The 275,424-nt window shown below is 41.3% G+C and overlaps 2 protein-coding genes across 4 annotated transcripts; one reads left to right on the plus strand and one right to left on the minus strand.

The window, feature by feature from the left end:
- Positions 1-23,260: 23,260 nt before the first annotated feature.
- MCFD2 (multiple coagulation factor deficiency 2, ER cargo receptor complex subunit) lies at positions 23,261-29,123 on the minus strand. Of its 3 annotated transcripts, none has more exons than XM_081940781.1 (4): positions 28,990-29,123; positions 26,926-27,080; positions 25,205-25,364; positions 23,261-24,418 (listed from the first exon to the last, which is right to left on the minus strand). In XM_081940781.1, exons 2-4 carry the CDS (start codon positions 27,075-27,077, stop codon positions 24,287-24,289), a joined length of 444 nt encoding a protein of 147 aa, XP_081796907.1. In that variant the 5' UTR covers positions 27,078-27,080; positions 28,990-29,123; the 3' UTR covers positions 23,261-24,286. The 3 variants fall into 3 exon arrangements, with proteins under 3 accessions (XP_081796907.1, XP_081796906.1, XP_081796905.1); XM_081940780.1 differs by lacking the exon at positions 28,990-29,123 and adding an exon at positions 28,875-28,988; XM_081940779.1 differs by lacking the exon at positions 28,990-29,123 and adding an exon at positions 28,631-28,983.
- Positions 29,124-34,091: 4,968 nt separating this feature from the next.
- Positions 34,092-235,879, plus strand: TTC7A (tetratricopeptide repeat domain 7A). Its single transcript, XM_081940769.1, has 20 exons — positions 34,092-34,712; positions 43,375-43,538; positions 47,225-47,393; positions 58,353-58,483; positions 61,485-61,606; positions 64,236-64,314; positions 71,561-71,721; positions 73,883-73,946; positions 86,098-86,235; positions 89,271-89,354; positions 115,676-115,780; positions 127,634-127,751; positions 136,565-136,622; positions 140,959-141,031; positions 143,211-143,371; positions 167,960-168,076; positions 172,210-172,307; positions 177,618-177,752; positions 199,252-199,454; positions 235,029-235,879. Exons 1-20 carry the CDS (start codon positions 34,541-34,543, stop codon positions 235,248-235,250), a joined length of 2,574 nt encoding a protein of 857 aa, XP_081796895.1. The 5' UTR covers positions 34,092-34,540; the 3' UTR covers positions 235,251-235,879.
- The last annotated feature ends 39,545 nt before the right edge of the window (positions 235,880-275,424 follow it).

The raw sequence follows: 275,424 nt of genomic DNA on the forward strand, positions 1-275,424 counted from the left end.
TTTCTTGTATGGTCACAAAAGAGGCTATCTTTCTGAGCAGGTAGAAAGACCCTGAGCAAGCTTAATACAGGAGTGGATCACCTGATCTAATTTCAAATGTCATCAACCTGAATGAAAATTGATAGGGAAAACTATTGATGGAAAAATTTAAAAAATACAATCAAAAGGGGGAAAGTTCAAACTGCTAACTGTTTAGTCAAGGCTGAAAGGAAAAGAGGAGCAATGGTTCATTTGGTCCATGATTCATTTCAATATGAAAAAAAAAAATCAGCCTTAGAATTGCTCTGATGAGATTCAGGATTGTAGAAGCTATGCATTTATGCAGCGTTACTTCTAAGTCAAAGTGTAGCAGAGTCCCATGTTTTGCTTTAAACCAGGGGTGTCCAAACTTGGCAACTTTAAGACTTGTGGACTTCAACTCCCAGAATTCCCCAGCCAGCCTGTCTTAAGTCTTAAAGTTCCCAAGTTTGGACACCCCTGCTTTAGACCAACATATCTAGTCGAAGGGTGGATCGCCCCTGGCGGATAAGCCACAACATTTTCCCCACTTCCATTACTTGACAAATGTCATCCTGCAATTTTTTTTTTTACATTAAAAGTTAGGTAAGGGAAACCTTTTGGTGCTGTGAAGCTGCACTTAACACATTTGGTAAAGATGAAGGCAACAACCATTATGGGCAAGGGGGTAGTGCAGAGCCAGCAACCAGCTGTTTACATTTAGTAGAAGGGACTTGGAGATTTTTAAAGCCTACTTTATTGATTCTGCTACTGGTTTTGTGTCCTTCTTGCTTTAAAATAATGAGAAATGCTGCTGAGTTGGAGGTGGCTCTAAAAAAAAAAAATTTTTTTTTAAAGTTGTTCTGGGAAGCTGATCACAGCTCTGAGTCCTCAGGGCACTCGGTTATGCATTAAGTTGTAATCAGATTCCTACCCCAGTAAGAAAATATCAAATTTGCCTTTTAACAAACGAAGCAAACACTTTCTCTTTGGGCAGCTTTCCTCCATGGAATAGTATCCAGGTATAATTCAACACATCAGCTAATCCTGTAGGACACGGTAAGCAAGCTGAGGCCCCAGGCCTGCATGTGGCTCCCTAGAATATTTAGGTTGATCCCAGAAATGCTAAAACCTGCTGTTAAAATGCAAGCTTTTTGCCCCTGAAATCTTCTTGAATTTTGAATCAGTGGTACGACTTGCCTCCAGAAGTTGTGGATCCACCAGCATTAGAGATTTTAAGAAGACATCGGAGAACCATTTGTCTGAAAGGTTATGGGGTTTCCTACTTGAGGAGGGAATTGGACTAGAAGACCTCCAAGATCCCTTCCAACTCTTCTATTCTGTTGTAGATTATAACAACAGAATCTTAAAAGCCTTTCTTATACCAAACAAAATCAAGGCAAAGTCATTTTGAGTTTCTTTCTCATACTTTATTCTTCCAATTTTCCCAGGGCTGAACTATGTTTTTTTTCCCTTAACAGTTTCACCCATTCCTTAAGAATGCTGCTTTAGATCTACATGGGGCTGCCCTTGGGACGCGCCCGGAGACTGCAGTTAGTTCAGAACGCAGCCGCGCGGGCTGTGATGGGGAGTACAAGGTACTCCCACGTAACACCTCTCCTGCGCGAGCTGCACTGGCTACCTGTGGTTTTTCGGGTGCGTTTCAAGGTGCTGATTACCATCTTTAAAGCGCTCCATGGCACGGGACCTAGTTACTTGCGGGATCGCATCCTCCCACATACATCCCTGCGGCCAATTCGCTCACACAGAGAGGGACTTCTCATGGTGCCGTCCACTAGGCAATGCCAACGGGCGACACCAAGGAGTAGGGCCTTCTCTGTGATGGGCCCAACCCTCTGGAATGACCTCCCCCCGACATTAGAACCACTACTGACCTCCCCTCCTTCCGGCAAAAATTGAAGACTCACCTGTTCCGATTAGCAGGCCTGGCATAATTACAACTGTCCCTCCTGGCAAATGTATTAACTGGTTATTTTAGGGGTATTGTTTTTAACTTATTGTGTGTGTTTTAGGGGTTCAAAATCCTATATTTATATATATTGCTTTGTACAGTTCTTTTAATTCCATTTTTAACCTCCTCCATTCCAACTGTACATATTCAATTTTTACTGTATTTTGATATATTTTGCATGGACTGTACACCGCCCCGAGTCCCTTTTGGGAGAGGGGGCGGTCTAGAAGCATGAATAATAAATAAATAAATAAATAAATATAAATATAGATGAAGAATATCGAGCTCACAAGTTATCATCTTAACCAGGGGTGGTATTCACTTACCTTTCCTACAGGTTCACAAATGTGAGCGTCCGTGCATGCACTCAGCCTTCCGTGCATGCACTTTGGCTAAAAAAAAGGAGCCTAAATGGGACGGCATAGAACCGGGGAGGATGGGTGGGAGTGGGCCCACCTGCAATTTCCACTATCCGTTCGGGCGAACTGGTCCTAACCGTCAGAATACCACCTCTGATCTTAACACATGACGCCAGTCCCCTCTGCTGACACATATGTGTTCTGACCCTCCCCCCCACTCCACGTCTGTGAATAAATCAGGCTTGGCTGTTTGCCACTGTTTAATTACTGAGATAACGAATCCTTTGGCTGAGGGCCCAGACAACTCACGTTCAATAGAGCAACCCAGATAATTCAAATGAAGCAACGCAGATAGTCCAAACAAGCAGACACGGCTAGAATACATAAATTTTCTTAACTACTAATTCGAACGGTTGTTTCCTGCAAATGTCCCCTCCCAACGCCTCACCTATAATCTCTCTTGGGAGGGGCCAATCCATAACCACCTGTGTTTAATCATCTTCTGTAAGTCTGCCGACAGAGTTGCTGCTTCCATTTCTCAGCCCTTCTCAATCTAGCATCAGGGACAAACTGCCTTTGATCCTCTCCACTGCTCCATGCCTCAGGCGCCTCCTGGTGGCCAACCAGCCTCTCTGGTCCCTACTCTGAGTCTGAACCCTGCACAGGGTCCTCCACATCGTCCAGGGCAGACTCATATGGTTCCTCGCTATCCGAGTCCATCAGCAGCTCAACTGGATCCTGCTGGGCCACAACACATATGTAACCACATCACCATAACTATGAACTACAACACTTCTCCATTTTAGGTAAGTAAGTGTTTAACATTAAAATATATCATTTTTTTCCAAGACAACTGTGCTTAATCTTGACTTTGTAAGGAAACATCTTTTTATTAAAGATTTTAATAAGGAGCTTTATAAAGTTTTAAAGCAAATAGATGAAATTCAACTTACTGCATATTTTACAAGGAAAATAAAAACCAATACAAATTAATATAAAGGTAAAAAAACACGTGGAAAAAAAACTAAAAATGCAAAAAGTTAAAAGAAGTAAAAGAAGATTAGAAAAGAAAGAAAAAAGATACTCTACAGCTTCCAATCTTCTTTAAGCAGTTATGAGTACCATTAAACTACTTTATGGTTACAATATAACTATCTTTACTTTTCCTCTTTTGCAAAAAGTTCATAAGGGGTTTCCGATCGCAATAAACATAGCTAATTGTCTCTTCTCTGACTAGAGTCAATTTAGCCATTTACCAACCATAATCCATTGAGTGTAGTGTTGAACTTTGTACAAAAAAAGATGTACATACTTTGAACATACCTGTTTCCCTGAAAATAAGACCTCCCTGGATAATAAGCCCAGTCGGGCTTTTGAGCGCTAAAATAAGCCCTACCCAAAAAATAAGCCCTTCCCAAAAATATTGCAATGCAGCAGCAGCCAAGAGGTGATCACGCTCACTGCCTCCTGCACCTCAAAAATAATAAGACCTCCCCAAAAATAAGGCCAAGTGCTTATTTTGGGAGTCGAAAGAAAATAAGACCCTGTTTTATTTTCGGGAAAATACTGTACTTTTGTACATACAACAATCCTTCCATAGTTATCATATTTTTAAACAAATCATGAATTAAAATTTAGTTTATAATGTAGCAAAGGCAGGAAATTCAGAGTGTCATTAAATTCTAGAATTGGAAGGGATCACAGGATGTGGCTGAACCTTTACAATGTGTGGGAAAAACCAAATCACCATTCATGGTGGCTGTTCAGACCCTTGTTAAAAAATTTTATAGAAGTAGAAGCCACACCCTTTCTAGTAGGTTGCAAAATTATTATTATAAAATACATTAATGGAATCTCGTTGAACTCACATTTATTTATTAAAACATTTCACTTTTTCTTTTGAAGGATCTCAAGCTATTTTTTTTTAAATGGCGAGCTACCTGTACTGGAAACAATTTTAATTCATGAAAAACAGTGTTTTAAAAACTGATGGCAGTTCTGCAGAACAGCCTTTTATCTTGTGCCCATGTATGCTCAGACAGTGGATCTTACAGTCTGGTAGGAATATAGAGAAAATTTTGTCCTAAGAACCCATCAATCATACTTCTATCACAGGCTGCGCGGTGAAGGCTGTTTTACTATACTGTATAGTTGTTTTACATGGCTGACTAGCAGAAATCTGAGTGGTTTGTTGCAGAAAAACGTATTGCAGAGAATATACCACACTTCACTGGAGATTCCTTTTGTTCTAGAAGCATTATATTTTGCTTTATCCCAGAGTCTGATGCTTTAATATTGAAAGAAGAGGGAAAAAATCTTTCATTCTGTGCATTATGCTTATACCATGGCCTATGTAGCATCTGCTTCTTGGCTTTCATTATTATATAATAGCCATGGGCTCACATTTTTTGCCATGGGCAACGCTGTAGAATTAGAGAGCATTTATGCAGTAGTTGGGCACACAAATCCTGTTATTCATTAACAGGATTAGCATAAAGAAAAGCCAGGCCACCACATTGACTATTACCCTGCAAAGCAATGTTAAATTATAATTCCAAATACTGTGTGTTAATCAGCAGCGACTGATCTTTTGTTTTTTCTTTCAGAAATATTTCCTTTGCTGCCTCTTGATTTGCATCAAAATCCACTTCTTATCCTTTTTCCCCACAAAAAGGGGGAAGGATCAAAAGAGAGAACTTTAAAATGCATCCCTGTGCATTTATTCCAGAGATTCACATATATGGGCCTCACCTAGAACGTTATAGGTTCAGCGTTTGATCAGTTCCTCTTACTAAATGTTTCTGAATTGAAGTTAGATTTCAATAGCAAAGGGGCCACGGCGGCTAAGTGGCTAAGATGCTGAGCTTGTCGATCAGAAAGGTTGGTAGTTCAACAGTTCGAATCTCTATCACCGCGTGACAGAGTGAGCTCCCATTACTTGTCCCAGCTTCTGCCAACCTAGCAGTTTGAAACCATGTAAAAATGCAAGTAGAAAAATAGGAACCGCCTTTGGTGGGAAGGTAACAGCGTTCTGTGCGCCATTGGCATCTAGTCATGCCAGCCACATGACCATGGAGATGTCTTTGAACAGCGCTGGTTCTTTGGCTTTGAAACGGAGATGAGCACCGTCCCCTAGAGTCGGGAACAACTAGCACATATGTGTGAGGGGAGCCTTTACCTTCAATAGCAAGTCTTTCATCTATTTAGGTCACCATAATGCCAATTGGTAGAAAATTTACCTTACCATAGATATTACTTCAATATTAGGTTTGCTTACTCTGCAACAGCATCTTATGAAAAATGAATAGGTTCTAGTGTCTTATTTCCATGTTGGTCAAAGATTTATTCTGGATTTTTAAATTATTTATTATACTGCCAAAAATCAGGCTTGATTTTTATTATTGTTGTTAGCTGTTAAATAAAATAAAATTAGTGGATCTATGTTTATCACAATGTCACGTTCATACAACATATTTAATTGCATTAAGCAGGAAGTGGGAATATTTAACAATATTGGGGGAATGTCATAAAAGGATTTGCTGACCCAGCCAACTAACCCTGGCAAGGGTTACACTTAATCTAAAACAAACTCAGTCATGCACAGAGTTATAATAATTCCACCCAGTTCTGTCCTTGGCAAGCCCAAACTAAATCAATTAAACTATTTTGCAAACCTGGTCCTCCATAAAAGAGAGCGAATCAGAAAGCAGAACTAAGGGAGCCCCAATAAGCATTTTGCAAAGCAGTGGTGAAGTCCTGAACAGCTACTGAGTGCTCCTCCTGATTGCTTTAGTCAGGGGAATAAAACGATTGCTTACCTTGCATATCTCCTGCAAGCACAACATCCAGCAATTCAATCACATCAGTAAAGTTCCTCATGTCTAAGTGACTACCAATTCCACATGCTCTTCACAACTTCACCTCATCCCACATGCTATCAAAGGGGAATAGAACTTTGCATGACTTTGCACAGCCCTACTGGTAGAGACTGAGCTAGCTCAACCTTGACTTGATCAAGTATAATCTAGATGGAGTGAGTGAGCCAGTCATGGGAGGGCACAACAATTCTTAGCAAGGATGTACTGCTTGAAATCCCTACTCTCAGCTTCCCAAAGTCCTGATTTTTACCTGTAACTGTCTCATTGCTTTGCATTTTGGCACCCCAAAACATTTGGTGTTAGGAATCCTTGTAGAATTACCATACAGTAATTGGTGAAATGAGCAAGGATTCTTTTAACAACAATAATAATTAAAAAAAAATATTCTGCACTTTGATTTTATTGCTAAAATGAGGAAATGTGTGTGATAAGCTATTTGGGAAGATGCATTTACAATGGAACGACAGAGGCTAGAATAGAGTAGAGTAGAGTAGAGTAGAGTAGAGTAGAGTAGAGTAGAGTAGAGTAGAATAGAATAGAATAGAATAGAATAGAATAGAATAGAATAACAGAGTTGGAAGGAATCTTGGAGGTCTTCTAGTCCAACCCCCTGCTTAGGCAGGAAACCCAACAACACTTCTGACAAATGGTTATCCAACATCTTCTTAAAAACTTCCAGTGTTGGAACAACTTCTGGAGGCAAGTGATTAAGGCAAGCAGGCAGCAAGCCTTCTTTGCTAAGCAAAAGTAATGAGGAAGGAAGGTCTTGTTGTGGCCCGTCAGCGGCCAGCAGAGCTGGCAGCAGAGTGGACAGTGAGGAGGTTGGGGAGGAACATGGACCAGTTCTGAAGTCTGGGGAAGGCTCAGACGAGAGCTCTGCATTGGAGGCAGAGAGGGGACCAAGACCACCTGGTAGTTATTTGCTGCCTCCGGGGCCTCCGGAGTCTGACATCAGTGAGACAGAAGAACAGTGGGAGCCTATTCCCAGTGTGCACATGTGCAGTGCTGCCAGAAGGCAAGACCAATTAAGAAAACAGGGTGAACTTGGGAGTAAGGCTTGGAGATGATTGGCCCCTCCCATAAGGCATAAAAGAAGAGCGAACAGGACATGAACTTTTGCAGGAATCAATTAGTTCATCTTGTCAGTTCAAGCTTTGAAAAGTTCTATTTGACTCTGTGCTAAGTTTGGCCTTGCTCTGCATTTGGCAATTAGGTCTCTGGCAGCATTCCAAGGGAGATAAGGTGAGTGTTTATCAACATTCCCCTGAAAGACTGTGGCAACTTGAGCAGACATCTGTCGTAACCTTCACAGACTGTTTGTGAAGCCTTGCGGACTGTTAATGCCCATAATTTACAGCTGTATAAATAAAGGAAGAGGTTTGGGACTAAGATTGTGATTTATGCTTTCTCAGAAAGCCTAGGTAAGAACAACTGTCAGGAAATTTTTCTTTAGTTCTAAGTTGCTTCTCACCTTGATCAGTTTCCACCCATTGCTTCTTGTCCTACCCTTCTTGTCCTATTAAAGCAGGGGTCTACTTTAGTCCATGGCCCACTACTGGGCCATGGTCTATTGGTCTCCGGGCCATTTGAGTAGCTGGCTGGTCCGCCTGCATGTTTGCCAGTGACGTGCGGTGAAGTTTATGGCTAGTGAGGCAGCAATTTTTTTAGACTTGTGGACTTCAACTCCCAGAATTCCACAGCCAGGCATGCTCAGTTCCAATTTAAAGCAACAGCTTTAAACTTATTTAAATAAGTTTTCTTCCTTCTTTTTCTTTTACCTTCCCCTCCTTCCTCCCTCTCTCCCCCTCCCCCCTCTCAAACACACAAACACACACACGCACACACACACAGAAGTTGGATTATAGTGTTTAATTCCATGTAGCTGATTTCCAGGGCAAAGGAGAAGTTATTTTTGTCCTGTCCAATGGCATTTTCTTTGATAAAAGGGACGGAAAGATGGTCTTTGGATTCCCTCCTTGAATGAGAGAATCCGTTTTAGTCAAAACGTTCAAATGTAATAAAGTGATCTTCCTGTCTCGATCTATTTCATTGGAAAAGATGCCCGCCTGAGGAAAGAGCCTTTCACATCTCTGAAAGCCAGCCCAGGGTGGGATCTCTCCAGGATGGGCGCAAGACCGATCCATGTTCACCAGCAAAGGGCAAAACTCTCTTCCATGTCCTCATTTCCCACCCGAAGCTTCCCCGTTTCTTCTCCATTCTTTTGCTTTCCGCAAAAACAGGGACGCGCTTTGGGAAGGCGGGAGCCCAGAGGAGCCCACCGGCGCCCACACCACCCGCTCTGGAAGCCAAACTGCCAAACTTCCCAGCTCAGCTGCTTCCCAGGCGGGTGGCGCCTGCCAGACGGGACGACAGGAACTGTGAGGGAGCACGGGCTCCACGGGCTCTGAGTGTCCACCAGCCTGAATTGCTCCTCCTCTCCCCCAACACCCCACTGACTAAAGCGCTTTCTTTCGCCCGCGGAAGAGCTCAGGCGGGTGAAAGAAAGCGCTTTAGTCAGCGGGGTGTGGGGGAGAGGAGAGAATGCTCAGGCATTCTCCCCTCCTCTCCCCCACACCCCGCTGACTAAAGCGCTTCCTTTCGCCCGCCTGAGCTCCTCTTCCTCTTATATATATGAAACTTCCTCATGGATATTATTATTTTATATATTATTATTTCATGATGAGAGGAGAGGCTCTGCCTCCCCTGCCTCCAATGACCACACGTCCCTGGTGCTTGCATGCACAGCCCCTCCTGCGAATGTTGCAGGCACTCGCAGTCACACTCGTAAGATAAGTGTAAGGTCTTACCCACAAATTACAAGAAAGGGCCGTATCACCTGGGGTCCTACCCCAGACGACAGGGGGCTAGACAACGGGATTATGGGGGCTCCTTTAGGAGTCAGGACTATGGTCCCTTCAATTTTAGGCAGCAAGGTGGCTTTGGACAACTCCAAAGGCAACAATCGTACCGCCAGCAGCGGGGCAATCAGTCCATTCATGCGAGCATCACAGGCGCTCGTGACTGCATTCATACAAGCAACATAACAACTGTGGGCAAGAAAGTTTGTAAAATGAGGCAAAACTCACTTAACTGCTGTCTTGCTTAGCACCGGATACTTGGGGCTCAATGGTGGCCATACGTAAGAGAATCAACTGTAGTTACCCTGATACTACAATGAAAGGCCTTCTTGAAATCTCCACTATTATTTCCTTGGTCTTCCTAACTACCATGATGCCTGATTGTAGACAGAAAAAGCTGAATCAGTGTTGTGGGAACTGCATTTTAGAGGGGTGGAGAAAGAAAATGATGCAAATGGAAGTGAATTTTCCTAAACTCCAAGTCTTTTGCAGTTGGGTCTTGTTAGTAAGTTTTGGATCTTGATAAAATGAAAATAAAAAATAAAATAGGGAGCAGAATAAAGCAAGTCTGAAGTCCACCTACACTACTTTTCTTTCAAATATCTATGTTTTGTCCTCTATTTTATAATGTATATAAAATATTCTGAAAGGAGATGATGGCACACTATTTTTTCATAGGATGAAGAAGAACATAGTCATTTCCATGTAGTCACCAGTAGTTGACATTTAATACATAAGATCTTTCACTTTTTATACATGATTCCTCAAAGGCATTCTTCATTTTTTTTTAAAAAAAGTGCACTCCATCCTGCAATTTTCTGTAGTCCAATCTGCTGCATTAGTGCTAGCAAGTCCATAGCAAATCAAAACCACAAAAGGCAAGAATCCGCCAAGAACATATCTCGTCTCTGTGTCATAGAGTTTTGACTCTACACAGACAAAGCCCAATGGAACGTGGGTGTGACAGATAATTGGATTGTCATTTCCTAACATCAGGCATTGCTTTTTCTAAAGCGGTTGAGCTGTTTACCAGCAGTCATTCCCCAATTACACATTTGGAGGACTGAAACTTACTTGCTTTCAATGTCCCGGGTTTGGATTTTGAAGGAAGATTTATTAGACTATAGATGTCCTAACTTTAATATAAAAAATTGGCAACATAAAGATCAGTACAGCAATGCTAAATGAAACATAAAAATCAAATCCAACCCAAATAAATAAATAAATAAATAAATAAATAAATAAATAAATAACAAACAAACAAATAAATAATAAACAAATTATAAAAAGAACTTCCTCACTGCATCAAGGAAAAGCAGCATCTATTTCTATAAGCAATTGCTGTGGCAACTGCACAATGTGTTAGTTTTAGGATTACAGCCAGAAAGTCAAAGGAAAAGTAGACCTAGTTGAATGATCAACTGCACCACAAATAGTGGTGCTTTAGTTATCATAGAAGATCAACATGGGGGAAATGGTGACTTTCCTTTCCTCATCAATGGTGATTTCGGAAGATTGTTTTTACAAAAATGAATTTGATACTGATATCACCTGCCCAGCTTCTGTCGGCATATGTGACTTGGTCTCAAATAAACAAAATAAGTCTTCTTTGAGATGCACTTGACTCCTGACAACTTTAGTAATGATATCAACCATTACTAAAAACTACATCCATGCCTTTGTCTAATCTCTATTTTAATTCTCAGTGGCTACATTGCATCCATTGTACTGAATTCCAAGAGGTTTAATTATGTTAAAAGTTAAAAGATGAAAATAAAGTCATCCAAACTGGGTGATAAAAGTTGGAGCCTTCTCTAAGGCTGAAAGTACTCAAAATGGATGTCCCCGAGTTGTAGTATCTCTGAACAAAATGCACAATTGTTTCTCTGAGAATATGTCATTGAAATAAAGAAAACAAATGTGACTTTTACTGGGTTATAAACACGGGAAATCTGAAGATTACATTTCAACTGGCAGAGGAGTGGATTTTTACAACAGAAGGCAAATGTCTGGAGATTAAATTTTATGACAGGTTGGTTTCATTTCAGGTTTTATAAATAGCATATAGATTGTTTCAAATTAATCCTATTTCCTAACCAAGGTAGTCTTAGCTTCTAAATGTCAGGGTTAGGGTTAGGGTTAGATTCCAATTAATGAACCCAACCAAATAAGCACTCCGAGACTTGCAGCTTTCTCAAAGAACTGTTTTATTGAGTTCATCATATTGGCAGAAATGAAAATAGTTCTTTGAGAAAGCTCGGAGGGCTGAATTTGTTGGGTTCAATAATTGGAACCTTGACATTAAACCAACTCTCACTTCTTATGCTTTAATTAGTTGGAATCTGGACCCTGAATAGTTTCTTAATAAACAGCAGGTGAAATTTGTTACAGTGTTAATTCCATAAATGGGGATAATCAAGAATGATTTTAAACAGTCTTTCACAATGTAGGTACCAGCTGTGTGGGCTTCAACTTCCAGAGTTCCCTAAGACATTAGCGAAGTGTAGACATTTGCAAAGCACCTATAATGGGAAATGCCCTTCTAAAATCCTGTAAATGTAAACGACCTTAAAATGTAAGTGCTTTATGTTTTAACCTTGTATTTTATTACTAGAAGAGCGTGTCCTGGACTAAACAGCTGCTTCCCATCAGGTTCTGAGGAACTATATTTAAGCCAGGTTTCTTATACAGACCTGGATCTGCCAAAATGACATGAGAAAATATTTGACCAAGCATAAGAATCAATATGTGCTTTCCACATGAATTTGCAGAGAGAGGCAGAAATAGAGAGACAAAAAGATTTCTAACATTTTGAAATATTATTAATTACACTCAGTATTTTAAAAGTGCCGACAATTGCATAGCAAGGCACCAGCCTCCCTAGAAATGACCTTATACCAGTGGTTCCCAATCTTTTTTTGGCCATGCCCCACCTAAACATCTTTACAATATTAATGCCCCTCCCCCCTGTGACATATAATTCTTACTTTAGTCAAAAAGTGAACTCTACTCACATGGAGAAAGCCTAAAAGGCCATTAACTTGGTTTAAACAAGGCTCAAATTGCCCCCACTAAAAATCAAATTGCCCCCCTGTGGGGTCTGGGCCCCACGTTGGAAACCATTGCCTTAGACTCTTCATAGGTTTTTCTGGAAAGTAAAATTGTGAGAAACTGCAGTCTTGTGCCTCTTCTATAAATGTGCCCTTCTCCCCAGAAAAGGAGAAAGCTAAGTTGAAATTCTTATTTATTCATGTATGTATGTATGTATGTATGTATGTATGTATGTATGTATGTATGTATGTATGTATGTATTCCTTAACTTTTCTCAGAAAGAGAGTCTGGGTGGTGTATGATGCAATCAATATATATAATTACATATAAAATTAACATTAAAACCTTAAAACTAATTTAAAATTATTTTTTAAATTATAAAATATAACATCATAAAATTTCAAAAAGGTAAAAACAATTCCAAGATGGGCATTTAGCAACTGTTAATAAACGCAGAGGGTTATTCACCCCCAGGATTGCGTAGTCCTCTGTGCCCCTCATGCAAGGCTGTATAGCTGAGTTTTGACCCCTTTGCAGAAGGCCAGGAAAGTGGGGTGGCCTTACCTCATCTCCCGGGGCAAGGTGATCCATAATGTGGGAGCAACAGCAGAATTCTTAGTGGGCAGTTGGGAGAGAGTGTAAAATGGAATGGCACAGTTCAAGCACACCATTTTGTTTTTTGGTGTATCGGGATTTTATAACTGGACAGAAGCACTGTGGCAGACATTTTGAAAATGGGTAGCTTCTATTGCAGAAATTGTATTTGAATGCACACAACGGGTCTACAACAACTCATCACAGCCAATTCGCCACAGCCAACATGCTGCTGAACAGTTCCCTGCAGCACAAGAGTTACATTAATATTGAAGAAATGGTACAACAGAATAATTAAAGAAAGGATGCAAAAGGAGGGATAAAATGAAATGTGAATGGCAAAAATTAAAATATTTTAAAAATGATTTTAAATAATTAAACTGAATTGTTGAATTGTCACATGCAAATTTTCCCCTGGTGAGTTGGCAAGTCGATCACAGCAAGTTAGCTGTGGCTAATTGGTCTTAGTGAGTTAGCCATGGCAAGTTGTCCCATTCCACCCACAACATGGTCTGAAAATGGCTTTTACTGGAATTCACTGGCTCCAAACAGTTGGGGAACTTCAGATGAACTAACATGCATCTACAGTACCAACTAGGTATAAGGTATAAAAATGGTAAATAGTTCTTTCCTTTGAATATTAGGATCAAGGATATGCGTAACTGCGCTCAGATTGAAAGACCACATACTACTTTATGATAAAGATAAAATCTTCGACTCGTGGTGACTTCACAACCTAGCATGAATTTTCTTGAGAAAAATAACTAGAATATTCAAAAGATGTAGGAACAATGTCCTGAAAGAGATTAATAATAATAATAATATTTATTTTTCTTCTCCCCTGGCCCAAAATGGCTTGTTTAAATATGTTTTTCATAGTTAGCATCTCTCATACTTTTTTCTTGATGCAAACAATAAAGTAAAGGATAGAGTGAAAGATAGCTACTGACCAGTCTCTTGCAAACGGAGAGAGCAATTTCCATACTAACAAGCAAGGTGGAAGATTCCTTTCCAATGCTACAGCCAAATGCACAATGCAGCTTGTAGAAGCAGAAGTACTATTTTATCTTTTGAACAAATGGAGTATCAATAGTCTTAAAAGGAATTTCAATAGCCTCTAATAATTAAATCTATACAGTCAAGTTTACTTTAATTTTTCATAGGCTACCAGAACTGAATTGCAAAATTCTGGATGATCACAAGATGACAACAAAAAAGTTAGAATGTTCTGCATCTCTTAACTCCCATCTAATAGTTGCTCAGGGCTTTGCAGCTCAGTTCTGGTAGATGTAGTTTTCCAGAATTTATAATTTATGGCAAGCAGCTGCCTATGCAGAAACATAAAAGCTACTTTGAGATTTTGGAAAAGCAGGCAGCAGTTTTTAATTAACTAGAAAAAAAACAACCCCCCAAAGCCCTCAATATCTAGTCTAATTGCCTATGGAAAGCAGGTCTGGGCTTCAGCTGGTCTTGGGTGCCTGCCTACTGCCTGTTCCAACTGTGCATTTGTACATCAATCACCTACAAGGACAGCTCGGGTCAACAAATGCCCTTGTTTAGAGAGGAAAGATTTTCTAGGAAAACTATCCTAAATTTTTTTGCCATGGATCTTGAGTAAATGTCAGTACAGGGCGTTTGCTTTTGGTTGGTGGGATGAAGCTAATATGATTCAAGGTAGTTATTAGAATAGAAATCTAAGTTTGGATAGAGAGTGTGAGAAAACTTGAAATAAAAGAGGTTTTGGTTGGCCTTGTGACAGACTGTCTAAAAGGTGGCAAAGCTAACCTTACCTTTAGCAAGAAAATTAACTGCTCTCGGCTCATTCACAGGATGTTTTGCACATTCTTAATTTTTTTAAAAAATGGAAAAGGGTAAAGGGGGCTAAACAAGAGCCATCAACAGGAAGGTAGCAAGAGTGAATTAAAAAAAAACTGCAGAGAATCTAATTTGTTGGCAGAGGGGCTGGAAAAATATTCCCCAGAGTTCTAATTAAAAGGCTATAGGAGATGACAATGAATAACATTTGGAATGTGCAGTTGTGATTTTATGCTGGGCAAACCATTTTTTTCTTTTCAGAAGGATGTTGAGAAATGTATGATCTATACTTGCAGATAAACTAGAATTTTAGGTGCCAAAATAAATTGGGTTGCTTTATCCATCAATGAGTTTATATACCCATATATTCCTTCCTTCCTTCCTTCCTTCCTTCCTTCCTTCCTTCCTTCCTTCCTTCCTTCCTTCCTTCCTTCCTACGTTAGTTAGTTAGTTAGTTAGTTAGTTAGTTAGTTAGTCATTATAAATAGCTCAAGATGGGGAACATGCCTAATACTCTTTCTTCCTTCTACTTTCAGAGTTTATCAGAGTAATTGGCTCAAAATTACCCCATTGAAAGCCAATGGGGTAATTTTGAGCCAATCAAAATTGTGGGACAGGAACCCAGAGTCTCCTGGTTTCTGGACTGAAAAACTGACCCTCATTTTTAAAAATCAAAATACCATGAAAATCTGTAGATAAGTACACTGTGAAAATTAAAATATAGGAAAATATATGACCTGGCTTATCTGAGGATGATGTATTTTTCATGATATTTTGGTTAAAAATTCAAGGTCACTGTATTCATGGATGGGCTGATATGCCAGTGTATGATATGTATCAGAGGTAGTATTCAGCAGGTTCTGACCAGTTCTGAAGAACCGGCAGTAAAAATTTTGAGTAGTTCGGAGAACCAGTAAATACTACCTCTGATTGGCCCCACCCCCATCTATTCTCTATCTCCCGAGTCCCATGCTGATTGGGAGGGAATGGAGATTTTACGGTATCCTTCCCCTGCCACATCCACCAAGCCACGCCCACCAAGCCACACCATGCCCACCAAGCCATGCTCACAGAACCAGTAGTAAAAACATTTTAATCCCACCACTAATATGTATGTGGGGAAAAGTTCATTGTACATTCATTGATTTAGATACAATGCATGATAAACGGGGTAGGATTGAATTTGGAGTGTTTTCCCCAAAGTTTATTTGCTTGCATGTACTGAGAGAAGTGCTCTGAATGAAAGGAAAGCTTCTGTGAAAAAAATGAGGACATTTGGAAAAAATGATTCAGCAATGATCAGGGAAAGAATGTGCAAAGTTTCTTAAAGAAGAGATATTATCAAGAATCAGTGGATGTTAAAAGAAATGAATAGAATGAAAAATGAGGTTGTTGCTCATATAGTGAGAATGAATGAAGATTGATCCTCAAAAGAAATACCTGAAGGAAGAAGGGACAGGTGTCTACAGAAAACAAAACAAATGTGGCTGGGTTAACACGATCCTTAGACAGTGAGAGATAAGAATGTAGAAAACAGAAGTTTATGTAAAAAGCAGTACATGGATGTGATGAGAGCCAAGATGGTTTTCAAGGATAGAAAGGTATGGGGAAGTATAATAGATTGTATTAGATTTTAGCTACCGTGTGTATGTATGTATGTATGTATGTATGTATGTATGTATGTATGTATATATGTGTGTGTGTGTGTGTGTGTGTGTGTGTGTGTGTGTTGTATTTTGTGCTGATAAATAAATAAAGGGAGACTAGTATAGATCCATTTCAAGCTATTTAGCTCTCATCAGCTAGCCATACCCTTACTGGGATTCAAACCAGGTTCGAATCCCAGTAAGGGTATGGCTAGCTGATGAGAGCTAAATAGCTTGAAATGGATCTATACTAGTCTCCCTTTATTTATTTATCAGCACAAAATACAACACAAATATAAAAAGGCAACATTAAAAATAAAAATATGGTTTTCTGCCTGGGTGGTTTTCTGTGATGAGCCGAAGGACAGAAAGAGGGAGTAGTGAGCTTCCTCCCATATTTGGGCATACCAGGGGTTGTAACACATACACACACACACACACACACACACACACACACACACACACACACACACACACACACACACACACACACACACACACACACACACACACATATATATATATATATATATATATATATATATATATATATATATATATATATATATTCTTTCTCATGTTTAATTTCTTTGGCTTACTATTTCTTTCTCTTTTTTTGTCATACGTAGGTACTGCAGGTAAGTAGGTAGGTGTGCCTGTTTAAGGGCAGGAATACAACAACCAAAGCTAACGTGTTATGAAAATAGGACAAGCCTGAGATGAGCTGCATAATCGGTTTATTCAATACCCATGTATGCATTTATCTGTTTAACCACCCAGTTTATAAACTCCTGCCAACAACCTTGTCACAGTATACAACAACGAGGTATATAAAAGCAATTGTCTATTCTTACCAATTTTCCATTGAGCAAGATACAGTCATCCCCATCCTTATGTGAAGGTATTAGGTATTCAGCAACTTCTCTATCACTGAGCTACAGAACACGACCACCCACTAGCCAACTCAACCTATTGGACTATTCCAGATAGGGACAGCCAGGTGCTGTTGCATGCTAAGCAAGCCTGTAAAGAAAAGATGAAATATAGATGGCCCCCACTTTTCTTTTAATATAATGCTTTCAAGTCACCCTTGACTTCTGGCAATTTCATGAGCTAGTCCATATGGTTTTCTTGGCAACATTGCAGAGGTGGCTTAGCATTTGCCACTGCTTTATTCTGGGATATTTTGGACTTCTCAGTCTAGCATTGAGGAAAAATGACTACCTGAAAGTCACTTGCCTGCTTCCATGCCAACCATGTTTCTAGTCCAGCACCTTCACCAATGCACCAATTGACTCTCTAAATGTTCTGAATGCATGAATGAAAGCTGAATTTTATGTGGCTCGAATACATTTACTTGTAGTCAATATACACAGGCAAACCTGAAGCAAAAGAAAACAAAAACTACAACTGAAAGTGAATAATAATTTGATTGGCTTGGCATGAAATACCCATTGCATAGATTCTGTGCATCTTATATTATTCAGTGGAAAAATTCAGACTCCACATGGTTGCTAGGCAACATGTACACAGGGCAGGAAACAAGGATAGGTCTCTGGAAGGCCTCTTGAAATATAGATAGAGATGATAGAGGTAGAAGATAGATAGATAGATAGATAGATAGATAGATAGATAGATAGATAGATAGATAGATAGATAGATAGATAGATACAGAAGATAGATAGATAGATAGATAGATAGATAGATAGATAGATAGATAGATAGATAGATAGATAGATAGATAGATGAATAGTAGATAGATAGATTAGATAGACAGACAGACAGAAAGACAGACGGATGGACCGACGGACGGATGGATGATAGATTAGATAGATAGATGGATAGATAGATAGATAGATAGATAGATAGATAGACAGACAGACAGACAGACAGACAGACAGACAGACAGACAGAAAGAAAGAAAGAAAGAAAGAAAGAAAGAAAGAAAGAAAGAAAGAAAGATGGTAGATAGATTAGATAGATGGTAGGTAGGATAGGATAGGATAGATTGATTGATTAGTGATAGATAGGTAGATCGATAGATCGATAGATCAATAGTTAGATACATATATACATGCATGCATACATACATACATACATACATACATACATAGAAATAAAGACAGACAGACAGACAGACAGACAGACAGACCTAATTATACTATGCTTGGGCAGTAAAGATAGCCTGTATGTTAGAAATTGTCTGAATGCCAAAAACATTACTTTTCTTCTTAAATGTCAGAAGTACAACCCAGATCACTGGAGTAGTAAAAATCTCTGCTGTCACTGATAGCAGTGATATAGTATCCTTGTGAGCAGAGAGAACCAATCCAATCTCTTGTCCTGGGCTCTTTACAGCATTCCTGCAGCTGGGAACAGCATGTCTTTTCTCTCATTACACAGCAGACAGGGAAGAACAGCCACATCCAAGTTTCCAGATGTAGGGAAATTGAGCACAGCTACTAGCTGTCTTGCCAACACGAAGAGTGGATTTTTAACACACACACACACACACACACACACACACACACACACACACACACACACACACCATGCTGCCTTGCCAAAACAGTACAGCCCAGGACAGATGGAAGGCAAAGGCTGTCTGCCCAAATGGGCTATTTCACATGTGCTGTATCTCTGCCTCTGGTTTGGCAAAAGCGAACACAGAGAGTGCACAGGAGGCACTTGGGAGCCCTTTAATTTGGCTTAGAATGGAACTAAGTCCAGCCCTGCAGAAATGGCTGGGTTCATTTTTTTTATTCTCCATTGGAGCATTTGGCTGCCTTATTTCTGGCAACAGCTGACATTAAGAGCAGTACAATGATCCAGCCAGTCTATTTTACTTGCATGTCTGAGCCATATAGTTTTATTAATATATGTATGTATATATATTAAGATGGGCCTCAGTTCACCACTTCCACTGGCTTCCAGTAGAAAACAAGCATCCAAGCTAATAAATATGATCGCCAAGTGTTAAACCTCAATCTTGGCTTTCTTGATGTTCTTCCAAAGTTGGTTAAAAGTCTTCCAGCAAATGTCCAGCCTTAAATTTGGTCACGACAGGGGTAAAAACAGACTTTTTAAAAAGTGAAATTGGGATTGAATCTGTTCTGACCTAGGCTTCCTGATATAGTAAAACACACACAATTAAGTCCAAAAACCCTCTTTTTATTTCAAATTATATTCATTCACAGCCTGTAAAGAGTTCTAGAGCAGGCTGCCAAAATCCTTCAGGATAAGGCTGATAAGCACCCACCTTTTTTCTTCTTTGAAAATGCTGCCAAAGACTTAATTGGCAATTAGCTTGGCAAGACCACATGGAGCAAAGAGTCAAAACATATTTCCAGAAGGTAAACTGACCAGCATAAACCAAGTTGCTTCCTGCAAAGGCTCATGTACCTTTGTGCAGGTGATGTAAATGGCATAATTCATGTCATTAATGCAATAAGATCAAGATGCTCAGGATGTCATTTGTCCTTCTGCTCCACTCCAAGAAATACTTGTGACACAATGTTAAACCACAGTCTGAATTGTTGGTTCTGGTTTATGCATTGCAAATACCCAGCCAATGGTGGTTTGTGAAAACTTGTTTACAGAATAGTAAAGTAAGTGAACCCAACTATTAAAAGTTTATTCATAACTGCGAAAAACTGGTTTAATACAATTTGCAATATATACCTTTCATGTAGCTCTAGCAGTTAGCAGAAGATGATGGTCGTTGTTTACCTACTGCAAGATTGGGTAAAATTTGTATAACTGACATGTATTACCTTTTTGAAGTGGTGAATGCCTGTTAAGTGTTATATGGAAAGATAATAAGCTCCGCATACTAATAATTGAAAGGGTTTATCTAAAAGAATAATTTCACAAAGTATCACCAAGGCATTTTTACGCACTTTGTCCAAGTTTCCACTCTGACTTTCCACTCTTCTTGAGCTGGGTCATGATCTTGTCTGGCTCATATATAGCACCAGAATTATTTTTCAACGAATTAGGAATGAATGTGGAAATTTGAGCCAATGTGGAAATTTGGACAAGGAGTTTGAAAGATTGAAGGAAAAGAGGGCGGAGGGGAATCTCATATATTAAACCCAAATCTTTGGCATGTCGTAACTCAAGTGTCTTGGAGGAAAGACAAATGTTTGGCTTCATCGAGTGGTCTTGGCAAAGACAGGAGATTTTGAAGAATCTGGCTGGTCCTGTCAAAAGACAGAATCAATAAATTAAGGAAAATGGGATATATTATGTGATGATTTTGCATGGGATGTTTGATTCTTTTTTCCTGATACATTTTTAATACGTTTATAGTAATAAAGTTTGAGAGTTTTTAGACTGCGGTAAATATTACAAATTTTGTTGTAATATTATGGTAGAAGCTTGTGAGCCTAGAATGTTGGAATAGGAAAAATGCTTTTGCTCCCCCCAAAAAGCTTACAATAGCAAATATGGACCTCTCTTGCCACCCAGTGGAGATGGAATGTATTTATCAATATAAGAGGATATTCGTAGGTTGAACTCAGGGGTCCTTGGTGCTCTCTGAGGTTGGTTGTTTACTTGCCTACATTTCTTTATCAAATTAGGTAACATCATCAGTGCTACCCTAAAACTTATGCTAACTCTGGCACTGATGATGTTACTTTGATTGGTAATGAAACGTCTGCAAGAAAGCAACCAGTCTCAACCCAATTGTGTTTAGAATCTAGTCCAGCTACCCAATACTCTAAGGAGTGAGGGCCAGTTGCACTTTATAATATTGTTATACTTATTAGCTAACATACTGTATTTTTCAGAGTATAAGACGCACCAAGATTTTGAAGAAGCAAAATTTTAAAAAGTTTTTGCACTCTGCAGTGCACCTCCCCAAAACAGCCCGTTTTTCGGGAAAACGGGCCCATTTTTCCTCCCAAAAAAGGGCATGAATAGCCTTTAGGAGGCTTGTAGAGTGCTCCTGGGGGGGTGGGGGTAAGGGCCAAAAACAAGCAGAAAAAGGACAGGCATAGCCTTTAGGAGGCTTATAGAGTGCTCCTGGGGGGTGGAGGGGCACAATTGAGCAAAAAATGGCCCGTTTTTCACTCATTTCTCCCCTCCACAGCCCCCAGGAGCACTCTGGAAGCCTCCTAAAGGCTGTGAATGACCATTTTGTTGAAGGGGGCGGGGTTTCGGGGGGGGGCAAAAATGCTGTATTCAGTGTATAAGATGCACCCAGATTTTCAGCATCTTTTTTGAGGGAAAAAGGTGCATCTTATACTCCGAAAAATACGGTAGTTATCGTACTTTGTATTTTAATTTCATTTATTTTTCTCTCTTAAAATGGTGATAAGGGTTTATCAAACCATTACAGACTGGAATATAGGAAACACTTTTATCCTGTTACTGTATGGATTGATTGATAGCTTCTAACATTTATAAACTGAAAAGATAATCTACACAAGGTGATATCTGGGGAATGTCTCCTGATAAGAGAAACCTTGTTAGCATTCATTGGTGTCTGGTCTGTCCCTTTGTGAACTCCAACCAACCTTTGTTTCTTAATAACATCTTAAAATGTACACCTCTTCTATCATCAGATTCCATTTAAATGAATATGTATGGTACTATGGGATGCAAATCATGTTTGACTATGTGTAATTGATTTCTTATGCAAAGGGGAAGTTACTTTTGTCCTGTCCAATCATCTTTTCTCCTGCATTTTCTTTTATGTCTTAACTACAAAAGGGAATGTTAGATGGATGCTGAGGTTCCCTTTTTGAATGAGAGGAATCCCTTTTATCAAAATATTCCAATAAATTGTAATTAAATAGACTTCCTGTCTCATTGGAAAATACACCTGCTTTAACTCAAACCTATTCCTGGTTTAGCAAAGGGGGGGAAAGTCCCAATATGTTATGTGACACCACCATGATGACATGAGTTTGACATCCCTGACCTACATCCTTGGGGTTTATACCTTTCCTAAGTACCTGTAACCTCACTTCATTGGCTCAAAGTAAAAAACATGTAATTGAATGTTATCAGCAAACTAATGATACTTAATGCCATGCTTACAGGTGACTTCATCCAGTGGCTTCATGTAGATGCTAAATCAGAGTGGAGAGAGAGCCCCAAGTAATTGAAAGAAAAGGAAAGTTACTTCATTCCCTTTCTGCATTGGTTTTTTTAAAAACAGCTACTTGCACATACAGCAGTCCTACTGGCTTCCTCAGTGATCCATGGCCCTTGGCCTAATTTCAAAAGTCTACAAACAATTAGTTCAGACCTCTGACAAGAAAACTCTTGACCCTGATCTGAAAGTCCAATGGGCAAAAAGGGCTGCTAGTTTTAGCCTTTTCTACAAATGACATCTGGCCTGGAATTGCCCTGGGCTCTGTATAGAAAAAGGATTTCTCACCCTTACTTGAAATCATGGCTGTGCATCCTTTTTGTGGGTGAGCACCACCCCAAACATTTTAGGGGAGCCGAGGGCCGAAATGGATGGAGCAATTGCACAAAATGGATAAGGCAATCACCCAAAATGGGCGGTGTTATGATTTCAGAGTGGGATTTGGGGGAAATGTCTGTATTTTAAACCACATAAAGCCAATATTAAGATTCATAATACAGTTCTCCTGTATTTCCTGCCACAAATTGTAGAGAAACACAACAGAAATGCCTTGTATCAACAGAAAAAGGTATTGTGGGGAAAATGATAAAAGATCATCACATACATCCAGAAAGAAGAAATAGAAGCCATACTTCTTTGTACATGGACATGACACTGAAACATGTGGGGCTTTGGATTGCCCTGGTGTGAACACTGTCTTGCCTGTTTTGATCTCCTTGTAGACACCTCTGCATTGGGCTATGTTATTGCATCATTTACCACAATTCATTGAATGAGAAAAACCTGGAAGGGTTCGAACATGCTAATCAATAAATCAGAACTGCAGTACAAACCCAGCTTAGTTTGTTGGAATTGCAAAACTCATTAAACCCACATAAAATATATTGCATGATGCCTGTATTTTTCTAAACCTGAAGTATCATGTTATAACTTGTGTAGATTTTTTAGCACGAATAAAAAAACAATTGTCTGTCCCATCATGTAATATAGATGTTGCAATCATATGATAGATTTTATTACATAATTAACAAAATGCAATTTTTACAGAATATAAGAATATTTCTTTACAGAAAATAGATCTCTATACAATTTAGAGAATGCCCTATGAGTCTTCAGCTTGTGAAATACAACATATTATTTAACCAATTAAAGTTATAAAATTCGGCAGACATATAGACAGTTACATTATTTTAAAACTACAGGATATTACTGAACGGTATAGGACCAAAGATTTCTGAAAGCTCCAGAATCTTTTTAAATAAGTAAACCATTCAAATATTTAACCACTCTCTTCAAAGAATTAATTTTAAGACAAAATAATCATTCATACTTAACACTAAGAATTGGTGTTAAGGTACATTGGTAGAAATCTTAACAAGGCAGCTTGTTTTTTCCACGGTTACAAAAATTTAGTTAGCTAGTATTGGAACAGGTTTTGGTAAAGGATACAGGTGAACACTGGCATTTAATCTACATTTTCAGAAACACCGTTAACAAATATACCCAAATGGGCAGATTAAAATGCAGAGAAATACTGATACAAGGGAAAACCACTGAGACACACATTTATGTTCACAATGATTTTAATGAATATTTCACTTAGCACTTCACTTTTTTATTATCTTCTACAGAGACTCAAAAGAATGGTAACTTTTTCTGGTTTCATATCTACTTAATTCTGTAAGGAGAGTGAAAAAAACACACCTATAAATATTGATTAAAGTATAGGTTTTGCCTTATAAGGCAAATGGCTGATGACTGCCAAATAATCTGATGGCAAGGGCAATGCATTATATTGCTCAACGTGGGTTTGTTATCCATATCGCAGCAGACAACCGTTTCCATTACATTCCATTATTTTTACTTCCCAATATGTAACACATACAAGTATAGCAATTCCAATGGTGACATGTACCAGCCTACTATTAACTTCGCAGCTCAAAGGCAGAACACACCTACTAATTTATAATAAAAATCACATTGAATTGGGCACATGAAAACTGAAGGTAGTTCTTATTCCATTGACTTAGCAAATTCAGCATAGTCGATATATCCATCGTTATTCTTATCATCATCGTGCAAAACACCATCTATCAAGTTAATTAGTTCATCTTCTTTTATTGTCTGAACGTGTTCCCCATCACCCTAGAAAGGAAAAACAACAGATGAGTTCTACCAAGGAGTTGGCTTGGAGCCTCTCTTTAGTACTTGCTTCTTGATAATTATATTGCTAGAGAGTGAAAGATTTGAATGGATCTGGCAAATAAATCAAAACTCAGAAGGTACAATTCTCTACAGGTAGTCCTCAAAGTATAACCATTCATTTAGTGACTATTTGAAGTTACAATGACATTGAAACAAGTGACTTACGACCAGTTTGCACATGACCGGTGCAGCATTCCCATGAACACTTGATCAAAATTCAGACAATTGGCAAATGTTATCACAGTTTGCACCATCCCGGTGTCATGTGATCACCATTTGTAACTTTCCAAGCCAGTTTCTGAAATCAATGGGGAAAGACAGATTCGCTTAAGAACCACCAGATTCACTTAACAACTGCAGCGAGTTGCTTAACAACTGTGGTAAAAAAGATCATAAAGTGGGGTAGATCTCACTTAAAAAACTGCCTTGCTTAGCAACAGAAAGTTTGGTCACATTTGTGGTCATAAGGCGAGGACTACCTGTATTTAAGTTTAATTTTCTCAAAATAATGCTGTTTTTTTTTTTTTTTTTTGCTGATTTGTTCCTTAAAGCTATTTCAAAGTTTTCCAGTTTACAAAACGGATCATTCTGCTAGAACTATCTAAAAGTCTCTAGCAGATATATATAACTATATATATATGAAATGCACAAATATTGCATATATCATTTTTCCAAGGACTGTGGAGAGGCCCATCAAATTCCCTGTTCAGACAAATTAATACGTACCTGTTTGTGTACATGTGATATTGCAGTGGCAAGTTCAAGACCATCAAGCAAGTTGTTACCATCGTAATCGTGCATTTTGAAATAATGAAGCTGCAGTTCTTGTGGTGACATCTCAGTTTCTGGTTTCTCAACGACACCATCTAAATGTTCCATAATGTGGCTATAAGATAAATACAGTGCAGCTGTCAAGACTTCCATACAGATACACACAACAGGATAATTCAACATATTGTGCTAATCCAGTTTCAACATTATTTAATAAGACACAATTGCCTCAATTATGCAACACATTGAGTCATACCTCATTGTGTATAAAGTGCAGTATTTATTCTAAGAACATAAGAACTGCCCTACTGGATTAGGCCAACACCCATCTTAATCCACTCTCAGGAGTGTTCTCAAGCATAAAATAGATTGAGTAGATTTATTCCTTTCCAACTAGTATCTCAAGGCATACTTGGAGATAATGTTGGTCTTGAAGAATTAATAGATTTTGACATAAATGTCTTCTATGAATATGTCCAATCCATTTTTCAAGCTAATGAAGCTAGTGGCTATCATGTGTTGTGTAATGAATTCAATTGGTTAATTATGTAGTATGTGAAAGATTTCCCTTTCTTTGTTTTAAACATCTTTTCTATCAGCATCATTGAGTAATCCCTTCACTAGAAAATGCTCCCCCTCCATTTTCTCTGCCATTCATTTTATTTTATACACCATAATTCTCTCAAGTGTCTTTTTTTTCCCTAAGGGGTCCTCAAAAATCTAGAAAAAAAGGGGCTTTCTGATCATTTTGCTTCTCTTTCTCTATAGTTATTGTGCCCTTTCTCAAATGTAAATACCAAAATTGTACACAACATTCCATATCTAGACATATCATAGATTTGGGTAAGATCATTACAATGCTGACATTTTTATTTTCAGTCTTTTTCCTAGCCTGGCATTTCCCTTTTTCATACCTGTTGCACTCTGAAGTGACAACTTCATTAAGATCACGGTCCTGCTAATGTCTTAGCATTCTAAACAAGTAGACTTCAGGTCCCAAAATTCCCAGTATTAACCATACTAGAACTCCGGGAGTTGGCCTGCACATGTAGTGAGCATTCAGGCTGAGGAGGATAAACTGAGGTGAGGACTGTATTGAGTTTTATTCCAGATCCAGCTCTTAAAATCAAAGTGCATATTCCTTGAAGCAATAATTGGACCAGATGGAACTCCAAAGTGATAAAAGAATAGCCCAAGTTAAATGTACCTCTGCTGACTCTTTAAGAATACTTTTCATGATTATAACTGTACAAACTGATACTGCAGTTGCTCTTAGCCAAAAGGTCTTTAGTTTTCTCCCTAAATTAAAGTACAATTTAGACAGATTTCAAAATGAATGGAAAAAATTAAGTGCCCTTTTCCATTCATTTTGAAATTTGGTTAAATTGTTCTTTCATTTAGGGAGAAAACTAAAGGCCTAAACTAAATTGTTCTGTTAATGGCCGAGGCCTTGAGTTCTGTAATTCTGTCATTAAAGCTGTCATTTAAAAAGTTGTCCACCTAAATTCTAGTTGTTAACTTTTCAAGTATACTAGTTGTAACCTTAAAGATTTCCAGATTAATTCATAGATTATGTATTGCCTGTACTTGCTCTGTAGTTCACAACTCTATCTATAAGGGAAGAATTAAAGAGATAAAACTGAATTATATAAAATGTCAATTTATTGAGCACATACTCTTTGTCTTGTACCATGTTCTTATCAAGACGCATGTTGGGCTGATGGCTTCCATCCATGTGATCCTCTGCTAAAGAGATAACGGAGGTAGCAAGGATAATACAGCAAAGAAAATCTATGCTATAAATCCTTGGATGTATCATAGCAGCCATATTCTATAAAAAAGAATACAATTTATAATGTAATACTTTAAGCATAAAATTAAGAGTCTGCTGCATATTTGCAAACACTGCTTTTAAGATGGACTAAATCTCTCAAGCATAAACTCCACTGAATACTATACATCCTCACCATAAGCATCAAAAATGTATTTCAAAACTTTATCTTTCATTTCCCCTTTTCTATACGTGAATAAAATTAATAGGCTGAAATATTACATAATTCAAATTATTGTGATTCTTATTCATATATATTACACTTTAATGTGGTCAGAGATTTTTAAAATAGGCACAATAATACCTTTAAACAAATCAATTAAAGATAGATGAATATCGTAGCTACAACAAATTACTCTGGCACATATGACTTTTTAACATTACGTGTACATTTGGCTGATGTAAATATTTCATAACTCTTAAGACAAAGCCAAGCACAACCTTTTTTCCCTACTCAACCCCACCTATTCAATATGCATCAGCCATCACTACCTATCAAACAATATCACTATGTACTGGACTTTGAATTGTAATTTTGGAAGTCATGTCAATAAACCTTAAGTTTGGAATCACAACAATTTTCCGAAACAGCTAATTCGTTGACTTTATCTTGCAACTATATGAGACAAATTTTGCAATAAGTTTACGTAAGAGTAAACTCACGTAAGAGTTTTACTGGACATAACACCATACTATAGTTGCAAAACTTATTCCCTGAGCCTCTCAAATAACTGATACCTAAATATGTTACCACCCTTGCAAACAATTAGACCCTTACCATAATATTACGAAAAAGTATCCAGTTTTACCAGACATAACACAATGTTGCATTTGTAAAACTTTTTTCTTAGAGCCTTCAAAACAGCTGAATGGCAAATATGATATCAATCTTGCATGCAGACAGAACTATGTATTATGAAAAAGTATCCATATTGGCTTCAAAACTGTTTGAACTTACATTCCTCCAAATAAATGTTAGAATTCAGATACCATTTGATACAATACAATAACATAACAAAATAAATGATAGTGCCAATATTAAGAGGCACTTATGGAAAGTTGTTTTTTTAAACTACGGTAACTGTGCAAACTCTTAAGCAGTTATTATGATTATCATTCTCCTATCCTGTCAATCTAGGAATTCAAGACAAGAAAAAGAACTTCATCTTACGCAAGAGACCTGCCTCATTTTAAAACTTCGCAATATTAAGCATTTATGTCTCAGCTTTCTAGGCAAATCATCTCAAGGCAACTTGCAAATTTCCAGAGATAATTTAACATCACATAAAATCAAGCAATGGAACGAAAGGTATTAGAATGAGCAACTGACTGTAAAAAAAAAAACCAATTTCGTTGTATTTAAGTACAATGACAATAAAGATTATACTTAATAACTGCAAGTATTCCTGGAGTGCTTGAAAAATGCTGTTTATAACTTTTTGTCCACCAGTAGAAAAGAATATTCTGCCCACTTTTTCATTTGAAAATAAACCCTACTTCAAATGCTATTTAACTGCGGTCGCAATTTGCAGCCACGAAGTTGTGTGTACCTGTTCCAAAATTAACCTCAGCCAACTATGAGGGCTGCAGGATTAGTAGCACTTCGAAGGATCTCCCCACTACCAGAAGATGACCAACGGCTCCAGCTGCTTGGCTTACAAGCAACGGTGAGATTAGGACCGGACGGGAAAGTAGGCGGTACAGTCTCCCGCCGGCACAAGGCAAGCCCCGTCTTCTGGTCACCGGGAGATCCCAGCTACCGACGCTCGTCCCGAAACACCTGGGTCCCCGCACCTCTTTCCTAGCAATTCCGCCCTTAAGATGACACTGTCCGGCCGGGAAGAGCAGCAACACTCATAGAACTGAGCCTTCTCGGCCACCATTCCCCACCACTCATGTCACCTCTGACCTTCAATACGTCAAGAGTGCCACGCCTTCTCCTCGGCGATTGGCTACTTTCTTTGATATTTTACGTGGGATGAGGAAAAAAAACAAAACCACACTCCCCCACCGAAGGGGTGTGCGCGTAAGGAATCAGGTATGTCCGCAGAGACCACGCCCCCTCTCGTTTTATGACGTGGCTTCATTCCTCTTAGACTAGACTAGAGCGAGTGTTCGGAGGAGGAGCCTCTGGTCCCCGCCCGCCTGCGCTGATACGTCGGGCAGGTTTTTTGGGGTAGTCGTCATACGGAAGAATTTCCTAGCCAGTTGCTAGGGCTACGCTAATGACCACTCCTTTGGCGAACTGTCGTTGGGCTTCCGCGCTTGTTGCTGTTCTTGTGAATATGCACATTGGTGCATAAAAGCGCATCAACGTGCCTAACCGTCCCTGTCCTATTGTTCCCTTTTAGTCGTATTCATTTCATGTATTCAAAATCATGTTTATACTTATATATGTGATCTAATACGTGCTTGACGAAATAAATGAATAAAATAAAAATTAAGATTGTTTCGATTTCTCGCAATGGGGCTTTTTTCTTTCTTTCTCAGCCTGGTTGTTTGCTGAGAGGCAACATAGCGACTGAAGCTCCAGATTGGAAACGCTGAATTAATAGAATAATATTTATGAGCTGGGTGCAAGATCTGGTTTGTTGTGAAATTTATCTCAGGTAGACAAAGAGCGATGATACGAGGACCGCAGCAACAGTGCAGCAAAAAACCCCAGAAGGCAAATAGTTTTGTTTTCTCGGCTTTTTTGCTGCGCTCTGATGGTGGTTCTGATTTTTGCAGCGGGCGGGTGGTATCCCGGCTCATTTTCAAAATATTACTGCATTCATTTAGGGCTGCAACATATAAAGATGGAAAAGAAGTAGAAGAAAGGAACATAAATATTAACAAATGAAAAGAATAAAGAAGCATATTGTTATACCAGTTCAGTTTTTATATAAAAGTTGACTCCATGGAATATTAATATTTCATTTTATCAATACGGTGACCGTCTGAAATAAAACAGCAAACACATTGCAATCCAGGATTACAAATATGGAATGGTAGTCTTTCCATTGTAGCAAACAAATAGTTTTTGCTATGCCAATGCTTCATTAATCCATAGTTCTTAAGTCAGTACATTACAATCGTTTATACAGAGTTCCAAATCACATTCATATTTTAATGAACTCATATTTGAGCCTATTCTGTAACAATAAGAATGGCAAAGGTTTCCTCCCCTGCTTATTGCACCTGTGAATTCCTGTCCTATATTTTTGTTCAAAATATATCTTCTATATGTGCAAGGACAAGTGGGACAAGAGACTATTGACTATCCAGATTGCTTTATGCCTTTCCTGGAGGATAAAGTTTCTTCTGTCTGCTTTGGTTTGGAAAACAGTTGGCCAAAATCAAGTGAGGTGAGCTAGGAGATACTTTGCATGTCCCCTTGCTTTGTTGCATTTGTGGAATCTGACGAAATGCAGAGTCCATGAGCCTTGTCATTTGTGGGTTGGACCCATGCTCCTCCTGGCTTCTGTGACAAGCATACCAATAGGGCATAATGTCAAACTGAAGGGGTACTTAGATCTGGCCCATTGGGCCACCCTGAAAACAGCGAAGGATCGGCCTGCAGTGCTTCTGCCAGTGAAAATGGAGCTCGGGAGGGCTGTGAACAGTCCTCCCAGGCTCTGTTTTCGGCTGGGACAGCCTCCTGCCAGTGAAAATGGAGCAGAGGACTGGCAGAGGACTGCAGGAGGCTGTCCCAGTCACAACCACTCCTGCACAGCCATGAGCACCTGGCGCCCAGAGGTCAAACACAACTCTCAATGAGTGGCCCTCAATGAAACTGAGTTTGACACCCCTGGCACAAATGAATCTTTGATGAGAAAGAGCCTATTATCAGCCATCTTGAAAGATGTACTAATGCAACCTCTCTGTGAAGAAACCTTCTCTCAATTGATTGCATTTGTCAAATTTGCTTTGTCTTCAACCTTCCCCTTTTGAGCTGCCAAGGTGCCAGTATTTCAACCACAGAGGATCCTAGAAAAGATGCATTATTTAGTGTTCCTATGTGATTATGGCACAGTAAATGGAGGAAATGGACCCCTGAGTCTTACTTGACATCTTGATTACCATTAATCATGGCATCCTTTTGGATTGCCTGCATGGTTTGGAAGTGAGAGGTATCATTTTGTGATGATTCTGCTCTTCTGAGCCCATAATTCCAGGGATAAGGGATGAGCCATCAAGCCTCAGCTACTCCAGTGAGGGATGCCATAGGGGGTAGACCTCTCCCACATTATTTAATATCTATATGAAACTCCAATATGTGAAGTAATATATTGGTCCAGGGTGACATATCAGCTAGAGAGCTGTAGCTATCTTGAATTTGCAGCTGGAAATTGTGAGGGTCTGGATGGGGAGGAACAAGCACAAACTAGCAAAACAGAGCTGCTGGATGTCCATAAACATCAATGGGAGGAGCTGATTCAATGGGAAGATATTTTGTTGCCAGAACGCAGTAGATTAGACATTGATTTGCCTAAACTTTGCAATTAAGAGCAAGAAAACTATTATTATACTTAAATCCTAGGCAGACAATTTCAACTATTGTGTGTTCAGAACAACACCCCCCCCCCCCCAAAAAAAAAAGATCTATTCAAACTGTATCTTTCCCCTAGGGGACATCCAGACAATGTGTTTTCCTTCAGTTTGTGAGGCAGTACAAAAGTATACCAGGCTAATATTCTTTTATCTGCACAAGCTTGGTAATGTAGCTAATGAGCAGTAGTATCCTAAATATTTATTGTGGGTAACTTAAATGTAAAGGTTCCCCTTGAACATATGTGCCAGTTTTTGTCTAAAGACGTCTCCATGGTCATGTGGCCAGCATGACTAAATGCCGAAGGCGCACAGAACACTGTTACCTTCCCACCAAATGTGCTTCATATTTTTTGTACTTGCATTTTTACACGCTTTCGAACTGCTAGGATGGCAGAAGCTGGGACAAGTAACAGGAGCTCACTCTGTTACGCGGCGCTAGGGATTTTAATTGTCAAACTGCCAACCTTTCTGATCAACAAGCTCACCGTCTTAGGCATCCCTTCTGTGGGTCAACTTAAGATGCTATAATTGATATATTTTCTTGCTGTCAGGACCAGCTGGTCCTCCACTGCAGGCTGGAGCAAGGGTGGGAGGGGGCAGGTGGGTAGGGCAGGGAGTTCAATCATTTGTCAGAAACTTGGTTTCTGGTTACAACCTCTGGAGATCATGGAACTACTTTAGCAATAATAGTTACACCACAATCTTTTAAGCAGTAGATTGGCATCTCTTTCAAGTGACCTGTTAGACCTGTATGTACATCAATAAATGAATAAACAAACAAACAGGTTGCAGAGAATCATTAGAAAGTGGCTGCTTGTGTAAGATCTCAGTTCTATTTGGCATAGCTGATTGTCAGCACCCGGAGGGAAGATTGAGACAAGACACATGTGCTGCCAGCATGCACAGGGCTTAGGGGGCAAGCAGTTCTTGCCGCTGGATTACTGTGCATGTGGGGCCCCTGAATGGGGACTTCCATTGACTGCCACTTTTAGAATTACTGCTCTGGATAATGAACAGGTTTATTTTAAATGGTAGGACATTATAGGATGATTGTATGGTAATAATAAAGAAACAGCTGATTTATGACTAACAGTGGTTAACTTAACTTGGCTGAATTTTCAAATAAAAGGCTAAGTAGAGTAAGATCTGGTTAGTATTTATTTATTTATTTTGTGCCTTTGAGTCAATGTTGACTCACGACAAAAGCCTAGATAAATCTATTTAGTTTTCTTGGCAATATTTCAGAAAGACCTGCTATTGCCTCTCCCCTAAGGCTGAGAGAGAAAGTGACTGGCCCAAAGTCACCCAGTTGACTTTGTGTTTAAGGTGGGACTAGAACTCATAATCTCCCAGTTCTGGCCTGGTTCTTCATCCACTGCAATACACTAATTTGACTCTCAGTTAGTACTTGGTCACAAGGAAATCCCAGATCTTTAGGCTCGATTTGGGAAATTAAAAATATATCCCAAAGGAAAACAACTTCCACATTGTTTCCAGGTAAATTTCATTCATGTAATCAACAGGAGTCAAAAGGTTCATTGCAGCCCCTTCCCAATGAAATCTAATCAACAGTTTATTCTTTGCCCATGCCTTAAAAATGTCAAATGATTATTTTATTTAATGCTTCAGAAGAAGAGGAAAAAGTTACATTTCATTTTGATTGGTGCTAGGATCTCAGAAATTACCAATAGTACAAACTGATAATTTGTATTATTTAAAAAACCTATGCACTAAATTGAAGCCAATTTTAATGTTAATAATGTTCTTAAAAATGGGTTACATACGACTGAATGTAGAAGATAGCCATCAAATCAAATGGAATATGCCTTCCCAATGGAATGTTTCATATTCCACAATTCCTGTGGAAGGAAGCCCCATTTCTCCTTCAAAAGAAACAAACAATATTTGTGAATTTTACTTTCCCATAAATGTAAATCCTGACACACATACCTATTGGCTAAAAGTATATGACATGCTAAACCTAAATTAATAAACACTAGAGCCCGTGTGGTGTAGTGGTTAAGGCACCAGGCTGGAAACCAAGAAAATGTGAGTTCTACTTCCACTTTAGCCATGAAAGTCAGCCAGGCTGGTCACTCTCTCACAGTCCAACCCACCTCACAGGGTTGTTGTTGTGGGGAAAACGAGAGGCGGAAAATGAATTAAGTATGTTTGCTGCCATGAATTATTCATAAAAAATAATAGTGGAATTAAAAACATCTTTAAAAAAAACATTATTGTGTCATTTTGAACCTCAGAGTCTTAGGACAAAGTCCCCAAGGTTGATCTCCGACAGATCAAGCACAGTCACAAGATAAAAAAAGGAAGTTGGAGGTGTAGAAATTCTTTTTGGGAAGAATAAGACCCAAGGACACAGAGGAAATAGCAAAGGAAGCCCTTCTGCTATCCTTCCCTGGCAACCCTACTTCTTCCCTCTAACCCTTAACTTCCAGACCGTGCCTAGTACTCATCTGAAAAGGGAATAGAGGAAAAATAACGACTTCCTTTAACTACTGATCCGGACTTGTAGTAGAGGCCTGCCGATCAGGGACTAGCAGTAAACAGGCGGCGTGCTTCCGACATAGGTCGTTGAAGTCACTTCTATTGCAGCTCCACTTTTTTTCCTTCAGCCCAGCGCGTTTTCCAAAGGTTGCCAATTATTTTCCGTCGGAATGCCGGGGCCAACTGGTGAATGGTCCCCTCGTAACTGATCTCAAAGGGTTTTTTTGCACCAAGAGGTTGAAGAAACCCGGGCTTCCCTTCCCAGCGTGTCCAAGAGAAATTGAAAGCTTTCTTATGCTAGCTAGGGGAGGGGAAGGGAAGGGAGGGGTGGGGAACCCGGCGCTTCCCGAGGCGCGCTGCTGCTGCTTGCTTGCCTGCCTGCCCGGGACTTCCCTGTTGTACATGAGACACCCACCCACGCAAAGATGGCTGCGAAAGGCTCGCATTTTCACCTGAAAATGGAAGAGACGATCGAGAGGTACAGGACGGATTGCCAGTGGGAGATGCAGCTCGCCATGGTGGCGCAGATGAGGGCGCGGACGTCCAGCCCTCGGCACAAGGGGGCAAAAGGAGCCGGAGCCGCACCGCAGAAATCTGGTAAGGCAGTCAAGCCGGCCGCTTGGGATTCCCCAGTGACCGGCTGCCCTTCCGTAAAAAAAATAAAAATGGAAGCGCCCGCCCGCCCGCCTGCCTGCCCTTGTAAGGGTCAGGACGCTCGCCCCTTCCTGCCGAGCCCTGTTGCCCAGTTCCCTTAACCCAGGGTCTTCTTGCTCAGCTGAAAGTGCTGGGTTCGCACAATGCCACGAACCATAAACTCATCCCCCGAGCTGGCTCGGCGCGCTTTCCGACAGATTCACACGCGGTCAGTTTACTGGTTGGGCTGCCAGATCCGGCGGGTCCGTCGAACCCAACCTCTCTTTTCGGAAACCCCTGGGGCTGGGGTTGCCTCAGCCGCATCCTTAACATAGGATGGCTCCGATGGAGCGACGGCTCTGCCTGGTGTGTGTGTATGTGTGGTTGGTGTTAGATATTAGCATATATCGAGATAAGTCTTCCCTCAGGTCCGCTCCTACAGCGGGAAACAGGTATTCATCTGATTGGTCAATGGGCGTGCCTCATCCCTATAAAAGGGGAACCCTCCGACCACAGGTTAAGCTGGATCACTACTACTACTAATAAAATGAGCTGTTGAGTTACTTCGTGTCCGCAGTCTGTCTCTCGTTGCCCAGATCTAACATTGGCGACGAAGGTGGGATTGAGAGACAGATAGGACGAAGAGCGCACTTCAAGAATCTCCGGATTTGATCCAGCCCAGGAATTCGGCAGAAATTCCGGCAGCCATCTCAGATCACCGCAGCGCGGCAAATTCAAACTGAGAAAATGGCGATGCATGCTCCCCCCGCTCCTTTCGACCCAGCAACCGACGAATGGGAAGCCTTCATGATTCGCTTCGAGTGTTTCCTCGAAGCAAATGAGTACACGGGGATCACCGATGCAAGAAAGAAAAATATCTTCCTCGGCTACTGCGGAAAGGAAGTCTTCAATACGGCCAGAGACCTCACCGCGCCTACTCCAATACAAGCAGTACCGTGGGCGACGCTGAAACAAGCCTTGGAAACACATTACGCGCCAAAACCGTCCCGCCATGTCAGCCGCAAAGAATTCAACACGAGGACTCAAATGGCGGGAGAATCCATTAACCAATTTGTTGCAGCTCTACGAAGAATAGCAGCCCACTGTGAATACAGGGATTTGGAAGAGCATATCTTAGAGCAATTCATCTGTGGGGTAAGAGACATTTCGTTGCAAAAGAAACTGTTAGCCAACCCGAATCTAACCCTACAGTCAGCATTGAACAAAGCAAGAGCGTCGGAATCAGCGGAGAAATCAGCAGTGACCATACAAAGAAGGGTCAACGAAACCCAGCCGGCACCGAGACAAACCAGAGTCCACTACGAAGACGCAAGCCCCGACTACGTGGATCCCGAGTTCGAGGACAGTCACCTAATGCAGAGCAGTCACTGGAGGCCTGGGGGGAAACCCGGATCCCGCTTGCCGCCCTGCGCAAGCTGCGGAGGGAATCACCCCAGGTCTACTTGCAGGTTCAGGAACGTTGTTTGTTCGCACTGCAACAAACTTGGGCACATCGCACGAGTGTGCCGGAGCGGAGTCCCTGCCTCACGGCAGCCACCCATGTACCGCCAACAGAAGCCCAACCCAGGGGCTTGGCGAAATCAAAAAGGGCGCCCAGAGAGAAATCCACAAGTGTTTACCCAGAGAGAAACTCCCCAAAGAGCTGAACGAGCGTATTCCCAGAGAGATTACTCACAAGAAAGTGAGCGAGCGTATCCCCAGAGAGAATTCACACAGAGAGCCGAAAGAGCGTTCTACCAAGACGCTCAACGAGAGTATTTTCAGGATATAGACGATGAGATAGAGTTGACCCAGAGAGAGGAGTTGCGAACGTATCTCACCACGATACATCAGGTCCGCCCTAAGCGGCCCAAAAGGCTGAAAGTCACAGTCCTCTTGGAGGGCTCACCCTGCGAGCTGGAGGTTGACACAGGATCAACCCTGACGATCATTTCATGGGCATCCATGAAACAGGCCATTCCCGGCCTCAGAAAGAGCCAACTGCGCGCTCCTGACGTCCTGCTACGAGACTACCAGGGGAACCAAGTCCCCATCGTGGGCCAAGGCACATTCCACATCCAGTTTAAGGACATCGAAGCCCAGCTGCCCGTGACCATCTCCAGCGCGCCATTGCAGAACCTCCTGGGGCTTGATTGGTTTGAAGCCCTGGGATTAGAAGTCACCGGAATCAACGCCGTGAGAAACAGCAGCGCTGAAAAGATCTTTAAGGAGTTCGAGGATGTGTTCAGCTCCGGTCTTGGTAAGTATGTGGGCAAACCAATATCGTTCAATTTAGATCCAAATGTGGCGCCAATCCGACTTAAACCGAGACGAGTGCCTTTTGCACTCCGCCCAAAAATAGATAAAGAGATAGATAAGTTAGTGGAACAAGGAATCCTTGAGCCGGTAGATCACGCGCGTTGGGAGACACCTATCGTGACCCCAGTTAAGTCAGACGGATCAGTCCGCTTGTGCGCAGACTATAAATGCACAATTAATGTCGCGCTACAACAGAGCGCATATCCGGTGCCCGTAGTACAGCACCTATTGCACTCATTGGGGCCAGGAAAGGTTTTCGCTAAGTTAGATATGGCACAAGCTTACCAGCAACTGCCAGTAGATAGCGCCACAGCGGAGGCCCAGACTATAGTGACGCACAGAGGAGCGTTTAAATGCAACCGGCTACAATTCGGCGTAAGTATTGCTCCAGGATTGTTCCAGAGCGTCATGGAACGACTGTTGCAAGGGATACCGGGAGTCGTCCCATATTTTGACGATATCTTGGTGTCCGCTGCAAACGAGGAGCAACTAAACAAAAGAGTCAGATCTGTTTTGGCCAGAATCAGAGAGAAGGGCCTCCGCCTTAAAAAAGAAAAATGCCAAATTAACGTGCCTAGTGTAGAATTCCTGGGTTATAGAATTGATGGTCAGGGAATTCACCCCACTGAAAAGAAAATTAAGGCAATCCAGGACGCCCCCACACCACGAAATCAAACCGAGTTGCAGGCCTTCCTCGGACTACTTAATTTCTACAGCGTTTTTCTGAGACAGAAGGCGACCGTTGCTGAGCCACTACACCGTCTACTCCAGAGGAACGCACCATGGAGATGGGGACGAGCCGAAGCTGCAGCATTCGCCGGGGTAAAGCGCCTGCTCACCACTGACTCACTACTTGTGCAATACAGTCAAACCCTCCCGCTGGTATTGACCTGCGACGCATCGCCTTTCGGGGTTGGAGCAGTCCTCAGCCACAGGATGCCCGACGGGAAAGAAGCACCCATTGCTTTCTACTCCAGAACTCTTTCATCGGCCGAAAGGAACTACAGCCAAATGGACAGAGAAGCATTGGCTGCCGTTGCAGGTGTGAAACGTTTCCATGAATACCTCTACGGCCGCGATTTTGAACTCATTACTGATCACAAACCGCTGTTAGGACTTTTGGCGGGAAATCGCCCCACTCCGGTCTCCCTTTCTCCACGTATGACCAGGTGGACTGTTTTCCTGGCTGCGTACTCTTACAAGTTAATTCATCGACCGGGCTCCACTCTAGGGCACGCAGATGCGCTCAGCCGTTGCCCATTACCAGACATTTTGCCAGACCCCACTCCAGAAGTACCGGTATTGCTCATTGACTGTTTGGATTCGGGACCGGTTTCTTCTTACGATGTCGCAAGGTTCTCCTCGAAGGACAATTTAATAAAACAAGTGCAAACTTGGGTATGGAGGGGGTGGCCGAAGGGAAATGTGGGCCCGGAATTCAAAATGTTTTGGTCTAAACGGGACGAACTCTCCGTGTTACAGGGATGTTTGTTGTGGGGGGATCGAGTTGTTATTCCTTTTGCTCTACGAAAAAAGGTATTGAATGCTTTACATATGGGTCATCCGGGGATCGTGAGAATGAAAGCGTTAGCGAGAAGTTATGTGTGGTGGCCCAATATGGACAAAGAAATAGAGGAGTGGGTGGCCACTTGCGACCCATGCCAGGAGTCGAGACCAGCACCCCCGGAAGCGCCCGCCACAGAATGGGAGAAACCCAAGGCACCCTGGTCACGCATTCATATTGATTTTGCAGGACCATTCCAGGGTCAAACCTTCCTCATAGTTGTAGATGCTTATTCTAAATGGTTAGATGTAGTCCTAATGACATCAACCACGGCAGAGGCAGTTATAAAGGTTCTTAGGCGGCTTTTCGCCACCCATGGTCTACCAGATCTGTTAGTATCGGACAACGGGCCCCAATTCACGGCCATGCAGTTCGAAACATTTTTAGCAGGGTTGGGAATCAGACACGCCCTCATCGCGCCATTCCATCCAGCGTCCAATGGTCAGGCAGAAAGAATGGTGCGGTTCGCGAAAGAGGCCCTCGCCAGGATGGGCCCGGGGGATTGGCAAACACGCATTGACCATTACCTCCTCATTCAACACATTACCCCGAGCGCAACGACGGGTAGAAGCCCCGCTGAACTACTAATGGGTCGCCGCCTACGGTCTCACCTGGACAGGCTCCACCCGAATTATTCTACCTCGGCTCCCCCAGACTCTACAAGTAAGGTCAGATCTTTTAGAGAAGGAGACACTGTTTATGCTCAAAATTACACAGGGGGGACATTGTGGATACCGGCGAGGGTCATTGGCATCATGGGCCCTCGATCGTATTTGTTAGAGCTTGAAGATGGGCGGAATTGGAGAAGGCACATCGATCAGCTTCGAGGTCGCCTAGCACAATCCAACTTACGGGATGAGGGCGAAAGTTTCCTGTCCACAGAAAGACAACCGCAGGGAAACTTCATCCCAGGAAACGACGACACCGGCGAGCTAAGCGGGGGACAGGACATCACGCACGCAGCTGAGCAACCCCCCGTCATCACAGCCGCTGAGCAACCCCCCGTCATCGCAGCCGAACAAGATACCAGGGAAAAGAGCATCGAAAACGCAAGACCTCCAGAAACAGAAAAAGCACCCGATCCTGCAACCACTTCAAACCAACAGGAAACCAGTCCTGCAAGTACTTCAACGCAACCTGAACTCCGACGTTCCTCCCGAGCAAGACAAACACCCACCTACCTAAAGGACTATGTCACCTACCGCAACGTCCCATCTAGGAGGGGAGGGGTGTTAGATATTAGCATATATCGAGATAAGTCTTCCCTCAGGTCCGCTCCTACAGCGGGAAACAGGTATTCATCTGATTGGTCAATGGGCGTGCCTCATCCCTATAAAAGGGGAACCCTCCGACCACAGGTTAAGCTGGATCACTACTACTACTAATAAAATGAGCTGTTGAGTTACTTCGTGTCCGCAGTCTGTCTCTCGTTGCCCAGATCTAACAGTTGGGTTGTCTCTCTTAGCGTCCCGTCGCCTTTTTGGGGGCGGAAGGAGATTTATTTGGCGGGGGAGGGGGGGAGGGAAGCTGATTGGCATATTATTCCCTCACCCCATTCTCTACCCGGCAACTTTTGAAATCATGCCTGGGGCTTAGCGATGGCTTGTTTGTAGAAATAGGATAGTTTCTACAGATACTTGAACAGTGTGGACCAAGCGTTGGCAATGCAGCTTTCATCGCACCCCGGACCGGTTTTACTCTAATTTGCCTCTCTCCTCGGCTGCCTCTCCCTCTCCCTCAGCTGTGCTCTTGAAGAGGCTGCTCTACCACACTCAAATGCTCCTCGTTCAGAATCAGTTCTTGGGTGACCTTGTCTTCAAGAGAAATATAATCAGTGCCGCTCCCCAGCTATGCTTCGTTGAATGAACCCAGTGAAATGTGCTCTCCTTGGGAATAAATCTCATTGAATTCACAAGCGCTTCCTTCCGAATTAATATGTAGAAGATGACTGTGCTGTAGTTTTAGGACGGAAGTAGCAGCCTTATTCTGACACAGACACAGACACACACTCACACACATACAGAAAGATACATTGAGGGGCCCAGTGGTGGAGCAGTAATGCCCCCTCCTCCTTTCTTCTGACCCGCTGCTGCCCGCAGAGGTGTCCTTGTTGAGCAGCTGTCCTGATTCTGTGAGGCTGGACCATCCGCTCTCCTTTGGAAGGATAAAGCAGCCTCTCAGAGTGAGCATCAGGCAAAGGCAAAAAGACAGACCTCTGAGAACAGGCTGCTCTTTATGTCGGTGCCAGCCGTCATGACTGGCTTTGGAAGCACTGAATCCCTTGGAGTTGGGTGGCTGTGAAAAATGTGAATAAGTAAATAAAATAATTAAGGCAACTAGGACCTCTCAGGGATGCTGAGCTTGTCAATCAGAAAGGTCAGCAGTTCGGCAGTTTGAATCCCTAGCGCCATGTAATGGAGTGAGCTCCCGTTACTTGTCACCGCTTCTGCCAACTTAACAGTTTGAAAGCATGTAAAAATGCAAGTAGGAAAATAGGAACCACCTTTGGTGGGAAGGTAACAGTGTTCTGTACACATTTGGCATTTATTCATGCTGGCCACATGACCACGGAGACGTCTTTGGACAGCTCTGGCTCTTCGGCTTTGAAACGGAGATGAGCACCGTGCCCTAGAGTCGGGAATGACTACCACATATGTGCAAGGGGAACTTTTACCTTTACCTTAGGACCTCTTAGGCTAGAATAAGTATGGAGGGGGCAAAATGCAAGAAGGGTCCCTCTGCTTCTGAAAAAGGTTGCCCCGCCATTCAATGAGACCAAGGTTGAAGATGCCCAAATGGTGCCATCAAGGCTGACTGGCATGCCTTGCCACTTCTCATGGCCCTATCATGTAGATTAAGTCTCCACACCTGATGGTATTTACATGTGTTCAGTTACAAAATGGGTTGGCTGAGTATCATGGGACTTGTTGCTCACTATTTCAGGCGTGGGTTGGCTTGGAGAACTTTAGCAGCGTTCTTGGGGGGAAATGGAGCACGATAGATAGAGGCTAAATAAAACACAGTTTCAATTTTAAAGAGAAATCTTTGAATAGAAAATAAAACTGTAAAACATAGAAGGAGGAATGAACTCACCAGCAGCTTGGCTGCCCCCCACCCCCTTGAAACCTTTGCCTCAAACCACAGCCATTTTGTGTCTGTAGAGGGTCTGTGTGACTAATTTGAAGTTAACTTGTGGACTCCACCCAAAAGCATAAATGCATGCTAGTTGCACTATCAGCATGTATGTTTTCCTCAATCAGTTTTGCATATGCAATTATTCCAGCGAAAGGAAAGTGTGCCAGTAGTGGGTAGGGGTGATGAGGGAGAAAATAAGTGGAAAGAAAAGGCACATCAAATAGTTTTTTTTAAAAGGAGGAGAGTATGAGACAGCTTTGCTGTTTCTTTGGGAATATATTCTATTTTAGAGAGTCAGAATAATACAGTAAAATGCTTCTGTAATATTAAATGGAGTTTGAGCTCATATAATCACATGGTTAAAGCTTTGTTGTCCTTTCCAGCAATAGATCGTATTTTCTGAATGTTTACATTCTATCCAATACAGTTGCTCTTATAAAATCTGAGGCAAAACAGCACCCCCGATAAGAGCCCAAGAGTAAAATTCTCCATGTTGTTGAGGAAAGATTTGCACTGTTTTCAGTGTGGTTCTGATCAGATAACTGATTGAAACAAGGCATACTCAATATTAAATTGCTATGCAGTATTAACCATATAGTTGTTGTTTTTTTTAAAAAAAAGATGTGTTTAAAAAAGAGTATCGATTATGCAGTGGTAATCATCCTCTTGATCTTTTGATATGCACACCCCTGGTAGATGTTGTTTTTGAACTCAGATTCATATTTATGATTAGCTGCTATTTATGGCTTGAATGTTTTATTAACATTTTAGCTTTTAATTTTATCATCTGCCATTATAAGTATCTCATTATTTTAACCTGTCATAAGACCCCATGGGCAAACAGGATATGCGCAGATATGAAACTAACAATCACAGGGGTTAATAGTTGAATGTGCAGACCTATTGAGATAAATTAATAGTTTAATCATGATTTGACTGGCACATGGCAGTTATGCATCTCAAAATTTATCTGCTTAATACTTTCTGGAACAGATTGTGAGGTTGGAAGATAAGGGTTTGGGGGAGGAGAGGCATAGAAAGTCACATTGCACAGATTTTTGACTCAGTCCTTGATGCTGGTTACAGTTTGATGTATGCCTATTGATAGGTAAATCCCCTTGTGTTCAGTTATTATTTACTGTATAAGTATAGAGAGGCCTGCAGCAAAATTTGCATTTATAACGTCTTATTGATTAGATTTCTAGAACACAGTAACAAGACATTTATATAAATAATTGTGATTTTATTTCCAATAAAGTTTTCATGACTGAATCAAATTCTGTCCATTTCTTTAAATAAGCCAGCAGAACAAATTGGTGTTTATTTCTCTAAAGAGTTCATATTTACAAATCTGAAGTAGAATACATGACACAGGGCGTTCATTTATATGTCTAAATAAGAAAGTTTCTAAGAAATGTCTATAAATGTATAGATAATCACTTAAGTTGGATTCCTATTACATAAACAAGTTTTGCACTCTGGGCAAATTTCCTTATGCAAGGAAATGTTTATATAATGGTTAAAATTCTATGTTTAGCTTTCTGTCCTGCTATATATGGGAACATAACACAGTGTGTAATTTTTTATTCCATTGACTATGTCTTGCAGAGGACTATGAGAATCTACTAGCTGCAGAGGCACTGCTGGAGCTGTGCTTAAAAGAAAACCTTGCCAAAGTCAAAGAAACCATGCCATTAATGGAAAAAAACGAGACCAAACTGAGTGACGCCAAAAAGTTTTTGACTGACATTCTAAATCGAGGGAAATTACTGGTAGGAATTCTAGATAGAAATTAAAAAGAGCATAAAACACTGCTAATGATATACAATCAAATGGTTTAGATAACAAAATGTTGGAATCTTTAATCTCGCCTGATGCATTTATAAAAATCTGAAATAATTGCTTTCCATTTGCAGCAGCTTTTATTCAAAAGAAGGTTGGGGTTTGTTATGATTTACTAAATTAAACTTTCAACACTATATAAATTAATAGCCAATTCTGTCCTCCAAGAACCAACCCTTCTAGAATGGCATTATCCATATGAAGAAATGAAGGCATTAGCAGGTTTTGAGGGTTTGCAGAAGTATAGACACAATTTAGGGACACCGATTTCAAGGGTGGCCATTGAGGACCAAACATAAAAAAGGGCCATGAAATATTGCTGACTTGGAGGAAGGAAATAATTGGGGATGGGGTGGTGGGGTAGAGAATACAGTGTCCTAGTAAAAGACATGAGTGACTAAGTCCAGGGTTTCCAAATTAAAGTTATTAAGACACTTGAACATAACTTTGAGAAGGTGCTTTGGAATGTGTGATGATGTGAGCACAGCCACCTCTTCTGTCTTTTTTCAGAATTCTATGTGAGCCTAGAAAAAGGATGCAGCTATTTTAGTAAATCAAATCAATTGACTCATTAAAACAACCACATCTTTTTTTCTGGCTCTAACAATGCCAACAATGCTTTATTGCAGATCCACTTATGTTTCTATAGATCTATTTTAGGAGCGCTAGTGATACAAGAGACTTGCTTTTAAAAAAAATAACAACCATGAGACATCATAATGGGCAGAACAAGTCTAACTGTACAATTTATTGTTATGGAAGCTGCCAAGAGACTCTTTCTTTGGCCTGCTACTTGAACAATTCCACATGGGGTAGTTTCAGTGGTGGGATACCACTGGTACGCCCCGGTATGGGCGTACCGGTGCCTGCTGGGAGCACCAGGTACCGTTCCGGTATGGTGCTCTGGAGGGCCCATCCGCGCTCCTTACCTGTATTTGAACTGCTCGGGGCTTCTGCGCAAGCTCACGGAGCGTACAGCGCCTGCGCGACATTCCACTGAGCAGCTGGAGTGTTGCGGAGCGTTGCGGGCGGTAAGTACGCATGCGCATGCTGCGCGCATGCTGCACGCATTCATGTGGTGGCCGGCCGGCCCCATTGCACCGTACCGGTTGCACCAGGATCCGGAACCCTCCACCGGGTAGTTTATTCGGGAGTCATAGCTTTAATTCAGCATGGTGGGATTTTATGTCTCTTTCAAAGTCCCAACTTCTAAAAATCTGCATTAATTCATTAATGTGAGTTTTCGTTACAAATTGGGGATTATATACAAAAATGAGGAAAGCTTGATAAACTATTTCACATTTCTCATATAGATAGTCCTCAACTTGCGACCACAAGTGAGCCCAAAATTTCTTTTGCTAAGTGAAACAGTTGTTAAGTGAGTTTTGCTCCGTTTTACAACCTTTCTTGCCACAGTTGTTAAGTGAATCACTGCAGTTGTTAAGTTAGTAATACAGCTAAGTGAATCTGGCTTCCCCATTGACTTTGCTTGTCAGAAGGTCTCAAAAGAATACTACAACTGTCATAAATGTGAGTCAGTTGCCAAGTATCTGAATTTTGATCATGTGACTGTGGGGCATGCTGCAACAGTCATAAGTGTGAAAAACGGTGATAAATCACTTTTTTCAGTGCTGTTGTAACTTCAAACGGTTACTAAATGAACTGAGGATATCAATCTGGAAATACGTTATTCATCCATTTGATCTCGCATACCTATGAAAAAATAATCTGCCAATTTTTCCATTTTCTTTCACTTGGAGTTAATTTATGCTTAATTTAAATGGCTAGCAAGATGGTTATTATAGTTATGCACTGACTTTCATGCCCTGCGGCAAACTGATCTCCTACAAATGGCAACACTGACTATCCCTTGGTTATTTTTGGTTTGGAGAAGGTGAATGTGACTGAGAAATAGCGGTATGAACCATGCTGGGATCAACCTTTTAGAGGTGACGTTCTTAAGTTTTAACTTCGTGGGTTGTCACAGATAAAGCACTTTGTGTGTTTCAAATCTCTCTATTGCAGGGGTGTCCAAACTTGGGAACTTTAAGACTTGTGGACTTCAACTCCCAGAATTCCCCAGCCAGCATGGCTGGCTGGGGAATTCTGGGAGTTGAAGTCCACAAGTCTTAAAGTTCCCAAGTTTGGACACCCCTGCTCTATTGCTTAAAGCCATAAACTGGGCTGTATTCATAATGCGTCAGTCAAGGTTGATGGCCTTTATAGCACTGTGGTGCTCAAGCTGGTATACTTGGTTAAAACAGGGCAATGGTTACTTAGAAGGGATGCAGCTAGTGCTGCAATTAAATTGGATGTAAGAAGAGGCTGATGTAGGATTATATTAGAGCAGGGGTGTCCAAACTTGGGAACTTTAAGACTTGTGCATGGCTGGCTGGGGAATTCTGGGAGTTGAAGTCCACAAGTCTTAAAGTTCCCAAGTTTGGACACCCCTGCTCTATTGCTTAAAGCCATAAACTGGGCTGTATTCATAATGCGTCAGTCAAGGTTGATGGCCTTTATAGCACTGTGGTGCTCAAGCTGGTATACTTGGTTAAAACAGGGCAATGGTTACTTAGAAGGGATGCAGCTAGTGCTGCAATTAAATTGGATGTAAGAAGAGGCTGATGTAGGATTATATTAGAGCAGGGGTGTCCAAACTTGGGAACTTTAAGACTTGTGCATGGCTGGCTGGGGAATTCTGGGAGTTGAAGTCCACAAGTCTTAAAGTTCCCAAGTTTGGACACCCCTGTATTAGAGTAAGATTTAACTTCCCTTGTTTGAAGTGTTGTAACTTTTCAAAGGATAGCTGAAATGTGTTCACTTTTAAATATATATATTTAACACACACACACACACACACACACACACACACACACACACACATATACACACTTTGATTGCAGTTTCAAAATTGCTGAAGAGATGCAAAGTATTTTCCTTATGAAGAAATTTCGGGTAAGCAGGGCAAAACGTTAAGCTGCTTCATAAATATATACAAAGCAGCTTAAAGGTTTGCCCTAAATATTTTTATATAGGTAAAAAAATAAAGCAGGGCAAAACTTTAAGCTAAATATATATTTTCAGCAACTTTGTAACTCCAGTCAAAGTGCACTAGTAAACTTCTACTTCACGTGGGGTAAGTGTTCTTGTTTTACCTATTTTTATTTAGGTAAAAAAATAAAGCAGGGCAAAACTTTAAGCTAAATATATATTTTCAGCAACTTTGTAACTCCAGTCAAAGTGCACTAGTAAACTTCTACTTCATGTGGGGTAAGTGTTCTTGAAAATGTATGGAAGAAAATCAGATGGCTCCATCCATTGACACATAGCAGGAAACCATGTGGATCCTCTGTTGTAATGACAGAATGTTCCTCTTCTTAAGAGCTGCCTTATTAATTTCAGTAGAAAATGAAGGTCCAACCTCTATAATTTTTCAAATTAACCGAGGGATCTGCATTCTGCACTCATTATATTTCACCATGTACTTCAAAGCTCATTAAGGTTTTGTTAACAAAATGCTTGATTCCATGCGATGTTGAACAGGGAGATATTTCCAAAACAAACATTGTTTAACCACAGCTTTATTATATTACTAATGAACATTTTAATTTTTCAGCCAAAAGATATGACAGAAGCAATGTTGCTCCTTGCAAAGCTTCATTATATTGAAGGCTGTTACCGAGAGACTTTGAGCCTGTATGCAAGAGTTGGCCTCGAAGACCTTGCAATAGAGAAGAAACCTTTATACAAGCTGCGTCTGCTAACCGAAGCTTTTGTTATTAAAGGTAATGGGGGTTGTCTAGGGTCACTGGTTTCTGATTTCACTGCGATGATGCTGTAGAAAATCAGCTCATATAAACCTTGTTTATTTTATCCTTCAAACATTTTATTTTATTTAGTGGAAGTTGCAGTGAGTTTAAATTTTAAAAAGCTGACGAGCTATGGAATATCATAAACAAAATTCTAATTCATATAAAATACCTATGCCTGATTAAAAGATTGAATTTTGGTTCAGACCTATAGATATCATTTTTTTTATTTGTAAAACAATCGAACAACATTCTGCATATTTCTTCAGTTTCTTTGATCTTCGGTAATAGGTTGAAATTAACAAGGAAAATCAGTAGCGCTATAATATTTTGCTTTTTTAAAAAGAAAAATAGGAGAGCATGACAGCCTTACAATACAGTACTATAGATTTATATTTTTAAATGTCATGGTTTTTCTGCTCTGAACATGGAATATTATGCTGGCTAGGGAATTCTGGCAGTTGAAATCCATAAATTTGTCAAGTGGGAGAAATGGTGCTCTACCCAACTCTTTGGACTGTACATGACATGATGTCTTTGGAAGAGTAAATGATTATTAAACAATGTTATGTATATTGCAGATAAGCTATGAAAAGAGGGACAATATTTTTTTAAAAATCAGCTCAGTTGTATGTAAAAGATTCAGGTGAAGGATCTGAAAAGTCAAAGAGAGCTGCCTGATGACATGAACAGGGAATAAATATCTTAAACAAGATGTCTGCTTCCACCCAAACTAAAGTGACATTGTGTTTGTAAGGAAGCAGTGGTTCTTAAACTAGAGATGCCCAAAGAGATAATTTGGGCACAACCTGGGGGTACTAAAGGTAATTTCTTGCTTAGGGGGTCATGGATCCAGTTTGAGACTGATGCTTGTGCAAAACAACAAAGTCTGATTTCTTTTGTGGGAGTTATGGCAATATTTAAGACAAGGGGGGGAGTGGGTCAGTTTTAAGACCCACTCTATTGGCAGATCACACCATGGGCTCTTTCCTACAGCTTTTTAGTGCTTATCAAACTGACAATATTTGGTTCTTCTTTCTTTTGTAGAATACTTACATTTCTCCTTGCTGTATTTTCAACCATTGTACAACAACAACAACAACAACAAGAATAATAATATCTCTTCTGTATGTGTCTTTGTATTCTATGTTTGGAAGAGAGGGAAGTTATCCAAGGGTTTATGATTCAGCTGTTTTTCTGGGAAACCTGGAAAAAATACCTCTGCTTGCATTCTTCATCTTCTGTTTCCTTTCAGTGCTGTTTATGACTGCTGCTGAAGTAGTTGCTCTCTGCCTATCCTCTTCTAACCTTTTCAGCATACCAATCCACTTATTAGGTGAATAGAGGGCTGGAATGATCAGATACCTTCAACTGGTATGTAAAAATCAAAGCTAAAACACCATATTATTATTGCAATGATCCTTTTGAACATCAGGCATCATGTTGATCTGTGCTTCCTAAGGAGCCACAGTTTAGAATGTCTCTGCTATTCTATTGACTTTGGGAAATGCATCATTGGTACCTATTTGTGAATGGTAGTAGCTATTGGATTAGAAAGGCTTAAGCATTTAGAAATGATATCCTCCAGTTAATAATAAGAAATCATTAGAAACTTTGATATGTCTGACTTACTTACAGAGTGTATATTTTATTATGATTTTATTGCTACCATGAAAATTTCCTAATTCAGACAAATTTCTTTTTGCTAGCCTACCTGCCCACCTTTGCTTTTGTGGACATCAGATAGTCTATGAAGCATCCTAGTTCGTTTAATTATTTAATTTAAATAGGCCTTTCCTGCTTACCACCGTGGCACAGTGGTTAGAATTCAGTACTGCAGACTACTTCTGCTGGCTGCTGGCTGCCTGCAATTTGGCAATTTGAATCTCATCAGGATCAAGGTTGACTCAGCCTTCCATCCTTCCGAAATGGGTAAAACGAGGACCCAAATTGTTGGGGGCAATATGCTGACTCTGTAAACCACTTAGAAAGGGCTGGAAAGCACTGGAAAGCAGTATATAAGTTTAAATGCTATTGCTATTACAAATATATGTTTAGTTGCATAAAGATCATATATAGTGTTCCTATATAGGTATTTCTGAGGACAGTTTAATGATAGCATTTTGATATATTTAGCTTACATTGATAACATGCTGTCTAATAATTTAAAATATAGGAGTCATTGATCAGGTTCAATTAACACATTATGCTATGATTCTGAAAAAGAAGAGGCTTATCATTGCTTAGCTGTATTTGGGTACATATAGACTGCTATTCCTCTTCTATGGTTCCCTACTAAAATTCCCAGAATACAAATGTAACATGCATTTGACCTGTATGATCCTAAAAAAGTATCTGTTAGTAAAATATGGACAAAAAACTTTCAAGGGAGAAGTATGAGAATGAAATGATTGTATCCATCAGCCAATTGGTGAGCAAGTCATTTAAGTGAATCTAGATTATTAATAATATTCACTTGTTCTATGCAAAACCATTAAATATTTGCCAGTGTGTATATGCTAATTTTGTCATTTTCCTGACAAAATTTGTTGATTTTGATATATATACTGAAAAACTAGAGAGAGGTTTTTCCAAACTAAACATAAGTGTTTGGTTTTGGTCTGAGAGTGTTGTATGAATCCAACCATAATGGTTTAGTAAGCTGCGTTTTGTGTGCTCATGGCTTTGAACCCAATCAGCTGTACCAAAGCTGCTTTTCAAAAGGCAATTGGGCTTTGTTTTTTGGAGTGGGGAATGGAAGGATTTATATTCCTTAGCTTATATTCATCTGGTTGTTAGCACTCTGAAAGTTGGGTTAGGGTCTCTGAGAGTCATTGAGGTCAGCTGGAGGTTTGTCTGTACTCTCAGGGTCAGAGTGCAAATGGGTGTGGAACCTTCTTGGGACTGCTGAAAAGACTGTGCTGTAGACAGGGGATAGGTAGTATCATATCCCCACCCCCGCCCCTATTTGAGAGAGGGCTGTTCAATTTTAACATGGCTGTCCTCTTTGATCTCGCTCTCAAACCAGTGGTCCCATCCCTGTCCAAGATATGGGTTGCTGTTTTTTAAAGAGTGACCTTTGTCTTTCAGATGCAAAGGTCACTCTTTTGAAGACACCCAAGAGCAATGGAAGCCCTAACCTTGAATATGAATGGGCAAAGTGAAGGCCATGCTTTAATATTTGTTTGCCTCTGCAGAAGGCAACGCTGGGTGGTTATGATGTCACTGAACTGGAGGTGGCTAAATGTTTTGATCTCTTTTTAGGTGGTTTTGAAGTAAAACAGATATCTTAAGATTTGCAAAGGTGTGAACTACGCATGTTGCCTCTTAGAATTCAAGGAGGTGGAAGTTGTGGTTTTGGAGGAAAAGAAGGTTTTTTTTTTCATTTTAATGAACGAAAGAAGTACTTAACCCTTTGTAAATCTTAGGGCATCTGTTATTCTCTTAAATCCCTTGCCCAAAAATGAGCAAAAGAATGAAATAAAACCAAAACTTACTGTATACTCAAACCAAAGGAACTCTGGGTGTTGGGTAATTCCATCCAGAAATGAGTTCCTACCGGCTTGGACTGGTTTAGCTGAGTAGATAGTAACTCGGCATGCCTCCGAACTGGCGGCGGCGCCATCTTGGTTTTTGTGCATACGCAGAAAAAATTTGTTCGCTACTGCACATGTGCACATAGCACGCATCAAGCAGCCACACGCCCAAAGCGCAGGCCCACCCAAAGCGTGCCCCTGAGTGAACCGGCAGTAAAAGAATCCAGAACCCACCCCTGTGCCCATCCCTATTTTAAGGCTCAAATCTGTCAACTAAGGACTTGGTTTTTACCCAAAGTAGCAATTTTCAGATTGAGGTTGTCCTGATTAAACCCTGTAATACTTCTGAAGCAGTGCCACCTTTTGACCAGAATAACAAGTAAGCCATGGAAAATATACCTGATCTCTTGGGGGAGACACAGGTGCTACATGTTGTTATTAAAGATTTGGTTCCTTAAAGCAGCATGTAGCACTTTATAGAATGGAAATGCAGGCTTTTGTCTAATTTCATGCAGTCTCTCCAAGCCAATATCTTCTGCCTTTTGGCCTTACATGACACTGGAGCATAGGCCCTAGAATCAATTTCTCTCAACAGAATGCAATCCTTAAGAATACCAAACATAATTCCACCAGGAACAAATTTCCTCACAGCTGAGTAATATGCATTCGTCCCATCCTTGAGTCGACAAAGAGCTATATTGCTGTACTTTGCGCTGATCAAGTTTTATTGTGTGTCAGCAGTGAGAAACTGTCATAAATTCAATGTGGGGCAGTTTCAAGGGCAGTGATTGGTGGGTTTCTCAGGTTCCTTTCCAGGCACTCCCTCCACCTTCATCCTATACACCTTCTATACCCCAGTGGTCAATCCATCATCATTTTTTTCTCCATATGATTATTGATTTCCTGAAGAAAAACAGCCTGCGTAACTTTTGGGAGAAATCCACTATGCAGATTAACTTGATTGCCTCTTCTCATTCCCTTTGTAACCCCACTAATTGGTCAGCCAGAATCCCCTGCAAGTTTATTAGATCACTATAAAAAGATTGACACCATAGTCTGGTGTTAAAAACAGCAATAGTGGTTGGGATGGTGCTTATAGTACTTTGCTTAATATTTCGTTCTAGATGATGTGCTGTTAGTACTGTTGAGAATTTGGGATCTTTCAGCAAGATGCTTCTCTGTGCTTATGCTCCTGTGTATTACTGGACAAATTTGTATAAATGCCTCTGCATGTATGCAGGTTTGTGTGTGAATGGAAGAAACAAAAGTCATAATGAATCTGCATGATGAAAAGATTCCAAGTGATTTTGTAGTGCAATCCAGGAAGCAGTTTGGTTCATAATATGGTATATGGGCCAGAATAAAACTTTTCATCTTTACTTTTTCCCATTGGAGTATAAAGTGTTGTATTCTTCTTTGTGTATATCATTACCTTTTCCCACTATATTATAAAGCAGAGGTTGGCAACCGTAAACATTCAAAGAGCCACAAAGATCCTAACTGGAAGCCCCCTCTCCATAGAGTCTCCTCCTAGCGTGGCGTCCTTTTTCCTCTGCCAACTGGAAGTCCGGTTCCCCCACCATAGCGTCTCCTCCTAGTGTGGCATCCTTTTGCCTCTACCTGTCCTAACCAAAAGCCCTATCAATTGTGGAGCTGACTGGCAACAGGGAGCTGCAGCAGAGGGATGAAAGAACCACATGTGGCTCCAGAGCCGTAGGTTGCCAACCCCTGGTATAAAGTGTTGGAGTTCACATTTTAAATATGTTGAATTTTTAAAAGAAATGCTGGCTAGAGTTTAGGGGTAACAGCTTGATCTGGAGGGCAGCAGATTGTCCATTCTTTTGTTTGGTATGGCTTTTAATGGACTGCTTTTGCCAGGATTTTCACTTGTGATATTGGTGGTGGGGAGAGACAGGAAGAGATAGAGAGAGAGAGAAATGACCAATACAACTTTAATTTAAGACTGCATCAACAGGCAAAGTTCAGGTCTTGTAAGATTAGCAGTAATAAATAGAAGGGCTTTTCCATTCTTCTCTGTGCATTCTGTGTTCGCTCCGAATCTGACCGAACACAGGTAAGAGCCTATTTGCGGACTTACCTTGTGGCAATAAGAGCGGCCAAACGTAGACATTGTGCTGCTCTTATTGCGTCCGCGGATAACCGCCCTGCCACCCTGTTTAGGGTGACCCGCTCCCTTTTATCGCAGGGGGCGCGGGAGACACCCTTACAGGGTAGAGCAGAGGAGTTTGGGGAATATCTTCAGGACAAAATCGATCAGATCCGGAGCGGGTGGACCTCCGTCAGTGGACCAGACGAGCCGCCAACAGCGAGTCTTGAGAGACCATTCTGGGAGGAGTTTGACTCTGTTGCCCCCGAGGATTTGGACAGGTTGTGTGGACGACTGCGACCCACCACATGTTTAACGGACCCGTGCCCCTCCTGGCTGGTACTGGCAGCCTGGGAGGTGACACGAGGCTGGCTCCTGGGCCTGGTGAATGCCTCATTGGGTGAGGGATACTTACCAACCGCCTTGAAAGAGGCGGTGGTGAGACCCTTGCTCAAGAGACCTTCGCTCGACCCAATGGAGCTAGCTAATTATCGTCCAGTCTCCAACCTCCCCTTCTTGGCGAAGGTTGTTGAGAATGTGGTGGCGCAGCAATTTCCACGACACCTAGACGAATCCGACTATCTAGACCCACGCCAGTCCGGCTTCCGACCCGGGCACAGCACTGAGACAGCCTTGGTCGCGTTGGTTGATGATCTCTGGAGGGCCAGAGATAGGGGTTGTTCCTCTATCCTGGTCCTATTAGACCTCTCGGCGGCTTTTGATACCATCGACCATGGTATCCTATTGCGCCGGTTGGAGGGGATGGGAGTCGGAGGCACCGTTTTGCGGTGGTTCGGCTCCTACCTCTCCGACCGGAAGCAATGTGTGTTGACAGGGGGGCAGAGGTCGTCCCTGAGGCCACTCACTTGTGGGGTGCCACAGGGGTCGGTCCTCTCGCCTCTCCTGTTCAACGCATATGTGAAGCCGCTGGGTGAGATCATCCGTGGTTTTGGGGTTGAGTACCATCTTTACGCTGATGATACTCAGCTGTACATTTCAACCCCAAACCACCCCAACGAGGCTGTCGAAGTGATGTCCCGGTGTTTGGAAGCCGTCGGGGTCTGGATGGGGGACAACAGACTCAAACTCAACCCCTCCAAGACCGAGTGGCTGTGGGTACCGGCACCTCGGTTCAGCCAGCTGACTCCATCGCTGGCCATAGGGGGCGAACAACTGTCCCCCGTGGAGCGGGCGCGCAATTTGGGCGTCCTCCTCGATGCCCGGCTGTCAATGGAGGACCATGTGGCAGCCGTGGCAAGAGGGGCGTTCCACCAGGTCCGCCTGGTGCGCCAATTGCGCCCCCTACTGGACCGGAGTGCCCTGCGCACGGTCACTCATGCACTGGTGACGTCTCGCCTGGACTACTGCAATGCCCTCTACATGGGGCTTCCCTTGGGACGCATCCGGAGACTGCAGCTAGTTCAGAACGCAGCCGCGCGGGTTATTATGGGAAGTACACGTTACTCCCACGTAACACCTCTCCTGCGCGAGCTGCACTGGCTACCTGTGGCCTTTCGGGTGCGTTTCAAGGTATTGATCACCATCTTTAAAGCGCTCCATGGCATAGGACCTAGTTATCTGCAGGATCGCATCCTACCACACACGTCCCTGCGACCTATCCGCTCACACAGGGAGGGGCTCCTCCTGGTGCCGTCTGCTAGGCAATGCCAGCGGGCGACACCTAGGAGTAGATCCTTCTCTGTGATGGGCCCAACCCTCTGGAATGACCTCCCCCCAGACATTCGAACTACCACCGACCTCCGTTCCTTCCGGCAAAAGTTAAAGACTCACCTATTTCAATCAGCTGGCCTGGCACTTTCTTAGTTTTACCTCCCGGGGATTTATTTTATTTTAATTGGGTTTGGGGTTTTAATTGTGATGTTTTTAGGATTAGAATATATTTATTTCTTAGTACAGCCTATCTCCCCCTCCAAATGTATCTTAAATGTATTTTATTATTATGACTGATTTTATTTGTATTGACTGTACACCGCCCCGAGTCCCTTTCTGGGAGAGGGGCGGTCTAAAAATCTAAGAAATAAATAAATAAATAAATTCTGTTCCATTTCCAGGCTGACTGTGTAGCATGTTGGGGAAAAAACCCTGGGCTATGGAGTACAGTATAAGGTATCTAAAAACAAAGTAGTTAGGAACAGGGAGAAGAAACTCAGGAAATTGCTATATCTGAGTAAGACCTTTTAATCTTCGAAGCTTGGTTTTATCTATAATGAGTGGCTGTATTTGTACAGAGGATCAGAGAAGGGTGTTTTCAGGTTTACTTGGAGGTGCCAGGAATTCAGCTTGGAACTTTCTGTCTGCAAAGATACCTTTACATGAGATACTCTCTTTCTATTGAAAGAGAGGAAAAGGAAGATAAGAACATTTCGCAAGTATTGAATGGAAAATACAGGGTCCTAATTGGAGAGGCAGAAAACGATGGTATTAGAATTGGCCTTATTTGTGGAACTGAGTCTGCCTCATACTTAAGTATTTGTATCTATATTTATCTATAATACTTTATGGGCAGTAACCAGATTACACACATATACTTACATAAGAAGCTGCTTTAAATTATTAGGATGAATGAATACTATATTGGATACAATGAATATATTCATTATATTCAATGTAATCCAATTCAACATACATACAATTTGATGAATATAATGCCATCTGTTAGATTGGGTAATGGATAGGCACACACAGGCTTAACGGTAACAACAGCTCTTTATTAAGTACAAGAAATGAGAACAATCCAGGGAAGGTTGAGTCTGACAGCAGCCCTTTTATAGGGAGCTGTCAGCCCCTTCGACCAATAGGATTAAACCTCTGTTCCCGCTGGAACAGAGGACTTTGGTGGAAACCACTGTAGTTAGAACAAGTATCTAACACCATCAATATCTGGTGGGCTTTTAACATATATTTGAAGGGGAAGAAAGGACATCCAGAACCATATTCGAGCATAAGCCCAAATAATCAAATTGTACAAGGAAGCAGGTGATCAGAAGGAAGGAATGCTCAGAAATACTTTACAATGGGAGATGCAACAGGCAAACCTAAGAAGGGCGATACTAAATGGCTCCGTTGCTTATTCACAGAGTACAAAGAACAAACCAGAAGAACTTGAAATCCTAGTATGCGTGGAGTGGAGTGGTGGAATATGACATTATTGGTATGATTGAAACTTGGGGAGAGGGGGTGGTGGAACTCGTAGTTGAAATACAATACTGGAAGGATATAATTTATTTTTTTAAACAACCACCACCCTAAAACTCATTTGTCTGGGATAGCCTGAGAATTCTTATCCTCAACAAAGAGTTGGATTAGAAGTCTTTATAACCACATGATTGTCTGTGTGTATGTTTATATATATGTGTAGCATTCTGGAAACAAGGGTAGAGCGCTATTTTTGATATTTGTTTTTTGCAAAACTAGGAGAAATAGAGAGCTTTACAGTATGCATACTGTAGCTTCTTGCTGCAATTCTGTTAATAATCTGAAAACTTTGCTCACCATCCCCTTTTGATTTCAAAAACATCCTTGCATATTGCTCATATTCATCAGGAGCCTCTGTGGTGCAGTGGCTAGAATGCAATATTGCAGGCTAATTCTGCTGACTGCCAGGGATTCGATTCTCACTGACTCAAGGTTCACTCAGCCTTCCATCCTTCAAAGGTCGGTAAAATGAGGACCCAGATTGTTGGGGGCAATAGGCTGACTCTGTAAACCGCTTAGAGAGGGCTATAAAAACACTATGAAGCGGTAGTGCTATTGCTATTGCTAATGTAGATTCAAACGTCTATTTAGCTACGTGGTAGCTAGAAAGTTAGTTTTCCCCCACTTTTTTTTTAAATGGGATGGTATGGAGTATGTATGTATGTATGTATGTATGTATGTATGTATGTATGTATGTACGTACGTAAAAGATTTTACTCTTCCTGAAGTTGAAATAATCTATGCTCTGAGAATGTCAAATCCAATCCCAAATATCACCAAACAAAATCCATTGAATCCAATCCTTTATTTGTTTACATCTTTTTTTAAAATATATTTTTATTATTTTTACATTTAAAACAATGCAATACCGTGGAGTTGGAGTGACCATACATTCACATTATATACAGCTAGTTTCAACCATTAACAATTAATCTACTTAATGCATTGTCTATCCTTCTATCCAATCACAATGTATACATTTGTTCCAGTCTTGTCATCTTGTCTTATACCAATCATAAAATCTATTCCATACTTCAAAATATTCTGATTCCCCTTTATTTTTAAGTTCAAGAGTGAGCCCATCTGCTTCTGCACAGGCCAACACTTTTCTGATTATATCTAGCTCTGATGGTGTATTTTCTTTTTTTCCAATACTGTGCATTTGTTTACATCTAATGGACAGAACCTTGCCAGACTACAGCTAAAACCTTGTAACCTACTAAATGCAGCCTGAGATATTCTGGGGTATGGCTGTCCTGAATCTCTCCCCCCTCCCTCCTCCAGTTTAGGACTGCACAGTTTTTTTCATTTTGGCTTCTCTCCAATGGTATGTGCTGTACACCATCCAGACTCAGTCTTGGTGTTCCATGGTCACGTGACTTCAATTTATGATGGGATTTTTTTTTTGCCAGTTTCTGGCCTTTTCAACTGGTTTCTGGTTTAAAAAAAATCCCCATATGAATACATTGATTTACTTAACAACAAGTACAGCTACAGCATTAACAAAGCTCTCAAAATGTGATAAAATCAGGTCTGGTGACATGATTGTCTCGACTTACATCACCATGACTTATAGTGGAAATTCCGGACTCTATTTCAACATAAGTCAAGGGCAACCTGTATTTATTTGTGCATTATATACAAACAACTGAATAACTTTATGAAATTCTGAGAGGCGTACACCATTAAAAAAAAACTCCAAGAACCACAATAAAACAGAAAGAATTGTGTGCCTTTGAGATGGGGGGGAAACTATGCAAACTAACAGATAACACCAAAGCAGAAGGATTACCACTCATCCTAACTCAAGATCTAGAGGGAATTTTTTTTTAAAAAATATTTTTTTTCCAGCATGGTTAGGGCAGAGGCCATACAGATCTTGAAGGAGATACTATTTCTGAGGCACTATGACAGATCGGGATAAAAGATTTAAATTCACTCAAATAAGTAACCTCCAGCTCTGTTGGGCTTCTCTAGGTAGAGAAGATTATGGGGATGGTTGCACAAAGTGAGAACTAATTGATGGTTAGTGCTTTTCAGCCTGGCATTGAAGAGACACTGTTGCTGTCTTCACAGGCTTGGCACTGGAGCGCTCACCCAATTCCATTGCTTCCCAAGTCCGGCTGTCAGAAAGAGAAGAGGAAGTCATGGCTTGCTTTGAAAGGGCATGTGTAATCGCTCAGATTTTCCTGCAAGAACTGGAGAAGGTAAATAAAAGTCAGCTCAAAGCATCATGACAACCATTTTGGCTGAGTATATTCAGAAGGAAAAACAACAGATGGGGTGGGAAATAGACCTGGCCTATAGAGTGAACTCAGCGTATGCTAGAACACACAATGTTCCCAGGGAGGTACACATTAAATTTCTTAGGAAAAGCACAAGAGATGAAATCCTGAATGCACAAAGGGGGCAAGCCTTGATATACAAAGATAAGGAGGTAACCATTCTGAAACAGATCCCCAAGAAAGTGAGGGAGAAAAGAAAATTTTATTCGCAATTGGCGAATAAACTATACCAGAAGGGGGTGTGGTTTCGATGGTTACTGCCTGAAGGTATGCTAATATTCTGGGAGGAGACAAGAGTTAGAATTAATACACCCATAGAGGCGCAGGCCTTTATGGAAAAAAATAAATTACTCCTAGAAAAACCAGAAGACACTTCAGTAGATGTACAAGACACGGGAGGGGCCGGAGCACTGCCAACTGGGGGAGATGGGGCGACATCAAGAAAGCTCAGATCACACAAATAAGTAAGAAAATCCATGTGATATAAACTGACCGAAATTACCAATTGAATCTACCACACTGACTATATGCTATTATGTAATATTTGAATTTTATGCAAATGTACACTATGAGTTTGGAGGGGGGGGGTGCACCTACCGCATCTCGCGGCTGCCAAAATTTGTAACCTTTCCCATACCTTTTCCCTTTGTAAAATATTAAAAAACCAATAAAACTTTGTTTAAAAAAAAAAGTCAGCTCAAAGGAGCCCCTCTTAGCATTTCCCAAGGATCTATATAACTGTTCCACTTGTTCTCCATTAAACAAAAGCCAGGAAACATGCTAAATTATGTACCCTGAGACCCTGCTTGATGTTCAGTTTTATGCCACTCTCCCGCCAATGAGCTCAAGATGTTGCTTTCTTTTGCTCAGGTAATACCTCTCTGAGGTGGTTAAGTCCAAATAGCCCAAGACTTCATGCAGCTGGCTGAATGGGAATTTGAATAAGATCTCTGTACATAATTTTATATTTTAGTATCACATTTTGCCAGATTTTGGGGTATTGAATTTCGGAACACAGGTTAGAAAATCACTAAAACGCCACAGATTAAAATGTACGATTCTGAGGGGAAAACGCCAGATTTTGAACAATGCATGTTATATCAGCTGTACTTTATGCAAAACCGTATTATATGTCTTTATTGTAATTTAAAATGAAGACTATTTTTTCCACTTTACCTTTAAAATGGGAAGGTCATCTTAGCTCAATTACAAATCTGATAATGGGTACATACTAAGATCCTCTTTTGTTTTGTATGTTGGGGTGAGGAACTATCTTAAATTCAAGGTTATTTTACATTTGGGTAAAGAAAAGTCCTCAATTCCTGCTCAATTCCTGGTATTTTCTTGGCAACAATATGGAAGTGGGATTGCCATAATCTTCTAGGAGGTTTAACTCTTGCATTTAGCAGCATTCCATTGAGCTACTAAGTAAGTTTGATCCTCTTTAGCTTTTTTGTGATCAACCAAGTTGATGTGCATCCACAAAAGGGACATTAATGCTGGGAACCATTGACTAAATGTGCAACTTTACATTATCATGCAAATACAGTAGCTTCACTGTAGAAAGTTGTAACTAACATAGTCTGACATCATTGCAGATTGCAAATTGCTGCAGATGTTATTGTACTTCCCAGCTGGTAAAGATGGTAACCTGATTACAGACTATTGAATAATCTATCAGGTCTGTTCAGTTGTTTGGATTTGAAGGTGCTTTAGACTGTGCATGGGGCTAATGCAATATCCACTGTCAGTGCTTTAAACCAAAAGTCTGTAGAGGTTCTCAGTCATGTAGGTCATGTTTGTCCCAAAAGTGATTTTTTTCAAGAGGCAACTGGACTTTGTTTTTTCTTTGAAGACATTTTGCTTCTCATCCAAGAAGCTTCTTCAGCTCTGACTGGCTGGTGGAGAATGGAAGGATTTGTATTCCTTGCAGACTTCTGGTCACCTGCATAGTCATTGGGGCCAATTGGAGGTTTGTCTCTGTCCTCAGGGTCACCTGAGTAGTGTTAATGGTTGCTGATTACAGGAACCATTTGCGCTACTCAGGTGATCCCGAGGACACAGATAAATCTCTAAGTGCTTCAACAACCCTCTAAAACAGGGGTGTCAAACTGGCAGCCTGCAGGCCAGATGCATCACATGCAGGCCACGCCCACACCAGCTCCGCGAAGGGGAAAAAAGTCACAACAAGCAGCAACACGACGCCACAAGTTTGACACCTATGCTCTAAAAGGAAGCAGATGACCAGCTGTCTGCAAGGAATATAAATCCTTCCACTTCCCACCATCCAGTTAGAGCTGAAGAAGCTTCTTGGGTGAGAAGTGAAATGTCTTCAAAGAAAAAACAAGAAAGTCCAGTTGTCTCCTGAAAAAAAAGCATGTTTGGGACTTAAACCAAATCCATCTTTTCCTGAGATCACACTACAGCTGGGGGGGGGGGCAGCAACTTTTAGGAGTTTCCAAGAGATGCTGTACAAATGTCCACATGCACTCCAAACCACCTTTTCTCCCTTCAAAACGTTTTTCCCTTCAAGTCACTGCAAAGCCCCAATTTAAAGGTCATAGAAGGGTAGGCATTGATTTGTAATCCATCCAGTTTATGGGACCCAGGACTCAGATGCTTGACCACTTTTCTGTTTTCTTTTTAGTTTGAGTTAAACAATAGAAAGGAGGGAGCTATTGCGCCTATAGTAGGCTACTATTTGTGGTTCAGCTGTTCTTTTGTTTATAACGGTCCAAACTATAAAGAAATAACAATTGTAATTCAAAGCAAATTTCAAATTATCTTTACCCCATCCTCTTTCCTTTTTATTAGTCATTTTCTCTGATCTTTTGGAAGCAGAATAGAGTAAGCATTAAGCAAAATTATTGTTCATATTTATCTGTCATCTTTCTCTCTTTCTCTCCCCCCCTTCTATTACCAGAGCTTTAACAATACACATACAAGAAGCATAAAAGGCAGTCAGATGTCTTCCTTGGATTTTGAACTTCCTTACTTTCTGGAAGCAGCTCTGCAGAGTGCATATGTGGCTCATTTAAAGAGAGGGTAGGTAAATGATAAACATGATTTCACATAAAAAGCTTTGCATATTGTTCTGTTCAAAGTTACCAGTAGGTAATACGGGCAGTCCTCAATTTATGACCACAAGTGAGTCCAAAATTTCTGTTGTTAAGTGAGAAAATTTGTTAAGTGAATTTTGCCCCATTGTACGACCTTTCTTGCCCCAGTTGTTCAGTGAATCACTGCAGTTGATAAGTTAGTAACCCAGCTGTTAAGTGAATCCAGCTTCCCCATAGACTTTGCTTATCAGAAGGTCCCAAAAGTTGATCACCTGACCCTCGAGCACTGCAACTGTCATAAATATGAGTCAGTTGCCAAGCATCTTAATTTTGAGCGTGTGATCATGGGGATGCTGCAAAGGTCATAAGTGTAAAAAGTGGTCATAAGTGCCTTTTTCAGTGCCGTTGTAACTTTGAACGGTCACTAAATGAACTGTTGTAAGTCAAGGACTACCCGTACAAGATACAAGCAAGAATAACTTGAAATTGTTGTACATTCATATGAAATAAGGAGATGTTGAAGTAAGGTCCTTTACTTGTCCAATTTATGATTGAGTAGCAGGAATTCATTTGCTAGTCTTGCTGAGATACCGGTAGATCTCAACTTACAAAAGTTCATTTAGTGACAGTTCAAAGTTGCAACAGCATTGAAAAAAGTGACTTATGACCATTTTTCAAAGTTACGACCTCTGCAGCAACACAATGATCATGTGATTAAAATTCGACTTCTTGGCAACTTGTTTATATTTATGACCATTGCTTATGATCACATGATCACAAGGTCGTACGATCTCCTTTTGCGACCTTCTGACAAGTGAAGTCAATGTGAAAGGCAGATTCATTAACAACCAGATTAATAACTAATCAACTGCAGTGATTCATTTAACTGTGGCAAGAAAGGTCGTAAAATGGGGGTAAACTCACTTAACAAATGTCTCACTTAACCAAATTGTTGGGCACAATTGTCGTAAGTTGAAGACTACCCGACTTCGTTTTCAGCATTAATGAAAAAAGTGCCTTGGAGGCAAACAGGTTATATATGCATAAAGCACCTTCATCTAATTGCTAATTTTGGTTCAGTGAGTTTGTTTTAATACCCTTAAAGTCAATCTTGTGTTGGCAGAAAGATGCACCACTCATGTGTTTAAGAATACAATACAAATCTTCATTTAATCACAAAAAAGGAATTATTAATTATTAGAAGAGTTATCATTCTAGGAGTCAAAATTATAAAAACATTTAATTGTAATTCTCTCCCCACTGTTTTAATAGAGAGGATCGGTGCTGGAGGAAAAAAGTAGATTAGATTAGATCTCTTTTTTTCTCTGCCACAAGAGGGTGCAGACAGATCTCTTCACAAGCCAAGTAAACAAAATGTGGAAAGTGAAGTGGGTCACTTGATGTTCTTGTTAGATGAGTGATTTCTAAATGTGGTATGATTAGAGAAATGATTTTGTTTCTTAAGTTAAGAGCGGAAGTATGTAGAGTTCTCCAAAGTACAACAAATCCTTATAGGCTGTGATGTGATTTCAGGGAATACAATTTTCTGGTATGTCAATTATGTGCCTGTGTGCATCTGTTTTCTTTCAGCTAGGCACTTCAAATTTGTTGACATCTCAAGCGCACATTTCTCTTGGTGTAAAATAAAATATTAACTGGTTTTCAGATTGAAGCAGCAGGAACTTCCATAGAAAGCTCATGGAATCTAGAGGTCTGGTGTGAAGTTTACAGCATCTTTGATAAAAGGATAACCAGCTTCTGCTTAAATACATTCAGTGAAATAGAGGCTACCAAAGCAGCATAATATACAGCTCTCAGTATTAGGAAGTTTGTCTTCTCTATATACATCTGCGTAAGATAGTCTATAGTTCATGAGGAAAAGTGGGCTTCCTGTCAACAAAGCCAATTTACAACATATCGTAAATTCAGGGAAAGAGATGTACAGATTCTCTGAACCAGGAATGGATAGCTAATCTAAGTATACTAGTTGAAAACTGTGTCCCAGTTTTTCTTTATTCTGTAGTAGTAAATAGAGATACATGTTAGGCTAAGAATTAAACTAGGTTTAATATACATTTTTAAATGCCTCCAAATTAAGCTGGGGAAAATACTGGTTCCACTAGTATATTCTATCTTAGTGCAAGATACATAAAGTATGCCTTGTCTGCCATGTTTTATTCTCAGCATTATCCTGTGCAATAAGTTAGGGCAGGGTGCTCTGCTGGCTGGGGAATTCTGGGAGTTGAAGTCCACAAGTCTTAAAGTTGCCAAGTTTGGACACCCCTGAGTTAGGGTGACATGAATCCACAGTGCTAGATCTCTGTCTGACCACTCTTCTATCCAGGCGCAATGGGAGAAGGCACTGCCTTCTGACAAACTTTTAAGTATGAGGTGTAAGTTCTTCTTATCAGTCACCATCTGGGAAAATATTCTTTGAAGATTTGCTGACTTGCCCTATTACTATAACCCAACCTGAGCATAAGTGTGCATATGTATGTATGCATATATGTATGAATGTACATATATTCAATGCAAGAGAGATTCTTCTGTTGTTCTTCATAATTCATGGACAATTCAGACTTGCTTTTCAGACTTGCTTTTTTTTCTTCCTTTAGCAATATTATTCAAGGAATAAGGAATCTAAGAGAAATGTTAAGGACCATGGAAACAAAGGCTACTCTGAGCTTCAGAACGGTAAATTCAATCCCTGGATTCCACATTAGCTCTCCTGGCAGAAGCCTGTAAAACTCCCTCCCCCCCCTTTCTTCCGTTCTTCCATTCTTCCTTTCTTCTTAGCACGTAAGGTTGGTATTGCTATTCTGAGTTAACTAATTGGTTAATATGGTCAAATAGAATTTTACATACCTAACTTTGGTAGTTTTTTCTACTACACAAGATTATTATTATTATTTTTTTTGTAATAAAATTTTATTGGTTTTTCAAGATTTATAGGGAAAAGGGTAAATGGACAGGTATACAAATTTTGGCAGTTGCAAAATGTGTGAGGCCCCCCTCCCTCCATACCCATAGTATACATTTATATATAATGCATTAGTATATAATTGATTACAATCAGCATATTAGTTCTATTATTAAATTCAATCAAATTAAACATTACAGTATAAAATCCAAATATAATTCCATTTTCACTTTCGGTCAATATATAATAATATGATTTTCTTGTTTATTTTTGTGATCTGAGTCTTCTTGCTATTGCCCCATCTCCCTCCACTGGCAGAGCTCTGGCCCCTCCCGTGTCCTGCGTGTCCGTTGTGGTGTCTGGTGGTTTCTCTAGGAGTGTTTTATTTTTTTCCATAAAGGCCTGCGCCTCTATGGGTGAATTAATTCTAATTCTTGTCTCCTCCCAGAATATCAGCATACCTTCAGGCATCAACCATCTAAACCACACCCCTTTCTGGTATAATTTATTCGCTAATTGCGAATAATTTTTTCTTTTTTCTCTAATCTTCTTAGGGATCTGCTTCAGAATGGTTATCTCCATATCATGATATGTCAATGCTTGCCCCCTTTGTACACCCAGAATTTCACCTCTTGTGCTTTTTCTAAGGAATTTAATGTGAACCTCCCTGGGTACATTGTGTGTTCTAGCATAAGCTGAGTTCACTCTATAAACCAGGTCTATATCCCACCCCATCTGTTGTTTTTCTTTGTATGTGTAGTCAGCCAGAATGTTTGTCATGATGTCCCTTATATTTTCCCCATCTTCTTCTATAACATTTTGAAATCTAAGATAATAGGACATTCTCTCAAATTTTAATTTCATCTGTTGGATGTCAAGATCTTTGTTCCCTTTCTGCACAGCTTCCACCCCCCCCCTCACCTCCTCCACCCCCCCTTCCACAAGATCCAGTCTCTGTGAGTTCTTATAAATTTGGGCTTGATTTTCTTTAATTTCATCTTTCATTTCCCTTAGCTGTTTCTTGATTTCCTCCTGGCCCTGTAAAATTTGTTGAAGCATTTGTTGAAAGTCCATCTCTATAGTCTTAGGTTGCATCAGTTCTGTTATCTTTGACTGTGTGGCTGGACTGGATGTTACAGATGTTGGAGCAGACGTGGCAAAGCCAGGTTTCCCAGGAGGTGGTCTTTTGGATGCCATCCTTTATAACATTAGAAGTTCAGTCCATATATAAGATAAACAGTTAGAAAAGAAGGGTAGCCAGGTGAGGTCCGGGAGCAGAAGAACCAGGCAGAAGAGAATCTCTCTAATAAGTCTGGCAATAGATGAAAGGTTTCCCCTAGAAAGTTCAAAAAATACCAATCCACAAGAGATTCCTCTGGGAGACACGGAGACAAAGACCGGAAGCCTGAATTTTAAAGGTGGAGTCAGGTTTCACAATTCATAAAGACAACGGAAGTGTGCCATCTTGCCCTGCCAGTTTTGGGCACAGAGGCATAACAAAGTTTTAAAAAGCTCCAAAAGTCCTCAAATCACAGTAGAAAGTGAAATTAAGTTGAAAAGAAAATCATCTCAACCTGGGTGAGGCTTCATTCGTTGGCTCTCCCCCCTCCTCCTTCCCCGGGGGCTGAGAGCAAAATTATTCCTCGCCGCTTGTCCAAGGGGGGGGGAAACCCCCCTCCCTCCAGCCGCGCCTCCAGAATACTCCGAAAGTTATTTTAAGGAAAGCTGACTAATTCTTCGTGCAAAATAGGGCATGAAGAGAGAAGCAACCTCACCGCACCGCAGCTGCTTCCTTCAATTGCTTCATTCTCCAGACGGCTTTAGCGAGGCGCGAGGCGCAGAAACGCGAGGCGCCCTCCGATCTAGCTCCCCGGTGCCTTGGGCGCGCGCGAGACCTCCCGCCGGCCGCCGCCGCTGCAGGAGCTCCCCGCGATGCCGCCCCTCTGGCAGGACCCCCCTGAGGGGTGTCCTGTGCCCCCCAAGGAGTGGGGAAGCCCACCGGAGAGCCGGAGCGGGCAAAGAGCTGCCCGTCGCCGCTGCCGCCGGAACCGGAACTCCAAGATTATTATTATAACATCTAGATCAGTGGTGAAATTCAATTTTTTTAAATTACTGGTTCTGTGGGCGTGGCTTGGTGGGCATGGCAGGGGAAGGATACTGCAAAATCTCCATTCCCACCCCACTCCAGGGGAAGGATACTGCAAAATCTCCATTCCCACCCCACTCCAGGGGAAGGATACTGCAAAATCCCTATTCCCACCTCACTCCAGGGGAAGGATACTGCAAAATCTCCATTCCCACCCCACTCCAGGGGAAGGATACTGCAAAATCCCTATTCCCACCTCACTCCAGGGGAAGGATACTGCAAAATCCCCATTCCCACCCCACTCCAGGGGAAGGATACTGCAAAATCCCCATTCCCACCCCACTCCAGGGGAAGGATACTGCAAAATCCCCATTCCCACCCCACTCCAGGGGAAGGATACTGCAAAATCCCTATTCCCACCTCACTCCAGGGGAAGGATCCTGCAAAATCTCCATTCCCACCCCACTCCAGGGGAAGGATACTGCAAAATCCCTATTCCCACCTCACTCCAGGGGAAGGATACTGCAAAATCCCCATTCCCACCCCACTCCAGGGGAAGGATACTGCAAAATCCCCATTCCCACCCCACTCCAGGGGAAGGATACTGCAAAATCCCCATTCCCACCCCACTCCAGGGGAAGGATACTGCAAAATCTCCATTCCCACCCCACTCCAGGGGAAGGATACTGCAAAATCTCCATTCCCACCCCACTCCAGGGGAAGGATACTGCAAAATCCCCATTCCCACCCCACTCCAGGGGAAGGATACTGCAAAATCCCCATTCCCACCCCACTCCAGGGGAAGGATACTGCAAAATCTCCATTCCCACCCCACTCCGGGGGAAGGATACTGCAAAATCTCCATTCCCACCCCACTCCGGGGGAAGGATACTGCAAAATCTCCATTCCCACCCCACTCCAGGGGAAGGATACTGCAAAATCTCCATTCCCACCCCACTCCAGGGGAAGGATACTGCAAAATCTCCATTCCCACCCCACTCGGGCCAGCCAGAGATGGAATTTGCCGATTCTCTGAACTACTCAAAATTTCCGCTACCAGTTCTCCAGAACCTGCTGAATTTCACTCCTGATCCAGATGGGAGAAAATTATATTAGGCATCATCTGCCTAATCTAAACTTTTTTTTAAAAAAAATTGTCTTGCCATAATATGAGCCTTTCTTACCTTTCTCTAAAAGCAGCATACTGATAACCAGAGATGAAAGGAAGAACAGAAAAGGAAGTGGTTCAAAAGTTGCATTTGAACAGATTGGATCAGAGTTTGGAATTTGAGTTGACATTAGACCAACTTTTATTTTAGATTCAGGATCCTTTTTTTCCTCCAAGAGCTATTTCAGTCAGCTTTGGTGTATTTCTGGGAACATTTTTAGCAACAGCAACTAACAAATGACAGGAACTGCAAGAAATATAATCCCATCGTTCTAGCAATTGATGGTATGCTGAATGCCAGTTTTAGCATCCAAAGATGCTGCACCCTCATCCAGATTTCTGCATAGTTATGACCATTTACAACCATTTGCATGCCAAAATACTAATGTAAATTTTTGCAGTATCAAAAGAATGAAGTATGGATCTTGCATTCAGTCTGTTTCAAAACACGATGGTATAGTAGAAAAAGACTTACTCTGAAACGAAAAACTGTTCTATTTCAGATTAACAATAATATAAACTTGATTTTTCTTAGACCAGGGGAAAGCATTTTGCCTCCCCCCCCCCCCGTTGATTAACACCAAACAACTGGGGTGCTTTACACTATAAAAAAAGTTAGAACAATAAAATGAAAGAAGAAAGAGATGTGTGTCTATGACAAAGAACCATACATAAGAAACTCAAATCTTATAGTGGTTCATCACCCAAGATGACCAAAAATGGAACCTCATCAGGGTGGGACATGCAGCTGTCCTGGGTGGCAGGGGTGGGTGGGAGATACTATTTTAGAAGACAGATACTGTAGCAGAAAAAGTGTTCTTCATCCACCTAGATCCCACTGTGTAATTCAATGGGTAGAAATTGTTTGAGATAGCTAGTTTTTCAAGTAACCAGGTCCTATGCCACGTAGAGTTCTATATTCTAACCAGTATCTTGAATTATATCCAGAAGCCAGCAGCTCATCAAGCAGTGTTATCATATGGACATACTACTGTAGCTTTTGAGTGGTTTTCAAGGGCGGTTCCACGTACACCTCATTGCTCCATTCTTATTTGAGGGTGGGAAGTGGGAGAAGAGAAATGCACAATGATAGAAAAACGTAAGAACAAATATGCTGTATAAAAGATGAAAAGTTCATTATTTTACAATCTCTTCATAGGAAGATTCTGTATGGAGCAGATTTGTGGGTGATTCCTGTTTTCCCTTTGATCCAGAGAGTTCTGAGGAGCTGATGGCTTCTCTTGTTGATGCAGTTGTTGGCTTTGCTAAAGTGGAGCCATTTTCAGTCCTCCATTGTTTCCCTGGAAGTCTACAATAGTCCATTCCTGGGATGTTTAGGGAATAACCCACCTGATAAAGGAACAGGTGCAAATGTCACACTAAATATATCTGTGAAAAATCCCTCTTGGCCATAGCTGCTACCTACTCTTCAAACAGAAGATCTGAGTCCAAGATGTCTCAGATTGTGCAACAATCTTGAATGGAATAATGCAGCTCCATCCAAGACTAAAGATGGGGGCTCTTGGGACCAGAGGGCAGAAATATTCATAGCTACTTGGTCTTTTCAGGATTGAGTCAAAGTTTATTCTCCTCATCCAGACCTGCAAAGCCCCCAGACACTTGGACACAGCATCAGCATCACTTGCAAGATGTCATTGGGTATCATCTGCATAATAATAATAACACAGGACTCTGAACCAATTGATGACCTCACTCAGTAGTTTCATGTAAAAGTTGAGCAGGCAGGCAGAAAGTGCCAAGCTCTGTGGCACCCCACCAGCCATAGGGGCCATATATTTGATTTCTTCTCCTCCATCCATGCAGATTGGCCTCAGGGAAAGGAGAAAGAGAACAACACCACAATGTGGTGTCTCTACCTCTCAGTCCCTTCATTATGTGCAGAAGAATATTGTGGATAGTGATATTGAATTCTATTTCTTACCGAGTTCCCTGGAGCTCTTATCAGGTCACCTTCTCAACTTCCTGAAAAGAGAAAAATTGTCCAGGATGATTAGGTCCAGTGATGGCTTCTTGAGGAGACATAATACCACCACTCCTTCAGAGCTGAAAGGCCATCCCATTTCTTAACACAAGCATGGTTTTTTTTTTGACATGACTGCCACTGCCCCTCTCCTCATAATGTAAACTCTAATACCATGTTTGCAACAATGGGCTTAACCTGGATTTTAAAAAAATAAAAACCCAAATCTTGTCCATCTTCCAGACCTCAAGAAACTAGTGTTCTGGTCCCAATGTTTGTATATAATAATGATTACTGCAAACATGGTATTTCCCAACCTGTTCTTCAAAAGGGCTGCAGCTCCCTTAAGAGGTGTTCCTTACAATTCCTAGAATTCTGAGCAATTTCCACACTGGGGAATTTTGGGATGGAAGGCTGAATATCTGGGGGAATGCAAGTTGGAGCTGTGCTATCGTGTCCAAGAATGCTGTGTGGTGCCATACTTCCCCACTCATTGTGGCCTGTGCAGCCCCCAGTCACAACCAGGTTGCTCATACATGGATTTTTTAAAAAATTATTATGATGCCATAGTGCTGTAACTAGGACATTGATCCCTCACACTAATGGAACAGTGAAGGCAAAGGGTTCTGTTACAGCCGAATGTCTGTTAAATGGCAAATCGACCAAGTTCACCACATTCATACACAAGAAATCTGGGTCACACCCATTCAAAGAGCATCAGCTGATGGCATTTTATGGCCAGCTTGTGATTGAAGTCCACTGACTACCACTTCATAGATTGGTGAGCATAAAATGTGTTGTATGGAAGGTCATAGGGATGTTAAGGATTATAGCTGGAGGCAACGGAACCAAAATGATTGTCCAGTTTTATGGATGAGATAATCAAGGAACGAATGGAACTTGTTGATGCAGTGAGAAAAATCTGATAGCAGAGGCAATCAGAGGATTAAGTCCTAATTATTGTTAATAACCACATCTTAACATTCACATGTACCTTTTATTGTGCTTAATAAAAAATGAAAGCCAAAATAATATAATATCTTCTCCTGGACTAAGCTAGAGGGGAAAAGTGCACAACACTGAGTTGTATTGTGAAATTTGAATATAATCACCTTTACCATAATGTATTAACAGTATCATTATTTCTGATTTTAAATATGCCGTAGAAGAATAAAGTTTTGGATTCTTGCATTGTGCTACCAATAATTTTAGTAATTTGTTTTAATATTATGAACATAAAGGTTTTGAGGTAGAATTAACCTGTTAATTAATTTGGAATGTTGAATGGCAGAATGTAAATTTTATTTGCGGCCAGAAAATGTATTCTAAGTAGAAAAATGCTTTTTCTTCTTTGCTTTGCCAGAAGCTAATATAAATAAAATATAGAGTTTGCCTGGTGTTATTCATAACAAAAGTGAAACAAAGTAATATCACTGTTGAACTGTGCAATAAAGAAAGCGCCCACTGAGAGGACAGGAAGTAGATGTTTTTAGAGAAAGGTTCAATTTTCAAATAACATTTACCATCACTGTCTGTACTGAAGTGCCATAAAAGCCGAAATACAAACATAAAGTACACATGCTAGCACCCACAAACACATATACTGAGCAGCAGAAATTATTGTGTTGGCCTCTTTAGAGCTCCCTTCTGCGATACTTACTATTGTTTATTCCTTCTTGTCCAACTCAATGGATCCTGTGTTTTATACTGGCTCATAGCATAAGGTGAAATCTTCCTTTGAGTTTTTAAGAATGTATTTTTCAGTTTCTTTACATCCTTCACCAGACAGCTACCAAACAACTGGCAGAGCTGCTCCTCCACTCCCTAAGTGAAGATTGTTACTGGAGTCCCTTATCTGACCCACTTCCTGAGTTAATGAAGAAAGAGGACAACGCTTACATTTGTACCACCTTACGTCGAAAACTACAGCAACACGCTGGAGATAAGTACGTACCTAGAACTTAGAGAATTTTAAAAACACCTTAACTATTGAAGGGGAAGAGAGCTATTAATCAATATATATATATAAACGTGTGTGTGTGTGTGTGTGTGTGTGTGTGTTCCAGCATAACTCTGGAACACCTCGAGCAATTTCAATCAAACTTGGTACACAGATGACTTACTCTCTGGAAACAAATACTGTGGGGGTAAGACACCCCTAACAAATCTCGGGGGGGGGGGGTTGTTCTGTTAAGATACAGCCTATTGTGCCTTAAAATGGCTTCTACTATATAGCACAGTGGATTTGTCATGGTAATGGCTTCACATTACTCCACAAGGGGACTCCCTCTAGTAAGGGGGGAAATCCAACATTAGAAATTACGTTTGGTCCTGATATTTGTGAATAAACAAATACCCAGGCATCGGCAGGTTAACAGCTAGTTAGAAATAATACCCATGTCTTCTGTTAGAGGTCTCTGGTAATAATTTTAAGGGGGGGGGGGGAAATTAAACTCTGTATCTGGAATTTTAAATCAATTTAATACCTACTCTTTGGGGTAGGTTTCAGTGCATAGAACAAATACTAAGTAAAACATCCTATGTGAAATATATCACTACACAGAGTAACACCAGAAATTAAAATAATGATAATTAATTTTTAAAGGCTTTTAAAATTCCCTTACATTAATAGATCAATTGAATAGAGAAGGGCAAATGGAAGCTTGCTAGTGTCATTGAGTAGAGGATCTCCTAAAATGAATTATTCAGTCATATTTCCTGACAGAACAATTAATCAGTGGAACAGCTTGCCTCCAGGAGTTGTGAATGCCCAAACACTAATAATAATAAAGTCTTTAAGAAGATATTGGATAGCCATTTGTCTGAAACGGTATAGGCTTTCCTGCCTAGGCAGGGGATTGGACTAGAAGACCTCCAAGGTCCCTTCCAACTCTGCTATTGTATTGTATAAGAGTAAGGTTCTACATTTAGGCAAGAAAAACGAAATGCACAAGTACAGTATAAGTGGTACCTTCCTCAATAGTAGTAACTGTGAGAGGGATCTTGGAGTCCTAGTGGACAACCATTTAAATATGAGTTAGCAGTGTGCAGCAGCTTCCAAAAAAGCCAACACAGTTCTAGGCTACATCAACAGAGGGATAGAATCAAGATCATGTGAAGTGTTAATACCACTTTATAATGCCTTGGTAAGGCCACACATGGAATACTGCATTCAGTTTTGGTCACCACGATGTAGAAAAGATGTGGAGACTCTAGAAAGAGTGCAGAGAAGAGCAACAAAGATGATTAGAGGACTGGAGACTAAAACATGAAGAACGGTTGCAGTAACTGGGTATGTCTAGTTTAATGAAAAGAAGGACTAGGGGAGACATGATAGCAATGTTCCAATATCTCAGGGGTTGCCACAAAGAAGAGGGAGTCAAACTATTTTCCAAGGCACCTGAGGGTAGAACAGAAAGCAATGCGTGGAAACTAATCAAGGAGAGAAGCAACTTAGAACTGAGGAGAAATTTCCTGAGAGTTAGAACAATTAATCAGTAGAACAGCGTGTCTCCAGAAGTTGTGAATGCCCCAACACTGGAAGTCTTTGAGAAGATGTTGGATAGCCATTTGTCTGAAACAGTATAAGGTTTCCTGCCTAGGCAGGGGGTTGGACTAGAAGACCTCTAAGGTCCCTTCCAACTCTACTATTGTATTGTATTGTATTGTATTGTATATTAATAGAGATAATGCCACACATGTCTTGCTGGAAATATGAGGGGGCCAAATCAAACAAGGTCCTGGTATTCATCAGTCAACCAGCTCTTTCTGAAGGATCATTGCTCAGTTGCAAGGTTCTCATAAGCTGATCCATGTGCAGGCAATCTGGCCCCAAATGCTTTAGAGTCAATACGGTCAGAACACCCAGGAGCTAACTTGTTTCATGAATAAAGAGTTTTTGACCAATCATTTGCTCTCCCTCGTCACAGATGAGTTATCTCCTCTATAGCTTTTAGTCATTCCAGTCTGAAGAAACGATTATATAACAAATTAATCATGCATGAGACGTTTCACATTACTAATCCTGTGGTGCTATTAACAAGAGTCTCCCATGAGCATAATTCTTATTGTTTGCTTATATTTTGAAAAAGTCTGTTTGTCTTTCAGCATCTATACCCCCCATGACAACGTTGAAGAAGCTCTCCTCCTCCTCCTGATCAGCGAATCCATGGTAAGCAAAATAAAAATAGCTGTAAAGAAGGATAGCAATTAAGCATTTCATAATAATCACCATTATGCTTTTATGAAGGGGATTCTAGCTGTCTTTTCTAAGCTACAAATTCATTTCATGTCCACAAAAGCATACCTATGGATTGAACATAAAACGATCACGTCCGATACAGAGGAATCAGCTGTTATTTTATTTTTTTTAAAGCATCTATGAATGGTGCCCAATTTTAAATAGGCATTGAACGAATTGCCTGAAAAATGTAATAGAAAATGTGTTTCAATCTGGTGAATCTTTCTTAATGTCACAGGGGGACAATTTTTTTTCCATCCCGATCCCAAAATAGGCTTAACGAGAAAACAGTCTTTTGTTTGTTTGTTTTAAAAAAACTCTGAATCCATTTTCTCGGACTTGATGGCTTTATGGTGATATATCTCTGGAGAAGGAAGACAGACTTTGTAATGCTTTTCTAAGAATTAAATAAGCAAAATAAAGAGCAGGAGATTATACCACAGATCTGGCTTATGGTAACCGTACAGGGAATTCCCAAGAGTTCATTCTCCCAAGACAAAAATCTTAAACAGTTACATGAGAATTTGTTTTATTTTAGTTGGAGGCTGAACAAACTGAAGTGATGCTTTAGGCAACTGAGTGTAGGTGTTGTGAAAAGCTAGCTACTTGTTAGTCATATATAATGCAATCCTAAAATGTATTCAGATCACTCCCAACAATTCAACACTTTAATACTTCAAGTGCCCTGTTTGTTGTAGCCTGGCAACTTAGAATTGAGAACTGAGAGGTGCTTTTTGCCTGTCTTATTCAAATAAATAAAAATATTCCATTGTATGCAATATAATTGGCTGTGGATAGGCCCATTCTGAGCTGCAGCTCTTGGATCTTGCCTTAGGTTGATGTATTTAGAAGCAATATAGTAGCAGAAAGAAGGACAATGGCTTGTGTATACCAGTATCAAAATGTCTGACCTTGAATGCAGGGGGGGGGGGGGGCTGCAGTTTGCTGTCCTGCTTTGGATACTTTTAGGCAAGCATCATATTTATTTTGTATTATATAATAGCAATAGCACTTAGACTTATATACCGCTGTACAGTGCTTTACAACCTTCTCTAAGTGGTTTACAGAGTCAGCATATTGCCCACTGCAATTTGGGTTCCTCATTTTACCCACCTTGGAAGGATGGAAGGCTGAGTCTCAACCTTGAGCCTGGGGAGATTCGATCTGCCAAATTGTAGGCAGTCAGCAGTCAGAAGTCAGCAGAAGTAGTCCGCAATACTGTACTCTAACCACTGCGCCACCACAGCTCATAATGTTATATTACAGATTAATACAATTGTATAATGTATGATATATAACAGTGTACTGTATAATACTTATATTAGAACAGTTTTTATATGTTTCTGAAATTTATGCAAATGTGAATTATTCAGACTTGGGAACAATTGTTTTGGGCAGGTTTATCTTCAGGTGACTGAGAATCAAAGAGATGGAACTGACATACTTTTCTTTTATATTTTAATGTATTTTTATGGTGGTCAAATGGGATGATAGAATCAAGGGTACATCATGACTGGAAGGTGACTTTCCTGGGAGGTCATCTATTAAACTTAAATCACACCATTTTTACATTTCCTCCCAATTATAAAGGGAAGATGAGAACAGGGATGTCCTTAGGATGTATATCAGAGTATTGATTGATACATACCGGTATATAAATTGATTGATGTAAAATCAATCAGAGATTTGATTGCACCCATCATGGTTGCCACCTTGATATTTTTAGTACACCCTGCAGACACTCCTGGATTGGGCTAAAGGTTTCTTCACCTTTAGTTGGTTTTAAAACTCTGTACCTCCAAGAAAGTAAAAGAATGGAACATAAATCTGGCCAACATTCTGATCAAAGGTTGTAGAAGAATTAGTTTCTTTAAAGGCTGAGGAATTGCCTCATTGCTCATGAAAACTTTGGACTTTTGGCTGCAAGACAATGTTTTTCCAGTTATGTTGTGGGCCAAGGCAAATACAAGATTTATGTTTGTAGAGCCACTTAAAAGTCAAAAGAATTAATGCATTGTGCCTACTATTTTTGATTTCAGTTTATCTTTTATATTGTCTTCCGATCTAAATTTTATGTTGCTCGTACTGAAATTTTTAAAAAGAACCAGTGCTTTTAGTAAAGCAGCAGGATTCCTGAAATGCTAATAGTATAGATCAACTGGGTACCATTATCTACAACAGCTGTGTTAATGAACACAGCCTTTGCAAAATGTGGTTTAAGGGAATTTCTAAGGCTTGCAAGCTTAATTGCTCATGAGAGTTACAATCCAATTACTTTGAAGCAAAGTAATTGTTTACAAGTTCATATAGTGTGAATAGATATACCATGATATAATCATATTTAATATTTCCTTTGCAGTCTATGATAGCTCTATATTTACATGTACTGCTAAAAGGCCACCTTAACACACTTTCCTCACATTCTTGAGTCAGCAGTTATTTCTACATAAACTGCGCTGCCCCCATAACCCATCATTATCACATCTCAGCAAAGAAATCAGGCAATGTTGCTACCCACACACAATCTAATATGGAATGCTTTCAGAGTGGTATCTGATGGGTTCTAGACTCAATGTCATGTATCAGTTGGAAAACTAACCACCACCAATTGCTTTACTCAACATTTGTGTCAAGCATCTTGCAGTCAAAAAGACAAGTTTCTCACATATTTAGAGTAGACAATTTTATTACAGTGAGAAAGGAACTAGCTTATAGAATCTTGGAGTCTTGATATGTATATCTTGGCCATTTATTGAATCAGGTTTCACCTAATCTGTACTAGTATCTTTGGTTTTTCCTGCCTAGGGATAAAACCTTGTTTTTCTCCTCATTAAATTTCATGTTGTTGGATAGGGCCCATTGTTCAAGTTTGTCAAGATCTTTTTGGAGTTTGCCTTCTAGAATTTCTCATTTCAAATCATATTTCTCCCAGCAGCTATGAATCTTTCCTCTTTTTTACTTACTATTTATTATTATTTTATTTTTATGGCCTTTTCTGGTTTTACACCTGTCTAGTTTGTTTCTTCTCCCATTTGGGCCTTCTCCTGAAAAAGGATCCTTGCCTTTCCTGACCAGCTGTTTGTTATTAAAAACAACCTCGCCTTCCTGAATCTGTTTCAAAGTGTGACAGGTGGAATTTGTTTTTTTTGTATTTTTTGTATGATATGTTTTATCTTTTTACTGGAAAGACAGCTTTTGGTTGCTTTCAGAGTCTCGTCCATCACAATGCATCTTCCCCTGAAAACTTTCTCTTTCCTTCTACTGCAGAAATGAGGACCAAGTCACCACATCATCACAAAGACTGACCCTACTAATCTCTGGAGCTGAAATAATTTTGTTCTTTTAATCAGCCTTGATGCCTTCCAACCATGGTGGACATTAGTTCCTGTGTGGACTGTGCTGCTAAGGTTATTTGGCTAGTTAGTCTTGCAAAAAAATATATATATGAGATTATAAAGATGCTTTACTAAGGGAAATCTTATTTTTAATATTTATTTCTTTTAAGGACATGAGTCACAACTTTTTCATTTCCAAACGCCCAATTGTGTAAAATCTTTCTTTTGCTTTCACACTGCCGATTTTAAGGCCTTGAATAAATCAAGTGTATTTAGCTGCATGCATAAATATGCAGTGCCTCATGCTTACAGAATGCGTGGTGAAACTAAGTCCTTGGTGCAAATAAAAAAGCTGTCCTCAAAAACACTCCAAGCCTGTTTTAATTGTATACACGCTCCAGCAACTTTTTAGTTCCAGTGCTGCTTAATATTAGCAAGAATTAGAAATGGAGTTAGAAAAGTAACATTTTCCCACCAATGCTTTCTTCTCTTCCTCCCGCTCCCACTACCTCCACAAAATCCGCAATCATTTTGCAATGTTTCAATTTACATATAGAAAATCTTTGTTTCTTCTTTGGTACCTGTTAGATACTTATACCAACTACAGTGGTTTCCACCAAGGTCCTCTGTTCCAGCGGTAACAGAGGTTTAATCCTATTGGCCGAAAGGTCTGACAGCTCCCTATAAAAGGACTGCTGTCAGACTCAATCTTCGCTGGATTGTTCTCACTTGTTGTGTATAATAAAGAGCTGTTATTACCGTTAAGCCTGTGTGAGCCTATCCATTACCCAATCTAACACTGGTGATGAAGGTGGGATTGGAAGGCAACTAGGCGAACCAAAAAGAGTGTAGTGATCCAGAAAGTACATCCAGCCTGGAGCTCAGCACGCTTCGAACAGCCATTTTTGAGTGGCAAACTCAAAACGCCCTCAGAACACAAAATGGCCATGCACGCCCCACCAACTCCGTATGATCCAGTCACCGAACACTGGGACTCATACATGCTACGATTTGACTGCTTCCTCGAGGCAAACAACCTCATGGGCCTTTCTGAAGGCCGCAAGAAGAACATGTTCCTCGGGTACTGAGGTCGGGAAGTGTTCGAGATGGCAAAAGACTTCTCTGAGCCAATACCACTCCAATCAGTTGCCTGGTCCGTGCTCCAGCAGACGCTTAGGACTCATTACGCACCTGAGCTGTCCAAGCACGTTCGCCGGCATGAATTCAATATCAAGAATCAGAAGGAGGGCGAGTCAATTAATGAGTACATTACTGCGCTCTGTAAGGCTGCAGCATACTGCGAATTCAGAGACTTAGACGAGCTGATTCTGGACCACATAATATGCGGTGTTTGGGACATTAAGTTACAGAGGAGGTTGCTCGCAAAATCAAACCTCACTCTGCAGATTGCCTTGGACGAAGCCAGGGCGTCAAAATCAGCCGTCAAATCGACTGAAACTGCAGCGCCAAAGCGTGCCCCAAGAAGCACGGAAAAGCATACGGGTTCATCACGAGGCTGCAGAACCCAAGAGTTCTGAAGGAGAAGAAGATGACAGCTGCCGCATGTGCAGTAGCCATGCCCAGCCGGCACATACTTTCAAACAGCGTCTACCGCCTTGTGCAAGATGCGGAGGAGACCATGTCAGATCGACTTGCCGTTTCCGTGACACAACCTGCCAGTGCTGCGAGTGAAAAGGGCACATCGCAAAGGTGTGCTGGAGCGAATTCCCTGCCACTGCCTGGCAGCCTAGAGGCGCACCAAGCCGCCAACCGAGGCCCAGCCAAGGGGCCTGGAAGAAGCCACCACGGAGCTCAGAGGGCAACGACAGAGTCACTCACCACACATCAATCGGACAAGTCCACACCAGGCGGCCAAAAAAGCTGAAGGTCACAGTCCTCATCGAGGACTCTCCATGTGAAATGGAGATCGACACTGGGTCATCACTGACCATCATTCCGTGGTCTACCCTGAAACAGGCTATCCCTAGCCTCAAGAAGCAGCACCTTCACACCTTGACATCCGCTTACGCGATTACCAGGAAAACCGGGTCCCCATCATGGGCCAATGCACCTTCCAGGTGAACTTCAAACAGTTCAGTGGGAAACTCCCAGTGACAGTGGCAACCTGCAGAGCCTCCTAGGGCTAGATTGGTTCCAAGCCCTGGGCCTAGAGGTGACCGGTATCAACGCCTTGAAAGACGACGGCGCTGAAGCCATCTTTAAGGAGTTCGAGGACGTTTTCGGCACCGGTCTGGAAAGCCATTGTTGCTGAGCCCCTACATAGTCTCCTGGCTAAAAACGTGAAGTGGTCCTTGGGAAAAGCCGAGGCTGCCGCATTTGCCGCAGTAAAATGACTTCTGTCGGCGGATTCTTTCATCGTCCAGTACATCCAGATCCTGCCATTGGTGCTGACCTGCGACGCTTCACCATTTGGCGTCGGTGCCGTCCTCAGCCACTGTATACCCAACGGAACCGAAGCCCCTATTGCATTTTACTCCAGGACCCCATCCTCCGCAGCCAGATGGACTGTGAGGCTTTGGCTGCTGTGGCAGGAGTAAAAAGGTTCCACAAGTACCTTTATGGTCGGGACTTCGAACTGATTACAGACCACAAGCCGTTGTTGGGTTTACTGGCTGGGGACAGTCCTACCCCACTGTCTTTATCACCCTGCATGACTAGATGGACTATTTTTCTGGCTGCCTACTCCTACCGCCTTATCCACTGACCTGGCTCCACTTTGGGGCACGCTGACATTCTCAGCCGCTGCCCGCTGCCTGAACTTCTTGCTGACCCTATCTCTGAGATGCCAGTCCTCCTCATTGACTGCCTGGAGACTGGGCCTGTCTTGTCCACTGACGTTGCCCGTCACTCTGCAAAGGACTCCACCATCAAGCAAATTTTGAACTGGATGTGGAGGGGGTGGCCCAAGAGGCCTGTTGGGGCTGATTTAAAAATGTATTTTGCTAAACGCGATGAATTATCAGTGGTAAATGGCTGTCTACTGTGGGGGGACCGGGTTGTTGTTCTACCCAAACTGCGCATTGCAGTATTAGAGGCTTTACATGTAGGCCATCCTGGAATAGTCAGGATGAAGTCTTTGGCTAGGAGTTACATGTGGTGGCATAACATGGACAGGGAGATCGAAGGATGGGTGGCTATCTGCACACTGTGCCAGGAGTCCAGACCAGCTCCCCCAGAGGCACCCGCTAAGGAGTGGGAGTGACCTCAAGCACCATGGTTTAGGGTGCACATTGACTTTGCTGGCCCAGTTCATGGCCAGACATTCTTAGTAGTTGTGGACGCCTACTCGAAGTGGTTAGAGGTAGTCCTGATGACCTCCATAACGGCAGAAGTGGTCATCAAGGTGCTACAGAGACTTTTCTCCACGCACGGCCTGCCCGACATCTTGGTCTCTGACAACAGGCCCTGGGCTCTTCACGGCCATCCAATTTGAGACCTTCCTAGCAGCTCAGGGAATCAGGCATGCCCTGGTCTCTCCATTCCATCCGGCCTCCAATGGTCAGGTGGAGAGAATGGTGAGATCTGCAAAAGAGGCTCTCTCTAGGATGGGCTCGGGAGATTGGCAAACACGGGTTGACCATTACTTACTAATTCAGCACATCATCCCCAGTGCCACTACTGGGAGAAGCCCCTCCGAGCTTCTCATGGGTCGCTGGCTAAGGTCCCACTTAGACCGGCTACACCCCAATTATTCTGCCTCATCGCTCCCAGACTCCACAAGCAAGATTTGGACTTTTAGCATAGGGGATTCCACAGAGTTCCACAACTACACTGGGGGAACTCTGTGGATTCCTGCCACAGTGATAAGCATCACCGGGCCTCGTTCTTACCTCCTAGAGCTCGAGGATGGTAGGAATTGGAGAAGGCACATTGACCGTGGCCGCCTTTCCAACTCCACTCTTAGACAACCAGAGGTAACTCCTGCACGAGTTAGCCAAAGGCCTACCTAAATGGAGCAAACGCTCACTCCTTCCACAGTCAGCTCAAGTCCGAGGTTACGGGGAAACTTATCTGGTTTTGTTGCAGGCCCCCAGCGAGCTCCAAGCGAACCAGCTCCAGAAGCTCCAGCCACGGCCTTTGAAAGGTTCCAGGAGCTTCCACGAAGCGGAGCTGCGGAGCAAAGAGGTCCGTCCGACCTGTCCAAGGAACCCCCTCCTACTGAACTGCGCAGGTCAGGCAGAGCTACCCAAATGCCCGCCTACCTGCGTGACTACGTTACCAGTAGGATTGTTCCATCTAAGAGAGGAGGGGTATTAGATACTTATACCAATTACAGTGGTTTCCACCAAGGTTTAATCCTATTGGTCGAAGGGTCTGACAGCTCCCTATAAAAGGGCTGCTGTCAGACTCAACCTTCGCTGGATTGTTCTTACTTGTTGTGTTATAAGAAAGAGCTGTTGTTACCGTTAAGCCTATGTGAGCCTATCCATTACCCAATCTAACAGTACCTTCAAGTACAATTCATATAACTGTTATGGACCACGTTCGTGGCATTGATTTTCACTTTACTGGTTAGCTAATGTGTTCCTTTCAATTTGATATTTCCCAGACATGCTGCACACTAGCACAAGGGATCACAAGGTTACTAAGATAAGAATGGCTGCCGCCCTTCTTCTTATTTGAAACAAGCAGTCTCTGGCTAATTCTAATGAATATTGTGTCGAATGTAAGAAGAGCTTGGAATAATTCATACAAAGTATCATGGACACCTGGCATTTGATCTTGGGAAAAACTGTTCTTATTTATTATTTACTTATTCAGTTTAACCCCTTCTATTCAAAAGACATATTTTCTGGCTCAATTAAATAGGATTCTTATAATTAATGGGTGATTTATGTCAGGGAAAAAGAGAGACAAATTGAGATCCCTGGTACATAGGAATTTACAGATAAGACTCAACCTAGTATTGGTTATTCCAGCAGTAAGTAATTACTAGATTCCAGAAGTTGTTGGATCCCAATTCCCATCAGCCCCATCTGACAGAGCTTACATTGAAGGGCTGCTAATTCCCTGGTCTCTGTTTATTCTGATTTGGAGCTGATCTCTAAAAACCACTTGAACAATTATTCTTAAATTGGTGAGAAGTCCAGCTGAATCTACATATTCCTAATGTGTATGAATGCATATCCTGTGTTTGCTACATGCTGCCATTGCATATTATGAGTATAATTTTCAGTAAATTATGTTCCTCTTGTCTCCCCATTAATGAATTCTGAAATAAAGAGAAATTAAGTACACTTATCTGTAGAAAGACTATGAACTTCGTTTCACTCTAATAAATGTCAATGGAGAGTCTCAATCACCCAGGTCATGGTTGTCCGAAAGGTGCTTTTTCCAAAAGGCAACTGAACTTGAAAACGTTTCCTTGAAAATGTTTCACTTCTCATCCAGGAAGCTTCTTCAGTTCTAACTGACTGGTGGGCAAGGGAAGGATTTATATTCTTTGTAGCCATCTGGTCATTAGCACTCTGAAGGTCTATCATTAGCTCTCTGAGAGTTGTTGACACCACTTGAAGATTTATCTGTATCCTCAAAATCCCCTGAACCAGAATGCAAATGGGTGTGGAACCTTCTTGGGACTGCTGAAAGGACTGTGTTGTAAACAGGAGATAGGTAGTGTTATGCCCCTCATCCTCTGCTGAGGAAAAGCTGTTCTGTTTTGACATAGATGGCTTCTTTGACCCCTGTTTCTAACCAGTGGTACTCTCTGTCCAGAATGTGGACTTTGCTGTCTTCAAAAGAGTCTTTCAAATGCAGATGGACTGCTAAATCTTGTCCTGATGATTTTGTTCTCCTGTGTTGTGTCATGAGTTTGTGAAGTGGTTGTTTTGTTTCCCCAATGTCCAGGTCTGCACGTCTTTCTGCATTGCACTGCATATACCACATTGCTCAGTTTGTGTCTGGTGTTTTGTCTTTGGGGTGGACAAGCTTCCGCCTTAATGTATAATTAAGTTTAAAGTGTGCCTGTATTTTGAAAATGCTCCTGAGATTTTCAGATATTCCTGCAACATATGGGATTACAATATGGTCCGTTTGTTGTTGTCTTTTTTTGTCTGCTGGATCTTTTTGTGGATTTCTGGATTTCACTCTGGTATTTTGGACAGATTCCTGGAATCTGAACTCTAGTTGTGTTCCCTTTGCACAGTGCCCAGTCTGGTCCATATTTCACCAAGTCTTTAGATGGAGTTACATGTATCTCTTATTTTTGGTAATCCCCCAACATTATGGTAATTTGCTCATTCAAGCGAATATTTTATCTGCTAAGGCATTCTGTGCTAAGGCATTGCTTTAGCGTTCCTAGTTTGGCTCACTGACAAATGCTCAAAATAGCTGACTCTGATGTGAGGCTGATTACCAGTTTCCAGAACATGTGGGGGTATGTTCAGGGCAGCTATTTTTCACAAAGCAATGGTGCAGCAGTGTTACTGATGCAGAAACTTTTAAATAGTACAATATACAAAATGGAAAGATGTTAATTAACACTGTTGATTATTATGCGCATCTATGCATCTCAACGTATCTCAGTGTGTGTCTTTTAAATTTTCCTTCACTCTAGGATAAAGAAGTACTGTTGATTATGATACACAAAAGAATAATTTCCAAAGCAACTTTCGTTTCTTATCCTTCATCGAATAAGTTACATATGTCTTTGTCACACAAGGTCCTTCAGTTTTATTTGTGGTTCTGGAAGGTGAACATTGATGGTTAGTTTCCTGTCACGTTGGGATGAGCAGAAGTAAAAATTATACTGTAAGAACTAAAATAGGTAGATCATAGTTTAAAATCACAAAAAAGAAAAAAAGAAAAACACCCCCCCTCCGCTAAATTTCCTCCCACTCCTTTGTCCCCTAAAATTTCAGATCTGGTTTTTGGTGGTGAATGGTTTGCTTACTCCTTTCCTTATAAAAACCAACCATCCAACCAGACAGTTAGCTCTATCTGTCAGAATTATGTTCGAAATTAGTAATATATTATCTCCCAAATCAATTTTATTTCTTCACTTGTGGTTTTTCTTTTCCTGAAATGTTAAATAATGAAATTCAGGAAGAGGATATAAGATGAAATGCTGTGCAGATGGTGTAGTACTAACAATTATGCAAACATAAAACTCTATAAGATAGTGGATGAAAATAAACCAAGACTTTGGTCGATTCTCTGGATGTAAAATTAGCAAACAGCCAGACACAAACTTTCCACTTTTAATTTTCTTGGCTCTTGCTGAACTAAGCGACCTCCAAAATATCTCAGAGCTGGCAGAAATGACCAATCCATTCACATAAATTTCACTGCTAAAGTGGTTACAGCCAACTTTCAGTAATAATAAAACCATGAACGGAAATTAAGCAGAGCCATCAGCCCCGTATTGAAAACAAATTCCAAGTAGTTATTCACATGGGGGACAGATATGTCCTTCCAGCGGCAATATTAATTTAGACACAGGTATAGTTGTTTTCCATTTGAACACAGCAACATCTGAAGGAGGTGGGGCCTAATATCTGCCTTTGGCTCAAGGGTTTTAAGTTCTGCACCCCATGTTAAAATTATATTAAATGGCTGATGCCTGTGAGTATCAGTTGCTGAGGAATAGCAGTGGGAGAAGGTTGTTATGTTCCATCCTGTATGTGGGTTTCCCAGAGGCTGTTGGAAACAACAATTTGGATTCAACTAGGCCCTGAATTTAATCCAGCAAGGTTTTTCTTTCACATTTGCTCAAACATAATTGCTATTTTTGGACCTTTTTATGATTGAGAGATTTTTAGAGTATAGATAGAGCATATAACCAGTCACATATATTATGTTTCTGTTGTGACCCAGCAGGAGCTGTTGGAGCTGCAACCAGACTCCGACAACGAGGGGTCTGATGAGTTGGCTCTGGAAGATGTGGAGGACCCTGGACAGGGTTCTGACTCCGAGCAGTGGCATGGAGCAGTGGTGAAAGCCAAAGGGAGTGTGCTCCTGACGTCATTCATTGGAGCAGTGGGGAGGAGACAAGGGAGGTGGTTCTGGATGCCCAACAACGGAGAGCTAATAGACGTAAAGAACAGCTATGCAGTTACAGGAGATAATTGAACTCAGGTGGTTGTAATTAGGCTCCTCTCAAGACTGTATAAAAGAAATGACTTTATGCAAACTGTTCGCAGGAATCAACGTATTTACTAGAGCTGGAGACGCTATCGGGGCTGTCTTGGCAGGCTGGATTGCTGCCAAGGTCTAGTCTGTGCAGGATTGCTGCCAAGGTCTAGTCTGTGTGTTAATAAATCCTAGCAGTATCTTTGTCTCGGCGTGCTTTGGTGTGTGAAGAGGGGGGGGGGGGTCAGAACATGTTTCTATTTATTTCTGGAATAAAACCAAGCATGAATCGGACTGTTGTAATATAAAACAACCCTAAGATTCATAGACTGGGAACATTAAATGTTGCATTAAAATGATGTGCAAAGATAAGTAAGAAATAATAGGATTAAATGGCAGGATAATTATGTTTGAATGTCAGTTCAGAGAACAGCAGACATTGCAAAAAGACTTTTACGACTATCATTATGAGTTCACTCCCCCCCCCCCCAAATATGACAATACTGTACTGTTTCCTGGCTTTCTCTTAGTGATCTGCCATTTTGAAATAATGTCTTGAAAACATCAGTTACTGCAATGCTTGGCCCATAAAAAGAGCTGAAGGCCTTTCTAAGATACTTTTGGTCCTCTTTTAAAACGTCTGAATTCATTCCCAGGCAAACCAGGATGCAGTAATCAGCCGGGCTCCTGATCAGAAAGATGACCGAGCCATCAGTTTCCAGAATACATCAGCAGTTTATGATCTTCTGAGTATCACTTTGGGCAGAAGAGGACAGTATGTCATGCTTTCTGAGGTATTTATTTATTTATTTATTTATTTATTTGTTTGTTTGTTTGTTAGTTAGTTAGTTAGTTAGTTAGTTAGTTAGTTAGTTAGTGCTACCCAACAGAGTGGCCCCACAGTAGAATAAGCAAAATGTAAAACAAAAACAAAACCGTACAACAGATGAACCAGACTAGAAAAGTAGGAAAGGGATGAGATAGTGAATCTAGCAAACCAGTGGTGGGTTCTGGATCCTGTCACAACCAGTATGCTGTGCACGGTGTCAGGCGTTCTAGTCGGGCACGCGTGCTGCGCATGCATGCACACGCCACCGCCCTGCAACACCCAGCTGCTCAGCGGAGGTTGCGCAGGTGCCGCACGCCGTGCATGCGTGTGCAATTGGCCGGTGGCATTATAAACAGCTATGGAACGTGGGCTGGCCAAACAAGCCATCGTACCGGTACGGTGCCCGCTGTTCCCGGATACTACCGGTACAGCTGTACCAGTCCATACCGCCCAGAACCCACCACTGTGGCAAACCCCACATAACATATACCACCATCAGGAGGTTCCAGCCACTTCATTCCAAGGCCTGACTGAACAGCTAGGTCTTTAAGACTCTCCAGAAAATTACCAGGGTGAGAGCCATCTGGTTCTCAGAGGCAACAGTACTCCAGAAGGCAGATGCCATGACAGAGAAGAGATACGCTTCCTGGGTCTTGGTAGATGACTTTGTTTGATTGAAGGAACCTCGCGCATGCCAACCCTGTCAGCTCATATTGGTTGGGTAGAAGCAAGCTAGCAACCAATACAACTTGCAGACCAGAATTATCACATTCAGGAGAGGTTGGAGCTTTTGAGTTGTCTTTCAGGGTAAACCTGATGTAGAGCTCATTGAAATAGTCAACCTGTGTGAGATGATTAGAATGTGAGTGACTATCTAAAGGGTTTCCAGGTCCAAGAGAGGATGCAGTTGGTTTACCAGGTGAAATATATTTTGTATTTCTGGGTCAACCCTGTAGCTGACCTGACCAGAGCCATCTTGGAGCCTCAGTGTTGCCACACTAGAGCTGAGGGATAGGGAGGGGGGGATTAGAGATACCTGGGGTTTGTAGCCAAAATAAAATACTTACTTTTGGGACCCAAGGACATTCTCACAACAGGACCGTGGAAGGAGGAGTGAGGTCACTAGGCAACCAGAGAGTGTTTTGATTGGCCCATGTAACTCATAGTTTGGGATTGAGGAAAATTAGGTGAAAACCATGGGAGACTTCAAAGTCAGTTTTCACCAGTTTTGTCCAATATGATATATCCAATAAAGCTATTCTTTGAGGAATTCATCTGGCTTGGAGTTTTGCTTGTTATGGGTCTATTACTTGGAACATTAAACCAACATTAAACCGACTCTGAAGGGTCTCACGGTTTTATACCTTTGCTAGATTTGTAATATTTTGTAAACATTAAGCCCCGCCCTCAAATCATATTGTGTTTATATTTACCATGCTGCATTACATGCTATATCTATTGGAAATATTTTGGATGTTAGTTTTGCTGAAGATAGATCTGGAGTCCAGCTTTGAAGAAAACTATATAAGCTTGCATCCTAAGTATTGTAACAATAGCATGAAGGATAATTGTAGGCACTGAAAACACTTTATTTCGATCCCATTTGTGGACTTAATCCACCTCAGATAGCCCTTTCTTCATGCATGCTTTTTTTAAAAACCCAAAACACTGCACTATCAGAATGTGTCTCTCCTCCTTCAGGCTTGCTCTCCCTCCCTTTCTCTCTCTCTTCCCACCCTCTCTGTTGTTGTATATGTGTCAGTGGTGGGTTTCCATTTTTTTACTACTGGTTCTCTTGTGCACGCTAATGCCCGCTGTGACACTTCTGTGCATATGCAGAAGCGTCCGGGTGGGTGGGCGGAGCCTCCCGCCACCACCACTACTGGTTCACCCGATCCGGGCCGAAACGGCAGCAACCCACCTCTGATATGTATATGAGGGGTGGGCTTTGAAAAGTGTAGCAAGGGAGATACAGATGGCATCTCCCCCCAGCACGTCTTTCCAAAATGTTCAAAAATCTGGCCCCAAACTGTTGGAAGTGTAAAAGAACACCAGGCACTTTCTATCATATGTGGTGGACGTGCAATGAGGCAAAAAAATATTGGAAAATGATTCAATCATGGTTAGAACAAATTATGTTTAAACCAGAAACTTTTCTCCTAGGCATAATACCGGAGGGGTTTAAGAAAGATACACTTTATCTAATTATACTAACTGCAGCGCGCATAATCTATGCACAGTATAGGAAAAAATAAAATACACCATCAGAGCTAGATATAATCAGAAAAGTGTTGGCCTGTGCAGAAGCAGATAGGCTCACTCTTGAACTTAAAAATAAAGGGGAATCAGAATATTTTTGAAGTATGGAATAGATTTTATGATTGGTATAAGACAAGATGACAAGACTGGAACAAATGCATATATTGTGATTGGACAGAAGGATAGACAATGTATTAAATAGATTAATTGTTAATGGTTGAAACTAGCTGTATATAATGTGAATGTATGGTCACTTCGACTCCACGGTATTGCATTGTTTTAAATGTAAAAATAATAAAAATATATTTTTAAAAAAAGTGTAGCAAGGGGTTTTGTGCCTGGTTGCTGGGTGGGTGTGGCCATGATGAGCATGGCCTAGTTGGCCTCCTGCACTACGGCGGGGTGGTGGTGGCATTTTTGCCCTCCAGGGGGTCCGGAGGCCCTCTGGAGACCAAAAAAGTGCCTGTTTCCAGCCTTCCCAAACTTATGAACTTAGGTCCGTTTTTTGCCTTCCCCAAGTCTCTGTGCACACCCTGTACTTACCTGCATCCAAAACGGCCACGTGGGGACTCCTGGGAGGGGCGGGGTGGGGTGGGTGGGGCTAGCCAAGAGTGGGATTTGGGGGTTTTCCGAACTGCACAGAGTCTTAGCTAGAGTTTCTCCCAAACCCCTGAGAATTCCCAGCAGCCCACCTCTGTTACATGTATATGCATATGTATAATCAATACTTTTTGTCCCCAGTGTTTAGAACGAGCAATGAAGCTTGCATTTGGTGAATTTCATCTCTGGTACCAGTTGGCTCTGGCCATGACAGCTTGTGGCAAGGTAAGACTTAAACAAGCAAACAGACTATTATATAGATAGAATTATTGCTATTATCTGAACTTGAAAACAAAATGCAATCTGAAATATTAGTGCTAAAATCATACAAGTGTATGTTAGTTGCCCTTTTCAAATTTTTCCTATGTAATATAGTAATAATTTGTAACAATGATCATTCTTTTTGAATATAGATGCATTGAATGTCTAATAGAGTAACTAACCAAAAGTAAGGCAGTAGGTTCTGCATACTCAGAGAATACCCACATTATACATTTATACTACATATAGTATGAAAATGTGTAAAATAAAGAGAACGATAAATAATTACTTTTAAAAAATATGATGAACACAAACCTATCTGCTTCAATGCAAGGCACAAGGCAACCAAGTTTTTTCTTCTTAAAAAAATCTACCAAAATTTTCATAATAATCCACCTTCAGTTTTCTTATATCCTTGAAATTTCAGCAGCCAAACTGAAATGGAGAAAAATATTCTGTTTTTGTTGTTGAAAAAATGGGATTCAAAAAGCCCTGCCAATGTATGAAAATTACCCAATGATCCACCAGAAGATTTAGATGTTCTTCTATCTAGATCTCTTTCAGGCTGATTCCTAAACTGATGAAATATCATAGAATTAAGTGACATTATATTTGTGTATTATTATTATTATTATTAGGACTATATAAAGAAAACTTCCTGATAGTAAGAGCTATATGGCAAAAGAAAAGTCTAAATCTGGAGGTTGTGACGTCTTGGTAGCTAAATATTTTTAAGAATAACTAGATGGCCACCTCTCATGAATACTTTAATTGGTTTTTCTGCACATTGAAGAGGGTTGTAGTAGCTCAGTGTTTCTCAACCATGGCAATGAAATTCACATATCTTAAAATTGCCAAGGTTGAGAAACATTAAATTAGATTATCCTTGTGAACCCTTTCAATTCTAGAATTCTATCTATGAAAGACTCTGGCAGAAAAAAAAATGTCCTCCTTTATCTGATAGTCTTTCAATCCTACTTTCAAAATGTTACTAAGAGAGTCATGCTACATTTAAGAGGGAGAGATACAATTTGGAGAACTGTAAAAATTACAATTTTTACTACACACCATGATTCTAGAGATTCAGAGTTAGGGGAAGGGAATGATCAGCAAAGATAATCTTATCCAGTAAAGCCACTAAACACATAATATCTTTTTTTAATTGTCCTGGACCACAGCCAAGTCCAAACTTTATTAAAAACAAGATCTTACATTTGAGGTTTACTTTCATATATGTAGTGCTGAAAATGGGACTCATAAATCTTTGATTATCACGGAAACAGTTTGATGAGTCCTTCTATTTCCACAGACACCTTCACATTTGGAAAATACATGTATTCTTTCAAGTATAAACAGAGAAACTTTTAGTCTATATAGATTATATATAGGGGACTGGAGACTAAAACATATGAAGAACGGTTGCAGGAACTGGGTATGTTAGCTTAAGAGAAAGAAGGACTAGGGGAGACATGATAGCATTGTTCCAATATCTCAGGGGTTGCCACAAAGAAGAGGGAGTCAAACTATTCTCCAAGGCACCTGAGGGTAGAGCAAGAAGCAATGGGTGGAAACTAATCAAGGAGAGAAGCAACTTAGAAATGAGGAGAAATTTCCTGACAGTTAGGACAATTAATCAGTGGAACAGCTTGCCTCCAGAAGTTGTGAATGCCCCAACACTGGAAGTCTTTAAGAAGATGTTGGATAGCCATTTGTCTGAAACGGTATAGGGTTTCCTGCCTAGGCAGGGGGTTGGACTAGAAGACCTCCAAGGTCCCTTCCAACTCTACTATTGTGTTGTATTGTATTGTATTATGCTCATTGCTAAACAAGATTGTTTTGATTCAGCATTCCATTCTGCTTATTTCGCACTTAATAAAATATTGCATTTAAAATATTAAGCTATTGAAATGACAACTTTATTATCATTTTTTGCTGTTCATCTTGTTGCTAGGCAGCTCTTAATAGAAATCCATCTTGCTGATCAGCTGTTTAATGACATATCAAGGTGGTCGTTAACAAGCTATATGTATATTGATATATCCAAATTAAGCTTTGGGTGACCCATGAGCTTTGGATCTTAGTCTGTGGTATTTTTCCTTGGACATGTCATCATGCGAATAGATTGTTTCTTCTAGGTCAGATAATTATGTGGGGTAGAGTTGAGAGCTGGGCAGAACATGAGACCAAGCTGAATATTATTTAGTAGTGAGCTAACTTAATAATTGCTATATTTATGTACTGATTGTCTTCCACATTGGGAGTGAGGAGAGAGAAATCCAACTAAGAGCTCACTGTATTTTCAGTAGAATAGGGCCACTGAAAAGTGGAATCTTTTAAGCAGCAGAAAGGTTGAAAGACGGTACCACCCAGAGGTGGTATTCAGCTGGTTATCTCTGGTTTGGGCGTACTGGTAGCGGGGGCTGCAAGAGGCTCCGCCCATCTGCCCCAACGTAATGTGCAACGTTCTGCGCATATGCAGAAGGTGGCGTGAGTGAGCAAAGCAAGCAAGTGTGTGCTCACATTTGCAAACTGGTAGGGAAGGGAAGTGAGTCCCACTGCTGATACCATCTTAGAAATGAAGAGGCTATGACTGTCTAGTTCTGATCTGCCCCAAGAGAGAGCCCTATGTTTGTCTTATACTGATGGTTGTTCTGGTGGCTCAAACCTGTCCATGGACTAGCACAGTTCTCTATTAGTCAAGAAGATAGATCAGACTGTTTCCTAGGGAGGTTTTTAATGCATAGCAACTTTTGTGTCCAATGGTGTTTTTAGGTCATTCTAATTTCTAGTTTAGATTCTGTGGATATTCTATTTTCCATACAGGTGCAAATAGTCCTTGACTTACAACTGCTCATTTAACAATGGTTGTAAATTACCACATCCTTGGAAAAAGTGACTTATGACCCATTCTTGAAGTTATGATTGCTGCACCACTCCCATGGTCACATGATTGAATTTCGGCACTTGGCAGCTGGCTCACCTTTATGATGGTTGCAGTGTCTTGCCATCATGGGATCATGATTTGTGACCTTCCCAGCCAGCATCCAGCAAACTAAGTCAGTTCAGGGAACCTGATTCTGTTAATGTCCATGGTAAAAAAAAAAAAAGGTTATAGAATTTTATGCAATCACATGATGACTCACTTTAAGACTGCACTGACTTGCAGTGAAAACTCCAATCCCAATTGTGGTTGTAAGTTGAGGACTACCTTGACTATAAGTAGTCCTTGACTTACAATCATTTGTTTAATGACTGCTTAAAGTTATGATGGTGTTGAAAAAGGTGGCTTATAACTGCTGTCCACACTGATTGTTGCAATGTCTCCATGGCCATATGATCAAAATTTGGATATTTGGGAACTGCCATTTGTTTCCAACAGTTGCTGCATGCTGGGCTCATATGCTCCCCCATTTATGACCTTTCCAGGGGGCTTCTGACAAGCAAAGTTTGGGGGATGCACCAGCCAGATTTTATTCTTCACCAAGGCATTGAGACATGTATAAATCTGATGTCACACATTTGTTGGTTTAAATAAAATATAAGATAAATGAACAGAATTAAATTACGGAATGTTTTGCATGAATCTGGTAGTAAAAATTGGTCATCGAATGAGAAAAGAGCAATATAAGACATCATAAGACATAATGTGTGTGTCAGGGGAAAAAATGCCCTGGGGAAAATCTGAGATCAATGGACCGTGGCTGATTCCCTTCCGCATATCTTTTGAAATATTGAGAAAAATAAAAGTCTTTAAAAGTATTCTAATTAATAAACAAACTTTAATAATAAAATAAAAGTAAATGAAACAGAAAATAACTAATTGTTACATTTTGATAATAAAAGCTACGTCTGCCAAGCTGGCAGCCGAACAAAGAAGAAGAGAATTTAGTTCTGGAATGTGTAAACGCATGCGCAATAAATCACTTTCAGATAAGAACTTTTTGTTTTATGACCTGCGCAATAAAGCTTTCTTAGTTTAACTCTTGAGTGTCAGTTTAGGCAGTTCAGGCCTAGCAAACCTTTTAACATCGTGACACCCCTTCTTTTGCTAGTCTGGGCTGACGTCATCAAATCATCAATTAAGGCACATCTTAAAGAGAAGGATGGTTGATAATGATAGGAAGATACTGAGAGTTACAGTGATTAATATTGCTACAAACTAGATTTAGTTATTTTTTCCTATAATTTCTTGTCTTCTTTTGCACTTTACATAACATTGCTTACTGCAAAAGAGACTAGTTTTAGGCATGTATGTATATAAGTCAAATGCAAATGTGTGGATAAAATCATATCTTTCTTTTTAAAGATACTGCTAAGTATGCTAAGGACCTTTTCTGATCTCCAGCATACTTAGAAGAACTGTCACTGTATTATAGGGTCCACAGGGCATGTGTATAACTATTACATTTTGTATTCAACTGGAATCTCTAAATATAAATACAAATCAAACAGCTAGAAAGAGAAAAACACTTAACTAAACTAATATAAAACTTTAAAACTTCAGTGCAATCTTTATTTTTTTCAAAAAAAAAAAGACACAATGGAAGGCACAAAAATGGGAAAAGAAAATAGCCTTATTACCAGTCGATTTTACCAAGCCTAGAGAAATATGTTTCTCTTCCTTTCTACCATCCTGTTCAACAAGTACAGCTTAGAGGCAGAGCTAAGCACTTGTTCTTTACGCTCAAATTAACCATGACCTTCAGTTTTTTATTTGATTCAGGCTAGCTTGGAGAATGATGAGCAATCCATTACTGGAAATATTTAAAAAGAAGTGGACGTCAACTATCAAAGATGATATCCAGCATTGTTGAGTTGACCACTGAGGTTGATTAGATGATCACCAATTAGATTTACCCTACCTAGAGTACCTATATAAATGTATCATTCTAAGAGATAACATCCCTGTATTTTTCAATAGATACTGCATTAAAAGTCAAAGATCAAATCCAGAGAGACTGGGTTCCTGTCAGTGATCCAGTGGAGACGCCCATGGCGAGTCTTGAGGCTTCCATCTGGGAGGAGTTTGACTTGGTTGCCATCGAGGATTTGGACAGATTGCGTGGACGACTGCGACCCACCACATGTTTATTGGACCCGTGTCCCTCCTGGCTTGTACTGGCATCCTGGGAGGTTACACGAGACTGGCTCCTGGGCCTAGTGAATGCTTCGTTGGGAGAGGGGTCTCTCCCGGCCGCCTTGAAAGAGGCGGTGGTGAGACCCTTGCTCAAGAAGCCTTCCCTGGACCCTTTGGAGCTGGCCAATTATCGTCCTGTCTCCAACCTTCCCTTCTTGGCGAAGGTTGTAGAGAGTGTGGTGGCCTACCAGTTCCCACGACATCTGGAGGAAAATGATTATCTAGACCCGCGCCAGTCCGGCTTCCGCCCCGGTCACAGCACGGAGACGGCCTTGGTCGCGTTGGTGGATGATCTCTGGAGGGCCAGAGATAGAGGTTGTTCCTCTATCCTGGTCCTATTAGACCTCTCGGCGGCTTTTGATACCATCGACCATGGTATCCTGCTGCGCCGGCTGGAGGGGTTGGGGGTCCGGGGCACCGTTTTGCGGTGGTTCGGCTCCTACCTTTCCGACCGGACGCAGCGTGTGTTGACAGGAGAAGAGAGGTCGACCCTACACCCCCTTACCTGTGGGGTGCCACAGGGGTCGGTCCTCTCGCCACTCCTGTTCAACACATATATGAAGCCGCTGGGTGAGATCATCCGTGGTTTCGGGGTGGGATACCATCTGTACGCTGATGATACTCAGCTGTACTTTTCCACCCCGAACCACCCCAACGAGGCCATCGAAGTGATGTCCCGGTGTGTGGAAGCCGTACGGATCTGGATGGATGACAACCGACTCAAGCTCAACCCTTCCAAGACGGAGTGGCTGTGGGTACCAGCTCCCCGGTTCAGCCAATTAATTCCATCATTGGCCATTGGGGGCATCCATCTTGCCCCCGTGGAGCGGGCGCGCAATTTGGGCGTCCTCCTAGATGCCCGGCTGTCCATGGATGACCATGTGACAGCCGTGGCAAGGGGGGCGTTCCACCAGGTTCGCCTGGTGCGCCAATTGCGCCCCCTACTGGACCGGGATGCCTTGCGCACAGTCACTCATGCGCTGGTGACGTCTCGCTTGGACTACTGTAACGCTCTCTACATGGGGCTTCCCTTGAAATGCACCCGGAGGCTGCAGTTGGTCCAGAACGCAGCCGCGCGGGTAATTATGGGGAGTACTAGGTACTCCCACGTGACACCGCTCCTGCGCGAGCTGCACTGGCTTCCTGTGGCCTATCGGGTGCGTTTCAAGGTTTTGATAACTATCTTTAAAGCGCTCCATGGCTTAGGACCTAGTTACTTGCGGGATCGTATTCTGCCCCATACATCCCTGCGACCAATTCGCTCGCACAGAGAGGGGCTCCTCCAGGTGCCGTCCGCTAGACAATGTCGTGGGGCGGCGCCTAGGAGTAGAGCCTTCTCTGTGGCGGGCCCAGCCCTGTGGAATGACCTCCCTCCGGATATTAGGAATACCTCTGACCTCCGCTCCTTCCGTATCAAGCTTAAGACCCACCTATTCCAAGCAGCTGGCCTGGCTCAACTTTGATTTAACCATATCGCTCCTGACGGGTTTTTAACTGGGTATTTTAATTCATTTAATTTCTAGGGGTTTTAAATACAGTATTTTAATTGTTTTTATCAATTGATCTCCTCCTTTTGTATGTATGTATGTTTTAGTGTATCTTTGTTATATGTTTGTTTTGTTTACATATTTATTTCGAATGTTTCGTTGTACGCCGCCCCGAGTCCTTCGGGAGAGGGTGCGGCTAAGAAATAAATATATTATTATTATTATTATTATTAAAGAGATAGAGACAGTTACATCCTTCTTCCAGGCCCAGCTTCAGCTAGCCACTTGCTTAGAGTACACCTACACTTTGTTTCTCAACTGTCTCATTTAGCAACCATTCACAGTTAGGACAAATAACTGTGATGAAAAAATAACTCTACAACCAATCCTCACACCTACAACCTCCACAGGTCTTTAAAGCAAAGGAAAGCTGAAGTAAGATCATAAGTACAGTCATGGCTTCACTTAGTGACCATTTGCTTAATGACTGAGTTGCTGGTCCCAATTGTAGGAATTCTGACTAGCATCTTCCAAATGCACTAAACTACAATTCCGATCATCCCAGCATCATGACCACTGATGCATGCAGTAATATGCCTATAAGGAATCCTAAAGCTATTTTGTTAAATCTCTTCATATTAGTCTTCCAGGGCTAGCCAGAAAGTCAGTATCAGCAAGATCCAGATAATATTCATTTTATTTGAATGAGAAATCAGTCAGTTGTTTTGAATCACAACATACATACATATTTGAGAAATATAAATGAAATAATGAGGCAAATTAATAACAAGGTTCAAATTTGTTTTCTTTATGAATTCATCGGTGAGCCTTTGAAAAGGAAAATCACTTTTGGTGAGAACAATAATAGTGACACAATAAAACTGTAAAATAACCTTTTAAAGATCATCTACTCATAGACGCTATTCCTGTTCTTATTAGAATAATAAATAGCAATAATAAGAATAATGAACAGGGATGTGGTGGCTCAGTGGGTAAGATGCTGAGCTTATCGATAAGAAAGGTCGGCAGTTCAGTGGTTCGAATTCCTAGTGCCGCGTAACGGAGTGACCTCCCATTGTCCCAGCTTCTGCCAACCTAGCAATTCAAAAGCATGTAAAAATGCAAGTAGAAAAATAGGGGCCACCTTTGGTGGGAAGGTAACAGCGTTCTGTGCGCCTTTGGCATTTAGACATGCCGACCACATGACCACGGAGACATCTTCGGCTTTGAAATGGAGATGAGCACTGCCCCCTAGAGTCGGGAATGACGAGCACATATTTGTGAGGTGAACCTTTACCTTAAGAATAATGATAAGCTGTATTTTTAATAGTAGTTGTTGGTCATGTGCCCAGCCCATAATACCTTAAGCAGAAAGAATGTGATCCCTACTTTATCAGCATAATAAATTGTTCTCAGCTGTGTCAATGAAGATTCTCAACTATCCAGTATTGTTGTCTGGAAGTTGAGTCATGGCAGCTGGACTTTTCTTTCTTTTTGGTTTGAAACTTTTCGCTGCTTTTCCAAGGCGCTCCATTCTCGGAAGTAGTGAAACCAAAAAGAAAAATGTCCCGTTGCCATGACTCAACTTCCAGTGTTCTCAGTTGTACACAGTGTCAAGGATATTCTCTTCTTCTTTGCTAGCAAAGGAAAGCTTGCCCAGTTATACTGAGTAGGGTATTTGTCTCTGTCAAGGACTCTTCCTTACATACTCTGTCTCTCTTCCTCTGCTTAATTCAGGAAGAGACCGGCTGGACTATTACATAACTTGGAGGTACCTAAGGTGGAAAAATAGATAACATTTCATTTCCAACACATTGGAACCAATAGTTATTGTTATAGGGCAGGGGTGTCCAAACTTTTTGCAAGGAGGGCCAGATTTGGTGATGTGAAAATGTGTGGGGCCGATCATTCAGCCTGACATTCTTTGAACCCTTAACATTAAATGTGAATTAACTACCGTATTTTTTGGAGTATAAGACGCACCAAGATTTTGAAGAGGCAAATTTAGAAAAAAGTTTTTGCACTCTCCCCAAAACGGCCCATTTTTCGTGAAAATGGGCCTTTTTTTAAAGGGCATGAATAGCCCTTAAGAGGCTTCTAGAGTGCTCCTGGGGGCTGGGGGGGGGGCAAAGTTGAGCAAAAAACGGCCCGTTTTCTGCTCATTTATGCCCTCCACAGTCCTCAGGAGCACTCTGAAAACCTCCTAAAGGCTATGCACAGCCATTTTGGTGAAGGAGGCAGAGTTTTGGGAGGCAAAAAATGCTGTATTCAGTGTATAAGGTGCACCCAGATTTTTAGCCTCTTTTTTGAGGGGAAAAAGATGCATCTTTATACTTTGAAAAATACGGTATTTTATGAAAGACTAAACAAATAACTCCAGTGGGGAGAAGAGGCTGCGGGCCACTTGCAATTTGAAAAAGGGCCGCATTTGGCCCCCGGGCCGCACTTTGGACATGCCTGTTATAGGGTTCCCCCCCCCTGATTTCTCCTTTTTTTTAAAAAAATCCAGTGATTCTGTGTGAGAAGACAGGGTGCTAGCAAGAAGAAAAAGGGGGAGGGCTACAAGAAAAGGCAGGTCAGCAGAACTAACTGGCATCTTTCAGGGGAGGAAGAGCCCAAATAATTTGCAACTTTGTGGATGATTGACAAGCAACGAAATCTCAGGAAGGGTAAAGCTTGCTGAGGAGTGTGAAATTGAGGAGGCAGAGCAGACGTGAATATTTCTAACTTGGTCCACTGTTCTCTAAAAACATCAACCCCACCAATTTGGTAATGTTTTAATTCTGTCTCATTCCAATTCCCTTCATGATTTCTGGATGTTAAATTTGGACATCACAGCAGAGAAATTACATATCTGGTGCTGTTTCATTTCAGATAAAAATGAGTAAAAGTTGAGATGATACTCTAGATCAGTGTTTCTCAAACTTGGCGACTTGAAGTCCACAGGACTTAAAGTCGCCAAGTTTGAGAAACACTGATCTAGATGTTTATAAAATGATACACAGTATGAGCAAGCAGCTTTTCTTCTTTCTAATCACATTACAATCCAGGGTCATCAGTACAACTGAATGGTTGGGGATTCACAGAGAAAATGTGAAACAAAACTCTCACAGAGCATAAACTACATAGATCAGGGGTGTCCAAACTTGGGAACTTTAAGACTTGTGGACTTCAACTCCCAGAATTCCCCAGCCAGCCATGCTGGCTGGGGAATTCTGGGAGTTGAAGTCCACAAGTCTTAAAGTTCCCAAGTTTGGACACCCCTGACATAGATGAAGTGATAATACCAGTTTATCTTTAAAATGGGATGGGACAAATTCATAGAGGATTGTCAGACCCAAAACACATGGTGGTTCCTTCCAACTAAATTCTTTATTGTTTCACATCTGTAGCCAAAATCTTGCCAAACTGTGGACTCCACTATCTATAAAATACTCTGTGAACTATTAGGGAAGGGCTGTTTTCACTCTCTTTTTCTCACACATAATATCTGGACTAAGTTGCCTTTTACTCCTCTGGAGTGCACCCACTTCCTTACTGCATTCCATCGCAAGGTTAATGCTATTGGTACAGTGGTGGGATTCAAATGTTTTTACTACCAGTTCTATGGATGTGGCTTGGTGGGCGTGGCAAGGGAAAGTTACTGCAAAATCCCCATTCCCTCCCGATCAGCTGGCACTTGGGAGGCAAAGAATAGATGGAGGAGGGGCCAGTCAGAGATGGTATTTACCGGTTCTCCGAACTACTCAAAATTTCCGTTACCGGTTCTCCAGAACTGGTTAGAACTTGCTGAATGCCACCTCTGTATTAGTAGCAATATGATGGCATAATTATTACCTTCAGGAGACTGGTTCCATATTCTAATATCAATATGGGAGTTATAATGGGTTTACTCCCCTGTTCTACTTCAGACCTTTGAAGGAGCATCTGGCTGGTCACTGTGGGAAAGTGGGTGAATAAGATGGACCTTGTCTTGTGCTATATTGATGTTTAGCATTATCCACTCTAATTGATAACATAGATGTCAAACCAGCCTCCCTCAACAACCAAGAAAGAAACCACTCAACTCCATTTTGCAGAATTAAGAGTACTTTTACTGGTTATGAAAAGATAGCAGCTAAGCAAAGCAAGGTCTGAGGCAAAAGCACGTGAAATCATACATATCAATATTTGTCCAACCCCTCCCCCCAGTAACCCCCATCCCACTGTCCAATCTGCAAATCCCTCAGGTGTCATTTGGATTTCATCTTCAAGGAGCATCATCAGGTTGGTATGCAGGACAGTTAGCCTTGACCAACACCAAACACCAGTCTTCAGCATGTGCAGTAGATGGCGAGAACAAAACTCCCTTTTAACAATCTCTCCTGTACTAAATCTTCCCCTCCCAAATACCAAGCCCCTTCTCCCTGTTTCAATGGCAGCCGAAAACAAATAGCGAAGCAGAGGCTGACAATAGGATCTGATGTTTGCAGTACTGCTGCTTCCCTGTCAATGTCTCTTAATAAGACAGCAAAGAAGACAGCCTCATTCAACTGACTCCTGAAATATTTTCTGGGCAACATGAAGAGGAGAATTTGCAAATAGATGCTTTGCTCTTGCCGATATCTTGTTTACTTGAAGGCTTTGCGTGGGTGAGAGAATAAAACAGTTTCTAGCTGATGTTTGCCATGCTATTACAATTTTGGCAAAGAATATTCCACAGAAAATGTACCATGAGGTTTCTCTGCAATCTATTGCCTCTGTTTATTTCACTTTCAACTCCTGGACTTATTAAAAAATATATAGTGTTATACAAAATTGAGGAGCTCCACTGAAATTTAATATAGTTTGACAGAGCATGTTGGTATCCAAAGACTGTGATAGAATTTTTGCAAAAACAGCTTTAAAAACTAACAAATTTATTACAACGTTTGCTTTCATGGATAGAGTACACTGTAGCAGATTTATGAGGTCTATTCCTTAGCTGCTGGTAGAGGTGTGCATGTATGCACAACCACATTCACTGGAAAGGTATATATAACAAGAAAGTTTGGGATAATGCACTAGGTTGGAAACTGGGAGACTGTGAGTTCTGGTCCCGTCTTAGGCAAAAAGCCCAGCTGGATGACCTTGGGCTTGTCACACTCTCTCAGCCCTGGGAAGGAGGCAAGGGCAAACCACTTCTGAAAATGCCTTGCCAAGAAACTGCAGTCACTAGGAGCCAAGACCAACTGGAAATCACAAAGGTTAAAAAAAGGTGAAGATAAAGGTTTCCCCCTGCTAGTTGTGTCCGACACTAGGAGATGGTGCTCATTTCCAATTCACATGACCATGAGAACCTCTTCAGACAACACTGACTAAGAGTCAGTGCTGTCTGAAGAGGTTCTCATGGTCATGTGGCCTGCTGACTGTACAACAAAGGTGTATGGAACACTGTTATCTTCCCACCAAAGTGCTACCTTTTTATCTATTTGGATTTAGATGCTTTGAAACTGCTAGGTTGGCAGGAGCTGGGATAAGTAATGGAAGCTCACTCCATCAGGCAGTACTTGGTCTCGAATTGCCAACCTTCCAGTCAACAAGTCCAGGGTGTTAACAGCTCAGCCATCGCACCCCCAGAAATCCATATATTGTGATTCTGGAGAATTCTGTGATTCTCCATATGTTGTTGACTTCAAGCTCCTATTCTAGAAAGTGAAGTGAGTGGGATGCTGAGTGTTGCAATTCACTTGTGGGAACCCACAACTTCCCCACCTATTAGATTAGAATTGGTAATTAAATCAATTTGACCTGAGTTTTATCACCCATGCTTAAACCTAGACCAGTGGCCCCCAACCTTTTGGGCACCAGGGACTGGTTTTGTGGAGAGAGGTTTTTCCATGGACCAGATGGGGTGTGGTTTCGCGTGCTGCCTGCATCCTGGGGCTTTGCTTATTTTCGGGGCCCAGTTGCTGGCATGCTGCAGACTGGTGTCAGTCCGTAGACCAGGGGTTGGGGACACCTGACCTAGACTATATACAGCTTTAGGGCTGGAACAGGGAAAGTTGGATTCACTCCCCCCTGTTCAAATCCAGGTCTGACCATACGTAGGTAGTTCTCAACTTACGATCACAATCGAGCCCAAAATTTATGTTGCTAAGCAAGACAGTTGTTAAGTGAATTGAGCTCCGTTTTATGACTTTTCTTGCCACAGTTGTTAAGCAAATCACTGCATTTGTTAAGTTAGTAATATGGTTGTTAGATTAACCTGGCTTCCGCACTGACTTTGCTTGTAAGAAGATCACAAAAGGTGATGACATGACCCAAGGATCTTACAGCCCTCAGAAATAGGAATCAGTTGCCAAGATCTGAATTCTGATCATGAGACCACGGGGGGGGGGGGAGGGGGAGTGCAACAATTGTGTGGAAAACAGTCATAAGTCACTTTTTTCAGTGCCATTGTAATTTCTAACAGTCACTAAATGAACTGTGGTAAGACAAGTACTACCTGTGTTGCTGTATAGCCAAGTTTATTTTTTGCCATAGTTAACAAACACAGGAAGCACCAGCTACATATACAGTATTGTTATCATCATCATCAAGAACCACAATGACATTGATGTCTATGGCAGAAATGAAATTGCTCAAAAAGGTGATCATAATGCATAACAAACTATCTATCTTGATGTTTACAGTCTTTCAAGGGTCTTCTACACCATTAAAGAGGGGTGTGTGTAATTTCAGTGCCGCAACAGCAAGGGTGAGGTTTGATTTGGGATGCTCCTTCTGTTACTCTCCTTACAAAAGCTTACCGCGGTTGCTAAGTAACCCGATGGGGAAAAAGAAGAAGAAACATTTGTCTTTGCATTGCAGTCAGGAGCCCCGAAGGATGCAAAGGTTTTAGAAAGCTCCTGAAATAGCAGAAGCATGGAAAGAAGTTTAAGATTGTAACCAAGTCTTAAATCAACAGACGTACAAAGTTCAGTTAGCCCAGAAGATGCCGCCCAATATTTTTGCAAGAAGACCAAGGGCATGTGTAATAAGGAGGGAGATTCTTCTTTAAAGCTGCACACCACATGGAGATTTCCAAAGTTGCCTGGAAAAAAAAATCAGCAAAATCATTGTGATCCAGCTAAAGCCATTGCTGCAGTGCCTGGATTGTAGCCTGTGAGTTGAAGAACGAATATGGAGTATCAGGACTTCTTTACATTAGAATGCGCAAATTATGTAGGGGTCTTGTGGCTGCTTAACAAAGAGCATTAAAATGGATTCACTAGTCATTTTGTTTGTTCCCATCTCCTACATGTAGTGGCAAATCTGTACCAAAACCATATTGACATTAACCAAAATATGATATTGTAATGAGGTGTGTATAATCAATGTACATCTTTCTTTCTAATCTAAAGTCTTTCTGAATTTCTTGGATTATAACTCCCAGATTTCCTAGTTTAAGGACATTTTGAGGATGCATCTAGGGGCAGAATGTTGCAAAGGTGGCTACTATTAACTATGACCTCCTGATGTCTTCAGAATGAAAAGCAATATATCTCTGAATACTAGTTTTTGAAGCTGAAATGGCTCTTGCCCACATGACCTACTTATTTCTTAATAGAACCATCGTTGTTAGCTACTATGGAATATTGGCCGACATAGATTTTTTTATCAGATCCAGCACACTTCTTCCTTTAAAAAAAAAAAGACAACTATTCAAATCCCTCGCTACAAGTGAGGCCACTTTTCTTTTTTCAACTACTGTGGAGGAAGGAATTTTAGGTGTGATGTGACAAATTAAAAGCAAGCATTGCAATTCCAAACTGAGAGGTATGTTTGATTTTAAAAATGAATTGGTAAAATCCATCTCATCATTAATCAGAGGGATCCTAATATGGAAGCTGTATCTAGATTTAAGAAAACCTTGTACTGTATTGAGATTCTACTGTGGTTTAAAGTCTAATCACTAATAAGTCTAATTATTACTATCTTGCAGTGAACTTTGCAAACAATGTACTTTCCACCCACAGTCTGACAGAGGAATACAAACATTTTAATTATCTGATTATTTAGACCCTGCACAATAGAGTGTACTCTATTGTTGTTGTTTTTTTAAACAAAATTTTATTGGTTTTTTAGAAAATAAAAAGGAAAGGGGTATTGGAATGGGTTACAAATTTTGGCAGTTACAATATGTAGAAGGTGTCCCCGCCCCCCATACTCATAGTATTCATTTAAACAAATAATTCAATACTAAATAATGATAATTTGTCAGCATGTACATTCAGATAATAATTTCAATCAATTTATATCAAACCGATTTCCTTATTCATTTTTGTGATCTGAGTTTTCTTGGTATTGCCCCTTCTCCCCCCGGCAGCAGGGCTCCGGCCCCTCCTGTGTCTTGTATGTCTGGTGTAGGATCATCAGGTTTATCTAGGAGTGCTTTATTTTTTTCCATAAAAGCCTGAGCCTCTATGGTTGTATTAATTCTAACTCTTGTGTCCTCCCAGAATATTAACATACCTTCAGGCATCAGCCATCTGAACCACATCCCCTTCTGGTATAACTTCTTCGCTAATTGCGAATAGTTTTTTCTTTTCTCTCTCACTTTCTTGGGGATCTGTTTCAGAATGGTTATTTCTCTATCTTGATATTTCAACACTTGCCCCCTTTGTGCACTCAGAATCTCATCTCTTGTGGTCTTTCTGAGAAATTTAATATGTACCTCCCTGGGTACGTTATGTGTTCTAGCATATGCTGAATTTACTCTATAAACCAGATCCAATTCCCACCCCATCTGTTGTTTTTCTTTTTGAATGTATTCAGCCAAGATGTTTGTCATGATGTCCCTTAAATCTTCATCATCTGCCTCAACTACATTTTGGAACCTAAGGAAAAAGGACATTCTTTCAAATTCTGTTTTCATTTGGTGGATCTCAATCTCTTGGTTCCCCTTCTGCACCCCTTTCATCTCTCCCCTCATCTCAGCCGTCCCTCCCTCCAAAAGATCCAGTCTCTGTGTGTTTTTACTTGTCTGGTCTTGGTTCTGTTTAAGCTGCTCTCTCATCTCCTTTAGTTCACTTTTTATGTCTTCCTGTCCCTTTAAGATTTGTTGGAACATCTGTTGAAAATCTGTCTCAGCAGGTTTGGGCTGAATCAAAGATGTTAAAGTCTGTTGTCTGCTCGGACTGGATACTGTAGATGTCGGGGCGGAGACAGCAAAGCCCGGCTTCCCCGGGGGTGGTCTTTTAGGTGGCATTATGTTGAGCAGTAAAAGCTCAAAGTCAATACAGAGAGGAAGTTAAGGAGGGAAACCGCCGAGAGAGATCAGGAGACTAGGAGTCCAAGCAGAGGGGAAATTGTTCTAATTACTTCTGGCAATAGAGTAATAGAGTCCTTTGTTCCAAGGGAATCCAATTCAACAAGAGATTCGTCTGAGTGTCACGGAGACAAAGACAGGAAGCCTGAACCTCTATAGGTGGAGTCAATTTTCAATGTTTATAAAGACAACGGAAGTGTGCCATCTTGCCCTGCAGCTTCAGAATTAAGAGGCATAACAGAAAGTTTAGAAAGTTTCCAAAATTTTCAGATCATCACCTCATTTATAAAGTTAAAGTCCAAAATCCGCCTTCATTATGAGCGTGAAATCATTGGTTCGCTCTCTCCCTTCCTCCTCCTCTAGGGCCGAGAGCAAAAAAGTTTATAGCCGCCTGTCCGAAGGGGGGGGAAATCCCCCTCCCTCCAGTCACGCTTCACTAGCCGAGTTGAAAGCGATTTTAAAAGCAGCTGGCAGGTTTTTTTTCTTTCCTTTCCAACACACAAGGGAACGGGGGGAAGTTTCCACCTCACCACACAGCAACCGCGTCCTTCAAATAGCACGTTCTTCCAGCTGCCTCCTCACGAAGACGCCGCAGCGCCTCCCCATCATGCCTCCCGGTGCCTAGGGCGATGCGCCCCCCCGGCTGCCGCTGACTCAGGGGATCCCCCGCTACACCGCCCCTTCGGCAGGAGCCCACCAGAAGAGCGTGGGGCGAGCAGAGCCTGCCCATCGTGATCAGTAGCCGGAACCGGAAGTCCAGAGTGTACTCTATTGTTATTCTAATTTATAGCTCATACTGTATATGATTGTCTTTCACTCATTCTAGTATCAGACAAGATCATATGCACATGCAATATATTACACTCATGTATCCTATTCTGATCTGCCCAGTTGGAATTGAGTATCACAGAAGCCGATGGCTTCATCGAGTTGATTTGAATATAAAGAAAGATTTTTTTTTCTGTTTAAAAAACATTTCCTTTATTCCTGAAGCTCATGCAATGCACGTCATGGCTTACATAGCTGGAAATAGGTTTTCCCTCTCACACAATAGACGAAAAAGAAGGACAACAAATTCTAAAACTGCAGACTTCCTCCCATCACTAAAAGAAAAAAGATCTTAAGAATGGAGCGAGCCTTCAAAACACTCCAATGAAGGCTGAACAAATTGAATATTTAGAAGACTTGGAAGGGGAGGGAGGGTTCTGATATAATGTGAACTAAATAACTGAGGAGGTGGGAAAGGAAAGTAACAATTAGATTTCAGAATGGTATTGCTCACCTTTTTTTTCCCCTGGCACTTATCCCTCTATTATCACATATGTGATAGTTCCAAGGATAGGCACACTTTGCCAACTTCCTCACTCTGCTTTTCCTACTTATAAAGCACAATATGAGCATTTCCTGCCAATCTCTTTTATTCTGCAGTGTGTTTTTGATGATGCCTTCACTTTATTCTCAGCCCACGATTGAGACAGGTTTAACTTGAGCTTGGGTTTAAAGTAACTTTTTCCCTTAACCAGTGGCAATTTAAGAGAAAGAGCAATCTGCTGAACTTCCCTGCCCATGTTGCTGGGTGGCAGCACTCTCAGGTATATCAGAGGGAGCAAGATGAATCCTGTGTCAGTTGGTTACCTGGGACTGCCTTGAACCCCACACTTTTTTTCCTGTCTGGAAGGTGAGCAGACAGGATATGCACTGGCTGCCTGGTACCTGCAGGGTGAAAGAGATGCCCAGCAAAGGGTTTCAAAACAAGCTGGTAGATAATGGGCTGGAGGGTTGCCCAGTAAAGACTGATTTAACAGGCATCACCGGTGTATAGCCACCGTCATGGCCTGGTTCCCTTTTACTGCTACTCTTCCAAAGATAATTGCTTTCTCCAATGAATTCCCCTGCATGACATGGCCAAAGTAAGTGAGATGCAGTTTTGTGATTTTGTCTTCTAGTGATACGTCTGATGTTATGTGCTTGTTAGTCATCTTTGCTATCCAAGGAATACACAGCACCAGCCTTCTCCAGCACCAGAGCTCGAACGAGTCGATTTTATTTCTATCTTGCTTTTTGTGGACCTTAAAAAAGCAAGACGGGAAGACTATTAATAATGCATGGTAATGTCAGGATTGGTAGATGGTTTCCTACTGCTGGAACTATTAAGAAAGTGGGAAGATAGCAACACTTATGGGTTTAACTAGTAACTTTGCTTATCATATTCTAAGAAGGCACATTCTAAATCAGGACACCACTATTTGGCCGCAAATCAGAACAGGATTTATAGATACTCAAAGCAGAATGTGGAGAGCACATTAACCCAACCAAGGGGATAGACGCACAAGACTAACTCCAGTGTATAAAGGGAAAGCCATGCATTCCTGTAGTTTGTCCTGGATATGTTTGTATCTGTAAATGTACCATTTATAGTTATATACTTTAATATTCTTGTGAGCCACTTTAAAAAGTTAAAATCTGCCAGCATTTGCAATCTTTTGATATAATATAGATATAACATTTTGGTTTATGCTTACAGTAGATACACTACAGGGATTTAGTTAGAAATTCCAGGTAAATCTCAGTACTCATTTGAGAATCATTAAGTATGATAAGTAAATTTAATGACCGGGTATTTAAATACAGTTATTGGTCTGTTTATCTGCTGATCCCAACTCTCCAGATTCTTACAAGCTCTAGGGCACAAATAAGGGGCTGCTCTCCTTCTTGGGATGTGAATTGTGAATGTCTGAACTTGAAGCTTGGAAAGCAGCTTAGGCAAGCAGATGGCATTCATAGCTGGGTAATATGAAACAATGATCTGATTTCAACCCATTCAAGGCTAAGAAATACCACATGGCACATTTATTATTCCCTCTCCTGTATAGAGATAGCAAAGCATTGCCTGAATCCTTTTAGAGGAGGAAAAACATCTTAAGGACCACTATGAAGAATATTCTACTGATCTGATGAATAAAATCACTAAGAACTACTCCGAGCTGGACTTCAGCTGAATAGGTCCTATTGAGTTGGCCACAGTAGAGACTTGATTGATTACTTGTAAAGAGTTCGTGAGTTTTGAGAAACTCTTCCGAATTGTTAGGGTCATGATCTGGAGATACCACTTGGAGTTGCATGATGGTAAACCCTTCCCACATGTGAAAGTGGAGGTAGTTTACCTTGCCTTGTTAGAAGCAGCACAATACCTCAAGAAGGCATTGCTTTACCCAGCAGCACTAGATATGTTTTGACCAGTTTCCAACCTCTTATTTTCAATGAGGATTCAGGCCTGAGTACAATGTCAAAGCAGCATTAATTGCACTTGACCTTTGTAGGACCAGGGTAGATGTGGTGTGATTCCTCTTATTCAACTTGATCACTTAGCAGCTTTTAATGCCACTGATCATGCTTTCCTTTTGCGCAAACTCTGGGAGTTGCGGGGATGCTGGTTCTCTTCCATCAGGATTGGTTTTAGGTGGTGTTGGGGAGGAGACCTTTTTTTTATTGAAAAGTTTTAGTAGAATTTACAGATATTTCCCTTTCCCTCCCTCCATCCCAACCCTGCCACCCCTCCACCCCTCCCTCCCCTCAACTTCCCAGAGCAAAATACAGGGTATAAACATTTAACAATCATACACTAACATAAGCTAACTAACTATAACATCTTACCTCCCTCTTGTACTTTAACTCCCCTTTTATTAAGCTAAATTTGGATAAACTATAACATTCCTTATTCATTCATAAGCTAATTGAAGTTCCTTAGTCCAATGTTTATTTGAATATAGTCAATCCATCTTCTCCATTCCAACTTGTGTTTCTCCTCTGAATAGTCTTTCCAATATGCTGAAATTTTAGCCGTCTCTGCTAAATTAACTACTTTTAACGTCCAATCTTGAATAGTAAGCAATTCTTCCTTCCTCCAGCAATCTTGCTACCATTATCAAATTCAGAATCAAATTAGTCTCTATAATTGTACAGTCTGTAATTATATCTAGCAAAAACAACTGAAGAGTGAACTTTATCCGCTTTTTGAGAATATTTTAAATAACCCACCATATTTTTATCCAAAATGCTTTAGCTTCTTTACAAATCCACCATACATAATAATACATAGCATCAATACAATCACGTTTCCAACATTTAAATTATAAATTGGGATACACACAAGCTAACTTTTTAAGATCTAAAGACCATCTATAAAACATCTTATAAAAACTCTCTATCAAGTTTTAATCTTGCCTACATTTTTCATTTCTTACTCAAATCTTTTCCCATATTCCCATCATTATTAGACAAAATTATCAATATCTTTCTACCATTCTTCCATATTTGCATCTTTTTTTCCTTTTTTAAAAAGTCTTGGTATCATTTAAAGAAAAAATAAAAACTTAAACAAGACTTTCATTTTACTACTATTATCCTTCACAGCAAAAACTATTGTAAGTTCTCCCATTTATCCATCTCTATCTATATTTTGTGCCATAATGGTCATAATTATACTTATGTAATCTCCCATTTAAAATTGTAATATAGAGTCCTAAGTGGATAACCTTTTTTACTATCTCACATCCTGTTATTTTTCTGATTCTTCTTTTGGATTTATCCTGGGGTTGGTGGATATCCAGCCTTTAGTACATTACTGTAAAAATCTTTTGTCTTCCAAACTGAATTAAGACGATATCTTTCATCTAAATCATTCACCACCAATCCGGCTGGGGCCTCCCATCTATACTGTATCTGGCAATTTCTAAATTCATCAACTAGGAATGCATAATCCTTTCTGGATCTCAATATTTTAAAAGGAATTTCCTTCAGTACTGGCAGTGGTGGCACCTCCTGTCCTGCCACCTGTAGTTTGCTTTCGTAAGTCGCTTGTAATATTCCATTCCTTGTTTTCCTGGTAACAAAGTAGATTACAATATCTCTTGGTAGTTGTCTCTGTCTGGCAATCTTTGAATTAACACGATAAATTTTTTCAATCTGCCAATCATATTCTGCTTTTGGTTCACCAATTAACTGAGCGAAAGCTTCTGCAAAGATTTATTTCAGATTTTCTTGATTATCTTCTTTCAGGCCTCTTATTGCTCCTGGGGGATCTATGGGGAGCTCTACCCTTGCCCGACTGCTCTCCTCCCCCTCTTTTCCCGAGGGGAGAGTTTTCAAGCCGCCCCTCGCTGCTGTTCTAGCAGCTTAAATGCGATCACGAGGCTGGCGTTCCCAAAGGAATGTCCTTCAACGCCTACGGTGCCACCGGAAGTTGGGAGGAGACCTTGAGCCCAAGGGCTTTTGCTTTGTGGGTTTCTTGTTGCTTAACATTCTCCCCAATCCTATTTAATATCTACGGTATGTAAGATTGGTAGACAAGGCTATTTGACAGTACTTATTCAAGTATCATCAATATGCAAATGATACACAACTGTATATCTCAAAGCCAGGTTGAAGAGGTGAAATCGTCAAGGCCCTGTCCCTGTGCTTGGAGGGTCTTTGGGTCTGTATGGGAGAAACAGACTTGGATTCGACACTAGCAAGACTGACTAGAAAGAATCTTGTTGTCAGTGAGAGTTCTCCTGGATTTTCAGCAATTGCTTGAAGAGCAACTGGACGTGTGGCCAAGATGATATTTGCACAAATACCATATTTTTTGGAGTGTAAGACGCACTGGAGTATAAGACACACCAAAGTTTTGAAGAGGCAAATATAAAAAAAGTAGGTAGGTAGATGGAGGGAGAGAGGGAGAAATACAGTAGGTAGGGAGGGAGAGAGAGAGTAGGTAGGTAGGTAGGTAGATAGAGGGATAGAGCTAGAGATAGAAATACAGTAGGTAGGGAGGGAGGGAGAGTAGGTAGGTAGGTAGATAGAGGGAGAGAGAGAGAGAAATACAGTAGGTAGGTATTTATTTATTTATTTATATTTGATGCTTCTAGACCGCCCCCTCTCCCAAAAGGGACTCGGGGGGGTGTACAGTCCATACAGAATAACAAAATACAATAAAAAAGTTAAATATGTACAGTTGGCAGTTGGCATGGAGGAGGTTAAAATGCAATTAAAAGAACTGTACAAAGCTAATATAAATATAAGTTTTAAACCCCTAAAAAGGACACAATAAATTAAAAAACCCCTAAAATAACCAGATAGTAACACATTTGCCAGGAGGGACAGTTGTAATTATGCCAGGCCTGCTAATCGGAACAGGTGGGTCTTCAATTTTTGCCGGAAGGAGCGGAGGTCAGAAGTGGTTCTAATGTCGGGGGGGAGGTCATTCCAGAGGGTTGGGCCCATCACAGAGAAGGCCCTACTCCTTGGTGTCGCCCGTTGGCATTGCCTAGTGGACGGCACCAGGAGAAGTCCCTCCCTGTGTGAGCGAATTGGCCGCAGGGATGTATGTGGGAGGATGCGATCCCGCAAGTAACTAGGTCCCGTGCCATGGAGCGCTTTAAAGATGGTAATCAGCACCTTGAAACGCACCCGAAAAACCACAGGTAGCCAGTGCAGCTCGCGCAGGAGAGGTGTTACGTGGGAGTACCTCGTACTCCCCATCACAGCCCGCGCGGCTGCGTTCTGAACTAACTGCAGTCTCCGGGCGCGTCCCAAGGGCAGCCCCATGTAGAGAGCGTTGCAGTAATCCAGGCGGGACGTCACCAGCGCATGAGTGACCGTGCGTAGGGCATCCCGGTCCAGTAGGGGGCGCAATTGGCGCACCAGGCGAACCTGGTGGAACGCCCCCCTTGCCACGGCTGCCACATGGTCATCCATTGACAGCCGGGCATCAAGGAGGACGCCCAAATTGTGCGCCTGTTCCACAGGGGGCAGTTGTTCGCCCCCTATGGCCAGCGATGGAATCAGCTGGCTGAACCGAGGTGCCGGTAGCCACAGCCACTCAGTCTTGGAGGGGTTGAGTTTAAGTCTGTTGTCCCCCATCCCGACCCCGACGGCTTCCAAACACCGGGACATCACTTCGACAGCCTCGTTGGGGTGGTTTTGGGTTGAAATATACAGCTGAGTATCATCAGCGTAGAGGTGATACTCAACCCCAAAACCACGGATGATCTCACCCAGCGGCTTCACATATGTGTTGAACAGGAGAGGCGAGAGGACCGACCCCTGTGGCACTGTGGTAGGGAGAGAGAGAGTAGGTAGGTAGGAAGATGGAGAGAGAGAGAGAGAAAAAAAAAATACAGGAGGTAGGTAGGGAGAGAGAGAGTAGGTAGGTAGGTAGATGAAGAGAGAGAAATACAGGAGGTAGGTAGGGAGAGAGAGTAAGTAGGTAGGTAGATAGATGGAGAGAGAGAGAGAGAGAGAGAGAAATACAGTAGGTAGGGAGGGAGAGAGAGAGTAGGTAGGTAGGTAGGTAGATAGAGGGATAGAGAGAGAGAAATACGGTAGGTAGGTAGAGAGAGAGTGTAGGTAGGTAAGTAGATAGAGGGATAGAGAGAGAGAAATACGGTAGGTAGGTAGGGAGAGAGAGAAGGTAGGTAGGTAGATAAGGGATAGAGATGGGGAGAGAGAGAGAGAGAAATACAGTAGGTGGGTAGGGAGAGAGAGTGAGTAGGTAGGTATGTAGATGGAGAGAGAGAGAGAGAGAAATACAATAGGTAGGGATGGAGAGAGACAGAATAGGTAGGAAGGTAGGTAGATAGATAGAGGGATAGAGAGAGAGAAATACGGTAGGTAGGAAGAGAGAGAGAGTAGGTAGATAGGTAGATAGATAGATAGATAGAGGAATAGAGAGAGAGAGAGAAATACAGTGGGTAGGTAGGGAAAGGGAGAGAGTGTAGGTAGGAGAAATCTTAGCCATTATTTGGCTTAGCCATTCTTTGAATTATTGCAATGTACTGTACTGTTCTTGAGATCAGTTAGAAGCTTCACGTCACCCAAAATGCAGTGATATGAGTAGTTTTGGACATACCTTAGTTTACCCATGCAATACTTCTATTTCATGAGTTGCAATGGTTACCATTTCATTCCAGGTGTAGTTCAAGGTTTTAGTATTCATCTATAAAGCAATGTATGGCTGGGGATCTGACTGCTTTACTCCAGTGCTTTATGGCCAGTCAGTAAGATCCAGCAGGATTACCATGGACCAGATCCCAACTATGAAATGATACCCTTTTGTAGGTCCAAGAGACACACCAAGTTTTGTAAGTGCCTCAGTTCTTTGGAATAGCAGCCCTCCTTCAATCCATAAAGCCCTTACCCTAATGAATTTTAGCTTTTCTGGCAGAAGCTGGGAAAGAGTGATTTATAACCTCCACGGGGATTGCTTTTTAAATGCTAATTTTGTTCCTTGACATAGTACCCTGTATCTGTTTCATACATTGTTGTATTTCTGCTTTTAATACTTATTTTCTTGTTTAGCCTTACAGTTGCTTTGGTTACTGAGTGGCTAACAAAAAAACAAATGTGTCATAATAGCAGTAATTTTGCTTGTTTAGAATCAATAGTGTTTGTTATGATAAGCTCCAAGGGGATCATTTACTGGTACATAGTACGGATTTTTGATATTCACTGATATACAGTATAAATCTCCAAGAGTCTGCTTCTTTTTTTTAACTGGGTAAGATAGGACACCATTTCTTACGTGGTCCTTTGTGCCATTTAATCTTTTGCCATAAAGTTCACAGTGACATCTTTCTTGTGCTTCACTGTCAAGAGTTTTAAAGATTGTCTGGTTCCTTTACTTGCTGCTTTTATGACTCCCATCTTTTCGTCTCTATTATTGAGAAATCAATACTATTAATTCAAGGCTACAAATGAAAGAGGACTTCCTACTTTAGAAAAAAAAATATTCGGCAGACTTGTGTTGCATCCAGAAAGAGAGGAACTGGTCTGAATATTGTACCTTGAAAAGGGAGCTCTGTTTATGTGTTGTGTAGATATTGTACATTACTTGGGGGATGTGTAAGTAGACCGCTAGGGTATCCTCAGGGTATGATCAAAGAAGCCTCTGTGGCAGTGTTGCAATGGTGCAATTACACCTTAAGCTGTTTCTTATCTTCTCATCACAATTAACATAAAAAAAACCCCTGTGGAGCTTTGATTGCATCATCACAGTCACCATCATGACTTATTAACCATATGTTATGGGCAGTGGTGGGTTCCTACTGGTTTGGCCGAACCGGTAGTGGTTTGGCAGTCTGGGTCACTGGAACCAGCAGCGACCCAGGCCTGCCACACCCCCGAACTGGTTCCCCGGTCAGCGGCTCCATCTTGTTTTTCAGTTCTGCCCTGGCGCAGAACACTTTTAATTGCACTGTGCATGTGCATGTGTGAACGCAAAGCGTGCACAGGAGCGAACCACAGTAGTGCCAGTTGGAACCCATCCCTTGTCGTGGGCACTGCCTCAGTGTTTAGCACAGGGTCTTGAGGGTCCTAGACTAGTCTTTCTTAACCTTGGCAACTTCAAGATGTGCAGACTTAAGTCCCAGAATTCCCCAGGCAGCATATTGGAGAAGGAATTCTGGGAATTGAAATCCACATCTCTTACAGTTACCAAGGTTGAGAAAGACTAGTCTAGGACACAAATACCACTTTATTTTTTAGCTCCAGGTTGTAACTTGTTAGGATACCTACCTGTTGTTTCACTCTCAATAGAGCAAGTCCTCAACGTATGACCACAAATGAGCCCAAACTTTATGTTGCTAAGTGAGAAACTTGTTAAGTGAATTTTGCCCCATTTTTAGGATGTTTGTTAAGTGAATCACTGCATTTGTTAAATTAGTAGCACGGTTGTTAAGTGAATCTGCTTTCCTTATTGACTTTGCTTGTCAGAAGGCTGCAAAAGGTGATCACGTGACCTCAGGACACAGCAATCGTCCTAAATTTGAGTCAGTTGTCAAGCATCCAAATCTAAATCACATGACCATGGGGATGCTGCAATGGTCATACGTACATGTGAAAAATGGTCATAAGTCACATTTTTCAATGCTGTTGTAACTTCAAATGGTCACTAAGTGAACTATTGTAAGTCAAGGACTACCTATATTTACATTTGTAAATAAACTGATATTGCAGAAATCCTACCTATTGCCAATGCTTTTCCATACAACTGAGGCTTTCCCTTTGTTAGGGGCCTGCTGTAAAACAGACCTAATAATATAATACAGAGTTACCACTGAATAGATGCAGTGGTAACTCTGTATTATATTATGCGGTCTTTTATTAGATGCTTTCCAAAAACCATACCTGATCTGAACACCCACTGACCTGTGGGAGTCAGGAGGCAAGAAGACTTCAAAAACAAAAGATGTGCTTTGAGAGCCAATCCAAATGTCAATATCCAGGTAACAAGAAACACATCCTCTGGAAGAAGAAGCATTTGGCATAAATAAGCTTTGTGCATCTTATTGAGCGTTGTCTGACCACCTTCTCCTTTCCCTGTTTTGTTTCTCCTTCCTCCCTTGTCCAGTCTGCTCACGCTGTCTCAGTGCTCAGAGAATGTGCAAAGCTACGTCCTGCGGATCCCACCGTCCCTCTCCTGGCCGCCAAGGTCTGCATTGGACCTCTGCACTGGGTAAGCAAGCAGGCGCAGTGCTTCTTACATAATGCATTAGGTGCCGCACTCAAATGTGGCTTAAAGAGAGGAAAAGACAGGAGGAAGATGAGGGGGTAAACCAAGAACAGCTGCACAGTTATGTGGAAGTGACCTGACTTATTGAAAGGAGTCTCTGACATGTGCTTCTCTGTTATTTTGTAGGGGAAGAGGTTAAAATAAAGAGGTTAACCAAAGACTTCCCATAAACTAGAGTCCGAATTGCTTCTTCAGACTGATTTCCCCAATGCAATAATGAATTATTTCTTAATTACTACACCAGTACCATGCGGTTCATGCATGTTGACTTAGAAAGAAATTGCCACAAAATGCGATGGGATTTCCCCCCCTCAATTAAATACAGTACAGATATGACTGCTGTCTGGAGAAAAGTGGTTTTATTCCTACCAGCAGATGGCTCTTGTGAAAAATTTCAATAAGTGATGTTTATATAACATAGTTTAAAATTATTGACCTTCTAGCATTTAGTTAGTGTAACTTAGAAAATAGAAAAAAGATTAGTCAATATTAATTACAGCTGGCTCTTTTTTTAATGGAACTTCTTGTTGTGAAGACAAGTTCATGTTATTGATTATGTTATTATTACTGCGCATTTCAATCTCATTAATATGTAGCGCTAGTCATAATCAGAGACCAAGTGGGAGAAATTGTTTCCTGTGCAAGCTTGCTGTTACCAAAAGGCTGCAACCTCACCCATCTGCTCCAACAAGAGGAGCAATAAAATGTTGGAAATATTAAATGAAATCAGAAGAATAACCTGCAGAGAAGCAAAAGAGATGATTACTAAACACTTGAGGTTGATTAGTTCCTCCTTTTAATTCATTGAGTATATAATTAACAGATTGAAATTAAATATTACAGTATAAGTTACACAGGTGGCAAACTTTGAGGGCACTCAATAAGACCTCACGTTCTGTTGGATGATCAGCACAGAGAAATGGTTTACTCTAAGAATAGTAGCTATTTACTACACTTTATAATGCTGTATTTGAAGTGTTTGTCTAGCAAGATGGGAAAATTCATTCTTAATGCAAACATATCTAGTCTCCAACTAAAAACTTTTAGAACAGTGCGGTAGTAGCTCTAATTTTTGGATTGGAGATTACTTCCAGTCTAACCTATTCTAACCAAACATCATACTGTGTAATTTTTAAGGGGAATTTTAATAATAATAATAATAATAATAATAATAATAATAATAATAATAATAATAATAATAATAATAATAATAATAATAATAATAATAATAATAATAATAAATATTTATTTCTTAGCCGCACCCTCTCCCGAAGGACTCAGGGCGGCGTACAACAAAACATAGGAAATAAATATACAGACAAACATACATATACCAAAAACATATACCGAGACATATACAAAACATATACTAGGAGGAGGTGAATTGGTAGATAAAAACAAGTAAAAACACAATGTTTAAAAACCCCTAAGTAAATTGGATGCAATTAAAATATCAAAGATAAAAAACCCGTCAGGAGCGATAAAATTAGATCAGAGTAGAGCCAGGCCAGCAACTTGAAATAGGTGGGTCTTGAGCTTTACACGAAAGGAGCGGAGGTCAGAGGTATTCCTAATATCCGGGGGGAGGTCATTCCACAGGGCTGGGCCCGCCACAGAGAAGGCTCTACTCCTAGGCGCCGCCCCCTGGCACTGCCTGGTGGACGGCACCTGGAGGAGACCCTCTCTGTGCGAGCGGATTGGTCGCAGGGATGTATGGTGCAGAATACGATCCCGCAGGTAACTAGGTCCTGAGCCATGGAGCGCTTTGAAGATCGTTATCAAAACCTTGAAACGCACCCGATAGACCACAGGAAGCCAGTGCAGCTCGCGCAGGAACGGTGTCACATGGGAGTACCTAGTACTCCCCATAATTACCTGCGCGGCTGCGTTCTGGACCAACTGTAGCCTCCGGGTGCATTTCAAGGGAAGCCCCATGTAGAGAGCGTTACAGTAGTCCAAGCGAGACGTCACCAGCGCATGAGTGACCGTGCGTAAGGCGTCCCGGTCCAGTAGGGGGCGCAATTGGCGCACCAGGCGAACCTGGTGGAACACCCCCCTTGCCACGGCTGTCACATGGTCCTCCATGGACAGCCGGGCATCCAGGAGGACGCCCAAATTGCGCGCCCGCTCCACGGGGGCGAGTTGAATGCCCCCGATGGCCAATGATGGAATTAATTGGCTGAACCGGGGAGCCGGTACCCACAGCCACTCCGTCTTGGAGGGGTTGAGTTTGAGTCGGTTGTCATCCATCCAGACCCGTACGGCTTCCACACACCGGGACATCACTTCGACGGCCTCGTTGGGGTGGTTCGGGGTGGAAAAGTACAGCTGAGTATCATCAGCGTACAGATGGTATCCCACCCCGAAACCATGGATGATCTCACCCAGCGGCTTCATATATGTGTTGAACAGGAGTGGCGAGAGGACCGACCCCTGTGGCACCCCACAAGTAAGGGGGCGTAGGGTCGACCTCTCCTCCCCTGCCAACACACGCTGCGTCCGGCCAGAAAGGTAGGAGCCGAACCACCGCAGAACGGTGCCCCGGACCCCTAACCCCTCCAGCCGGCGCAGCAGGATACCATGGTCGATGGTATCAAAAGCCGCCAAGAGGTCTAATAGGACCAGGATAGAGGAGCAACCTCTATCTCTGGCCCTCCAGAGATCATCCACCAACGCGACCAAGGCCGTCTCCATGCTGTGACCGGGGCGGAAGCCGGACTGGCACGGGTCTAGATAATCATTTTCCTCCAGATGTCGTGGAAACTGGTAAGCCACCACACTCTCTACAACCTTCGTCAGAAAGGGAAGGTTGGAGACAGGACGATAATTGGCCAGCTCCAAAGGGTCCAGGGAAGGCTTCTTGAGCAAGGGCCTCACCACCGCCTCTTTCAAGGCGGCCGGGAGAGACCCCTCGCCCAACGAAGCGTTCACTAGGCCCAGGAGCCAGTCTCGTGTAACCTCCCAGGATGCCAGTACAAGCCAGGAGGGGCACGGGTCCAATAAACATGTGGTGGGTCGCAGTCGTCCACGCATTCTGTCCAAATCCTCAATGGCAACCAAGTCAAACTCCTCCCAGGTCGAATCCACAAGACTCGCCACGGACGTCTCCGTTGGACCACTGACAGGGACCCAATCCCTCCGGATTTGAGCGATTTTATCCTGCAGATATTTCCCAAATTCCTCTGCTCTGCCCTGTAGAGGGGCCTCCCGCGGCCTCTGAAATAAGAGGGAGCGGGACACCCGAAACAGGGCAGCAGGGCGGTTCTCCGCGGATGCAATGAGAGTGGCACAGTATTGGCGTTTGGCCACTCTCAATGCCACAAGGTACGTCCTTAAATGGGCTCGTGCCTGTGTTCGATCAAATTCGGAACGGGAGGATCTCCAACGACTCTCTAGGCGTCTCTTGCGGCATTTCATCACCCTTAGCTCCTCGGTAAACCAAGGGGCCAGGGTGGATCGTTGCCGCCGGAGAGGCCACAAAGGCGCCACCCGGTTCAAGGCCCCGGTAGTCGCATTGTTCCACGCGACCACCAGGTCCTCTACCCGGGGGCGGGTCAGGGTTACAGGTGGTGGCCCAAGCTCCGTCTGGAACCTATCCGGTTCCATCAGGCGCCTGGGGCGGAACCATCTAATGCTTTCCGGTTCTGCCTCCCCGCAATGGGAGGTAGCACCAGGGAAGTCAAGACGAAGGAGTGAGTGATCTGACCATGACAGGGGAGTGATGGTTAAATCCCCTCCTCCCAGATCACTCAACCACTGGCCAGAGACAAAAACGAGGTCCAGGGTATGACCTCCCTCGTGTGTCGGGCCCTGAATCAATTGAGTCAGGTCCATGGCTGTCATGGAAGCCATGAACTCCCGAACCCCCTCTGATGCTTCTCCCATCGATGGCAGGTTAAAATCCCCCATAACTAAAAGTTTGGGGGTCTCAACCGCCACCGATGCGATCAGCTCGAGGAGTTCAGGCAGGGCCGCTGATGTATAGCGAGGAGCCAGGTATACTATCAGCAGGCCCAACTGTCTCCCAGGGCCCCATTTCACAACAAGGAATTCACATCCGGACGTCTGTGGCACAGTAGACTCCCTCGGCTCTAAATCCTCCCGAATAATTGCTGCCACCCCACCGCCCCTTCCCTGGGCCCTAGGCTGGTGAAATGCTCGGTAGCCTGGTGGGCACATTTCCACGAGGGGTACACCTCCCTCGTGGCCCAACCAGGTCTCTGTTATTCCCGCGAGGTCCGGCTCCCCCTCCAAAATTAGGTCGTGAATGAGGGGGGCCTTATTAACAGCGGACCTCACATTGCATAACAACAGCCTCAGGCCCTGGGTCTGCAGCTCCTGACCACCTAGAACGCGGGGCTTGGTACAAGCGACCGGGTGTAACCAGCACCCACGGTCTCCCAACCGACTGCATGTTCTTCTGTCCTCGCATCTGCCCCTCCCCACGACCGTTGGAATCAAAGAGCCCTGTATAGGAACGGTATCCTCCCCCTCCTCCTCCCTACCACTCCTTCCGCTCGCGACCACACCTAATGACCTGGCTTTGTCATCACTCCTGACCTCCTCCCACCCCCCAACCCCAGAATCCCTACAAATTCTTAAAAAATATTTTACTAAAAAACCCCTTAATTTGCGCTTCCTCCACCTCTCAGGGTTAATAAACCCGTCCTCAAGGTGGGCCCTCGAAAGGGCTGGAGGCCAAACCTGCGAGAAAGGGGATTCCCGCAGCCGCAGTAATTCCGGCTTCGTGTACATAGAAATGGAATCATGGGGTGAAATTGTTTGGTAAAAGGTGCTGGAGAAATAGATATCAAAATCATTGTTTGTCGAGAAAATTTTCCTGACCCAAGATGAAAGGGTGAGTTAATGGGCTAGTCGCCTAACCGGGTTTCACTCAGGAGGGCGAAATGGTGTAGGAGCCGGCAAAGCAGATGTTAAAAGGTGTTTAAAAGCAGATATTTAAAAAGATGTTTAAAAAGATGTTTAAAAGCAAGCTACAAAGTCAAAGTCAGAGATGCGATAATAGCATCAAGGGTTCAAACCTAGGTTCTAGGTTTGCCATTCAATTGTGTCTGCTCTGCTCTGAGATACTTTAACCGGCTCACCCCTCCTTTAGCTGCTTCGTTCAGATCTTCCCACTTCTCACTTCTTGCTTCTCACACAACAAGGCAGTCCTCCAGGTTTCTGACCAACGCCCCGGCTAGCACACCCACACGCCAACACGCCAGCACGCCAACAAACCAACATACTTGCCATCTTTCTTGTCATCTTCCTGTCTCTCCAACCTCTCCGCGCTTCTCGCCTCTCGTCTCTCACATTCGTTTCTCTGTTTGGTGCCAGATGATCCGTTCCGCGCTCCACGTCTGACGCTCTCACCAGCCAGACGGGCAACCACAGCCAAACGAGCACCCACTTCGTGTCTCCGTTCTTCTCCGTTCTTCTCTAGCCGCCTGGCGCTCAGCTCAGCTCCACACTCCACACTCAGCTCCGCACTCCACGCTCCACATCTGGCGCTCTCACTAGCCAGATGGGAAGCCACAGCCAAACAGACAATTCCACAGCTCTTTCTCCGCTCCATTCTCCGCCCAAGCGCCTGGCAAGAGGTAAACGGCGTTCAGCGTTCAGCGCAATCATGTTTAATCCGTGCTCGGCGTCCTCGGCGTCCTTCGGTGTTTCAGCTTCCCGCTAGCCAGCTGACCGCCCCAAACGCCCCAAACGCCCTGCCCGACCCCCTCCTGGCCAGGGCAGAGTCGGGGGGTGGTTGTCGACAAAGCACGACCCCTCAGAGTGGCATTAGGGGTCGGCAGCACCTCTCCCAGATGGAAAACCCCTCCGCAATTTTGCGGAGCTCACACGGCAGCCGCCATCTGCCTCGGAAGCTCCTCCTCCTTTTAATTATATTTGTATTTTAATTTAAATTTGGTACAGCACATTCTACCTCCTCCGTTTATATGTTTATATGTTTATATGTTTATATATTTATACACATTTATATTTTGTATCTACATGGTTTTTAATATGTCTGTACACCGCCCCGAGTCCTGTTTAGGAAAGGGTGCGGGTTATAAATAAAAGTTTACTTACTTACTTACTTACTTCTATTCCATGTATTCTATTCTAATCTATTCATTGTTTTACAAAATGTAGTACTTTATTTTTCTCTTTAACACTGAATGATAGGTTACTAGGTATCTGATGCAGCTACATGATGCAAGATTAACAACTGCTATGTTATGAAATACTAAGCCACTCATTTTTAGAAATCTTAAAAATGCAACTTATTCTATGTACTTCCAACAACCTATAAATACATTGTCAGTTTTGAAGTAAATTTAGAAATGTAATTATCAATCACCCACAAAAGTAAGAATAGTCATCAGAATGTCATAAACACATGAAAGAAGATCTATGTTTTCCCTAATGTATATTTTTCAGGCTACTTTATTATACACTGGGAAGAGATACCTCAATATATTTTAAATTTCTTGAAATAAATATTTTTAATTTTTGCAATGCCTCTAGAATAGTGACTAGCTTTATAGTTTTACTTACTGATTCATCAAACTACAAATTGAACAAAGTAAAAATTGCAGAAGAACCAATAAGTCACTGATAACAGAGAAATCAGCCTCTACAACAAAGCTAACTATCAGATGAAACAACTCCACAGAGAAAGACTTATTCACAAAGAAGTTGTATATTTTAAGTCCAAGAGAGAGTAAAGAAGACATAGAGGATTCTGAAAAAGTACTAGGGCTGGTTGGATTCCTCTGAGGTGTCCTGATAAGAAAACCTTTCTGTTAGATACTAGCTACAGTTATAATGGTTTCCACCAAGGTCCTCTGTTCTGGCGGGAACAGAGGTTTAATCTCATTGGTCGAAGGGTCTGACAGCTCCCTATAAAAGGGCTGCTGTCAGACTCAACCTTCGCTGGATTGTACATACTTGTTCTGTTACAATAAAGAGCTGTTGTTGCCTTTAGCCTGAGTGTGCCTTTCCATTACCCAATCTAACATTTTCCATGTAGATTAATCACAGGTTCCTCTTTCCCAATATTGCTGTCAGTGATTGGCAGCACATCTCCAGTGTTTTAGGTAACAGGTTATGTGGATCAGTCAGGAAATTAAGCTGACATTTGTCTAGTTGTAAACCTTCTGCTCTACAGTATAGTAAAATGCCTCTCCTTCTCCAAAAGCTGCAAGCTTTCCCAATGAATCAAAAAAGTTCTGGCTTAAATCTTGTTTGTAACATGAGCTGAAAATGAGGCCCTTGATAAATTATTCTTTATCACCCTTGCTCCTCTCTTCTTAAACACAACTGCTGACCAAACCATACTCCTTAATGGTACTACATCCACATGGAGAGAAATAAGCAGTGAGATACTACAAAGCTTTGTCTTAGGCCCAGTACTCTTACATAGCTTCAGAAATGACTTAGATGAGGGAATAGAATGGGAACTCATCAAATTTGCAGATGATACTAAACTGGCAGGAATAGCCGACATCCCAGAAAATAAGCTCAGGATCTTGACAAAGTTGAACAAGGGGTCTTATCCAACAAAATGAATTTTATTGTTATTTTAAAGCAAAGTTTTACATTTAGGGAAGAAAAACCAAAGGTATAAGTACAGATTAGGTGAGACCTCGCTCAAAAACAGTAACTGTGAAAGGGACCTTGAAGTCCTAGTGATTGATCACTTGAATATGAGCCAGCAGTGTGCAGCAGCAGCTAAAAAAGCTGATACAATCCTGGGTTGATTAACAGAGGCATAGAATCAAGAACATGTGAAGTATTAGTGTGCTTTATTAAACCCTAGCACGACCACATGGTCACCACACTACAAAAAGATGTTGAGCCTTTGGAAAAAGTCCAAAGAAGAGCAGCTAAGATGATCAAAGGCATGGAGACTAAGCCATATGAAGAACGGCTGCAGGTTTTGGGTTTGCTAGTCTAAAGAAAAGAAGAATTAGGGGCGACATGATAGCAGTATCAGTATCCCAGTATTTGAGGGGCTGTCACAAAGAAGAAGGGTCAAATTATTCTCCAAAGCACAAGAGGGCAGGACAAGAAACAATGGTTGGAAACTAATCAAAGAGAGAAGCAACCTGGAATTAAGGGGAAACTTTCTAACATTGAGGACAATTAACCAGTGGAACAGCTTGCCTTCAGAAATTGTGGGCACTCCATCACTGGAAGTTTTTAAGAAGGAACTAGACAGTCACTTATCTGAAATGGCATAAATTCTCCCGGTTGAGCAGGGGGCTGGACTAGAAGACCTCCAAGGTTCCTTCCATATTCAATTCTATTCTATTCTATTCTGTTCTGTTCTTGCAGTAAAATGTTTCGGGTCTTTAAATATCCAGATATGTTGTCTGGAAACAAGAGTTTTAGAAGTTTGAAAGGATGTTTAAAAACATTCCAAGACATATCTTATTCATACTTGGAAATACATTCCAAATATGCTCATTTGGGTAGGGGGACCATTTTTGTATCAGTCTCGTGATCGAGCAAGTGATACATATGCAAAAACCAATCTCGGTTTAACACATCTTACAACCTGCATTAATATATGACAACATGGAAATTGTTAGTTGATATTGCTCTGTAATGAAAACCGCACTGCAGTCCTAGTAGTAACCATAGGAGCATTGTAATGTGCAGGAGTTCACAGAAGGACCTAATTTGAATTAAGCTTGAATATTAAAATAAAAACTAATTCTCACTCATAAAGTTTAAAAATATTTAGAACTTTATATTTATATTCATGTTACATTGGACATTATAATGCTTGTTTTTATGGTGGGACTTCCATGGACAAACTTCCAATATTTTTTGGATTTAAAATTGCATAAAGCATAACATTTTAGGTACCTACTGAAGCATTTTTTAAAGTGTACATCCAAAAATATCAAAAAAGGCAAGCAGATGCTTAAAAAAAACCTGTGATGGATTTGGGATTTGCTGCTATATAATATATAAACTGTTCTTTACAGTCTCTTGGCATGGCAGAGACTGTGGGAGTGGATGAGATTAAAACATCTTTGGTTTTCTATTCCTAAACCTCTAGAATTGTACAGTTAACAGAATTGTTTTCACTTTTTACCTCCTTTTTAAAATCTCCCACCTGATTTATCTAATTTTAAGAAAAAATCATGTCCTTAAAAAAAGATATCATACTAATGTTCCTGACTGTCACCTAATCTTTCCTTGCAATATTAAACTACTATTGGTGAAAACTCATACTGTTTGCTTGTTGCTTTTAGATGTAAAGAATATAGTTTAAAATGCATGGCCTTGTTCTCCTAAAAGAAAGGGGGTGGGAGGGGAAACACAACAGAAAGAAACAACATGCCAAGATGTGCCAGCTGAACACCAGCTGGGCATCCTCTTGCCAGGGGACAACACCTGCTGTTCCTATTCCTTGTCAGTGTGCCTGTATGCTTAGTTCAATCATCCATCCCAAAACCTGCAATAAAATAATATGGTTAGCTGGAAAAAGCCTCCCTCTGTCTCAGGAAATATAGTTCTTAAGCAGTAGGCTACTAATAAAATGAGGTTTTTCACCAAAGACGATGGCAGTGGGAAACACAGATTATTATAGTTTACAATGACTGAATATAGTTTGTTGGCATATCTTGCTGAGTGTGTTTCTGTGCACATCCTTCAACCCAGGAGAGAGTTGGAAGCCTTGTTATTCCTTCTTATTTCTGATAGCTGAGGAATCTTTGGAGTTAGCTGATCTTTTTAGATCCTTTGTTCTTGTCCTACAATGTTCTTTTGTAACTTAGTGTTCTGAAAAATCACGCTGTCTGTTGGTCATCTTCTTCTGTTAATGCCACTGTTGATGGTGATGAAACACCATCAGCAGTGGCATTGGCTCTGCCTCCAATCCTTCTGGGATCACAAGCAATAACCAACTCTGTTTCACAAACGTTTGGTCACAAGTGCTACCATATCTTCTTATCGATAATAATTCCCTCACAAACATCATTGATCTCCTCTTCTGCCTCATAGAGAATACAAGGATGAGCTTGGTTAGGAGCCTATGATAGTTTTTATTAGGAAGCATTATTATTTGGGCACATATCATATTATTACTTAGAAAATATAAAAGTAGTATAGCCATTTCTTTGAAAAAGTGATGCTTAGTAATCCTCCATTAATATAATTATTTCTCATACTGCAATTGGCAGGACACTAACTGAGAGGGGAGAAAGGCTTCTTTCAATTGAAGCCATGTTTGCAGAGAGATTTAAGCTTTTAAAATATTTGTCTCTGATCTGGTTTAGTTTCAGGTTAGCCCCATTAAAAAAAACCTCTGAGTCACTAATCAAAATCTCAGAAGTATAATGTAACAGGTTGGGCACCTACAGGTAGAATTTTTCATACTGAATCTGAGCTGCAAAAGTTTGGATGAAAGCAAATACAATACAATACAATACAATACAATAGCAGAGTTGGAAGGGACCTTGGAGGTCTTCTAGTCCCTGCCTAGGCAGGAAACCCTATACCATTCCAGACAAATGGCTATCCAACATCTTCTTAAAGACTTCCAGTGTTGGGGCATTCACAACTTCTGGAGGCAAGTTGTTCCACTGATTAATAAGAGATAGTGTTTTCCATATCTTGTTGCCATCTAAAGGTGGTCCATATTTTGATAAGGCTATCACAACTGACACAGTTAATAACTGATACCAAAGACCTGTTATCTGAGTGTACCTCCTGTCTGCATAATTTCATCTCATACTGGAACTACAGTATATTAGGGGCATTCTTTGGGTCCGCAAGCTGAGAAAAGTCACACTTTTTAGTAGACAACACTTTTCTCTGTTTCTGCCACCCACATTCCCATTTTTCTGTCACTTCTTTTGTTTCAGATACTCTCTTTGCCACCCAGATTCATTCTGGAGTTGGGCAACCTATAAATCTCCTCCACCTCTTCTTCTTCATCATCCTGCTGACTGGTTTAATGTGACCCATCAGCCTAAAACCATCATCCTGCTGTATTGCTTGGTTTTTAGAGTTGCCTCTCTGGAAGTTATGAAGAAGTTGAATGTCACACTCTGTGGCCCATGGACTAAGTTCAGTAAATCATAAATAACAATCTGCCCCATTTGCCCTTCCCCTTTCTTATTGTCTCTATTAATTCATTTCTGGGTCTCTCTACTTCCCCAGGGGTTTTATCTGTCTCCTATTTAGAAAATAAATAGGACTGTATGGCTGTATGGTTTGCATGGGTCAAGATCTGTGCCCCAGTAATGAATCTATAATCAAAAGTCTCTGTCTCTTTGCCATTGCTGTTCTCTTACCCTCCACCCCACACCTTTTGGTCCAAACGTGGACAGGATGAGAAAACTAAGAAATGGGAAGCAACAGCATATGTCTTTTGCTTGTTGATTCTCCATCTGCCAAAGAGACAGGTGCCATATGCATGAAACATAGAGCAATATACAAGCAATTTTAACAATGGCAGAAGTGACATACTTGACAGATTCCTATTCCCAAAGTCCAGAGCCAGCATTAGTGCCAAACCTTTCACTAATGATCATATATATTCACCTGATAGGATTAAAATGTGTTGCAGCTGGGCACCATGTTGGGAAAAGCTAGCTTTTTGTCATGCATTGAGATTTAGAAGTCTGGTCTTCCAAATTCACTGGAAGCATAGCACCATCTTACAGCAGTGAGTTCTGATGCTTGCTAATCTTGAATTCATTTCCTAAGAATTAAATATTCTACTAAGACGTCGCAAAGGACATTTCCTGTAATGTTTCTCCCTTTCTTTCATCGATTTAGCTGGAGGAAGGAGAACGTTTCGCCAAGATGGTTGTTGGCATGGGAGAAGACGCTGGAGAATTCCTAGCAAAGGGTTTTTTAGCATTAGGCCTGACATACAGCCTTCAAGCAACTGATGGTAATCTTTTGATTTGTCAAATGTGATCTGCACAGCTATTGTTTGAAGAAGTCAGTTTAAGTGTTTAACCATTCAAAATGCTAAGAATATTTAAATGGAAGAAATACCTTGTAGGTGCATACAGGTAGTTGCCTGGTCAAGCAATAAGTTGCCAACATCTACTCGCAAAATCTATTTGTTTTATTGATGCCAGTCTTTCATTATGCCTTTCTCTTTCTAAAGCAACTAAAAGTGATTATCAAGACATAATCTTACTAAACCAATATAAAAATCAATAAAGCAAAATGTCTCTTGCTGATCATAAATAAGTGATGAAGCTAATTCCTTTCACCTGAACATAGGTGAGTCTTCATAGCTTTTGTCCAACATCTGGTATTCCAAAACACTTTCCATCTGTATCTCTTGTTGTAAACAATCACTGGTGATCAGTTCTAACTTCCATTGTTTATGGCAGGGGTGTCCAAACTTGGGAACTTTAAGACTTGTGGACTTCAACTCCCAGAATTCCCCAGCCAGCATGGCTGGCTGGGGAATTCTGGGAGTTGAAGTCCACAAGTCTTAAAGTTCCCAAGTTTGGACACCCTTGGTTTATGGGAACTAAAGCACTGATGTGGACATAGAGGTTATTTGGTTTTATGTATCTGTTTATTTCATTAAATGTATTATGACTGCTAAATCCAGACTTTAGATGGACCATCTCTTTCAAGGAGGAGAGCAGGACTGAAATGCCATACTTTTTGCTGCCAACTGTGACTTGTTTAGCCTGTTAAATTCAACCAATAAGTCCTGCCATCTTTCTGGTGAATTGGTTCTATCACTTAGACAAGAGGTTTCTTTAATCTGTAACTGAAATTTCTCTTCTTGTGCCAGTATATTTGATATGATCCTGGCCTCAGACCAGCAGGGAGAAAATTCATCACCTTCTTTTCATATTCTTCTAGTATTTTTTCTGCTTTTCTAATATTTGAAAACGTCCCCACCCCCAGTCATTTTTTTCTCAGACTAAACATAGCCCAATTTTTATCATAACTCCAGCTACCTTGTTGCTGTCTCTTGCACTTCAATTTCAATTTACAGGCCACATACTGTGATAATGAAAGCTGGAAAAAATGAAATGGAAGAATCATTTAAAATTCATCCCGTTATGGAGAATAGTTGGATTTAACTCTTTATTGAAGTAAAAATTCTGCTTCTGGCTTATGTGAGCAGAAACTGATCTTGCAACCCAAACAATCTATTTTTATTATAATCTGTGGTGGAGGTCATGAGGATGAGCTCCACCCAGCGCGAGTAAGCGTCCACCACGACCAGGAAGACCTGGCCTCGGAAAGGCCCAGCGAAATCCAGGTGGAGGCGTGACCATGGGCTGCGCGGAATCTCCCACTCCCGCGGCGGGGCCGCCGGAGGCGCTGGACGGGAGACTTGGCAGGTCGAGCACCTGGCAACCCAGGTAGCAATCTCGTCGTCCAGACGGGGCCAACAAACATAGCTGCGCGCAAGCGCCTTCATGCGCGCTATGCCTGGGTGGCCCTCATGGAGGCGAGACAGCACCTGTTCGCGCAGGGTGGGTAGTATGACCACCCTGTCCCCCCACAGGAGGCACCCACTGTGGAGAGACAGCTCTAGCTGCCTGGCCTTGTAGGGGCGGTAGTCGTTGGACACCGGCCCCCCAGGCCATCCTCGCAGCACCCAAGCCATCACCTGGGAGAGGGTGGGGTTGGCCTGGGACGCTGCAGCCACATCGCTCGCGGAGAGCGGCAAGGCCAGATCCGCAATAGCCAAAACAGACAGGCAAGGCACTGTCTGTGGGTTGGAGATGGGCAAGGGGCAGCGGCTGAGGGCATCAGCGTGCCCCAACTGCTTGCCAGGGCGGTAGACCAAGGCATACGAGTATGCCGCTAGGAACTCCACCCAACGGGTCATGCGGGGAGACAGGATGGGAGGGGTCGGACGGTCACCGGCCAGAAGACCAAGGAGCGGCTTGTGGTCAGTGAAGAGCGTGAAATGCCGTCCGTACAGGTACTCGTGGAACTTTTTAACCCCGGACACAGCAGCCAGAGCCTCCTTGTCGATCTGGCTGTAGTTCCTCTCCGCTGGAGAGAGTGTCCAGGAATAAAAAGCTATGGGGGCTTCCGAGCCGTTGGGGAGGACATGGCTCAGGACAGCCCCCAAACCCACGGGGGAGGCGTCACACGCCAGAGTCAGGGGCATCCTGTCACTGTATTGGACTAGGACTGCCTCTGACGTCAGCATGTCTTTGACAGCCGCGAACGCATGCGCTTCGCGGCTGCCCCAGCGCCAGGCCGCGGATCGGTCGAGCAACCGATGCAGCGGCTCAGCTAGTGACGCCTTGTGCGGCAAAAATGGCGCGTAAAAGTTTAAAAGCCCTAAGAACGACTGCAGCTCCGCCTTAGAGGCGGGGGTGGGGGCGTTCTTAATGGCTGCGACTTTAGCAGGGGTGGGGTGGATTCCGTGGGCATCTATGGAGAAGCCTAGGAAGTCCACTTTAGGCACAGCAAATGAACATTTGCTGCGCTTTAATTTGAGACCCACGCCCCTAAAACGGTCGAGGACCTTCCCCAACATTTCGAGGAGTCCTGAGCGGCTGGAAGCAGCGATCAGGACATCGTCAAAATAGGGTACAACGCCAGGGAGCCCATGGAGCAATCGCTCCATGAGGCTCTGGAAGATCCCCGGGGCCACGGAAACGCCGAATTGGAGGCGGCGGCAACGGAAAGCCCCTCGGTGGGTGACGATAGTCTGCGCAGCCGCCGCTTCATCATCCACCGGGAGCTGCTGGTAGGCCTGCGCCATATCCAGTTTCGCGAAAATACAGCCCTGCCCCAGGGAGTGGAGCAGGTGCTGTACAACAGGGACTGGATAGGGGTTTGCCTGAAGGGCCAAATTGATGGTGGATTTAAAGTCGGCGCAGAGACGTATGGAGCTGTCGGCCTTCACGGGGACCACTATTGGGGTCTCCCAACATGAGTAGTCAACTGGCTCCAATACGCCCTGCGCCAGCAAGCGGTCAATCTCCTCATCAACTTTGGCCCTCAAGGCAAAAGGCACCCTGCGGGCCTTCAGCCTAATGGGAGCAACCTGGGGATCTAAGTTAAGAGAGATGGGGGTGCCCTTATACAGCCCAAGCTGGCCATCAAACACGTCCGCGTAGGCGGAGATGACGGCAGCCACGTCAGGGGGTGTGTCTGAGAGGGAATACACCCCCTGCACGGAGAGACCCAGGGCGGGGAACCAGTCCAGCCCCAGCAATGCGGGGAGGGGCTTTTCGACCACCAGAACGGGCAGGCATCCCGAAAACCCCCCATATTCAACCCTAACTGTATAGCTGCCCAGGGTTGGGATAAGTGACCCCTGATAGTCCCTTAGGGCCACGGGGCTGGCAGTCAATTGGCGTTTTAGGACGCCGGGGCAGAGTTTGTTAAAGTCAGCCCATGAAATTATGGAGCGGGACGAGCCGGAGTCCACCTCCATAATGCAAGGGGCGCCCTCAATGAGGACTGACGCCTTGATTCTGTCCGCACCTGCGGAGGCCTGGTAGATTGCCTCAGCAGGGGTGGCTGCTGGTCCTGGCTCCACGGCGTAGCAGCTGGCTCTCGTGGAGACGGAGGCAGCACAGCCCGGCAAACCTGGGCCAGGTGCCCTTTTTTGGAGCACCGGCGGCAGATGGACGCCCGGAATGGGCAGGCTGACCGGTCGTGGCTGCCCCCGCAGCCAAGGCAGGCTGCCGTAGTCTGGCGCGGAGGTCGCGGATTGCGGCGTCTCTGCAGCTCTGCCAGGCGGGCCACTAGCTCTTCCTCTTCTTCAGCCGGGCTAGGCAACGGCGCCAGCTGATCAATGAGGCAAGTGCGGGCTGGATAGTTCGGCAGCTGGTGACGGTCCATTTCGGCGGTGGATTGTTCGGACAACTCCACCGCGCGCGCCTCAGTGACCGCCTCGGCCAAGGTGATTTCTGGCCGAGCCAGGAGGCGTCTCTTCAGCCGGAGGTCCTTGACCCCGCTGACGAACTGCTCCACCAGGTTGTCCTCCAGGTCTAGGAACTCGCAAGGGATGGCCGTGGTCCTCAGGGACTGGAGGAACTGGCTGACATCTTCGTGGGGTTTCTGGACACACTGGCGGAACGCGTACCGCCGTGCTATCTTCGATGGGGTTGGGGCGTAGTGCCCTTTCAGTTTGCCATCAAAGTGTCCCAGTCAAGTTCGTGGACTGGCAGAGGGGCTGCCAACGCCCGGGCGGCGTTAAACATCGGGGTTCCGCAACTACTGAGGAAGAAACTACATTTCTCCTCCATCGGAATACCCCGCTTTCCATTGGCCCTCATGAAGCACTCGAAGCGCTCTAAAAAACCGGTCCATCCTTCTCCGTCTGTCCCGAAGGGAGCGAACGGGGGAAGCGATGCCATAGCAGCTTGGAGTTGTTCGGCTCGGGGAGCTGGAACTCAAGCGGCAGATTGAGGAGGTCGGGTTCCTTCAGGTTCGTCGCCTCAGAGCGATCCCACCTTCGTCGCCAGAGAAGAGGTGTGGGGAAAGATGAGGCTTGACACGCTGAGGAACGTCCAACACAATTTTATTGAATATAACAGCAAGAACTAATACAGGAGAGAATCTCTCGTTCCTCTGCCTGACAGCTATTTATACGAAGAGCTGTCAGGCAGAGAAACCAATCAGGATAGCAGAACAGCCCGCCTTCAGCCAAGCCGCGCCTGATTGGCTAAGGCGCGGCATGGCTGTTGCTAGCTGTCAACAGAGGGAATCCCCGGTCGTATGTCGGGGAGGAAAGGAATATAACAAAAATGGGCCCGTTTTTTTTTTTAAAAAGGCATGAATAGCTTTGGGGGGGCTTGCAGAGTGCTCCTGGCAGGGTGGGGGAGCCAAAAACAAGCAAAAAACGGCCCATTTTTTTGACAAAAAAATTGCATGCATAGCCTTATGGAGGCTTAGAGTGCTGCTGGAGGCTGGGGGGCAAAAAACGGTCCGTTCTTTGCTAATTTCTGCCCTCCCCAGCTCCCAGGAGCTCTCTGAAAGCCTCCATGAGGCTATGCACGGCCATTTTGATGAAGGGGCGGGGCTTCGGGAGGCAAAAAAATTCTATATTTCCTTGATTTGATGTCTTTACTGGGCCTACAATTCTTGAATTACCAGTTTAGCTCATAGAACATCCTGAGAATACCAAATTGGGAAACATAATACAAAAGTGGTAACTCCTTTAATATGAAAGCCTATCAGATCCTGTAATGCTAACAAAAGCTAAAAAGATTATTGGGGGGGGGGGAACCGCGGATATTGTGCACAATTTTAAATTTCATACACTAGAGCCATGTGCAACATAAACTTAAGCCAAAAATCCCAGCTTGCATTGATAGAGTATTTCTATTATTTTATACACCATGCTTTGAGCATGTTTTTCATCACATGTGTGCTATGATTACAAGTGTCAGAGAAGTAAAATAGGATTTACCTTCTTTTATGTACGTATGCAGAAACAAACACTCGTGAAGTGAAATTGCAACAAAAAAAAACTCTGCTTGAGAGATATAGCGTAAGACTTGTTGAAAAATATGAATGTAATTTGATTTGATTGTTATTGTAATTTTATTATTACCCTCTCTAAAACGAAGATAATTTAACTGATTTTATCTTGTAAACATTACACATTAAATGACTGACAAGATGTGAGGAACCATTCGGCCTATTTCTGCCCAGGAGTTCTTACTTCAATGACAGCCATAAGATACATTCCTAACCGCTTCTCTATAAGGACCATTATGTAATTGAGCAGTGAGTGAGGATAGGGCCATGATCAAAAGAGAAAACCTGTATTTTGAAGCAGAATTCAGGAGTCTCTCTGAATCCTCTTAATCAAAATGAACAGCAGCCACATTATTTTCTACCAGCAATAGGGAAAGAGGAATTTTAAAAAAAGCAGCAATGAGCCATGATGGCGCAGTGGTTAGAGTGCAGTACTGCAGGCTACGTCTGCTGACTATCCACTGCCTGCAATTTGGCAGTTCGATTCTCACTGACTCAAGGTTGACTCAGCCTTCCATCCTTCCGAGGTGGGTAAAATGAGGATCCAGATTGTTGGGGGCAATATGCTGACTCTGTAAACCGCTTAGAGAGGGCTGGAAAGCACTGTGAAGCGGTATATAAGTCTAAGTGCTATTGCTCTTGTTATCCTATAGTTACAACAGTTCATTTATTGACTGTTCAAAGTTACAACAGCACTAAAAAAGTGACTATGACCAATTTCCACAGTTACAACATTTGCAACATTCCCATGATCATGTGATCAAAATTCAGATGCTTGGCAACTGACTCATGTTTATGACCGTTGCTGTGTCCCAAGTTCAGGTCATCCCCTTTTGCGACATTCTGACAAGCAAAGTCAATGGGGAAACCAGATTCACTTAACAACCGCGTTACTAATTTACCAACTGCAGTGATTCACTTAACAACTGTTAAGTGAGAGGCAGGAGAGGTCATAAAATGGGTCAAAACTCACCTAACAAATGTCTCATTTTACAACAGAAATATTGGTCTCAATTGTAGTTCCAAGTCGAAGACTACCTGTATTTAGTCACAATTTTGTAGTGCCATTGCATTCATTCTGGGTCTGGTTGATAGACAAATATAGAGATATTTGTGTTTAGTGACCTAATTCCCCTGCTTTAGTATCTCAAGGGTTGAAATATTTTAGATAGTAGATGAAATTTATCTTAGTAGGAAGACAGAAGTAAGTAAAGAGCCTTTGCCTAACTGCTGCAAATTAGGTTACAGATAAAGCCAGAGGAAAAAAAGACACTTAACAAAATAATGGATAAGCTCTCTAGTATCTAAAAAAAATGACCCACTGAAATTCGATTTGATACAAGGTACCAATAAACATTTGCAATCCAGCTTTATTCTTTTCTTCCTTCTTGATTGCTTCTTTATCTCCTGCATTGCCCAACTGCCTACATAAAGACATCTGTAATTCCCTCTTGCCCTACTTGATATCCCTGACATAATTGCACTTGCACCTTCAGTTCTAACTTCCTTAATTTATTTTTGCTTCCTATGTGAGAGAGGTTGGGATGATACCATGTGAAACTTGAGCTGATTTAGCTGGAGCTTCAGGAGAGCAGAAGAATGAGCAAAGATGCCATTCAACCAACTGCTGTCATTGCTCATTTATGCTCTGGCCAGAAGCCAAAGTCTATCCCAAAAGAGTTTATGTCATCCCCAGAGGACATTTGTATTCTTTGACCCTTTGGCAAAGTTTTGTCCCTTCTTTCTCAAGCAGCAGACTCCTGACACGTCTTCTACATTAAGGGGACAGCAGGTGCAGTCCCTTGGCTTTCATTTTCAAGCAGCCTTCCAAAAGCTTCGAACAGATGATTATGCAGAAGCGCTAGATTCAACTAATCTTTTTAAACCTGTCTCGGGAAAATGGTTGACGCATTAGATAAAGTGAGGTAAATGTTTTAGGGCAGGGAAGTCAAACTCGTGATGACACGTTGTCATCATGTGACGTATTGCAACTTTTCCCCCCTTTGCTAAAAGGGGATGGGCATGGCCAGTGCATGAAGCATCTGGCCTGCGGGCCGTGAGTTTCTTAGAGGGAGACAAGTTCTGTGTCCAGCTAACTTATGTTAGCGGGAGTTCAAGCAGAGGTGGGTTTCTGCTGGTTTGCCCTGGATTGGGCAAACCAGTAGTGGCAGTGGCGGGAGGCTCCGCCTACCTGCCTGGATGTTTCTGCACATGCAGAAAATAAATTGAAACCCACCACTGAGTTCAAGCAATAATAATTAAGCACAGTAAGTGCACCCCAATATATTTAGGAAATATAGAGCCATTGAACATTTTATTAAGCTCTAAAACTTGGAATAATAAAGTAATATTCTAACAGAACTGCAACAGAATTCTTAGAACATTTTAATAGAAGAGTCATTTACCCACGTTCTTTGATGAAAATATCACCCAGAAGGTCCTGTAGTCAATTTGTTTTTGTTACACTAAAAATTAAGCTTTAAAATCATAAAACCACCAGTACCAATAACTACCTGGCCCAAGTACTAGGAAAGAAAGAACATGATGCCCCCCCCCATCTTCTGATTTGTCAAAATAAAAGGACAAAAACTTTGGATTTGTTTTCTGTTTATCATCACATGACTACTATTGTGACATTCATCAGAAGATGATTTCACAGAGAAGGTGCGGTGGAAGAGAAGCCTCTGCATTTGGCTTATGTGCAGTATCTTTGGGAAAAGCCATTTGAAAAAGACTTGCCTGAGGTTTGGGATAAGACTGAGAAGAAGTGCTGTTATTCATATTTAATGGGTCGATTCTTTTACCAGAATTGGGGAGATCTAGATTACAGTCCTCTCTTGGGGCATGAAGTTGGCTTGATTTTGGAGCACCTAGATTTTTGAAATTAACCATAATCAAAAATGGTAGACAGGATTTCTTTAAGATCCTAAATGCAGAAGAGTCACATTGAAAGAAGATATTCCCTAACTCAATCCTGACCTTTTAATTTTTCTCCTGATAGTACCTCGATGTTCTTTAGAATAAAAAAAAGTGTATAATGATACCTGGTACCATTGGAAAGATAAGTTTCTAAATAACTGGAAATGTCAATAAATATTTTTTAAGCAAGATTCTTGAAGGAAAAAGTCTTAAGACATAACATTCAAGCAAACGCTGTTTGAAGACCAATATCAGACTGTTTTTAATAATAAAGAGCTCCCAGCTATTCAGATGTACTATGTTTGGAATAATGCTTACCCTGATGTATTAATTTTTATTGTTTTGCAGCTACCTTGAAAAGCACACAAGATGACTTGAATCAGAGAGCACTTCAGAATTTAGAAAGGTGAGAAGAACCTGGGGGATGGGGAGGAAACCAGATCCTGGTTGGCAGAAATGTACTTGTTTTTGCATTTTAATCTGAAAGTCACACTACAGTTCTAAATGCGTTTGAACTTTTAAGGATTTCTTTTCCCAAATGTTGATTTTTTAGGACTTTTTTAGGCACACATTCTTTATAATACCTTTTTGGCAGCCAGAGGGCATATTTCTGCCTATGGAACTGGGCAGCATAGTTTTACATGTCTCTGAGCTTCTTGAGATGCTGGAGGGGGGAACTGAGTGAGGTGGCTTTAAGTGGCACACATTCTTAGACTCAGATGTAACTTCTCTATTACTGTACTATTTAGATATAATTACTGTCCCATATTACTCTTAAACTGCATTTATTTTTAGCCTTTGACCTTTCCCCATAAACTGTGGCTTGTTTCCTTAATAGCTTAAATTCAGTTTAGAAGTGGATGAATCTTGGATGGTATCAATGTCCACTTTTAGCCAACAGGGGGCGTTTGGAGAATTCAATTAGCTCCTTGCATTCTGAATTTCAATGAGGCACATACATATATCCTTATTAGATGCAGAATTGTGGGTTAGTATTAAAAACATTACTTTGGTTGGAGATGAATAGTGGCTCTGAAAAGAGTCGAGGCCATACAAAACAGGCATAATTTCATAGAGGTGAGTGTAGGAGACCTACTTAAAATTTGTTTTTTAAAAAGGGATTTCAGAATGTTCTGTGTAGAGTGGCGTTTCTGCATTTATTTAGTTATGAAGCGGTCAAGGATTACGTAAGTATCCTGATTTTGTACAATAAATTTTTCTGAAGTCTACAGCCTCCCTAGAGTCTTACTCTTCAATTAAATCACCTAGAAGGCATCCCTTCATTGGGCTTTTCAGTGATCTAACACTAAAGCAGGTTAGAAAGAAAGAAATTGAGTGACCGAAGATTGAACCTCGGATCTTCTTTGTGGAAGTCTGTGTTCTACCATTGAACAATGTCCCCCTCCCCAATACTAGACATTTTCCCATTGTGCTATGGATTTTTCACTAAGATGTCATAATACATTCATTTAAGAAAATAATTTCTTGAGCATTTCTTGAGCACTATAAGCTTAAGATCTTATAAAATAGTAGTCCACTCTTCAGCTTCCATAATCCCCAAAAGGTAGAATCATCCAAACCACAAGAGGTTTTTGGATATACGAAGAAGCTTCCTGGTTTTGTTAAGTGCTTAAGCATGTATTAAAAGGAGCTGTCAATCTAACAGATTACAGATGCATAGCTTGTTGGCTCTCCTGGAGCTTAATAGGACACCAGTTGTGCAGGCATGTTGCAGATTTCTTTATGTCATTAATTAAACTGGATACCATATTTTTAAAAAAGAATGTGAACAAACTGGAATATGCCCAGACAGAAAATGCGAAAAAAAAAGGGAAGACGGAAGCATATTTAGCCAGGGAAAGAAAGCTATTAAGATAGAAGAGATAATTATGTTCAAATATTTGAAAGTCGGTCACACAATTAAAGGGGCAGGTTTCTATTGTTTCAGAAAACAGGATCTGAGCAAATGAATTCTCCAAGGCACCTGAGGGTAGAACAGGAAGCAATGGGTGGAAACTAATCAAGGAGAGAAGCAACTTAGAACTGAGGAGAAATTTTCTGACAGTTAGAACAATTAATCAGTGGAACATCTTGCCTCCAGAAGTTGTGAATGCCCCAACACTGGAAGTCTTTAAGAAGATGTTGGTCTGAAACGGTATAGCGTTTCCTGCCTAGGCAGGGGGTTGGACTAGAAGACCTCCAAGGTCCCTTCCAACTCTACTATTGTATTGTATTGTATTGAATTGAATTCAAATGACAAAAGGGATTTTCACTAATCATTGGACAGAATGGCTGAGCAATATAGGAACACTGTATATAGGGCAATGTAATAGACTTTCTCAAAAGATGGACTTCTCTACATGAAAACCCTTTAAGTCAGGGGTGTCCAAACTTGGGAACTTTAAGACTTGTGGACTTCAACTCCCAGAATTCCCCAGCCAGCCATGCTGGCTGGGGAATTCTGGGAGTTGAAGTCCACAAGTCTTAAAGTTCCCAAGTTTGGACACCCCTGCTTTAAGTAAAGTCAGGATGACTGCCTGCCAGAGCAGTCAATTCCTGGATTGTCAAAGGGTTGGATAGATGGTCTTTGAGTTTTCTCCCTTGGTTCTATGGCTTTCATTTTAATGGGCCAGAGTTATACAGTACTTATACCTACAAAGATGAGGGATTCAAACTACTTTCCAAAGCACCAAAAGGCAGATTTAAAGGCAAGACAAAAAAGGCAAGACAAAAAGGTTGGAAACTAACCAAGGAGAGAAGCAAATTACTGTAGAACTAAGGAGAAATTTCCTAATGGTGAGAGTAATCAACCAATGGAATGCCATGCTTTCAGAAGTTGTGGGTGGTCCATCACTGGAGGCTCTCAAAAGAGATTGGACAACCATTTATCTGAGATGGAATAGGGTCTCCTGCTCAAGCAGGGGTTGGAATAGAAATTCTCTAAGGTTCCTTCCAGCTCTATTATTCTATGTTCATCCTGGGTCCATACCTGTATCCTTAGCTAGCAGACTTCTGCTTGAAGTGTGGGGTGCTGGCCTAATTGAACTACAGAGCTAGCTGAACAATTAATTTAACTTGACATTTCTTGAACCCAGTTTTGAATGGGAGAGAGAGCCTAAGTGGGCAATTTTAGATCTGACTGGGGAAATAGTCTCGTGAAACCTTGGTTAACTGCTATCAATTGGTTTAAACTATGCATAAGTACACCAATTGTTTGACATTATATAAGGAATTAAGTGTGTTCCTAACAGCAACTGTGTTTTGCTGTTCTAATCAAGGACACACCAGGATAGCAAAGACATTATCTTGACCTGCTATATTATTCCAGGGACAATAGAGTTGCTAGGTCATCTCTAACCTACTAAGTGTTTGAGGCTCAGCATGCCTCAGATTACCTTCATGTCAGTCTTCAAACTCAAAGAGAGCATTGTCAATTGTGCCACATTGCTAGTAAATCCATTTAGTGGAGGAATTAAAGGAGGAGTTCTTGCCAATTGCTCAACAGTTGTAGAATCTGCATTCTTCTTAGTTCCACAGAGGGATTTAAGATGATAAGAATTCTTTTTATTTGTGGTTTCTCCCTGATAACCAGGCTTACAGAGATAGAGAAATGGGAATGCTCAGTATGCTGGGGGGTATACATGTTTTAAATATCTGCCTTTTTAAAAGGAAGCTGACTTTTTTTTCTAAGAGCTTTGATGGGATAAGATTCAATTTACTATAATCTGTAGATAGTGTCCATCTGTTGGAGAGTCTAAAATCTGAACTAGTAGTCTTATTTTCTAGGGGGACTATCTGTATTCTCATGATTTTAAGACAAGAAAAAAAAACCAGGGATAATTTGTAACTCTAAAAGAAAAAAATATACACAAACAACAAAGGAAAACATAGCTTTTCATAATAACTGCATACTATTAAGCTCAATAACCTAAGCCAAGAAGGAAAGTTATTTATACAGTCTTGGCAGAACAGAGAGGTGTGAGGTTAAACCTGCCTCATGGACAGAAGATTCCCTAAGCTTGATCAGAAGGACAATATGCTTTTTGTACCATCAGTTGTTTAACAAAAGGATAATTTTTGCAGATGACATTTGTTTGGCTAATGCTGCTCTAGAGTAGGAAAAAATGCACCTCTTTACATTTGTTGCATTACACAGTTATTGAAAGCAATAAAAACTTGACCCTATTACGCACCAGGTAGTAATCAGCTCTTATTCAGTTAAATTAGAATGGCTCTTTTTCAGTTCCTTTTTAAAACTAAGACATTCTCTTTAGTATCATGAGAAGAGCATCACTGTAAGAATGCACACATTCTAAATTGCTCAGAGCAATATCATTAAAGACATTTGAAGTTTTGAAGGGCATTGCCTCTTTTCTGTGTCTATGTCAAAGATTTAATCTTGACTATAATTGGCTTCCAATTGGCATTCAACTAGTATATTATCGGGGGTTTGAGCTGAGCATCTGTTTAAAACAGGAACAATATTTTAGAACCAGAATCATGGCAAGGAAAATATGGAAGGAATCAAAAATTGTTTCCCATCTAATGATCTTTTCATTGCTAGTTCTACTACTGTGCTGGAGTGAGGGTGATGGAGACCTCTGTGTGATAGGCTACTAATTTAAATCCAGTTTAAAATTACAATAAAGGAAAATGGGGCAAGCGCCTTGAAATTGCCTTGCTGGTAAATTTATGGTAAATAATTTTTGCAGTGCTGCATAAACTACATTTGTGTTTTACAGAGCTCATCACTTGGCACCTGAAGACCACCAAATTATCCTCTATATCTCATTGCAGCTGGCTCTTATCAGACAGGTAGGTACAAAGACAGAAAGAATGGAACTATTTCTATGGAAGCGATGGCGAACCTTTTTTGGCTCACATGCCATAAGTGGGGGGAGCGCAGGGGGGTCATGTGTGGGTGTGCCACACCCATAATGCAATGTGTGACCCCCCCCAGTGTGCATGTGCACACTACAGGCGCTCCTCCCCATTTTTACATGCCTTTCTCGCCCTCCCCAGGCTCCAGAGGCTTTATAGGAGCCTGGGGAGGGCGAAAACAGCCCCCCCTGTCCCCCTGGACGCCCTCTGGAGGCGTCAGGGAAGCCTCCGGACGGTCCCTGAAGCCTTCGGAGCGCTGAAAACGACCCTCCGAGCAAACCGGAAGTGAATCTATGGTGTACTGGCATCTACAGTACATGAATTCTTTTTCTTGGGCATAGATTTTTTTGCACTTGTTTTTTTTTAAATCTCTCATAGAATTGATATATCAGCAGTCAGAAAGTGCTTCAATACTTTTTAGGTCCATTGTTGCATATTGCTATTTATATATTTTGTTAACTTTCTGATGCTTGAATTATAACTTTATTGAAACTCTTCTGATGCATGTTTATGGAAGACATAAAATGACTAGATAAACTTCTAGATGAGGGTGGGCAAGTTGTGGTCCTTCAGATGTTGCTGGATTTCATTTTCTACTATTCCTCACCACTGGCCATTCCCATTGAGGCTTCTTGAGATTCACTAGGGTGAAAGATCATATGCTGCTCACTCCCCCACTAGGGTTTCCAGAATTATTGTAGGTTTGGAACTGAATTGAATATTGTTGGGTTTTTTCAAAATTATTCTACTTTATTAAGTTGCGTGCTTAGAAGGTTATTTTAAAGTAATCCCATTTTTCTTAGAGAGTTATTCTTTGAATTAAATTTGGAATTGACTTCTTCTTGCTGTCATTGTTGATTGAAAGTTATTGCTCTACTAACTTATATTGTTATATATTGTTGGTTATATATCAGTGAGAACAGTCTGGAAGCTCCAAATGCAATTTAGGATACCCTCTTAATATATTTTTAAAATCTATTGATATTTGGCCAGAATTTTCTATGCTCATTCTATTTTTCTTCATTTAATTGCATGTAAATCTTTAAGTCATGCTTGAAATATAGTTTGAGGCTGCTAGCCAATTTAAAATATTTTGCTTTTGTCAACTCATAATAAACATTTAAATATATGTTAATATTCTGAATAAAATAATGTTTTCTCTTTCTGGTTAACCAAAGGGTAAATGATAATATTAATGTATCTGACAGATTATATGCCATGATTAAAATTTTCATCAGCCAATTTGGGAACTACTGTCAAGGATACATCTTCTAAAATTAAATGAGCTAGAGTTAAATAATAGTTCTGTTAATTCTTTAATTTCAGGGTAAGAGTTTAGAAACCCACTCAGTTTGTTTTTAAGCCTCTATTGTTGGTGAGTTCCTTTCATTTAGCAAAATAATTAGAAGGTAGCAACATTTCATGATTTCTAAAGTTTAAAAAAACTATCTGATAGATGGCAACACAATTATTTTAAAATGGCTTCCCCTTGGAGATCAGACTTGTCCCTTTTCTGTTTGCTTTCAAATTTTGGCAATATTTGGAAAACAAATTCTTGATTTGCATTGCATTGCACTGAACTGTTATTCTTTTTTATTTTCATTTTTCTAATCAATTATGTCGGATTTTTTACCACTGATATTTTCATTGCTATGAATTTATACCTTGTAAGTCAAGATTTAGTTGAATGTGGAAGAGTTTAAGTTCAATAAATGAATAAATAAATGTAAAGTAGGTCACCCTTTCTTTATAGTGATGCACACAAGACATAGTTAAAAAGATAACAAGATTAAGAGATCAGTTGAGTAATAACTTCCTTCCTCCCTGTTTTTAACAGCTTTGAAAATATGTATCACATGCTACTATGTAAAATATAAGCAAGCTTACCTGAAGTGTTATTTTATAGGATTTTAGGATTGTATAAAGATGTTTTAAAATTCTTGCTGAGGAGTTCAATTGGTTTACTCCTTGCAATTAGGTTTTAATAATTCTGCCTTTGTTGATATTTTAGCTTAGGGACCCCTTTTATTTTGCTGTAGTCAAAAGGCCAGAACAAGTGAAACTGATCTGAAAGGATGAGTAACTGAGCAATCATTTAATATTTATTTTGCAGATTTGTGATGCAATAGAGCATCTCCAAGAAGCACTGAAACTGTGTAAGGATGATATGAATTCTCTTCATTTGTTGGCCCTTCTTTTTTCATCACAAAAAGACTACCAACATGCTTTGGATGTAATGGACGTGGCCCTTGCAGAATATCCTGACTGTTTTCAGTAAGTGTTGTTCAGAATATATTCTGTGTCTCACTCATTTGTGCACATCATGGAGGATTGGTGAGCAAGCTGTGCAATCCAGATGTTGGGTTCTATCCCCCCTCACAACCCACCAATCCCAGCTGTTGTAATGATTTAACTTACTATTAAATAGCATCCTACATTTCATAAAACAACCAGTATTTCTTCTCAAACCCACTCTTCTTTCTATTCAGATCAGCTTTAAAAAAACTCTGCTTCTTTCTCTCTGTCCAGGATAATGATATTAAGCACAAGGCGGCTTCTTGTTTGTGCTGAACCCAATGTTGTGGAACATTTCCTGGATCCCCGGGCTTAAAAGAAACAGAAACACGCTTCTTCTTGGAGGCTTTTGCTAATATTTTGTTAGAGAATTTCCGGAATGCATTTGAGTGAAAGCAAGCAGATATAAAATGGTGAATGTTTTCAGTACAGTGAATACATACAAAATCCTCTTTTGCACATAACCCCTTTAGTTAAAAAATGATCACAGCAATAATAATAGCACAGTTTTTCAGTACAGTAATATTTTTCTTTTACCCAGTGCCTGGCCTTGAAAAATATGCCCCAGGTTTTCACTAGGACTGATTCTATGGTAAAACAGCTGGATGTGCCTATTAGCTAATATCTGCAAGAACGTCAGCTACAGCTTCTGTTTCCAGATAACAAAGGCACAACGTTCTATTTAAAACAAAAAGAAGAAGACAAGCAGCCCACCTGAAGTACAGTATGGAAAAGAAACAAAAATGACACAGGATCCAGCATAGAATTCACTAATTATCTACCAATAATTATAGTTGCAAAACTGCAATGAAACAGGCAAAAAAAACCCAAACCCCCGTAGTAACCATTGTTAAAATGCTATGCCTCTTTCTCCTTGTTGGTTTGAGCCAAATCATTGGAGCAATCATATGTGCTTACTTTAGGCTTCTTTAATCCAGTGTCGTCATCTGAACCTTTTCAGGCTGGGTTCAGGCTGGAGTATACTACTGAAATGGCACTGGTGGCATTTATGGATGATCTCTAGTGGCCCTGGACTGTCATGGTGCACCTTTCTTGGCTCGCCTAGATTTCTTGGCAGCTTTCGATACCATCTACCATGGGACCCTTCTGGATTGGAGGCATTATTTTGTGGGTTCTCCTCTTTCCCTATGGCTGGTTCCAATTGGGTTTGCAGGAGGGATAGCTACAATATCATATGCACCCTCCAAAGGGGTGGAGCTTGCAGTGTAATGCTGCTTTTATCTGATAAGAAATAGAGCAAGATGAACTAATTTTTCTTTATTGTAAGCTACATATTGTAATTGATTGAATATTGCAGATCTGAAGGCACAAACTTCCTGCTTCCACTTTTAACTGTTTGATCCATTATGGTATATCCTTCAAAAGTTTCTGACTATTAAGTGACTGCAGGCTGACTTCACTTACCAGATTTTTTCTAGGCAGCCTCTGTTCCCCTTTCCCCCCAAGATCACTCATATATTCCATTACATCAACAAACTGATATAAAGCAGTGGGAGCCAGCAGATGCCAATGAAAAGAGGATACATACATACATACATACATACATACATACATACATACATACATACATACAAAGTAAAATAAGAAAATAAAGGTTTTGGTTAATTATGTGTCATAGTTAAGTTGGTGTATACCAGTGCTTCTCAATTATTTTCTGTCATGCCCCCCCTAGGAAGAAGAAAACATTTCGCGCCCCCCGCGCGACTGTAAATAGTATCATTTGTCTATAAAATTGTTATAAGTACACCTCTGCATAACACTGTATCCTTATTAACGTATAAGAGAATAAAAAAAGAAAGAAATGTGATCAATTTACAACAAAGAATAGCTTTATTAACTGTAGCAGAAAAGATTTAAAGGAGCACAGGATTTAAAGGAACACAATATTAAAAAAAACTTTAACCTGCAAAACAAAAATATATAAAATAATTTGAGCTGAGCCCCCCTTTATGGAGCCTCGTGCCCCCCCTGGGGGGCCCGCCCCACTATTTGAGAAGCACTGGTGTATACTCTGAGCAACCACATAAATAGATTTTCTCTATGATTATCTGTCAATAATCTGGTTTTTCAGAACTTCCAACAGTGCACCCATCACAGGTGTAATTGAATCCATCTACAGTACTTTGCTACATGATCTTTCCAACTTTATCAGCAATAGAGCTTTTTCCAGCGTTTAAAATCTTTGCATACTATGTCCAAAGTAGAATAATTTGAGCCAGGTCTGTTAAATCGGGTAAAGGAAGGCACAAGAGGCTAGCGATAACAGCTCTTTATTTAAGTATGTGCAGACATCCACTGAAGAGATGGTCGGACAGCTCCCCTTTTTTAACGATAGCTGTCCGGCCTTTCAGATTCCCCTCTGTTCACGCCGGCAACAGAGGACCTGAATGGAGATTCCATTGTCTTGCAGCACCAGAGGGAGAAGTATCTAACACCCCTCCCCTCTAGGATGGAACATCCTAACTGGTGACGTAGTCCCGTAGGTAGGCGGGCCTTTGTATTGTTCTGCTGGACCTGCATAGTTCAGTCTGCTGGTTGCCCTCGGCAGGTCGGACGGACCTGTTGCTTTTCTGGACCCTCCCGGTGGAACCTCCTGGAACCTTTCGCTGGCCCCAGCTGGGACTTCTGGCAGTGGATTTCCCCAGCCCTCATTGAATCCAGATAAGTCACCCAATGTTCCCGGGCCTATCTGGGGATGTTGATATTCGGGTCGTGAGGGAGTCATGGTTGGTTGTCTGAGTGGAGAATTAGTCACTTGGCACAAGTGGCACAAGAGGGTAGCGATAACAGCTCTTTATTTAAGTACGTGCAGACATCCACTGAAGAGATGGTCGGACAGCTCCCCTTTTTAAATGATAGCTGTCCGGCCTTTCAGCTGGTCGATATGCCTTCTCCAATGACGTCCATCCTCGAGTCTCAAGGAGTAGGATCGCGGGCCGGTAATGCCGACTATGGTTGCAGGTACCCACGGGGCCCCCCTGTGTAATTGTGAGCATATACCGGGTCGCCTATGTTGAAGAATCTGACCCTGCTCATAGAATCAGGGGGTGTTTCTGTTGAATAGTTGGGGTGTAGACGGTCCAGGTGGGACCTGAGATGGCGCCCCATGAGGAGTTCGGCTGGGTTTCTCCCAGTGGTGGCACTGGGAGAGATGTGTTGTATTAATAGATAGTGATCTATTCGTGTCTGCCAGTCGCCCGGGCTCATCTTGTTGAGGACTTCCTTAGCGGATCTTACAATACGTTCCGCCTGGCCATTGGAAGCTGGGTGGAATGGCGCGACTAAGGCGTGTCTGATTCCCTGTGCTGCTAGGAACTCCTCGAATGCTCTGGCTGTGAACTGTGGGCCATTGTCTGACACTAGCACATTGGGAAACCCATGAGTCGCGAACAGCTTCCGTAGTACCTTGATGACCGAGTCTGTGGTGGTGGATGTCATCAAGACTACCTCTAGCCACTTTGAGAATGTGTCCACAACTATAAAAAAGGTTTGCCCATGGACTGGCCTGGCAAAGTCTATGTGTATCCTGGACCATGGTGCTTGGGGCCTCTCCCATTCCTTCTGGGGCACCTCTGGGGGAGCCGGCCTGGATTCCTGACAGGGTGTGCATGTGGCTACCCACTCCTGTATGTCTTTGTCCATGTCGGGCCACCACACATAACTCCTGGCCAGCACTTTCATCTTGACTATCCCCGGGTGCCCCATGTGGAATGCCTCCAAGTCGAATATTTGTAGTTGTTTAGGGATGAGTACCCGGTCCCCCCACAGCAGACAACCCTTGATTACAGACAGTTCATCCCGTTTAGAAGAATACGGTTTAAATTCAGACCCAACCAGCCCCTTGGGCCACCCCCTCCACACCCAGTTCAAAATTTGTTTGATCATGGGGTCCTTTGCAGAGTGCTGTGCCACGTCGCTGGAGGAGACTGGTCCCGAGTCCAGGCAGTCAAGCAGGAGCACTACGGCCTCAGGAGTGGGGTCAGCGAGCAGTTCCAATAGGGGGCAGTGGCTCAATGCATCGGCGTGCCCTAGCGTGGTCCCCAGGCAGTGGATGAACCAATAGGAATAGGCAGCGAGGAAGATAGTACATGGGGTCATGCAGGAGGAGAGTGAGACTGGGGTGGGGCGGCCCCCAGCCAATAGTCCTAGCAGAGGCTTGTGATCTGTAATCAGTTCAAAGCCTCTACCATACAGATATTTGTGGAAGCGCTTGACTCCCGCTACTGCAGCCAGGGCTTCGCGGTCCAGCTGGCTGTAGTTCCGTTCCGCCACAGACAGTGTCCTCGAGTAGAATGCGATGGGGGCTTCCATTCCATTTGGCATCCGATTGCTCAGGACGGCGCCGACTCCTAAAGGAGAGGCATCGCAGGTCAGCACCAAGGGCGGGGTCTGACTGTATTGCACTAGGAAGGAGTCTGCAGATAACAGTCCTTTCACAGTGGCGAATGCTTTGGCCTCGGTTTTGCCCCATGCCCACTTTGCGTTCTTCGCCAACAGTCGATGTAGCGGCTTAGCAACATCGCTTTCTGCTTGAGAAATATGCCATAGAAGTTAAAGAGCCCAAGGAACGCCTGTAGCTCGGTCTGATTCCTAGGCGTGGGGGCTTCCTTAATAGCTTTTACCTTTTGGTTCGTCGGGTGAATCCCAGAACCATCAATCATGTACCCCAGGAACTCTACTTTTGGTGTGTTTATTTTACATTTTTCTTTTTTGAGACAGAGGCCCTTGTCTCTGATTCTGCTTAGAACAGCGTGTACTCGCTTTAAAAGTTGTGCTTCATTTGCGGCCGATACCAGTATGTCGTTGAAATAGGGGACGACTCCTGGTATCTCCTGCAAAAGTTGTTCTGTAACGCTTTGGAATAGTCCAGGGGCGATACTAACGCCGAATTGTAGGTGGTTACATTTGAACACCCCCCTGTGCGGCACAATGATTTGGGCCTCTGCAGTAGCGCCATCTACTGGCAGCCTGCGCCAAGTCTAATTTTACAAAAATCTTTCCTGGACCGAGGGAATGTAGCAAATGCTGGACTACCGGTACCGGGTATGCGCTTTCTTGCAACCCCTTGTTAATTGTGCATTTATAGTCAGCGCATATTCTGAAAGACCCATCGGACTTAACGGGGGTCATGATCGGCATCTCCCAGCGGGCGTGATTAACTGGTTCAAGGATGCCCTGGCTTACCAGTTTATCGATTTCTTTGTCAATTTTTGGCTGGAGAGCGAAAGGTACTCTCCTGGGTTTAAGTCAAACTGGGGCTATGCTTGGGTCTAAGCTAAAGGAAATTGGGTCCCCCTTGTACTCACCCAGACCGGAGGCGAAGACGTCCTTGAACTCCTTGAATATGGTTTCGGCGGCGCTCCCGGTGTCGGCTGGCCCTTCTCCAGTCTGCTTTTCATCCACGGCGTTGACTTCGGCCACAACCATCACCAAAGCCTGAAACCAGTCCAGTCCAAATAGGCTTTGCAGGTAGTCCCTGACCACGATCGCATGTAGGTTCTTGCTGATCTTCTTGTAGCGCACCCTGAATGTGCCTTGGCACACGAGAGGGACCAGGTTGCCCTGATAGTCGCAAAGGCGGACCTCTGGGCTTCGGAGGTCCTTCTTTTGTATTGACGGGATCGTTTATTTCAGTACCACCCAGGAGATTATTGTTAAGGACGATCCGGTGTCGATCTCCATCTCACAGGGGGCGTCCTCGATGAAGACGGTGACCTTTAGCTTCTTGGGTCGATTCGTTCGGATGTGCCTCACCGGAACAGTGATGTTCGGCTTTTTGGTGCGTTCCGGGTGGCCTCGGCTGGTCAACGTGAGGTTGGCGATCCTGTCGTCAGCCTCCGCCCTCCTGGGGTACCTCTGGTTGGTATATTGCCTTCGGCCCGGTCCTTTCTCTGTCCTCTTGGGTCAACCGGAGGCTGTGGGGAACTCACTGCTGCACACCCTGGCGATGTGCCCCTTCCGTTCGCACCGCTGGCATGTCGTGTCTCGGAAATGGCAGGAAGATCTGATGTGATTGCCTCCGCAGCTAGCTTCTACGGCTTGAATTTTCGCGCTGGGGTTGTTCTTGAATTTTCGCGCTGGGGCTACTATACATGTGATGGTCTTGCAGCACCAGAGGGGGAAGTAACAAGGTCATTTGGAATGAGAATTCTGGATTGATTTATTTGATGATCTACTGGTCTAATGGTCTAATGTGAGCAAAGTACTTAATTGGGGAGAAAGAGTCAATTAAAATGTAGAAGGAACAGAGGAAGATACAATGGAATGAACAAATGAACTGTGTTTAGAAATCAATAGGAAAAATGCAGGAATTATGGCTTTCTATGTTGCAAAAAATAATTTATAATAACTGAAATTAAGCTCTGCCTTTGCCATCAATCAAACTAAATTGCATATTGCCAAGGCTGCCCCAACAAAAAATAATTATGCTATATAATGATTTACCACAGTAAAATAGGTAGGTTTGATATGATGATGATGGATTAGTAGTGGAAGAAGAAAAAATCAGAATTTCCTTAGTCTGAACTCCAATACCTGAATAGTTTCTATGAGTAACTAAAATTAAATAATGAGAATTCCAGCAAAAAGCCTCCTTGGTTTTTTTTAGTTTGCTCTAGGACCCTCAGCTGTGAGTGGAATAGAAATAAAAATTATTAGGAATACTCAGAGTCAGCCAGATGTTTAGATTGGGTTTAGCATTGTTTCCACCTATCGAATCATTTCCAAGGATCTATGATAGACAAAGTTTGTTTGATGGTGTAAAAGGTATCTTGGCAGGATTTAAGCTGTCCCAAGTAAAGCTACCATTGCAATTGAGTGATGGCGATTTTATAATGCCAATGAGGTAGTGTTCCAGGCCTTCACCCAAGGAGACTATTACTATTGATATTATCTTTGCTTTATTTCATCCCAGTCATTCTTCTTCTATTTGCAAGTCTTTGTATTTTGTGATTTCCTCCAATTCTTTCTTTTCCATATTGTTGTCTTCAGATACTGCCACATTTTCTATCCAGACTTCTTTGTCATTCTTATCAACAGTTTTTAAATATTGGGTGTTTTGTGGCAGGTGCCTGTCTGTTTGAATTCTAAGGTACCAAAGCATCTAGCTTCTTCATTTGCTAATACTTTATTTTATGGTCCTACCAGTTCTTGCTTGTAGGCAAATGGTATTTCTTGCATATATTCCAGTGCACCATTGTTGCTACTTTGTCATGTTGTTGTTTGTAGTCAGTTTTGCAGAAGCCAGCTAGGTGATCCCCTGTTCTTCAGCTTCTTTGCAGAGGCAACATTTGCTTTATGTTGTTGTTTTCTCAATTCTGATTTTGTGTGCATTTGTTTTCCAGGCTTGGTCTTGTGCAGCCAGAATTAGCCCCTTTGTCTCTTTCTTCAATTTTCCTGCTTTTAGACATTTCCATTCTCCACTGTTTTTCAGATACTCTTCCAATGCCCTTTTTTCTTCTTCAATTATCTGGTAACTTGCAACATTCCACATCCAATTATGTTTCTCGGTTAGTAGAGTCTATCAACATCATTTTATGGATTAAGGGCATGATTCATTGTCATTATTTTTCTGGTCTCCCTATGCAGGACTTTTAGTTCTGCTTGAGTCCAGTCCTCTATTCCAGCTGTGTATCTAATACTAGAAATGCCCGGGTGTTAATTGCCTTGAGATATTTTCTTCATTGAGTTTGGACTTTCTTCACCCTGATGATGTATTCTCTTCTAACCTTCTTGATTTCAGTGTACTTGTTGTTGTCAACTCGAAAGATGCCCAAGTATCTGTAGTAATTGACTTTATCCAGACTCTTGATGTCATTTCCATAGGGAATCTTGATTTCTTCAGTTTTTCACTATTTCCCCCTCTTCTTGGTAAGAGTGGATGGTTTTTCCATACAGTTTCAGATCATCCATGTAAAGGTGGTGATGTGGCCTGGCAAATGTTTTTGATGTTTACAGCCATGGCCTGACTTATTTGGTGTGGTTGACCGAGAAATCAATGCAATGACCAATAACAGTGGTGAGAGTGAGTTTCCTTGGAAGATTCCTCTCTTGATTTAACCCTTCCCTGCCTATCACCATTGAGCAACAACTGTATCTTCCATTGTGCCACTGATCTTTGTACAAAGCTTCTGCTGTTTCTACAGAGTTCTATTATCTCTAGGTCCTTGATTATCCAATTACATGGCAGGGAGTCAAATGCCTTTTTGTAATCAATCCATGCTGTATTCAAGTTGGCCTTCATTCTCTTGCAATTTTCCAGAATTATCTTGTCAATTAGGAACTGAGCTTTTGTTCCTCTGTTGTTTGTGCAATTTCCTTTCTGTTCGGGTGGAAACAGCTTATTTTCAACTAGAGGTTGTTGGACAGCATCAGCTACCACACTGATTAGCAATTGGAAAGTTGTTGATAAGCAGTAATTGTAGTTGACTGGTGCTGACCTCTTGTTGGATCTGAACGCCCATCCTGGTATCCATTCTCAGTGGCAGCGACTTTTTGCAAAGATGGCAAAAAGCTTTGCAAATGGAGGGAAGTCTTCATTCAGTGCTTCAGGCCTTCCCTTTGTAAAGCCTTTTGCCACAGATCTTGTCCAGGACTGCGTTTGCAGAGAACTGAGGCCTAAAGTACTATGAGAGCATGCAATTTTGTGGTACTTTAAGCCTCCATTCTCTGGGAACACACTGAAGGCCTGAACCACGGAACCATGCCAAGAAATTGAAGGCTCACTAGATCGTTGCAAGGTTGTTCGTAAGGGTGAATAACTGCCATGGTGTGGAAACATTCGTAATTTTGGGACTGTATTGTAAGTACTTGGGGGCAGGGGTGAAATTCAGCAGGTTCTGACAGGTTCTGGAGAACCGGTAGTGGAAATTTTGAGTAGTTCAGAGAACTGACAAATACCACCTGTGGCTGACCCCAGAAGGGGGGGGGCAATGGAGATTTTGCATATCCTTCCCCTGTCACGCCCACCAAGCCACACCCACAGAACCAGTACGGAAAAAATCAAATTTCACCATTGCTTGGGGGGATTATGTCATAACTTCGAATGGTCACTGTGAACTGTCATAAATGGGGGGTTACCTGTATTTCTTTGTTTTCAATTTTTGTATACTTGTGACAGGTAAGCAACTTTTCTTCCAGTAGTCCTGCAACTGCTGGCTGTTGTTGCTCAGAAAATAGTCCCGAGTCCTGTAGCCCATTTGTCACCAGATGTCCAGGAACTTTGACACCTAGTGCATCCTTGTTGACCTTGACCAGTTTGGGTTTCTGTAAATTGCAACTCACCATATTGTTTATGGGAGAGATAGTTTTCATCTGGTTTCTCTGATGAGACCTGTCCAATGTAGTTGAATTTCTGGCATAGCTCAGATCTTCTTTAGAGCACACAAGTCTCACAACCATGTCATTGAGGGATTATTGTTTTCCTGTTGTTTTGTCACATAGCCAGATGTTTAGACTGGATTTGGCATTTTTATCTACCTTTTGAGTCCTTTCCAAGTACCTGGGATGTGTCAATGTTATTTGATGGTGTTAATTATGATGATGATGTGGGTTATGACATGTTGGTTTTGATAGGTCTTTAAAAGTAATATGCATTCTAATATGAAACAAGTGGAAAGTTCAATCATATCCGTTATTATGCATCAAAGAGAGCTGATAGCTTTTTCAAACTACAGAAAATGTAGTTGTTATTTTAAGGGTATCTATGAACAGTTAGAGACATAATTCTGCTTTCTGGGTGCCAGTTTATTTCTCAAAGTGATTGTATGAACAGGGAAGCCCATTTGGGCTGGACAGGTTGGATAAGACAGAAATATTAAGTTAGGTGCTGCTCCCAGGTTCAGATGAATGCAGGACCAGAATATGATTTCTGCAGGAGAAATATGTTGGCAATGGACTCCTCTGGGCCCTTTTATAGAGTGTGATGTGAGTGAGCTGGACTCAACACCACCCATTCCTGGGCTACCCAAGGCCTCCTCCCAAGTGGATTTGTATTACTACTCTGTGTTTAATTACATGAACACCTGCTGCTTCTCAAATACTACAGAACTGCACATTTTCTCCCACATAACTATACAGCCAGCTTTCTGTTTATAGTCTTTTAAAAGTTAATGATCTTAATATCATGACTGATGAAAGATATATTTAAAAACCATAAAATTAGGAATATATTTTCTTTTCCTTTTTTTGTTGTAATTAAGCTTTTAATAAAATTGTTTCATAAAAAACATAATGCAATGCAAGAAGTCTAATGATGAGTGCATGGCTACTCAGTTTACCGAGCAAGATTCATTAATATAGCAAAGACATTTATTTATCGAAAGTCTAACATCTTTGCCCTTCTATGCTAACTTTTCATCTGTAAGATCTCACTCCCTTGAACATGTAATTATTCCATTTCTCTTAAGTTCCATACTTGGGCAAGATCAAGGAGCATGGATTACACAGGTTTCAGTAAGGTATCTCTAATGGTACAGTAATCATGGGATAAGTACCATATCTTGGAGACTGCTGGACATATTTCCAACCCACATTTATAATGTGTTCATTAAGGCAGAATTTCTCTAAATCAGTGTTTTTCAAATATGGCAACCTTAAGCATGCTGGCTAGGGAATTCTGGGAGTTGAGGTCCACACAGCTTAAAGTTGCCAAATTTGAAAAACACTGCTCTAAATATTCTGAAATGCTTCTTTCCAGGCTATTGGTCACCAGGACTGAGTTGCCAGTTATAAACGAAATAATGAAAAAAATTCTCATCTATGTCTTATCTCCCTTTCATTCCTTTTCTAGCCTCTTCAAAGTCTCTTACATCTTCTGTCCTGTTCATACTTTATAGTAAATGTCTTCCTTCCTTCTCAGCATACAATAGGTTAACAGAGGTAGGACGTTTTTGGTGCATAACTAGCACATGATGAGATATATTCTCAGACATTATGCAGTTAGTTTTCCCTTAGTCCCAACTCCAGATTCAGCAGGTTTCTTCATTATTCTTTATAATAAGTAGCAATAGCAATAGCATTTAGACTAATATACCACTTCATAGTGCTTCACAGTCTTGCACCCAACAATCTGGGTCTTCATTTTACTGACCTCGGAAGGATGAAAGACTGAGTCAACCTTGAGCCTGGTGAGATTCGAACTGCCAAATTGCAGGCAGCTGGCATACAGCAGAAGTAGCCTGCAGTACTGCACTCTAACCACGTCTCACTAAGTAAGTAAGAAGATATGTGTGAACATGGAATACAAACATTTATTATAAAGACAATAAAGAAAAATAATGATTTGTTTTCATAGAATACATTAGACAGAATGCTAGAATTTAATCCAAGAAACACATGCACACCAAGCCTCATGGCTAAACAATTATATGGATCACATTTTACTATTATTTCAATTAGCTCTGAAGGGTACTTACACAAGAGCAATAAATTCCAATGATCACTCTAAAGAGCTCTTGAAAAGACTAGTGATCAAGTGAACATTAAAAATGATCTTTCAATCTTCTATAGGCTTTTATTATTGCAAAGCTTATATATGGCAAGTGGATACCAAAACTACAGATAGAAAAATAGACCTCAAAAATTTAACCTACAGTTTTGTTATCTAAGTTCTAAGCGAAATAAGAGAATCCTGTAAAATGTATTGTTGATGTAAAACTGAAGGTTAGAATTGGCTGGAAATGGAACTCAGACATAATAATTTCTAAACCCTACTTTATGGTTTAGACTTATGAATGCATTAAACCCTGGTTAAACATAATGTATTCAGGGTATGTTTTTATGCCACATGAAAACAGTAAACAAAGAACACTTCTAGTTATGTTGATGGTGATTGTCTATTCTTTTTTTTTAGCCATTGACTTTATTTTGATTCTATAAGTAAAAGCAGGATTGCTCTGTAATTTTGCAGTGTTCTTATCAAATTGCTAAAGATCAAACTAGTCATATATTTAGCAACTATAGATGTGATTTTTTTTTTTAAAAAAACAAGTCATTACTGAATGTAGGGCAGCCTCCAAACTAATTTCTACCAACATAACAAAATGGGGACAGAAAGACATTTCTTTTTTCTTCTCCTACTGTCATCCCAGTCAAAAATAACTGTTTCCCCTCACTCAGAAAGAGAAGTTCTCATAGCCACCGAGGACAGCTCCACTTCCAAGCAGCCCCTTGTAATGGTGGCTCTGATGATCACTGGGACCTTAGCAGGACAGAATGGAGTTGAACATTTATTTGGATCTGCTATTTACCACATAGACACACGCAAACAAACACAGACACAAATTCAGCTTCTAATGATTCTGGTTTTTAGACTGAAGGAGGCTTTAAAAATATCTGCATAACACCATCTTGATGCTTGAAAACATTGGCTATGGTTCTCAGAAATCACTTTTAGTATACTTGAACTGACTTCCAAGTAAACACCAGGTTTTATATATTGATTTGTGTTGACAAAGAGCCGTACAGCACTTTCCAGACTTACAATTTTTTTATAACATGAGTTTCCATGGCCTATAAATCTTAAATCTTAAAGTATTAAACCCATGTTAGTCTTTAAAGTACCAGAAGATACTTAGTTATTTTTACTGTGACAAGTAATGCAACTATCCCTTTGGGAATTATTTCCCTGAGTCAGACCTTGATGTATGATATATCAGCAGTGTGCATTTACTGTTCTGTCAATGGCTTTGTGCAGTATTTTAAGAGACATCATCCAAAGTGGGTGATGCAAGAATTAAAAGCAGACTAATGGGGGGGGGGGTGTTTTTAGAGCAAAAGCTAAAGCATTCATTCCCCCCTCCCTTAAAATCCTCCCAGGCTCTCCCTCCCAGAAATTCAGGAGGAGGGGAAACCTGCCCAATTTAACTGTGCATGTCCATATGTATGTATGAGAAGTAGAAATATCCCACTGGAAGTAAGAGAGAGCCATTTCCAGAACACTCTTTACAGTATTGAACTTTGGAGACCAATGGATAGATTTCATTAATAATAAAAACTACTTAGTACGTTGTAGGAAATATAAAATGCATCTATGTCATTTTCAAAGATGTGGCATTTTTAAAAAGATGAACAGGAAAAGGTTGGAGTGATAGGTTAATGTAATAATAGTTGCTAATTTGCACAGCTTTAAAAGAGGATTAGACCAAATAAGAAATGGAAGTCTATCACACTGTCTTTCATTTCTAACAGTAATCTCAGAGAAGGTCTGTTCTGTGATCTATTAGGTCTTGCTTGTAAATTTTGTATCAGGCCCTGATTGGCTTCTGCGGGACAAAAAGATGTTTGACTTTGGCCTGATCCAACAGGACTGTTCTCATGCCTTTAAATTTAACTCCCTACAGCTGAAACTAAATATGTTTTTATTTTATGTTTAATAAATACCTCTTGCCTTAGTCAAGGCCACTTGTAATGAAAGTAGCTATAGCAACAAAACAAAGTTTTCAACTAATGAAGGGACATTTCCAACAAGAATAAAAGCTTGAGAGTCTGAAGTATGCATCCTATTAGTTACCTTCAAGTTGCAGATGTGATATATTCCAGTGCCACTGAAGTTTATGAAATGTTTTTTAAACAGTCTTCTGGCTTCTGTGGGGTGTTTTGTTGCATAAATGTATATTGCACATCTTACAATACAATAGCAGAGTTGGAAGGGAACTTGGAGGTCTTCTAGTCCAACCCCCTGCCTAGGCAGGAAACCCTATACCATTTTAGACAAATAGCTATCCAACATCTTCTTAAAGACTTCCAGTGTTGGGGCATTCACAACTTCTGGAGGCAAGCTGTTCCACTGATTAATTGTTCTAAATGTCAGGAAATTTCTCCTCAGTTCTAAGTTGCTTCTCTCCTTGATTAGTTTCCACCCATTGCTTCTTGTTCTACCCTCAGGTGCTTTGGAGAATAGTTTGACTCCCTCTTCTTTGTGGCAACCCCTGAGATATTGGAACACTGCTATCATGTCTCCCCTAGACCTTCTTTTCATTAAACTAGATATACCCAGTTCCTGCAACCGTTCCTCTTGTTCAAATGTTTTAAATGCAGGAATACTTTCACATATATTATAATAATAAAAGGTGGAATATAATAAACAAATACACAAATATTATCTAAAATTTAGATTCCAGTAAATAAGTGCAGTCACAGGAGCTACATTGGGTGATCTGCAAACTGCATTGGGTGTCAGTTTGCTTCTGAGTCCAATTCAAGGTATTGGTCATCACTTATTAAGCCCAACGTGGCATGGGCCAGGCTACCTACAGAACCAGCTTTGTTTTTCCCATTTGATCAGGCAGGAGGGTATGCTGCAGACCCTATCAGTCAAAAGAATTTCAATTGATGTGGTCTAGGAAGTCAGCCTTCTCTGCCGCTGCCCCCTTAATATGGAACATCCTTCTCCCAAGGATGAGGCAGGCCTCCACTCTCCCGGCATTCTGTAAAGGGGTCAAAACCTGACTCTATGGCCTTTCATCGGGGGGGGGGGGGGGCTGGTGCTACGAAATCCTTCTCTCCACTATATTAAGCAATATTAATTGTCCATCCTGGAATTCTGATTTTAATTTCTATGAAATTTTATAATGATTTAATCTTGTAATATTTTAAAAAAATCCTAAATTAATCTTAATATTTAATTGTTAATTTTATAAGATGTTTTATATGCAGATTATGATGTATACCGCCCAGAGCCCCTTCTTTAGGGAAATGAGTGGTCTAATATGAATGAATGAATGAATGACAGGGACATAACAATAATATTTTATTCTTATTGTGGGAGAAGATGGAGCTACAGGCTATTCCCGATGTTATATTATCAAACCTTTTATTTGGGTGGGGGGGAGGGTTGATAATCTTACTTACTGGTTTATGTAACCATAACTGTCTCTGCCCTTTTTAAAATGTTACCTAGCCATTTCTAGGAATTGTGTGGAATGAAATCTACAGTTCTGAAGAGTCCCTTAAGGCTGGAAAAATCTGGCAATAGTATACCTGTAGTAATAGATAACATGTCCCATATCTTAGTATATCAATCTGTACAGATCTATATGTGCTGATTTTCTATTTGCAGTAGGCTTGATGTTGATAATCAAGGAACTACGAAGAACAAAACAATATTCCCACCAACACAGACATGGCAAGCCACTGCGTATATAAACAGACCAAACTCCACTCCCATCTAGCATTGAAAATGTTCTCTAGTTTAGTAATTAAACACCTGCAAGAAAACTACCCAGCTCAGAGAGCATCAAGATTCCACAGGATGTTTTTATGTTAATATGAACTATTAACATAGAAAATAAGGGAGAAAAATATTCAGATTCTTAAAAATCAGAACATCATGTATTTCATCTGTTTACAGACCATTTCATATTTCTTATACTTCTAAATAAAAAAAACTTACTTCAATTATAGTTCAAATTGTACACATTTGATGCAGTGGCAAGTTTAAAAGAATTATGTCTTCATTTACATACATATAATTATCATAAAACTGAAGATTTGATAAACTTTACAATAGAAACAAAAGTATAATTAAGGTTTAGACATACCAAATCTAAAACATCATTTAGATGCTTTTCAATTGAGGCATGAATTAATACAACTCAAAAATGTTCATGAGTGCAAACTGAGTTAGGATCAGACTGTATGAAAATATTTTCCAAGTAGTAAGAAATTAATAGCTGTGATTTCGACAATGTTTGACTCCTGACTTAACTCGCCTTCGTCCTTTCTTTGATAATTCATTTTTTAATCATAGGAATACATTAGTTTAATAGAAGCAATTTTCTGTGTTAGAGAATAACTTTGAAATCTATTTCCTTAAGTCACGAAAAGCCAACCATAAAAATATACCATAGATAATATTACAATGACTAGTTGACTCAGGCTGATCTCAAATAAATTAAATAGGGATTACCGTGGTTCCAGTTACTATTTAGATGGAAGACTATCCTAGCTGTCTAGGTTAGCAACTGAACAACCCCTACCATTTAAATTACTGTCTTGGTTTCAAAAACCTTAAGCCCTTTATCTGCTTTCTACTCTCTCTTCTCTAGGGGCTTTCTACATTTCTTATCTCCAGCAGTCATAATCATGAATTTAACAAAAGAATAAAATAAACAAAATTACCTTGTGGCAAAGATCTGCCTGCTTAGATTACATGAATTTTTAAAGGAGAAGTTTTTAAAGATATGGGGAGGGAGAGAGAGAGAGAAAGAGAGAGCTATCTGAATGTAAAATGATTCTGATTAGAAAAATTAATGTTAATGTTTGTAAGTTGCTCAGAGTTGCCTCGAAGCAAGATGGGTGGCAAATAAGTCTAATAAATAAAATGAAAAGAATAAAGAAATGTAAAGAAAATATTACCCAGAATATTTTGAATTTTTAAACATTTATAAACTTATAAATTATCTATTAAGCATCACTGTCTGACTTAGCACCCTAGCACTAAAACAAGCAAATCAGAATTAACAGCAATGAAACATACTAAGAAAAAGCCATTTTTAAACAAAAAGAGGTTTAATATTTAATATTTTAATATTTAATGAAGGCATATCATGGATCAAAATACTTCTGGAGCACTGTCTCAAAAAGTGGAGACATTACCAAAAAGGCCTGTTCCCTTAGAAAATACAATTTATGAATTGGCTGTGTAAATTGCTTATAATTGATAACTCCATGGGATAATGCTCAACTTTCTGTACTCTTTTCCAGATACCATTTTTTAAAGTGTTTCCGACACTGATCCTACTAGAAAGAGAAACAAGAGGTCTATTTGGAATAAATGGCTAAGTGAAATTGGGAGCAGGAAGAGTTTTAAGAATAGAGAATACGCTCAGCATTTTGTTATAAATCCCACTTGAATGGAAAACCAAAATGTTAAAGTATGAATGATTCATAATGTAAATCCACTGGGTTTCCTCCCTTCAGAAGGTGTTGTGCGCATTGACCTTTGAAGACTAGATCCAGATTTCCATTCGGGCATCTGGCAAGTTGCCTTTATAATCCAGGAGGAATGGAAAACAAGCCCCGTTCTGCAGTTTCCCTCTGAGTGATAATGCTGGGTGCCCACAAGGTTCTCCTTGTTCTCTTCGTCAGCATATATATGAAGTAAAGGAGTGTTTTGTGGGGCATTAAAAATTAGGGTTGCTTTCATAAACCAGGTGTAAAAAAGCAGGCTTACAAATGTTACTTCGTGTCTAGTATATACATTTAAAGAAAACTGAAAGGCTGTGTAGAACTTCCAAAAATTCCTAATTAAGCTGAAAGTCAGTTTCAGCTCCACCCTTTGAAGCCAACTTGCTCTCAAAGAAACTTCTGTCAAGGCTAACAGTCAATATTATTTTGAATAGGTTGAAAGAACAACGCAGCGCCTCTTAGTTTTGCTTGCTGAAAATATATTTAAAAGGGGATTTCAGCAGGGTGATTCTATGCTGTATGCCGTAAATCAGGTCTCTTGTATCTTTAATAATTAAAACAGAAATGAGAAATTTCCACATATACAGCTGTTTCTGTCTGAGCTTGGCTGTTTTCTTAAAGATGTTTCCTTAGGTAACATCATCAGTGATAGCACTGACTAGCGCTGATGATATTGCCTAGTACAGCGATGGCGAACCTTTTTTGGCTCGCGTGCCACAAGTGGGGGGAGCGCAGGGGGGTCGTATGCGGGCGTGCCGCACCCATAATGCAACGCGCGACCCCCACTGCGTATGCGCGGACAACGCGCAACCCCCCCTTTTTACATGCTTTTTTTGCTTCCGGTTTGCTCGGAGGGTGGTTTTAAGCATTCCGAAGGCTTCAGGGAAGCCTCCGGACGGTCCCTGAAGCCTCCAGGGGGGTGGAGGAGGCTCTTTTCACTCTCTCCAGGCTCCTATAAAGCCTCTGGAGCCTGAGGAGGGTGAAAAATGGCTTTTAAAAAGGTGAACTCAGCTGGCCAGCGTGCGCATGTGCGCTGGCCAGCTGACAGGGCAGCGCCTCGCGTGCCCTGACAAATGGCTCCGCGTGCCACTTGTGGCACACGTGCCATAGGTTTGCCATCACTGGCCTAGTATGCATAATGAAACGTCGGCAGAAAACCAAAAAGCTCACAGAACACCAAGGACCTCTCATTTCAACTCTGAGCTACAAATATCCTCCTTTAATAGAGGCTTTTCTCTTTCTCTGGCTGCCATCCCTGAATGTGCCAAAACAGGTGAAAAGGAGCTAAGAAAGTAAATATTAAAAGATGGGAGGTTGTATGATGGAAATAAAATCTATATAACCACAAGCTTCATATTTGAAACAAAACATTCACATAGCACGATCACTTCAACTATGACTTTTGATGTAAAAGAGCAGGCCTTAATCAGGGCTGGGCTTCAAAAATTTTAGCAAGGGGTTCTCTGCCCAGTTGCTGGGTGGGCGTGGCCATAGTGGGCATGGCCTAGTCAGCCTCCTGCACCATGGGGGGGAGTGTTTTTTTGCCACCCCTGGGTTCTGGAGGCTTTCTTCCAGTCTCTGGGAGAGCGAAAACGACCTCCCCAGGCTCCGGAGGCCCTCTGGAGGCCAGAAATGGGCCCGTTTCCGGCCTTCCCGAACTTCCGGTTGGCCCGTTTTTCACCCTCCCTGAGCCTCCGCCTCGCCCTGCACTTACCTGCATCCAAAATGGGCCGCGTGGGGGCTTTTAAGTACAAGCGTGGGGACTCCTGGGAGGGGAGGGGTGGGAAAGGTCAGCCAGGGATTTGGTGGTATTTGGTGGTTCTCCAAACTGCATAGAATCTTAGCTAGAGTTTCTCCCAAACCCCTGCAAACCCCCAGCAGCCCACCCCTGCGGTAATCCATATTTACAAATTTGGGGTATTTTGGAGCGAGGCCAGAATACGCTGCAGCTCTATGGTGGTTTTCTTATTCACCCAAAAAAAATCCTTACACAACAAAATATGCATCTAATAGAAAGGATACTATGTTAATCATCTGGTCAGCAACCAACCAGGAAGCTGTTCTTTTTCATTGTCCTAACTTAACCCAATTAAAAAAGGGGGGAAAATCACTCCAAGATGGGCATTTTAGAAACCCAGCACATTAAGTGCTAAAGGACCTTAATTCCAGTGGGGATGTGGGAAACTAAAGAGCTTGGAGGCAGGACAAGGCAAGAATTCTCACCAATGGGAAACTGGCTGCTTCCAAGCTCTGGTATTTCTGCTGCAGAACGGTGCTGGTCTGAATTCCTTCTATATCGTGGAGAACACAGCTCCATGGCTTTGCTGCCCAAAGGCAATGCATTATGTGACTGTGTAAATGCAGAGCTGATCTAGAAGTGGCACAAATGTTGCATGTCAAGTGACCTGGATATGACCACTGACTAAGAGTCGAATCCAGATCCTCTTAAACCTGCTGTAGCAAAATAATAGCTATCATTTCCCACCAGGTTACTCAACATAATCTAGCCATCGAAACTGCAGAGAAGGTACAAAGTTCATATCTGCTACTATCTTACAATGCTCCAAACTCCAGCCTCCACCTCTGGATTTTAGACACAAGGCTCACTTAAGAGGTCATAAGGAAATTGATCTGACCATGATGACTCAAGTCAGTGGACTAAAAAACTTTGCTCAGAAGTTTCCATCGGTGGCAAAATGTCAGATAAGAAAAAAAAAGTATTTGATTGTTTACACCAGACAAACATGGCGAAGCACTTTGGGTGGCTATGACAAATAATCTATTATTTTTATACAGGCTTTAAAACATTAATTCTCAGTTATACTGTCTGCTTGCTTGTACTTAAGAAAATAATATTGAAGTATCCTGCAGTGCACCCTGAATTATTCATCCAGGATCCTGGAGAACGGTGGAGAAATGGGATGAGCATATCTTTTTGTGCTATCTGGTTTTAACTCTATTTATCTTCATAAGAACTTTGCAAGATAAACTGTGTAGAAAAAGAGAATAACTGGCCCATGAATCAGCTTTAGAATTGTTTAAGCAATTGCACCCTTTATTGTTCTGGTACAGCAGGTGGCAGCATAGAGCTAAACTTGACTGATCTTTAAAAAGCTAAGCAGGGTTGGACTTGGTTGGTACTTGAATGGGAAACTGAGGAATCCCACCGCTAGATGCTACATTAGGAAGTCTATCCTGAAAGAAAGCAATGCTAACTCCTTTGCATTCTTACCAAGGAAACTACAAGGAGCTACAGGAGTCACGTTTCTCTTGAGGGAGTCTTTACGTTTATCTTTTCTTCTTCACATTGAGCAAGAGACGGGTAATTTTTTGTCCCAAGAGCTGCATGGATTGTGGGACTTGGAGATGGGTAGGCAAACATGTACAAATGCTTCCATTTTGGCATACCTGCATCACATTTAAATATACATACATTCCAGAGATTCTTCTCCCTCTCTCACATCCCTACCCTTCCCGTAATCCTCTCAACAGGCCTAATTATGGCTGCCTTCATGCAGCCAATAGGAAAAAGAATACTGTCCTTTATTTTCCAGCAGCCAACTATTCCACTGAATAATGGGGGTTGTGGATAGGAATCCTTGAACCTCTGAGCACTGAAATTATGTGAAAGATGCTGCTTTTCAGGGTGTTCGTGGCACAGCTTTAATAAGTGGGAGAATTCCGCTCAGGAGCAAGAACTCTATGTTCATGTTTAATGGATGTGCACAATTTGTGCTGGACATTAATGCATTTGTGAAATCTGAAAAGTGTAATGGTGAAGGTGATGATGATTACTAAGGGGGTAATGCGGTTGCTTAGTGGTTAAGATGCTGAGCTTGCCATCTGGAAAGCCTGCAGCACGGGTTCGAGATCTGAGCGCTGCACAACGGAGTGAGCTCCTGTTATTTGTCTCAGCTCATGCCAACCTAGCAGTTCAAAAGCACGCAAACGTGAGTAGACAGATAGGTACTGCTTTAGCAGGAAGGTTACTGCGTCCCATATTTCCATACTGCTCACATGATGATGGAAACGTCTCAGACTCCCTCGGCTAAGGGCCAAGGCTCCCTCGGCTAAGCATCAGAGATGAGTACCACTCCCTTGAGTCAGGGGAAACCTTTAAACTGCTAAATGCCTATTGGAAGAAATGCCCTTCTGGGTTCAGTTCCAAGTGGGGGGAAAAAACACTGGAAACATGGAGGTTGCTTGGAAAGGTGGTTTAATCGTGGACAGGATCACATGGCTTGAGTTCCTGAACAGAAGAGGGGGGGGGGTCACATGCTTCCAGATGTTGGGGGAAGAAGAAAAGAGAGTGAGATGCTGAAAATCCCTGGTTTTATTCCCCTTCTGGCCTTTGATCTTGATCTTGTGTTCTGATTGGTTGTCAGACTCCCCTGGGGCCATGCAGGGGCAACTCTTTAGGCTGTGCTTTAAGTCCAAGTTTGGTTGCCTTGCTGGCTGATGTAATTTTCCCAGGTACCTTGTGGTGAGTTTTTGTAGAAGACTAATCCCACCTTTGTTGTGTATAGTAGACTAGCTCAGGCTTTAATGGCTCATTGACAAAGGTGAGGGCAATTAAAAGTGAGTCTGTTTCCTGACTAAAACATGTTTCTCCATTTCTTATCCAGGGGAATATAATATTCTGCCTTTTCACTATTTCCCAGAATATTTCATTTTTCCAGGAGAGGGGTGGGTTCCTACATACCCACATCCTACATACCCAAATATATGTCCTCAACCATATGACCAAACTTTGTTTAAAACAAAGATGCATTTTCTTCTTTTGGGCTTTCATTTACTTTATCCTTTAAAGGACATTCTGACATTAAACCTAAGACCCTTCTTAGTGGGAAGGATTGGTTTCCAATGAAAATTTCATTTTATATATTCAATTCACCTTTCATTGAATGACAATTTTAGTTCTGTCAACGGATGTTGCTATTCAAGGATATGGGTATAAAGAGGTAATCCTTCATGTAACCAAATGGAATTTGATAGAAGGCTTTGAATTTTAAACATAGCTCTGCTGGAATTTTTCTTAATGGCTCTGAGGATTAAATTCTACTTCTTGCCATATATCTTGCAGCAAGCTCTGTATTTCAGCAGATAGAATAAAGTTCAGTTCAAGACCTTATTTGACATTCACACAACCATAACTCTCCTTTCCATAAAATTCTTGTTAAGTTTTCTGCTGAAGCTGCATTGTGCTAGACCAGTGGTGGGCAACCTTTTTTTTCAACTGAGCCAAATCTCGCCAAAACCACGATTGAAATTTATTTTGAGAGCCACATTTTTAAAACCGAAAATACATAGGATGGTACACTGTTTTTAGTTTCAATAAACTCTGGCATTTGAAGCACGCAAGTCTTAAAGCTGTCAAGTTACAAGATCCTTGCATCCCTAACCCTTTAGGAAAAAAACCCCAAGGGGTCTTCAAACCTGACAGCTTTAAGACTTGTAGACTTCAACTCCCAGAATTCCTCCTCCAGTCATGTTGGCTCAGAAACTCTGGCATTGAAGCATGCAAGTCTTAAAGCTGTCAAGTTGCAAGACCCTTGCACCCCTAACCCTTTAGAAAAAAAACCCCAGGGGTCTTCAAACCTGACAGCTTGAAGACTTGTGGACTTCAACTCCCAGAATTCTGAGAATTGAAGTCCACCAAGGGCATCAATCATATTAGCCCAGGGATCTGCAAAATTGGCTCTTAAGACTGGTGGACTTCAACTCCCAGAATTCTGAGAATTGAAGTCCACCAGTCTTAAAACAGCCAACTTTGCAAACCTCTGTGTTAGCCCAAAGCCTGGCGCTGGGCGGGCCTTGCTCCCCCATTGGTGGAGCCCCAAGAAGCGAGGAGGGAGAAAAAGAGACGGAGGCAAGAAGCTTCTCCCCCCCCCCGCAAAAATCTTATCAGGGAGCCAGTGGGCAGTAGCAAATTAGCTGATCACACGGCGTGATCGGCTAATTTGCTACTGCCCGCCCGGCTCCCTGGTTAGATTTTTGGTGGGAGGAGGCGGGGGGGAAGCTCCTTAGCCTCCGTTTCTTTTTCTGCCTCCTCGCTTCTCGTCCCCGCCCGACTTCAGGATCCTCCCTAATCATTGTGGATCGAAAAGAAAAAAAGGGAAAGGGGCGCTTGTTTTGAAGTGCCCGAGAGGAGGGAGGGGAGCGCGCGCCCGGCACACAGAAGAGCCGCATTAAAATGTGTAAAGAGCCGCTTGTGGCTCGCGAGCCGCGGCTTGCCGACCACTGTGCTAGACCAAGGAGTGGGTGGGTATGGGAAGTACTAAGCCTAACTCATGAGCATGTCCTCCTGGGTTTCATTCACCAGCTGGACCCCTAATTATACATTGCCAACAAAAGGAGAAGGTTTTGCATAAAATATATGTGTGCTAATTTACATATGTGATACATCTTTTGAAAGAACAATTATAAGTGAAGTAAAACAACTACCCAGAGTTGCTGTATTCATGAGAAGGGAGCATAGAAATTTAATAAATAAATATACCGGTACACCTGACACCATTGCAGGGGAACATTGTGGCTTTTTATGTGTTTGTTCAATCTGATCCCCAGTGGTAGCTTTGGATGATGATCAATATTAAGGTTAGCTGATTTGCTCAGATCCTAAAAGTGCAAGAAAAGTCATGCTGACACCTTGAAAAGGCATCGTAGAGCTAAGAAAACCAATGAAAAAGGTTAACTGAAATAATTAAGGAGCTGAAGTAATTCCCCTGCATGTTTCTCCCCTTAAAACATATGACATTAATATAATATAGTGGAAATAATCTCTTTAGGATTATTCTGGCCATTATCAATATTATAATTTCTTCACTGTAATGTTCACTTAATGAAGTTTTCTTTGAATAAAGATTTTGGCAGGATCGGTTTAAAAGCTATGAATGTAGTGTGTCTTTTTCCATTTTTCACAATGATGTTAAATACTGTATGTACAAATGTATGCCTTTAGAAATCCAAGTTAAAGTTGTTACTTTTTTCTTGCTTTTTTGTAATTCTTCACTTCTACCCTTTAGAATCTTTTCTATACTATTTACCGTATGTTTCTATCGTTTTTTAAATCTTTGTAAAATCTTCTTTTAACTAAAAATTGGTTTTTTTTAAAAAAATTAAAAATTAGATTTGGGGATTGAAGAATGTTTTCCAGCCTGATTGTTTTTTAACTTCATTTCTATTATAAAGTTTATTATTCAGTTTTTCCTGTTATTGCATGAACATACTATAATATATAAGAACAGTATTTTAATATGAATATGGTACTAAAAATTAAGCACACGGAATCCATCTGCAAATTGGTAATAAGCTTTATAATATTAATTCCATACATTTAACCCATCTACATCCATGGATGGGATTTTTTTTAAAACTTTTTCTCAGTTACTTGTTTTTGCCAATCTGTCTGGTTTTCTCCTCAAATTTGATTTTTTTGAATTATTTGAATAAAATTTACATTTATTTTTGGTGAACTGTTAGGATTTGTTTCTTTTTTAAAATTTCTGCAATAATTAGAGTTCTCTCATCCATCCTGGTGTCTTTTTAAAGGCTCCATTGGAAATCATTTTTATCATGTATTTATCTTTACAGCTAAATATTATTTGCTATTTATATGTGTATATACTTTTATTGCAGGTTACTCTTCACAAAAATAAAACTGGAATTAATACATAAAGGACCAGAAGAGGCTTTAGTGACCTGTAGACATATGTTGCATCAGTGGCAGATGTTGTATAATGTTTCGCAGCAAAGGTAGGCTTTTTCTTCTTGAAACTGGATTTTCCTTAAATCCAGAAATGCAGAAAGAGTTGTCTGTATGTATGTTTCTCTTGTTATTGAATAGAGGTGGAAGAGGTCATTTGGGCCATCAAGTGCAATACTTTATTGCATGAAGGAATCCAAATTAAAGCATTCTTATTGTCCAGCTTCCATTGGAACACATCCAAGAAAGCATGCCTGCCCCCTGTCTGGATAATATATTCTACTGTCCAGCTGCTTTTTAAATAATGATTAATCAGAATCTGCTTTCATGCAATTTAAATCCATTATTCCATCTCCTATACTTAGAATGAGAAGAAGAAGAAGAAGGTTGTATGTCTGTACTGCACCCGCTTACATACTTGTAAATCCTGGAGTGGATTTACAAGCTTTTTAGTAGGTCTGGGATTCCTGCCTAAATCTAAATATAGGTACCTGAGTAAGAGACCTGAAATTTGTAGAAACCATTAAGCATCCACAAGCAAGCATTGAAAGATATGTCACTTTATATCACTTGTAAATGAAAAGGAAGGCAATATCATATAACCAGCCAAGTCTCTAAGAACCAGACCTTGGGAAATAACCAGCATGGTTATCAAGCCTTGTTTGGAGAATAGCAGGATCCCAGGGATCATTTCCTCCTCCCCTCTGCCTTTTAGAGCGAAGGCAGGACTGACTTTCCAATGCTGCTCCATTCCAGAGATAAACCTGAAATTTTAATGCAGGTTGCCATTTAGAATTCATTATAACTTTGCAGGATTGCAGATCAAGGCAAATGGACAGGCCAGAACTAAATCTGCTGCCAGGCATATTCCACAGAGAGCAGAATCAGATCCTTGCAGTCAGGGAGGGAGAGTGGGGGAGGGAAGAAATCCCTCCTCTTTTACCCCTGGCTGGGCTGCAGCTTTACAGAGATGTCAGGACACTTACACAACTCCACAGAACATCGTCAACATTTTTTTTCCTGGCAAAATGCCACCAACTGGTCTACTAGCAGAGCTTGCTTGTTGTTCTCTTTCATTGATGTTCCCTGTTCATGTCAAAGAATGATAAAGTACAATACATCTACTTGGAGACAAGGGTTCCTATTTAATACCATGCAATAATGACATTCTTAATTGATTATTTACTGATCTTAAGTAGCAGTGAATAAAAATGGAATACTGTATATCAGCATTCACTCATGCTGTGTTTCCCTATGTGGGTTGTGAGAGCTCCTGAGGGTAGATTATGGGGCTTGAAATCCAATACATTATTTATTGATAGTATTAATGGATTGATTTTATTTCTATAGCCAGAGTGGTTCACAACAAGTGATAACAATAATCTTAATAATCAAACCATCCCAATAAACCAGCCATGCTTAAAAATGATGACTACTAAAACTAAATTCAGGTTAATTCTAAAAGAACAGAAAAGCAAAACACAGGCAATATAATAGACCATCTGGTTCCAGAATCATGGTTATCTTACATATGCCTGGGTTAATAGGGATTGTTTTTTTTTTGAAAGAAGACAGATGGGGCAGGTTAACAAACTGGATTATAGTAATGAACTCAAACTTTATTTGTGTTGAATGCTACTGACACACAAGCTTGAACTAACATTGTCATATATATCATAATCACAGTGTTAATGTAATTAAAAACTATTTAATTTGGAGGCTTAATTTTGATATTAAAACCCTAAATGACCTTGTTTCAGATGATCTCAGGCAGTATCTCTTCCTGCCACTATACACACACAAGCACATATATTTAAGAATGATTCAAATACGTTCAGATATTTCTAGCTACACTTCAATGGGAAATATATTGTAATTGGCCTTTCTCACTTCTCTTTCCAGAAACTAATATTAAGATCCTTTAATGGGATTCAGATTTAGATATATTTAAGGCTGGACTATTGAAGTCAATGACACTCATATTAGATTAGGCCAATTGTTTTCAGTGGAAATACACAAAGCATTACAGAGTTTGTGGGTCCAACCTGCCAGACCTGTTAATGTGATGCTTTTTAAAGTCTTGCTTGATTTTTTTTTGTTTAATTAAAAAAGAACATTCTCAATTATGATGTTGCATTATAGTATGTTTGTATGTATGTGTTTAAAAATCTTACTAAAATGACTATGATTAGTATTGGTATTATTAGTATTAGTATTATTCTTTCTCCTACCTTCACTGAGTAGCTGTTGGAAAAATTGCTCTTGGAAAAAAATGGGTAAGAGTGGAAAGAAAAGAAGTGAATGCTGTCCCAGGCCCTTTGATTTAAAAAAGGACACAGATTCAATAAATAAACATTGCGTATCTGTGCAAACATACCAACTTAATACTTAAAATATTTCCTAGAATTTTATTTATTAATAGCAGAAGCCGTATCCCAGGTTTTTTTTCTCTTTAGTTATATAAACAACCTTAATTTCTGAGCAGAAAGTGCATTTCCATTCCAGGAAGGGCTGCTCTTTTTGCTGCTCTAAAAGGCTGCATGCAGCACTACTTAGCTGGTGGAAAAATACTGCATGTAATTTCCACTTTAGTTGCCACCCATCCCACTTGCAATGGGTGCTTAGATCCAGATTAGAGCAAGAAGACACACTGCTTAGTTCAGTTATCAAAATGTAACTAGATGTTTATTTATTAAACATCATCAAATATAAACATGATTAGATGGCAACAGGGGACAAAAGGCAGAAAAAAGGCAGAGAGAAGAGGGAGGGAGGGAGAAGAGGGAGAGAGAGAGAGAAAATGAATGAAAGGCAAGAGATTTAAAGCACAGGGGACTTAATAACCACAAATTACATTATGTGTATCCTTATAGCAAAAGGATACAACTTGTCAGAGACATAGAAAACAATACTGTGGGTAATTAGCATGAACTGTACAGAGAAAATAGTCTTTGGTTTTTCCAGCCTTAATTCTTTTATGTGCATAAGAGCAGCACAATAAAGATGGAAAGTAGGACATCAGGTGACCCATTCTCTATTCTGCGCCATGAACGGATCAATTTGGTGCATGAGAATGATCACTCACCAGGCAACTCAGGGCAGCTGACAGGGATCGGAATATCATGTAGAAAGAAAAATGATAACATCTAATAAAAACATTCTGTGCCAGAGACCACACACAAACCATAGTTAGTTATAAGCCACTGAGCCAGTGATGACTAGTATAATTTTGACTTCAGTCAGCTTTCCTCATTACAATGGAGAAGAACACTAGGAAGAGATCACACTTTCCCTACTTCACAGGTAGGAAAGAAGCAAACCGTTGGATTTCCAGCAGCAGAAGCCACAGTTTGCTGAAACATGTCAAATTAATCCAAGTGCATTGATCACCACTTGACATCATCACCATCCTGCCTTGGCAGTTTGCTTTATCAAAATTTTCACACAGCATGGCCTGTGATGCAACAAACATCTGTCTTTTTGACAGAAGCCCTGCTGCCTGAGTAATGTTGACCACGACTATGTCATGTGCACCCACGTTTCAGCCTTCAAGGTTGATAGATGCTCATTTTCTAGGGCTGATTATTACTGTTGTTAAAGTTTCTCCCATCTTTCTTCAGAAGCATTTCCCCCTCCTTTGTTTCCCCACAACAACTCTGTATGGTAGGTGGGACTGAGATAAAATAATTGGTCCCAAATCACCCACTGAATCTTCGTGGTTGAACCAGAGGTGGTATTCAGCCAGTTTTGACAGGTTCTGGAGAACAGATAGCGGAAATTTTGAATAGTTTGGAGAACTGGCAAATACTACCTCTGGCTGACCCCGCCCTCAATCTATTCACTGCCTCCCGAGTCCCAGCTCATCGGCTGCGTCTTCTTTTGCTGCCCTGCACAGGAGAAGGGAGCTGGAAAGCAGGTTGGTGGGGTGGGGAAGGAATGGGGATTTTGCAGTATCCTTTCCCTGTGACGCCCACCAAGCCACACCATGCCCACTAAGCTACAACCACAGAACCGGTAGTAAAAAAATTTGAATCCCATCACTGGGTTGAATGTTGGCTAGAACCTGGGTTTCCCAAGTTTTAGTCCAAGCCCTGATCTACTAAGGCGTTCTGGCTCTAGTATATACCCTGCCTTTTAGGTAAGTGATAATTAACATGTTTCTCCCGTTGTTGTTCTTTTCCAGTGATTCAGAAAAAGCAAACAGTTTGACTGAGACAGTACCAGCTAAAAAGAATAATAATGTGTATCTTACTCTACCTGATGCCCATGATAACGATTCTGGTAAGAGAAACAAAGAGATTAATGGATGGCCTAAATCCAGTCTGAACAATCACATATAAATAGGATTTGTTTTTTTTTTTAATGCAATGCATTCTTCCCTACAAATGTCTTCTTCCCTACTAATATATTATAAGGAATACATTTATTTCAAGATTTTATTATGTTACCCTACTCGTGATAGCAACACTTTTGTGGATAGAATCATCATCTGAAAATAGATCAGTGTTAGGTCAATGATCCCCAATTTGACACAGTATATTGAATTATGGATCTCATAACCATCGGCTACTATATGTGCTGTGTGTTGTATCAGTTGCATACAATAGCTCTATACTGTTTCTATTGTCATAGCCAACATGCCGTGGAGTCACTTAATAAATACTCATTTCCTGAGTGTGAGATTTTTATAGGCATCTGTTTGACTGTACTAGACTTAATTCTGGATTAGGAAAATCTAATCTGTCAGAATTCTTTCTGCATTCTTCCTGGGAACATTGTTGAAATAAAAGTGTAGCTGCACCATGGATTTATGGAATATTGTCTTTTTCACCCATGTCACCCAGGAATAAAGAAATTGCAATTCAGTATTATTAAAGGCCACATCTGTCTATTTTATAATGTCTCATAAATGCTGAACCAGTTAAAATGGCTGGCGGACTTGCAGACGTAGCAGGAATGTGCAATTAAATTACAGAAGTGTGTCAGACAGATTTTCTCTACATAATCAACCTTGAAGCTTACCTTCAAGACGGGATAATCACATCCATAAATTCAACCCCATATCCATGTGGACCAAACAACAGTTACTAAATAAACTGTTGAATAAAATCTTATTTTTGATGGCCCTCTGATCAAGAAATTATGCAAAAAAGTGTGCACATGCTCAGAGATGTAGCTGTTTGCAAAGAGGGCTGACATCAGTTTAATGAAGATCTGAGAGGTCAACGTCAACTCAAAAGTAGTTCTTTAATTTCAACTGATTGTTGCTGTTTGTGAATTTGACACAACTTCAGTAAGAGGTTAATGGGAATAAAGAGTGTAGAGTGACGTGCAGGGAAGCAAGGAAATTATGTATATTTTGGCTTCTGCAATTAGTCTCAGGGTTTCCAAGTCCCAATGCAATGGTAGAAAACTTTGATTGACTCTCCTTGATCTTTCATTATTCCTTACAATGATTAAAAATGGAGAAAATTATTGCAAGGATTTTTTTTTTCTAGGGTCCAGATATTCATTGCCATAAAGAACTCTCAATGTTTCCCCCTCAAGGCAATTTTCAGGATGCTGGAGCCTACAGGAGAAAGACTGCTCTTTCCTAGAAGGCAGAGGCAAGACCGATGGGATTTATTCTTAAGAAGCAGGATGCAATTTTGTTTTGCCTTTGCATTCTTAATTTTTCCTGTTGGCTCCATCTCTCCAGTAACTGAGATTATTATTGCACAATTAAGGTAATGTTACACAGTAAGAATATAAGAGTTGCAAAGTCAGGATTGAAATCTATAAATTCAAGCAAATGCCAACTGGGCATATGATTCTTGGTACAGTACTGAATGTTATATTTGAAGTATATTTGATTTCAGATCGACAGCTTGCCTTTTGATCAAATGATTTTCAAGTCTATTTACAACAAACTAAGATGACAGGAGAAGCCAGTTGGAAGATAGAAAAAAAGCCAAGCCTTGATGTGTTTCTTAGAAATGAGCTAGCTACTGAAAGCTTAGGGTCATAAATTCTGCAATAAGCCGGAGGGGAATTTATGTGCATTCATGAAGTGTGCTTTTATGTTGCCCTGAGTATAGTTGTACTGAGATATGATTAGGCTCTTATCCAGACCATGCGAAATGTGCTTTGCAGCAATCGGGAAGCCTAGGGAGAGACGGGAACACGAAGACCTTGGCATTCCCTAGATCCTCTGGGCTCCTTTTTTGTTTTCTGGGACATTTCTCCACGATTGTAGGCATAACACTACAATTTGTCCAATATTAAACAAATATTCCTCATGTAATGGATGACTTACCACTATCTGATGATGATGAAATCATTTTTCAGCTTATTTCATATTTGATAGAATAACTTTCTCTTTTTTTTCTTAGTAGGAAGGCTGTGTAAACAAGAATTTGAGCTTCAAAGGATACTTAGTAGGCTTAGATTTCAGTAGCTACTTGTCACATGACAAAAACATATCAGTGTTTAAACAGTAGTTGAAATGAGTAGTCTAAGAATCTACCTAACTAAAATAAAAGAAATGGTAGTTCACAAAAGCTAAATTCCTCTCCGAATGTGGTACAGAGTAATGCAATCTAAGTTCTTAAAAACCTGCAAAGTATGTATGTATGTATGCATGCATGTATGTATGTATGTATGTATGTATGTATGTATGTACCGGTATTTATTTATTTACTTACTTACAAAATTTATTGGCTGCCTAGCTTACTACAGGGTAACTATGTGTGGCTTACAATCATAAAATATTAGATGGATGGATAGCTAGATAGTAATAGATAGATGATAGATAAATGATAGTTAGATGAGAGACAGAGACAGAGACAGAGACAGAGAAAGAGGGAGGGAGGGGGGAGAGAGAGTGATTAGATAGATAAAGAGAGGGAGGGAAGCGGGCGCAGCGTTGGGGAAGAAGTGGGATCTGTTGTTAATCAATCAACCACTTCCACTGTGATGCTCCCCCATTGGTCTTTAGGTCTTTAGGCTCCAACGGAAGGTCAGGAGGGTTGAGGCCAACCTCATAAGGGGGCAAGGTATTACAGAGGACAGATGCAGTGGCAGAGAAAGGCCCAATTCCTGGGCCCCCTAACTAGAATAAATCGGGTCAACGGGACTCATAGCATGCCTCCTTTGCTGGCACGAGTGGGATGGGCCAACCCCAGTGGGATGAGTCGGTCCCTCAAGTCAACTGGACCTATGCTATGAAGGAGACTGTCAATACTTTGAAATGCATCTGGAAACAGACTGGCAGCCAATGCAGCTCATAGAGAAGTATGTTACATGGGCCCTTCTTTGAACTACTTGTGCAGCTGCACTCTGTACCAGCTGTAGCTTTTGAATGTTCTTCAAGAGTGGCCCCATGTAGAGTGCATTACAATAGTCCAACCATGAGATGACTAGGGCCTGAATGACTAAGTGCGGGGACTTCTGATCCAGAAAAACTAGCAACTGGCACACAACCCAAAGTTATGCAAAGGCTCTCCTAGCAGGGATTGCCACCTGCTCTTCAGGCAGGAGTTGTGAGTCCAGGAGAAACTCCAAGTTGCAGACCAGATCTATCAGGAGTAGTCCCACACTATCCAGAGTCAAAGGTGACAAGGTCCTGAATCTCGGAGCCCCATGCACCCAAAATCATTCGGTCTTGCCAGGGTTCAGTTGAAGCCTGTTGTCCATCCCCCCCCCCAATTTCAAATCCCCAGGCACCAAGAGAGGGCACCAGCAGCATCACTTGGGTCACCAGAAGTAAAAAAAAAAAGTTGGGCATCATCAGCATATTGCAGATACCTTACTCAAAGTGATAGATGATCTCGTCCCATGACTTCATGCAGTGAAGTAACATTCAAAAAATGTTACTACCAGTTCTGTGGACGTGGCTTGGTGGGTGTGACATGGCATGGCGTGGTGGGCATGGTTTGGTGGGTGTGGCAGGGAAAGGATACTGTAAAATCTCCATTGCCTCCCCTACTCCAGGGAAAGGTTACTGCAAAATCCCCATTCCCTCCCAATCAGCTGGGACTCGGGAGGCAGAGAATAGATGGGGGCAGGGCCAATCAGAGGTGGTATTTACTGGTTCTCCGAACTACCCCAAAATTTCCACTACCAGTTTTCCAGAACTTGTCAGAACCCGCTTAATACCACCCCTGACTTCATGTAGATGTTAAAAAAGAGCGGAGATAGTCCTGAGTCCTATGGCATGTCACACGATAGCGGACCTCTCACTCCTATTACCACCAATTGGGACCAGTTTTGAAGGAAGGAGCCAAACCAGCGCAAAATTGTGCTACTACCCAGCCCAACCCCTCTAGACTACCCACATTTTTCAGTCCAGTCCTCATTAGCAGGGGCTTTCTAATCTTCTGGCCATAGTTCCTTTTCTTATGTTTGCAGTCTTAAAATTCTAAAAATTGCATCTGGGGCTGTTCATACCTGCAGAATGTGTGATTGCTTCCTGACGTATGAACTATAGTTTAAATTATAAAGTCACAAACTCCTAACTTTTACAATAGCAAATTTAGGGTTTAATGTATTTATGCTGTATAACATACTGCAACCTCAGAATTCAATTTAACAGGTGCCAGCATTGGAATGCTTGTGGAGATTAAAAAAAAAAACATAATTCAGAGTAGACTTAGCAGCAGAATTTTTTTTTTTTAGTAATGCTGCTTTATTGTTGTTTTGAAAGTACATAAGGGCATAAACAATGCCCTGCAGGAGAACAATAAATCCAATAAACAAACAAACAAACAAACTGCACTCCGTTCTTACAATGGCCAATCATCTGAACAAGGAAGTCCCCTAGTTTCCTGGGAGTTGGCCTTCAGACACAGTCGCACTACCATCTAGTCCAGTGGTTCTCCCTGTGGGTCGGGACCCCTTTGGGGGTCGAACGACCCTTTCACAGGGGTCGCCTAAGACCATCGGAAAACACATATTTTCGATGGTCATAGGAACCGAGACACCAATTTTATAGTTGGGGGTCACCACAACATGAGGAATTGTATTAAAGGATCGCGGCATTGGGAAGGTTGAGAACCACTGATCTAGTCTAATAATGATTTCCAGGAATAAGAAACTGCTTTAGACTTTTTTCATTAGCCAAATACCATCATTTGAATTATATTGTTAACCTCAAAAGCTTGACTATGTTTATGTATGTATTCATTGATTGATTGATTAGCCTATAGGCCATATCGACGTACAGGTTCAAACACATATTGCCAACAAAATTCTAAACAAACAATTTAAAATGAGAGCAGGGTAAAATGCAACAGTTATAGGAGGTAATATAATAATTTAATACATAAATATGTAAAATAGTATAAAACGACAAAATTATGTTTTTTTATCACCCCTGCAATCTACCACAATGAGGCCCACATATGCCGATCTCAGTCGTACCATTTTAGTCAGAATTTGTGCTGTGTTAAATGTTGTTTTCAGATTCTGGTCACACATGAGGTATGTTGTTTTAATATGGGCCTCCCACTGGGCCCTCCGTCTAATATGTGGATCAAGGTACTTATCTCTCGCCCCCTTATACAAACAGCAATCAAATGATATATGAGTCATATCTTCTACCTCTCCTTCCAGGCTCCCAGCGAGCATCTTCCATTGCAGCATCACGACTGGAACAGGCCATGTCAGAGATAACTATGCAGAGTTCTGCCTCAAAGCAAGGGCCTATTCAGCTGTGGACAACTCTTGAACAGATCTGGTTGCAGGCTGGTAAGTTGTTTTCCTGTGATATTCATTCTAAGATTCTGACAATCATCTTGGCATAAATACCGTTGTTGAAAGTATCTTCCACAGATTTGTATTAGCAGGTAGGCAATGTTGGAAGAGCTGCAATCTTGCTTTACAATCTTCTGTAAGGCCACAGGAAACCATCTGATAGCTGGATATTTTCTCGGGGCTTGGGGTGGGTGGGTGTATGAATAGAAATATAATTATAGTGGGAAACGTCTTAGAGAAAATCCACCCCTATCTGGTGGCTTTGGACAGAGGTGGGTTGCCAATTTTTTCACTACTGGTTCGGGCGTACTCCCACACACATTCGCTTGCACGTGTAATGCTACTGTGCATGGGAACATTTAAAGGAAGAAATGAGAATGGTTTTCAAACTTTAATTTTGGGGAGGAAATCTTATGGAAATTCAGTCATTTTGCCATCAAAATTTGGAAGCATCCTAGGAAGGTATAATATTGGAGATTACTTACAAACTTTAGATCATCCATCTATGTTACCTTATCTGAGGCCCACATTGCCACCACCAGGTGACAAGATTGGCCCTTAATTCCACGTGTCCCTATATGTTTGGTGAGAAGTCAAACACAAAATAAATGCATTAAACTTACAAGAGGCTTAATTCATTTATTTATATAAATAAATGAATTATATAGTTATATAATTTATATAGTTCTAGTGGACAACCATTTAAATATGAGCCAGCAGTGTGCAGCAGCTGCCAAAAAAGCCAACACAGTTCTAGGCTGCATCAACAGAGGCATAGAATCAAGATCACGTGAAGTGTTAATACCACTTTATAATGTCTTGGTGAGGCCACACTTGGAATACTGCATTCAGTTCTGGTCGCCACGATGTAAAAAAGATGTGGAGACTCTAGAAAGAGTGCAGAGAAGAACAACAAAGATGATTAGGGGACTGGAGACTAAAACATATGAAGAACGGTTGCAGGAACTAGGTATGTCTAGCTTAAGAGAAAGAAGGACTAGGGGAGACATGATAGCAGTCTTCCAATATCTCAGGGGTTGCCACAAAGAAGAGGGAGTCAAACTATTCTCCAAGGCACCTGAGGGCAGAACAAGAAGCAATGGGTGGAAACTAATCAAGGAGAGAAGCAACTTAGAACTGAGGAGAAACTTCCTGACAGTTAGAACAATCAATCAGTGGAACAGCTTGCCTCCAGAAGTTGTGAATGCCCCAACACTGGAAGTCTTTAAGAAGATGTTGGATAGCCATTTGTCTGGAACGGTATAGGGTTTCCTGCCTAGGCAGGGGGTTGGACTAGAAGACCTCCAAGGTCCCTTCCAACTCTACTATTGTATTGTATTGTATTGTATTGTATATTTATTTCACTTTTTAAAAAGGAAGGGAGTCTGAACATCGCATAGCAGAACATTTGCCATTTTTTGAGATCTTTGCAAATGTAGAGAATATCAAACACGTCTATGAGTTGCCTCGCTCTTCTGACAGAATTGTTGATTACATTTTTATGCCGCCCATCTCTCCTATAAGGTGACTGTGGAGTTGCAGTTTAAATAATCCTATGAAGAAAGGCTGAATGAATTAAGTGTTTCCATATACTTAATTCTTAAAATATATTTCTACATTGCATTCATATTAAAATATCACAAAATAATGTACACAACATGCAACTCAAAGGGAAAAATCTGTCAAAACATAAACAAAATTACAATAAATCATAGAGCATATAAAAGTTGTGTCGGCACTAGTAATCATCTGGAGAAGAGACTATTGAATGGGAGGTTAAACTTTCATCAAATACTTTTAGTACTGTCATACAAATAATGACAAATATTGTTCCCTGCCCATGTAGACAGCGGAATTAGACCAACAGAACTGAAGTTGCAGAAGAGGAGACTTCAACTGACATTAAGATTTCCTCCCTCAAGATTTCCACCCTAAATTTCTAGAGGGTGGGGAGCTGTCCCTCTTTAGTCGTCTGTTTCAAATGTTCTAGTACTGAATTTCTTGTACTGAGGAAAAAGTTAAGCTGTAGTTTTTTCAATGTATGATTTTGTGGCTTTCCATTCCAGGGTAGCTTTGTTTATATATGCATATGTATTACAGTTACATATACTTAACATACCTACATATTAGCCATGTGCACAGCGGTGGGATTGAAAAATTTTAGGTTCTCTGCCCCAGTGACGTGCGGTGAGGTTTATGGCTGGTGAGGCACTGACACAGTGGTGGGTTTCAAATTTTTTTAGACTTGTGGACTTCAACTCCCAGAATTCCACAGCCAGGCATGCTCAGTTCCGATTTAAAGCAACAGCATTTGTTTTTCTCCTTTGCGAAAGAAGTTTCCTTCTTTCTTTTTCTTCTCCCTTCCCTTCCTTCCTCCCTCTCTCCCTCCCTCCCCCCTCTCTCAAACACACACACACACAACACACACACAAAGTTGGATTGGAGGGAAGAGCACCAGCGAGGAGACCACAGGAGGAGGCAGGAAGCCAGTCAAAGAGCCATACTGGAGCACACACACTTTCCCACAGCCCCGGAAGGATCCAGCCCAGCTTCACTGATTACAGGTTTGAAAAGGCAACTTGGCTCTGCCTGCAATCAAACTACACTTGGGGAGGGAGAAGCGAGCCAGAGTCCTTCCCTCCAGCCTTTACCCAAAACCCCGCACCAGGAGGATGAAGTTTGAATTCCTCCCCCTCCCTCCGACCCACACGTACCTTTTCCAGCTGTTTCAGAGAGGATTTCAACTCTGCTCTTGCCTCGAGTCCTCTGAAGAAGCCCCACCCAAACGAGCACCCTCTACTATGAGGCAGGAGAACTGCGTGCCTCACCTACGTCAGAAATTTTTAGGCTTTTAACCATTGCTTAACTCTGCCAAAGTCAGACTAAATGAGGCATGCAGTTCTTCTCATAGTAGAGGGCGCTTTTTTAGAGGCTTTTTTAAACAGTTAAGCAGTCATCCACGGTGAGGCAGCAACTAGCTCAGCCTGACCTCAGCTCTCACCTTTTTCCTTTTACATTTTTTTTTCTTTTCATGATGACAGTGGTGAGGCTGTGCCTCCCCTGCCTCACCTGACTGCACATCACTGCTCTGCCCATTTGCTGGGTGAGTGTGGTCATGATAGGTGTGGTCATGGTGGGTGTGGCTTACTCGGCCTCCTGCCCCACAGCGGAACTTCCGGGAGGCCCATTTCTTGCTCTCCCAGAGCATCTACGCAGGCCCTGCACTTACCTAGCATCCAAAATGGACCATGTGGAGACTCCTGGGAGGCAAGGGAAGAGGTGGGCCAGTCCTTTCAACTGCCGGTTTGGTGAACCAGATGTAAAATTAGCATCTGGTTCACTTGAACCGATCCGAACTGGCTGAATCCCACTCCTGCATCTGCAAAATAAACTAATTGCCATAATATAAAAGGCTAAAAGGGAACAAATATTTACTAAGATAAATATCAGAAAACAGGAATTGTTTTGTATAAACGTGAACAATTAGAAAGGGTAAAATATTTACCATATTATTCAGATTTTTTTTATTATTGGCTGCTCCTTGTACTATGTAGTAGCTGTTGTGACTGGCATTTTGTATGGTAAGGTAGCACTTATTCTTTTGTAGTTTTTTTCTCTCTCCTGACTGTGATGCCTCTCTCTGCTTGCCATTGGCAGTCATCTTAAATAAACTTAAGCTTTATCAAATATGGCCGTTCCACAAAAAACGTGCTGAAGTAATTGGTTAAATGCCCCAGTTCCAGACTTTACCAGATGGATGATCATACTACATTCCACAGTACATATGCAAAGAGATGGTTAAAATAGCTAATCCTTCTCTCTCTTCATTGGCAAAACAGAGCAAGTCATTTCCATCTCCCAGCAGCAAACTGAACACCATCTTTTAAAGAAATATTGAAATGAATGCGCCACCAATGTGCAGTGCTGCTGGAATCCAGAATAGCACAAGACACAGTGAGCTAATAGAAAACATCTGTTTTGCTGTGTTATATATACAGTAATCTTGTAATACATTCATTTCCTTCCTCTGATCCATTTTCAGTCTTTCAATTGTAATAGACAGTTTCCATAGAAATCTTATTTCAAATCCGAGGAAAAAAGGTTGAGGTAGAATCTCACAACATATTTATAGTGTAAGATCAAGGATTTAAATCCTTGCTTGCCTCTCCAACAACATTGGTGCCATTTTTCTGGGAAAAATCAAAGTGTTTTGGCATCACTTTCCTGAATTTTATGCTGATCTTCTGCCTACCAAAGTGTTATGTTTGTCCTTATTAGCTTTTGCTGTGACTAAAGAACAAATAAACAATCCCAGCATATTGTTTCTGTTCTACTCCAGAGGCAAGTGAAGTTTCTCACCAATGGATACAGTAGGGAGGCAGGCTTGAGTTTACAAGGATCAGAGACTACACAAATTAGACAGATATTTGGGAGATAAAATGTTGCTTCCAGGATTAGAGGCAATGTAATGCTGAAGGCTGCTTGCTGGACAGAAGCATTCAAGAGAGTTATCATCCAAATAGCCTGCTCATCTATAATGATTCAAAACTGAAACATTCATTGGCTTTTATGTCTTATTTTCATAACCTGGAACAGAAAGTCCTAGACATATTTTTTTTGCAGAAAGTTCAATCAATAGCTGTATTTTTTTCAGGTTAAAAAGGCCTGAACTAGCAATAAGGGGAACTTTGATTCCAGATGGTTTATCTGCACTTTAAAAAGCCATTTGATTTCTCAGGACAGAAATCCAATTGTTTCCACCTGAGTAGTGACAGGAAGAATGATTCTTGACACTGCTTTCAAATGCATTCAGAGCTCCAGATCAGTGTTTTACATAAACCAGCTCTAAGCTTCTTTCCATTGTATATCAGCAGCAAATTGATATGGTTCATCAACAATAAACTGCCAGAAGTAATACTGTTCAAAAAATAACTGCAGATCTGTTCTGCAGAGAACAGGCCATCCATGAAGCACTTGCTGTCATTCTCGGAACCCAGCGGTAAAATAGCAATGAAATGTTTTTTCTATCTTTGCAACAACAACAACAACAAAAAAGCTTGCCTTGAGCCCAAGACCAGTCATCATTTGGCAGACAAGGCAAGAGGGAGTCACTATGCAACGTGAAGATCTTTGGTTGTTTTCACACAACATGCTAACCCATGTTTAACTGACTAATGGTTTACTAAACCAGCCTAATCGCCTGGGTTCAAAACACCATAGATCAAGCATACACAAATAACGTCAGGTTGTATTCAGATAACATGTTTATCCGTGATTTAGTTAATAAATGATATTTATTTATTTAGATCCCACCTTTATTATTTTTACAAATAACCCAAGATGTAAAACATATCTGACATACGTTCCTCCTCCTATTTTCCCCAGAACAACATAACTAAAGAGGGACTTGAATAAATTGTCTCATGCTTTCTGGCCTGGTGCCTTAACCACTAGACCAAACGTATACTGCTAGACCTGTCCCAAACAGGTCCCTTGGGAAAGAAAGACCCTCAACTTCATTTGGGTGAAGTGATAAAGTCTTTTACTCAAGATTGCTGACTGCAGTAAAGTCAAGCTAAAACTAAATTTCCCATGTGAGATTTTTTTCACTTGTCCCAGCTCTCCCCCCATGACCAGTTCATCTTTAGACTACAAAGAGCCACATAGGTATTTTAAGAAATCCTGAGATACGCTTCCCTGATCTTCCTCAACCTGTCATTCCCCATCCCTAATTCCCATCACATCCCCATACATGATTATTGCCCATTTGTCCTCACCCCCATCCCCCCCCTTCCTGGCCTTTGATGGCAGGATGCCAGCGAGGCGCCAAGCCAAATATGGCAGACCTGACACTTATCCAATTTCTTGGGTTCACAAAAGATATTAACCTAAACGGACAAGGAAGTTTTTCAAGCATGCTAAGCTGAAATGTGGGTGACCAGTTTGATCCAGTGTATTATGCAATAATAACTTCTGACTCAGATTAGCCAATTTAACCTAGTTTGTCATATAAGCCCAACTTTTTTTTTTTAGTAAAAAAGAATTAATAGTTAGCCTCTATTTGTGGATTTATTTGGAGATTCAGGAAACTACTGCACTGTTCTCCAATTCAGTTACTATAAATTCTGAGATAGCGATTACAATCAATAGATCTAATAAGTCTACATTTCAGCTGAGTCCTTATGTCTCCAGTCTGGAGGAAGGGTGAGGAAGAGGGAGAGGAAGATGGATTTCCCATCCAACAAGCATATGTTTTAGGGGACTGGAGACTAAAACATATGAAGAACGGTTGCAGGAACTGGGTATGTTTAGCTTAAGAGAAAGAAGGACTAGGGGAGACATGATAGCATTGTTCCAATATCTCAGGGGTTGCCACAAAGAAGAGGGAGTCAAACTATTCTCCAAGGCACCTGAGGGTAGAACCAGAAGCAATGGGTGGAAACTAATCAAGGAGAGAAGCAACTTAGAACTGAGGAGAAACTTCCTGACAGTTAGAACAATTAATCAGTGGAAGAGATTTCCTCCAGAAGTTGTGAATGCCCCAACCCTGGAAGTCTTTAAGAAGATGTTGGATAGCTATTTGTCTGAAACGGTATAGGGTTTCCTGCCTAGGCAGGGGGTTGGACTAGAAGACCTCCAAGGTCCCTTCCAACTCTACTATTGTACTGTATTGTAAGCAGAGCTGCAAGGAATTTAAACAAACAGCTCCATTTCTTGCAACTCTGCACTGCCGAATAGCCCCAAATGATGTCATTTGTTTCATTGAATGAAGATATGGAGAACCCAAAGCCTTGGGAGTTAGATTTATATTTGTTTGTTAACTTTAAGAGATGTCTGACTAAGTATAGTTGGAAACAGGATGGCCATCTAATTTATCTGTACTTGAGTGAATAGGGATCGCAAAAATATAGAGATGGATCTCAAAAATCTTCTAATCAAACTCCTGATCAATGCAGGATTAAAGCTTTATAGACAAACAACTACCTCTGCTTGAAGACTTCAATGAAAGGGAGCATATCTCTTTGGGAGATAATCTATTCCACTGGTTAACTGTTCTTGCCATCTGAAATTCTTCCTAATATTTAACTTTCCTGTAGTTTTAATCCACTGCTTCTGTGTCTGCCCTCCAGGGCAACAGCAAACAAGTCCAATCCTTGCTCCTTTTGCTCTCTGAGGACAACTATAATATTTCCCTGAAATTTTCTCTTCCACAAGATAAGCATACCAATTCCTGTAACCATTCCTCATAAGATTTGATTTCCAGTTCTCTCATCATCTCTCAACTTGTTCCACTTTTTCATTGTTCTTCTTAGGTGGCAGGTAAATCCTATCCTGTTTGGTGTGGGATATTGTTGTATAGGTAGTCCTCGACTTATAACACTTTGTTTAGTGACCTTTACAACGGCACTGAAAAAAGAGACTTATGACTGTTTTTCACAGTTACGACCTTTCCAGCTTTCCCATTATCATGTGATCAGAATGCTTGGCAACTGGTTCATGTTTAAGACCATTGCTGTGTCCCAAGATCATGTAATCATTTTTGTGATCTTTGACAAGCAAAGTCAATGGGGAAGCCAGATTCATTTAACAACCAGGTTAACTTATCAACTGCGGTGATTCACTTAACAGCTGAGACAAGAAAGGTCATAAAATGGGGCAAAATTCACTTAACAACATAAATCTTGGGCTCAATTTTGGTTGTAAGCTGAGGACTACCTGTACCTATTCTGTTCCATGTTGAGATCTTCATTAAGGCATGAAAAACCTGTAACTCTTCAAAAGCCGTTAGGCTAGAATTCTCATCAACCTTACCACCATAGTCAGTAGTGAAGCATAAGGAAAGTTGCAGTTTCTCAATCTTAGCAATTTAAAGATGTGGGAGACTTCAACTCCCAGAATTCCCTGGCCGGTAAACTTAAAATTATTGAGGTTGAGAACCACTGGTCTAATTTACCAGGATTTCTCTTATGGCTGTAGGATAGCAATAGCACTTAGACATATACTGCTTTACATCCCTCTCTAAATGGTTTACAAAGTCAGCATTTTGCCCCCAACAATCTGGGTCCTCATTTTACTGACATCGGAAGGATGGAAGGCTGAGTCAACCTTGAGCCTGATGAGATTTGATCTGCTAAATTGCAAGCAGCCAGCAGAAGTAGCCTGCAGTACTGCACTCTAACCACTGCACCACCGCAGCTCAGGATTGTAAGATTAAAGTATTCCGGGGATCACAATCCTTCACAGATAGATAATTCTAGTTTAAGATCATTATATATGGACTTGCAAATATGAGCACAAAGATTTTATGACCAAAATTGTTTCCCTCCTTCTCCTCCTCCTTCCCATCCTCTTTTATAGATTTATTTACAAAGCTGTTATATGAGTAGCCTGGCTTCCCACTCATTTCCTATCTAAAGTAAGATTTGGCATATGTATACCTAAAGAAAAAGAAACAAAATCAACTTTTGTTCAAATATTTCTATACAAAGAAAAGATTTACAGCCTATTTCAAAAAATCCTTCATTCTCCCAGTCTGATTTCTGTAGCCCTCTGTAAATTAGGTCCATAGATTAATTGTGTTTCCGGTTCACCAGTAAGCAAAATAAACCACTAATAGAAACATACAATTTAATTTCTTGGAAGCACGTATTTATTGTCAATTTAATTTGCTTTCTGAGCCCATTTTTAAAAATTTGTTGGCTAGTGTCAACAAAATTTCTTCTCACAAATCAGCCACCTTTTGTGTGTGTGTGCTGCTAGACAAATTCTGCTTCTATCAAGTTGTTTTATTTATTTTCCATAGAATAAGCAATAGAATGGAAATTGGCTTTTCAACTTTTAAAAAAATTAACCTAAATTAAACCACCCACATACATCACCTTCTACTGATTTTCAGTCCACCCTTTGAATAAATAATGCTCACTGTTAAAATCTTCCTCACTGCCATGAACATATTTTATTGTTCTCGTTTACATACATTTCATCTTGTTACATTTCTGCTTATAGTTTTTTTTTATTGTGGCAATGCAAACGGTACATTTATGAGCCCACACAGATTCAGAACAGCTGAAAAAATCCAGAGAAGTGCTATTTAGTGCTCACATTTTCAAATTGCTTATGTCTCCAGCCCATTTCATTTCTCCGACTCCTCCTCCCCCTCCCCCTCCCCTTGGTAGATAAAATTATATTGTTGGTTGCTAACAGATAGTTGAATATGATAAAATCCTTATGCAATATTCCTCCTGTTATCCTCATTTAGTTCCAAATTCAGCAGATTATTTTAATGCATTTGACTACTTTTTTATGCCCATGAATTAATTCCACTGATTGAGTGTTCAGTACTTCTTCTGATATTTCAACACTTCTCAGAAGAAGTCTGCCCCTCCCCCCTCCCCAATTTTACCTTTAAAAGATGGAAGTTTCAGATAAAGCCTTCAACATTAAGTATGGGCAACTTTGTTTATAGCCTATGGCATTCTCTCCCACAAATCTGTTCTGCCTTATTTCCATCATCATTATCATCTTCATTTAACAACCCTATAATCCCTTGCGGGGTGGAGTCTGGCAACTGAATGGAGCTAGCAGAGTGTTTTAATGGCCAGATGCCCTTCCTGTCACCAATGCGGAGTTTTGTTCAGCAGATAAATTCTCAGTGTGCTCAGAGAGAGAAACATCTGCCTCTATCTAGGATTGAACTCACAGCGTCCTGATTTTGAGACGAGAGCTCCACCGCTAGGCCACGCACCACTCTTGTTCTGTCTTATTTCCATATAAAAGAAATTTTATTTTTAAAATTCAATTTGGTATCTAAATATGTTTCTTATTTTTTTTAAAAGAATGTAAAAAGCCTCAGTAAGCTGTTTTCTCTGGCTATGTACAGTATTTTGGCCAAGGGGCACATTTGGAAGGTAGAAAGCAAGGCTTTGTCACAAAATAACTGACATAAAGTTTTCACTATTCATAAAATATCTGCTCACCAAAAGATCAATTAGAAAGTTTGCTCTCTGCTATTTCTTCTACCTCCCGAAGATCTTATGGATAACCCGGGATTATTTTTTTCTTACAAAGCAGAAAGATCGAAGTGTGGTTTTTGTTTTCTAAATATACATTTGAGGTTTATGAAGAGTTTACCATCATTGTGAAACTTAAAGCCAGCAGAGTAAGCAAAATCAAGAGAGACATAAAATCCAAGGATGCCAAAATAAATGGTGCCTACAGGCACTGTCAGCAGTTAGCAGCCAGGGCAGATTCTCAACATTAAGAAACTGCAAATAAAACCCTTCTGTGAGCTGAGCTCAAATCCTAATGATTCAATAAACCCAATAACACATCCACTGAAATAAAAGAGGAAGAGAAGGTGTGGTGAAGGAGGAGGAGGAGAAAACTAGGTAAAGGTCATATAAGGGGGGGTGGGACATGGCAAACATCTCAGTCTCAGAAAGATGCCTTCCTAGTCCTTGGGCCATAAAGGCAAAAAGGGAGTTGTCTATTTTGAGACTTGCAAGACTGATGACAGCCTTCAAGGTAATCCAGACAAGTACCAGCCACGAGTACTAACACTATTTTTATTGTTAGATTACAGTAACAGTAATCAGACTTTTGCATCCGTGACCTGTTCTCAGCAAACCAAGTATGACTTGTTTAGCTTTTCAATCACTGTTAAGTTGAATAATATAAAAGAAAAAAAATCTGTAATGCCCCTGCTTAGCATTGACTAAAAGGTGCCTGTCATTAGTCTCAGAGCATGGATGGACCTTTTGATGTTTATTCTGTAGAATGGGAAGTTTAGAAAATTTTCCCATATAATGTGTCAGGCGTGCCTCCATCAATAACCAAGAAAGAAAACTCCCAACTCCATTGTTCATGGAATTAAAGATACTTTTACTGATTATGAAAAGATAGCAGTGAAAAAAAAGCAAGATCTGAGCCAAAACCCCAAATAACGGTATTTCCAAGACTTTCTGTTAGCTATAAAATCCATCAATATTTCCTTCCACGGGGCCCCAGGCCGGGCAACACTCTGAAGAAGTCCCTGAGGTTTTCCTGGTGGTCTCTTTGCGGCTGCACAAACCGGAGAACTGGCTATATAGGACTCAATGTCTTTTTTTCAAGGAGGGCCACCAAAACTGCCTCTTAATCCAAATGACAAATTCACAAATCCAAAATGACCAGCCATTCTCGAGTCATGGGCCCATTGAAGAACAACAGCTTTCAGGCTGGCAGGAACATAGTTTGGCTCCTACTCAAGCCAGACCATCTTTCATGGTGCACTCATCAGAATGTTCTTTGAACCAGTCATCGGATGCAAGACCTTCCTTACGTTAGTGCATCAAGTCCACAGTTACATCTAAATCCACTGCCCCATGGCTTATAGTGACCATTGGGGCAGCCAGGCTCTTAGCTGGGATGACGGGATGAAACATGGTTGGTCTGATGCTGTTGTACTGGGGAAGCCTGGACAGGGCATCAGCCATAAAGTTCTTCCCTCCAGGGATGTATTTTAGGGTAAAGTTGAACCAGTTGAAATGCTGTGCCCAACGTACCTGTTTAGTTGACAGCTTACATGGGGGTTTCAATGCTTCAAGGTTTTTATGATCAGTCCATACTTCAAAAGGGTGTTTCACCCCCTCCAGGAAATGTCGCCAGGTCATCAAGGCCCACCAGGCGGCAAAAGCTTCCTTTTCCCATATAGCCCATCTCCTTTACATTTCTGTAAGCTTATGAGAGGTGTATGCGCAAGGTTGCAATTTTCCCTCTGCGTTCGTTTGGAGCAACACTGCCCCCACTGCCACGTCACTTGCATCCGCTTGAATCACAAACGGTGCATCCATTTCTGGGTGTTTCAAAACAGGTTCAGCTGCAAACAGTTGCTTCAACTTCTCGACAGCTGCTTGACATTCCATAGTCCAGTTCAGAGGCTTACCAGGCCTAGGTTTAGCTTCTCCTTTTGATTTCAGGAGATTCGTAATTGGCAGTGCAATGCTAGCGAATAAGAGGATAAATTGGCGGTAGAAGTTAGCAAATCTCAAAAAACTTTGTAGTTGCTTGCGGGTGCGAGGAGCTGCCCACTCAGTCACAGCTGGACTTTCTCTGGGCCCATCTCGATGCCTTCGTGAGAAATGCATTATCCCAAATAATCGATTCTCTCCTGGTGAAATTCACACTTAGACAATTTGACATAAAGTTCAGTGGCCCGGAGTGTTTTGAGAACCGAGCGCACCAAAGTCACGTGTTCTTCATGTGTTTCCGTGTAGATAAGGATGTCATCAAGGTAAACCAACACCCCCTTGTACAGGTGTTCATGCAGTACCTCATTTATTAATTGCATGAAAACCGCTGGCGCCCCCTGAAGTCCAAACGGGAGTATTCTAAACTGGAAACATCCCAAAGGGCAATAGAAAGCAGTTTTCCACTCATCTCCCTCCTTTATTCTGACTCTGTAGTAGGCTTCATGAGGGATAGTGGGTACACGTTTTCCATCTAAATGGTGTTCAGGTTCTTATAGTTGACACAGATGAAAGGAGCCATCTTTTTTCTCTCTAAATAAGATGGGTGCAGCCACCTGTGGTCTAGCGGGTTGTATGAACCCCCTTATTAAATTTTTGTCAATGAACTTTTGTAATTCCTCCATTTCACGTGTGGTCATTGAGTAAATCTGAGGTTTAGGGGTTTTTTACCCTGGGAGGATCTCAATGCTGCAATCAGTGGCGCTGTGAAGTGGTACTTTGTCAGAAGCCCTTTCACTGAAAACCTCTCTGAGATCCCAGTATTCTTTGGGGATTTTCTCCTCCCCTTCAATTTTCTCATGCGCCGTGGCTGCTAGGTTTGTTTTAGCACTGGCTATGTGGGAGATTTTCCCCTCCCCCATTAGAGGTTTAGCGGAACGGATATGTAGCCACCCTTTCCTCCATTTCACATGAGGGTTCTATTTCCGCAGCCCCGGTAACCCCAGTATGAGGGGCCGATCCATCCCAGGTGCAACAATGAAACTCAAGGTTTCTTGGTGATCTCTCATCCACATTTCTACTGGTTCGGTTGCAAAATGGGTGCCCCCTCAGCCACGGACCCAAGCAATTGGCAAAAGGCAATGGGCATTTCAAAGTCATCGGCCTTAACCCCATTTTCTCCACCACTTCTGGGCTAATTACACATCGGATGCATCCAGAGTCTAAGAGGGCCAGCATTTTCCCTTGGGCTCCAGTAGAGGACACTTTAAGTTCTACTGGAATGGTCATGGGGCCCGAGTTGGGACTTACCAGGTGGTCATCATCGGAGTCATTTTTACTTTCTCCCGAAAGAAGGGAGGGTTCTTCTCCCTCTTGGGTGGGAGGAAAATCCTCAGCAGCTTCCACCCCTTTCAAAGCAGTTTCTTTGCGCTTCCCTGGCTGCCAGTCTGGTTTTTTCTCTCCAGCAGTGGTGGGTTTTGGGCCAATTTTTGAGTAGCAGCCAGCAGCTCGGTGCCCCTCCTTCCCATACCAGAAACAAGCAGTAGACCGGAGCTTGCTTGCAGACCATACCTTTCCTCCTTTAGGAGCTTCTTTGGGGTAGGAGGGGGATTTTTGATTTTATTGCTGCCCCCCCCAGTATTTATTCCTGGCCAGGTCAATTTCCACATCTGCGGCCAGCTCATACCAGCGTTGCAGGTTGCGTGGGGCTCCCCTATTCACACAGCTCTGGTACACATCCTCATTCAGCCCATCCTTATAACTTTTCATTAAAGCCTCCTTGGACCACCCCCGCATATGCATATACAGCTCATGAAGCTCTTGGGTATATTCAGCTACTGGCCTTCTTCCCTGAATAAGGGTTTTCCTCTTGTTTCTCGCCTTCCGATCGGCTATGTGATCATTAAAGCGCTTCCTCAGGGCGGCCATAAACACATTGTAATCCCTCAGCAGGGGGGGAGTCATCATTATGCAAAGCAACCATCCAGGCTGTCGCTTTGTTCTCCAATGCCATAGTAACAGCTCTTACTTTGGCTTCGTCTGATGGGAAATCCTCTCCATACTGTTGCATGTAATTCCAGACCTCAACCAGGAAAAACCCCAGGTCTTTGGGGTCTCCTCCATACTTCACACCAAGGAGAGGGACCGTTGGCATTCAGCATCTGCGGGCCCCCTCCCCCTCTTGGAGGGGCTCAGACGGCTGCGGCTGCTGCTGCTGCGGCTGGGGCTCCCCCATCCCGATCAGCTGTGCTGTCTGCCCCCAGGGTCCTCTCAGGGTTAGATAGGTCTTCTGCACATCTCTCTTCTTGCTCAGCAAATTCAGCCTCCCTCTCAGCACAGCTTTTACAGAAATGGTGTTTCTCCCATGCCTCTTGAAGAAGTTTCAAAGCATGGGTCATCATGAGGTCCTTTTGTTTGGCTTCCTGCCAGGCAGCCTCTGGTCACTGGCGTCGGCTGGTGGTAACTCCGGCAGGAATCTCCTCAGAATCACTCCTCTGCCCCACTCCAAACGACCATCTGGGATGGACAGATCTTTCCTCCAAATCCAGTTCAGCCATCCGTTATGTTTCCAGGGGATAGGAGGATCCAGTAGCCCCCATATCCTCCGTCACTGCATGGATTGAACATTATTCTTTGGAGGTTCTTAAAATTTATTTTTCTTTATGTGCACTCCCCTCGGAAGGTGTTGGCTCCGGGATGAGTGCGAAGACAGATTGTGAATGTTCCAAGAGTTGTCCTAATTAATTTACGAGCCCAGGGACGAAATTCAAAGTAAAACCATTCGTTTATTAGGACTAACATCTTAGCACGGACTTCTGTGTAGCTGAAACTAAATCACATTTAATGGCGTCTGACCTTTACCTCTGTGTCCCCTCCCCTCTGGCTGAGGTCATTAATCACATTCTCCAACGGGACGTTAAAGCAGGGTTCTAGACATGCACATTCACATCCCAGTACAGAAATATGAGACTTTTACTCCGGCTCCCCTCACTTCCTGAAAGTGACCTGTATAAAACAAAGCAATTTGGGTACAGGTGTATAACTTAGGGATGTGCCCCTCCCCCAGGCTTGCTTGGATTTTCTGCATGGAATTTTGCTATAAGACGGTCAGCCTGGATATTTCTACTTTTCACCCAAGATGCCTCTGATAAGGGGTGGCCCTTCCACTTGATTAAGTATTGGAGTTGTCTCCTGTGCCACCTTGAATCAAGGATAAGCTGAACTTCATAATGGGTTTGGCCCCCTATAACCATAGGGCCTGGGGGCTCCCGGGGTAGTGGTCTCAGAGTGGATCCAATCACAGGTTTTAAGAGGCTGCTATGGAATGCTGGGTGTATCTTCCCCAACAATTGAGGCAGTTTCAATTGCACCATAACTGGGTTGATGATCTTTACTATAGGGAATGGTCCCATAAACTTTGGCCCCAGGTTCTTGCTAGGCAGTTTTAATCTCAAATATTTTGTGGAGAGATAAACCTTCTCTCCCACCTGGAATGGCCGTTGCGGAGCCCGGTGTCTTCCTGATTTTCCCTCCAAGCAACCCAAACATTGGGAGGGAGTACTCGGAGTGGCCGGGCTTCAGGAAACCCGGAAAAAAAATTATTTTAAAAGTGAGTTTCAGCTATCTGTGAAGGCTCCAAGAGTTGCCCTAATTAATTTACGAGCCCAGGGATGAAATTCAAAGTAAAACCATTCGTTTATTAGGACTAACATCTTAGCACGAACTTCTGTGTAGCTGAAACTAAATCACATTTAATGGCTTCTGACCTTTACCCCTGTGCCCCCTCCCCTCTGGCTGAGGTCATTAATCACATTCTCTAATGGGACGCTATAGCAGGGTTCTAGACATGCACATTCACATCCCAGTACAGAAATATGAGACTTTTACTCTGGCCAAAACTATGCATGGAATTTCCCTCCCCTTCTCAAGGTGATAGTAGTCATGGAAATGCCTTAGGTGTTGACACAGATCTTGCTTAATGTCAGGCGTGCCTCCATCAATAACCAAGAAAGAAAACTCCCAACTCCATTGTTCATGGAATTAAAGATACTTTTACTGGTTATGAAAAGATAACAGCAAAAGAAAAGCAAGATCTGAGCCAAAAAGGTGCAAACAAGTACATATCAAATGATTACCCAGCCCCCTCCCTCCAAATACCTCAGCCCAGTGTTCAATCTGCAACTCCCTAAGATGTCATGTGGGGTGCATCTTCAAAAGACCTCATCAGGTTGGTATGCGAGACAGTTGGCCTTGACCGAGACCAAACATCAGACATCAGTATGCGCAGAAGATGGTGAGAACAAAACTCCCTTCTACATGCTCCTCCAGAACCATATAATTCCTTTCCCAAATACCATGCCCCCACCCTCCCCATTTCTATGGCAGCCAATAGCAAGCAAGCAAAGCAGAGGCTGACAGTGTTTCATTCTTTTTAGAGGAATTTTCAGAGAAAGGATTAGAAGGGAGCCAAATGGTGGAAATAGTATGGCACTAAAGCACCACCCCTTTTGTATGAGTAGTTTATTTATTACAGTATTACATTTTTATTTATTAAAGGTATTTTGGGCAAGGGCCACATTTTGATAAAAGCCCAGGTACTGCAGATGCCTATATCTTTTTATATATTTAAAAATAGCTTTATGTCTTCAGATTGTGCTGAAAAAGAGAAAGGATGGAAAGTCTTAGGGTTTTAATAATTTCTTCCACTGACAATATTTATAATGTGCCTTCCTTGTAAATATTGCCAGTGTTTTTGACAGAATTTAATAATAAGAGGCTGGTTTGTGTAGACATGACACTGCTGAAAAAAAAAGTCAAGGAATAAAAACTGAAAATGAGACCATGCTGGCATTATTTGCAAATACAGTACAATTTTTAAGAATACAAAGGATTTTAAAATTAACAGGTCTTCCTAAAGGCAGCCAGAGTTTGAAGATTATTTCATAGTGTTCTTTTTACCCACTTGGCAGCAGGATTCCTCCTCATTAGCCACAGACACCCTGCATGTTAAAGGAACATGTTGTTATACAATTGCAGCACGCAACCAACTGCTTTACAGTAGGTCAGATTGTTCATCTAGTTCTAGTTCTGTCCAGGCTGTCCAAGGAAGGCTGCCCTGGAAGAAAATATATTCCTTATCGTATATTACCTGATCCTTTTATATGGGGGGTTTGAAAAAGAAGCTTTCTCCAAGCAAAGCATGTCATCTCCCGTTGTTTTTTTCTTCTGGGAAATGAGAGCTCCAACCACATTTCATTCTTTTCAATTTTTCCCCAATTCTCAGGAGTATGAATAACGGGGTCTTCAGGTTATTTTCCTGAGGCCACCTGAGAAGTCAAGACAGGTCCTCATTAGCAGGAAGAAATTCTGCTCACCCACAGATACTGTTGTCTTCAATATATTTCACGAGAGGTCAAATAATATAAAAATAGTGAAAATGCTTTAGTTTTGGGGGCAGTCAATAGCCTAATGAATACTGAATGGAGATGTTATTTGTCTTTATCGGATCCAAATAAACTCATTAGAAAAAGCTCAGGATCTTTATGTTTGAAGGTCTTTGAGATTAAATTGAATTGCCTTGCACTTTGATAACAGAAAATAATTATGTCAAAAGGTAATATAACTGCAATCTATAACTCATGCATTTGGAAAAAAAAAACATTAATAGATACATCTTCAGGCCTCAACTCTTGATGCCTGGTGTATGCTCTCCATTAGCTGCACACTGGTCAGATTTGACATATTTTTAAAATGCATGAACATCCTTTCACTACTTTTTAATTTGTATTTTTTTGTCTCTAATACTGAAGATATAAAGTCGCTCCAAAAACTAGGCAGTTTTTGGAAGAAACGATATACAACAATGCACCTTTCCCGGGGTATCTAAATTACTTGATTACTGTTTCCTGAGAGGATTGAGGAGGGGTCTGGAGGCAAGCTAAATGGTGGGACTGATTCAGGTCAACCCTCCTGTCACTCATCTTTCTAAGAGATAGGGCATCCTTAGTCACTGGTACTTCTAGGCTAGTATTGCCAGGATCCTTAGCTCAGCTACTCTCAGCTACTTAGTCTCAGCTATGGTCCCTTTGTCCATCTAAACATGCTTCCTGCCAAAGACTGATGAGAGCGATCCTTTCCTAGAAAAAGATTTAACAACCTTGAGTCAGACTGAAATAGCTAAATAATACCCCTCATCCTTCTTACAAATAAAAGTGTTACTTTACAGCAACCTTTCACAAGTGGGTTTTTTTTTCAAGGCACTAGGGGTTCCATGCAAGATTATGACTGACATTTTTTGTTGAACTATGCATGCTATATAATGCTAGCATTCACAGTGGTAGGAATTATTGCATGCTGTGACTCAGCTGCAGCCTGCTGCTTTGTTATTATTGTAACCATTGTAAAACAGGGATTGTGAGTAAGTTAGAAGTGAATTGTACTGTTAAGTTTTTGTATTTTTTTGCCATTTTTAATACAGGAGTTCCCTGAGGCCTGAACATTATTTCAAGGATTTCTCCAGGGGGAAAAGTTTGAGAAACTCTGCTTTAAGGATTGAAAATATTTTTCCCTGTTCTTTCTTATGTTACTGTGACAATATTAATGTTGTCAGCTCTTACCTTGGTAGTCTAATGGTGTCTGATATCGGGGAACTGAATAATCATAATTATTTATTTTAAAAATATTTTTTTTCTGATAGCATTAGGAAGAATTACTAATTTGTCTGTCAAAATATTCAATGAACTAGTTCAGTAAAAACAAAATATAGGCATCTAAAGATGAGGGCTTAATAACTGTTGTACATGGATGATAATGTTTACAGTAACAAAACAGATTGCATTAGTATTCTTGCCCAGTATTTCTAGTTGTGAAATGCAGGCACATATTACAACTTGTTGCAAAACATAAACATTAAAGCAATCTCGTTACTCATACTTTCCCTCTACTGTATTTGTATCTGTACTCCCATCTAATGTATCTGTTATATATTGTAAATACATGGTGGGGAGGGGAAATTTGCTAATACGTTTAAAAAAAATAACCTGTTCTTTCTAATGCTCCCTTTATAAAACATTAAGTTATGTAAAACATTTTTAAACTTAAGCTAAAAAAAATTGTCTTAAAGAATTTCTTATTATTCAGCTGGAAAAGTTCCCAAAATGGTTTCCATCAGATCAATAGTTTCCAGAGAAGTATTTATGTTAATTTGTTGTAGATATATAAAATGTTTATAATGGGGATAAATAAAGCTAATTCCAAAATAAAGCTGAATAGTGCAGTCCTACAATTCCCCTCTATTCGGGCAGTCGGATTGACTGCAAGCAGATGGGGCATTTTTCAGCCATTTCATTTATTCTCATCAAGCAAGATGGAATGGCTCTGATTCTCTGGAACCATTAGCATCACACATGAAGGAATCAAGACTCCGGGGTTGTGTATTGATGCCCAGTATAATGAGCTATTTAAATCTGAGAAGCAAAGAATGATGCTTGTGATGTTGCCAAAATTCATTATGATGACTATCTGTGTCTAATGATATGCATACCACTGTCAATTAGATCCACCCAAAAATATAAGATGGGAATTCAGAGCTGAGATTTTGCAACAGTTTAAAAAAAGAAGTATAAAACATGAGGACCCAGTGCTGCAAGCGGCTTTAAGTTATGTGGTATCCCAGAGCAGGTGGAACCATAATTCATGGCATTGGGAAGAGTTTGAGAGTGGGGTTGTGAGCCAAACTGGATGCTTTAAGTCTCACAGATGGTTAGGACATCTATTTCTGCTTTAAGGATCCTGAAATCCCCCCACCCACCCTTCCCCAATTGTTGCAGTGAAGATTTTAAGCCTTTGAATCTGGGCTCAAAGAGAAACCCAGAATCAAGGTAAGCCTCAGTTGTCCAAAGTTGCTGATGATTTGGGGTTAAATGCTCTTTCCCAGTCTACCTCACAAAATTGCTTTAGAGTTAAAATGAAATAGATCCCTATAGTTGTTATAGGGCTCATTTGTAACCATAGTGACACAAAGGCATGATATCTAAACACAAACTACTTTTCCACACTTGCATCATAATATCACATACAAATATTAATGGGTAGTGTATATCACTCGCCTTCTCCCCACCCCCCAATATTTCTAAAGTACCCTGGGCTCAAATAAGAACAGTGTAAATATAAAATAATAATTTCACCGATTCTGTCTTGATTAGCAACGACCAGTTTTATTTGTATGCAAATACTGCTGTTATTTCTCTGATGGCAGCAATAACAAAGGAGGATTTCCAAAAACAATTGCCAGGCAGAGCACAAGAAATTTTGGATCTGGTGAATGTAGCATTTCCTTGGATGGGCCCCATATCATATAATATCGTGTAAAAGGTCCAGATCTTGTATATATTTTCTTTCATTAGAAATATTGATAGGGTAAGGTGCTTTTTGTTAAACTTATGAGGAAAAAAAACCTCCTCCCATTAGAAACCTAGTTTCAGAGCAGGCAGTGCTCTTGGTATACAATAGCTTCATAAGTTCCCCAAGAGAATTGCAGTCTTTTCCCCCCACAGAGTGATAACAAAAGTGAAAGCTCTAAATGAACCCACATATTTGTTGAAAGGGCAAAGAAAGACCAAAGAAAGGGCTGTATTCCACAAAAAAGTGAGAACTGGGAACTATTTTTTTAAAGCTACTTTTCTTTAAAATCCAGTCATCACCTATGTCTTTGTTGATTCCGTGCATGCACAAATAATGAAAAAAAGTCAAATCAATACCTTAAAGATCACAAAACTGGTATGAGCCAACTGTTTGGTGGCTGGTGGTGCAGCAGGAGTGATATCAAGGAGCCTTAGAAGTATTTGAGAGTGTGTACAGTATTTGGGGTCAGAGTTGGCTGTGAAAATCTAGACTGACATTGGAGCTTCCTAGGCAGTGGCAACATTTAGCAGCAGCAAATTCAATAAGTTTTCAAAGAGTCACTAAGCCACACAAATCTGGTGGCAGGCCTCATGTTCTGCAGGCCCCATTTAAGTAGAACAAATGAAAAATGGCCTGAAAAAACAGTTGTTATCATCATCATCATCATCACCATTATACCTTTAATATTATTGAACAACAGCATCTACCTATCCTTGGGAAAGACTCGATAAGTGGGCAAAAATGTCAAATCCATTCTTAATATCTGGCTGTGCAACCAACAATCCAACCTAGAAATGAGACATTTTCTGATAGTGAGAACAATTAATATAACAGCTTGGCTCCCGGAGGTTGTGGGTGCTTCATCATAGAGTTTTTTTTTTTTTAATAGACTGGATAACCATTTGACCAAGTTGGTATAAGGTCTCCTGCCTTGGTCAGGGGGCTGGACTAGAAGACCTCTGAGGTCCTTTCAAGCCCTATGATTTTCAGGTTCTATAAATCTCTAGACCTTTTGAAAATCCATGCGTCATAAGCAAGTTATCTTTCCTGCGACAATTATTTTTAAGTTACTAATATTCTCAGTGTTTTATCATCTCCAGAATAAAGCTTAGAATATATCCATGCTTTTGTTTTGGGTTATGTAGCTGAAGTCTTCATGGAACAACAGCATCTCAAAGAAGCAAGCTTTTGTATCCAGGAGGCAGCTAGTCTCTTTCCCACATCTCATGCTGTGCTGTACATGCGGGGGAGGCTCACAGAGATGAACGGCTGCTTGGAAGAGGCTAAGCAGTTGTATGATGAAGCATTAACTGTGAATCCAAGTGGAGTGGAAATCATGAACTGTTTGGTAAGTATGTACAAGAGAATCAATCTATGGTTACATCCTTGCTATGGCACTCGGAATCCCAAGAATTATTTTAAAATTCAGGTCTTTTAATGTTGCAATTTTAGTGAGCTCCTTACAGTAGCAGGGCCCATAATTTTCAGGACTGATGTGCACATTTGAAATATTGAGAACATGTTGTGGGCGCTATTTGGGTATTCTATCAAATAAACAGACATATTTGCCATAAAAATAAGAACTGAAGAATTATTGGGCTCAATACTCTTCAATATCTTAATCAATAGTTTAGATGAGGGGATAGATGAGGAGCTCATCAAATTTGCAGACAACACCAAGCTGGCAGGAATAGCCAATACTGCATAAAGATCTTGATAGCATTCGCAATAGGACTTACGTATATACCGCTTCATAGTACTTTACAGTTCCCTCTAAGCAGTTTACAGAGTCAGCATATTTCCCCCAACAATCCAGATCCTCATTTTACTGACCTTGGAAGGATGGAAGGATGGAGGGCTGAGTCAATCTTGAGCCACTCCAAATCGAACTCCTGGAGTGAGCAGTGAGTTAACCTGCAGTACTGCATTCTAACCACTGCGTCACCATGGCTCTTGAACAGATATGAACATTGGGCCCTATCTAATAAAATGAAATTCAATGGTGAAAAAAGTAAGGTTCTACATTTAGGCAATTAATACTAAATGCACAGGTATAGTATAGGTGGTACCTGGCTCAATAGTAGTAATTGTGAGAGGGTTCTTGGAGTTCTAAGGGTTAATCACTTAAATATAAGCCAACAGTGTGCTAAAGCTGCCCAAAAAATGGACAGAGTCCTAGGATGCATTAGCGGAGGGATCAAATCAAGATCACGTGAGGTGTTAATATCACTTTAGTTTAATGAAAAGAAGGACTAGGGATGACATGATAGCAGGGTTCCAATATCTAAAGGGATGCTATAAAGAAGAGAGGTGTCAACCTATTCCCCAAGGCACCTGAGGGTAGACCAAGAAGCAATGGATGGAAATTAAACAAAGAGAGAAGCAACCTAGAACTAAGGAGAAATTTCCTGACAGTTAGAACAATTAATCAGTGGCATAACTTGCGACAGAAGTTGGGAATGCTCCAATACTGGAAGTTTTTAAGAAGCGATTGGACAGCTATTTATCTGAAATGATGTAGGGCTTCCTGCCTGAGCAGGGGATTGCACTAGAAGACCTCCAACGTCCCCTTTCAACTCTGTTATTCTGTTATACTTTGGCATGAGGTGATTGGTCTATTCTAAGCCAATATTATTTGCACTGATTTAATAGCTGCTTTCCTGAGATTCAGGCAGGACTTTTTCACTCTTTCTTTGAAGGTGAATGAATGAAGTGTAGGACTTTCTGCCTGTACCTCAGCTGCTCTGCTGCAGATCTCATATGTGACCCTTCTTCGCTAATCTCCTTCAAAATCTAAACTACTTAACTATTACACTTCCTGTGGAAGCAAATGTCCTGTGATGTATGATGTCAAATTTTGCTTAACAAACAAATATGCATTTCATATATGTTGCCTTGAGCCTTCTGCTCCAAAATTAGCCAGTAAATTATTTCAACTCCATTTATTCTGCACCAAGGATTGTTTTATTGTTTTGGGGTTGTTGTTGTTTTTGTTTGTTTTTACCGCTCACGTTTTTTCTTGTTAAATGAATTTTCTTTCCCACATTTCTTTGTTTCTTAGCAGCAGTCATTTGTTTGTGTATTGGGTGTCTGTATGTGTGATTTTTTTTCTTCTATTGAAAGACAGAGATAGTAACAATTATCTTTATAGGACCATTGAATCTCTGCTGTTGGATGTGAAGTGCTTGGTGCCACTTAAAAAAAACAGTCCAGTCTACTCCAAAGCCAAATTCCTCTTGTAAGCAGGACTCTGTCCCTGATGTATCAGAATTAATTAATGCAGAATTCCTCCGTTTACCCTTAGGCTGTTAGAAAATAAGATTTGAAAACACCAGGGCTCATTTTAAGCAAAGGGTATAAAACCAGTGGCCAGCAAAGCAGTCAATATATTGATTTTTGCAAGCAAAAATAAAGTTATTAGCACACGTTCTCTAAAGGCATTTATAACTTTTTTTCACGGGATGAGTGTTCAAAGATGATAGTTATTAAATTATTAAAATGTAACGTTATGCCATGATAAATTGGTAGTCAAATATTGGAGCATTCTTTCCTAAAATGCAATTCCTCTATTGTTTGGCATCTGCACTTTCCCCTGCTAAGAGTACTGTTTTTGCAGCTGTGGGACTCTGTCCATCATATGGCAATATCTTCCATAACAACCCATTTACATAGCAAATTAACCATAACCACAGTATATATTTGATAACTTTTATCTAAACATGGAGAGAAAGAAGTACCTGTGTTTCCCCAATATAAGACTGGGTCTTATTTTCTTTTGGGCCCCAAAATAAGCACTAGGGCTTATTTTTTTTTTCCCATGTATGGAAGGCCCACTTTTTTGCTTGCTCACGGCAGGACAGGAGGCAACGCAGTACAGCAGTGCCACTGCCATGAGGTGGGGTGCTAGAGCTGCCACATGTGCCCTGCACCAGCTTACCTCAGGGCCCTGCAGCCAGGCCACCCAGGCCCCGACACCTGCCTTGCCTCACAAGGCAGTGGTTCCAGCAGCCCCATCCAACAGGACCCCATGTGGCCACCAGCACACTTCTTCTACTTTCTTGTACCCACAAGGGAGCAGGAGGCCAAGTAACATGCCAGTGCCACAGCTATGAGGCAAGGCGGGGTGGGTGGAGCTGCCCCATGCACCCTGCACCAGGTTACCTTGGGGTCCTGCAGCCATGCCATCCATTCACTGACACCTGCCTTGGCTCATGGCCATGGCACCAACACACCACTCGCCCTCCTGCTCCATTGCGACTGCAAGTAAGAAGAAGTGGACCAGTGGTCATGTAAGATCCTGCACATGGGTGGTGGTGCTGCCGCCACAAGGCAGCTATCAGGGTGTGGATGGCCTGGCTGTGGAGGCCCTGAGGTAACCCGGTGCGGGGTGCATGGGGCAGCTCCTCCACCACCCCACCTCGCGACACCGTGAGCAACCAAACAGAATGGGCAGGTGGGTGGGAAGCCAGCTACACAGGCTCTTAGGGCTTATTTGGGGGTAGGGCTTATATTAGGTGCATGTGTAAAAACATGTTAGGTCTTATTTTTGGGATAGCTCTTATTTTCAGGGAAACAGGATGCAGAGGGAAAACTGAGGGCAGTACCATTTCTCTTTTGATTCTTTATCAACATTCTCTAGTTTAATGAACTACAGATATGATGAACAGATATCCATCATCTCTCTCCAGCAAGGTCATCTGGTGTGCATCAGGTTAGAAAAGGTTGTTGTATATGGACAATTGCTAAAACTAATCTAGTTATGAAGGATAACATCTGATATATTGTAAAACACCTTTAGTTTCCATGTCTTCCCAGTGCACTTTGTAAATATATTTTCACCCTATTGTTTTAAAGCATGGTGGTGAATTGTGGTTTCCTATAAAGATCAATGGGAAAGAAAGTTAACATGTGGAAGATAAATTCTAAGAATGTAACTGTGAAATTGTATTCTAAGACGTTTGGAAATTAAAAAGGACTCCAGATCCTTTATGGTAATGCTGCCAAATCTTAACCAGATGTAAATTTTAAAATGCCATTAGCACTTATGAATAATCAGCATGGTTCTAATTCCCTGCACACTTTGAAGATGGCATTCCTATAGAAAGTAGCAAAGAAAAGTTGACTAGCTAATATAGGCACATTTAGATTGCAATGTTTGAAGGAACAACTTAGTTGCAAAGCCTTGATAAGTGTCGGGCACAAGGAATTATGAGTTGATCGAAGTTACTTCTTTATTGTTGCAATGCCATTTACAAGAATCTTGCCAAAATAACTGCATTCTCTTGGGAATGATCAGATAGGACAGGGGTGTCAAATTTGCACCATCACAGCAGTATCATGTGACATATCAGGGCTTTTTCCCCCTTCACTAAACCAGGTGAGGTTGGGGCCAGCACCCCAGAGATAGGGCTTCAGGGCCTTTAGCGGAAATAAGGCTCTGTCCCGTTTTCTGTTGTGTAAGAACTCTAAGCTCAGCCCCCCTCTTCACATCTCACCCCACTTTAGCTGGAGAGTCCATCATAGTAAATCTCTGTTTCCTTTGCAATTTCTTCCTTTAATTTATGATAAAATGCAAATCATGATCAACAGACACAACTTTCCAAAGTCATTGAAAAATATTGCTGATATCAAACACTTATTAAAGGAATCTACCAATTGCATGCTGCCTCAAATAGTGGTGGGATCAGGAATGTTTTACTAAAAATGTTGTCCAATCTCTAAACAATAGTAGAATGATTACTGTACTTGGGCCATAAAATTATTCACAAATTCAACAATCAGTAGTAACTTCACTACAATAATGGCACTTACTTAATATCAACTGATCCATTTAAGAAGCACATACAGTAAGTAGATATTAAAATGAAATTTCCTGAGTTGCCATCTTGCTTGGATATATTCTTTATTCTGATAAAGTACTATCACTTCAACTTATCAATAAACCCCTGCACTCTTGGCAGTGATCAACAGAAAATTCCTGTTCAACCTATTTATGAGGCTTTAGGGTGAGAAAGAATAAATGCAGTAACTGTTTTTAATGCTTTTAGAGGCTGTGGTACCACCTGTGGTTTTGTTGACAAAATCAAGCTTTCATGTTGTAATATTTTCAAGCAATTAAATGAAAGCATTTTAGAAGCTTTTGCTGACTTTGAACTGGATGTAACACCATCAGATTCTTAGAACTACTGCATTAAAACATTCTTTTTTTAAGCTGCTTATGGCAGCTTTACAAAAACTAATGCTGGAGAAATCAGATGTGCTTCAATCAGAAGAGATGTGTCAGTTCATCCTGCTTTTTGAGTTGCCATTCTATGGACACATCACCAGTTTATGGGACAATAGCATAACTTTAATATTAATATGAACCTTCTAGGTTGACTAGATTGTCGTGGGTCGCACTTACCACATTGTTCATATAAATAAACCAGACGGCCATCAACATTTTGGAACTGCCCTCACCATGGACCTGCCTGTATTGCCTTACATAGCCATTTGAAAGTGAATGAGAATCAAATTTAGAAGTGTAGGAATCAAATGTTGAAGGACATGCAGGTGTTGAGTGAACAGAACAAAAATTCATCATTCCCCATGATACTTCTGTGTGGATTTTTTAAACGGACTGTGCTATATTATATCCAGCAACATAACGTGGATCATATTGCTAACATTGGCCTATTATTATCTTTAAGAGCAATATCTCAGAACAGAAGACTGCTCGTGATATCTATAGAATAATAATTATTCAGTATGCATTGCTGGAAAAAAAGCATAACTAAATTGGCTGATGTACCTTAGTATTTACATTGGCTCCCAAAATCATGGTGAAAGCTTTTTGATAAACTACACATTTCACACCGACACCAGTTTCAAAGTTATTGATACATGATTTATCAGAATCATATCCAGTTTTCAATTTTCCAAACATTTCAGAAGAACTCAAAGAAATGTTCCCGAAATAGAACTGTTGTACTTACTAGTAGCATCTCTTCCTGCTTATAAATCTTATTCCATCCTATCTTTCCCACCCTTTTATGTCCTCTGGACATAAAATCAGTTGTACATCAGTATAGTGTCCTACTGTGTATCTAAAATTCATCTCCATGAACACGTGTGTTCCCTGGTTGTTACTAAATAGGCTTATCATATGTCTATATGCAGAGGATATGTTTTCTTTGTCATGTAGCAGATCATTCCTCTGATTTAAAGCATCTGTAACACAAAATGATCCTGCCCTTTGAAGCACATCTCAGCTTATTTGCATCATGATGGCTATCTTTAATTATCCATTAATTAATTGAATTTTTTTATAATAAAGCACAAGACAATTATCTATTTTTTCTTCTACTTCCTAAAGGAGAAGAACTATACCTGGCAGAATTTGTCTCTCAAAAGATGTGAATCTGTGATTTTAATTAAAATCAAGATAGTTAATTCCATCTACTGGCCATCTATCTAGGCACTGAAAAATCAAGCAGATTAGAAACTATTCTGCAGCATATCAGGTGTGCCTTATGTAGTCTCCACTTCTTTTTTCCATGGTGGAGATAGGCTTGGACTTTTGCAAATTTTTGGCAAAAGGAATCCCATGTAGTTAGGCTTCTGATTCAGTTAAACAAGGCCAATCATGTATCTGTAATTCAAATGCATGACAATAGGTCTAAAATAATGAATTGAATAATTTGTATGATTAAGCAGATGATATCTTGATTGCAATCAAAACTCTGTAGAAGAGAGAAATTTTTAAGAGAGGTGCCGAGACTTAATGTGAACCTGTTAACTAAGAGCTAGAACAGGGGTGCCAAACTGGTAGCTCATGGGTTGGATGCATCACACGCGGGCCACACCCATCCCGGCTCTGCAAATTGGAAAAACGTGACGAAATGTCACATGACAGCAATGTGATGTGGAGAGTTTGACACCCGTGAGCCAGGAGTGAGTTCTGGCAGTCACTCCTGGGTGCATTGCACGCGCACTGCGCTTGATGCAATAAAAAATGCTCTGTGCATGCGCAGAAGCAAAAAACAAGATGACAGTGTCTATGGCACCGCCAGGAGAACCGGTTTGGGGGCGTGGCAGGCCTGGGTTGCTGCGAGTTCCAGCGACCCAGGCCGCCAAACCACTACTGTTTCAGTCGAACCGATCCAAACCGGTAGGAACCCACCATTGCCATGAGCTAGAAAGTCTCAGCTTCCCAACTCACTTTAATTGTGACAATCCACTATGCAAAATGAATACAATTCTATCTCTCTCTCTCTCTCGCTTATTGTCATTACCATGTTATTTTTTTAATGACAATTCCATATGATGTCTTCAATGGATTAACATCTGTAACTGTTCTGGCAGCTCATATGGGGTGATTTCTTTAACTAAAAAAATCTGGCTATGAGAACTTAATACAGGATATTATTTTCTACATCCTCTACTAAGAAAGCTACGCTGAAATGAATTTGGGCAATAGCCTTTCCTATTACTTTCTGAAACTAATTTTATCTTATTCCACATGTATCCTTATTTTTCAAGATAACTTTTTCAAATCTCATAGTAGGAGGGTTTTTATGTTTACTTTTTATTTGGATGTTTTAGTCCCACCTTTTTATACTTATAAATAACTTGAGGCAGCGAACATACCTAATATTCCTTCCTTCTCCTTATTCCCTCAACAACAATCCTGTGAGGTGGGTTGGGCTGAGAGAGACCGTTTGGCCCAAAGTCACATAGCTGCCTTTCATGCCTAAAGTGGGAATACAACTCACAATCTCCTGGTCTCTAGTCTGGAGCTGCAACTATTAGACCAAACTCAGTAGTGGTATTCACCCAGTTGGACTGGTTCGGGCGAACTAGTAGTGCAAAACCCTAACCCTAATCCAGCACTATGCTGTCCTATTTAGCCACGTTTTCTAAGCCACACACATGTGTGCAAGCCTCGCTTGCGAGCGAAGTGCATGCACAAAAGGCCATGCGCATGTGTGTGGGTGTGTGTGCATGCACACACTCACATTTTCAGTGCACAGCGAACTGGAGGTAAAAGTATGTGAAACCCACCTCTGACCAAGCTACTTAATATTTAAACTTCCTAATATCCCTTTCCTTTGGATTAGCCTGAAAAAAGGTAGACATGTCATTGAATTTTATACGGACACTAATCAAATACTCACTTAACCAGGAAATAATATGAAGGACTATATTTAAAATTCTGTACAGTATTCTCTTCAGACACCAGTAAAATAAAAGGTCGAAGGGATCATGTTCATTTCCATAGGATCCACCTCAACTTTCATTTTTTATAACAATTTGCTTCATGACAACCTTCATCTTTAAGTTCTGAGGTATAACTATGAACTTCTTTGTGCGTTACAATCAGCCAGAGAATAGCAAATACCCAAGGATTCTTATATGCCATCTGAGAACCATTATGGTGGATACAGATTAAAATGTTGAATCAAATCCTAAATTACTTCCTTTCAAAACATAGGGAAAATCAAAATCACTTGGACTTACAGTACAAAATTGTAGACTTTTGTATTTTTTCTGAACCTATATTTAATAAAATATTAGCTTATCTCCGAGAGCATCATCTGATCTAGAACCCTACATTGGGTTCTAGATAGGGCAAAACTCAATTTACATGTCAGGGTTCCAAATAGCATCCAAAATCAAATCAGAGTCTGAGGCAAAGCATTCCTCAAAGTTCCAATTTAGCCAAAGATCCAAAAGAAAAGATGGCTGTAGGCCTGACATTACAGTTTCTTCATGTAGCATGCTAGCGCTGCCTAGGTCTGGTTAGAATTACAGTCGATTTCATTCTGACAACAGACTAAAGGAAGCTGACATGACATAATGGAAAGAACAGCCAGGCAAGTCCATAGCTGGCATAAATATCTTTCTTCAGCAGAGATTCTCCACACACCCCCATCCCCCAAAGCAATCTGCACAAGCTCAGCTGCAATGTTCTGCCTGCCTTCCTGGCATCTATCATACTAATGAATTGTCTCCGCAATATCAGAGGGAAGAGAACAGCAGAAGTGGATATAAATTCTAAGGTGGTTACAGCAGTGCCATCTTCTTTCAGATAATAAGTACAACAAAATATGGGGAATTGTTTCTTTTTTTCCCTTCCTATTTGGAGAAAATAAGAGGGGAGATGAAATCCATTTGATGTTGTCAATGAATGTTTTGAACACTTGGTATAAATGGACACTAATTCTCCTCGATGCTCCAGCAAAATTGTTCTCACTCTATATATTACTAAAATTCTTGTTCTGGTAATCTTTAACTGGGCAAAATGGTGCATTATAGGGCAACAATTTTTGAAACAACACGATTTTCAAGGGAATGAAATTTTGGGAAGTTGTGGCTGCTTCAGTGCTGCCAGGCTGCTACCATTGGTGCTGCAGCCACAATCCTCATTTTCAATATTCTATGACAGTTTCTGAGCCACTCTTTAACACCTCACTTTCTCTTCCACCCAGCAGCAGCCATTTATCTGCCTTCTGGGGAGGGAAGGGAAGTGAAAGGAAGGGACAGAAGGGGGAAAGAGGAGAGAAGAGTCCCAATGCTCACTGCCAGCTTCCAACAAGGAAATTCAATGGGGAAGCCAACAGGAAGTTGGAAGCCATTCCTGTTTCTGTTGATTTTTTGCCAGCTCGTGGTCATTCTCATCATTCCATTTCCAGAGATAAGGAAATATCTCTGAAATGATGACAGGAAATGAAAAGATTATAATGAACCTGAAAAAAGAAGCTAATTAGTCAAAAGTTGGTGAGCTGTTTTCTCATAACACAAGTTCTCTACTGGAAAATTTGGACCAAATAGTGTAAGCATAGAATGATGACATTGTATTTTGTTTATTTATCTAATTTATATAGATTACATTATATGTTTGTTTTCTCCAATGAGTATGCCACAACTGATCCTGAATCAAAATCAAACTTAGCATACTTTATGAAGCTAGTACTCCAATCACTGGGCTATCTTATTCATTATACAAGTGGTATCACTTGAATGCCTTTTACCTAAACTCCATCATGAAATATCTTCCTCTGGATGTTGATGATCTGGGAGCCTCGGGGGGGGGGGGGCATATTTCCTGGTGAAATCACATATTGGAACACTTTGGAGAAATTTAGATTTTATTTAATGCAATGCCTTACATTGTAAAGATGAAAAAAAATGCCAAAAAGAAAGAACTTGATTTGAGGATTGTGTGATTGTTGTTTTGGGTTATTGTTAGAACACCGACCAAGCCTAGGTATCCTTTTGCAATTGCAGATTCTCCAGTTGGTCATTGACAGTTAGATGTAAGAGATAAATAAACCAGCAAGTAGCCTAAATAATTTGCACTGCAGGCAGATACAGTATGATCCCTGATCTGATGCAGGCATGTGCATGGGTTTTTAAAGACGTGCATTTTATTGTGACGTTTTTTTAAAGACATGAAATATAAAATAACAACTGATCCTTTTATTAAGATCTCCTTCTCAGATATAACCCAAAGGGAGTCCATTTTTAGTTTTCATATTATTTATTTAATGTACGGCATACAATGACAGGGAAGTCAACAAATGCGAACAATGCAGCCCTGACAGCCTAAATTACTAGTTCATTCTATCCAGCGCTTGCCTGCCTATCCTTGGTGCACCACAGGGGGCAGACTAGCTTACACCAGCTGACTAGCAGCACTTGGCTTGCTAGCTCTTCCGGGCTCCTCTGCCAGTCTTGACTCAACTTGTGTTGCATGGCCGGCTTCCTCTCTCCACACACACAAACACAACTAGTTTTTTTTCCCACCGAAGTGGTACCCATTTATCTACTCACAATATTGCATGCTTTCGAACTGCTGGGTGAGCATGAGCTGGGTAGCAAGCAATGGAAGCTCAATCCATCTCACGGAGCTGGGCTCAAACTACCGGGAGTGCAACCCATTTCTGGCCAGCAGTTCCAGCTTCATTAAGCCACTGTGCACCACGTCCCCAATACTTCCTGTTGCCATGTTATATAGTAGGAAACTATTTTATGATGGATGACCCTGCAGCAGGCTTCTCGCATTATCAAGATATTGCATGAAAGCTGCAATTTTTAGTCACCCTGTGAGAACTGTTGGAGTAATCTCCCTCCTATCTCCTTAGCAGTTGCTTAAAAATTGTATGCCCTGAGGGAAGGCAAAGCACCGATTCATGATGAAGCCATTAGTCATACTAAAAAAAAAAGTATTCTTATATTTGTTTTAATATTTGAAATGTGTGCAATGACATAGAATCCCAGAGATTGAAGGGAATATTCAGGTCATAAAATCCATCTTCTGATCCTTTCAGGAAGCCAAATTCCAGCATGATGGATGTCTAGCCTCTACATGAACATACCCAGCAAATGGAAGCCCTTGTTTTTCTAAATAATTGCATCCACTCCAGAATTGTTCAGTTTGAACTATCAGCTGACTGTGTTGCCTCCGTGCCTTGACCTGGGTCATCACTGGAGGAGACAGAGAAGACAGTCCCTTACTTTACTAAGGCTCAGGGCTAGATAGAACCAGGCTTGGTTTTCATCTAACAACCAGTGGGATTCAGTTAACAATGGCAATGGGGACAGCCAGGATTGCAATTGCTGAGCAATGCAATCATGTGTCAACAGACTTTACAACTGCAATGGAAATTCTGATTCCAATTATTGTTGTTTAGCAAGGACTACCTGTACTTCTTATCTGCCATCCTCTTTCGCCTTTTGCAGTCTAAATCCGGCAGTCCTACAGGGTAATATTTAAATTGGCACAGAAAAAAACTGTAGCCGATACCTTTTGTGTTTTTGTTTGACAAAGCAGTCTCATTTTATTCCAGGGGTATATGTACGTATCTCCCACTCCTGCACCAGATCTAAAGAAGAAAATGTGGAGTCATTCATATTTAGATTAGGAGGGATTCCTAATGAAATCTGTAAGTCCTTTCAATTTTAACCAAATATTCTTCCTTTTAGACTTCTTAGAAAAAAGGCAAATGGCCATAATAATTTTGCTCCATCTTAAACCAAACTCTGCTACCGCCTAACTAGAAATACAGGGAAGTAGAGGATTCTTATGAGGATTATGGAATCTGCTAACCCTTATGGAAGATAAAAGTTGTATCAATATGAAACAAGAAAACCAAACAAAATAAAGCAATCTGATGTTTCAGCAGCACATACAAGTATGTAATCTGAAACTTTTCTGCTGGCAACTGGGCAAAGGTTCTTACAGCATTGTGCCTGTTTAACTGAGGACACTGGAAATTTGCTTTCAGATCTATAACCATGGTCCATAGCTATAGTTTTATAAGTCCATTGACACCCCAGAACCCATGTTACTGAAGTGCATCTATCAATCTCATATGAACATGTAGAAAAGGGTGCAGAGAGCCTTCCCTCCTTGAGACAGATAGGAACTATGGCCTGATGGCATTGGTTATCAATGCATCCCCCTATACCCTGGAATTTACTTCCAGCAGAGGTACATTTGGCCTCATTTCTCCTTCCATTTTGCAAGGTTATTAAGATCTTTTTATTATGCCCTGGCTTGACTTTGAGCGGTTGTGGGCAACCATGATACTATATAATGCTATTATCTGTTGCTTGGAGTCACTGGGAGTTTTGTGAGAGAAGTTATATTACTTTCTTGCTTTTCTTGTTTTATTGTCCTACATTTCCTAGAGCAAGGGTGTCAAACTTTATTTATTTTATTATTTATTTATTTTTATTTATTAAATTTATAGACCGCCCCCTCTCCCCAAGGGGACTCGGGGCGGTGTACAGACAAAAGCTAAAACCGTATATACAATAACAATATTAACAAACTTGTGACCTGCAGGCCAGATGTATCACAATTTGTCATTGTGAGTTTGACACCTCTGTCCTAGAGGATCAGTTGACTGGTACAGTCTACATATAGTCTACAAATATAATTAGTTAATTAGGTAATTAATTGATTTTAGCATACAGAAGGCTACCCTTAATGCATTCTGTGTTGATATGCAATTTATTGAATTCTTAGTTTCTAATATCCTAAGAAGGCCTCCCAAAATCTCTGTCTTTCGGAGACATTAGAATATAGAATAACAGCCTCAACCTCCGTGACACATTTGTATGGAAAGTTATTTTAGTTCAGCATATTTTTATGTTGCATCACAAATGCACCACAGTGGTTCTCCACATCACAGCAGGATGAGAAACTAGAAAACTGTTTCATAAGAATGAATAACTTATCAATTTTATTTATTTATGCCATGGTGTTTGTTTCTTCAGTCAACAGAATGTAACCTTCTCGGTGATGTTTCAGGGTCCAGGCCAAAATCACACTTCTGCAGATGTTCTGCACTAAAATTAAGTTTTCGCAGCCTTGCACCCATTAATTGCAAAACTGATTGAGATGTTCTGATGAATAGATCAATATAACACTCAGCAGCACATGTCCTACAGGTTTCCTGCTTCTGCAGTAGTGAAAATAGCTAAATAAATTAATCAAAGTCCTCATTAAATACCAAAGGCTTACAGTCTTCTCTAGGGATCATTCAATGTAAACCAAGAGGTGAGATAAAAGTATAGCACAGGGAATTTTTTAACAGATTTTCTTGATCAAAAATCAGTACCAAACTGAATGTAATTTCCGAGTACTTCTGGAAATATGAACATGCCACATAGTCCATGGAATCCATTCTTCATATAGATTCTTGAAGTTTTTATCTTTTCAAATAAGTTATTGTCCCCAAAATAGCACAGTACAAACCTGCAGTTTAACAAGCTGTATGCCTGCAAAAGTCACAAATTCTCTCCAAAGACTAGGTACGTTGCACTGTGAACCAAAACAGGAACTCATTATATAATGATCAGCCTGTCTGAGTCCAACTCACTTCATAGGATCATTGTTATAGGGAAAATAGAAAGCAGGAGTATTAGGCATACTCACTGAGTTCATCTATTTAGAGAGGGAGAGAGAAATGGGGTAGGGGCAGAGTAAAAAAAAATCTAATAATACTTTTAAAAGATTACAATTCTCAAGGCCCCTTGAAGAAATCTATGAAACTTAGTTTAAAACTTTATAGACAAATTTCCATATAAAAGTTCTGAACTAGAGGATCTATTGTTTAAGGCTTAATTACTTGCATAGAAGAGGGATGTGATGGTTCAGTGGCTAAGATGCTGAGCTTGCCGATCAGAAAGGTTGGCAGTTTGGCGGTTCAAATCCCTAGCACCACATAATGGAGTGAGCACCTGTTACCTGTCCCACCTTCTGCCAACCTAGCAGTTCGAAAGCACGTAAAAATGCAAGTAGAAAAATAGGAACCACCTTTGGTGGGAAAGTAACAGCGTTCCGTGCACCTTCGGCATTTAGTCATGCTGGCCACATGACCACGGAGACATCTTTGGACAGCGCTGCCTCTTCGGCTTTGAACTGAGATGAGCAGCGTCCCCCAGGGTCGGGAACGACTAGCACATATGTGCGAGGGGGACCTTTACCTTTACTTGCATAGATATTGGTACATTAGGTCTGTACTAGTAGTCCTTGACTTACCAGCAGAACTTGGACCAGAATTTCCATTGCTAAGCAAGATGGTTGAGTTACACCCAATTTTATGACCTTTTTTGTGAGGGTTTTTAAGTAAATAACTATGGTTATTAAATGAAACATGAGTCATTAAATAAATATGGATTCCCCCCCCCTTGACATTGGTTGTTGAAAGACAGCTGGGAAGATCATAAATGGTGATTTCATGACCTTGGGACATAAGTACATAATACATAAATTCTGCTAAGTGCCCGGATTCTGATCACATGACCATGGGGTTGCTGCTACAATCATAAATGCAAGGACCAATCATAGGTCACTTTTTTCTGTGTTGTTAAAACTTTGAACTGTCACTAAGAGATTGTAAGTCAAGGACTACCTGTACCAAATGGTAGAAAAGCCCTTCTCTGCAGATTTTTTCAGGGGATCAAAGTAGGTCATACTGTATGTTTTACTGCCTACCTGCACTGAGATGCCTGCAATGGCTTCGTGAGATGGGTAGTCTAATGTAGATTGTTAATATTACAAAACTAGTAACTAGGCAACATCAAAGTGGCAAATAATAATAGAAAGCTATGGACAACAGCATAGTTCTTTTGCAAATAAGTTTCCAGAAATATGTACTACTCCAATGGTGGGATTCAAAAGTTTTTACTACTGGTTCTGTGGGCGTGGCTTGGTGGGCATTGCATGGCTTGGTGGGTATGGCTTTGTGGGCGTGGCAGGGGAAGGATACTGTAAAATCTCCATTCCCTCCTCACTCCAGGGGAAGGATACTGCAAAATCCCCATTTCCTCCCAATCAGCTGGGACTCAGGAGGCAGAGAATAGATGGAGGCGGGGCCAGTAGGAGGTGGTATTTACTGGTTCTCTGAACTACTCAAAATTTCCACTACCGGTTCTCCAGAACTGTTCAGAACCTGCTGAATACCACCTCTGTACTACTCTCCAAAATGAGCACAGTGACTGGCTATCCCTAAATGCATACAGGAACAAGAAGAAAAATCTTGCATGCATTTTCAGGATCACAGAAGAAATTCCTCTTTTCCAATATTTTCTATAAGCCTTATTGTTCCTTAAGTGCTTTCCTTTGCCAGTGGCAGATATATACAACTGTTTGCATCTGTCTACAAAAGTAAATCACGTAGATGGAATTAAAATATTAAGTGTAACACATCATAATTTATATGAAGTGTGGTAGGAGAATGATAATAAAGCAGTTTCTTTGTCTCATTTAATATCCTCAGAATCCAGAGAGCAATTTAGGGCTATGGCTAACTTACTCAGCAGCCCAGTTTTCTCATACCACTAACAGCTTTTCAGAGTGTCAGTGTGTGTGCCTACTTTAATATGGTCTATTCGTGAACAAATACATAATAATACTATAAACTCCTACTATAAATCACTTCCATATTCACTCATACATTCAGAGGCTTGCCTCCCTCATTGTTTTTCCTCTCATCCAGGAAAATGCTTCAAAAAGGTGTGAGAGAGAGAAAGATGGAGACTGTTCAATCCCATTTAATGATTCAAGAACCAATCATTTCAATCCTATGTCTTCTTATGGAGGGCAGATGGAATGACAGCTAAATAGACTGTATCATGTACCCTTAGACGTTCTTCTGTGGCTTGATTGCCAGCTAGAATGGATTTCTAACCAGAAAAGTAAAAAGCGGGGAAATTGGTGTAGAAAAAGTATCTGTACCAAAACCATACTTTTTATGTCCTTTTGAAGATATAATTCCAGCAAAAAAAATGCAATAAATTCAGTCCTGGTTTTTGTCTTGATTAATTCAAAATAATAGTAACTTTATTCTTAGATCATCACCACTGCCTTTTTGTACATACTTCTATCTGATGCTAAAGGGTTCTGAATGCTTCCACCTTTTCTTTGCTTGACCTACTCAGTAAGATATCTGAATGACTTACCAGCTCTATCATCTATATTTGTATGAACTATTGTAAATGAATTCACTTCAATAGCAGCATGTAATTATGCTTCTGTTATTTTTAAATAAATCAAGCTCATTCGGGGGCCCCATTATAATAGTTTCATTATAATAGTCTTTCTGATCATTAAAAGATAAGTAGATTATTTACTGCCTTTGAGCAGATATAGATAATATTCAGAGGAAGCAATAAATAAATGTTTAGGAAGTAAGCCTTGGGGTTCTTGAAAATCTGAATGCGCCAGTGACTGATATTTTGTTCTGCATTCCCTGAAGCTTTGCCACAAGCTATAAGTGGCCAGTCCTTAGCAAGGTAACATATCAGAAATAATCAGCATCACTGTCATATTAGTAATGTCAGCATTGCTCTCAATACTGAGGTATTTTGCCTTCTCCAGCATTTTTTGTCATACTGCTGGGGGAGGGGGGGAGAATAGTTGATTTTTTTTCAGGTTTGCATGGATGCTTTCCTTAATTCTTTGCACATGATCCCATATGACACAGCCTATTCCCAGAACACATTCATCAGGCTTTCCTGAGCATCAGTGTCTCCCCTGAGCCTCTGCACCATCTAATGTAAATGCACCTTTCTACATTTAGGCAAGAAAAATGAAATGCACAGGTACAGTATAGGTGGTGCCGCCTTCCTCAATAGTAGTAACTGTGAGAGGGATCTTGGAGTCCTAGTGGACAACCATTTAAATATGAGCCAGCAGTGTGCAGCAGCTGCCAAAAAAGCCAACACAGTCCTAGGCTGCATCAACAGAGAGATAGAATCAAGATCACGTGAAGTGTTAATACCACTTTATAATGCCTTGGTAAGGCCACATTTGGAATACTGCATTCAGTTTTGGTCGCCACGATGTAAAAAAGATGTGGAGACTCTAGAAAGAGTGCAGAGAAGAGCAACAAAGATTATTAGGGGACTGGAGACTAAAACATATGAAGAACGGTTGCAGGAGCTGGGTATGTCTAGTTTAATAGAAAGAAGGACTAGGGGAGACATGATAGCAGTGTTCCAATATCTCAGGGGTTGCCACAAAGAAGAGGGAGTCAAACTATTTTCCAAGGCACTTGAGGGTAGAACAAGAAGCAATGGGTGGAAACTAATCAAGGAGAGAAGCAACTTAGAACTGAGGAGAAATTTCCTGACAGAACAATTAATCAGTGGAACAGCTTGCCTCCAGAAGTTGTGAATGCCCCAACACTGGAAGTCTTTAAGAAGATGTTGGATAGCCATTTGTCTGGAACGGTATAGGGCAGTGATGGTGAACCATTTTTGGCTCGCGAGCCATAAGCGGGGGGAGCGCAGGGGCGCACACACTACAGGCACGACTCCCCCTATTTTTTGCATCTTTTTTTCACCCTCCCCAGGGTCCAGAGGTTTTATGGGAGCCTGGGAAGGGCGAAAAAAGGCTCCCCTGCCCCCTCCCGGAAGCCCTCTGGAGGCTTCAGGGACCTTCAGGAGGCTTCCCTGAAGCCTCTGGAGCACTTAAAACGACCCTCTGAGCAAACCAGAAGTGACTTCCAGTTTGCTCGGAGGATCATTTTGAGCGCTCCGGAGGCTTCAGGGACCTTCAGGAGGCTTCCCTGAAGCCACTGGAGCATTTAAAATGACCCTCCGAGCAAACCGGAAGTCCGTTCCCAAACTTCCAGTTTGCCCATAGGGCTGTTTTTCTGCGCTCCGGAGGCTTCAGGAAAGCTCATGAAGCCTCCAGAGGGCCTCCAGGGGGGGGGGCATGGGAGTCTCTTTTTGCCCTCCCCAGGCTCCAGAGACTTTATAGGAGCCTGGGGAGGGCGAAAAATGGCTTTAAAAAAGGGTGAACTCAGCTGGCCAGTGCGTACATGCGCACTGGCCAGCTGACAGGGCAGCGCCTTGCGTGCCCTGACAAATGGGTCCGCCTGCCACCTGTGGCACGCATGCCATACGTTTGTCATCCCGGGTCTAGGGTTTCCTGCATAGGGAAGGGATTGGACTAGAAGACCTCCAAGGTCCCTTCCAACTCTGCTATTGTATTGTATTGTATTGTATTGTATTGTATTAATAATGCTTCTAGAGTGAGAGCATTCACCTGCTCTATGGATTTCTGCTGCAGGCATATGGCATATGCAGCAGCAGCAGACATCATCAGGCACTGGCTATGACTAGGAAGAAGAAAGACAGTCAGCATGAAATCAGACCATCTCTTTTCCTGTCTTACAGGAGAAGGAACAAAGGCTTGTTGGGAAGACTTCCTTGTGTTCACATTGGTCTGAGATGTGGCACTGGTTTGGGGTGAAAGAATCTTAGTTCCCCAAAACATAGGAGGGTCTTTATCATTTAGGTATCTCTATTCCACATCACCGTATATCAAAAAGAAGCATATGTGAAACCCTCCAAAACATGTCAATTTTAAAATTGGATGCGTTTAAAGTTGTGGCAGGCTGAAGGAAAGATGCCAGCTTCTAAACAGCATCTTCTGTATTCCTTCTGAGGTTGTAACCCAGAAAAAGTCCTTTCATATAACTGGAGAGGAAGGACATAAAGTTTCTCCTCCTCCCCTTCGTTTCCCAAGACTATTATTCACTCCATTGCCTGAAGGTAAATTAGGGGTAGAGTTCCAGATGACCTATAGGAAAAGTGGACAAAGGCAAGGAATAGAATAGAATAGAACAGAACAGAACAGAATAGAATAGACAGCCTAGCCAATATCTGCATCTCAGAATGTGAGTGTTCATGTGATTACTATTCTAGACTGCAAGTAGTACCCTGTTGTTGTCCAGCAGGATCGGGTTGAGCTGCTGATGGACTCGGATAGCGAGGAACCATATGAGTCTGCCCTGGACGATGTGGAGGACCCTGTGCAGGGTTCAGACTCAGAGCAGGGGCCAGAGAGGCTGGTTGGCCACCAGGAGGTACCTGAGGCATGGAGCAGTGGGGAGGATCAAAGGCAGTTTGTCCCTGATGCTAGATTGAGAAGGGCTGAGAAACGGAAGCAGGAACTCCGTAGGCAGACTCACAGAAGATGATTAAGCACAGGTGGTTGTGGATTGGCCCCTCCCAAGAGAGATTATAGGTGAGGCGTTGGGAGGGGACATTTGCAGGAAACAACCGTTCAAATTAGTAGTTAAGAAAATCTATCTGTGTATTCTAGCCGTGTCTGTTCGTTTGGACTATCTGCGTTGCTTCATTTGAATTATCTGGGTTGCTCTATTGAACGTGAGTTGTCTGGGCCCTCAGCCAAAGGATTCGTTATCTCAATAATTAAACAGTGGCAAACAGCCAAGCCTGTGCTCTGGTTTATTCACAGGCTTGGAGAGGGAGGTCAGAACAGTACCCCCTATGTCAGTGATGGCGAACCATTGCAAGACCGAGTACCCAAACCGGAGCACGTGCGTGTGCATAGGCACATCCATACCGGAGCTCCAGAGACCCAAAGACAGGCTGGCCAGTACATGCCTGGTCTTTGGGTTTCCAGCATACGCATGCATGCCAACCAGCTGGTCTTTGCACCTACCAGAGCACCGGAGACCAGAAGACCAAGTGATCGGCATGGGCATGCGCACTTGCCAACTGGTCTTCACATTTCTGGCAAGCACAAAGACCAGCTGGCCGGTGTGCATGTGTGCACCGGAAACCAGAAAAGCAGCTGGCGATGACACGTGTGCCCACAGAGAGGGCTCTGCATGCCACCTCTGGAACGTGTGCCATTGGTTCGCCATCACAGCCCTATGTCTTTGACATCCTCAATGGCAGTTGAGTTGCAGTGTTTCTGCTTAGTTAAATCCCAAAGACCAGAACCAGAATTCCAAGGATGTTTGTTTCCAATTTCCCAAAATAGCATGCATGCGTGTATATATATATATATATATATATATATATATATATATATATATATATATATATATATATATATATATATATATATATATATATATATATATATATATATATATATATATATATATATATATATATTTGTGTTACAACCCCTGGTATGCCCAAATATGGGAGGGAGCTCACTACTCCCCCTTTCTGTCCTTCGGCTCATTACAGAAGACCATGCAGGCAGAAAACCATATTTTTATTTTTAATGTTGCCTTTTTATATTTGTGTTGTATTTGTGCTGATAAATAAATAAAGGGAGACTAGTATAGATCTATTTCAAGCTATTTAGCTCTCATCAGCTAGCCATACCCTTACTGGGATTTGAACCTGGGCTGTATTACATATTAGGCAGGAGTCTTAGCCACTAAGCCACAGGCTCTCCTCCTTTATCAGCTGAGCCAGGGAAATAGGTATGTATTTGTGTTACAACCCCTGGTATGCCCAAATATGGGAGGGAGCTCACTACTCCCCCTTTCTGTCCTTCGGCTCATTACAGAAGACCATGCAGGCAGAAAACCATATTTTTATTTTTAATGTTGCCTTTTTATATTTGTGTTGTATTTGTGCTGATAAATAAATAAAGGGAGACTAGTATAGATCTATTTCAAGCTATTTAGCTCTCATCAGCTAGCCATACCCTTACTGGGATTTGAACCTGGGCTGTATTACATATTAGGCAGGAGTCTTAGCCACTAAGCCACAGGCTCTCCTCCTTTATCAGCTGAGCCAGGGAAATAGGTATGTATTTGTGTTACAACCCCTGGTATGCCCAAATATGGGAGGGAGCTCACTACTCCCTCTTTCTGTCCTTCGGCTCATTACAAAAGACCATGCAGGCAGAAAACCATATTTTTATTTTTAATGTTGCCTTTTTATATTTGTGTTGTATTTGTGCTGATAAACTGAGAAATTGAGAAACTGCAGTCTTTCAATCAGATTTTGAATACAATCCAACTGTAAAGGAATGGAGTAGGTCAAAGAAAGGGAAGACTTCCTCCTTCTCCAGAGCCAGTAGATCATTTGCCTGCTGCCTTCAAATTGTACTCTTTGGGTGTATGAAGAAAAAAACAAACCTCCAGTGTTGACCCAATGTTATTTAAACAGATTTTATTTAAAATCTGGGCCAGAAGTAGCTTTTCTCAGATACCACTTAAGGGATAAAACCATTATACCGTAGGTAAAGGATCTATGTAAGTCTGTGCATTGTATATCCATACACTGTGAAAATTGTAGGACCTGTTTTAATATTCAGCAGAAATTATGGGAAAGCTTTTCTTAGACTTTATCACTTCAGGTTGCAGGTACACAGTTTTTGTTTGTGTAAACTTTCCTCAGGGTAATGGAGATGGGGGCAGTGAGTATTTATACAAAGTCACCGGAAAGCACGTGGTATAGTGGTTTAACGCTTGAACATCATTGGGAATCTCAGGTTCAAATCCATCCTCAGTCTTGGAAGCTTGCTTAGTATTTTGGGCCAGTCTCTCCTATTATTCTCTTATTCTAACCTATTTTGCAAAACTATGGTGGGAATACCAGAAATTTAGTTATACAATACATAATTAAACTTTGGCATTTGCTACTATGAGATGAGTTGCTGGTTAACAGCTTTACAGCCCTCTCTAAGCAGTTTACAGAGTCAGCATTTTGCCCCCAACAATCTGGATCCTCATTTTACCCACCTTGGAAGAATGGAAAGCTGAGTCAACCTTGAGCCAGTGAGATTTAAACTGCCGAACTGCAGCTAGCAGTCAGCTGAAGTAGCCTGCAGATGATACCTAGGATGCTGGCAGCAACCCGTATCAACCATCAGCACCAATCAGTAATATTTGTGATACATTTTTAAATGTTCAGTTGACTGAGTGCCATGTTTAATGAATAAAAGAGATAATAATAACAACAACTGATAGAGATGGCATGGGTGGGGTGGGTGGTGGATGAATGCAAGTTTTATCAGAGTCTCGGTGATTATTTCTGCATCTTGGCTGGAGAATCCTGGGAGTTGAACTCCATACATCTTAAAATTTCCAAGTTTGAAAACACTGCTGTAGGTGGTTTAAAAAAAACCTGCTATTTTAGACATCTAAAGAATGACTATAGCTGAATGATACAGAATGGTCTTTGCAGACAGATCTCTTGGATTCAGGGGAAAGAATTAAATAAAGTGATATGGTGGGGAGGTGGGTGATGGGAAATATTTCTGGGATTTTGTAGAACCACCCATGTGTAGCATAGTGAGTACTAAACTAAATGAATAAATATTCTTTCCTGGAATTAAGGCAAACTGCTTTAATCTGTACATGGCCTTAAACTGCCTGCCCTTAATTGAACTGCTTGTCTTTTAAAAATATAAGCCCTTATTTCGTACATCCTGTATTATGCCAAGAGGATTGGATAAAATTGCTCCATTATGTTAGACATTAATGCTATTTACATAAAACAATCACATATTCTGTGAATGTTTAACTGAATTATAGTAGCCTTTGCCTTCACAGCATGATGTGTTCATTTTAGCTGTACCCAGAGGACTATGTGTATGTACATGCCCTGTTCAATGTTTGAACGCTTCTTAATTTTCTACACACAACAAATGACACTTAAGGATGTAATTCTATTTTACTATACAGCGACTGAGATGTTGCAAATTGTAGGTGTAGAATGTGACATTTTATCAGTTCTGTCATTTGATCAGTGATGGTATTTGGCCAGTAGTGGTCACCGATACAAATCTTTGCTTGATATTACAGTTTTGGAGAGATTGATATGTATGTGATATGACATTCATCATTTGTAATTTTGTAGAAAACTGTACACAGGTATTGTCTTGATTCTTTGTTGTAAACCACCAACAAATTCACTGAATCACAGACAAGGGAAATACACACCTGTGTACTCTACTGTAAATAGATAAATAAATTTATGCTGCAGCTCTCTAACATCAAGATGCTTTAGACTGTTTTGTATTCACCCAAACAAGGTATCTTTAATATTTATAAGGAAATTTAAATTCTCTGTCTTAGTTATGAAATTATATTTTCCCACTCATTCTTTTTCTTTTAACTGTGTAATAGACAATACCATAAAGCCATTTATAATACAGTAATATCTCGTGATTCATTCAAGGTTATGATTTATGAAACACTTCAGGCTAGAGAAGGTTAAAAGTCTGCTCCTAGAGTTTGGAGAAATAGGCCTGGAGGCTTAAACATTCTTGCTTACATCCTTCTGCATTTTCTAATACTAGCTACAGTAGAAAGGTTGGTCCTAAGGATCTGTCTGACTGTACATTATTTGGCAGTTATTATTAATTATATATGAAAGAAATAAGACTAGAAAGTTGCAAGAAAATAAGTTCCTTCACCTCATGTGGTTAGCTTTATTTTGCACAGGTGACATAATGAATAACTGCAGAATACAATCCATCAGGAGTAGCCACTTCTGAACAGTGTAAAGTTGAGAGGCTATGAGTAGTGTGTGTGTGTGTTTGTGTGTGTGTTTGTGTAAGAGGGAGGGAGGGAGAGAGACAGACAGACAGACAGACCAGAGGTGGGTTGGTAATTTTTTCACTATCGGTTCGGGCGCGCACGCAACGCATGCGCAGAAGCATCCAGGCAGACGGGCGGAGCCTCCCACTACCGCTACTACTGATTTGGCCGATCCGGGCCGAACCGGCAGAACCTACCTCTGAGAGAGATCCATCTAACATCCTAGTGTTAGGTACTGTTGAGATAAACAGTGTGATAATAAGTCTCCCTCTAGTTTATCACAACTTTGTTATAGATAATAGTGGTAATAGTGATGATAAAAATATGGACACCCTGAAAATCAAAGTACCAAGCTCCAGCATCCTATACAGTTAAGCCCCATAATGGACAAGGAGTACTCTGGACTGGAGAACTAGTAGCTACACCAACCACCAGGAGGCAGTACCATTTTCTATTAAATCTGTCTTTAGTAAATAGACCACACCTTATTTTGTGAGAAAACCACATATTGTCAAAAATCCAAATACTGTATATTTCCAGCATAAGATGATCTTGGACTTCTCTGATCAATGGGAACTCTATAAGTTCACAGGCAAACACTTTTCATTTGCTATCTGATCTTTGGAAATGCCAGAAATTAAACATGAGATCTTCTTGTTTTATCTAGAACAGCAATCCCCAACCTTTCATGCTCCATGGACCGACGGCGGCGGGGGGGGGGGAGGAGATGATGATTTCCCACATGTACCTGCCGCTTGTGCAAATAGAGTTTTGCTCGCTCACCTGCCACTTGTGTTATCCAATTCCCAAAGGACCACAGACCAGTTCAATCCACAGACTGGGAGTTGGGGACCCGTGGTCTAGAAGCAATCTAATTGATTTTTTCTCATACATCACACAAATTGGTTGATATGATTTGCACCATTCTAGCCTTCATTGGGCATGAAGCCAGCTGGGTGACTAGGGCCAGTCACTTTCTCTGTTCTAGGAAGGAGACAATGTTAAACCACTTCTGAAAAACCTTGCCAAGAGACCAGTACTGCTGATTATATTTCTGTGGTTGTCTACCAGCCAGCTTTCCTGGGAAGAAATTCATTTCCCTAAAACTAAGGTATCTTGTGGAAACCTGCTGGCCAAACTAAATGAGTACAGTTTATCCATGATTTTTTTTTAAAAAAAAATACATAACTTGTAAAATGCGATCTGCAGAAGAGACAGCTATTTGGGCTTTTGTTCAAGTATTTAATGTGGGTTGATTATGGCATCATGCTCTTCTCTTGCAAATAGTGTCCGCTGGAGTTGCAGCCTTGACCTGGGGGGGAATCAAGAAAACAGTGTGCCTGGTGCATTTTAAATACTGGGACAAAGCATCTGCTGCTTGCTTTTCCATTTCCATTTAGGTCTCAGTGAAAGCATTACCGCCTGCAAAGTGTTCCATGCAGCCTGCTGTTATGCTTTGCGGAAATTTGGAAGAAAGAATTGAAGAAAGAAAATATATCCAATTTATTTTTCTCTTCTACCCTTTGCCCGACTTGCCCTAAATTTCTACTCTTGAGTTTATCTGAGGCCTCCCTACAAAGACATCAGGGTCTCCCAGTGTCTGAAAGGATATTTAAGGGCCTGCCTTTTTTTACCAGTAAATGTTTGATCATGTTTAAGGTGAAATACATTAACAGCCAGTCTGTTAACTTGGTGAAAGACAGCGGGAATGTCAGGTTTTCATCCATAGCTTTTGTGCTATAGATAGAACGTTTTCTTAGATTCTCAGAATAAGCAGTGGGGGAAAAAATCTGGGTCTCACCAGGTCTAAACCTGTTAGTAAAACATTTAACTCCCTTCTTTCCTCTTGCTTCTTTTACATTTTTCTGTTCAGCCTTTAGATCTTCTGATACTCTGATCCGAAGAAAAGATCAAAAATAAATGTTTCTGTTGGGGAATGTCTCTCCTCTGCTTTTGGGCCACATGAGTATAATTAACAGGTATAATGAGGGAGATGGATTTCTCCAAATCTTGGGAAAATATTGTAAGTGATTCACATCTGCATGCATCCCACATCCCAGCTTATAAGAACCTGGGCCAGTGTTATGAGTCAATATGGAGATGTCCCAAGACCCAGATTAAATACTTAGCTATTGCCAAACCCTGAAGCCTCTGGTGTTCTGACCTCTGTGATAAAATAAAGATGATCAGGAGAATGAAAAAGAGTACTGTAGTAGCCTGTATAGTTCTTGCCCTCTCTTAATACAATACAATAGCAGAGTTGGAAGGGACCTTGGAGGTCTTCTAGTCCAACCCCCTGCCTAGGCAGGAAACCCTATACCGTTCCAGACAAATGGCTATCCAACATCTTCTTAAAGACTTCCAGTGTTGGGGCAATATGCCATAGATGTGTTCCTACAAATGAAAGAGGCAGTGATGACCATCTCTTTTAAATTGTGAGGAGTGTTATAATCCACTGGTTTTCCTATCAGTATCAGTATCAGCTGTAATTCTGGAAAGCCTTTGGATAAGATCCTTTCTGAAACCATTCCTCCCATGCCTTAAGAGGGCATCTCAAACTTGTTATTGTTTTCATTGTTTTGCTGTCTTCCTCTGGACTCTATCCAGTGGTGGGTTACAACTGGTACGCCTTGGTACGGGCATACTGGTGCCTGCCGGGAGCACCGTGTACCGTTCCAGTACAGTGCTCTGGAGGGCCCCCCCGCCCGCCCATCCTCCTTACTGGTATTTGAGCTCTTCGGGGCTTCTGCGCATGCACACGGAGCGTACGGCACCTGAGCAACCAAAGGTTATATAAGGTTTGAACAAAAAGTAAGCCTCCAGGTCCTTATTAGTTTAAAGAGGGTTCTTTTAATAAATGAAATCTGAAAATAATTCTAGAAAGGAGCTCTTTCATTGTCTGTATTTACTTCTCTGCATAATAAATATCATTTACTACAAACTTCTACTAATGATGGACAAGCTGCCTAAAGTTTTCGTTTAAAACAAGCCTTGTCTCTTCAACCAAGTCTTTCACTGAATCAAACCAATGCCCAAGAAGAATTGAAAGTTGCCAACAAAAGTCATGCTACAAGAATGTAGGAGAGGAATCCTTAAATTTTGAAAAAAGGTGAAAGTCATATTGCAACAAGACTGGACTATTTATTGTATGGTTTGAGATGGTGAGATCCAACTCCACAATTGCCTCTGGGTGACTTATCAGGTGTGAGATATATCTTGTGGCAAATGTTCCTTCTTGTGCTTCTGAACTCTGGTGAGTCATTGTTTCAAAGGTTGAATGCTCCAGTGTAATGTTATGACTTCATAGTGGAGCCAGGTTCAAGGAAATCCATGTAAATAACATCATTTGCATATCCCCAAATTGTAATTATGACTTTTCCTGGTGAAATCTGACTTTTGAAGTTTTTTACTCCATGGATAAAGCTATGCCGAGCTGTCAGAATGTCATGAAAAATTCCTCTCCTACATTCTTATAGCATGAGTATTGTTGGCAAATTTCAATTCTTGAATTCCATCTCTGCTATCAGCTTGTGAGGAACCCGTCTTGCACAAACTTTCCAATATTGAAGAACATCAACAATGTGACTTGCATGCGCCTGTGAAATTCCAAACTTGACAGCAATGTCCCTTTGAGGGATCTGCTGATTGTCCTTAATGAGTTCATCTATCTTTCTTATGTGAATCCGGTCAATTGCCATCACAGATAGGCCCCTTTGTTTTCCATCCTACTAGTCAGCACATAACAGTTCATCCAATTTACATTTTTTGACTATGCAGAGAACATAGTATTTACGTCAACTTCTTCATCCACTATTAAAAAAAAACATACATTCACCATCATCACCATTAAAATATCCATTTAAAGCATTTAAATTTTAGTTCCAGGAACTTTTTCAGTCAAAAATTTAATCATGGAACATTGCTTAAAGGGCACTGATGAGTATTCACAGCAAGCTTCCATTGCATCACAACTTTTTCTGATAAGAGCTTCTCGCCAAAAAAAGTAGGAAGACAAAGGCTAAATAAGATATCAGACTTTCTAGAATGTCAATACTGCCAATTGTTGGCAAATTTGTTAACACTAGAGACATTACTCTTCATTCAACCCTTATATAACCTTTGTCATTTAATTTTTTTATTACATTTATAATATTTTATTATGTCAGCTTTTCTTTAGTCCAAACTCCTCACCAATATGATAATAAATGTAATTCCCAACCTTCCAAGATAAAGATGTTTCATTTTCCCCAAGGTAACTAGATCAGGGACTTGAGAAAGTGTTCTAGGACAGTGATGGCGAAACTTTTTTGGCTCGTGTGCCACAAGTGGGGGGAGCGCAGGGGGGTCGAGTGCGGGCATGCCGCACCCATAATGCAACGCACGAACCCCCCCAGTGCGCATGCGCGTACAACGCGCGACCCCCATTTTTACATGCTTTTTTCGCCCTCCCCAGGCTCCAGGGGCTTTATAGGAGCCTGGGGAGGGCTAAAGGAGCCTCCCCTGACCCCCCAGAGGCCCTCCGGAGGCTTCAGGGACCGTCCGGAGGCTTCCCTGAAGCTTTCGGAGCGCTTAAAACCACCCTCCGAGCAAACCGGAAGTGAGGGTGGTTTTAAGCATTCCGAAGGCTTCAGGGATGGTCCCTGAAGCCTCCAGGGGGGGGGGGGGAGGCTCTTTTCGCCCTCCCCAGTCTCCTATAAAGCCTCTGGAGCCTGGGGAAGGTGAAAAATAGCTTTTAAAAAGGTGAACTTAGCTGGCCAGCACGCGCATGCGCGCTGGCCAGCTGACAGGGCAGTGCCATAGGTTCGCTATCACTGTTCTAGGATGTTCCGATACATTTACATTTTTATAATATAAAAGACAAATATAATTACATTCACGTGTATAGGATGTCATTTCATATTTCGCTCTTGACAGGCTGTTCTCAGAAAGGTTCAAATAGCCTTTCTGATATACAATACAATACAATACAATACAATACAATACAATAGTAGAGTTGGAAGGGACCTTGGAGGTCTTCTAGTCCAACCCCCTGCCTAGGCAGGAAACCCTATACCGTTTCAGACAAATAGCTATCCAACATCTTCTTAAAGACTTCCAGTGTTGGGGCATTCACAACTTCTGGAGGCAACTTCTGTTCCACTGATTAATTGTTCTCACTGTCAGGAAATTTCTCCTCAGTTCTAAGTTGCTTCTCTCCTTGATTAGTTTCCACCCATTGCTTCTTGTTCTACCCTCAGGTGCTTTGGAGAATAGTTTGACTCCCTCTTCTTTGTGGCAACCTCTGAGATATTGGAATAATGCTATCATATATTCAGATATATTTAGGATTAATATTTCTTGCTTTAAAAAATCTTCCTCAAAGACACTGCATTAATTACAGTTTGGGGAATAGAGGGAGGAAAGATGTTGAGCCTTTTTTTTTTTTTTTGAGTCAGTGGTGCCAAAAATCTAAAAAGCCTTTCCTTAGATAAAGACATTCCACTACTTCACTGCTGCCTCTCCTCAAGCATCAGAAAACTGTTCCAGAAAGCTCTCTGTAAGTGGTGGCATTCTCTCATACTGCTTTGTTGACATTTTATTTCCATTGGTTGCCATGCAGTTAATACTGATTAATGAATAGTTTGAAGCTCTTTGATTTGAAATGCTGTATTCACTTTCAGTATCTTACCATGCCTTTGAAATAGCACTGAAATGCTCAATTAAATAAGAAACGATAAATATTATCCAAGTGGTGTAAATGATCATTGTCAGAGAGGAACAAAGGAAAAAGAGCTTTGGCCCAGGGATCAAATGGGAGAATTCCACACTGGAGGAGGCTGGTGGATTGATGGCAGATTCCACTTCCCCACCTCTTGTTCTCTGCTCTCCACCCATCCATCTTTTGTGTTATCACATTGATGCATTAGGTACGCGGTGGCTCAGTGGCTAAGACGGTGAGCTCAGCAGGTTTGGCGGTTCGACTCCCTAGCGCCACGTAACGGGGTCAGCTCCCGTTACTTGTCCCAGCTTCTGCCAACCTAGCATGTAAAAATGCAAGTAGAAAAATAGGACCCACCTTTGGTGGGAAGGTAACAGCGCTCCATGCCGGCCACATGACCATAAATAAAAATAAATAAATAAAGCATCCAGCATTCGTTAGCATGTAGATCCATTGTACCATTCTGTAGAATAGTGGCTCAATAAAATGCGCAGGAAAATAAATTGCAAATTAAATATACAAGACTGAGTTTTTCACAGCATTTTATAAGACCAAACAAAATGAGAAGGAAACTTTTCTGATGCTGAAGCCTTCAAGCCTTTGTTTAGTTAAAACTAGGGCACCCATTTGTATATCACTGAAAAGTAGACAACATGGAATTTGGGGTCATCTGTGGCAACTTGTTGCCAGGACAACTCCATGGGCTCAGGGCTGGTTCTTACCTTTTTTGGCATCTTCGGCGTAGTCATATTCTGACACTTCCTATGCTTTGCCTCATCTTCCAATTTTGTTAGGAATGTCAAAAAGACAATCTTGTTTCTTTTATTTTCTTTGAGTCTTTGAAGAGCATGCTTAAGATTTTCAGCTCTGGACAATGTTTTTTTCTCTCGGATATTTTCAACCTATCTACAGTGAATCACAGAAATTCTAATTACATCAGCACCCATTGCTGTCATATGGCAACTATTCTGCAAAATTATATTTAACCCTCGAGCGGGTGTTTTGGCGTACAATGTGTGCTGTTTTCAGTTTTCCAAGTATATAACTTTGGTAAATAAATATTCCCACAATCCGTTCACTTAGGATCTTCCCATCAGACTTTTGTTTTGCTTCAGTAATCTTATCAGCTTCCTGAAGTCCATAAATGTAAACATAATTTCTTTTTCATGACTTGCAATGTCTGGTTAGTGATTGTTCACGACCACTCAAGTGGCCTTGTGGGTGTTTTTGAAAAGCGTAAAAATTCTAAAGCAACAGGCAAAGATTATCAGATTTTATATGCATATTGAGTATCTTCGAAGTCTGTTTAATTTTAGTGCCCCCTAAAATTTGGCACACTGCCTAGATTGGACACTGCGTAGGTTGCTTAGGCCAAGAACCAGCCCTGCATGCCATTAACAAGTAGAAAATAGCATTATTTTCTGGGTTTTAAAAAATACTTTTTTCATACAGAGACCTAATTTGCTTATGACATTAGTGGTCCTGTTGGTTTAGGGAGCTTTAAAGGGAAACAGATAGAGGTGGTATTCAGATTTAAACAGACGTTTCAAGTTTAGAGGCAACACATCTCTCCGTGCCTGGTATAGTCAGCAGTGGAAAAGGATGCTTGTCCTTATTATGGGATGTTTCTGAGATCAGAATGCCGAATTAGATGGACCTTTTTGTCTCATCTGCCCAGCAGGGTTCTTATGCTTTTACCAACAGTGGGAAATTCTTTCCTACTGATGAAAGAAATGTCCTTCTGGGTTCGGCTCCAAGTGGGGAAAAAGACACTGGAGACATGGAGGCTGCTTGGAAAGGTGGTTTTAATGGTGGACAGGACCGCATGGCTTGAGTCCTGAACAGAAAAAGTGATCACATGCTTCAATGTTGGTGGAGAAGAAGAGAAGGCAAAGGAAGGGCTGAAGAAGGGCTTGCAGGGATTTTTATAATCTGTTCGGCCCCACCTATCTGTTTCCTGTTCCTGTGTAAGAAATGTATTCTGATTGGCTGTCAGACTCACATGGGCCCATGCAAGGGCAACCCTCTAGGTTGAGTTTTGAATCCAGGTTTGGTTGAATTCTCAGATGCCATGTGGTCAGTTGAGTAAAGGCTTATATTATCATGCCTTCATTCCCATCCCCCTGGAGCTGAAGGGGAGAACTCTTTATTATGTAAAGTGGACTAGCTTGGCCTTCTTAATGGCCCATTGACAAAGTGGGGATGGGCCGGAAGCTGCAGGAATTTACTTAGTTTTTAAAATGTGTTTCTCCCTTTTTCACATCCAGGAAAATATAATATTCTGCCTTTTCAATATTTCCTAGGATATTTCATTTTTCTGGGAGAGGGCTGGGTGATAACTTCCTACATTACCCTGACATATAATTGAGTGAAAAGACGTGGAAAGGAAAAAAAAATCTTATAAGCCCCAGGGTATTCAAAAGCCTCATGACTGATTTTGATTTCTATATTGATTTGAGGAAAATACTTCATTTATCAAAACAAAAGAGAATAGCAGTTTTACTTTCTCTTGAAATGGCAATAGGATGGTGCGGTTATTTCACACACACACAAACACACACATGTTTCTAATGTTCCCCCAATCTCTGTTGATTTTATGAAATTATTCATGCACCTTAACAAGAAGTGTTTCTATGGAAACTGAGAAACTGAACTTTCATTAGGAAACCTACTAAAGAGAGAGAGAGAGAGAGAGAGAGAGAGAAAGAGCCCAGCTAAAAATATAAATTGCCTTCTGCAGGAGGATGCATGAATATTCTTATTGCTCCCTCCTCTCCCTCTTCCTCTCTCCCCCCCCCCCCCACACCTTTCCATTCTGCATCGTGGGCAGATCCCAGCTGGACTATACACAGCAATAACATGGAGGCATTGTTTACCACTTGCCAGACTCTGCAGGGAGATGTAAAATTCTGCCAGAGCTTCGCAGCTCTCAAGGGGAGGTTTCTTCAGGGAAACAAAGCGCTCAGTGCTGTGTGTCATACTAGCTTTCCAGAGTCAAAAATACATAGTTCTTTTTTTTTTCAGAGGCGGGGGGGGGGAGTTGTCCTGAGACTGTGATCCTTCATCCAATCCAGACAGATCTGAGGCTGTTGCTTTTTCATATAAATGTCCCCTCCCATGTCAGCCCTCCGCTTGAAGAAGCATTGGGTGAGATGAAAGAAGTGCCAATGTAATGCTGCCTGACTCCTCATCCGTAGCACAGCAGCTGGCACCCCTCTCCCACCCCATTTCCGAATCCAGAGCAGCTGGATCTAGGGGCTCAATCCCCTTGGCTTGCCCACTCCCACTCCAAGGGAATGTGACTGGCTTGGGACCAAAATTCATGAAGACGTGCCTCCTGTGTTTTGAAATCGACTATTGAGCCCCTCTTCCCCGTTTTTCCTTAACAAAAGTAAAATATGGGGGGGGGAAGCAATGACACACACAAAAAGAAAAAATAAGAAGAGGTGTTTGAGGGGTCGAACATTACCTCCATTAAAAAGTACAGGTAGCCTTCCACTTACGGCCACAATTGCGTCCAACGTTTCTGTTGCTAAGTGAGAAAGTTAAGTGAGTTTTGCCCCATTTGCACGACTTTTCTTGCCACCGATGTTAAGTGAATACTGCACTTGTTAGGTTAGTCACCCAGCTATTGTGAATCTGGCTTCCCCGTTAATTTTGCATGGCTCAAAAGGTGATCACAAATCCTGGGACGCTGCAACCGTCATGAATCAGGCGCCAAGCATCTGATCATGTGACCATGGGGATGCTGCAACGGCCGTAATTGTAAAAACAGTTACAAGTCACTTTTTTCAATACCATTGTAACTTTGAATGGTCACTAAACTGTTGTAAATCAAGGACTACCTATAGACAACGGGTGTGAAATCAAGGTTTTGATATTTCAAGGCCATGGGGCCGGCCTTGAAATATCAAAAGACTGGCCAAGGGCCCGTTTTCCGCCTCCCCAGCCTCCAACAGCACTTTGCCAGCCAAAAACGGGCCGCACGGAGGTCCCACAGAGCCTCTACATGGCCTATTTTGGCCGGCAGGGTGCTGCAGGAGGCGTCTGTCCTGTCTCCCCCCTTCTCCCCCCCTGGCCTGTGGAGGAGACTACAATGTTGATCCAGCCCTTGAAGAAATCCAGTTTGACACCCCTGCTGTAGACTTCATTTTTTGTTTTCCTAGGCACCTTGAGAAAGACCCAGATCTGTTCTGGTTTTTACTTGGTCCTTCATTTTATTGTTAACTAGACGATCCGTGACCCACTGACTAATTGTTTCAGAGATGTTTCCTGCAGATTAAACTGCAGAACAGAATGACCCGAGACATTCAAAAAAGCAGTGGGTGCAGGAGCAACTTCCAACTTCTCACGAGCTTCCCCATTGAGGTTCCATGTGGAAAGTTGGCAGGGAACATTGGAAATGATGACCATGCAGCTACTACTGTCTGTAGCAGCTTGGCAGCCGCAACTTTCTCAATTTCAGTCCCAGAGGAACAAAAGGTCCAGACTTTGGACACATTCTTTAAGTGATGCATCGTTTTGCCCAATTGAAGATTACAGACAAACCGGAGTGTTTTAGTAGCATATAAATGCCACCATCTGTAGTCACGCTTGTTGTTTCCTATATAAGTAGTTCTCAACTTACAGCCACAATTGAGCCCAAAATTCCTGTTGCTAAGTGAGGCATTTGTTAGGTGAGTTTTGCCCCATTTTATGACCTTTCTTGCCACAGTTCACTGCAGTCGATAAGTTAGCAATGCGGTTGTTAAGTGAATTTGGCTTCCCCAGTGATTTTGCTTATCAAAAGGTTGCAAAAGGTGGTCATGTGCCCTTGGGACACAGCAACCGTCATAAGTATGAACCAGTTGCCAAGCATCTGAATTTTGATCACATGATCATGGGGAGACTACAAAGGTTGTAAGTGTGAAAAATGGTCATAAATGGTCACTTTTTTCAGTGCGTTGTAAATTTGAATGGTCACTAAATGAACCATCAACAAGTCGAGGACTACCTGTATAAATACAGTGCAATAAATTGTTGTTCATGATTATTCTTCCAAATCTATTGGAAGCAAACATCTTTGACAGACAAGTTATCCAACTCACAGCAACTGGGCTAGAACCAGCATCTGGTATCGTTGGCAGTGGGCAGAACCATCACTACTGCCAGCTTGGTCTAGGACAGGGGTGTCAAACTCATGTCATCACAGAGGTGTCAAGTGATGTATTATGACTTTTTCCCCCTTCGCTCAACTGGCCGTGGACATGGCCAGCGTGTGACGCATCGGACCCATGGGCCATGAGTTTGACAGCCCTGGCCTAGGCTAACAGCAGTTGTAGTCCAAGATGGTTGGAAACTCTTTAGGATTCAGAATATTTTATTTTGTTAAAAGATAAAGATGATAACAAAAAAGAAGTTGTCTTTCTCTTTGTCAACCTAAGAGAAACTTCGGTATTTTGGTATCTTTCTGTCAGTCAAGGCCTTCAAGTGTTGAAAACAAACCTGGCCATGGGCCCGTGTATCAACCTTCACAAGTCTATGCATCAGTTTCCTCATATACATTGTGGGAATGTTTGTTATGGAATTATGCATTATACATTATGGAAGATAATAATCTTGGCATTGATAATCTTAATGCATCTGGAAGCTACTGGGTTGGGGAATACTGGTTTTATTCTTCAGAGCTAGAATATATTTCAGTCTCAAGAGTACAACAATGCAATGATTTTCACTGCTGTGAATGTTCCAAAAGCAAAATGTTCCATATGCTTGGGGGATGTTCCTATAAGACACTTTTTGTCCAATGCACCATCTGTGTTCTTATGGCCCAAATCAACATCAAGTACCAGGACATGGTGAAATGACTGGAGAATTTTTCAGTATTTCTAGACATTCCATTGCTGAACTGAGAATTCTTAAACGTATCAAGGGAGAAGTGGAATGAAAAATTGAGGAATTGGAGCCCACTAATGAAGCAAAAAAATATCAGGCTACAAGTTAAAGGATACACTGCTTTTGTTTAAGGAAATCATTCGGAATACCTTATCATTACACTTGGACTCTGTATTTGAGAACAAGGGCTATATATAGCTCGGTAGTACAGCTAATAGCATCCAGGTTTAGTTCCTGGAATCGCCAAATCAGTCTGAAAAAGATTCTGGGTGAAATCCAAGTAAGAGCTACCATAATTTGCCTGCAAAATTCTGGGCAACCACAGTAATTATAGTTTCTTATGTCACTTCACTGCCATCTAGTGGTTGTCAAGATTTTTGCAAGTTACATAGATACTGCTACTCTGACAGAGACTTTGACAACACGGAATATATGCCTGCCTCAGTATCTTCTTATTCCCCTGTTTTTATCCATCAAACAATTAAGTTTTGTTGTGATTAACACTGAGTTACTTTTCCTTTGGCAGGGACTGGTACTCAACAAGCTTGGGCGAAGAAATTTGGCTCAGAAGGTTCTTCAGAATGCAGTCCAGATACAGAGTACCAGCCACAAAGCCTGGAACAGCCTTGGAGAAGTCCTTCACGTTCAGGGCAAAAATGAAGCTGCCGTTGAGTGCTTTCTGACTGCTTTGGACCTTGAATCCAGCAGCCCTATAATTCCATTTACAGTTATTCCAAGGGAATTGTGAATGTTTAGTATTAACTCATCAAATGTGTTATGTGGAGAGGTTTAGATGATAAGCAGTCAGTTTACAGGTGTGTGTGTGAGAGAGTGTGTTTGTGTGTGTGTGAATAAGAAAAGCTTTATTCGTGGTAATGATTCTGTTTCAAGAATATCACATTTTAAGCCGATTGAGTACCAGATTCTAGCTTAGTTCATACGTAGCATTAAGCTATAGCGTATCTGTTCAGTTGGGTTATTTTGTTTTGCTCTGAAGACTATTTTTGATCTCCCATTTGAGATGTCAGTTAGTCAGACTTCCAAGAGGAGGTCTCACTGCATTTTGTAAGGACTTATAGACTTTCGGAAATATATGATTTAAAAAGGATGAGAATGTTAGGTGGACACATTCTTCATTCCTTGCCTTAAATTACTGTGGCATTGGATATAAAAATAAAATAAAATTGGAGAAAATAATAGGCATTTCCAGAATACAGATAGAAGAGAATATTTGTAGATCAGAGTTGAACTGTGGGGTCCCAGATCCTCTGGTAGCTTTGTGGTTTCCTTGACCTGTCAGGGCAAACCCCTTGAATATAAAATGGGAGCAAACTCCACTCCCTACTAACACTGATGCAACCTACTTTAGTAATGAAACATCTGCAAGAAAACAATCAAGTTCAGAGAACACTAGGTACCCCGTCTTTCCAGAATATTTTATTAATAAAAAATTAGGGCAGCTCAGTTTTAAAATTTCAACAAGGATTTTGTTCTAGACCATCAGAAGTTTGGGGACATTAAGACACAAGGCTACTGCTTGAGATACTGACAGGGACACATCTCTTACAATATCTTCTTTAAGAGTGTTCCATAAATACTCCATAGTTGGGGATCATTAGAGCTAAAGATAAATCATTAAAAAGTCACCAAAATTGCTTGTACAAAGCATGTACCGTGGTGGAGATGTTGGGATGCACAAGGGACAAAATTATTACAAAATTTGGGGCTTATAGGTTTGGGACCTATTGCAGAATATTACAATGGTTCGTGAGTCTAATTTGTCAAATTTTAGGCTAAATCAGGTTTTTTTGTGCTCAGGGTTGTATAGAATAAAAGTATAGGCATCTGTGAAAGCACAGTAACTAGATATAACTGTAGCTTCTTGGTTCTTTGCATCATTTGATCCTTTTGTTCCTTTAGTTAGTACATGGCACAAATAACAGCATGTTATTCCATATAACTGACCCCTTGCCTCTTAAAATTTTCTTTCCAGTTTAGAGGAGATAGTCTAGAAGAGTCATTTTACTAATATTTCAGTTGCGTTGGTATTTACTTTTAATAAGGCTGCTGTGATCATTCTGACTGATCTCATGTACTTACCTGAACTAGTTCATTTCCCCATAAACATACTATCAATAACCAGATTAGATAAGCACCTATGGTATGCCTATCCAAACTTACCTGCTGCTGCTTTCTTTCTAAATCTCAATTTAAAGTAAGATTGGGTATGGGGGTTTAGTCTTTAGGACAGAAATCACCTCAAAGTTCCAGTTTTTAGAAGATAAAGGCCCTATTTTAGCTGATATATATATATATATAATCAAGGTGCTAATTAAGTAATACAATAATAATACAATACAATACAATAGTAGAGTTGGAAGGGACCTTGGAGGTCTTCTAGTCCAACCCCCTGCCTAGGCAGGAAACCCTATACCGTTTCAGACAAATAGCTATCCAACATCTTCTTAAAGACTTCCAGTGTTGGGGCATTCACAACTTCTGGAGGCAAGCTGTTCCACTGATTAATTGTTCTCACTGTCAGGAAATTCCTCCTCAGTTCTAAATTGCTTCTCTCCTTGATTAGTTTCCACCCATTGCTTCTTGTTCTACCCTCAGGTGCTTTGGAGAATAGTTTGACTCCCTCTTCTTTGTCACCACTGTCATAGTAAGCCTTAGTTATTTCCTGCAAATTAATTGTAATGCCCCAGTTTTGCCACTGGGACAATAATGGAGAAAGGACATATACAAGACTTGAATTTTGATAGCACAAACATTTGGCAGAGTACTGCATAATCAACTAAACATTTTTTTCAGGCTATATTCCTCACATAACAGGACCCTTCCCAAATGTCCTTTCTCCATTATTGTCCCAGTGGCAAAACTGGGGCATTACAATTAATTTGCAGGAAATAACTAAGGCTTACTATGACAGTGGTGACTCATCACCTGGCAACCACCATTTCCATCCTTGGTAACCCGGTAAATGATGCCGCATCTTCATAAAGCAGCGCTTCAGTGAAAAATAGGATGAAGTTGAAGAAGGCAAACACAAATCAGGATCCATGTTAAGACTAGGACCAGACATTCTTGGATATCTGTTTATTAGCCAGTAAACTTCACATTTGTTCATAACAGCCTCAGCAGTGTTTAATGGTTATGCAACTTTTCATATACTGTGTGGTAGAATATGTAAAATATTAAATCCATTAAACTCTGAAGATTGAGTGAGTTTAAGCAATTGCAATTTGGTGTAACAGCATACATGCTATCTTATTTTATTTACAGCCAACTGTTCTGGAAACTATGATTATATATTTATTGAGAGTATTATTTCGGCCACTCTTCAGCCAAATATGGTTTCGATTAGATGCCACTGACAAAAATAATACTGTATCTAGTTATTACAAGTCCATTCCATTAATTTATATAAGACTTAGTCAAAACTCCCTTTTGTTGCAGTACATGTTTTTGTGAAGGAGAAAACTAACAACCCCTGCCAGGGATGAGTTGTTTTATGGAGTTTTATTATATGATGGATATTTTAAATTTTATAAGCTGCTCAGTGTCTTTTATTGTTGGTTGGCTACATAAATGTATTCATGGATGGGTGGATAGGTGGGTGGATGATAGATAGATAAACATAGCTGAACTACATCTTACTAGGTGAGGCCACTTTGAGTTATAGTTTGGCAATTTCTGGAGAGTCATAGATAGCCACTCCATCTTAGAGAAAGTAGAAAACATGAAAATTAATTAAGTGTGTAAACATGATTAATTAGGAACTTTTCACTGATGAATGTGTGGGGCTTGAAGGTCATTAATTACTTAGAATATTTTGGTACATTATAAACAATTTTGCCCCTTTTGCTCTTATGTCCATAATTCTAATATGTAATATTCTCCAAGAAAAACTACATCATATATTTCATTTGGAAGCCAGTCTGCAATGCCTTTGAAATTTGATATGCCTTTTCACAATGAGACATGACAACACTGTGTTTGAAACAGCTTTCACCAGATGAATAAACAAATCCCAGAGAGAAAGATGTGTTGCACATAGAAGGTCATTCCTGCTGCTTTTCATTCTTTGCATCAATGTTCACAAATCAAATTCTAAATGATGCCTATTCGGTGCAAAAAACAATTTAGTATATTTCTGAGGGTTTCATATGGAAGGTAAAGGGAAGTATCCTATCCAGGAAGAACCAAGGTTGGTACCATATTATGGAATTGAACCATGGAATCAGAAGAGACCATTTAAACTCCAATATAGGCATTCAAAGGATCCCTGGCAGAAGGCTTTATAGCTTCTGTTTAAACACTCATGGGGTCCTCCATCTTTTTGGGTAATTATTTACACGATCAATTTTACTATTGTAAACTTTTCCAATATGTATTTGGCATATGCAGTTCTTTTATCATAAATATGTTGTTTCGTGCTCTACCTACTAAGCTAATAAAGAATTTGGCCTTCTTTAAAGTGTCCTCCTTTCAATTATTTGAAGAATGCTCATATACCACTTCAATTTTCTCAAGATTAAAGAGTTCCAGTTTATGTAATTGCCGGTCATAGCTTTGAGTTTCTACTGTACATGCTGGTCATTCTTACTACATTCTCTGAACTTGTTTCAGTTTGTCTTGAGTCCTGTAACTATGAAACCAAAAAATGGATTTAATACACCAATATGATTTGGACTATACTTATGTATACTGAATTTGCCTTTTTGACAGCCAAATGGAACTGCTACTAATCCAGTACTCAAGAATCCTTTTCACAATTAAAATTACCAAGCCAAGTGATTCCCATCTTATGCATGGTATATTTGATTTCTGTTGTTTTAATCACACTTCTCTAATCTTTCCAGATTATTTTGAATTTTATTTCTGCCTTCCAGGATATTGCCTATCCAATCCACTTCGTGTTCTCTGCAAATATATAAGCATTTCGTTTCTTCAGTCAACTCAAGATATTAATAAAAAATACTGAGAAGTAGAGAAACCAGGACTGAATCACATGGCACCATCACTATTTCTCTACAATTTGATGAGGAACCATTAATGTGCTTTTCAGACTATGTGTCAGTTATCAGTAATGCCACTCAATTCACATTTAATTAGTTTGCTAATTACAAAGTCATGGAATACTTCTTTTTAATGCTTTTCTGAAATCGGAGTATATTATGTTTACAGCATTCCTATAAAGATACACTGTGCAAAAAATTAAATAGTTCTTTTGACAAGACTTGTTTTTGACAGATCGTTTGCTTAGCTTAACATTGCTTATAAATCATTTTATGTTTTGATCCAGAATATTTTCAGATACCAGTATTAAACTGACTGAATGACAGTTTCCTAGATCCCCTTTTCCTCTCTTTTTGAAGATAAGAGTCATTTATTATTTTCCTATTGGTTGACACTTTACAGTATATGTACATTATGTAAGGGGTCAGCTGAATCCCATCAGTAAATTCCTTCATTATCCTAGGATGAAAGTCTTCTGGCCCCTGAGATTTAAATTTACTCAGAATAAATGTGATATTCCTATCAATCCCAAACCTGTTCCTCATTCTGCTCTTCAGAATTGCCAGACTAATGTATATTCTCTTTTAAAAGAAGACATTGCTCTTATATGTATCTTTTTCTTTTCAAGCCTTTGTTAAATTTGAATGGTCAACTACATTGCCTTCTTCAGAATTCACATTTTGCTTATTAGGACTACTTGTTGTGTTTTTAAACTCTCTATTTTAAAATGTCCCATCTACCTTTGCAAGATCCAGTGGTGGGTTTCTACCAGTTCAGACCAGTTCATCCGAATCAGTAGTGGTTTGGTGGCCTGGGTTGCTGGAACTGGCAGCGACCCAGGCCTTCCATGCCCCTGAACTGGTTCTCCAGGCGGCGCCATAGGTGCCGCCATCTTGTTTTTTGCTTCTGCACATGCGCAGAACAATTTTTATTGCACAAGCGTGAAGCGCGCCCATGAGCAAACTGGCAGTAGTGCCTGCCAGAACCCACCCCTGGCAAGATCTATTTCTTTATGAAACCACACTGGCTGTTTTTGCCAGTCTTTCAGAAGAATTGTGCCTTACATTAGGGTTTTTATAACGGTTCTGCTGAAGTATAATGTCCACAAGACTTTGAGGGGTTCCATGCCACACTACAGGGGAAAAAATGTTCAATGAGGAACTAGAGAGCACTCATACAAAACCAATTTTCTAGTGCAAAAGTTTTGCCTTTTGATCAGAGGTTCTGGAATATTATTTTTTAAAAAAACCCAACAAATCTGTAAAAGTTAGAAAACCCCTGCTTTAAATAGCACCTTTTAAAGGAACCCTCACCTTTCTTACCATTGCTTTTCTCATTAGTTGCCTCCAGTCTGAACATTGCTTATTTTTGCTCTTGCAAAACAGTTTCTGAATTGTTCAAATGTGTTAATTTGGCTACACCTTCTGTTTCCTCTGACCTAATTCTGGCGAGAAAGAGGTAGACAGAGATGTGATAAGTATAAATATGGTATGTGATCTAATCATGACTAAAGCAGACACGAGTTCACGGGGAGCCATTATATAAAAAAAATCTCCTTCAGGTTCCAAAGGGAATATCCATGAGGGTGAGAATCAGAACTAAATAGAAAATGCTTTCCCATCTCCATAACCTCATTCACAGGCCATGAAAGGAACGAGAAATTTAAAGCATGTGATATCTTCTGCTTCTCCCGGACTACATAATTACCTTTTTGTCTCGAAATAGAAGGACTAGAGGAAATAAGATGGTGTTGTAGCCCGCCCACGGCCAGTGGAGCTGGCAACAGATTCAGGCAGTAAGGAGGTTGGGGAGGAACATGGGCCAGTCCTGAGGCCAGAGCCGTATGCCAGTTTTCAGCTGCCTTCAGAGTCAGATGAACAGCTGGAGCCTGTTCCCAGTGTGCGCATGCACAGAGTTGCCAGACGAAGGGAACAGCTATAGAACGGGTCGATTTGGGAGTAAGGCCACAGGTGGACAATGAATGGCCCTCCCAGAGGAAATTAAAGAGGAGCGAAAGGGGAGTGGAGTTTGCAGGAGACAATTAGTTCGCTTAATTGGTTCATGACTCTCCAGGACTCCTTGCCAAGTTTTGCAGATATCGGCCTGTCAGCTCTCCAAGCCAGATAAGGTCTGTGACTGTAAATCCTCCCTTGAAAGACTTTGCTTGATGTGAATGAGCAGAATTCACAGCAAATTAATAAAAGGGTTTTTTGTTGGGACAAGGAGTTTGCTTCATGCTCTTGGGAAGCCTAGGTCAGAACAGATGGCCCACAGACTCACCATTTGTAAGAATAGTATGGTGGCCATATTTCTAAATTTACAATAGACAAAAGAGCTGTTAGATGAGCGCCCTCTATTTGAGTGATTGTGAAATTTAGTTTTGTAAAGCCACTAGCTCGTGTCTGATTAAAAGAGAATTATAAGAAAAGGAGGCATATAGATCTCTTGGACTACTCCTTAAGTATGAGCCAGCAGTGTGCTGCAACTCATGCACACACACAAAAATTAACACAGTCCTAGGCTGCATCAACAAAAGACTAGCATCAAGAACATAAGAAGTGATAGTACCACTCCAAAGACATCCAACATGGAGCTAAGGAGACATTTTCTGACAGTAAAAGCAATTAATCAATGGAACACCTTCCGGAGTTGGGATACTCCATTTTTATAGAGTTTCAAGAAAAGATTGAACAGCCATTTATCCAAGATTGAATAAGGTCTCCTGCTACAGAGAGACAATTGAACCAGAAGATCTCCAAGGTCCTTTCCAGGCCTATGATTCTAATTACAAGAAATTATGATGGTAACAGACCAAACTTCCTGATCCTTTCCAAACAGAGTGGTGAAGAGGGGGAGTATACCTACTTTAAATATAGAAGAAGAAGAAATTGATGGTTTGAATCTTCAGGTTTGAAACAAAAAATGCTTTCATTTTGATGAAGAACAGATTAGAAAAACAAAGGCATGCAGGCCAATACTACTGTTATTATAATGGTATGGTATAGGAATCTTGAAAGTCTGAATATGCTTTCTCCCTCCCTCTCATTATCTTTATGAGAACTAGGGAGGGTCTTGTCTGAGACTTATTCTAAGCTTAGTTCTGCCCTGGACTCAGGTTTTTTTTTTAAAAAAAAATACCTTACCATAGCAGCTCCTTCTCCTGATTCTTAATGTAATTCCTCCTGCCCATTACACAGACTGGGACAGCGAATAGGAGTGAGTCATGGTAGGCAGAAATGACCTTGGGAGACAAACGGAACAGTCAGACCAGACAACTATCATGCAAATTCTGTTACTGTAATCTTACAGTAAAGGTGATCTTAGTGCATGGTTTGTGCTTCTTGTCTGGAGTACTTCAAAGGACTGACAGCAGGTCACTGTCCAAAATCACCTCATCCCCGTAGTCTGTCACCAAATTGTAGATTGCTTGTATAGCATGACTTGTGTTAGGATGAGAAGAAAATTTATCACTTCAACAGTGGAACATCTAAAAGCTATGTCATCTAATCCGGAGATTAGATGGAAGTGACATCATGAGGGCATGCCCCTTCAAAATAGGAAGACATCTTCATGCCGCAGTTAATGGGTTGATGAGTTCTTAAGCACTGTGAAGTGTACACCAGGTGATTGCAATAAGAGAGAAACTAAATAAAGATACATCAAGATACTTATGTGAACTACATTCACCTGACAATCCAAACCTACTGACAGATTTTTCCCTGCAATCGTGCCCTTTTTATTAACTGCTGCAACAATTAGAAGTGCCCTGAAAATTGCTGTGTTTATAAATGAGTAATAAGAAGGTTTCCTTGTCCACTTGCCATATGAGACAAATACTCCAGCTGCATAGATAGTGACACGCACTATTTCAGGAAAATCTGAGTTCAGGGGGTTAAGGTTAGTCTGGTCCATGCAGGTCAAAGGTGTTAATCAACCTACTCATCTTTGTTTGGCAGAGATAATTAGCAAATGAACGTTGCCTTGGAAGAGGATCCAGGGTTGTAAGTCCTCTTGTCCTGGGCTAATTACAAAAATATGGCTTCTAGTTACAGGATCAGTTTCCAGAGCATAACCTGCTCAAAGTAGAAATACAGTATTCAATCTCCGTTCTCATGCTTCTGTACTTACTCCAAGGGGGGGAAATTGTAGAATATTATCATTGGTTCTGATCCAGAAATATTTTGGGCCTATCAGTTGTTTGTCGTGGTCATCTATAGAATGTCCAGAAAATTATGCTTGGATGAGGTCAGAAAATCTCTTCATACTTTGACTGACAGATCATCCCATACTGTTAAAGCATATTCTGACAAGGAATTGATATAGGCAAAAAGTAGAAGTACCTGGTTGCAGAAGACTGACATTTTAACCATAAATCTAGAGTCCTGCTCTAGATTTAGAAACATTGGGCCTTCTGAGTGGTATTTTTTTAGGTTTGGAGGAACATTTTTCTAACTGCCGCACTTCTATTAGAAAGGAATTGAGGATACTGGACAGATTACTTGTTTGACACAACAAGGTTATGCCACCTATTTGAAGTTGACAGTGACAATGACCCTATGAATAGAACTAAAATAGTTAAATAGTTAATATTTAACAATGTCTCTTTGTCCCATTAAAATCACAATAGAGCAGCAACATTTGGAAAGTCTCTGAGCTAAATCTAGAGCAGTGCTTCTCAAACTTGGCGACTTTAAGTCCTGTGGACTTCAACTCCCAGAATCCCCCAGCCAGCATAGCTGGCTGGGGAATTCTGGGAGTTGAAGTCCACAGGACTTAAAGTCGCCAAGTTTGAGAAACACTGATCTAGAGTTTTGCAATCAATGATCAATAGAGCCTTCTCTGCCATTGCCTCTGCATTATGGAATATCTTGCTCCCAGAGATGAGGGGGGCTCCCACTCTCTGGGCTTCCTGCAAGGGGGTCAAATCTTGGCTATGCAGCCTTGCATGGGGGGCACAAAGGTCCATGCAATTATGGGATGACTGGCCCCATGACAACCCCTTTGGTATGCATTACCTATAGCTAAATGCCCATCTTAAAATTGTTTACTTTTTTGAAATTTTATGTTAGATTTTATAACGTAAATATTTTAAATCTTAAATTAATATTAATAGTTTAATATGTTGTTTATATATTGATTGCACTATATACTACCCAGGCAGAGCCCCTCTCTGAGGAAGATAAGTGGTTTAAAAATAGGGAAATATAAATATAAATAAAATAAAATGTATTTAAACATGAGCCAGCAGTGTGCAGCAGCTGCCAAAAAAGCCAACACAGTTCTAGGCTGCATCAACAGAGGGATAGAATCAAGATCACGTGAAGTGTTAATACCACTTTATAATGCCTTGGTAAGGCCACACTTGGAATACTGCATTCAGTTCTGGTCGCCACGATGTAAAAAAGATGTGGAGACTCTAGAAAGAGTGCAGAGAAGAGCAACAAAGATGATTAGGGGACTGGAGACTAAAACATATGAAGAACGGTTGCTAGAACTGGGTATGTCTAGTTTAATAGAAAGAAGGACTAGAGGAGACATGATAGCAGTGTTCCAATATCTCAGGTTTGCCACAAAGAAGAGGGAGTCAAACTATTCTCCAAAGCACCTGAGGGTAGAACAAGAAGCAATGGGTGGAAACTAATCAAGGAGAGAAGCAACATAGAACTGAGGAGAAACTTCCTGACAGTTAGAACAATTAATCAGTGGAACAGCTTGCCTCCAGAAGTTGTGAATGCCCCAACACTGGAAGACTTTAAGAAGATGTTGGCTAGCCATTTGTCTGAAATGGTATAGGGCAGTGATGGCAAACCTTTTTTGGCTCGCGTGCCACAAGTGGGGGGAGCGCAGGGGGGTCGAGTGCGGGCGTGCCGCACCCATAATGCAACGTGCGACACACCCCCAGTGTGCATGGGCGCACAACGCGCGACCCCCCCTTATTTTTACATTTTTTTTCGCCCTCCCCAGGCTCCAGGGGCTTTATAGGAGCCTGGGGAGGGCAAAAAGAGCCTCCCCTGACCCCCCGGAGGCCCTCCGGAGGCTTCAGGGACTGTCCGGAGGCTTCCCTGAAGCCTTCGGAGCGCTTAAAACCACCCTCCGAGCAAACCGGAAGTGACTTCCTGTTTGCTCGGAGGGTGGTTTTAAGCGTTCTGAAGACTTCAGGGACGGTCCCTGAAGCCTCCGGGGGGGCAGGGGAGGCTCTTTTCGCCCTCCCCAGGCTCCTATAAAGCCTCTGGAGCCTGGGGAAGGCAAAAAATAGCTTTTAAAAAGGTGAACTCAGCTGGCCAGCGCACGCATGCGCGCTGGCCAGCTGACAGGGCAGCGCCTCGCGTGCCCTGACAAATGGCTCTGCGTGCCACTTGTGGCACGCGTGCCATAGGTTCGCCATCACGGGTATAGGGTTTCCTGCCTAAGCAGGGATTTGGACTAGAAGACCTCCAAGGTCCCTTCCAACTCTGTTATTGTATTGTATTGTATTGTATATATAAATATAAATAAATAAACAAGCAAGGACCCCCTAGAGGTCAAAGTGAGACACAAATGAAATTGAATGAGAATCTCTATCTCTTCCTATTACAAGCACTTCCTAGTCAGCTTGTCACAGGCAGAAGCAGCCAGAAACCAAGTGAGAAAGAATAGTCTTCTTTCATTAGTAGTGTAGGAAGTTAAAATCCACCCCTCTACTAGAAAATGGAATATTTTAGAAAATATTAAAAGGACAGAATATTTTCTCTAAATGGGAAATAGAAACTCAGCTCTCCCCCCACCCTATATTTGTCGATGAGCCATTAAGTTTATTCTACATAAAAAAGATCTCCCCCCCCCCTCAGCTCCAGGGTGATGGGATTAAGACATGATAGTATTAGCCCTTTACACATCTCACCACAGGGCACTTGGGAAGATTACATCATCACCCAGCAAGTCAAGCAAGCCTGGGAGACAGCCTACAGAGTTGCCCCTGCATGGCCCCATGGGAGTCTGACAACCGATCAGAATACAAGCTCAAGTTCAAAGCCCAGAGAAGGCAATAAAACCAGGGACTTTTGGCATCTCTGCCTTTTTTTCTTCTTCACCCAACATCTGGAAGCATGTGATCCCCCTTTTCTGTTCAGGAGCTCAAGCCATGTGATCCTGTCCATCATTAAACCATCTTTCCAAGCAGCCTCCATGTTTCCAGTGTCTTTCCCCCCACTTGGAACTGAACTTCAGATGGCTATTTCTCCCAACAGTAGTATGTATCATATACTATGTACCATGTACTTGCCATGTTTCCAGTGGCAAGCAGCTCTGAGCATCATGGTGCAAACAGAAGTCCTGACTGTAGTCATGAAGATCAAGTTTAACTAGGCTTTCATTTGTCTTCACAAATTACTTCTGGAGACATGGGAATTCTTATGAACAATACTTCAGCAGTTAAATCTGCTTTATGTTGCTCCCGAGAAACTCTAACAGTCCAACTTGCTTTGGAGAATCAACCTGCTGTAACCTTCGGCAATGAGCAAAATGTTTACATTGCCTGGAGGGGAGGAAACTGTTGATGTAGAACTAAATAAGCAGCTTCTAAATGGCTATTTGCTGTCTTTCATCAAGAAACAGCAGAGCAGAGAAACCAGGCGATGATTTACCCCCTCTTGTATTAGTGCTGACCTTTGTAGATGCTACTATTACCCTTCAGTAGACAGAATATGAAATGCGACCGGTCATTATTGTGTTTATATATACATATACATATTGCAGAAGTATGAGTAAGTCTAGGGACATTCACAAAACCTTTGCAAACACCAATGAAAAAGATACAATTGAGTACTGGGGATAGTGTCAAACTATGCTGTCAAACATTAGTTTTGAGGGGAAAACATTAGCTCCACCCCCCCAAAAAAATCCACCATGACATCAAAGCCAACATAGAAAGCATAACTTAACAGCTATAAAATATACAAAGGAAAGTTCTGAATGTAGTTCATCTTCTTTTGCCCATTAGTTAATACAGCCATTAACTCTGGAACTTTAGGGGAGGGGGAGATCTAGACAGGGCAATTCCAAAGTATCACCTTTTCGACTCACAGTTCCTTAATTGCAATTTAGAAGCAAGCAATGGTTAATTTCACTTTTGCTGACTCAGAAATGCCAAAAATGGAAGCAAAAATCACTGATCTCTCACATATCCTATAGCAGTGATGGCAAACCTACAGGTGGCATGTAGAGCCATTTGTCAGGGCACGCGAGGTGCTGCCCTGTCAGCTGGCCAGCGTGCATGTGCGCACTGACCAGCTGAGTTCACCACGGCACTCAGAGGGTGACAATAGAGTCACCTACCACACATCAATTGGCCAAGTCCGCATCAAGCGGCCAAAAAAGCTGAAGGTCACAGTCCTCATCAAGGACTTTCCATGTGAGATAGAGATTGACACTGGGTCATCACTGAGGATCATACCATGGTCTACCCTAAAGCAGGCTATCCCTAGCCTAAAGGAGAAGCATCTTCGCACCCCTGACATCTGCCTACACAATTACCAGGGAAACCGGGTCCCCACCATGGGCCAAGGCACCTTCCAGGTGAAGTTCAAGCAGTTCCGTGGGAACCTTCCAGTGACAGTGGTGAGCGGCAACCTGCAGAGCCTCCTAGGGCTAGATTGGTTCCAAGCCGTGGGCCTAGAGGTGACCGGTATCAACGCCTTGAAAGACGACGGTGATGAAGCCATCTTTAAGGAGTTCGGGGACATCTTCAGCACCGGTCTGGGTAAGTATGTGGGGACTCCAATTTCCTTTAGTTTGGCCCCCAACATAGCCCCAATAAGGCTAAAACCCAGGAGAGTACCTTTTGCTCTCCGCCCCAAAATTGACAGGGAAATTGACAAGCTCGTAGGCCAGGGAATCCTAGAGCCAATTGATCACGCACCCTGGGAGACCCCTATAATGATACCTGTCAAATCTGACGGGTCTATCCATATCTGCACAATAAATAAAGCACTACAACAAAGTGCCTACCCTGTACCCATTGTATAGCACATCCTTCATTCATTAGGCCCCGGAAAAATTTTCGCTAAATTGGACATAGCGCAGGCATACCAACAATTGCCTGTAGATGGTGCTACGTCGGAGACCCAAGCCATTGTGACGCACATGGGTGCATTCAAATGTCACCACCTGCAATTCGGCGTTAGCATCGCCCCTGGACTGTTCCAAAGCGTCATGGAATGGCTTTTGCAGGAGAGTCGTCCCCTATTTCGACGACATCTTGGTATTGGCTGCAAACGAGGCACAACTTTTAAAACGTGTATGAACAGTTTTGGCTCGAATTAAAGACAAAGGCCTCCGTCTTAAAAAAGAAAAATGCCAAATCAACGTGCCAAAGGTTGAATTCTTAGGGTACCTAATCAATGGCTCTGGGATTCACCCGACCACCCAAAAAATCAAAGCAATTCAGGACCCTACCCCCGAGATGCCAGTCCTCCTCATTGACTGCCTGGAGACTGGGCCTTTCTCGTCCAGTGACATTGCCCATCACTCTGCAAAGGACTCCACCATCAAGAAAATTTTGAACTGGATGTGGAGGGGTTGGCCCAGGGGCCTGTTGGGGCTGATTTCAAAATCTATTTTGCCAAACGCGATGAGTTATCGGTTGTAAATGGCTGTCTACTGTGGGGGGACTGAGTTGTTGTTCCACCCAAACTGCGCATTGCAGTATTAGAGGCTTTACACGTAGGGCATCCTGGAATTGTCAGGATGACGCCTTTGGCTAGGAGTTACGTGTGATGACCTAACATGGACAGGGAGATTGAAGAATTGGTGGCTACCTGCACACCATGCCAGGAGTCCAGACCAGCTCCCCCAGAGGCGCCCACTAAGGAGTGGGAGTGACCTCAAGCACCATGGTCTAGGGTGCACATTGACTTTGCTGGCCCAGTTCATAGCAGGAACAGAGGTTTAATCCTATTGGTCGAAGGGTCTGACAGCTCCCTATAAAAGGGCTACTGTCAGACTCAACCTTCGCTGGATTGTTCTCACTTGTTGTACTTAATAAAGAGCTGTTGTTACCGTTAAACCTGTGTGTGCCTATCCATTACCCAATCTAACAACAAATACTTAAAATGTTGTGTCTGACACAATATCAGAGGTGGTATTCAGCAGGTTCTGACTAGTTCTGGAGAACCGGTAGCAGAAATTTTGAGTAATTTGGAGAACCGATAAATACTACCTCTGACTGGTCCTTTCCCCATCTATTCTCTGCCTCCTGAGTCCCAACTGATTGGGAGGTAATGGAGATGTTACAGTATCCTTCCCCTGGAGTGGGGTGGGAATGGAGATTTTACTTCCCCTGCCATGCCCACCAAGCCATGCTTATCAAGCCACACCACGCCTACCAAGCCATGCCCACAAAACCGGCAGTAAAAATTTTTGAATCCCACCACTGCACAATATGACTGATGGGTTCTTGATATGTAATAATAGCAACTCATCATTCAAGCTATCACTGAAGGACATGAGTCCCAGTCTCAGTAGGCTTGGGAATAACCCAGGTTTTGCAAATGTGTGGGAAAAAATATTTGAATATACTTTGAGGAGGAGGGGAGAAAACATCCTCTCTGTTTCAGTGAAATTCAGGCAGGGATATCTGGAAGAAACTAATATTTTTGAAGATAATGTAAAGATGAATGGAATAAAAAAAGTTATGTTTCTGATAAAGACTGCTGTGTTTAACCAATTAAACTTTTGGATTAATTAAGATATTTATAATAAAATCTTAAAGCTTTATTCAATAGTTGCCTTAAGCTCCAAAATACTTTCTGTTATTTTAATTAGGTTATAATATTGTATACATTGCATGAAGTAAATACCCTTGAATTCAATAGGATGTATTTCTGAAAAGCAATTCACTGAGTTATATTTCATTTCATTTTACTTGTGATAGGCCTGTTTTAAGTCAATCACCACAGTTTTCATGTGATTCCTACATCCAAAGAACAGGAAACTGTCCAGTCAGCTTTTCCTAGTCCAGGCCATGGGGCTGCAAAAAAGAGAAAAACTCATGTGGCCCTAGGTCCTTATGCTGCCCACCCCAGATACATACTAATCCAAGCTCTTGGTTCAAGTTATATGTATTCTGACCATCTGCTTCTAGTGCCCTCACCAGAGGTGGTATTCAGCAGGTTCTGACCAGTTCTGAAGAATTGGTAGCGGACATTTTCAGTACTTCGGAGAACCAGTAAATACCACCTCTGACTGACCCCTCCCTCATCTATTCTCTGCCTCCAGAGTCCCAGCTGATTGGGAGGGAATGGGGATTTTGCAGTGACTTTTCCCTTCCATGCCCACCAAGCCACAGCACACCCACCAAGCCACAGCCACAGAACCAGTAGTAAAAAAATGTTGAATCCCACCACTGGACCTTCACCTGCATTTTATTACATTTCCTACAAGACCAAACTGAGTAGATGACACTGTTTACAGCATTTGAAGGGACCTAGAGCAAACTACTTTGTTTGTTCTGACTAGATATGCACAAACTATATGCAGTTAAAAGATATGCATTATCTCAAATTATTAGGCTCAGTGCCATGAAGGACTTCAGAAGTAGTAACCAAAACTCAGATCACTTCCAGTTCCTGTAGGTGACAGATGTGTTGTCTGCTGCTCGTCTCCCCAGTGGGCTCCTTTCAGGAGCACAGGGGGCCCTAGAGGGGTCTCCTGCCGCAGGGCGGCTTGCTGGAATCCCCCAGACTCGGCGGCAACCAGCGGGGGTGTTTCCAGCCTCGCCCCAGGAGCCGGGGAGCGGGGGGGGCATGAAACAGCTTCTGGCTGTCTGCCCTTTCGCCGAATGGGCTCCGGGAGGAAAGAGTTAAACGAAAGAAGAGTGGCTGAAATGCCAGTGGGGAGAGATCCGTCCTAATCTCCTTAATCGTTGTTAACAGATAAGCAGCAGACTATTGTAAGTTTCTGTTCAATCTATTTGAAACTGGAAGATTAGAGGGGTGTGTTTCTTTCTCTTTATCTCCCCCTCGGACAAAGCGGCATTTGAACTATCTCTCTCTATATCGGAATGGAGAGAGAATAAAGGCTGACTTGCCACTTGTACTAACTATGTGAGGAAGATTGATATCATAGCTGCAAGAGGTGATTGCTGAGCTGTTTTCTTAAAAGGAAAAAAACTTTATGGAATTCCTTGTTCTTCTCCCTGCGAAAAGAGGAGCCAAGGTGGCGCCCCTCCGTCTTCGTCTTTGTACTTATAAATGAAGCCTGCCTTTTGAAACTACCTTTGTAAAAGAAATCTCTGGTATTGTCTTAATACCCCCTCTGAAGGTACTCTGGACCTCTCCTGTTACGTGGTCTTCCTGATTAATTTTGATTATTTGACTTTTCCCCTTTCTGGTGTACCTCCATGCCTTGGAACTGTGAAGGAGAACTAACTTTTCACTTTTGGATTTGCCTGCTGCTTTGGACCAGCACAGCTGCGTGCTCCATTGGCTCCACTGACACCATTCTCTTTGTAAAAGACTTATCATCCCTGAACGCAGATAAATGGGGCCCAAAAAACCACCAACGGGCAAGTCATTCTCCGCTCCTGCTTCTGCCACCTCCAGCATGCAGCAGATGAAAATCACTTCATTGTTACAACAAGAAGGGACTGGAGAGAGCTCAAAAGAACTATCTGTTACCCAAATGTTTCAGGAAATTATGAGGGGTCAAAATGAGTTGAAAAAAGAGGTGACAGATCTCAAAGATGAACTTAGAGGTGTACAACATCATATAACAGAAAACAAACAAAGAATTGGGGTGTTAGAGGAGGGGGCAGCTGAATTGGGGGAGGAGGTTAAGGCAGTCCGGAAGGGAAATTTAGAATTGGAAAATTTTATGGCAAAAATAGAACTTGAAAGAATGTCCTTTTTTCTCAGATTCCAGAACCTACCAGGGACAGAAAATGAAGATCTTAAGGATATTATGAGTACAATTTTAGCAGAATATATTAAGAGAAATAAAGAACAGTTGTGGTGGGATATGGATCTGGTTTACAGGATTAATTCAGCATATGCTAGAACACACAATGTTCCAAGGGAGGTACATGTTAAGTTTCTTAGGAGGACCACAAGGGATGAGGTACTAGGGCCCGAAAGGGAGGGACCATTAAAATATAAAGATAAAGACATTACCATTCTTAAGCAAATTCTGAAAAAAATAAGGGAAAAAAAGAGGAAGTATTCCTCTTTATCAAAGAAATTATACAATAAAGGAGTTTGGTTTAGATGGTTATTGCCAGAGGGAATGTTGATTTTTTGGGAGGGAAATAGAATTAGAATTAATACAGTGGAGGAGGCAGAAGCCTTCATTAAAGAACATATTTCTCTCCTAGAGGACGAAAATAGGGGAGGTGGTGAAAAAGGTAGTAATGTACAAGATATGAAGGAGGGGAGGCTGTGGCTCCATCTGGGGACTGGGAGGAGAGAGAAATATTGAAAAGACTCAGGTCACAAAAATAAATGTATTTGAAATACCGTGTTTCCCCGAAAATAAGCCACGCCCTGCTAATAAACCCAATCGGGTTTTTCAGAGCATGCGGGGAAATAAGCCCCTCCCCCCAAAATAAGCCCCCCCAAAACCGGTGTGGGAAGAGGGGGGGCATGCCCCACGCACCCCACAGCCCTTGCCGTACCTACGGGTACAGTTTGCTGGGCAAAAAGAGGGCCCACCGCAAAAAGAGCGGTAGGCTAGCAATACGTTTCAAAAAAACCCTGTTCTGTCCCGATCCCGCGGCAGCAATGCACTTCAAAAAAACCCTGTTCCCTCCCTTGCAAAGAGCCCAGCGCAAAAGGAGCAGCAGGCGAAGCAAAGTGCTTCGCGCCCCATTCCGTCCCATGAAAAAAAGAGTCCACTGCAAAAAGAGTCCAGCAATGCGATCCCCCCTCCCCCACCTGATCCCTCTCGCACCCCATTCCCTCCCGAGCAAAAAGAACAACTCCCACCAAGCCCCAATGATAACGGCTGCCTGGCTGCTTCCCTTCCGCAACCTCCCTTTAGGGAGGGGGTAGCAGTGTGGGGGGGGAAGCGACGCGTATCTTAGTGCTACCAGAGATTGACAGCTCCGCTGTGCTCCTTGCCATTTCGTCCAGGGAAGCCCCATGTAAAAAAAAAAAAAACCCATGAATTCAACTAGCGAGGTTTTTTTTAACAAGGGGCTTCAATGGGCAAAGAACGCAGCGGAGCTGTCAATCTCCGGTAGCTCTAGGACACGCGCCTGGCGGCTCCCCCCCCCTACATTGGTAAACGTTGCTACAAATGAGACTCCAAACAAATGATAGAATGGGGGGGGGGAACGAAGGCAGAGGACAGAGAATGAAACAGAAAAGGAAGAGAAGGGGGGAGGGAGGGAAGGGAAAGGAAGGCAAAGGACAGAGAAAGAAACAGGAAAGGAAGAGAAGGGGGGGAAGGAAAGGAAGGCAAAGGACAGAGAATGAAACAGGAAAGGGAGAGAATGGGGGGGGGAGAAAGGGGAAGGAAGGGAAAGGACAGAGAAAGAAAGAGCAAAGGAAGTGAATGGGGGGAAGGAAGGCAAAGGGTAGAGAAAGAAACAGGAAAGGAAGAGAAGGGGGGGAGAATGTTTCTTTCTCTGTCCTTTGCCTTCCTTCCCTCCCCCCTTCTCTTCCTTTTCTGTTTCATTCTCTGTCCTCTGCCTTCGTTCCCCCCCCCCCCATTCTATCATTTGTTTGGAGTCTCATTTGTAGCAACGTTTACCAATGTAGGGGGGGGGAGCCGCCAGGCGCGTGTCCTAGAGCTACCGGAGATTGACAGCTCCGCTGCGTTCTTTGCCCATTGAAGCCCCTTGTTAAAAAAAACCTCGCTAGTTGAATTCATGGGTTTTTTTTTTACAAGGGACTTCACTGGACGAATGGGCGAGGAACGCAGCGAGGTAAGAGGCGCGCTTCGCTTCTCCGCCCCCCCCCACCCTAAAGGGGCGGCAGGGAAGGGAACCAGGCAGGCTGCCTTTACCATTGGGGCAAGGTGGGCGGTGTTGGGCCTCGAGGCGCGCCTTTTACCTTTCCAGGTCCGTCGCAGTCCTCGCCATTGTGTCCAGGGAAGCCCTGGTAAAAAAAAAAAACCTCTCGCGAGTTCAAGAAGTTTGATTGAACTCGGGAGGAGGTGTTTTTTTTTTAACCAGCCGCTTCCCTGAGCACAATGGCGAGGAACGCGACGGAGCTGGAAAGGTAAAAGGCGCGCTTCACTTCTCGCCTGCCCCAGAAAATAATAAGCCCTCCCCTATAATAAACCCAAGGCCATATTTCGTGGGGCAAAAGAAAATAAACCCCTGTCTTATTTTCGGGGAAACACGGTACTATGGTAAGTGTTGATATACTAGAAAGTGACAGAGATGATTGAACACATGGTTGATATAATGTAGAACAAGACTCTGTTTATGCTTATCTTTTATACGTTGTTTTTAACATTGTAAAAATTGTGAGATTTGGAGGGATTTCTACCACTAGCACGGGAGCTGCCAAAATTTTCCCTATAAATGTTTAAAAACCAATAAAATTCTTTTTTAAAAAAAAGAAGTAATAATCAAAACTATGAATTGGTCACCCAGAAGCCAACTGTCAACCAGTGCAACTCACTTAGTAGATGACACAAGGACATATTACAGCATGCCAAAGCACTGCTGCATTTTGTACCAGCTGTTACTTCTGCGTGATCTTCAAGGGCAGTCCAATGTAGAATACATTGGAATAAATCCATCTCTATGGTGACTTTATAAATGACCATACCCAATCATACTTCATCTAGAAATGATCACGAGTGGTGTACCAGATAAATTTGTACAAAGGTATCCTGGCTGCAGCTGCTACCTCCTCTGTGAACAGGAGTTATGACTGCAAGATGACTCCCCAAATTGTGAACCAATCTCAAACAGGGAAGCACTGTTTCGTCTCGATATCCAAACTGAGCAGAGAGTGAGAAGTCTTATCAGAATTGAGCTTAAGTCTGTCCTTCTCCATCCATATCCAACTAATCTCCAGACATTGGGTCAAGACATGCACTTATTTGTACATAGATCAAACTAGCTATTTTGGGTTGAATGTATTTGATACTTGCAATTATTCCTAAAAGTAACTGAGGAGCAGAATAAGTTGACCAATGTTTTAAATTATTCAAAAGTATAGTAATGTGCCATGAAATCCTAAGAACTTTGACTTAGAAGTAATCATCACTACATTTAATGTAGCCTTGGTGTTAAGGATTCATAGACCAACTATTAACAATTACAAAAGTTGGGGGAATTCGCTCTATATCTTATCAATATTGTAATCTGATGATCACCCTGAATGAGAAAAACTGACAGTTAACCATGACATATAACCACAGCAAACTCTTGCACCACTTTAAAAGAAAACACTCTCCATTCTCCATCTGCCATATAATTGAACAAGTCCCCTTGCTTCTCGTGTATTTCATTGAGTCTAAAATAGATGTAAGTGTGTAAACAGCCATTCTATCTGCCTCATTCATAATTGATGGCTATGTTTGTGGAGTGGATATTTAGATCAGCTTGGTAAATGGGAAGAAACCAGATACAATAGTGTCACAGGTCCGTCTTCGTTACATTGCAGGGATGACAGCTGTTATTCTAGGCAACTTTCAGTGCAATGGGTGATGGAGAAGTAGGGGAAATTAATTGGAGGTGTATATTGCAGAAATAATCTTTTCCATGTTCTGCCCTGGGCCACCTTTGATAGAATACACTGGAAAGGTCTGCCCAGGTTTGTGAGTTCATGTCAAGTTTCTCTGCTTATTAGGTTATCAAATGCTCCATAGTTGCAGTAATGCGATCTTTATGCAAACCATGAAAGATGTACAATTTCCCTTCCCTTCCCTTTCAAGAAGTTAAAAGTATTATTATTTCTCAAATCATCACTAATACCACTGCTAAACTCTTGTGATTTGATATGACAATAAGAGGTTCAGACACAAGCTAAAGTTTAAGTAGGAAAACATAGTCAGCGAAATGCTATAGTGCAAGAGATAGTCCATGAATTTCTGTATCTGGACCACTGTTGTCTAGAGGATTCCCTACCAGAAAGTTTTTACCACTTTTTAAAAAAGAAATCTTAAAAGCTGGACGTATTACAGAAAAAATAAAATATTGCCTATCATTTCAACACATCGGCGTGGAAGCAGGGGGCCTTTAGCTCATCTATTCTATACTGTGAATGGACCCAGTATGCCTAAAGACTGACATACTGAACTGTACAATATTAGAGCCAAAGCCTTTAAGAAAATGGGATTTAATGGCAAGTGACAAAAGGGTAATCCATCTTTATGCCCAAATATCCCTACAGAAGCTAAAGGCATTGCATCCCTTTCAGAAATAATGGTCCAGAACTGGTCCAGAGGAGACCTGGAATTTGCAAGAATTCTTCCATATGAATGCCTGCTACTTTCATTCTCCAATTCATAGATTGGAAGCTAAAGAGAAAATAAATGCTATTGCAAGCCTGAAGAAAATCTTTGTTCCTTATGTATTTTTGTTAATTCATTTCACATCTCTTAGCATTATTGTCTGCTGTTTTGACAATCTGAAAATACAGCTGTTTGCTACAATGATCCTTGTTGTACTGTATGTAGGAAACTAGGAGGAAAAATAGCTGAAACTGTATATTGTGGGGGGGAGGAGAAGCTCATGTGTAAAGATTAAAGGAAAAATGAAAAGGAAAATAGGAAAATAGTCACAGTCTTCCTGATGCTTTCAATTAAGTTACTCTGAGCTACTGCAATAGAAGGAAAGGAAGATGTGTTCATATTTTGGCCACACGTACATTCAAAGGTGCCCCATGAATCCACAGAAAAAGTCTATAGGAAAGGGGAAAACGGTTTCCCATTCATTTGAGAGGTCTTGGGAAACAGTAGAGGAACCTTAGATTAAATCAAACATCTCCATTCTCTAGACCTGCCACATTGTCAGTAGCAAAGCAGTACATTTCCATAATCTCCACAAATAGTAAATAAATTACAGACAATTGTCGTGAATTCCAAATTAATAATGTTGGAAGTAGAATTGAAATTCCAGATGCAGTCTCCAAGCTATGGACTTTAAATAAATATAACTTAGATGCTGGTGCATCGGGGCAGGCAAACTTTTGGTGACCAAGCCGCCACTTAACATTTGGAGGGGGCAGGGGTGAAATTCAGCAGGTTCTGACAGGTTCTGGAGAACTGGTAGCGGAAATTGTGAGTAGTTCAGAGAACCAGCAAATACTACCTCTGGTTGACCCCAGAGTGGGGAGAGAATGGGGATTTTTCAGTATCCTTCCCCTGGAGTGAGGTAGGAATGGAGTTTTCGCAGTATCCTTCCCCTGCCACGCCCACCAAGCCACGCCCACAGAACCGGTAGTTAAAAAAATTGAACTTCACCACTAGGAGGGGGTTATATAGTGGATCAGAAGATTATTTAAAATGTAAATAAGGGTAATATGTGAGGAGTGGGTGATAGGAGTTTCTGTTTCTTTTTCCACTTTGGAAAGGAATAATGTAGGGGAGGTGTTCTTTTTTTAAAAAAACCTACATTAAGGTAAAATTAGGAGCGCTGACTTTACAGATTTCCCACTTAAACACCACATATTCTGCGATTGTGTCTGGACGCTGCATGTAACCATGATGCCTCAAATTACACATCATATGGTATATGGATGTAATGTCATGATGAATTTAGGTCTTTCTCTTTTAATTATAAATTATAACCAGGGCCAAGAGTATCGTTACATTCTAGGGAGAAGGGCCTCAGGTAGCATGTGCTGGAGAATAGCAAAGTTAAAAAGCCATAAGCCTTGTCTGTACCTTTAAGGCGATCTGTGGTTGTGAGAATGGCATAACTTATTGTGTTAATATATATATATCTACCTTCCCACATTTGGAGTATCTTTTTACCAGCATATTCACACCAGGTGGCATGAGTTTTTCACATCGTGAACAAAGATTTAAATGGAAGGCTGCCATTTTATCTCAGCCTAATAATTCCAACTGCTACCACACTTGGGGAGATGCCTCATCTTATATCCTCTCTCTAACATGTGAGAGAGATAGGAGTCCCACAACCTGTGTGACTTTCTAGCAAATTAAGAGACAATAAAAATGAAATAAATTCTAATGTGCCAGCTCTGGGCTTTATAATGTTGAGGCTAGAGAAATCAGCCAAAATGTCATTTAGTGGAGAACTAGACCAATTTCTAGAAGGATACATAAAATAAAAAGTTCTGGTAAAGCACAGTATGATGCTGATCTTCTCTTTCTTAAAACTTGCTGTAAAGCAGTTCGAGATTGAGAAACCATACATTTCTGAGCCTATATGGAGACCATAAATAGAAATAATAGGCTTTAAATAGACGTGGTGGTCCATTGAGTCTGCCCTTTGAGTTTATTTGTTTTTTGTATGGTTTTTATTTATTTATTATTTTAATCATAATGTTTATATCTTATTTATGTTTGTTTTGTTTTTTTAAATTTTTTGTTGGATGATGGACGTGTGTTTATCCCAAGCATGTTTAAATTCAGTTACTAATGATTGATCCACTGCCTCCTCTGGAAATTGGTTTCAAGCTTCCACTCCTCTTTCTGTGAAGAAATCTTTTCTAATGTTACTTTTGAACGTCCCACCTGTCAGTTTGAGGTCATGCCCCATTTTCTTGATTTTTTGCTTAATATTGAAAATATAGCCTTACAGAACCTTATTCACACTCTTCTTATATTTATAGGTTTCAATCATGTCACCCTTTCCCTTTATGTCCTACAGGTAATATATATTCAGTTCTTCCAATGTTTCCTGATATGTTTTGTTGCTCAGACTTTTGCTTCTATCCAAAGTCCATGTCTGTGATATAGCAATGTAGAGGATATGTTTCATCCCATTTGACATGAGGGATTATTTTCACACCAATATGAAGCCAGTCAGCTTCCAATTGAACAGCAAATTGAACATGTTATCTTTAACCACAGCAATTAAGTGCCTTGAGCCACCCCTATCTGGAATGTAGATTTTCTTCTCAGTGCTAGCTTGGGATTTTACTGGATTCTTTTAACTATATTGGGCATATTTTATATCCTTTTAAACTTGTTTTCAACTTTTTTATTGCCCATTACCTTGAAAATGGTGCTCTGAGGCGATAATAAATAAACCTGATCTGTTTTAGTTTTTCATTTTAGCCTAAAGAGGATAGCTTGTCTGTTTCTATCACAACAGCTTCAACTTATGATTCTTGAAGGATTGAAAAGAGTTAGGCTCCGAAGGTGTATCTATAGAAAGATAGATCTTAAAAGAAATTAAAGTTGATGAAATGAATAGATTTTTTTCACTGTCCTTATATAACCTACTGGATGTCTGTGCAAGACTTTCTGTCAGTATTGATAGAGATAAAATGATTTGCGATCCAAGCTAGATATTGAAGCATTAAGTTAATGCATTATAATAGGCAAAATCATAATGTGATTTGTAGCATTGCTGGCTAAGGCAATCTCAGTATAATTTTCTGAAAGTTAAAAAATAAGAAACAGAAAATTGTGGGTTTTGGCTAAGGAAAGAATCCAAAAAAGTGAGAAGACTAGGCAGAACCAGGAGAGAAATCCACCTAGTAGATACACACACACACACACACACGTGAGGTGGGGAGGCCTTCTCTCTTAGAATATGGCAGCTTTTGTTTGGTCTGAATAATATAGATATAATAAGGTGTATGTATATTTAAGGCAAATACTGTATTTAAAAAATTGTAAAACTATCACCAATTATTTCTTCCCATCCAGGAAATTGTGTTCTAAGTCCCATCTATTACATTGGCTTATCTAATGGGATCCAGGAAGCAGGGCTGAAATTCGACTGGATTGGGTTAACCGGTAGGAACTATTTGAAATGGTTCTCAGAACTGGTAAAAATCACCCCTGTTTGTTCTGTTCTGTTTCTATTTATTGGATTTATATGCCGCCCTTCTCCCAAAGGACTCAGGGCGGCGTACAACATTAAAAAAAAAAACATATTACAAAAGTTTTTTAAAAAATTAGATAGAGTATCCAACAAACCCAATTAGTATGAACAATAACATTTTAAAAATAGGATTAAAGTTAACAATTAAATCAAGCATTTATTTTATTTTGTTCAGGCTAGGCCGGCTTGCTGGAAAAGCCAACTTTTGGGGGCGGTTCGGAAGGACCGACGCGTTGGGTAAATAGTACCGGAAAGGCTTATTTAAATTTAAGTGTTATAAGTACATAAATTTTTCCCGAAAATATACTTTTATTATACTTCTAATATACTTTTCATTGCTACCAGGATCTTGTTGCTATGTTCAATTTTCCAGGTCAGTGAAACATCAGAGTGTGTGCTAAGATGATGCTGACCCTAGGACACAATATCCCAGGACTCCCCTCCTTCCATTCTGAAAGGGGGTTGAAATGGAAACTTGCTGGGATATTAACAGGGAAATAGACTCTCCTATTACCTCAGAAGGATAGTTTAGAAAAGCTGCATAGCAGGGACGTGCGGTCAGGGGAGGCAGGGGAGGCAGAGCCTCACCTCTCATCATGAAATAATATATAATATATAATAATAATATATATTTCCTCCCATCCCTTTTACACGGCTCCCGCTAAGGTAAGGAGAAGAGCCTTTGGGGAGTGAATTTAATTTAATTTAATTTAATTAGCACTTCTAGACCGCCCCCTCTCCCAAAAGGGACTCGGGGCGGTGTACAGTCCATATCAAAAACATCATAAATAAAATTTAAACAATTAAAATTATTAAATGGATAAATACATAAATAAGAGGAGGATAAAAATAGACAGAACTCTAATTGCTAAATGAATAATTTAAAATATACAAAATTTAAAACCCCAGTGTCCTATAAAATAAAGTCCCCTAAAAAACCAGTAGGAAATATATATGCCAGGAGGTAGACGTTAAAAATTATGCCAGGCCAGCCACTCGGAACAGGTGTGTCTTCAGTTTCTGCCGGAAGGAGCGGAAGTCAGTGGTGGTTCTAATGTCGGGGGGAGGTCATTCCAGAGGGTTGGGCCCATCACAGAGAAGGCCCTACTCCTTGGTGTCGCCCGTTGGCATTGCCTAGTGGACGGCACCAGGAGAAGCCCCTCCCTGTGAGAGCGAATTGGCCGCAGGGATGTGTGTGGGAGGATGCGATCCTGCAGGTAACTAGGCCCTATGCCATGGAGCGCTTTAAAGATGGTGGTCAAAACCTTGAAACGCACCTGAAAGACCACAGGTAGCCAGTGCAGCTCGCGCAGGAGCGGTGTTACGTGGGAGTACCTAGTACTCCCCATGACTGCCCGCGCGGCTGCGTTCTGGACTAGCTGCAGTCTTCGTGCGCGTCCCAAGGGAAGCCCCATGTAGAGAGCATTGCAGTAGTCCAGGCGAGACGTCACCAGTGCATGAGTGACCGTGCGTAGGGCATCCCGGTCCAGAAGGGGGCGCAATTGGCGCACCAGGCGAACCTGGTGGAACGCCCAACTTGCCACGGCTGCCACATGGCCGTCCATTGACAGCCGGGCATCTAGGAGGACGCCCAAATTGCGCGCCCGTTCCACAGGGGGCAGTTGTTCGCCCCCTATGGCCAGCGTTGGAGTCAGCTGACTGAACCGAGGTGCCGGTAGCCACAGCCACTCAGTCTTGGAGGGGTTGAGTTTGAGTCTGTTGTCCCCCATCCAGACCCCGACGGCTTCCAAACACCGGGACATCACTTCGACAGCCTCGCTGGGGTGATTTGGGGTTGAAACGTACAGCTGAGTATCATCAGCGTACAGATGGTATTCAACCCCAAAACCACGGATGATCTCCCCCAGCGGCTTCACATATGTGTTGAACAGGAGGGGCGAGAGGACCGACCCCTGTGGCACCCCACAAGTGAGTGACCTCAGGGTCGACCTCTGCCCCCCTGTCAACACACATTGCGACCGGTCGGAGAGGTAGGAGCCGAACCACCGTAAAACGGTGCCTCCGACTCCCATCCCCTCCAGCCGGCGCAATAGGATACCATGGTCGATGGTATCAAAAGCCGCTGAGAGATCTAATAGGACCAGGATAGAGGAACAACCTCTATCTCTGGCCCTCCAGAGATCATCAACCAGCGCGACCAAGGCTGTCTCTGTGCTGTGCCCGGGTCGGAAGCCGGACTGGCGTGGGTCTAGATATTCGGATTCGTCAAGGTGTCGTGGAAATTGCTGTGCCACCACATTCTCAACAACCTTCGCTAAAAAGGGAAGGTTGGAGACTGGACGATAATTAGCCAGCTCCATTGGGTCCAGTGAAGAGGAAGAGGAGGGAGGAGGAGGAGGAGGTGCGCGTGCAGGGCGGTGCCAGCTCTTTTGTCCGCCCAGACCGCCTCGGCGCCGCTCTGGCTACCTCCGTCTGGCCGCGCCCAGCAGCTGCGGCGACATCATCAAGAAGTGGCTTGGAGGCGAAGTGCTTTTCAGTGCTTTTCTGTGCGTCTGGCGTTTAGGTAGATAGCCAGATGTCCTAAACGCCAGACGCACAGAAAAGCACTGAAAAGCAGCTGCTGTTGGGGACCACGGAGAGCGAGCCGGCAGAGCGCGCTCAGGAAGGCGGGGAATGGGATCACATGTGCTGGAGGCTGAGGCAGCCTCAGCCTCCAGCACACATGGTCCCATTCCCTGCCTTCCTGATGACGTCACCAGCCTCACCAGCCCATAAACCTCACCGCACATCACTGCTGCATAGCATCTACCATTTTTGACTTTCAAGAAAGAGAACTGGCGAAGAGCAATCAGTGCACTCCATGTTGCCCCATGGTTAAAGCTAGTTCAGATGCAAAGAAAAAATATTTGGGAAGCCAATATAGCTAGGTTTCGGCAATGATTTCTTACTTCCTCAAGGCCTTTTGTACAACATTTCCAGAGACCTAGAAACCAAAGGTTCTTCTCAGACTATTAAGAGCTGTGCTATGTGAAGAAAAGCGCTTTGAGAGGTCAGAAATAAAAGGTGAATGGGATCAAAAATGGCTATTTCATGGCTCATTTTATTGACTTCATAATAAGCATCTGATAAGATACTTATCAAAGCATCCCCGAAACTCAATTTTTTTTTCTCAGAAAACTTTATTTTCCCCAATATTCTCTAAGGAATGTGAAATTCTCCCCTCCCCCCTCTCTCTTTTTCTCTCTCATCTCCCCTTGTAAGGCAGCTGGTCTTTTGCCCAAGGGAGCTCAGTCATTCCTTAAGTATGTTTACAAAAGAAGCACTTATACACAAAACAGCATTCCTGACTCTTGCAAGAATAATAAACAATTTTAATAGTTGAATTATCATAATCCTTTAGAAAGTTTGTCGATGTGAACAATTCTTTTTTCATCTTGATTATAACACAAAGGAAATTCACTGGCTACTTAGACTCTTAGAATATTTTACAATTAGTGCATATGTCCTGAACATGTCCACTGACAATTCCTTTATTCCTACTGTAGTTATTATTACAATTAAGAACCAGATTCTTGGATGGAAACAAAAGTTAGTACTAAATTATATTTAAATTATATTTCAACAATTTGGAATTTGTCTGTTTATGAAGAGTTTTGGATCTACGGGCAGTCCTCAAGTTATAATATACTCCCCAAAAGGTACTTATGACAAAGTTCTGATAGCCATCACACCCACTGAGATCAAATGGCTGCATTTTGGGCACTAAACCTGCATTTAGAGGTATTTTCATATGCTGATCTAAATGAGCTACTCTATATTTTGATGATTCTGATGCTGTCCCTAAACTTCCAGCTATCAAATATTGTTCACTGTATTCTTGCTAAGTTACCATGGATATACAAGTATTCCATTTACTATGCATAATGTAATAAATACAGTGATAGAAACATAGAAATATTATTTAGCAGCCCAATAAAGCAACATTCTAACATTCTTAATAACTCCACTTCTTCGAAGTTAAACTAACTCAAGACCACCTACATTCAGGCATCAAAATTATAAGACTGTCTTCAACTTGTCTCCAGCTATATTTTGAGACTGTGATTGGGAGGAAGAAACGGAAGTAAACTATCTATGTGAGCATTTTGAACATGTGAATCAGAATTTCAGCTAACCAAGTAAGTACTGAGATAAGAAGAACAATCAAAATATTGTGCTTCCATGTACAAATATTTAAAGAGGCATATTGGGTCAATTGACTTGTTTAGCTGGATATCTTCCTCACCCACTCTATGAACCAATGCCTCTAGGAGATACGTATATATGCATAAATTTATTTCGTTTAACTAGCTAATTCTTTGTCTGCTAGTTTAAGTCCAGCCATTTACTGCCCAGTTCTTCTTACATCTTAGACAAAACATTGGACCATTATTTTATATCTATAAGATGTTTGAGCATTCATTTATATGTTTGAGCATTCATTTACCGTATTTATTCGAGTATAACGCGCAAAATTTTGTACCAAAAAAAGGAATCAAAGTGTGGGTGCGCGTTATAAACGAGGGCTGGGCTGGGGTGGTGGGAAAAAAAACGTCCCCTCGTTGCCGCTTCATTTCTTCGCCTCGCTCGCAGCCGCAGCGAAAGCCAAAGGAAAAAAAACATCCCCTCTTCATTTCTTCCCCTCGCTGCGAGGGGAAGAAATGAAGAGGGGACGTTTCTTTTCCTTTGCCTTTCGCTGGGACTGCCAGCGAGGGGAAGAAATGCAAAGCGAAAGGCAAAGAAAATAAATGTCCCCTCTTCGTTTCTTCTCATTTCTTCCCCTCGCTGGCAGTCCCAGCGAAAGGAAAAGGAAAAGAAACGTCCCCTCTTCATTTCTTCACCTCGCTGGCAGTCCCAGAAAATTTTATACCGATTTTTAATCGAAAATTAGGGGGTGCGTGTTATACACGTGTGCACGTAATACTCGAATAAATACGGTATATCTATACAGCTGCTCTTGAGAGAAATTTACCTGCATAAAAGTCGGCAATGAGCACAATCCATTTTTGAGTTGGGTGCCAATCAGGTTCAGAACAGAAGTGCAAGTTAACCCTCATCATACATCTTGATTCGTCAGGATTCCGTTATGTCACAGGTGGTCGAGTTCTTCTACTATTTACAGGAGATGATAGGTATTCAAATCTTTTACTGGAATGAGGAATTGGACAGGCTGATTGGTAATTCATTGTGTATGCATGATGCAAAAAAGAGAAATGCTTTAATTTATAATAAATATTTAAAAAGTTTAAATTATTTTATTAACAGTTGGTGAAGCAGATAGTCTGTAAGAAGTAGCATTTGTATAGTATTGTTTTAAAGAAAGTGATTATTTTAGTTTTGAATTCTTTGGGACTAAATCTTGCCCCCAACAATAAATGGCTTCTCTTTCTTCTCCTTGTGCTTTTTATTGGATACTGTTTTGTTAATTTAAACAAAATATATAAACATGTGCACTCAAATAATCAAAACTAAATTTTGCACCTAGATCGGAAGATTGAACAGAAGCAAGGGAGTTTAATCATCTGTGCCCCACTTACATGCCCAATGGTCAAGGGCAGTGGTCGGCAAGCCGCGGCTCGCGAGCCACATGCGGCTCTTTACACACTTTAATGTGCCTCTTCTGTGTGCCGGGCGCCTGCTCCCCTCCCTCCTCTCTGGCACTTCAAAACAAGCGCCTCTTTCCCTTTTTTCTTTTCGACCCACAATGATTAGGGAGGATCCTGAAGTCGGGCGGGGACGAGAAGCGAGGAGGCAGAAAAAGAAACGGAGGCTAAGGAGCTTCCCCCCGCCTCCTCTCAGCAAAAATCTAACCGGGGAGCCGGGTGGGCAGTAGCAAATTAGCCGATCACGCCGCGTGATCAGCTAATTTGCTACTGCCCGCCGGCTCCCTGATAAGATTTTTGCGGGGGGGGGGGAGAAGCTCCTTGGCCTCCGTCTCTTTTTTTCCCTCCTCGCTTCCTGGGGCTCCACCAATGGGGGAGCAAGGCCCGCCCAGCGCCAGGCTTTGGGCTAACACAGAGGTCTGCAAAGTTGGCTGTTTTAAGACTGGTGGACTTCAATTCTCAGAATTCTGGGAGTTGAAGTCCACCAGTCTTAAGAGCCAATTTTGCAGATCCCTGCCTGGGCTAATATGATTGATGCCCTTGGTGGACTTCAATTCTCAGAATTCTGGGAGTTGAAGTCCACAAGTCTTAAAGCTGTCAGGTTTGAAGACCCCTTGGGGTTTTTTTCCTAAAGGGTTAGGGATGCAAGGATCTTGTAACTTGACAGCTTTAAGACTTGCGTGCTTCAAATGCCAGAGTTTATTGAAACTAAAAACAGTGTACCATCCTATGTATTTTCGGTTTTAAAAATGTGGCTCTCAAAATAAATTTCAATTGTGGTTTTGGCGAGATTTGGCTCAGTTGAAAAAAAAGGTTGCCCACCACTGGTCAAGGGGAGTTGGGAGACTTCATCACACTTAGGGCAGTAGTTTAATACCAGCTCTGAGTCCTTTTCAGGCAAAAGATTGGACGCTAATCTATTTGTGATAAGATGGCAGGTAGGACTGTCCACAGGTGGCTTTTTTTAATGGGTAAAGAGTAGCTCTCAACTGGAAGTTGGGTTAAGTAAATGTTTCTGAGTGTTCGAAGGGAATCAGTCAGAGAAGCAATTGACAAAGAGTTGATCTCCCTGTTTGAATTGTCTGAGTTGGCTTATGTGACAGGATGCATGACGTGAAAGAAGAATACTCAAATGAGGATATATACAAGATCATATATATACATTATTTAGTAGGGAAAGAATAGATAGAACTATGGGTATTACTGAAATCTGGCTGAGCAAGGAGGACAGTATCACCCTCTCAGAAATTTGCTCAGCTGGGTTTTCGTCCATCAGCAGTGTCAATGCCAAGAACAGAGACGGGGAAGAGTTGCATTCAGTAAGGCCTTCATCCTTAAATAGAATAGAATAGAATTCTTTATTGGCCAAGTGTGATTGGACCGCAGAGACAAATTAGGGTTTCTACTGCTGCCAAAGGAATCCCTTTACATGGTCTTAATTGTGGTCTGAGGCAGATTTTGGAGACCTGTTGCCTTTTGTCAATAAGTGAGTATAGATATGAAGAAAGATAGACATGCACACACAGCTAACAAGTGAATAAAACACTGTTTACTACTATCCAAGTTTAATGCATAGTATCTCTGTAATAATTCTAGTAAGCTAGTGTGTGTATATAGTGACCAAATGTATGCATAAGCATCTACACTAACAATGTTAACAGAATTTTAGCTAAAATTATTCCAATTCTCTACTCCTTTGCTTTATAATTACAGAGACTATACATTCATTATGATAAAGGACAGCCTTTATTTTAGAAAATTGTCTTTTACATACTTTTTTTCAAAAACTCACTTTTGTCCTTTATTTTGGTCGTTTGATTTCTACCATAAATTGTACCACGTAATATCCAGTCTTTCACATTCATGTAAAAAAAAATATGGAATTGAATTGCCTTTCAAAATAAATTTACATATATACTTGATTTCAGACATTTTTATTAGGATATTTTTTATAAAGTTTGACTTGCTCTTGAATTTATTTATTTCATTATATATACACATAGGGCCACTTGTCTCACAGACAAGTGACTTTTGAAATTCCCTTTGTAAAGCAAAGTTATAACTATAAACAATTAAAGTAATATGGACCTCCTTCAGATTCGCCCACTTTTCAGTTTTCTCCTTTATTTTTTTCTAAGAAAACATGGTTACCATATTTAACATAAAATGTTTAGCTGCTCATTTCTTGCCAACTCCTTACATGCTAACATGTAAGCATGTTTTCCTGCCTGCCTATTGCAACAATATTCAAGTTAACTATTCTGACCCCTTCATGCCTTGTTCTCCAGCACATGAACCCCTTGACATTTGCTTCCCCATGTCCTGTGGTCCAGAACTGTATTTTCCTTTCTGCAGATCCTTTGCTGTTTCCTATTAATTTATCTTCTTTGAAGGCATCCAATAACGTAAGTATCCTTTATCCCAGTAGTTAATACTATACAAAACTAGCTGATTTCTCATTATCTTATCACCTCACAGGGTTTGGTTTAGAAGTAATATGCAATTATAATTAAGTTGTAACTGTACACCTTGACTTGTTCTTATCTGTCCTTTATTGCATGTTGCAAGACTTTGAGCATGAAACAATTTTGCTCCTTGAGTAATTACCAATATAATTTCCAAATACATGGTCTTTTTGGAAAGCCCACACTTAATAAAATCAAAGCACTCTACTATGTATATGTGAGTGTATGTCTGTACCTCTGTGTGTAAATCCCTCCATAACAGATGTGCTCAACTTGAAGCCAATTAGTATGATCACGTTCCAAAATTATTATTCTGCTGTCTATCTTAATTCTACTAACAAAACCAAACTAGTTATGGATACTGGAGTTTTTGGCAGTGGTTTGTCCTCCAAACTTGGTTTTTACTGGAGTTTTATCCTTCTTTTCCCTCCTTCCCTCCCCCCCCCTTTTCTCTGTCTCTTTTTCTCTCACACACATAAACACACACACACAAACAAATTGTGTTTATGTGTCACACACCTCCGTATGTACAAATGACTACAACTGAGAATTAATTCCATTATATATATGGAATATATTATTGGAATATTTAGTACACCTGTTAATATGGTCCACCCTAAATGTCTCATGGAACTTCTTCAGGGTGCTTGGAGAATTTCCTAAGGATTTGGCAAGCATCTTTATCTTGGCCCTGGCCAATTACTACCAAGTTCTTGAAGACCTGGCTATGCACCTGGGTCTGAAGTTCAGAGTATGTGAAGGCTATATTAATACCGATTACAATATCTCTCAGCTGCTAATTGCATTTAATGTCTTTTTTATATCATTTTGACCATTTTAATTGTTTTTATTATGGTGGCTGCCCAGAGTCTGTGGTTTGAGAAGGGAAGCTATATACAAATTGAATAAGTAAATATGTAAAATTAATAGGACAAGCACTGAATGAAATTTCTCCCACAAGTTCTCCTTCTGGAGAACAATCTCAAGCCACTCCCTGGCTCTCCGAAGAGCTATGAGAGATGAAGCATGTTAAAAGATGCCTGAAATAACAATGGGGAAAGAATGAGATATTATACCTTAATTGGACCTACATGCTGGCAAGAAGAGCAGCAGAGCATGTCTGTTATTTTCATTCTGCCCTCCAGCTCTCAAGCTAAATCTTATTCTTTTAGGGCAGGTTTGGAAGAACAAGTTGTCTGCAGGCTTCTTTAAGGATAAAGTCACTCTTGTTCTCTAATGCTCAACTAGACAAGAGTTATGTGGGGTGAGAAGGGATGATGCTTCACAATATTCTTTTGAGTTTGTGGAACCTGAGGACATGGATAAGGTGCTCGGTAATATTAGCTTTGCCTCTTGTGGGTTGGATTCATGCCACTTCTGGCTCTTCCGGGTTGCCAGATGCGATATGGGCAGCTAGAGCTGGAAAGTGATTGATACCTTTCTGAGGGAAATGAGATACTAATTGTCTTGAAGGAGGCAGTGGTAGGCTCTCTGGAGACCATCTCTCTTCTAAGCAAAACCCCACTGCATAGACTCAGATTCCAATTTTCTTTTTTTCAGTGACATTTTTTTGAGAAGGCAGTGATGAATCAACTACAGAGGCTCCTATAGGAATTCCAGTCAGGATTCAAGCCCAGAACAGAACGTTGTGGCCATGTGGACTTAGCAGCATTTTGCTATTGTTATTATCCTTTTAGGCTGACTTACATGGGCTGAGAAACTGAAGGAACCATCTTAGAGCATTTCAACTCCTCCTTCAATAAGCAGATCTACTTGGTAGTAATAGAAGCAGAGCAATCAAACCATTGGTTGCTCCAATATGGAGTGTCGTTTCCATATACTATTGAACATTTATATAAAAATGCTGTAAGGAGTCATGTCTTTATGTAAGTGAAGTATTGTCAATGCACAGATGACTAGCATAATGACATGCTCTCTACATGGGGCTCCCCTTGAGATGCACCCGGAGACTGCAACTGGTCCAGAATGCAGCCGTGCGGGCAATCATGGGGAGAATGAGGTTCTCCCATATAACACCTCTCCTGCGCGAGCTGCACTGGCTCCCTGTGGTCTACCGGGTGCGCTTCAAGGTGTTAGTCACCATCTTCAAAGCGCTCCATGGCACAGGACCTAGCTATCTGCGGGATCGCATCCTGCCCCATACATCCCTGCGACCAATTAGCTCTCACAGAGAGGGACTCCTCCGGGTGCCGTCCACCAGGCAGTGTCAGAGGGCGGCGCCCAGGAGTAGGGCCTTCTCTGTGATGGGCCCAGCCCTCTGGAATGACCTCCCCCCCAGATATCAGGACAACGACCGATCTCCGCTCCTTTCGCACGAAACTCAAGACCCACCTGTTCCAACTAGCCGGCCTGGCTTAACTGGAACCTTCTAACCTCCCTGGCAATTTTAATATTTTAATATTTTAAACGTAAATTTTGGGGTTTTAAAATTGTTTTTAACTGTTTTAATTTATCGCTATTTATTTGAACTTAGTGGCTTTCACTTGTATTTGACTGTTAAATATTGATGTCACCTCCTCCATGCCACACTTGTATTTTTTATTTAATTGTACGTCGCCCCGAGTCCCTTTGCGGAGAGGGGGCGACTGATAAATCGAAACAAATAAATAAATAAATAAAATAAGCCAGGGAAATAAAGATTTGGAAGTGTGTAGGCTGTGAGAGATTGGAGAGTGAATAGCAAGTTCAGACTGAACCCTAGTAGTAAGATAGAGGTGGCGTTTCTCTGTAAACATCTAGTCTTTCCAGAAATGTCCATTATGATAGCTGGTCTGATAGCTCTCCCTCTAAATGTGCAAGTCTGTGATTGGGGGGGGGGAGGGAGATTTTGGATTCATGCTTCCTACTTGAAGAGCAGCTGGGCTCTGTAGATAGGGAGACTTTTCTTCACCTTTAGCTAGTATGCCCTGCCTAGATCAGGAAGTAGTGGCAACAGTAACTCACACTCTTATCACCACAGGTTCAGACTCTTAAAATGTACTTAGTTAGGGTTGCTTTTGAAGATGACTCAGAAACTATGAGTGATAAAGAATGTCAGTCTCTTAGCAGGATAAATCCACTATTATAAAATAACACCTTATAGAAATTAGGAGGCCATGATTCTGCATGGACTGTAAGGACACTTAGAGAAAGTCCACTCAAGGTCCAGGTCTCTGAGACATGTGCAAGAGCTTCAAGTCAGTAGGTGGACAATCTCAGTGGTTGCCCACATATTATGGAATATGATGACTACAAAGGTACAATTGGACACTTCTCTCTTGGCATTCAGAATAATCTTTCTTTTTAAACCTTTCTGTATTGAACAGGCATTCAACATTTAATTGATTATTATTGTGAAACCATATTTTTAATTATGTTGTAATGATGGCATTATGTATGCATTTACCATTGTGGGGTGTTTATTTTGTCTCTTGTGTTGCTATTTTTTGACGAAATGAATAGATAGAGGAAGTAAAATAAAATATGAAGTAAACTGCCAACAAGTTAGGAATTAGTATATAATTAGGAGATACAATTAAAAATCAACCAAGAAAGAGCTGTGTTCCCGTGACAGAATCTTTCCTGCTTCATCCATTTTTTTACCTTGAAGGTATCAGATAATTTGGCTAGCAGACAAGCAAAGAATTGTCCACTGCAATTGTGGTGCATGTGCAGGAAAACTACAAATGATTGATGTATTACTTGCATTAATGTACAATTTCTTGTATTACATTTTCTTAAAAATTCTACATAATGCTACCAGGAGAAAAGATGCTAGGCTGCCCAGAAATTGATTAATTTTCCTCTGTTTCTGCTTTAAGTAATTTTACTGCTTTCAGGTTTTCACTCTCATTTGCCTGATTTCCATATCAGCTTGAGATTGTTTCGATTGTACAACAATATTTCTTTTTATTCGCCCCTCTCTTTACTCATGTACACTAGAGGATTTTTACAATGCAGTCTTGGCTTTTATATACCATACATTTTTGCAATTTTGTTATTGTAATGTATTTTTATGTTGTTTCAGTAATATATTCATGGAGGATTACTTTTCCCTAGGATATGCGACTTGCTACATTTTTTTTTTGATTGAAGACGTACACTGCAAAGTTCAGAGAAGGGTACATTGAAGAGAAGAATTGGATCTGATTGTCTAAAAAATTGAACTCAACGTATTTATTATGAAGCCAAAAATTGGCATTATCGCAGCTTGGAGATTCTGGAAAATACAAGGAATTTGTTTTGATTAAGTGATGTTTCTAGAGATTCTCTTTCTGCCTCAAATAACTGTAACAAACATAATCTCTTCTCTCAAAAGGCTCCATGTAAATAATATTGAGGCAAAATGAGAAGAAGTGGCAACTTGGTAAAATGTCATAGAGCATGTATAGGGTTTCCTGCCTAGGCAGGGGGTTGGACTAGAAGACCTCCAAGGTCCCTTCCAACTCTGGTATTGTATTGTATTGTATTGTATTGTATTGTATTGTATTGTATTGTATTGTTTGTCCTTTCAGAAAATGGCTGCCACTATAGCCTGCCTAATCACAAGTATTTGCCCAAAGGACTAAGGCTAGGGTTGAATATTGGCTAGGGAGAAGTTGGGAATGCAAAGTAGAGGCTGAACTGAAATAATTGGATTCTCTTGCTGCCAAACCAGAAGGACTCAACCTAAAGTAGCCAACAGGAAGTGGGCAGATCCCAATCACTAGGACTTAAGTGACCACTTACCCAGCAAAACAGCCAAGGAAGCATACCAGATTTATTGGATTAAGACAGAAAAGAATATTGTTAAACCAAGACAGCTAAAGGCAACTTAAGGCTGCCTTTGGCATACACAGAGAATCAGATGAAAATGAGAGGGTGCAAAGAAAGAAGTTGGTGGAGCATGTTGATGCTATGAAAAGATGCAAGTGAAATTCTAAGGTGTGGATCTCCTCTGCTACATATAGTTGACCTTCGTTCTCAAGAGTGTGCTATCGGTTTATCACTGCCACAGCTCTCAAATCTTCTGCAAGTTAAACCCAGCCCCAACTGCAGAGTTGTAAAAATTCCTGCAAGATTACTACAATGCTACCACAGCCTTTTCAAAAAGTGAACAAGCAGCTTCCCCCCCCCCAACCTTTCTGGCACATTCGGATTATCACTTGACATTCTCATTTGACTACAGAAGTGCTGAAGGGCTCTGCCAGATGAAGTTTCTGAACTTTGAGGCTTGCTTTCAAGTTAATGAATTTTAATAGCACGTGGGGGAGGGGGGGATAGAAGTGCAATTAAGATTAGGGAGATAGGTAGTAAATTAATGTTAAGGAATAATAAAGGACTATACTTTATTCTGAGAAGTCGATTTGCAAGATCCCCTTTGATACTGATTAGTAATCCAGAGAGACTTTGCTCCATTTATCAATGATTTGCTTCCACTAAAATTCTTTGCTGACTCGGGTTTTCCATGTTATATTGTACAAAGTGAGGCAGAAATGTCCTTTGGGAGCAATAAACTATTGGAAACCTAGAAGTAAAGGCAATGAATGAACTGGATATGAGGAGAACTTCCCTAGATTAAAGGTCTCGATTTCAGCAGGATGCCTTGAGCCATCTGAATAGTCTGTGGCCCCAGAACTGCCCATCAGGGATGGCTGCAATGTCATAAGTCGAAGCAACACACATTTTTTTAAAAGGGGAGGAGAGGCGTTAATCCATTTCTCTGAATGCCTTCCTCTCATAGTCTGGGGAGCCCATTTTCATGGCTTCCAGAGCCCATTTAAGTTCTGCCAAAAGTTAATGGCAAGCCCTTTCCACTCCAAAGCTTTTGTGTGCAGTCCCTAGACCCCAAAGGGCCCTTCGCCTCCTTCCCAGATACCTAATATCATCAATCTTCACTGACTCCCTCCCTGTATCAAACCCGGCATGCTTATTTCATGCCTATTTTATTGCCACAGTCAATCCCTAAATTATGCACATTGTTGTGCAAAATACAGGTAGTCCTCGATCACAATTGGGTCCAAAATTTCTGTTGCTAAGCAAGAAAGTTGTTAAGTGAACTTTGCCCTATTTTACGACCTTTTCTTGCCACAGCTATTACGTGAATCACTACAGTTGTTAAGTTAGTAACACCATGGTTAAGTGCATCTGGCTTCTCCCTTGACTTTGCTTGTCAGAAAGACACGAAAGGTGATCAGATGACTTTGGGACACTGCAACTATCATAAATACCAGTTACCAAGCATCTGAATTCTGGAGATGCTGCAACAGTTATAAGTGTGAAAACCAGTCATAAGAAACATTTTTCAGTGCCATTGTAACTTTGAACAGTCACTAAACGAATGGTTGTAAGTCGAGGACTACCTGTACTTAGGGAGAGCTAGAACAGTAACAATTTAATCATGAAAGACATGATGCGACCTTGAAACAGCCTCATCTCAGCCTAGCCTAACTAACAAAGCAAGCATACACCAAACCACAACTAATTAGTGCAGCAACTGCCAAAAAAGCCAACACAGTTCTAGGCTGCATCAACAGAGGGATAGAATCAAGATCATGTGAAGTGTTAATACCACTTTATAATGCCTTGGTAAGGCCATACTTGGAATACTGCATTCAGTTTTGGTCGCCACGATGTAGAAAAGATGTGGAGACTCTAGAAACAGTGCAGAGAAGAGCAACAAAGATGATTAGGGGACTGGAGACTAAAACATATGAAGAACGGTTGCAGGAACTAGGTATGTCTAGCTTAAGAGAAAGAAGGACTAGGGGAGACATGATAGCAATGTTCCAATATCTCAAGGGTTGCCACAAAGAAGAGGGAGTCAAACTATTCTCCAAGGCACCTGAGGGTAGAACAAGAAGCAATGGGTGGAAACTAATCAAGGAGAGAAGCAAC

This window comes from Natrix helvetica, assembly GCF_964273705.1.
Source record: "Natrix helvetica genome assembly, chromosome: 2".
NCBI classification, from domain to species: Eukaryota; Metazoa; Chordata; class Lepidosauria; order Squamata; family Natricidae; genus Natrix; species Natrix helvetica.

Excerpts from the sequence above, each read along its gene's own strand:
- TTC7A (XM_081940769.1), top strand. The coding sequence starts at position 34,541 with ATGGCTGCGAAAGGCTCGCATTTTCACCTGAAAATGGAAGAGACGATC. Across the intron at positions 43,539-47,224 it reads TAAATCGAGGGAAATTACTG|CCAAAAGATATGACAGAAGC; the intron begins GTAGGAATTCTA and ends TTAATTTTTCAG. Across the intron at positions 61,607-64,235 it reads GTGGCTCATTTAAAGAGAGG|CAATATTATTCAAGGAATAA; the intron begins GTAGGTAAATGA and ends TTCTTCCTTTAG.
- MCFD2 (XM_081940781.1), bottom strand. The coding sequence starts at position 27,077 with ATGGCTGCTATGATACATCCAAGGATTTATAGCATAGATTTTCTTTGC. Across the intron at positions 25,365-26,925 it reads AACATGGTACAAGACAAAGA|CCACATTATGGAACATTTAG; the intron begins GTATGTGCTCAA and ends TTTATCTTATAG. Across the intron at positions 24,419-25,204 it reads TATCACATGTACACAAACAG|GGTGATGGGGAACACGTTCA; the intron begins GTACGTATTAAT and ends TTTCCTTTCTAG.